We start from the raw sequence: 209,514 nt of genomic DNA, 5'->3' as shown, positions 1-209,514 counted from the left end.
AGGCAAACCTCTTACCAAAATTCTGTTGGTCTTATTTTGATGCAGCTTGGAAATATTTCCAGGGTTTATTCTGTATGTGCCTGATCAAATGACCTAGGCATATACATTTGTGTCTGCAGCTCAAAACAAAAGTCCTTGCAAAGTTTCAGCTGTTGGTAAGATACACAGCGAGAAGATGCAGAGTAGAGCCTGATGTTTCAGCCCTTGTCTGGATTTAGAACTCCCAAAGGTGTCAGTAGAAATTTTACCCTTAATAACAACTGTTCTAGCAAGCTTTAAATGCATATCAGTTGAGGAATATTTACAGTGTTTAATGCAAACACCATAGCGGGGGCTGCACTCCAGTCTCACAAGTGTACAGAGACCTCTGTGTGTTTTTGTGCCTGTGAAATCTGCAACTGTTGCATGCAATTTCAAATATTCTGGCTCTTCACATTGTGTGAGCCAGGCAAAAGTATATACAAACTTGAAATGTGTCAGGGATGAGGAAAAAACGTAAAGTGAGTATGTGAACGCTGACTCATAACTGTAAAACTTAGAAAGTGTTTTGGTAATGTAAAGTGCACAAACAGGCTACTGTCTGAGCAGGTCTAACCTGCAGGTCAACTATGCAAATAGCGTGTTACTCAGGAGGACACTAATCTCAGCTGAAATATGTAGGTAATTTTGTACTGTAATGAATTATTCTGACTTATTTCTCTTAGACACAGTCGTCTTTTCTCAGATCAGAGAAATATGTCTTTTTTTTTCCCTCCATACATCAGCCATAGTTACGATGAGCAGTCAATAAGCAAACTATAAAACACTAGTTTGTGGTAATCTTATGTTGAGTAAAATAAAATAACTTTAAACTAATCTAAATGGATACCCTTTTCTAATGGAGTCTGCTGCAGGACTGAACTATGGTTACATGCTGGAGAAAACTGACTGATACAAGCATTTGACAAATCTAAGCCATGAAAATTCAGGGTTACGAAGGCAACCCCTCCTATTTCTAAACAATTCATGCTGGAAACAAGGTCTCAGTTCTCTTACCTGTCACATTTCCTATTCTCATTCTTCATCACACCCATTTCCTGCCTAATTCCCTGCCTAGAAGTTCCATTTATTAGACTTTTCTCATTTTACATAGTCAGTTCTTCCTGCACTTCCTTTCTTTGCATTTACATTAAAGAAAACACATCATCTTAAAAGACACAGCTAGGATGTTGTCAACATACACCTCTGCAGCCTGCATCTTCTTTTGAAGCTCATCACATTTTTATATACAAATTATTTTTTGTCTGCTTTTTCCATTTTATAACTCGAGTTTGTAACCCAGCTTTGTATTTTTCTGCACCTTCTACATTTTGCCATACCTCTTTTTTTTCCTCATCAGCTCTATGTTACCTGCTTTGCTCCAACTATCAATTCTGATAAAAGGGGCAAAGAGACAAAGGTACCCATGAACATCTGATGAACTCTGATAAAGATACATCAATAAGATGTAGAGTGATTGCCTCAGGGCACAGTACTCTGCTTCTGCTTCCTTCTTTAAGCCCTGATCAACACTCACGACCTGCATGGATGCTGATCACATCTTTTGCTGTACTCTGTACCCTCTTGTTGAAGTTTATGTGAGGAAATGACTAATATCCTACAGCTGAATGTGGCAGCCCTTGTTCTGTAAGTACAAAGGAAAGATTCTTTTCCTTTAAAGGAAATCCATTATGTTGAATATGGCCTGCCCAGAGTGGAACAGGGATAAACCTAATTTGTTCTTATTGACATTGTCCCTTCTGGAGGAGGGTTTTTGGTAGTTTTATTTTTCATTGTGGTCCAACTATATGATTGTAGTTGAGTGTATCAGCCAACAAAGTGAAGGTTTATGCAACTATTCACTTTATTTCTATTCTGGAAGCTCTGTCCACTATCAGGTCTTTGTATTGACTAAACATAAACAGAAAGTTGGAAGTGAGCCAAAAAGGAAGCAGAATCAGATGCCCTCCAGGCAGAAAAGTGGTATGCATGTATATACAGCTCAGAGTTACCCATTTGTGATAAAAATACAGGCAGGATAATCCAGAAACTGCTAGTTAAAGGGACTTTCCTACAATGCTGAAACAATGAAGAAGTCATGTGGAAAAATATCTTGATTTACACCGTGCAAAATAGTGACTTCATGAACTGAAAAGTCAGAATGTCCCTGATTCTACATGTGACTCAAAGCTGTTCTCTGAACAAATTCACTTCATTCATCACTTCCATGTTTTGGCTCTATGTCTGAAACCTCTCTGCTTTTCCATCATTCCATTTCTGATTTGTGAAAAAGCAAGAGATAGCCAGGTCTGTATGCATCATTATATATTTTTGATGGTAATAGAGAGAATGGAGTATTAGAAAAGTAAGCATGCAATATATCTATTACCTAATTGAAGCCTGCAAAATCACGTATGCAAGATTCATTTTTACTTACAAGGTGCTGTAAAGTGTTGAACATGTTCTACTAAGTAACTAATTAAGGTTAGAGAATTTCCCTATTAGAAGAAAACAGGCAGTTTTTCTATATAGAATGTAGTGTTGAACTTGAAGCAATGAGCTCCTGTTGTTATTCAGAAAGGAAATTTTCTTAACACAGTATTTCTTTCTAAAGTAAATCCCTTAGTTATGGAATATACTCAATTCCTATTTATGTACTGCAATAATTATTTTTCTTGCTCCAATAATAAGGTAGTACAACATATTTGAAATTTTAAGAAAGTAAAATATGTCTCTTAAAGGTTAAAATGAAGTAATGAAACTAATCTCTTACTAGTTCCATCTCCTTGTAACACCAATATATTATAAGTAGAGCTCAGATCATTAGCAATAATTAGTCTAGGCTATCTCTGTATGATGTTTGGTTTATATCAGGAACAGTGATGCAGAGAGAGATTAACACAGCTGTTAACTACAAAGCCTGGAGTTTATTTTAACCAGTGGCATTACTTGTAAAAGATCCTTTATCTGTAGGCTGGTCTTTCTATAATGTTACTACTACTCACTAAATCAGCTGAAATGAACCAGGGACATTGGTGTAAAAGATAAATAGTTTTTCTCAAACATTACTTCTTTTTTGCTTACTTTTTTCTTACTTTTTTGCTTTTCTGCAGTCTTTTCTACACATAGTTCTTCCTCCCTCTGCAACTGACCCCTTTTAGCAGTAAGACCAGGAGATACTTGTATTGCGTTTGTGTGGCCCAGTTTTGGTAGTGGAGGAGCTACAGGGGTAACTTGTGTGAGAAGCTCTGAAAAGCTTCCCCCATGGTCAACAAAGCAAATGTCAGATGGCCAAGGCTGAGCCCACCAGCAACACTGGTAACACTTCTGGGATGACAAGTTTAAGAAGGGAATAAAGTTTTGTGCAGAAACAAATTGCAGCCAGAGGAGTGAGAATGTATGAAAGAAACAGCTCTGCAAACACCATGGTTAGTGATGAACAAGGTGGAAGAGGTGCTACAAGCACTGAAGTGGAGATTTCCTGCAGCCTGAGGTGACGACCATGGTGAGGCAGCTGAGCCCAAGGAGGTCTATGATGGAGCAGAGATCCACCTGCAGCCACTGGAAGATGGCACTGGAGCACATGGATGCCTGGAGCCTGTGAACCTGTGGGAAGCTCATGCTGGAGCAGGTTTGCCGGCAGGACTTGTGACACCATGAGGTGGCCATGCTAGAGAAGCCTGTTCCTGAAGAACTGCATCCCATTGAAGGGACCCACATTAGGATAGTTTGTGAAGAACTGCAGACCATGGGAAGGACTTATGTTGGAGCAGCTTGTGGAAGACTGTTTCTCCTGGGAGCAGGGGAAGGAGCCCTCACCCCGAGGAGGAAAGAATATCAGAGACAACAGGTGATGTCCTGACCATAACCCCCATTCCCCTGTGCTGCTGGAGGAAGGAGGTAGAGAATAGGGAGTAAAGCTAAGTCCTGGAAGGAGGAAGGGGTGCAGGAAAGGTGTTTTAAGATTGGATTTTATTTCTATTCTACTCTGATTTTGTTTTTAATAAATTAATTTCCCCAAATCTATTTGGTCAGTGACAGTAATTGTTGAGTGGTCTCTCCTGTTCTTGTCCTGGACTCATGAGCCTTTTGTTATATTTTCTCTCTCCTGCCCAACTGAGAAAGGGGGCTGATACAGCGGCTTTGGTGAGCACTTGGTAACCTTTTTATTATGCAAATAAAGAAGGGCATATTGTTTTAAGGCTTATCAGTTTAATATGGGGTCACCAAATTAAAATTCAATGCTAAAATCCTTTTATCATACCCCTGTACTGTGGCATTAGCAGTTACCTGGATACTGTGTGTATTGCTATACCATAACTTACTTGGTTTTTAACAAATAACTGTTTAATACTTCAATTTGTGTCATTCTTCAGAAAGAGCATCAATATTAAAATAACCCTGTAGCTGGCATTAGGGCGCTCATACGTACCCTAAGCTGAGTGGCAGGACTTTATAAACCAGTTGTATAAAACCCTGGGATGAGAACAAAGAATGAGCTTTAGGAGAAGAGCAGCCTGCTGTGTTTATAACCCCACGGGAAGCGCTGATATTGTGTTCCCGGTGCTCCAGAGTGAAGGAAGTTACAGCCAGGTGGAGTTTGGTCTCTTCTCCCAGGCACTCAGCAATAGGACAAGGGGGCACGGGCTCAAGCTCTGCCAGGGGAAATTTAAGCTGGAGATCAGAAAGAAATGCTTTACAGAGAGAGTAATCAGGCATTGGAATGGCCTGCCCAGGGAGGTGGTGGATCCACCATCCCTGGAGGTTTTTAAACTGAGATTGGACGTGGCGCTGAGTGCCATGATCTAGTAAATGGACTGGAATTGGACCAAGGGTTGGACTTTATGATCTCGGAGGTCTTTTCCAACCCAGTCGATTCTAAGATTCTGTGAACCCGCGCGGTGCCCGGGGCGGAGCCGCCGCCGCCCGCCAGGGGGCGCTGCTGGCGGAGGCCGCGCTTGGTGTTCGGGAGCGGCGCGGGCGGAGCGGGAGCGGGGCCAGGCCGGGCCGGGCCGGAGGGCTTGGCAGGGCCATGGAGAACGGCACCGAGATCAGCCGCAAGATCCGGGTGAGACAGAGGCGGCCGGGTCGCGCCCTCTGCCTGCAGCAGCAGCCCGACCCCGCGTGTGGGGGTAGGCCCGGCTGGTGGCAGGGGCGCCGCGCTCCTTTCGGACCTCCCGGCGGCGAGCGGCCTTGGGCCTCGGGGCAGCCCGGGGGGGGCGGGAGCAGCACAGTCCATGTTCTGGGAAGCGAAGCTGGGCCCTCCCCTGTACACCGGCGGGCCGTGCTAGGTGCCGTGGCAGCCCCGAAGCTGCGGCTCTCGCCCCGCAGGTCCCGCCCGGCCACGGGCCCGGCGGAGGCGCAGCCCAGCCGGCCCCGAGCCCCCGGCACCGGCAGGGCCTGACAACCGCTCCCGCTCGGCAGGCGCAGTTGGGAAAGCCTGGCAGGTCTCCATTTGCTTGCTGAGCAGGGCATGACCTTTCACCAAACCATCCGGGATTCGTGTTCTGTGCACCTTATGAGTCCAGATGGGCCCTGCCTAAAAAAGGGTAGCAGGGCTTTGGAGTTTGTCTGGTGTCACCAGGAACGGGTGTGTAGGAAATACGGTAGAGACGGAGGTTCTTGGCAATTGCCATTATTCTGCCGTCAATCCCTCCCCTTTATAACGTGTCTGTCATGGGCAGTGGAGAATAGAAAAAGATAACATGTTAAACCAACCTGTACAAATAGTTAATGAGAAAACCTTTGCTAAGCTTCCCACCGCATTGCAGTTAGAAATACTTTGTTGATCCATCCGTTAAATGCTATTTCATTATTTTTTAGGGTGCTATAAAAGGAAAGTTGCAGGAGCTTGGGGCTTACGTTGGTAAGTTTTGCCGTGTAATTAGCAATCTTCTCTAGGTCATTGTTGTTACATAGCAACAAAACACCTAGTTAATGGAACGTATTATTGTGTTACTGCATATGGAAGCCTTAAGCATGGGAAGAATTAGCTGAAGTGCTGAACTAGTACAAAATGAAGAGACTTAATTCACAGAACATGTATCATCTAAGCATAAGAGGAAGCAGCACATGGACATCAATATATGAAGAACTAAAAGGAAATAACTAAAAAGTCAGTTCAATGGTCTCCTTTAAAGGAGAAATGGTGGTACGGTTTTTCAAAGGAAAACAAACTATCATGTTGGGAATATTTAAGGGAATTTCTTTGAAGCACTAGGAGAAACATTATATAAAGCAAGACCTTGCAAATATAGCAGCAGTTAGCTGTGACCACTCCAAGATGGAGCCAGTCTTTCTTAGGCATCTTTAGAACAGCCTCTTGAATTTGGGATGAGACATTTGTCAAAATTAGGAGAGGAGACAAAGGTAGACTGACTGTTTTAGGAAATGAAAAGGCCACGTCACGTGGGACAAATCTTCAAAATGTAAGAGCTTGACTGTTAAGGGGAAGACCAAGAACTACACTGAACTAATGTTGGTGAAATACACGTGTCTGAATCTTAGAGGCAGAGGGAAATTTGGTTTGTGAGGAGAGAGTTGAGCAGTGTGTGTGTCAGTGGTTTTCTTGTGGATGGGTTTATTTTTTCTTGTGGGTGGGTTTATTGTTTTTTCTGAATCCAGGATTAAATGGATATTGCATTCCAGAGCAGCTGTTTTCTACTGCAGTAAAAGTTGGTAATTTAACACAGTGTTCAGTTGGAAACAGAATATCTCAGTCCTGCAACTGCCTTGTTGTCTGCGATACTTCTTGGATTTCAGGTGAAGGAAAGAAATTGAGAGCATAGTTTAGGGATCCCGTGAGGTGCAGGGCCAAGTTCAAAGTGTGTAGTTTGATCCTGAATTCATCTTCTTTCCTAGTTCAAGGAAGGCATTGTATTTATGGAAAAATATATTGACTCTATAGAAGGGAGTTACCTGCAAGCTGACATTTAGAGCTCAGATGGTGCCAAGAACAGTGTTTAGAATTTCTTTACTGTAAAGTTGTCTTTTTTTCACCATCTCAAAGCTTGCCTTTTTCAGAAACCCATTTTTGGTGGTTGAGTTTTTTTTTTGTTTTACCATCATTCTAGGTTTGGTTTTCAGTTCTTAATTCTTTGTCTGCTTTTTCCTGCATTTCTGAAAAACAATCTTTCTTGTGTCTAATACAGAGATGTTCGTAGAATAGTTGCAATCTTTAATTCCGTCTATGACTGATTATTTTTAATTCTCCTTCTGTTTCCTGTATTCCCAGAATTGGCACTCAGTGTCTGCAGTTTTCTCAGTCAGTTTCTGGACTTCTTTAAATAACTTTCTATTCTTAATTGCTGAGTCTGACTTGCCTTGGCCTCTTTTTTGTTTTTAAATGACTGTTTCCAAATTTATGTAATTGTTCAGATTATTCTTTTTCTTGACTAGCATGTTTTGGACAGCTTTTCAAGTAATACTTTTCAAAAATTCTCCATGTCTTCTTTTAGTTAGCTGGCAAAAATTGGTTCTTTCTCATTCTATGCTTTTTTTTTCTTTCTGTAACTGCTAGTTTGTTCCTTTTGAAAAGTCTTCTACAAGGCATGTTGAAACTTCGTTGTTGTGTTGAACTTAGAAAGGAAAAATTTGTATGTTTGAAGCAAAATAAAGACAAATATTCAGCTATGAAGTTTTTCAAAAGGCTGTAGTTTTGCATGCAATTTAAGCTTGCATGAGCTAACGCAGTTACTGAGAAAAGCAGTAGCTTTTCTTTCCTTCTTTTATCATACTGTTGCTCTACACTTAAAATATATTCTTTATCGTATGTTGAACCACCTGAAGAGCTTATAAGGTTTCTAAGTAGCTTGGCCAATAAATAATTCCTAGGTCTGAGTATTAATCCATTTTGTGCAACTTGCAGTTTACATTTAAAAAAACCCAACCCCAAAGCGGCAACAACAAAAACACAAACACCAAAAGGAAGTTTGGGTTTAGCCAGGAACGTGCTTCATTGGGACAAGTAGCAGAAGGGACGTGCAGGTGCAATGTATGAATGTTATTTCTGTAGTGTAAGGGTAGACATGAATTACTTACAGGGTACATAGACATAGAAGAAAGACAATTCCTTCATTTGAGTTTTGATTTCTTTCTTTAATTTTTTAGATTTTTTTTAGTGTTATACGCTGGCTTAACTTGATGAAATGAATGCAGCTGAATTGGTGCCTTGGTTTAAATCCATAGTTTGAAGTGTATTTCCCAACTGTCTTCACTCACTATTGTAACGCTCATGTCATGGGTGGGATATTGGAGAGTATGAGGTGTTTAATTAAACTAAATTGAAGTCTGTGCTCAGGAAGCACACCTGGTGCCTTCAAGCAACAACTGTGCAGTCAGTCCTTCAGCAGAGACCAGAGGCCAAAGTAAAAAGCCAAATGCCAAACTCCCCAAGCCCTTAATGTATTAATGTCAGATTCTAAGCACCTTCATGTCCATTGTAATGGGCAGGTGTACCCTGTGTGAGCAGTCCAGCAAGGGAGTGGATTTTCTTGCTGTGTATGAATTCACATACATTAGGAAGTTAGAAATCCACTCTTGAGGTTACTGGGGTTTGGTTTTCTTTTATTTTTGTAGGTAGGAAAACTGGAAGTTAATGCCATTTTGATTTGTTTAATGCACTATAAGAAATAGGTATTTGTTTGTTTTTTGTAGCTAAGGAAATTTGACAAGGATAAGGTGCTATATTTGGCAATATTTGAAGTGGTGAAAATTGTAGATATTTTTAATATTCAAGTAAAAGGAGATAGGCAGCAGAGTGACTTTTTTAATCTTGTCCTTTATTCTATTTACTCACTTTAAATACTTTGATCTTCAGCTTATGCTGTTGTAAAATTGATGATCTTTTATTCCTCACTTGTAGATGAAAATTTTATTGAACTTCAGAGGAAATGAAAGTCGTGTTAATTTTCTTGCCTAATCATCTGCCTGCAGAGTCCTTGTCATAAAACTGGAAAAAATTCGTATTGCATGTTTAGAAGTGTTTCTATGTCTTCTAAGATTTATTTTACGTTAAAACAACATATTTCTCTTTCTATTAGATGAAGAGCTCCCCGATTATATTATGATTATGGTGGCAAATAAGAAGAGTCAAGAGCAGATGACAGAAGACCTTTCCCTTTTCCTTGGAAACAACACTGTCAGATTTACTGTCTGGTATGTTTGCAGGCTACTTGTTGCACTTCTTGCCAGTAGTCAGAAGTGCTTTCTGAAAAAGTTACTTATCTTTCCATTATGTAATTTGCGTTAATCCAGACTTACACTTTGCAGACCTAAGAGGTAAATTAGTTTTAGTCGGGTGACAAGCTATTGAGGTGATCATTAAATGGCAAAGAACCGGAGGACTTACATTCTTTATTTGCTGATAAGCCACCCAGGTTTGTGAATTAAGTGCTCAGGTAAATGAAGGCTGCAGGTTGACTTAAAAATTCTTTCCTGCAAAGCCCACTGTTGAGCATGAGAGTGTTACTCCTTGTAGTCCAGATGTAAAACACAAACTTGTTTGCTTTTATGCTAATAGTGCTTCAAATTGCTGTTGTGCCTGGGAATTACTATATCAGGACAGATGAGCAGTGGATCTAATTCTGTGTACCATCCTGGACAAGGCTTAGCACCAAATGCTTAGGTATTCCCACCTCTCAGGCTATTTATTTATTACCACCACCCAACTCCACAAACCAAAAGTAGAACCTCAGAATTACTGTGAGCAGGACAAGTTAGCAACAGTTCAGCTTGCTCTCAACTCCTGACAATGTGGGTTAGTTTATTCTGTGTTACATGGCAACCTTAGGCAATGTATTTCTCATGGATTTTCTGAATGTGGATTTGGTTTACAGTATAAACCCTTCATTAACTCCATGTTTCAGAGGATCCAAACAGACATTTGACTCTAGAGATTTTTGTTGCTTTCAGAGTTGGTACACAAGCATTTCTTTCTTTGCTGCCTTTTGTGGCCTGTCTAGGCAAAGCACTTGGGTTTCCCTGTATCAGGAAGTTATGCAGTTGTCTTTCTCATAGCAGTTTTGGGAATCAGACAAATTAGTGAAGTTTACAAGTGAATGAGGGTAATTCCTGTTCTAGGGTTTTGACTGAATCCTGATATACAGGAAGAAAGAACAGAATAATGTGTAGCAGAAAACACTTCTATGGCTTTATAAATGAAAGTAAAACTTTACTGAAAAAATGATAAATGTATGGAGAAGGAAAATTTCAGCTGAGAAATTAAGATTATTTTATATATGTGTATTTAAAACTGCATTTTGACTAAATGTAGATATTATACCTCCAGCTGTTTTTGACACCTGCCCAAATTCCAAACATAATGAGTGTTTTAATCCTAATTCAATATCCACATAATATATGTAAATATGAATTCAATGTCAGAGTGCTCTATCAGGTACCAAAGTAGGTATTAGTTAAAGAAGGATGGAAGAGAAAACAAGATGAAACCTGTGCAATAAGCTGTGAGGAGACTGGTAGATAAGTATTAAATAGCATTGTAGTTGGAAGCTTCATCTGCTTTTATTTTTTCTAAAGGCAACCAAGACTGTTTACATTCTTAAACATTGCCTAAATACAGGGCCCAGCAAGGTCTGTGTTCCTTGGTTTGTCTCAGTAGTTGGTAATTTAGGGCCATCTGGCAAAAGTCTCACGGCAGTTGTGTGACAGACCTGGCAGTTCTGCTGGTTGGCCATGACTTCTGACTCTGAACCAAGTGCCAGGTCACAGTTATCCTGAGGACAGTGTGAAAACTGATGTGCAACACCAGAGCTCAGCTGAGGAGTGTTCTAGTGAAAACTCACAAGGAGGATGAGTATGAGCCTTCAATTTACTCACATGCTGTCTTACTTTTCCCAGTTTTCAATGTGTTTTTGTTCCTTAGCTACTTTCTAATACTCAGGCTAAATTATGTATATTATGCCCATGATCTGGTTTGAATTCCAAGTAAGATATGCATTTGAGTGTTGTGATTTTTTCTTTCTTCTTGTTGTAATGTGTGTTTACTTTTAAGCAGCCCTATTATTTTTTTAGCCTTCTGATTTTCTGTATTACTTCAGCTTGGTGCATTTTTCATAGTCAAAGGGCAAGTTGGGTTTCTCACTGAAATGTTTTTCCTGACCAACATGTCTCAGGGAATATTGTTGGTATATACAAAGCATGCTGGAAGAATCCTGAGAATGTTAAGTACTATGAGTTATATATTTTTTGAGTTTGTACTTAAAATTACATTTAACTCTGCCGTGTAATTAAAATTTCGTATGCAAAGTAAAATTTTAGAGCATGCTTTAGCCTTCTAACTTTGGTTTTTTGAATCACTCCTTTTGACACTTAATTCCATTGATTGTAGTGAAAGATGGAAAGTACTGGCTTTGATTATATAAACCAACTAAATGCGAGAGAAGGTGATGTGATGAACACTCTGCATGCATGTGTAAGACACACTGGGGCAAGATACCTCAGGTCTCCCTTTTGAGGTTAAACATGTCTCGGTTGATAGAAAGGGAAGTCTTAGATAAATAAGGTGCTTGTTATAGAGGGGAAAGGCAGTTGATTTCTGAAAGATGATTATTCTGAATGTACCTTAAAATTCTTTATTTCTCCTTTTTCTCTTTTGCTTCCTTCCCTATCCTCTATCTATTTCAGGCTCCATGGTGTTTTGGATAAGCTGCGATCTGTGACTACTGGTAAGTCAGAAAATTAATTTTGAGTGAAGGTATTTTTATCTTTTCAATGTAGTGTTGCATGTCTTATGAGTTTCAGAAAAAATCTTAACTTTTTGTTAATTTTTTATTTATATGGTCTTTTGGGTCCTGTCTTTTTGAAAAATTGCTTTGTATTTTGAGATAAGAATTTATTTCTCTGTGTTTCTTGCTGACGTTTTCAGCTGAAATGGCTTTCAGCTTGTTGTGTTTTCAGGTCTTTGCAGTGTCTTGTTTGCGGTTTCTTAGCTACAGTTATTGCAAAAATCTGTATTGCTGTAAAAATGAAAGGTATCTGTCTCCCCAGAACCAACTTCAGTGAAATCTTCAGAATCTAGTATCTTTGAGAGCAACCTTCCTTCTGGCAAAAGCAGTTCAGGTGTGAGTGATGAGAGGAGGCGTGAGGATATCTTGCCACCTCTTGCAGTTTCCAGCACTCGGAGTGAAAGAAATGACTCAAGAGTTTCAACCAGCTCGCAGGAGCAGAGGAACGCTGCTTCAAGGTAAGCCTGCTGCTTACTTACTGACACACATTCAGACATCAGAAGTTCTGTGAGTGTAGGAGCCTTTCTTAAGAGATACTTGGAAAGATCAAGGTAGTTTTGAAGCATAAAGCATTGCTACAATTTGTTGTATAAAAAACTTTAAATCAGAATTCAGTTCTTTAACCAACAGATGGGCTTAGTTTAATTAACCAAACTAAAAATATCAGTCAGTGTGTTAGATTTATATAAAGGATACCTTAATGATTCTTTCCTGCTGGCTTTGACTGAAAGACAGTTCTTGTTTTCCAGGACTTGACTTGCAAGTAATAGTTGGCAATTTCTTATTTTATCAGGCAGTCTTGTGAAGATGGCTCTGCATCCCGCTTAACATCTACAGTCAAGCCTTTGAGGGAGTTGTCACCTTCGGAAGCTGTAATTGACATTAAACCTGAACCGGATGATCTCATTGATGAAGACTTAAACTTCGTGCAGGAGAATCCTTTGTCACGGAAGAAGCCCATTGTAACTGTAACTTACAGTTCTTCCCGCCCCTCCACTGAGATCTACCGACCCCCAGCCATCAGGAATGCAGATGGCAACATTCGCGTGCCCAGGTTGTCACAACAGGGCAACTTACAGGGGAGCCGGCAGCTGGACACACAGAGCTGCAGGTCTTTGGAAACAGGCCAGCTGTGCAATCCCGAAGCATTTGGAAGCTCAGTGGAAGGTCACAGACCCACCTCCAAACTCATTGTGGATAAAGTGGGCAGTGAGGTTAGTGTGATCTAAACTATTGCAAAAGTTTATTCTTGCCAGGAACCTAAATTACTGTGTACACTTCCAGTGAAATCTTAACCTCGGGGAAATCAAAGGACTTATGTCACCAGTACCAGCAGATTTGAGATTTCATCCTTTGGGTCCACTGATATAAACAGAACTCATAGTTTGACATCATCACCTAAAAGTTTGCTGCATCTCAGAGTTAATTACCATGTACATCTTCTTCTTACGTTTGGTTGGACTAATGGGTTAGCACATCGTTAAGGTGCATGTGATGAATCAAAAATAATAATTCTAATATTTAGATCATTGAAATAGCATGATCTTCCCTCAGTGATGTGCCAGCTTTACACAGCTCTGAAAATCAGGATTTTTAGGATGCTGTTTATTAGCCTCTAAACCCCAGATATGTTGATTTTTAGGATTATTATTACTATTATACTCTTTGGATCCATGTAGGTGAAGAATTCTTTGGGATGGATGTTGGACAAGGACAAACTAAAAAATTATTGCTGCCCTATATACTTTGGTGGCCAGGCTAAGCCAGGCAGTGTGATAGTCCCAGCTGATAGAGTTGATGCAGAGGAGAAAGTCATTTATACTGATTTTACTTCTCTCTCTCAAACTTCCAATGGGTTAATCGTGAAGGGTAGTATGTATTTCTTTGGAAAACCCTGATATTCTGTAGGTATTGGTAATTTGTCTGTACTTGAGAGAGGTTTTTTCTCTTTTTCTCTAAATGTTATTTACAGTTACATTTTCAGTGAGATGTTTCAGTGTCACTGTGATTTTCATATTATCCAGCACAGCCACTTTTATCTGCAGACAGTGCATAGTCCCAGACTCATGGAACTGGAATGGAAGTTCTCCATCTCCTGGTTGTGGGTAGAATTGCAGTGTTTTCTTTGCTGGGCTTATTCATACATGGTTTATGCTCAGTGAACTGTACTGGCTGCTCTGTTTGTTGTAGGAAGAAAGCTCCAGGAAGAGACGGTTGCCTGTTGTAAGCTCGGTAGTCAAAGTGAAAAAGTTCTGTAATGAAGGGGAGGATGAGGAGGAAGAGGAAGACTATGGATCACGAACAGGAAGCATCTCCAGCAGTGTCTCTGTACCTGCAAAGCCAGAAAGAAGGTACTTAAGATCTCAGTGATCTTGTGTGGCTTCAAGAATTAATTTAATCAATGAAAACTTTGAAAATGGAAGTGGGGGAAAATTGTTGGCACTTTGGAAAATTGACAGACAAAATTCAGTAAGCCATTTTAATATTTTTTCTACTATCTCACAGCTCTGTGAGCAAGATGGTTGTTTATACCCCCCTTTTTCCTCTGATTTGCTAACGTGTTTTGGTTATTGCACACAAGCTGCAATAGAGTGTGAATTTTTCCATTATTTGTGTAAAGTTTACTGGCAAACGAACATTAATGTTGGCATGTTTCAGACCAGATATTTCTTGCTTTAATTTAATTTCCAGAATAGTTTTCAAACCAGTTGTCATCTGTTCTTTAAAGTGATTTTAAATTTTCAAACAGACTTGAGAGCTTTGTCCTTTTTTTCTGCTCCCTAATTCTGTCTGAATGGCAGCTGTCAGTCAAAGCACATCAGTATTTTGTGTCTGATTTTCAACAACTGAGGAAGAACACTTAAACTAGAGAAGAGATGGTTCTAGTGACCTGCAGTGTTAGCTTGTATAAGATTTGTTTTAACCTAACACACTGCATTGAATTTGGCTACTGTGCCACAGTACATTTATCTGATTTAAGCTTCCTTATCATAGATGTTAAAGACAAGCAGAAAGCCCTTTTTTAACACTAGTATATTTTTGATAGGGTCAGTTTTCAGCTAGATCTTCCTTCTCAGGACAACTGCATAATTACTGGTGCCAACACAAACACAGCAACAAGTGTATGATGGGCAGAGATGGGAGGAAGTGAATGGCAGAGTTTGTACCTTTCAGATGCAGCATGATTTTACAGTAACTTCAGCTGAGATGTGAAATCACACCTCTGGCCTTCCATTTTTGAGAGCATTTTGTGGAAACTCATCCACTCAGAGAACAGATTAACAAACTGAAACCAGATTTGAATAATTTTAAATCATGATTTCTGTCAGTATTATGCCTGTGTTAACCTGTTGCAATGCATGTCTTTAGCATGGATACAGTTATTGTGCAATTCGTGTACAATTAATTATTTTTTTGTTTATTTTAGACCTTCATTGCCACCTTCAAAACAGGCCAATAAGAATTTAATACTGAAAGCAATCTCTGAAGCACAGGAATCTGTTACAAAAACAACCAATTATTCCACTGGTAATTACCATTGTTTTTGTTTGTGCTAAGCTATAGTATTTCCAAGCTCTGCTGTATAAATCCAAGCTAAAGATCGTGCTTAGAGATAAGACAAAACGCATGATACATGTGAGGGATGTACCACATCCTGTGAACATTACATTGATCTTCAGCGATGAATTAGGGAAGCATAAACAAGGGAGAAAAAAGTTATTTAAAATACGTTAATCATGATAGCAACTCTGTGAAGTGAATAGTTACAAAATGGAAGTTCTAGAGTACTCTGAAGTTGATTTTTGCCAGAGGAAAGTCAGCAGAATTAGTCAGGTGATTTGAGCTATTTACTTGATCTTTTGTCCCTTTCTGCACCCTTTTCCTTTCTTATGAGATGGGAGGAGAAAAAAGCCAAACAGGGAAAAAAATGAAAATGTCCTGAATATAGGTAATAGTAGTGCAAAATAATGAGGAATGTGTGACTGATGTATATCAGGGTATATTGTCCTTTAACAGCAAGGCTGCAATTTCAGTTCATTGATTTTAGGTATTGAGTTGCAGCTGGCACAGCAGCTGAGCAGTGTCTGTGTAGGCATTCAGTTCTCCTGCCTAGGAGAGCCTTCTGCTGAAGAAGGGCAATCCAGCTGGTGTCTCATGTGCTGTCATTTAATTGGGTGTCATTAAACCTAATATTGCCAGCAGGAAGCATTGCACCTGGCCAGGGAAGGAGCATTCACTAAACTACCTAAACCATGACTTTTGTACCATCTGAAGCAAGACTGAATGGCATCCACAGTCTTTTGCCTCCTCTTGTCTCAAATTCTGCCAACTAACTGTAAGAAACAGTATTTTGCAGTGATGCAGGAAGCTCTTTCCTGTGTACGCAGCAGTACAGCAGGAAATGGGACATAGCTGGAAAATTTTAAATGAATTAAAACTCTTGATTTTTTTATATAGTGGTAATCTTGTAGTTTGACTTACCAACATGAGACTATTTCAGTGGAGAGACCAAAAAGCACGACTTTGTTGTTTAATACTGAGGTGATTTGTGAATTTTATCTGAAAATTCATGCAGGTTCTTCTACTTCAGAGGTAATATTTCACAAGTTTTTGTGTAAGTATTTTGAATGGAATATGGAAGTAAGCTAATTTAAAACACATAAGTAAAACACAACAGTAAGTTCGTAAGTAAGGAATCCAGTACTGAGCGGTACCTTTAGTTGCCTGAGTCAAAAGTTGAATGCTGATCTGATATTCAGCCAAGGGAAGAGTTTGCTTAGCTTTTCACAACCAGTTCTGATGGCCTTAGCAGAGGCCAAGTAAAGAAGTCAACCTGTCATCCTCCTACCCCCAAATTCCATGCTACAACTGCCTGAAAGGAGGCTTAGAACTACATGAAAAGAGGTTGTGGTGAGGTAGGGATCAATCTCTTTTCCCAAATAACAAATGATAGGACAAGGGGAAATGACCTCAAGTTGTGCCAGGGAAGGTTTAGATTGGGTATTAAGAATTTTTTCTACAGAACCAATTGTAAGGCCCTGGAACTGACTGTCTGAAGAAGTGGTGGAGTCACCATCCCTGGAGGTATTTGGAAGGGGTGTAGATGTAGCACTTAGAGACATGGTTTAGTGGTGTACTTGGCAGTGGTGGACCTAGGTTTGTTGTTGTATTTGGTGATCTGAAGGGTCTTTTCCAACCTAAATGATTCCATGATTTTGCTGTCATTAAGTTTGATGTTCTATTTACATGCACCTTAGCATAGGGTAGCTGGCATCGTGTGAAGAGATACATTGATAATCCATGATTGTTTTTTGAAAGATGGGATGAAAAGTGATTTCAAAACTATTAGAAAGTACTACATTAATTACATGTAGAAGTGGATGAACGAGTACTTTGCCGATGTCACTAATCCTTCTCATGTCATTTATCCTTATTGTCAGTGTTCTCAGCTGCTGCTTACAGGGTGCTCTGCACACATGTGCAAGTGTGCACACTGAGAATTTTACAGGTAGCTAAAGATCATTTTGTGGATGCAGATGCCTGGGATTGTTTTTTGTATGTGTGTAGGAATTTATTAGAGTTATTTTAGCACCATGTATAAAAATAGTACTGTTGTGTGATTGGATAGTATGCAAATGATTTGCCATTGTTTGTTTATTTAAAGTTCCACAGAAACAGACTGTTCCAGTTGCACCAAGAACTCGAATTAGCCCAGAAGAATCTCAGTTAGAAGTAATTCATGTGCAAAACAGACTGCCTCTTCTGAGTTCTCAGCTTCAAGTAGAAGAGCCAAAGGAGCAGACAGTTGAAGTAATTCAAGGTAATCTGATAATATTCTTTAAAAATTTGTACCTGAGAATGTTATTTTACAACCGGCTGAGCAGAGAAATGCTTTTAAAGTCCACATCAAGAGTTGCATGCCAAACTGCCCTGAAAACCAAGCAGCTTTCAAAAGCATGGCTGTCAGACAGATACGTCTGTGTATAAATCACACACACACATATATATATAAAAACACACACACACACACGTACGTATATGTATACACACATGCACACACGCAGAGAACCTCAGAGGAATTAATCAGTTAGGATGTTATAGCATGCTGGCACATCACTGAAGAATAGTTTTGCATAAGCATTTATATTGAGATGATTTCTCTTTTCCCCATCCTTTGTGTATTTTCCTTAGTATCTTTTAGGAATGATTCTGTCACAAATCTCTTGTGAGAGTTAGGATACTCTACAGTGTTTGGAACAATTTTGCCGTATATGAAGTATTAAAAGATTCCTTCCAACACACGGTTTCCACACAAATAGTTATAATGTTTTATTTTTTAGTTTAAATATAGGGATACTGTATTTGATCTTACAAGACAGCTGATACCAGGCTGTGTCAGCTTTGTTTTTTATTTCTGTTGTGAAACTCCAGAAGGAAAATGGCATAACATTTAAAGGCAATCAAAGTGTCTTTTCAGCATGATTTTGCTATACAAAGAAAGGGGGGTTTGTCTGTGGTAGTCACATGGAATCATAGAAGTAAGGGAGTGCAAAAAAAGTTAATGTAAGAAGTAGTTTATACTTTCTGTGTGCTTAGATATTTAGATTGGGAGTAAAATTTTGGTTTGAGTAAGATTTTTCTTACATCATCTCAGGGTCATTATTAAGGAATGGTAAACATTTCCAAAAATGAACGTATTTTTTCAGTCTCTTTTTTCTCATATAGTTGTATTTGGAATCTTTCTGCCAACATAAAATAGTTGAAATCATATCTGTAAAGTATGTAAAAAGAAGCTTTATCAGCCTTTGAATTAATGTACATGCTAAATATTCTCACTTTTTGTCAGTGAAATGGAAATGACAGCTTAAGAAACCTACAGAAAGGAAAATAGATTTCTTCAAACAATAACTCAGATGTAGAACAGTGCTGCTCTGGTTTGGTTTACCTCTTTTAAGATCACCATAAAATAGTACCATGTTGTTAGTTCCTTTCTGTGTGTGTTCTCTGAATGGCCAATTTGTCTACAAATGAAGACAAAGAACACTTCCTTTACAAGTTGCCATACCCACAGACCTAGTTTGTACTGAGCAGTGATTATAGGAAAGAGTAGCATCTTTCAGTACTTAGATTTTGCCCTGTTACTGTTTCTGAAACAGTGAAAAAGGGGTTCCTCATAATGAGAATGGCTTTTTTTGTTAAACATGTGGAGGTTTTTGTTGATGTTTTGTGTTTCTTTAAATCAAAAGAATTAGAGAGTGTGCCTCAGATCTCTAATGTATAGTTTCATGTTGACATGCAGTAAAATGTGCTTCTTGTTGCTGGATTTTTTAGGAGTTGAACAAAAGGAGCTCTCTTCTCGTCTTCAGATTGATCCCATGATTGAAGGTACCTTGCAAGTGACTCAAGGTGAAGTCTTGTGATCTTTTATTTTCAAATTTAATACTATTGGCCAGTGAATGTTAAGATATAACTTTTTTAAAAATTAATTAATTATACTGATTTCTAGGATTTTCTAGTTTCTACATTTGTAAGGAGTGAAAGCATGGAATCAGTAGGTGTTCAGAGCATGAGAGATTTTGGGAGGGGTGTGGATCCCCTTCAGTGCTGTTTCAGCACAGCCATTCCACTAGTAGAATTTCCTGGTCTGGCCTAATATGGCCTTTGGCTTTTGTTGATCCACCTCTGTGGGTTTAACAAGGAAGTAAAAATGTTTTCAGGAAGCTAGTAGGAAGAAATTAAAAAAAAACCCAACCAAATAATAATTAGTTTATTGGCCATGTAAATTGATATTAAAAATATGTGATAAGGTTAGAGTACAACTACAACCTTATGTTTCTCTTTTCTCTGTAATTTTCCTCCCAATCCAGATTACTGTGATGCAGAATCTATGGTCCACACAGATACCAGGTCTTTTATCCTGAAGAAGCCCAAGTTATCTGAGGAAATGGCACCACAGAATCAGCAACTGGGCAAGAAGGGCACAGAGGCAGTGCGAGTTCACTCGGCACGTCTAATACAGACACGGTAAAAAGTTACTTCATTTAGGACTGTTATTAGTCAGAATGCTTGTTCATGGTTTAGGTGGAGTCATTTGGTCATACTTGTGCTTTGTCAGTCCAGCTGTGAAATCGTGGAAAAAGACTGACACTGAATAGCAGAGAAAAAAAACAGGGGCAGAAAACTTCCCAGAAATCCTTGTAAATAATCTCAGATTCAACTGTACCTTGAGCATGTCATTGATTTTCAAGAAAGAAGATGAAGGAACTGAAAAGTATTGCTCTTTTGTTGTAGCAGTTCTGATTTCTGAAATCTTAGTCAAATAACCATTTGGCTTAAATTGTCTTTAGTTTAATACCTGTTTCACCCTGAGATTACATTCTTAAGAAACGTTTTTTAGCACAGTATTGAGTAGGTGAATCCTGGATGATGATTTAAAGCTCCTTTACTGGTGAGTTTGACCAAGAGTTTAAAGTTCATGTCAGCTTCAAACCAAGTTCCTGATAACAAATAGTCTTACCTGTTAGAATTACTATCACTCAGAACAACATGATGTACTTCATCAAAGGGGGGGTGCTGTCTTTGAGAAACTGTTGCTGTTTCCTTTCCATGAGTAGCTTTAAACAGCCTGTGTTAATTAAAGATAAAACCAACAGTGAACAAACAAACTCAAAAGGATAACGTGACAATGTCACAGTTGAAAACTTGGTGCTACAGGAGGGTGGTAAATTTTTGCATGTCAGTAAGTCAGTTTCTGACTGCTTGAATTTCAAAGTTCTAGCTAGTGATGTGTTCAATGTGTTGCTTTTTTCTCTTCTTAAAGATATTCTACACTGTAGTTACTTTTACCCTCATTTCTTAGAGAAGCAAAATCTATCCCATCACTGTTTGTCAAAGATGAGAACTCCACAGTTCTCAGAATACTTAAAATCCCAAGTCATTAAAGAAATACATCAGGTGAAATGGATGGGATAGTGAACGGCTGGAGAAAATGTATGTGTCCCCTGTTTTTATACCCCCTCCTACCCACACTGTCAGACACAGGACAGTAGGCTGGACTGACCTTCCAGGCAGGCTGAATGTCAGGGTTCTTAGTGTCACTATTTCAATTCTCTCACCCTCGTTATAAAAACTTTTACACCCACTGTTTCCTAATATGCTGTTCAGTAGTTTTGAGAATGCACCTGTATGTTAAAAGATCTGTGATTCCAAGAGTGCTATTTACCCTCACTATTTTTTTGTCTCAAAACTAAATTCCACAAGATTAGTCTCCTTTATTTAACTGTATTTGTAAATGAGCTTTTGGATCTGTCTGTTGAGTGGAAAGCAACCAACTGAACTGTACCTGAGAGATGTAGTTCTTAGTGCCTCAGGGACACCAGAAGGCAAACTGCTAACTGGAGTGTGTTATCAGTAGTATTAAATGAAGATTTATTACTGCTTGACCCCCCATAGACAAGCTTGTATTACTTTTAGTTACTAGTACAGCTCACATTAGTCAAACCTCTTGAGTCAAAAATCTAAATGTACTACATTTCTTTGTTTGATAGAGACCAGCTTGCACAGCCAGATAAACCTGCTAGTCCCAAGTTCATTGTGACGCTGGATGGCGTGCCCAGCCCACCAGGATACCTTTCTGATCAGGAGGAGGAAGATATGTGTGTAATGGAAGGATTAAAGCCAGTTACCCAGGACATCTGTGCCAGCATGGGATTAAAAGGCCTTCGAGCACAGCAGGCACAAATTTTAACCAGGCAGCTGGAGGACTGTGATGGTAATTATCCTTACCAACAGGATCTAACAGTGATGTGGTGGTTTAATCATGACTACAACTCTCTGATACGTCATTCTTAAGAAACCAAAGCAATGGTGTTTATTCTTCAAATTAGAACTTTCTTTAGGCAAACAAAATGTGGCAGTTCAGTGGGGCCATCACCTTAGAAGCCTTTATCTTGATACATTAGAGCAATATGGCACGTAGGTAGTTCTCCACACATCTCAGTATCGTTAAATCTTGGCTTTTTTCTTTTGCAAATATGGCTCGTCTTCATTGCCAGAAATCTCCACTTCTGGTTGACTCATTATGATTTATCCCCATGCTGATGGACTGGAGACCTTACAGTGAAGGTTTTGACAAGCCTTAAACTTTTAAAACTATGTCAGAGAATATTAATGTTTCTGTCTAGAGTTGTGACATCAAAAGTAGCCTGCTAAGTGTAAGGTGTTGGTAGAGTCTTGTGGCTAGAATCTTTGAAAGTAAAACTTCCAGTGCATGTTTTTGCTTGAAGGCTTTTATGGTTTCTTTCTGTATTTCTTCTGAATAACATAAGACATTGCTTGCTGAACCATTTGTTTTAATTATTTGAATGCTGACATGGTGGTGAAAGTCAGAGAGGCTACTGTTTTGTTGTAGGCCTGTTGAATACTTGCCTAAAGGCCATGCTTGGGTTCATGTTTTTTACTTAACTTTCTTACAAAAATGAAGATCTTAATTTTCCATAGTAGCAGTGTATCCAAATTTTCTGAACTAAATAAAGAATAGTATTTGATGCTCTACTAAAAACCCTTAAATTTCATGGATCCAACTGTAAATGTGCAATGCAATTATAGTGAAAAATCTTTTAAGTCCGTGTCCTTTCAGTCCCCTGACTGCAAAGTTCTACACTTATCAGGCAATCTTAAAGAAGAAAGGAATGTTTTCTGTCCATTGGCCCATTTTTACTGTACAGTCAAGTGGACATTACAGTATTTCCATGCAAATCCATGCTTCTACATGTGTAGTGTCTTTCATACTCCTGCCTATAACGCTATTTGGTACAGGAAACCGTTGCCAGTACAGTCCTATCTCTGTTAAGGATTCCTGTGTAAGTAGCAGGGATGTGACTGAAGTTCACACAGCGTCAGGTCCGTGTGGAAGTGATCTCTACAACCCAATGTGGTTGTACAACAGGATGGCATTATTTGGCTTTGGTGTGTTGCAAGAAGGTGACATAAATGAGGCTGAGAACTGAATGAAGCTGGAGTAATTTGTGTCACTAGTAAGATCAGACAGGGAAGTCTAGTGATCCTGGAAAGCTTTAAAAATCCAAAGGTTTAGGCAGATATGGGAAAATAAGAAAAAAGCAACATTATATGCACAATTGCATGATTTTGCAAATGAGGTTTTACAAGTAATTTTAAATAGGAGAAAGTCAAAGTCTTAGGTTCCTGTAAGAACAGTGAAGGTACAGAAGGTTTGAGCTTGGAATTTCTTAAAGTATTTTTTGTACTGGAGTCTGGGTTCAGGTAACTGAAGTGTTTGAACAAATTACATGGAAGTGGTTCTTTTTCAGTATGTGCCCCCACACTAGTAAATCTGATTAGTGTAAAAATTGATTTTTAACTCTTATCTCTTGAAATTTTCAAGGGCAGAAAATGTCTTGGAGATGGGAAGCATAACTAAAATTAACTCATGGCTCAGCAGAACAGTTACAGCTCAGGTTCAGTTGAAGAGTAGCTTCTTTGAGTCAGTTTGGATTTGTGAGGAAAATTTACTTATTTTGCTTGTAAACAGTGCAAATTTGATCTTTTGTCACCAAAAGGCAGCTGTCAGTCCAGTATTAAGACTTCTTTCATTTTAAGGTTTGGGAAATTTTCTTCGTATAATGTGACTGTACATAAACTTTTACTGTCATGACATTTTTGATTGAGAGAGAATCAGAAGTACTATGAATTTTGATTATTCCTTACACCAAATTGTATGTAGAATCATAAAAGTCTCAGCTTGGGTTTTTTTATTTCTTTTTTTTCTTACCATCCTAGTGGATATGGAGGAGGTAAATATTCTACAAAAACAGGAGAAGGTGCTTGAACGCTGCAAGTACTGGCCTGCCTGTAAAAATGGAGATGAATGTGTGTACCATCACCCCACACTTCCTTGCAAGTGAGTAGTGCAAAGCTGATGCACTTGACGTGCTCTTTTGATTTTCATTCTGGTGCTGCAAATTTCTGTTCTGTGTTAGTAAATATTCCAAGGCAGTGCAAGTCTGCCAGGGTGGGATTGGAGCGAGATTGTCACACTGCAATTGCTTCTGTTTTCCGACCATCTCCTTTGTGTCAGAATACAGGGATGGCTGCTGTGCTTCTGTAGAAGAAAGCTTTAGTTTAGCGTGCAGGTTGGTGTTCTTGTGTTGCTTAGAGATGCAGGAATTAGTGTCTCAGAAAACAGGCCCCCCTCTGCCAGCTGTCACAGTGTTTTTGGACATGTACCATTACATAGGAACGCAGAAATAGGGTTTTTTTAATTTGAAAGCAAAGGCGAACTCGTGAATGTGCCCTGTGCCTTTGACTTCCCTTTCACAAGCAGCAACAGTCTAGAAAAATAGGTGTGTTTTGAGATAACTTCATTTACTCAGACATAACACTTTCTCTTCAGTGAATGAACCATGTTACCTTAGGGAATTCTGTATCTCTCTCTCTCTGGGAAGGTCTGATTTCACAGTGCTGCTCTGCTGCATGCTGAGAATAATGTGGCTTAGCTTGCAAGAAGTAGCTTGGGACCAAACTCCTGAGAGTGAGGTAGTTCAGTTGTTTACTGCATGTAAAGAATGTCCACAGGGAAACTGAATTCAGATCTGTTGTTATACAGCTCGTACACGACACCCACGTGCCCTGCTTTGGGAGGAACTAGCACATGCCCGAGCCCTGTTGTAGTTCTGGCTTTCTGTGATGTTCTGGCTTTCATGTGCAACAGATGTTTGGGGATTTTGCTCCAAATATGAGCCATTGACTCAATTTCTTTTCCCTCAAGAGTTTTCCCTAACTGCAAATTTGCTGATAAATGCTTGTTCATCCATCCCAACTGTAAATATGATGCAAAGTGCACTAAGCCAGACTGTCCTTACACTCATGCCAGTCGACGAACCCCCCATCCATCTCCTAAACCAGGTGAGCACATCTTCTTTTCTGAGCTTTAAATGAAAGTGCTGAAGGGAAAACAATATTTGTGGTAACAGAAACTGACGTCAGTTAAAAATTAATTTTTTGCCTGATATGACCTAATTTCATTTCAACTCTTCATCTATTGCTAGATGGAAAATAATAATCCAGTGTTACTGCAAAACCTGTTGTCAGAAACATTCTCCAACACTCTTATGCAAGAGCCCACGGGAAGTCGGTGCAAGGCCAGAGTGGTGATTTGCAGAAGTTGCCCATTTCTCTGAAGAGATTGGCCAGCACTGCAGTTTTACTCAAATATATTTCCTAAATTCAACATACGTTGTACCAAGGGCTTATGATAAGCTGAAAACAGAGGCTTCTGTCTTTGAATGATTTTTACTTTGATGCCAGTGTAGGAGTTAAGTTGGTGTAATGATGAGGGGACACTCAGGGGTGAGGTTATCCGGTGAAGGCAATAACTGTGTCTGGATTATGGGTTGGTATTGCTGCTGAGCCTTTGAACAGTGCCAAAGTGAAAGGCCTTTACCACATGATCTTTGGGAAGTAATTTAGCCTGTAGTCACAGCACAGGGCAGTTTTGTTACTTTGTGAGAAGGCCAAGTACAATGTGCTTGTCTCCCATATAATTTCCAGAAGCTCCTCTGTATTCCTGGAAAGTGCAGTGCCTGTGCTTTTCAGTCTGGTCAGCTGAAATTTTTAACAGGCTTGCTGCTGTCTAAATTTAACCTTTGAGATTCTCTGCCTACCAGTATTTGTTGGAAGTTTTGCTTTGACCATAGTACCTTCTGTCCTGAAATGGTGAAGAGCCAAGTTAAATGATTACTTGATAAGTCTTGCTGTGCTCCAGGATGAGATCCACTCTCTGCATTGTGATGCGCTGTATTTATTGCACAACTTTGGTGTATTATAAAACACAATTTCTTGCAGAAGGATTGATATATTTAAGGTTGTGTGGAGCTGTCTTAAAAAGACAATTTATTCTGATCCAGGCTCACTTCTTGTTCTTTTTGTTTCTACTACTAGCACCCCTGCCCACACTGCCCATACCCTCCAGTAGTCCGCTGTGCAAGTTTTTTCCTGCTTGTAAGAAAATGGAATGTCCGTTTTACCACCCAAAAGTAAGATTTATCTCCTCTTTCTTTCTGGAAAAATACTTGAAATATGCTACTCTGAGACAGGAAATCAAACTAGGATTTCACACTTTTTGGTTTTACTTTTCACATTTTGACTTTAGCTCAGAAGCAGAATATGCAAAAGTAGTGACTGAAAGAATTTGGAAATCACATTTTTAAGTCATGTTTCTAACACATGCTGCTGGGGGCTGAGGAGGAGGACATCCTGTAGCCTGTCTAGAAGGACAGTCAAGACTCTTGACTATTTCTTCAGATGTGCTGCGATAAAGAAAACTTTAAAAATTGCCCAGCTATCCTAAAGTGTAGTAATGTAATTGATACAGTACAAGAGTCTGGTTACCCTGGTAATTCTACAGAATTGTGTCCTGCATCTTCTTACTGCCAGAAGTTTAGTGCTTTTTCAAGCCCTAACACTGCTGAGATGCTGGGGGTCCCCAGGACTCTGCCCAGGTATTATTGGCCAGATACTCTGGCTTTTCCTGCTCCTCAGACAGTGCTGTTGAGATGCTCCCAACCTGTGCACACAGATTGATTCAAACTGAACTCTAAACCTTGAAAGCGAAGGAACTTCCACCTGTCAGTCCAGAGGCAGTTTTGGAGCATCAGATTTACAGCTGATACTTTTTAAAAAAAGGATTTTTTAAAAAATGGATTTTCTTGTCATTGGGTTGAGCTGATGGCACTGGTGGGTGTTGCTGTTGGCTGAGTCCTGGTCAGAGCTGCCCCCCAGCGATCCAACGCGCAGCTCGTTCAGAAGCTCAGGTGGCAGCATCAAGGAGCCTCTTCTGAAATGCTTTTTCCTTTGCAGCATTGTAGGTTTAATACCCAGTGTACGAGACCAGACTGCACTTTCTACCACCCCACTGTTGCGGTACCTCCACGCCACGCCTTGAAATGGACTCGAACTCAAACCAGGTGAGACACACTGTAAACCTAACCAAGAAAATGAAAAAGTATGTTGTGCCATCACTAATATGGTGTTACTCACAGTAGTAATATGTGTATGATGAACAACAAAGACTGTATGAAGAAAATACCCTTTATAGGCATTTTTCTTTTAAAGACAGTAGTATAAACATTAAATAACGTGATGCAATCCTAATGAACAAGAGCCCTGCAGCCAAGATAGGGCAGAGTCACTGGAATGCTGACCTGGACATGTTTTGTTGCCTGAGTTTTATTTGAATAAAACTGAAAATCCAATGTCAGCTCTTCTTTTACTGTTGCTTTGTCTTGTGTCCAAGATTTGTCTTTTCCACAGTAGGTTCACCTGTTTGAGTGTTTTTGCAGAGCAGCTGCTTCCTGATACCTATCTGTGATTTCATAAACTAGTAGCAAACTTCCCAAGCTATGGGCCTGTCTTAAAGATCCTCAAATCACACGAGCCTTTCACTCCAACAAACTTGTCTGCAAAGGCTTTAACCATTGCAGGGGTAGGATACAGATCAGTTCTTAAAACATCTTTAGAGTGGTAGAATTGTTACTTAAAGGAATTGTTTTTCTCTTCCCCCTCAGTGAATGAATATACAGCCTGGGATATAACCTGGAGCTTTGCCTCCTCTGGACAACGTGGAAAGGAAGATAAACCAGCAGGGTCCAGGATTCTAGAAAAGATTCATGCATTTTGGACTTTGAATATATACATTGTTTTCATAAAACAAGGCTGATTGCATACTTGAAATGTCTCTAATTTTCCAAGTTTGTAAGTTTGAGCAATTTTACATTTTTTTTACACTGTAAGAAGAAAATGTCTGTGTAAGAAAAGTTTTACTTTAAATTCCATTAAAAACCTTCAAAGCACATTTTGTGTTCTGTTTGGGTAATGTTCCTTGTTTAAGATTAGATGTGTTGAAGAAGAAAGTGTGTCAGCAGAAGGGCTTGGAAAGCTTATTCCTGAGTTTGGATCATGCTAGAAGTACTTTTTGTCTAGCAAGTGTTTGGTACAGTGCATACTACTGGAGAAATATGATACTGTCTATGAAATGACACTTCACTTGAAAATAAATGCTCTCAGATGTCTCCATTTCTACCAAGAAGAAAGAAAATACCTCTCTGAATCTCTCTTTGAAGAAGCCTTTTTTTGCTACTGGGCACATTCTGTAATCTTCTCCTTCAAGAAAGTTCTTGTGACTTACACAGCAAAAGAATAATCCACACACATGCCCATAAATAGGTTTAGATGATACTAAAAGGATGAAAAGTGCTGAGCAGTAACATAAACGCACTTTTTTATTAAATCTTTATCTTTTAGGGAACTACATTTTCACAAAAATATACAAAAGAATTTCTTTTTACAAATATTTACATTCAATATCAGAAAACAATGTTAGCTACATATTTTAAACTTAAATTTGACAAATATAGTCTTGAATTTTGAAACTAAACACTCCAGGAAAGTATTTTTTAATATTTTTTAAATAAAGTACTCAAAGTTCATATTCAAATTTAAAAAAATCTTAATTAATGCAAAAATCTGACATTTAATTTTCATATATATATATATATATGTATATATACTTTAAATAAACATACAACATTGTTACAGGAATTAGATGGTCATGGTGGAAACCAAAATGGAGTACAGTTAAACCCATGATCTTTATTACAGTAATACATGACCATACCTTTGGACTAGTTTAAACAATTTTTTTCTTTTTTTTTTTCTTGTTAAAGAAAGAGGGATTATCTGACACACTCCATAATGAAACAACAAATCTGAACAGACAACTGGATTTTAAGCTTAAAGAACTACAGTAAAATACTTTCCTAAGGTGACCTGACAGGGCAGTGGAGGAGAGGAGGATGTGCTCTGGTGGTGTACGGAGCACTGAAATGGATTTCCAAATGAAAGACTGCAAAGAACATCATTTTTCTACAGAATTTCCCAATGTCTCCATTAGCTGTCCCTTGCAGAAATAGCTGCCAGCAGGAAGCCATTTTCCTTTTCCGTGTGAGATGAGGACATAGTAATTTGTAAGGGCAGCAGAAAGACCAGAGCCACCTCCACTGCTGGGTTATAACCTACTGCACAGTGTTCAGTGTGAGAAAAGGAGCTGCTGCTTTTTCTCTGCTAAAAAACAGTGAACAAACCAAGCCACAAAGCTAAAAGTGCATTTTTTTAAAGGGAGTGGTTCTAATGCATTTATGTAGTTTGTTACATTATTTTAAATTACCATTGTGGTCTTGAGTGTATTCTAATGTGAAATTTTACATTAAAAATGCCTTAACTTTCTTCACGAATCAGTAATGCAGCTTTTCCATTGCTTAATATATTATGCTGTAGACCTGCAACTGAACTAAAAAGCAGAAACAAAGCTTATAATTACCAGATACTGCTTAAAAGAACAAAGAAACAAACTAACAGGCTATTTCACACCCAAACCACGACACCATGGCATCTGGTATCAAGTAAAAGGAAAAATAGACCAGAAATGTGTAAAGTACTACCCAACAGCACCAACATTTCACAAAAGTACAGGAAACCATTTTCATTTCATGCAATTTGTGCCTGTGTTCATGCTTGGTGTTTCTTTAGAAAGGATGTTTACTGGATTCCCAAAGAATACAGTGTAGAGCATGTCCTGGGTGCAACTGGAGGTTGAAAAAAACATGGCATTACAGCAGTACCACTTCCAGCTCCACTGCATGGAAAGATCCCCCCTCCTCCCCAGTTGCAAGAATTTGCACCTAAGTTAATAGAAAATTAATTTTCAGCAACATAATGCTTGGTATTGGCTTTGTACTGCAAATCACCACAGTAAAAGCAGAGCTGTGGTAAAAGCCAACCTCTCTCAACCACTACATTGAAATAAACACTTATTTGGCAGCTGGGAGGGGCAGTTGGGATAAGGGCTTCTGTGGGAAGAAAGAAGAGTAGTAATAGCCAAAGCTAATGAATGAATAATTGGAGGATATTACATGAACAATATTTTGTTTTCCCTAAAGGCTTATAATCCTGCAGAGGAGTGAAACTAAAATACCCCCCTACTACAGCCCTTTTTCAGCACCTTTTTCAATGATCTACATTTTTCCTTAAGCCCTTGTCTTTTCCCCCCATTCTTTTACAAATGTAGAATGGTGTGAATCACACACATCTTTACTTCACTGGAACAAATGTGACTATAATTTGGGGGATGTTTTAAAAAACAAAAGACATTTGAGGTTTGTTGATTTAGGTTTGGGATGGGGGTTTGTTTTTCAAAAGGCATGACATGACATCACTCACATGACATCTGAGTGAGATATGTGTTGCTAAGGGCAAAATCACTTTGTAGGGTCTTGGAGTTATAAACAGCAACAGAAACACAAATTTGTATTTTGGCTTATGGAAGAAAAATCAAAAAATACCAAGTGATAGGAACATTCTGCCTCATGTCCCAAACTCAACTGCCCTCTCTCTCTCTCTGCCACACCTTGAGTTAAACTTGAGTAAAAGTAATAGAACCCAGAACTTTAATGTCTGTCCTCTTAAGTGTTGTGAATGCCTGGGAACAGAACCAAGAACTGGCAAATAAAGTTTCAACAGGGAAGAAACAGGAGTGGCAGTGATGGATATAGCTTGGTAATGAAGAGTTTCTGAAGCATAATACTTCTTTGGTTTAGTATTTTTTGTTTAAAGAACATATTTCAGAAGAGGTCTACTAAAACAATCCATGTTTGGTTTAGGTGGCAAGATGAGTACCACTTTAAAATGCATCCCTTAACTCCTTTGCCTGAGCTCTCAGTACTACAGAGCACTTTTATCTTTATAGTACTTTCTTTGTTCCCATGTGCAACTGCAGGTGACCTGTGTCAGCTGCTGGGCCTCAGCACTAAACAGGTGTCCCATAGCAACGGACTGGAGAGAGCAATGAATGGGAGAGGCTGCATTGTCCCAAAAATAGAGCAACCAAAGTTGTCTGCAGCCTTTCCTTGAGTACTCTGCTGGTCTCCAGTCCCGGCACTTCCCAAGCAGCCACTGAATAATTCTCATTGCAAACAAGATGTTTGCCATCCCCCACCACCCGTGTCAGTTCTTTACTCTTGCTTTTGGCTATTTATGAGTGCTCCTCCTTCTGCTTTCCTTTCTTTCACCTTTAGTACATGTTTATGTTTTCTGGTTTCCTCTTAACTGTTTCCTCCACCTTATGTTCCATAATTCCAAAAAGAAGTGGAAATTATAAGAATTGTGGAAATTATAAAAATTGCCCTATTGTCACTGTGCTCAGACTTTACACCTTTTGTGGTTGTTTCGTTTTAAACTGGGGGGTGGGGAAGAGAACACATGTTCTGTGTTTGTTTTCTTTTTCTTCCCCTCTTTCTTTCCAAAGAAGTACTGAATGGGTTGGATTCCTGGTTTCACAGTCAACAACAACAAAAAAACCCCAAATCATGGTATCAAAGTTACGACTGGTTTGCTGTTTGTAAACTGAGAGAGGGATGGTGAGCAGTTACCTGTTCTAGCATCAGGTAGACCAGACAAAACCCACGTAGTACCTCCTGGTTACAATTATTTTGGCAAGGAAACCTATTGTGGGTTTTATGCATATTACACACCTAAAACTATGCCTTTTTTTTTTCCTAAAATGAGATACATAGAGTTCAAATCTGAACTCAAAGCTAATTGAAGAGCAGAAGCTGGGGACAATGAAAGAATTGGGCTTGGTTTAACCACCCCACAGTGATTGGTATAAAGAATGATAGCAGACTTGGGCAAGCATATGGATCTATCCATATGAGCAGAAATCAGAGCTAAAAACTCTAGAAAAACAGAGCAGGTTACAAGGCAGCATAAAAAACCAATGAGAACAAAAAAACATACAAATGCAATACAACTAGGGATGCTTGTATCACTGATGTGGCAATTTATTTTGTGACTTGCAGTCTTAATTTCCTTTCTGTACAGTCTACAGAATTCTCCACTTTGTCCAAAACACTAACAAGGCGACATCTGTCCATAACCTATGCTAAAAGAATTTTTAAAAAAAATCTTAAAGGATTAAGGCTTGTCACATCTATGTCACTGATAACGAAACAGGGAACACGTCACTTGCCCATTTAAGCACTGTATTTGAATCCAAGATCCTTTGCTTGTCTCACCACTGCACCATGCACAGTAAGTCCCATAGGAGACTGCAGTGCACAGGCCTGGAGGGCACATGGGCACGTGGAGACGCGAGCAGTGCCAGTGCAGCCCAGAGAGCAGCTGAGGTGCTGCACAGGCAGGTGCTCAGGGCTTTCTAAGGGCACTGTGTGTCTTGGCAAACTTGCAAGTCAGACAGCGGGGTTGAGGTGGTTTAGGCTGCAGCTGAACGTGGACCATGGTTTTAAAATAAGCCACTCCTGAATGCTCCTGAATGCAAAGTCCCGCGCTTGGTATTGATGTCCTGTATTTCAGTCTGGTTTCCAGACTGAGGAGATAACTCATCTGCAATGTGCCTGCTTTCTGATGGCACAATCCCAGGTCAGCATTAACCTGACCTGCATAAAGTTCCGTTATGCTGAAATGAATCTTGCTAACACTGGAATAGAGCAAAACCAGAAGCTGCTCTAAATGTGTTTTCCTTCAACTGCCAACAAGTGATAAAATAGTCTTAATATTCTGAAGGTCTTTCCTTATTTTAGTTTTACACCACCTTTTGCTTTCCCCTAGCAAAATCAGAAAGTCATATATGATGATTCTCCTTGAGAAAAAAAAAAAAGAAATTAAGATTTCAAGTCTAAATGATAAAACGTATTTGGCTAATTTGCTCTTCCTGACCTAATTCCCAACTGTGTTGCTCAGTTCCTGCACTATGGCAACTTTCATTTAAAAATGTGTTTATTTCTAATGTTGCTTGCTTCTAGGAGCTGGATTTTCCTTTTTCTCATTCTTCTTTTTGTAAGCACACTTACATAGCTTTCAAGGGCACATTTATTTTTTTAAGTGAAACATCATTTTATTTTTATTGAATCAGTTCTCTGGTTAATTTATTACTAACAATATTGCTGACTAAAGATCCCAAAGATGTATGTTTGCTGCTAAGCAAAAGACAAGCTACAGTAAAAAACCATCCACTATGAGTGAATAAATTATACAAAGAACTTTTACCTCCCCTTCCCTGGTGTTGTATAACCACAGAAGAGGCTTTCTCCAGCTTCAGGCAGAGCTCCTCTGCCCACACAGTTTTCCCTGATGCTTCCAGAATGAAGTTTGCCACTACTCCCCCCCATTCCAGCTTCTTCCCTGACCTACCCTTAGGGGCTCAGTCATTCTCTGACGTTTCTGTGGAGCAACCAGCCTCAAGCTCCCACTGCCTGTTGAAACAGGCAGTCTGTTCCCATATACACTCTTCAAATGTGGGTGGCAACAATTACCAAGTTACTACAGTAGCATTTAATGTAAACAGCAAATGAGGCACAGTAGCAAGCACCATCACAGACAAGAAGATCAAAAAGACCACAAAGCTGCCAAGTTTGACAATGCTTACAGCCAGCACCTACAAAACATGCTCCAAACTGTCCTGAGGAAGAAACCTGCAACTGAGGCTCTACTTCTCTCCTCACTGTGATCATTCCCAGCTGTCTGACCTCATTTTACCTGGCAAACCACTGAGCAGTTTTGCCAGGGAAAACACTAGCTATTAATATGGGCTGCAATAGGAGGCACAATGCTGGCAGTTTAGTTTTTAAAGAGCTGCTCAGCTTCCAGCTCCCAAACCAGCCCTTTACAGTAGCAGTGAGGTTTGGAAGAGAGTGAAGCAGCAGGGAGATCTGGAGGCTCAGCTCCCAGCCTTGCAGCTTCCCAGGGCAGCCCTGCTGTGATTTGCCTGCCTGATTCTTGCTTGTCTTTCATCTCTGGTGTGGCCTTTGGGATTCCTCAGGGCAAAAGCACCAATGGACAAATTATCAGCACAGAGGCACAGCATTAATGAAGGGGGTCGGGGGAGGGAGGAGAAGATAAGAGGACCAGTGACAAGGATTTGACAAACAAACCACCTTGACCCACATGCCTCCTTTGCTGGGTGAAGGCCTGTGGAAGAGCTCAATAAACCAAGGATTTTGAGGAAAAACTCAGAGATAAAAAAAATAATGGACTTTGATCTGGCAATCTGAGTAGGACAGACTATGAGGGAGCTCTTAACAGTCATTCATTTTTATCCAATGAAAGGCAACTCTAGAATAGAGGCAGGACAAATCTTACTTCAAAGTCAAAAAGTCCTGCGTGGATGTATTTAATAAGGGATAGAATCACAGACATAGAATAGCACACTGCAACCTGATTCTCTGGTATAGATAAAAATGCCGGAGACTAATTTTCATATAAAACAGGCAGGCAGGAAACAAAATTATGATATAGATCAGGCTTAACCTCAACTCTCATATGCCAATTCCCCTAAAGTCAAAAATGTTGCCAACAAGATCTCAGTGTACACTCATGACCAAATCACAAGAGTTTTTGCTCCTGTAGAAGACCAGCTGCATGACTGGAAAGACTTTGCTAAGAACCATCATGATGAGAAACTTGATAACTGTTTAGTTCTTCAACTTCTTTAAAATAAATATTTGTTATAGTTTTATATATAAAATACATTACCTAAGACAGCTGGGTATCCTGGACCTAGGAAAACACAGATGTTTACCTCAGTAACTTTTCTCCTTCTCTTCCATCTGCAGGCCCTCCCACTCCCTCTGTAACCACTATGCACACCAGATGCTTACAAGAAGAGATGAGGTTTGTTTCTTTCCAGTTGTATCTGGCATATGAAAATGCAAGAGAAGAATAATACCAAAGCCTACTGATTGACCTAAACAAGTGACACTGCCAAAGCAATGCTGGTTCACACAGAGAAAGGAGCTTTATGGTCACAGCAGAATGCCATGATGAGAGCAGTGCTGACAATTAGTGACTTTGGTTCCTTGCTATGTTGCATGAAAATTAACTGTCTGTAACGCATCTCTGTGACATGATTTAGACAAACAGCTGAGGAAATCTTCCTCACTTGTACCCAAAGCACAGCTTTGGCCAGGTTTTTATGATCACTGACATGTTTTTCCAACTTATGAGTCTCAGTTATTTTGCAGAATAGAATAAGTGCTAAAGGTGGCAGCAGGTCCATTTAAAGAAGCATATGACTGGACATTTTTTACAATCAGAAGGAAAATCTGAGTAGAGACCTCTCCCAGCTAGTCCTAACTGTTAAAAAGATCCAAGGTACAAAATATAATGCTTGGAAAGTTTATACTCTCTCTGAATCCCCCCTATGATGCTGAGAAAATAAAATCAATTCATATTGCTATGAAATTCTATTTTTGCAACTGGTGACATCCCAAGCTTCATTGATTAAGACTACAAAATCCTCACCCTAGTTCTCATTTCCAGCATGGAGGCTGACAGCCCAGTCAAGCAACACCAGCAATAATCTCTCTTCCACTGAGAATACTTTTATTTACAAGGCAAATTTGGAGTTAGACTTTTAGGTAGTGGGAAAGGCACTCGCAAAGTGAGCAAATCTATTTTTGCTCATAGAACTAATTTAATGTTTAAGTGCAACAAAAACACTAAATTAGCCATGAAGATCATGCATATCCAACGGCTCTCACCAGACATGGCTGTGACCCAGGCCTCTAAATACAGAAATATTTCAGTCCTAAGGAATCAGCCCTATTATTTTCTGCTTCACCAGATGATGTTTCCTTTTGACCCGCCATAGAAATATAATTTCCCTTATAATAATTTAACATTTATTAAAATACTATATATTTAAGTGTTAATATATGGTCTCTTCAGTAATAAAATACGGAATACTCTTTTTATCTAAGCTATTTAGACCTCAAAACTTAAAGGACAAACATTCATGCTGAAAATAGATCAATGTACAGCACTAGGTCAGAAATAGCATCTCTTCATTAAAACCCCAGGAACTTGCTGTGAAACTGTACATTGATTAACAATTCCCTTTTTCCTCTTACCCACATATTTCATTTTCAACATCTGGCAGTGAGTGGAATACAAACCCGGATTATCTGATACTGAAGCAAATCAAGAAGCCTCAGCATAGCTGCGACAGTCCATCCTTCTGCCAGACTCCAGGGACTTGTCTTCCAGAGGCAGATTGCTCTGGCTTGGGTCAGCACCATTTCTTATGCATGCAGGGCACAGCAGAACGTCACATTGCAATCCTGGGTATTTCATGCCTGGTACTTCATGCAGTGTCCTCTTTGCAGTGTCTCTCTCAATGAGGCATATGCACACATTTCCAAACAAATAAGCTGTGTTTTCAAGAAGATATTAAATATGAGATATAGAAAACTACAATGTTGTTGAAAGAAATGATCAATACAGCCAAAAGAAAAATTGCAGTTAAAAGTATAATGTACTGAATATAGGTGTGAATGTTTTAATTTATTAGATCTTAACTGTTTGCATTTGGGCTAATTATTTTGTCACAAATAGCCATTGTTTTATGTACAAACAGGAAAGCAAGCACATGGATAAAAACTTAAAAGCTGATCTCCACATTGTCATGGACTGTCCATGTCCACTGCTGTGTGCTTTTGGACAGCACTTGAAAGGACACGTACCTGCAGTCGTCCCCTCCGGCACTGACCACATATCGATCTCCACTTGTAAATCGAATATTAGTTAAGTGGGCAGAGTGACCTAAAAATCGTTTGTGTTTAGCCTGAAAAAAACCACCAAACAACAACAGAATGAGACAGCCTGAAGACTCAGTGCCCTCCTAAATCAAACAAGGCAAGCATGTTTTTATGTACATTTTTATTGCATCATATATTTATGTCCTTCAGAAGTTATGTAAGTTATCAAATGTGAAAGATCTCCTGAAGGAAAACTACTATTGAGCTGCAACACAGATTGAATTGTCATCAAATGAGAGAGCATTTGCAAATTGGGAACAATGCTCAAGCTGACACAATACCATGGAATACATCTTGTCATATGATTAATTTCTAAGTTTTGTGTAAAACTCCTAACACTGAAAAAAAAATTCATTGTGTGTGAGCAGTTTACACTGTACAGTCTTGAAAATTAACATTGAAAGCAAATGCAAAAACAATTATAAATTTAAATTATAAAAACAGTGAAACAAACTGACAGTGTTAGTGAAAAATCTGTAAACTCTTCATCCATGGAGACACACAGATGGAACTAAAATCACCAGCTGTCTTCCTCATCTGTCAAATGGATCGGAGATGTGGAAACAACTTTGAGATTTTCAGTATGAAGGCACTATGCTAATGCAGCCTGGCAGACAAAATCAACACCTACAGGAGGTTATAGCAAGAGCTCTTACACAAAATGGCAGGAAAACTCTGAGGTGAAGCATGCTTATGAGACCACAGAGCTACAGTGGCATAGATGCATTAAACCCCACAAATTTAGAAAAGAAAATATTTCAATCATATGTCCTCTAGAGAAACAAGACAAGACCATAACGTCAACAGTACTTGCTGCTGTAACCATGCAAAAACAAGTTCTTACAAATTTTTCAGGACATGGAAAGTCAAACAGTTTGACCATGCCAAAATCATCGCCTGTTACAAGATTGATTCCAGAGTGAGAGACACAAGCACAGTTTACATCAGCTTTTTCGGCATGCCTGGACCAGATTCCAATAACTTCATCCCCTAGAACACTGAAACAGAAGAGCAAGAGATTCTTTTGAAAACCACAGCAAAACCAATAGACTAACAAAATAGAAAGCAGCTCTCATATTGTAACTGGTTCTAAAAAAATGCAATTTTTACATTTTATTCTCACACATGCATCTTGTATAGGCTTTATCCTGTAATTAATGTTTATATTATTCTATAATCACTTCTGAAACTGATTCAGTGATATAATTCCCAAAATTATGTGGCCCATGGCAACACTAAGAAGTAGAAGTGAAATCAATAGTACTAATATTGTCCAATGAAGCAATTGAAAAAAAACCAAACAATAAAAAACCCCCTAGAAAATTAAAAATAGAACATCGTAGCATAAGCATTAGAGGAATAAGTTTCAGCTTTAGGAAAATAAAAAGTTGCATATTGTTATTATAACTACGTTCTGTTGTTATTGTAACATTTTCCTATCAGTTAAAAGTTTCTCTGAGTCTGGTGAAGATTCTTCATTATAATCAGTGAGAGAAAAATTATCCTAAACAGAAGACATAATTATTTTAAGATTTCAGGAAACTTGCTTTGCAAAGTCTTATAAAAATGCTTTTACTCAACTCTGCTTACCATGTATTTGCATACTTCCAAGAATGCACAAAAAAACGCAATCTTATTATTTGTTAATAGGTGAATGATTTTGGAATCTTTCTGTGATTCTTTCCCCTCAGCTCAGAGCACAGTACCCTACATTCAAAAAGGCATGATTTACATCAAACATATTGAATTAGGTCAGAAAACATAAGTTTCTTTTTTTCATACCAAACAGGTGACAAAAATTGATTACCCAAACAAAAATCTAGCAAAATAAGTCTTTTAGAGCCCTCTAAATGCTTATGGTTTTAGTTATGTCTTGCTGCAAATAGTCAGGATTATTACTGTTTAAAGTACTTCATATGTGGAAAACTTTCCAGAGGACAATAACTGAAAGCAGGCAAAGGAGACTGAAATAAGGCACAAAAAATCAGATTTGCAGAGAATAGAAAACAAATTATTTAGATGTGAAGTAAAAGTAAAACATGGTAGCATTCTTCATGTAGTATCTTGAAAGGCATGTAATAACTTTAATGCATTTAAAAGTACTTTTCCATGCCTTTTAATACACAAATGTTAACAGCAACTTCACTATACAGATACCATTAGTGTAATACCGTAAAGAAATCTGAATTACCCCAGTTGTGTATTGTCTTTCATGTTTTGATACATTTTAATTTCCCCTGTATTCTCATCACTATTTTGAAGCAAACAATGCAGTACTCCAAATAATTTGCACAGTGCAATGACAAAAGCACTGAGGTTGCTAGAGTTGCACCAAAGGTGCTGGAGAAACCCGGCAAGCAGAAAGGCACCTGTGAGAGATCATCTTTTACTGGATGTGCTCACTGGTCAGAGAGCTCATGGCTGCTGAGGGAATCTGCTGTACTGCCTTTTGCTGTACTACCTTTTGCTGCACTGCCTTGTGCTGCACTGCATTCAGCTGACCTATTGCCAGAGCAGATGGGTGTGTTAAAATAAAACATCTGACTGAATGAAGGGATGAAATACAGCAGGTGCTTCGGGAAGTTACAAGTGTTTTAACAGGTGTAACTACGTGAATCATTTACCTTGTCCAAGTAGCCCACGTTATTCTGTCAATCATGGCCTGGTCCACAAGCTGTTTTCCTGAAGGCACTTCATACACTTGCCTTTTGTAAGACCCTGTAGAGACCTTTGAGATGACCACAGAGAATTTGGAATACATTAACTTATTTCAAAAGATGAAAGTATAATTCTAAAGGGCTTTGAAAAGCATCTTCCTGGCAGTTATCTTTTACTCCATAAAGTAACGTAGCTATTAAGAAAACTTGGTCATTGAGTTGACAGTTGTCAAAAATCTATACAAGCATAAAGCAAGAGTGAGAAAGCATAAGAAATCTTAACATTTAAATGTCTAATTAATAAAAAATAATTGAAACATCTTACATTCTGCACATTACAATTCTATCATTTAGTGTGCATATGTATACTCCAAAGAGGCAAAATAAATTTGAATCATTCCTCTCAGCCTGTAAATGTCTGTTTATCAAGAAGAGAAGCTTATTTGTCCTTTCAGATATGAATATAGTAAGCAAACTATATATACTATATTTTGATTTTAAGAACTTTCTTGAGCCTTCCTATGGGAGTTGCAACACCATGATTTTGGAGCTGCTCCACAAAGGGTAGCACTAAAATGACTTGTAATACCATTGTTGGCATAACACTTGTCAGAGTGTAATGGTCATAGCCCAGAACCCTTACCAGGTCCTGCAGAATGACAGACTGTACTCCTTCCTCTTTTAAGATAGCCCATCAGCATCAGAGGTAAAAAAGCAGAGAGGCATAGTGATTTTGAAATCTGTTTCTCATTTCTATGCTTATTTCTTGTATTTATTCTCCACAAAAACTATTCAAAAGTAAAGGCATCCACTTATCACTACAACAAAGTAACAGTCTACTGACAGAACATGCTACCAACATTTAGCTACAAAGCTTAGAAGCTCTCAAAGAAGAATCCTTGCATCTGTCATGTTTTCCATTCAGTACCACAGACAATTAATGACTGATACCTGGAGATAGGAGCTGTCTGCAGAAAAGTCCATCTGGATCACAAAACTTGGGATATCTTTGCAGTAGCTGATCCGATTTAGTGTGGGACCCAAAGTCAGATCATAAAAATCCACTGCATTCTCACTGGAACCCACTGCTAAGTAACGGGAATCTGGGCTAAATCTGGACAGATAAAAGGGTTTCATGAACACAGGTTGGCACTTACAACAGATGTGAATATTTGAGAAACACAGGTGAATTTGCATTTCAAGTATCTGCTATCCAGAATTAGAAGGAGGCAGAGTGTTTAGTTTGCTAAGCAAAGTAACTTTTGAAATTAAATTTTCAGGGAATACATATCCAACAGAAGGCAGCAATAATTTTGGGACAGATGACATATGGAAGTGAACTGGAAACATCTCTTGAATACCTCTGTTCATTGTCTGATATCCTGACTATCTCAATGGTCTAACAACTTGTGACATGCCCCTGATGACTTTGACGCTCTGACACTAAACTTACAAGGTTATAAACTTGAAAAATTAAATGCTGTAAATGAAGAAAAGCTAGAACTTCTAGACTAAATACACTGAAAAGATGAGAAATTAGACCTTTTGTCTGCCCAGTGTATCTCTGCACAGTGGTTTCTTTACTCCAGTCTTTCTTTTTAGTCTTGAAACTCAGAAGCTTCCAAACTGAAAAAATTCCGCACAGCCCCTTTTGTGTTACTAGGAAAGTTTCTCTATTTTTATTCTCTCTGAAACATACCTTGAGACAGCTTTCTCATTCCAACAAGTCCCCAGTGCCTAGCACAGCTCTCCTGCAAGGTCCCTGTTTGATCATATTTCTCTCTCATTCCACTTTGCTCTCCAAAACCTTTCATTAGCTGATCATGACCAATTTACCTCACAGAAGAAACAGTCTTCACCTCTGAATTTCTGATCTCATTTTACCTCCTACACAGCATCCCTTGCCTCAGTCGTGTCAACCACAGAGCACAGCTCAGTATCATTGGCAAACTTGCTGAGGGTGCACTCAATTCTACTGTCCATGCTGCCAACAAAAATATAAAAAAAATACCTGTCCCAACACCAGCCACTGAGGAACAGCACCCATCACTGGTGCACATTCCATCAGTCTTTTTGACTGATTGCTATCTCTTATCTTCATGTGCCTCCTCCTTTCCTTTTATTCCTGGTATCAGAGCAATCATAAAAACTCCACAATTCAGTCATTGACTCCAGCTCTCTGAAATATCATTGCAATGCTCCTCAGAACACATAACAGTATTTTTAAAAATCAAAATATTGGAGATTCCTAGCATACTACAATAGACAAAAATATTATATTTTCTGACCTGATATCTTGAATTGCTGATCTTCTGTCCCTTTTTTTCCCCCAAATTTTTAGAGAGGTCACAAGTAAGATAATAAATTCTCCATTTTTCATGCCAATAGCTACCATATCACCTTCTGGGCTGTAACAAACAGTACGAGCTGCATGTCCTAAACTGACTTTGTTCAGCATCTTCTGTGGAGAAACAAAACCCCCAAATAGTAACTGTTATTATTTGTCCATATTTGAAAAGTACCTTACACCAATAGTTGGTTAACATGATAACAGTATCATATGGATTATTCTCAGAATACATTCAAAACCAAGTTTCAAGTCTGAAACACCATCATAAGTCTATCTTTTCTTTCTAAAAACTATTTTCCAACACTTACCTTTTCAGCAATATCCCATAGTCTTACTGTGCCATCTTCTGCAGCAGAAAGGAAGAAATCTCTGGATGGATGTGTTGCTAGGCCCCAGATTGGTCCATCCATATGACCATTAATTAGAATGTTACATGCAGCATTTTTCTCTCCAACTTCAATTATTTCTGCATTTCTTGTCCCAACAAGAATTTTCCCCTTGAAAAATAGTGAAAAAATTATCTCAGATAGAATATATGAACCACTCATGATGAACAGTAATAAAGATATAATCTAGAGCTATAGTTCTGTCAAATTCTGTCACAAAAGTTTGCTTAAATTGAGTTGTTAAATAATCGAAGATAACTTATTTTTTAAACTCCTTTGATTCATTAAAGTACAAAGCTGTAAAGCAATCATGATGCTAGTTGAGTTATTGCTTGTCATATGATACTTGATATTTGATATTTGAATTGTGAAAATAGAAAAGAAATCCTTAATTAATGTTTAATGAAAGTATATATGGAATATTATCCTAAGTAATACTGAGATATCACAAAGTAGATGTTCTTCTGCTGCAATATCCATTGTAGACACCTTCCAGTTTAACCTTTCATTTCAAATACCAATTATAAGAGAAAGCAGAAGTCATTTATCCAATATTTACAGATCAACCCAGAAATTGTAAGTTTTATTTTGCAGACAGGAGGTTTCCTTTACCTTGCCTCTACAAACAGAGCGAACACAGTCTGTCATTTGTCCAGTCTCTAGTCTGAAGGCACGACATCTTTTCAGTTCTTGATCCCATAGTTTAACTGCTCCTCCTTCCTTTGACCTATGAAGGCATGAGAAACAGGCATGAGTAAAAAAGAAGAAAAATAATGCATGAAAGAACTGCATTTTTTAAAGTAATGTATTGCAAGTGAAGCAATTTGTTTTTACTGAAATTTGGTTTTACTGAACAGTTGATGTTAATATGCTGAGGCTCCCAGATAAGCAAGACATACTGATTCCAAGTTCTTATTGTAGTGCTTTACAGAACAAGACGAAAGATGGACACTGCTAAGCTTAGTCTGAACGAGCAGCCCTGAGGGAATTTGTCCAGTCAAAGGAACAGCTGAGTGTGTGAAAAAACTGCTATCCTAATAATAAGACAGGCAGAGATTATCAAAATATAGTTTAGGGAAACAGGGAAGATATGTAGAGGGAAATGGGAAAGATAGGTGTTTTACTTCTGTGAAATAAATGTCAAAAGATTTTCACTTTTGTAAATGCCACGATTTTCACTTCTGTGAAAGAAATGGCAAAGATACAGCAAAAAACCCACACAATGTTAATTGCACAAGATAGCCAACTAATAAGTATTAATTACAAAAACACTAAGTATTTTGCAGCCACTTGCAAAAAACCATTGGTATTACAGTAAAGAACATTTTCAAATTTAAACAATTTCTAAAAAGAAGATAATCTTTACTGAAACCGTTATAAATATGGCATTTCCAGTTGAGCTGGGACATGTCTTACCTGTCTTCAAAGAGTCAAGAATCTCCCCTAACAGACACAAAAAATAATGTCCCACAATATTGGCTTCCTGTGTTACAACTTTGATTACTGAATGAACCCTGACAGAGAACTTCAGAAAATTTAATCAGAATGACTGTGCTTGTACTATTATTATTATCATTATCATTATTAAAAGAACTATAATGAATTATCAATTCACTCTCCTTGCAGTAGAATATCCTTTGCTTTCCACTAGGATTGTTGTGACATATCATTGGTCATCACAACCAGGAAAAGGATGCTACCAAAACATGCTGGTGATCGGCAACTAAGAATGCCAAGGAGAAGCAAGTATTCAATCTTGCTAAATGAGAAGTTGTTTTGCATACTGCCAATACTTCATTTTCCTACAGATTAATTAATGATTCTTACTGTTACTCATTACTCTTTCTTTCAGATCAAACACTAATAATTAGGAGTCTCTGAAGCTAAGTAATAGAGAGAACAACCTCTAAATAAAGTTACAACAATGTTTACAAATATTGGAAGAAAACATTTCAAGCACAGGCATAGATAAGTTTTCAAATGTCTGAAAACATAGTAAGTGGTCTGTCCTGCAAAATGGGGCACTATTGTATCATCAGATGGACTGTATTACAGCTGAAGCAATTTTTTATTTTATCATTAGCAAGGCATAATTAAAATGCTTGAGAAGATAATTTGCTCACAACCCCAGAAACAAAGAATTCTGCTGTCCCTCCCATTTGAGAGAAGGCAGCTTGCCTCTGCTATCATACCTAAGCAGATCTTTCATTTGAAAGACATTGTGCACCATGCTGCTATAAAACTTATCATTCATTTAATCACAACTGGGCAAATTACTGGAGTTAACAACCTCAGTACATCTTCAGAAAAAAAAAGTAACCCACAAGGACTAGGGAACTTTTTAGTGCTTAAAGTTAAATGGGGGTTGGAGTTAGTTAATATTTAAGGTACCTTCCAAATCCTAATCACTCTGTGATTCTAAGTTTCAAAATAAATGTTTTTGCCTTCTCTCATAAAAGCATTTCTAAAGGGTACATGTGCATGCAGGAAAAAAAAAGAAAAAAGAAGACTCACGGCCTTTCTTTGCCTCCTGTAACAATCAAACCATCTCTTAATGTGGTATACATTGTGAAAACAGGTCCATTGTGGGCTTTGGCCACAATTCGTATCAACACATGATCTTTCCAAACACAAACATCTCCACTGATAGTACCTGTAAACGTCAAGTTATTCTGAAAAGGGGAAAAATAAACTCATCATGCGATTCTGCATAAGGCCAGAAGAAAAACATTCAGAACTAAAGATCATCACCATTTGCATCTAGGTTAAATTGCTTCTATTTGCTGCTGTAGAAGAGGAAACTGTGGAAGGGGCAATAAGAACCTCTTGGGACAAAACAATGAGCAAAACAATATTCCTTCTTGAAGTCTGAAACAGGCTTTCTTGTTGCTAATAGTCTGTTCTGCAAGAAGAAATACAATGACTAGAGCTTTGGCCATACAGTTATTCACATCTTCAGCTTATCACATATGCAGTCTGTGGTAAAAACAGAAGAAAAAGGTATTGACATTCTACACAAACAGGCAATTTGTACTCCCTTGCTATGTACTCTCTAATTTTTGTGGTTAGGCATAGATACTCACTGGATTACAGTAACCATTAGTTTAGGAACAAAACAGTTTGACTTACAACTAAAACCTGCCTGTTATCTTTACTTCTGCTTCCTGTTCATAAAGGGTAAGAAAAATAATTTTAATTACCTCTGAAATTTGAGGGCAATTTATTAGGTTACACTTCAAATGAACACAAAGTGGTTATTGAGCAAAACTGTTGTAGTAACTTACACAAACAATCCTCAAATTGAGCATCATGTGTAGTGTTTTAGAGTATCATCATGCATGTACAGATGCAGCACAAACACTTTCCTTGACTGAAATATGTTGACATTCTACATCCTTTTTTTTTAAGGGGCATGTGTGTGTTTGGCTCTAATAAAATAAGAGGATTAGAAATGAACTTGAGAGCCGATCCTCTGATCATTCTCACAGCGTAACTAACTCTGACGCCATTTCCAACTTCAGCTTAGGGACACCTGAACTAGGTCCTTCAGATACAAAATCAAGAGCACTCCCAGAACTGCTCCCTTCCTGAAGTATGGAGAACACACCAGGTCTGGCTTTATGCAGTTTGCACAGCATTTCACAAAACGTCTACAAGCTCTGCATCCTCAAACAAAGTTACATCAAACTCCAGGCCATTTAGCATACAGCCTGATTCTCACACTAAGAATCTGTGTTTACAGGGGTTTCTCAAACCCTTTACTGATGCCCAGGCTGTGCATCATTTGGAAAATATCTTGTTTCTTTGTAAGACTCTCTTTTAAATCAGACACTACTCTGGAAAAGAGATAGTGTAATGAAAAACTGAAACCACAGGCCAGTTACAGTTTCAAAACCAAAAATTGATGGCTTGAATTCAGTCTGGACCTAAGAGGCAGATCGGCAAGCAGGACAGTAATGCGTGTGGTCACAGCGAATCATCACTTCACATACGAAATCTGTGGCTGTCTGCCCAGCTGAAGAGACGAGGGCTGCTTGTACAGAGCAACTCCTGAAACAGCAGTGCCATGGAGCTTAGCAACAAGGCCTGCATATTTAAAAAAAAAAAAAGTCCTAACGCAAAACAAAACCCTACTGCAGTTGTCTAACAGTGTCTCACAGTCACAGACGTTAACTAACACCCCAGGACAACGCTGCTCTCTGATCACCCATGAGCAGTAATACATACAGATTATAGAAACACTTCCAGTGGGCATAAAATTAGCCTCATTTCTACTGTTTGGTTCCTGCAGTCTAGATTCAGTTTTGTTTTACCTGGATTAAGTACCAAGCAGCATATTATCAGTCCAAAGCACCTATATTTGTTTCTCTTGAAAACACACAAATCCATAATCTTCTTTTCTGTTCTAAAGAAAGCTGGAATTAATTCTAATTAGCAGGCAAGTATTAGAAATACTACACTGACTTTAATAAAACAACTAACACACTCCTTAGCAGGTTAGAAAAGTCTCACTGAACAGAATAAAGGCAGAAGGGTAAAAACATTTTCAAGCAGTTGTTGAAGTACATACCGCTCCAAAAGCTACAGATAGCATGGTCTGCATGCGTGCATCTTCTATGGAGCTCAGCAGCCCTTTTTTACTGAGAAGAGCTCTTCCAGCCAGTGTCCAGAACCTCACATGTTTTACTCCCACAGAAACAAACTGGGTATCTGAATCTGGTCTGAATTCTGCTACAAATATACGCTGGTTATGTCCAGCTCGGCTGGCAATTTTGGCACCTGGCAGAAAAAAAATGAGCATTTTAAATTAGCTGAGAAAAAGACACATTTCCAGGTAAAAAAATGTTACAAATCATTGTACCCGTATGAAGATTCCTCAATCAGTATGCATAGCTGACATTTTAAATCTGTGTCACTTTCAAGAATGAGCACAGGCATGTTCTCTGAAAAGGCAGTAAATGTTGCATGGGCTTTTATCACACATCCTTCGTTTTACCTAAGACTGTATAGACACACATCTGACATTGTGTCTGTCTCTACAGGATCTAGCAGAGAAGCTGTGAAACATCACTTTGTATTCACTCGATAAGCGATCTTCAAACTTGTGAGAGTTACTAGCTGATCAATAGAAATCTCCAGAGAACTAAACCCCTAAGACTAGAGTATCAAATTCATAATCTGAGCACGGCTTTGCCAGACAGAAAGAAGATGAGGAAAGGAGCTCACCAAATCACTTTAGCCCAAACCCTGAACACAGATCAAAGTCGACCTGAAAACGTGTAGTATAGCTTAAGACATCAACTATATGAGATGCATGAGAGATTTGTACTGGCATCACATTTCTGCAATTTGTACTTTTGGGTAATAATTTTAGGAGTATGACAACCTAACAAGTAATCAGATTTTAGAGAAGAATAGGAACAGAGAAGAATGATGTAACAATAATAATATTTTTACAAAGAATGAAAACTACATTTTTCTTTAATTATTCTAGCTGGAAATCAGTGAACTATCTTGATCTGTACACAGCAGTTTCAAAGGAGATATGTTTAGCAGTGACTGGAATGGGTAAATACATTTATTTTAGCTCTTATTGTACAGAGCATAGGGCACAGCACTTATTGTAATAATTTTTCATCTGATGACATTTTAATGTTACAATGGCTCTTGACTCAAGCCAACATACCTCAAACAATATAAATGCATTCTACAAAAACAATCACTTTCCTACCTTCCTGCCACTTCCAAATGGTGATGGTATGCTCGGGATCCAGCCCTACAGAGAGCAGCAGCTTGCCAGTGGCACTGAAACTGACTGAGCAGACGCCCTTGGAATGGTAGCACCGCAGCACCGACAGCGTCTGTTTGTTCATCGCATCCCACACATGAATAGAAGGAGCTGTAGCTACACAAATACAAAAACATGTCATTAGAATACACTTTGCAAATGTCTTGTAATTTGCTTATTGAAGCAGTTAGTATTTTTTAACATGACAAATAACATTTTTGTGATCAGACAAGGGGAAGAACAGAAAGAAAAGGAGATTTTGGCTTCTCTTGAGAAACCAATTTACGGCAAACAGGATCATTAGGTAGAATGAAAAAGTAGGCCCCATTATATTACCAGAGATAAACCTTCCTTAACGTGTTATGACACTTGTGAAGCACAGCAGTAGCTCTGACAGCCAGCTGTTTACTCCTGTTTCAATCCTAGTAAAACTTCAATCAGCATGCTAACTCAAAAAACTTCATAAATACTGAGCAACTCATCAAGAATGTAATTTCTACATGGGGCTTTACAACAACTCATGGCTACAGAGAAATGAGTTTACAGTACAAGGCCAAAATCTTTCTAAACAGTGGCCATCTGTCTGAAATGCGTGCCCTCTTAGGAGAGCATAAGCGGAGTTGTCAGCTTGCTAACTGATGTACAGGAATTAGGGTATTTAGTTTGCATTGTTTGGACTGCAAGCTCTTTGCACCAAAAACTGTCTTTCCATGCTACTTATGTATGTGATTATCTCTACCATGATGACAGCTGGTTTTTCCCCAAATGCAATACCTTCTCAAAAGACCTTGCAATCCACGTGTAGTTTGCAAACTCTAAACAGTATTTGAGGGCATTTCCAGGACAGTAAGATTCTAAAACTTCTTTACTTTTGATCCTCAGTAAATTTGAGTGCAGAGTAGGGAGGTTACCAGTTCTTGTCATATCCCAGATTCACATAAACTGAATTCTATTTCAGCTTCACGCTTTGTGTTTCTAATCAGCTAAATCTAGGCCCTCAAAGGCACATGTGATGGGAAACAGTAGGCACAGGGACCTAGGCAAAATTTTAGACACATGAAATTGTTTTTGAGCACAATCTCACAGCTGTTCCAAAACAGTCTTAGAAAAATCTTCCTAGTTTCTTTTCCCATTGGAATTTCCTCTCATGGCAGTAATATGGTGTTACCCTTACCTCTTGCGAGGTACTACAGCATAGTATGGACATGCCATTAAAACAGAAAGGGCAGGGGTTGACAACAACTGGCATGTCCTAAAATTTTCAGCAAACTCCTTGCTGTCCTTCTAGGAAGCTGAGTGAAGGAAAAGTTTTGTCATGGCCCTTAACTGTTTCTTCCTCTTCAGCACTCCCCTTGGTAAAACTCTGTATTGCCCTTGACCTCTGCACCTACTCTATAACCATGGCCAAAACATTTTTTTTAGGGTGGCAGACAGAAATTTCACCTAGATTTTCTGAATAAGAACTGACAAAATCTTTCAGAGCAAAATTTGCAAAATATGAGAAAAGGTACCTATAATCTTCCTTCCATCCTTAGAGCAAACAAAATTTTGCATATTTCAAAGAAATCAGCACACATTGAAGATGTCACTGTACATTTGTTCTTCACAGAACAAGCTTTAGATCCACATGACGATTATTATATTTTGTAGTACATGTGAACACACATTTATGCACCTCTGAAGCTTCTTCACAAGACAATTATGATGCTCAACAATGAACTCATTCGCACATGATGGTGATGAATTTTTAAGATTGCAGTTGAAAAAAACAACATATTAATAAAAAATAGCCCAGTCAAGACTGTCAAACTATCAAAGACCCAAAATGATACAGGAAAAAAATTAAACTGACATCATAATAAGCATTTTGGATCAGTAGGAATAACTATATGATGATCGTACAAAAATGTGAAAGGTGATTGGTTTTTTCACTCAGTCACCTAGGCCTCCTCAATGGAATTTACTTTAGAAATGCATATTAAAATTATACTCAATTGAATATCTAAAGGAAATGTTAATTGTCAGCCCCAACATGTCTGCAAAACCTACAAGCATACACAGGAATGCCACAGTAGCAGTATGTATAGGAACTCATTCATTACTAAGCAGCAACAAGGCAATACGCTACAACAAAAGTAGTTTTTAAAGTGTGTTCTAATATTTTTATTGTTTCTATATTTACAGTTCACTGATTGTTGTGGTTTATATTCAGTGCTGACAGTAAAACGACTGATACGGGGTTTTAATAAACTGAAAATGAATTCACGTCACTTATGGCTCTATAAAGCTGCAGAGTGCTACTGCATTGGCTAACTAGACCTGAGAGATGTTAAAATTTTATTTCCCTTACCTGACATATCTGCTGAGTCTCCTGTAATGGAAAAGCAGCAGAAAGATAATTAGATCAGAAATAAGATAAGTGCTAAAGGAAATAGACGCCACATTTAGTGTAATGTCTTAACACACCCTTGATGTCTTCTCTTTGCATTGCAGTAGTACCTATACTGCTTTTAAAGATGAATAATTACTGATAAAAGGAAGCCACATCAGAAAGAAGTCATAGAATGAATATATTTTGATTTCCATTTTGAGTTGCAACACAAAAATCTAGTGTTGGTGTATGTTAGATCTCTCTCTGCCAAAATAAATGAAAAACATATTTTTCCTGTTATTGATATTTTAACAAGTAAGTGGGGAAAAAATGCTGATTGCTATTCTGCTGATCTTGACAAATGGCAAATACACCCAATATTCTTCTACAATAGCATTAAGAAATCAGGATTTTAAAGGTTCAGGTACTAAGAAGTATTACTAGGACTCTGCATAGCATTATAGTTCAAAAATACTTAAGATGTGTTTCAGTATACCTTTTGATGATTTAAATCGTGATGGTGATGCCATGTTTGTGCCAATCATATCAGTAGGAAAAGTAGCAGCAGTTAAACATGTTCTTTAACGAGTATGTATTCCTTACTATTGGTTCAAAATGTAAAAATAAGTGTTGTTTGAAGATATTTTGCATCCAGCTCATTTTTCAGATATAATTCCCTCCTTAAAAGTTTTTTAGTTTAATTTTTAAGTGTCATCTGCCCCTGATTTGTATGCCTTAATCCACATTACATAACAGTTAAAAAAGTTCTACTGCTACTTCATGTAGCAGTGATTATGAAATTTTTTTAAAGGCATTAAGTCCTGTGTTTTTCTTGGGTAAGATGAACACTGAAGACAAAAAAACTTTCACATTCTTCCCATACAGAACAGCAAACAGGGCCAGATTAAGAAATATGCTGAAAATGCAAATTCCTTAAAACAATAAAAGGCCTAGAATTCCTGCAAATGTTCTTTGCAACCAAACCATATACAAAAAACTGCTGATAATTTTTTCCAATTAAATAATGACTGTTAACAATTTGTTTAAAATCATGTGAGGCAAGAAACTCACCAAGACATGAAGCTATTTTAGCTAAGCAGTTACTACTATCAATGAGTCGATTTTAATGAGACATGCACCTAAAAATCCAAAAGACACGGGATAGGAGGTAATAAACTGTGAAAAACTGACTGTACTTAGATGAAACATCTAAAATAAACCTACATAAAAAAACAAGCTATTTTTACTAAAACGAAATAAGGGAGTTTTCTGTATTCTCTGCGCTGAAGAAAACAACCAGATTGAACTGCAACCAGATTGCAGGATTACAAAGATCCCTATTCTGCAAAATTTAGAACTATCAGGTTGTATCAGCTATGCAGATGCACAGTGAGTTTTTGCTTTTTCTTTTTTCTTTAACGTGTTTAGTTCATAGATCAATTTTAATGTCACTATGAAACAGATATATATATATATTTTCCCTCTAAATATAAATTTATGTGTAGGGAAACACCATTAGAGTTTTGGTTCTGCCTGGAATATTATGAATATGTAGTATCAAACTTCCAAGTACATATTATGATCTTCCTGATGAGATAAAATCTACATAGTGTGCCATGCATTTTAAGAATTCTGGGTTTAATCTGTATAGAAATAAACGTTAGCTCAATTCAGCTTCTTTGGGAGGGCTAAGACTTCTTGGAAAGCCTAACACAAGCTAATAGTTCAATAAAACCAGACTAATTTCATGGGGCTTAAGATTTTGGAAAAAATAGTTTTGATAATACTCCAGACAAAAGTTTAATCTTCTTTCATGCCTCAGTATTTTTTGTCAGCTTTACTAAATTACATTTAAAAAACACATAAAGAGGAGAGGTAACTGAGGAACACTCATACAAACGGAGAGAGCATAATCAAGTATTTTTGTGATTTATCATAAACTTACAAAGCCCTAATTGCATGCTCTTATGTTAATTTTTTTTACAAAAATACAAACATACCTACTTGGCCAGTTGCCACTATGTTGGTAAACTTGGGATGCTGATTTACAGTGAGGCACAAAATATCATCATTGTGTTCCTGGTAAAAAGACTGAGAGCCTAAAAAGGGAAAAAAAAATAATGCAACTTAAATTAAAACATTTATACACACATACACACAGTCAGTGTTTGAAAATTTTATAATATTTGTTAGAAAATAGGATTATGGTGATGTTGCATTTTGGAGCTTAAAACCAGAAAACAGAAACAATTTTTTATGTCAACTTTAACACACAGCACTCAATAACTCCAAACTATTCTTTAAGTTCTCTACATCAAGCTGTTGAAATATCACAGGAACTAATAGCGTCATGTTACTCTTTAAAAGGTCTAAGTTATCTAAACTAAACTGGTTATCAGGAATGAACACATGTACAGTTGACTGAAAAATAAACCAAATAAAAATACTATTAACTTACTTTTAGAAAAAATTAAACTACAGTGACTCTGTTGTTCAGCTCTTTTAGTTTCTGTGATCATTTTAACATGCAAATTTAAAGAAAATAATACCAAAATAACCAAATCTATTTCCTTCAACGTTTAGTCACCAGGAACATTTTCATATACTTAGTTTGCTTATGCAGCTAATATGAATCATATCTACAGATGGACTTTTCAGCAACAAATAATAATTCTTCCACATACTTATTTAAAACATACAAGCTACTTCATAAACTGTAACTGCATGTGTGTGAAGAAATATTTTCCCTCAGAATTTTCTCCTACCTGTTGCCACATTATACAAGATCCCAACAGAGGCAGTATGATATATTACATCAGCACCATCATTCAAATAGTGCACATTGTTTCTGCAGTCCTTGCCTCGATACCCAAATACCAGCTCCAAAATTAGGTCCTAAAAAAGATATCCACATCTATTAGATACTCAAAACCTTAAAGCAATTCTGAACTTTGCAATTTTTATAGGTTTTTATTTTTTTATTATGTCATTACATAGTAAACGAAAAGGAGTTTAACATTTCTCAAAATAGCAGAAACTGGGATTGTGCCCTCCCTGTCAGTTTACATCACTGCTCATTCTTGTCATACATAATCCTGGCACTCTTTCATATCCGTCTGGTGGATGCTGTAGAATACGTATGTGAACATATACACACATGTATATATACATATACATACACATGCACATAAATAAATAAACTGCAGTGAAGAACAAAGTTCTTTTAATACTTTTAGAAGAAACAAAGAAACAAAGAATGACAATCATTGGTCCAAAATTTAATTCCAGCTGACAATTAAGAAAGCTGAATTACATCCTAAAAGTTCTAGAACACTAATGCCAAAAAGATGCTTAATACACTACACCAAACATTTTGTTTTATAACATTGACGATAACTGAGTTGGTATAAAGAACTTCATTTTCCAAGGTTAAATGAAATTTCCACTTCGGATTAATCAGAAGTGAGTATCTTTATTGGCAATTGCCATGTAATGAAAAAACAGGTATCCAAGCTAAAGGAATCATTAATGGAATTTTTAAAATTATTTTAAAACTGCTATCAGTGATAAATTTTAAATGACGTTTTAAAATAAACTTAAAAACATTTGCAATAAAAATTGCTTCATTTTATTAGCAATAATACATCCTTGAACAATCCAATTATCTAAACAGGACATAATGCTTTTTACAGACAGTTCAAAGGTTTTAAAATTACAAAGAATTAAGTTGTACTACACTTAATTTAAAAGAAAAAGAAATACAACCTTTTTTTATTGATTTACAAGAAAATATCACTCCCACTTTTTCTGCTATTTACCCACTATTCACTGTTTCCATCTTTGATACATTTAAAATAAAACAATCATTTAACACGTCCATAAATGTGTCAGTTTCTGGCAAAACAGAATCCTAAAAGGAGAGGAAGAGGAGATCAATGTTTTTCTTACCTCTATAGGTCTTTTTTTTTTCCCCACATTATTTGTCTGAAGCTTCTCCGGCTGTGGCAATGCCCTACTAACTGGTGGTCTGAAATAAAGAACTGTGAATAAGAGAAGGCTGTCCGTCACCCATTCCATACTAACACAGTACCTTCCAACCTGCTAATGTACAGGGAAAACTTATACCCTATCCTACTTAACTAGTATTTCTATTTGTCTTTAGAAGGAATACCTCTGTCAAAAGAGAAAAGCAAAATCCAAAATCCTTTAATATGCTCTGTTCTCTGACAATTCTTCAACAATTCATGGTGTTAATGCAAAGGCTTGTTTTAAAATTATTGACCACCTATAAAATAGTCTTAGCTTTTTCAAGCTATGTTCTTAGGGTACTACCTTCTTCTCTGTAGCAATTTTTACTGAATAAAGGCTTACCTGATTAATCTAAATACTTGGAATAATCATTCCCGTTCCCACATGCCTTCAGTAGACCTTAACTTCTCCCATTTTTGCAATAGTTTGCAAAGACCTCCAGGTGCACCTCCCCATTCACCCTTACACCAATATGAGGCATCAATCAATGCTCACTTGGAAGTAAACCATGACTGTGCAAATGCAGGAGTTAACAGCCATAACTTACATTCACTGTTCTGAATAGTCCAGATTTAATTAAGAAATCTCAACTAGATATGTTTAACATATATCTGTAACCTATCTTTTCACATTATGTTCAACTGTTCATATACAAAGAAACATACCAACAAAAAAGCTTTATTTATTAAAATTATGTAACTATTCCAATCATATCCAGACGACTTAATCGAGAAGACAGTGTTAAAAACTAATAATATCACATATAAAGCAACAGGTGAGCTCTCTTTCATATTCCTTTTTAGCACAAAGCACTTTTAATTTCATCTCTCCTCTTGAGTGATGACTTTGATTCAAAAATAATGATTGTCTTTTCTAAGAACAATAAAATATGATTTGATTTTACACTGTGTATTTTGAACTACAGTTAAAAAGTATTTTTTCAGTTATTCAAATAAAATACCATTTTCTTAGCTTTAGTTCTTCATTTTCCCTGCCTGATTTCAGTATATTTATAGACGAATGTCATATCACAAAACACTTGACATATTTAATTCAGCATCACACATCTAGACTTTATGAAATGTGAAATCTTTACAATAGAAAATCCGAGTCCAGATATAAGAAGAAATATTGCTACTTTACGCTGCATAGTTAGTTCACCCTCTTGAGTCTTTTCATGGGGAGGGACCATGGGCTGCATCAATTTCTTATCAGAGCAAAGTATGAAATAATAATTTAAAGTTAAAAAGAAAATTCAAGGCAGGAAGGAAGACAACTAAAACTCATATTTCAAATTCATTCATAAGTAAGTGTCAATTAAAACAGACAACACTAAGTGAAGTATGGAGAAAGACTTCCACAACTTCAGGAAGAATGGTAGACTAACACAAAGAAGGTAGACTAACACTTGTTTTAGTATGTGAAGGTGAAAAAGTAATCCTCTAACATTTGGAAAAGAGAAAAAAAGCAAACCAGTCACAGTCTGGGTTGTCTCCATCATCTATACAAGCACATTGGCAGGAACCATGGAATCTATCTCATTTTTGTCAGCAATCCCAACATCCAATTTCATGCCCACTTTTGAATCACTACTGTCTCTCAACCAGCTTTTTTACTTGACAGGAAATTCCTACCCTGCCAAGCTATTTCCCAGGTCTTCTCTTCTGTCCTATCACTACTGACTCCTGGGACTCCCACATTTAGTCTGTCATACTACAACTATACCACTGCTAAGTAAAATTCTCACTTTTTCATTTTAAAATATATAGAAAGTACACTTTTATTTAGAATTTTCTAAGTTATGACTAGAAAAAACTCCCCAATGTTTACCATATTAACTAGATATGGACAGGGGTCATCTGACTCATTTGACTGTATTTGTTCCCCACTTTCATAGCAGATGAGGAATTTCAGTTATAAACACATTGATCAGGAGGTAACAGGTATCTCCCAGTGCCATAGAAGTCTTCTTATCACTGTGTGCTACCCAAACTGAATCAAATCCAAACAAGTAGAACTGAAATGCATTAACAGAAATTGAAAGGCACAGATGCAGTACAGGGAATGGACTTCCTGAAAGCATTTCAGTGACTCAGAGAATAAAAACCTGCCCTTATCCATTCAAGTAAATAAAGAGATAAAGAATGGGAGAAGAGGTAAAACATTATACAACTGCTTGAGAAGAATGTCTATATTTAAGGATTGTACAGACAAAATATAGGTTGATATCATCCTTAGCAAATCATTGGAGTACATTTACATTTGTACATTACCATACAAGAGAATAAAGTGAATGCACATTGGTCAATAAAACTTGACAAATTTTACTCAGTTTTATCTCCTCACAGGTCACCTGTACAGCTTATCCAAGTACCTACCCATGAAAGACTAAGTGTATGTTGATCCAGAGCAGTGGAACTGGACACAAATTAAAAGCTTTTCCCAATTAAGCTTCAATATGACAACTTGTGCGTTTAAAACCAGGAATGTTGAAGGACGGGAGAATACCTTTACCCAGTGTTTGGGGTTTTTTTTAAAGGTGCAAAAGCTGAAGGTATTCTCCATTTGCTATTTAATGTGCAGGAAAGTGACTAATGGCATGTACAACACATAGTGATCCTATACCTGTATGCATAACTGGCTGCATGTTCAAAAACTGTGTGGAAAAGATGGGAAGGAGAGCACGAATAACATTTTGGGGTAAATGCACATATGGATAGGGTCAGTTTGAACATGCGGAAGGAGAGTTCCAGCCATCTATCATTAGGGAAATAAATACCTTAATATTGGCACTTTATTTTCAAAATGAAAATAGAGTTGGTATATATTTTAATATTTCTTGCTATGAAACCATAAGAATTGAATACAAGCATTTTGAAATAGTTTGTGAAACAAAGAAATCCCTTCTTCATACTTTTAGACATAGCTTTAATATTATAGATACTGCTATCAATGTTGTCTTGTATGATACTGTATTTCACTCCCTATTTTTATGATTCATACTGAGTTTCTAAAGTTATTAACAAACAAGCAATGATTTTCTATGATATAGAAGATAAAAACCACCATCAATTCTTTGAGTTCCATGGTAACTTGACAATGTAATTTACAACATTTATTTCTGTTTTAAATATATTTTGGGCATGACTTCATAGAGCAAATCACAGCTGTTGGTACAAAAGAAAAAGTCCCTTTCTGCAAGGATCACCAAAGCTGCACTTCATACTTAGAAAGATTTGTAGAGAACTTGGCAATTGATTTTGCATTACCCTTCAGCACGAAGTGACTTTCACTGCCCTCCCAAAAGCTGTTGGCAAGTATGAAGCATAGAAAGAATTTTAAAAGTAAGGAGGACTTCTTTCAATTTACCCTTGGCAAGAACTTCAAAGCCACTTGTAAACCTTTATAGAGGTCTAATTTGTGTTAGAAGATAATGAAACCTGCTAGCTTCTAAATACTGTTTCTTGATAAAAATTACTCATAAATACTTTCACATGTCCTATGAGTAGTAAGGGCCAGTTTGTTTGCACTAAAGCAAATACAGACAATCTAATACTTATATTCAGTAACATTTACATTTTGACATGTCAGGTGAGACTGTCCCATCAAATGTAAATCAGATGTCCACCAGGGGGCTGGAAAGAGTGCTAATCTCTATATCTTAGTAAATATTAGTGAAAAATACTACTTGTAAAACATAGGGAAGTTTAATAGTTCATTGAGTTAATTTTATTGTGGTAGTTAAAAAAAATCTAACTTATTGTATGAAACAATTACAATAAATATGTGTAAATTTAAAATTCAAAATACAGTAATATTCTGAAGAGTGATAGGTGCATGGTATAGCACCCAACATGACAGATGGCTTTTTAAGGAAAATGGGAGATGACAGTAAAAGATGGACTAGATAGCAAAATAAAAGCATTACCTGGAACCTCTTTTCAGCAGCAGATGGGAAAGAGAAAAGGATTACTTATACAAGTTTGGCTAAAAGTCAGTTGTTAGTGAATTATTCATCTAAATAATTATTATTGACTTCCTTGTTCATTTACCTCTTTTTACAACAAGGGGATCACTAACTTCATAGACTATGAAATCTATAATTTATATAGAGAACTCACATTCACTCAAATGAGAATTATGAATTTGTGTTTGCATGAGAATATAATCCTTAGGAATAATTGCTACTGTAAATAAAGAAAGCTGGAGCAGACCCAGAAACCTCTGAGGTATATCAAGTGTTTAAAGAGTTGGCAAACACAACACCTGAATTAATCAAAGAAAGGGTGTGTGGGTTTAACTTCCCAAAATGAGCTAATAGATGACACAGTCAACTCAGTATTAGAGACAGACATTCAAGCTCACTCATGAAAATACGTTCAGTTATACTAAAATACAGTCATCTCAGTTAGTCAAAATGTGTGGGGTATTGAACTTGCTGATATATACTGTTTTCTTCATGACTATTCAATTCAGTTTATGATGACTGTAGATACTTTGCACTGGATGTGTTTCCTCAGACATCTATGAAGCACACTCCTATACCTCAACTACTGAAAAATCATTATAAAGCATCAGAATATATGGGCATATACAGATTATTTCCTCATATTTGTAGTATGCATGGGCATTTCCATTAGTGTGATTAGCAGGTACTCTTCCACTAATTTGATTTGCTTTTCTTTTAAGAACTACCAAGAAGCTCCATTGCAGCAAGGAGGACACTAGTTAGTCTTTTGCACTTACAGGTGGAGCAAAAATAATTTAGGGAATCATTTAAGAAAAGTTTTGCTGAAAATTCAGAACACAATGTTAACAACTCACCAGTTTACAAAAGGATTTTTTCCTCCACTGAAAAGAGTGTGTTTTACTGAATGTTTTCTAATTAACTCTAACTTTATCCTGCAATGCAAGACTGATGCACTTTCTTCATATAGGAAACCACTAAATCCTTTCTCACAATAAAATCCAAATGTAGCTTGAACAGGTTTTACAGTCAACAGCATGCAATTCTTCAATGACTGCAGAGTTCAAATACCCTCAGATAATTTTCACAGTAAGCACTGTCCAGGGGAAATGAGAGTTCTCCAACAATGGAGCACAGTTTTCTCTTACAATTTTCCTGAGTCCACCAAAACAAATGTTCATATAGTCAGAGGAAAATTTTTAGCTTCGATTCGGCAGTTTCAATTCTTTAATATCCAATTCTACCTTTTCAATCTCATGATTTAAGTCAGGAATAAAATTTTCCACATGGACCACACGTGACATACCAAATTACTAGCTAGCAAATCTTTACATCTTTGGAGATATGATTGGATACTGAGCTGGTACAAGGCAGATTTCATACAAGGCTTTTGTGCACTCTTCATCACTGTAAAATAGAAGACTTATTTGAAGCTGCATTCAACCTATTTAGCAATATGCCTATGTTCCAGTTACCCTTTCCTTGAAGTGCTCAATAACTGCATATTGTTCAGGTAACTTCTTAGGTTTTGTCCATAAAACCAGTCTACACAGATCATAAACCAAACACCAATCTTCCAGCCTTCATCAGTGGGGCATGCAGTCATTCCTCTATACATGCCCTTTTTAGTTGCAAAATGAATAGATTTTTCTTTTTGCATTGAAAAATGGAGATTCTTAGGTAAACCTTGATATTTGGTAGTTGGCTTTTTCATTTCCTCAAAGACATGAGTCTTGTCTCATCTTTGGGACTAAAAATAATTACCTGAAACCGGTAAAGGGAGAACTTTCCTTTCCATAATACTGTTCCAGTCTACAGCTTGTTATACAAGCAACTAATAGTAATTAAACTCATACTTGGAAAGAATGAAATCTGAAATTTCAGGGGTTTCTGTCTCAAGGTTAATGCCCTGTACTAATGTACATTCCAATGGGCAGAAATATTTCTAAAGAAAAGTAAGTTTTCTAAAACTGCTTTTATCTAAAAAAGTTAACTTTAAATTTAACATTCCTGTAATCTAATTTATCCTCAAAACAGAGAGACAAAGAAGAAGCTGCTAATATAAAATCTCTTCTTATAATTTTTTTGTTTGATTCTTGTCTTCTCCCACAAGTTAGCAAAAAAATCTCTAGAACTTGTGCTACTTACATTGAAATTACAATGTCACTAGACTGGTAAACAGAAAAATTTAATTTCATTCTGTTCATTTATCCAAATCATATGGATGATGCTTGCATTAAATCTCTGAATTTCTCCTTCAGTGGCAATTACAAGGTGATAATTATGAGGTTCAGATAAAGGAAAACTCATTTCAGTAGATTCCTCCCTCTCTCACTCCCTTGGAAGTACAATTTAGACTTATCTACTGTCTGTATTGGGTAAAAAAAATCTTCACTTTTGAATCTGTAGAGGACTGGTTTGTAAATAGCTCTTTTAGTTTCCTTCCCATTTTTACATCTGTCCATAAGTCCTTATACACAAAAAAAAGTCCTCAAGACAAAAATTAAGTAAATATATAAATAAAATCAGGAACAGTTTTGTCACAATGCCTGGTGTTGAATTTTATCTGGGAGTTGGTACAAAGCATCCCAAGAATTTTCGAAATATATAAACCACTGGGATCTTTTCATGCAAGAGATCTCAGCACACAGACTGAGTAACAGTTTTAGCTGCTTGCAAGCCTTTAAAATTTACAGTGAAAAATGAAACCTGATTTGCTGGTTGTTTAGTTTTGAGTTCTCTTGACACAATCATTCTTATGTAAGGGACATTAATCACAGCACTGCCTCTGTGACAGTGACAAATAGTAAACTTCGGGGAGCATAAGAACAGAATAAGAATGCAAACATATTCTCCAGAGTCATCTCCCAACCTCCAGTGATTTGCAGGTCAGGGAGTAGCTGAGCCAAAAGTGTTTTCAAAATCAACCATGATGGACTTTTTTCCAAGCAATTTATCTAGCAAAAAACTTACTAGAAACGAACTCTCTGTAAAGGATGGAAACAGTTTTCATATTTATTTTGTGATGCTGAGTACGCATAACCATTATATAACCAAACTAGTCACAGAGTAGACATATTTATACATTAAAAATATTATCTATAAGCATTATTATTCAAAAAATTATAAATAATTCAAATTACAGGCCTAAGTGCTGCCTCACAGCCAGTGCCATTTTGTGTTTTCAACAGAAGCTGAAGTAAGTATTGCAATTTCAGTGATGTAGTATGGTAATTTCACTACTAGAGAATGGCATACCATTAGTAAAGGTGGCCTTAAACAACACTCAAGCAAACCAAACCAATTGAATCTGAAAGAAATCTTGAGCTCTAGAATCGTTAAGTTTTTTTAAAAGTTGCCTGAACTTTAAAGCTTTAATATACTTCTACCCAGCACATCAACTTTTACAATACTAGCATCTCTAATACCTCTCATTTTCTTTTGAAAACTGAATTGCTTAGATAAGATTCATTAAAAAAAAAAGTCCCAGATAAACTTGGGAAAATCATGTCTGTCCTGAAGGGAAAACAAAGGCAGTGCTGCCTGGCAGTACAAGTTGATGCAACTCACAAATCCAGTTAATGTGTTAGCCATAAAAATGATGAAGACTCAGAAATGTCCGCTGCTCCCCGTAAAACTGTGCTGTTGTAAAGGGGAGAAGAAATTTTTTAAACTTCTGCTATTGTAAAGAAAAAAGTATCTTATAGGCAAATCGAAAAACCTGAGAACAGGAAACTACATTTGTTGAAGAGCAAAAATAACCCTTTGCTCAGATTCACGTTCTGGGAACTGCATTTGTATTCTGAATTAAGACTCACTGGAATAAAATAGTTATGCTACAGCAAAAGCAGAATTCCATGTACCTTCACAGAGAAGTTACCTACCCACCAGACTACAGCATTTTGCAGCCTCTTTTGCTTGCTCTCCCTTCCTGACTCTAGAGATTCCTTAATTTGTTTCTGCAGAGCTTCAGCAAAAAACCACTGTTTTGACACACCTGATGATAAGTATTTGATTTTTTGAGAGACTAAATGGCATAAAACTCTCATTTTCTATGTCATCTTACTGCTTAAAGAAAAGATGAGATTAATGTAAATTTTCTAATAAGTATTACTACCAAAATAATTGCAGTGAATCAATTTTTGGTACCTACTTGAATAATAACTGACTCTAAATGCAGGCCACAGTGTCAGACTATAGGTCCTGGCCTCAGAGATGTGCTTTTGTGAGTCAAAATTAGGAAACATGATATTTCAGGTAAGTTGGTTCTTTTAGTGTTCTATTGTTTATCCAATTTAATTGTCTAGATGCTAAAAGTCATAGTCTTCATATATAGAGGAAACTTCACTATTAAGCCAGGGTTTATGAAATCCATTTCAGCTGTCAGTACAACGATCTTAAGTAGTAACTCCATTTTTTGTATGGTGTCTGAAGACCATACATAGCTTTGGACCTACACAAAGTCCAAATTAGTTGAAACACATTCTCAGAAGCACGTTCTACCCTAGTGTGTATAGGAATTCAAGTATTCCAAAAAAGCGTTATACAAGAAACATATCTCTTCTGATGTTTGACAGAATATGGAATGCCACAGAGGTACCATAAATAGTGTGAACAGCTGCCCCGTGTTTGCATGGCAGGGTTTGGGTGGCAGGAGGGGCTCCAGGGCTGGTATTACGACAAGCTGCTAGAAGTAGAGCCAATGCCAGCCAGATTCAGGACAGACCCACCAAGGCTGAGCCATTGGTGCCAGTGGTAACGCCTCTGGCACAACACATTTAAGAAGGGGGGGAAAGTTCCTGCCCAATAGCAACTGCACAAGAGTAGCAAGAATATGAAAGAAACAACTCTGCAAACACCAAAGACAGTGAAGAAGGAGGGGGAGCAGGTGCTCCAGGCCCCTGCAGCCTGTGTTGAAGACCACAGTGAGGCAGGTTGTCCCCTGCAGTCTATGGGGGTCCACAGTAGAACAGATAACCCTCCACTGCCCATGGAGGACCCCACACTGGAGCAGGTAGATGCCCGAAGGAGGTTGTGACCCCATGGGAAGTCTGTGCTGAAGCAGGCTCCTGGCAGGACCTGTGTTGCCATGGACAGAAGAGCCCACACACTGGAGCAGGTTTGCTGGCAGGACTTGTGACTCTGGGGGAGTCCACAGTACAGCAGTTAATTCCTGAAGGACTGCACCCTATCTGAGGGACTCATGCTGGATGCACCCTGTGAGAAGGACTCACACTGGAGAAGTTCATGGAGGACTATTTCCCATGGGAGGAACCCCATGTTGGAGCAGGGGAAGAGTGTAAGGAGTCCTTCCCCTGAGGAAGAAGTGGCAGTGACAATGGGTGAACTGACTGCAACCCCATTTCCTGTCGCTCTGTGCGTGGAGGAGTTAGAGAACTGAGGAGTAAAGTCAAGCTCTGGAATAAGGGAGAAGTGGGAATAAGGTGTTTCAAGATTTAGTTTTTATTACTGATTTGACTGGTAATAATTTCAAATCATTTCCCTGAGCTGTTTTGCCTATGACAGTAATTGATGAGTGATCTGTCCTTGTCCTTTTTTCAGCCCATGAGCCTTTTGTTGTATTTTTCTCTCACTAGCCCAGCTGAGGAGGTGAATGATAGAGCAGCCTTGATGGGCATCTGGCAAATTAGTCATGGTCAATCCAAAAGTCTGTATAAGTTATACATGCTCTGCATAACTTATACAGAAACAAAGACTACAGATGGACATTTTTTTCAAAAGACTAAGAACAGAATTAATTCAATAAAGGTTGCTAGTGCTATATTCTAAAATTTAGACAAAGACAGCAGCTTTCATGATTATGTCAAGGTGCCTGAAGAAAGACACAGAGACTAACACGATTCTGTCATCTGGCACAACAGGGATGTGATTTCATTGAAACAAGGTCCAGGTAGGCATGAGAGGGGTTCTCCTTTCTTAACTAGTGTAGGTCCAAGCATCCTGGCAGCTGAGTCTACAAGTCTGAAGGGTGGCCTCCTGCCAAATACTTTATTTAGCATTCACTCCCATCAACTCAGAACTATGGCCATGCCACCCTGACACCTGATCCCATCAGATCTCGGAAGCTCAGCAGGGTCAGCCCCAGTTAGTACTTGGATGGGAGACCTCCTGGGTCTCCTGTAGGTTCTAGTCCTGAGGACTTCACTGTCACCATCCAAGCTCGCTCAGCCGTGGCAGATGAACCTGAAGAGTTAAAGGGTGGGGCCAGTTCTGCGCATGCTGTGCCTCACCTAAAACATCCACTGTGAAGGCTGGAAGGGCACACCCACGTGGGAGAGCCCTGCCCAAATCTTCATTCGCAAAGCCCAGCCATGAGGCGATGAGGTGACATCAACTCAGACTGAGAACTGGACTTACTTTTGTCCCTTAGCCCTTTTCGACCTATTAACAAGCTACTATTTAATAGCAAAGAGGTAAATCCCTCACTTCCATTTTCAAGTGGAACTACTTTCCCAAGGAGCTTGTTATTAAAATGCATCTAATCTTGGACTTTGTGCAAATGAACTTACCTTACTACCCCCTGCCTTCATAGGAAGCAAAAGAAAGAGTAATAAAAATAAAATAAAAATTAGTATCTATGACAGTAGACTAAAACATTTACCAATCTTACACAATATTAACTTCAGCAGAACAGAAATTAAAATACATACAGTAACCATAATCTGGTTTTATTCTTAAAAAAAAATTTTCTCTGAATTTTTAGGGCCCCAGACTTTTCAGCAATGGAGGGAATGGAATTATTTCATGAACTTTTATGCATTCTGAATCAGAACTTAATTCCCTTGCTACAGAATTAATTATCTTTTAATATTTTAATAAACTGAAAATCACAATTCACTCAGCTTCCCAAAATAATTATTGAAAGAAACACAAGAGGTTTATGTTTTCATTAAAATAAAAAAAAATCTTCAATCATAGCTTTCATACCATGCACATTATTTCTTTTTGATTTCCACATCAAATACATCTAACAAAGAGAAAGACCATTTCTCATTTTAAATGCAAGACAGGGAACCAAGGCATTATACACAGGCATCCCACTCCCTCCTCCAGCAACACAACTTAAAAGACAACACAGCATTTTCACAATGTCAAAATGTATTTCTCAACAAGGGTATCACAGATCTGTCCACCTTCATTGCAGAAAGAGCCATGAGCACAACAGAGCTCTTCACATTCCTGTGGAAAGTTTCCAATCTGATATCTCTCTACGTCCTTACACCTCATTATATCGTGTTGCTCTTCTCACTTCCCTCTCTTTATTATTAGCGTTCCTCAATTGCCATGTTTGGAATCCCTCTTTCCTTTTCCCTCAAGTATACTGTCCACATCTGTTTTGCTGACAACAAACAACAACTTTCAGGGTCCTGTGTTCAGCTGCAGATTCTACAACAGTTAATGTTCTAGTGATTAAAAATTGTTTTACTTATTTCGCATCTACTTTATCTTCTGGTCTTATTCTACTCTGCTCCCCACCCCATTCTCTTCTAAAGCATACAATAGTGAACCAGGCAATACAACTAACATTGCAAAGCAATCAACTTAATTTTCCAAGACTAACAGAAACTGCAGAACCACTGTGGACAAAATTTTTTGAAGAAAGGTAGAAGTTATGTGGAGACAGAAACAGTGCAAGGAGCAATTAGAGCTGAATTTGTCAGACTATTTTGTTGGCAGCACCAAAAAATGGAGAGTTGACTGTCACTAAAAACATTGTACAAGTTCACACCTATAATGACATCACTAGATACCACTCACTATTTAGGCTTCAAAAAGAATATATTATTAAACACTGGCAAATAAATCATCTCAAGAAACTCCCCAAACGTAATAAGCATCCATCATTTCTAATCTTTTATGGTCTCTGAAAAATATATACAGTTTAGTCCTTAGGTAAGACTTTTTTTTTCTCCAAAGAAGTACTTAGACTCTTTATATACATATCCTTTTAAGTTAAGAATTATGTATTCCAATACGATTTTGTTTTACTATTAATCATCTTTTCAGATTGATTTATTGGCTAGAATTGTAATTTAGTAATTACCTTTCATCTAAAGTTGGCTTCTTTTGTTGAAGATGAGGCTTATAATTTAGTAATTACCTTTCATCTAAGGTTGGCTCCTTTTGTTGAAGATGAGGCTTAATTCCAAACATTGGTCTAATGTTTGTTGATAAGGCTTTGATGGTGTAATTAATTTCATTTTCCCTCGTCACATCACTGTCATAACCTAACAATGAACAGTATCAAAACAAAATAAGATACCAGAAAAAAAATTAAATCATGATTTTTGCAGGTTTCAACAATGTACTGGATGACAAAAACATTTACGGCATCTATTATTAGTAACATAAACAGACAACAGAAAGAAAGCAGCTGGAAATTATGAACATTGTTCATAAAAGACATTCTAGGAAAAAAAATTACCTACAATATCTTTGTGGAAAAAATTATTAAAGAGTCAAGGGACATTCAAAGCTACCCCATTTCTGCTTGGTTGGCCCTTAACTAGGATCGCTAACACAGGACCTTGCTACCTGACACCTGCTCTTAAGATCACTAAGCTTTAGCACCTGAGTGTTCTCAGTTCCAGCATCCATAGGTTAGGATGGAACCTACAGGTCTGCACAAGGTTCCTGCACAATGCTTTGGGGATGGTCAGGCACATCAAAATGGTGTTTACTATGGTAAACATGACAAAAAAGCTAAAAAGTGACAGGGTTGTTACTCATCCTCCGGTTTTTTTTGTTGTTTTTTTGGGGTTTTGTTTTGTTTGTTTGTTTGTTTGTTTTAAGATAGAGACTCCTGAGAACATTGTGAATAGTTCTTAACTCTAACAGAAATTAATAGGACCTGACCAAGACAAACTTTTGTGGATAAAGATGTCAATGTCTTTTCTTGCAAAGCTTCACAGACCTCTCTCTCAAATACTTTTGAAGACCCAGCTTAAGAGGGTTCTGTGTAAAGCACCAGAGCCTAGGGAAGTTTATAGGGCTAAGATGTGCTAACAGATCACAGGTAGAAGCTGAAGATTGCAATTTTTTTCCTAGGAAGTTAATGTTGTAGGCAATTAAATTGCTTCGTGGATGTATTCTTCAATTATTTTAAGAAGAAAAACGGGATAAAAACTCTTCTTCAATGAATGCTTAAGATATCTCTAATATTTAAAGTAGTTCTTTGGTCATTTAGCAGATTTTAGTGAAAACTGAAGCTAATTTATTACACAGAACTATTTAAAAAGTAGCTGTGATGATTTAAAAATGCTTGAAGACTGAGAAATTGACAAGGAGATAAAACTGCACTTGGGAGAAAAGAAAACAAGTTTGGAGGCTCATGAACACTTGGAATTATAATATGAAAAGGAACACAATAAGTATAACAAAACCATCAGAAATTAATACTACAAAACATAATTAACACTTTATAACTATCGATATTATGATCTTGCAATAGATTGTTCCATATATAATCATCAGTCTACTGTGCTTCCATGTTATGGAAAAAGATGCAATAACATCAAGATAACTGTGATCTCATGTTATACAGATTTCAATATAATTCCTTTAAAATTAGTGCCTAATTCTAAACAGTGATGTTTCTATTTTTATGTATATAGATTTCGGGTAGCTATGTATAATTGACGATATTTTTTTCATTTAAAAGATAAAAGAGGCTGTTTATATCCTCTGACTGACTTAAAGCAGTAAGTCAAACATTTCACTGTCATTTTCTTTACAGCAGTTTATCAGTCCTTTCCCCAAAAATAAATTTTATTTAACAGTTTTTGAAGACTCTGCAATATTTAAGATCAAAACTATCTCTAAAACATGATTATTCCTAAACTAGCAGCCTTCCATGAATAAAACACAGTCTTCTTGAAAGACCATAATCCAGCTAATTCTATAAATTACTACTGACCTCCATCTTCTTCAGAATCTAGATCAGACTCTTCACTGTCACACTGCCTGCTGTCCCGATGTCCTTCCATCTCGTAAGTCCACAGCATTAAAGAGGTGTCTGCTCCTCCAACAGTGACCAACAGACTGTCATCGTAGGTCCAACGGACGTTTGTTACATGGGTGCTGTGAGCAACATACCTCTTAAATTTTCCAAACTTTCCCTAAGAAGGGAAGAAAAAGGCAAAGATCAAATTTAACCTGTCTGCTAGACAAAAGTGAAATGAGTTGCCAGTGCACAACGACATGTTCTCAACTTCTTTACAATTCATGCTTCAGCTGTTTTGCATTTCATATGATTGTATCACGTGATTTGCCAAGTGCCTCTTCTATAGCAACTTCATGAAATGTTAACCATGTCTCCATATCAAGCATGCAAGAATTAGTTTATAAACATACCAGAGAGAAACACTCAACCACTTTCTGTGAGAGACAGTAAACACTGGACCACTTTTTGTAAGAGAGACAATAATCTAACTGACTTGGAGTAAAATTCACATAGAATATTTTCAGTCACTATTTGTACATTGTTATCATCCTTAGCATGGCAACATTTCTAAGTTGAAGACATATTTACTGATAAATATGCAGGAAAACTAGAAGGGTTCTGGAAGTGTAGTAAAAATACAATGTGCTTCTGCAATGGATTTTCTATGATGTATGATTAAATAGTATTAAAGCTCTTCATCTTAGAAAAAAATTACTGAGGCTGAACAGAATGCACGCCCTTAAAATCATGAGTGAAATGTAGGTGAGAAAGAGATGCTTATTATCTTCCAAAGCATTCCAATTCTTACAGTTTTTCCTGTGCCTTTGCCACTGTCAGCAGCAAGACACTGCATGAGATGGCTGTGTAGTCATTGATTATTCTTACTAACTGCAAATTTAATGCAGTACAAACTGTAATGTAAAACTGAATGCTTTCTTTGATCATAAGGAGAAAAATATGAAAGCACTATTTTGTTCTGAGTGACAATTTCTCACAGTTCTGAAAAGGCAGATTCATTAATCAATGTTCTCCATAAACAGATGAACACTACTTACTTTAGCAGGGTATCGGAACAGTTTCACAAATCCAAAATCATCTCCTGTGGCTAATACTTTACTATCACTAGTGAGGCATGAAGCAGTTACATCAGTCACTTCACCAATTATTGGCCAGATCCCTTCACAGCAAGAGCCCAAAACACTCGTCCATGATGCCCAGCCAATCTTTTCTACCTACAAAGACAATCCATTTGAGACAGAGCATTCTTCTTCCCAGGCATTTTTCTTCCATATCTGATTTCAAGTAAAAGTGCTTGCACTGAAAATTATAACTAAAAGAGTATTTTAAGACAGTAATCGTGTATTTTCTTACTATTCAGGATTTCATTTGAGACCTGTAATTTTACCTCTTTTTAACTTTCTGTTCCAAAACCTAAAGAAGTATTTAAAAATATTTACCTTACCTGCCCTTGCAGGCTAAAGAAAACATATTATATTGTCCAATACTGCCTTTAAGTTTCATGGAAAATATTATTTGAAAATTATCCATTTGTTGTTCTCTGTGCCCTTTGACAATGTTCTATGTCTGAGAAAACAAAAACTTTATAGCTACAATATACTACCAATGCCTAAATGTATTATGTATAATACATTGCATTGTTATATAGAGAGAGACGTGGTTTTCCACAGCAGGGTTAGGGCTAAGTAATCTGCAAGAGATTTTCAAAGGTGTTTAAGTACCAGAAAAGGCACACAGAAGTCCAGTGAGATTTTCATGACTAAGTCAGACAAATGTCAGTTATTTAACAGGAGAGACAAATGTGATATTTTCTACGTATTTTAGTATTCTGATTACATTATCTAGTTGAACAGGCTGGAAAAAAGGAATAAAGGTCAGCAAATGCCAAAACAGAAGCTTTTTCAATAGATCAGTTAAAAATTACAGCTTTATACATCATTCTCTCTCAATGTGGTATAAATGGCCATATCATAACTCTAATTTTCAAACAAGGCAGTAGAATTCCTCACCTCCAAAGTTGGAATTGTCTGTTTTTTCCCACGAGGGGCTTCAAAAAACAACTGCTCTTTAGCACCAGTGTTGACCTGCAAGAGTTTCCCTATAAAAACATATTATATATTGTACGTTAACATCAAACAGAAGATTCCATTTTACAGAAATTTTTGTTGCACTACATAAACTATTTGTTTCTATTGGAAAAAGGTGGATGCATAAACAACGGGGATCTGGAAGTATGGTCTTCTATAGAGATCTAAAGATATCTTCAATCCCTTAAATTCACAGCCCCGTCTCGTCTCTTTGAAAACTGTAATCATTCATCACTTTTCTCTCCTTTTTATGGTAGTCCCATCAGATGATAGACAAAATCTACTGAGTCTAATTCCAAGCTTGTTTGTGATATCTGGCTGATGACGCGTGTGCCCTTGGGATGTAAAAGAACATATGTTGCCTGGACAGTGGATGCTTACAAGCAGGTGACTCCTTCTTGCCTTTATACTACTTCATTTCTGAGGGAAATTCTCACCAATATTTCTGTTCTCTTTCTCTTTTCAAAATTCTCAGAGGAATTTAACTCTTAACATTCTTTCAAGTTAAATCAGACTGTTTCAGAAGTCATTATGTAGAGGGATAGAATCATAGAATCATAGAGTGTTTTGGGTTGGAATGGATATTAGAGATCATTTAGTCCCAGCCCCTGCCACTACAGCAGATTGCTCAGAGCCCAGTCCAGCCTGGCCTTGACCACATTCAGGGATGGGGCATCCACAACCTCTCTGGGCAGCCAGTTCCAGGGCCTCATCACTCTTATAGTAAAGAATTTCTTCCCAATATCTAACCTAAACCACCCCTCCTTCAGCTTAAGGCCATTCCCCCTTCTTCTATTACTACATGCCCTTGTGAAGTCAAACAATAAATAGGAAAGATTTAAAAAGAAATCCAAACAATCCAATCTATAGAAACAAACTATTTTGCTTCAAATTGCACAACTTCAAAATATATAAATAGTAGTAAAAATCATGGGTTTAATATTAACATTTACAGATGCTGTGAGCATACTCACAAACAAATCTGTCAGTGATACCACAAATTCAGACCGTTATAGGTACTGTATTTAGTCTGTAATGTCATCCAGTACATTTTTACAGTGAATGCTCCTTACCTCTTATGTCCCAGTCCATGTGCGTGATATAGCTGGAGGCTCCCTTGCAGATTCCTACTCGTTTACTGCTCATTACATTGTAAATATCTACAAAGTTGTCACAGGATGCCACAGCTAAGTACTTTCCAGCCCCTAAAACATCAGTACAAACATAAAACATTTTCAAAAATTTTAGTGCTCTGTATACTAAACACAAGTAAATTCTGGAATTTAGTTATATGCAACTCAGAATTCTTTGAAATCAGCTTGCTAATTTATTTGTATTCCCTGACAGACTGATGTTCATATCAAAAAAGCAAAATCTGTATGAACTATTATATCATGGCACTTTCAAACAATAAAAACCATTCCAGGAAATTTTAAACAATTACTGCATTCAGAGAGCGGTAAGGCTTAGGGAACCTGAACATAATGTTGCATGAGAATTGGTATTAGTCATTTGCATCAAATTTCTCCTACAGATGAGTGTTTTAACTGAAGCAGGCCTTGTGTTTGAGTTCCTAAATAAGAGCTATACTGTTGGAAAAAAAACTGGGAGTGCTAGGCACTGCAGGGGGAAAAGTTGCCAGAACTTCCTAACACATCAGTTTCCAGCACTCTGATTAGCTAAGAGTAAGTGATGCCACTCAAGAAGTGGAACCTTTGGGATCTAGGAAGGCTGCTGGATGTTCATGATTTAAAACTGACGGTTGCATTCAGGAGGTTACTATGAACAAAGCTATTTCAATAATCCCGTCCATAAATGAGCAACACAGGATTTCAAACCAGTGTTTTTCAAACTGTTAGTGCTAGTTTGGCTGACCTATTTGTTACATGCAAAAGAGTACTACAAGTGTTTGCTACTTTTAGAGGTGATAAAGCTCTCTTGAACAACATTGATATAAAAATCTTCATTTTCAAAAATATCACTTACCAGGAGAAAATCGGATCTCTGAAATAACATCTTTTCTGTGCTGGAAAGAGACTAGATCCTCCAGGGTATCTGCATTAACTATCAAAAAACTTCCATCATTGAGACCAACGGCTAATGCTTTTCCATCAGGAGAAAAGCAGCAACATCTACCTCCTACAAGGAATACAAAAATGGCATTCAGGTTCAATTTACAGTGCATTATCCTTCTTTTAGTTCTACTTTTCCATTAGTAAAGGAAAGCTATGCTTATAGTATGAAACTTGCAAGAAAGTTTTCCAGATGCTGCCAAGACAATTTTCAAACTGTAGTAGCACACAGAAGCTACTGGCAACCAACAGGTACACAGGCCCAGAATATTAAATTACATTTATTTGTACATTAAATGATATATGTTCTACAATAGTAATACAGATTAATCCCTGCTGTCTGCACATTTTTAGTTTGCTCTCTTTCTTAGTATCTGGTGCTGGTTTGTTGTTACAATTTTGTCTAGTAAGAAAAACACAGTTGGCAAAGCCCTTCTGGACTCCCAGAATCCAGTTTTTTGCTATCGCAAATGATAAATGATGAGGTCATAAAATCCTTTCAATAAACATGTCAAGTGACATTTGAAAACCAGTTTAATTTCCAATCTAAATTTATATATGGCAAGCTTATGTAGACTTGTTTTCATGCCAGAATTCTCCATTACCATAAATATTTTCCCTTACAATTTGATCCTCTGATTAACTTGCAGACAGCAATCCTTTATTTAGATGGCTCCACCACAAAGTTTCTCATTCATTATCCTGTAGTTCTTCTCCATCCTCAACTTTTAGTATAATTTTACTTGGTTGAACACAGATGAGAAATGTACACCAAAAATATCCTGACTTGTGTCTGTAAATTACATGAATACTCCAGTATGTCTTGGTTGGGACATCTAATTGTCACCTGCAATTAGCTACAAGATTGTGAGCTACACAGACATTTTTCTTGAATGAATCTTGTCTTTTTTAATTATCAATTGTTGTTTCAATTCTGCAGTCAATTTCATATTATTTCACTACTGCAGTCAGCAGAAGTATCCATCTCTTTCTGTACAGTACAGAGATCTCCAAAGCATCTCAAAATGTGTCTCATGAGCAAATAAAGTCATCACAGACTTATTCTTTCTTTGCGAAAAGTACTCTTAAAATCTTAAGAAATATCAGCTTTAAGACTTACGCGGTTGGCCAACCAGAAACTTTCTTGTTTAATTACTGCTTGTGCCAGCTCATATCTCTTCTTACATTTACTTTATCCATCTAAATCACCATCAATTAAGCTTCCTGTTATGCTTGAATCAAACTGTACTGCTCAATACCAAACAGATAAATCTTATTGTATTCCTTTGTCTAGCAAAGCATATATATCATTAGAATGTTGTAATGCCAGTCTGGTCAAATCATAAAAAAAAAAAAAATCACCTTCTATAATGTCACTTACAACAGATTTTTCACCTGTCAATATAGAATCTAGTTATATAGTAAACAATGAGCAAAAATTTTATGACTGTTCTCTTTCCTTGACATTCACGATTCTTCTAACATTCACAAAGAAGAGAATTTCAATATTACTTCACTGATTCCATAAAAAAAATTTCTAGATTCAAAGTCACTGTGTAACTTTGCAATACTATAAGCAACACAGCATTTATGTAATTGGCTCAACTTAAATATGTTACAGTTGCAAATAATCTCCAGAACAGCACTGCACAGAAGTTTTTCAATAGAGATTCATTAGCTTCACGTAACTCATGAACATAGCATTAATAAAACAATTTGAGCAAAGAAAGGAATTTATTTAGTCCTGCTTTCAAAAGATTCATAATGTTTGTAAGTGTCAACTGAATCAGTTAAATACTTTTTCATACTAATCATCTTACCCTTTTTCAATTTGCGAACAGCTAACATACAATGGCTAGGAGATAAATCCCATATTCTTAAGGTTTTGTCATCACTTACAGTGGCACAAATAGGTAAATGAGGATGAGTAGCTAGACCCCAAACTTCCCCCTCCATGTGACCCTGAAAAAACACAATGAATCAGATTACTTTTCATTTTAAATTGAAATATGAAATCATACATTTAAGGAAGGTTTTTAAAAAGAGGATGATAAATATATGAATATTAACGCAGAACACCTGAAAAAAAATCACTGTGCTACCTGCAGTTACAGTGCAAGTTATATAATTAGTACTACAGAAAACTTCCTGAGAAATAATCCTCACACACCCCTATGTCAATGACATGGAGAGTAGGACTGAGTGCATCCTCAGCAAGTTTGCTGACAACACCAAGCTGTGTGATGTGGAAGGGATGCCATCCAGAGGGACCTCACCAGGCCTGACAGGTGGCCCCGTGATATGAAGCTCAACAAGGCCAAACGCAAGGTCCTGCCCGTGGCTCAGGGCAATCCTAAGCACAAATACAGGCTGGGCAGAGAATGGACTGAGAGCAGCCCGGAGGAGAAGGACTTGGGGATTTGGTGGACAAGAAGCTGGACATGAGCCATCACTGTGCACTCACAGCCCAGAAAGCCAAATGTGACCTGGGCTGCATCAAAAGAAATGTGACCAGCAGGTCAAAGGAGGTGATTCTGCCTCTCTACTCCACTCTGGTGAGACTCCAGTACTGCGACTGGCTCTGGAGTCCTCAGCATGGGAAAGATAGGGACCTGTTGGAACAGGTCCAGAAGAGTGCCACATAAATGGTCAGAGGGCTGGAGCACCTCTCATGTGAAGAAAGGCTGAGAGAGTAGGGGTTGTTCAGCCCGGAGAAGAGAGGGTTCTGAGGAAATCTTATTTAAGCCTTTCAGTACTTAAAGGGGGCTTATGAGAAAGATGGGGACACTTTTTAGTAGAGCCTGTAGCAACAGGAAAAGGGGTAATGGTTTTAAGTTTAAAACAGTTTAAAAACAGTAGATTCAAACTAAATATAAGGAAGAAATTTTTTACTATGAGGATGGTGAAACAATGGGAGAGGTTGCCTAGAGAGGTAGCAGATGCCCATCCCTGGAAACATCCAATGTCAGAGTGGATGGGCATCTGAAGAATCTACACTATTTGAAGATGTCTTTATTTACTGCACGGAGTTTGGACTAGATGACCTTTAAAGGTCCCTTCCAAAACAGACTATTCTATGAAGTAGACTTTTTTCTGTCCCTTAGGTTCTAATACATTCTTTAAACAAATCTAGTTCTTTATCTATTGCACTGGTCACTCAGAATGCAGAGAACACAGAGATTTTTATTTAACTTTGAAAGGAAATCACATGTTTATACAATGTAAAAATCTGTTTTGTACTCCGGCTTAAGGAATGTGGTTGCTTGTCTGGTAAAGAAAACAAATGTTTTTACATAATTACAAATAACTAAAAGCAAGCCTCAAGGAGATAACCTTTAAAAATAATGAGAGTAATTATTACTCAGAAAAAGTTAATAAAGAATTTGGTGGAAGGTCCACTGTTTCACACCCTTTTTTTTTTTAAACAGAAATATGATCTTGATCTGTTTGAAAGGATGAACTCATTGAACAATTTTATTTGGCTCACTAAAGAGTCATAATGGTCTAGCCTAACTAGAAGTGACAGTAACTCACTTCATTAGTAACTAAAGTCTTTGTTATTTTACAGATCTTTACTTGAAAAATAAAATAGTGTTTGTGGTATGAAATATTTGACTGGTATTTAACATGTACCTGAACCAGCAGAGTTATTGGTCCACTTTTATCCACTTCCAATATTTCACCATTCTTTGTGCCCACTAAAATATGACCATGCCCTAATGATATGGCACGTATAGAAGGATTATCTTCTAAGAGGAGACCTAGAACATTAAAATATTAGAAAACAGGAGACTCTCAAGTATGCCTTAAAAAGGATTTTTCACACTTATGCACATTACATTCTCACTGTAGAAAAAGATACTCAGTAGTAAACAGTAAAAACACACTCCTGCATGGAACAGCTTACGTGTTTGGTTTCACTTGGGAGTATTTAGCACTACATCAAGAAGTCTAATCGGCCTGACTGGCAATCTTAGTGAAACAACATGCATGTGAAGTATCAACTATGCTACTATATTGATACCATTTATGGTAACTTCAAATCCAGCTTTTTGTAAAACAGCTGAGAATGAGATGTCCTGGAGTATAATGTTTTCATTAATGAGTATTTACATTCACAATGTTTGAAAATCAAGTCAGATACATTAGAAGTCAGCAAACATAATTTTTTGGCAGGAGGATGGAAGAGAAAAGGCTACCCAGAATGACAAATAGGGGAGACTGTAAATTAGCACTAAGACCAAGAATAAATGGTAGAAATAGGAAAAATAGAAATGAAAATGTTCTTCAATTATTTCAAAATAACGTATGCATTTACAGAAAATTAAGTACTAATACCTTACAAAACTAACCACAATTCTAAATTCCTTCCCTTCTCCAAAACAAAAAAGATCAGAGACTTCATGATCAGAAATACAAAAAATATAATACGCTTTTTGGTTGTGATCTGAATTATATATATAAAAAAATCCCTTAGTTGATAAGAAACTCAAAACTAAAATAATTAATTTATGCTGATAACAAGATAAATATTATGATCTGCACCCACCAAATGTGCAAACAGACACTACAACAGACACATTCCCATCCGAAGAGAAAAATAACTTATTCAGAAACAATAAAGCTTAAAAAAACACCTTTTACTATTCATTATGTCAAATGTGGATTTCTTCCTACAGAGGAAAGAAATTCCACTAAGTTTGCTAAAGAAAGTACTTTAAATAGAATAAACAGGAGCATAAAGTCTATGTTACCTTTAGACCCAGGGGCCAAAGCAGCCCTTTTGATGGCATAGGTTTTGAGACAACGCTCAAAGGTGTCATCCCAGAGAGCTACTACCCCATCCTTTCCTCCAGTGACAAATCCCTGGGAGGAAACAAATAAATATATAATCACAAACTATAATCGAATATTATCTTTCCTTAATTTTTCAGTAATTTCTGCCAATACTGAAAATGGACTGTAGAGAACAGTGTAATGCACAGAACTAGAGATGTCAGAGATTAAAAGAACAGGAGCAACTAAACTACTGATTTCTCCTCCTGATGAAGGCAGCACAGTCATGTACAGTTGCTGTTTGCTTCTACAACTCCTGAAAAATTATTTAATCAACATACTATAAAGTGTTGTTCTTGATATTTAGCCTCCATTTCCCTTTGGCATTTCACCTCATTACTCCAAACCAAACTTAGGAACACTCACAGAAATTTGATTAGTGCTTAAATTTTTCCAATATTTCATATTTGGGGCATTCTGCCTTTAAAAATTATTTACAGATATTTAATGAACAGGTATACTTAATACTGAAATCATTAGTACTTTCCTTTAGACCACTTAGTTCTTGAAGTATGAATAACATATGCATTGTCTTATGCTACAATACTGAAACTCAAATAACAGAAGGTGTGGTGCCTTGGTCTAACCTAGCAAAACACAAACATATAACTTCAAATATACAAGTAATCTAACTGGAACACCCATTCACATTTAAGCATATACTTAAAGGCTTTGCTGAGCTAAAAGAAGATGAGAATCAGGAGAAGTACCTAATGATTTATAGATCGAATACTTCTATGAGTAGACAGTAATTACAGCACAAAATAATAGAAGTATGATCTTCCTCTCTCACAAGCTCACATATTCCATTATACTTATGGACACTTAAATCAGTTGCTGTTATTTCTTTAGAAAGAGGTTATGAAAATTAGTGAATAAGTAGTCATTGGACCACAAGGTTTGAAAAACAGGTTCTACATAACAGGAATGAGAGACATGCGTAAAACACTATTTTGAATCTGGACCCCATAAGGCCAGTGGCTGTAATGGAAATAAGGACATGGATTCCAGGGTTGGGGTAAGGTCTAGATTTATTATAGACTTTTTTTGTCCAGACGTAAAAAAAACAATGAGCAGTTTATTTACTTTTTCCAATGCGTGCATGCTGAACACAGGGCCATCATGTGCTTTGACAGTTTTTAAGAGAAATACATCTCTCCAAATACACACATCCCCCGTGGAAGTTCCAGAGAATGCCATCTCTTCAGTCCAGCCATATACTGCACACATCATTGTATCAGTTCTTCCCAATGCACCGATGCAGCCCTTTCTCCCAATAAGTCCTCCACCTGGTTCAGACCAAAAACAAATCATCAGATATTTGCCCAGAGCAACAGGTCCTTCTCTTCTGGTCCACCCATGCTCCCCCAAAAAATTAAGCCTGAGAAGAGTTGTCACAAAACAAAATTTTGATATTTGGCAACTTTCACAAAAAAACAATCTTACTTTTAATTTAGTACTTGAATCTGAGTTTGAATGTGCACACAAAAAGACATATGAAGACACAGAGCCTTTGTAAACTTGCATCTGAACAAAAAAACTTAACATCCCCCATACACAGTTCATAGATATTAGTAATGAATTAACTGGAAATAAAAAAAAAGTTTAAACCTTTACATTCCACCTTTTTCATGATATGTTTTCAGTGAGAAGATTTCTAATTTTATTTCAGAGGTTTACTCAGGATAATAGAAATGTTACAGATATATAAATTGCATAATTCTTTCATATCTAAAATCATTTGACAGGTGTAACATATTGGAACTTCTGGCTAACAAGTCAGATTCAAATCATCACAATCCTCAGAGAAACTTCATGTGGTATAACACAGGAGCCCCTCCAGATCTGACACTTCATATTGTTCTCATACTGAGAGGCACAGTCTTGGAACCCCTGTGCCTTCTCTTGGCACTGATGACTATGTATTCCAAAGCACATACTTGAGTGTCACTTCTCACATCAAGTGCACCTTCTCTACTGCAGATTTCAGAAACCTGGCATTTGTTAAGTTGTGCTGATACTCTGCTTCTCACACTAACACTGCTAAGTGCATTTCACGGTGACTGCCTCGCCACTGTGCCATTGGAGCTTTGCACAGATGGGCTGCAGCACTAGAGAAGCTTGATTCCTGCTGACTGAGGAATACCAGAAAGACAGCTACTATTTTAAACAATTTCCTGTCTTTATTTGAAATCACCATTTTTTATCGTATTGTAGTTAGGATTTCTTTCTAAAGAATTTATAGTAACTCATTCAGTAAATACTCTGAGACACTGTTTTCTTCCTATAGATAGCGAGCTCAGTTGTCAAATTTCATAACTTATATAGACATCTACAGCTCACTCTCAGGCAATCTTCATTAATTTCTGTTGGAGCCAGAACTGACAAAAAACAGTGTAATTCTTTTCGTCACAGACTTTTGTCTCCACAATTAATCTTTGTCAGGACTCATGTGAGTCCCATAAATTCTGCATGAATAATTAGAACATTCTTAGCAGATAAGCTAGTCTTCTATAGCACATATGTCTTTAGATACAATTTGAGGTTTGAAATAGTGAAGTTCACACAAATATCAGAGAACAGATTTTTTACTGTTCAAAATTTCTCAAGGAGAAATAATAAGCTGGTTTTCATTGTTAAGTTCAACAGAGGTGTCTAGACAAACAGCTCTCAACTGGCAGATGTATCCTCTTCAAGTACTCTGTCTGAATTTTGTATTTGAATTTTTTATAACCTTAAACTTATTTATCCTTGTGTCTCTCTATAGCATATATGCTGTAAAGGCCCTTCTACCAGAAATTGTTCTATGATTTTAGAGCAGCTCTGTAACATTTTCAGATATGCTATATTATTGCTAGATATACAATCCAGGGTCTTATGTAGATCAGACTCCACAGCAAACTGATCTTAAAAAGAATTTCCACTACTGCTATAATGCCAATCAACATTACTGCTGCTAGGGCAAAGCTGAGACACATAGAGAAAATATTTGCCTTTAACACACAAAACACACAGTAAGAAACACAATAGTTATACTTTAAGTAACAGAAAAAGCTGTAATTCTGAGAAGAGAACTTACCTGCTCTACGCCAGAATTTCATGTGTTTTATTCCAACTGTAATCAATTTATCAGGCATGTAAGGATTAATCTTAACTACAAAAATCTTATCTTTGCTTCCCCTGAAATGCAAAGTAAAATAATTTAAATAAAAATATAACGATTAATATCTTTAAATACATTTTATTTGGCAGGTTTTTCTCTTAATGTATACCTGCTCTATCTTGCCAACATTTACTTTCAAATCATTAACAATAGTTCCTATGAGGAGGAACAAAGCCAAAGAACCAACACACTGAATCCCTTTCTATTTTCATTACCCTTCAGTTTCAAAATCAGGTGAGCAATTATATTACTTGCTGCAGTAGGAGGCATTTTCTTTGCAAAAGAAAATATATTTGCATTAAATTTAGGAATATGGCATTTAGATCTCTGACAGCTCATAGTGAAACTTAAAGGAGTAAAGTTGTAACCCTTATTTCAAAGTCTCTTGTTTTGAAAACAAACTGCCATTTTCATTCACCTTTTAATTGATTTTTCTATGTTTTTGTTAGAATAAACCATATGCTATTACACTTTTAAATGGAAATTTCAGTTGTTTCTAAGAACATTAAAATCTTTTGTGTGTTTTAGATTTCTTACTATGTTTCTATAAAACTAATGCCTTGCTTCAGTCTTATAGTTTGAAAAACAACTTTCAACTATGTTTGCTATTTATGCAAGAAAGGAAATGTTTACTAGTAGTTTTTCCTTTTTTAAAAAATGCATAAGAACCTCCAGTCCCTAATTTTTGCTCCTTGCTCAAAAGTGGCATAAAACATTTACTTTCTGTTGTTTCAGATGACTAAATAAACTTGTGCAGAAAGCATGAAGCAGTTTCTTTCCAAATTCACAGTCATCTTCAAAGTACAGATGCTGCTCTCAAAAATTCTAATCAATTCCTTTATATGGGTAGGAGAAATTAAAAAAAATAAAAAACAAACCCAAACCTGAAAACAAAAATATCAGGTGAAAGGCAGAGAAATGAGACTTCAGAGAAGCCAAGCTACCTGGTCTTCTAACGAACAACCAGGAAGGGAGTACTCTTATTTATCTACATCATCTATTCAGGTTTTCCTTCCTCAGTGGATAAGAAATTAAACACATGTTTAAAAATAAAATGACAGTAAATGCCATTGAAGAGCAATAATGACCTTAATGGGTAAAAAGGAAGTTGACACTTTTCAACTTGTATCTGCAGAGAGTAATAAATCTCTTTGAAATCTACCTACAACAGATCCTTAAAACAATACAAAATCAGAGGTTTCAAAAACATTACTCAGAATTAGAAATTCTATCTTGCAGATTAAAACTCTATTTAATAAACATACATTAAATAATCTGTGCAGACACAAGGAAACCTCCAAAGTATTTAATCTTTGGAAGTTATTTAGTTCAATTTCATATTACAAGCAGAAATTACTTCAAAGTTAGATTGGGCTGCTCAGGAATTAAAAAGGAAAAGGTTAAGAACTCTGAAAAAAAAAAAAAGAATTCTGCAGAACAACTTCAAATTACTATCCCAAGAAGGACCTGTGATGAAAAAGGTCTGACCAGACCATACATCACCATGTTTGAGAAGGCAAATAGAAGTGCACAGAGTTAGTTTTAAAGAATTTATTTCAGAACACACAAAATCAAATAAACATAAATAAACTTTGTCTTAGCTGTCACTATAATAATTCTTGTTGGCTATCAAAGCTTCATTTACTTCTTCCAAAGGAAGTTTTAAGACTGGGATAAATGTTATTGTCTGTATCACTTAAGTGATAGAAACTGCTAATTTATTATTCCTTAATGAATATATTTTGCTAATTGTCATTTGAAAGTAAATCTAGGTACAAACTTTAAAACATAGTTAACTTCCTACCTTACTGCTGAAAGCTTTTCTCCCTTCTTCCAATCCCAAAGTACGATAGTGTGGTTGTCATCTATTCCAACGGATGCCAATCGTTTCCCATCCGCTAGAAACATAAATTTAAGAGAGTAGATAGATAACTATGTTGCAATAATAAGAAAACATATTAAAAATATTGTAACTTCACAAATATTAGAATGTACAAACAGGTAAATAATTACATGATGTGTTTAGAGGCATGTCTTGTCATCTGTGTGCTTCTAAACTTGGATGAAGAGCAGGACTTTACCCTATCTCAAATTGCACTTAGATGTTCTCTGCCAGTATCAAATCCTCTGTTCAGTTAGTTACTGACACAGTTGCAGACACTCAGGTTCTGCACACCTGCCTCATACACGCAGAAGAACTTCCAAAATCCTCAGCTCAGCTCTTAAATAGTATGGAATCTGTTCTTGATTTGCTATGTGCAAGACTCCAAAGGAGCTCTTGTTAAAGAATGATCATTTTGAAGTCAGCCTCTCTCATTTGACATTGAACATTGCAGTCACACACACTTTTAACACACAGTCTTCAGTGTAAAGGAATCCCAAGCTACTTTGGGATTCCAGTAGAACTGATTAGCTTGTATTTGCAAACAGAAAAGCAAAAGTGTAAATAAATAAATAAATAAATAAATAAATACTTATTACCTGAAAAATCAACAGCACAGACACCGTACTGGTGATAGCCCTTTAACACTGAGAGTGGCTTTATCGTTTCTGTATCCCAAATGTGTATTGAGGAATCTCGACCAACCTGAAAGTACACATTTTCATAACCATTTTTTTTCATTTCTCAGTTACTTCACACAGTTGTTTAAAGAGTGTAATAATGAAAAATACTTCAAAAAGTATTTGAAAAAATGTAGTGATAAAGTTTCCCAAGCATTAGAGTTGTCTGGCTAGCAGTACATTAATCCTTTTGCTCCTTCACAAATACCACTTCCCATCTGCCTTAGGAACATTAATCACAATTAACTAAAGTCCTCTTGTGGGAAAATAAAAGCCCTCCATTGATTGCACTGTGGCATATTTATTCCATCAATTCTTCATCAATCATTCCCTGTCTAAAAATAAAAGGTTATTTTTGTTGCTAGTACGCAAACTACTCTATGTTTGAGAAATCAAGGTGACTTCAATTGCTTTCTGATGACATTACAAGTGTCTGCAAGTCAGATTCTAATGCACTGATACCTGTGGAGTGATCGCCACTAAAATGGCACTAATGTAGGTAACTAGAACTTGGAAAGAAAATGAATGTAGCTTATTCCTTTTAACTATGTACAAAAGCATTATTAGTCAGTATTTACAAGATTACTTGCTATTTCAAAGGTTTTGCACCTCAGTGCACAAAAAACATGGTTGCAAAACCAGAATAACACTCTCCCATGTTTAAGACTAGGGGCAAGGCTCAACAAAATTAGGATCTATTTCTGATTTTGTCACAAACTTAGTATGTGATCTTTGCAAAGTTTTCAGAATAACCACTATCAGGAAAATCCTAACTAGTGTGGCATGTGGAATTTGATTACTGTATTACCCAGTTTCTTCAAGTAACATAGAATACAAGAGTATATAATGTCTCTATATAAAGTAGTATATAATGGAGTGTATCTTTCTGTTGATAGCATAAGGTATTATAAATTATTGTAAATCCAGGGACATTTTTATTCATACCCTTTTACTACTCCAAAATTAAATAAAATCAGTTCTCATATTTAGAGCTTTCATTTCTTAAATGACCTACAGAGTTATGTTAATCTCAAATATTTTTACAGCAATCAAGGGCATTATCAGCAAAAGTTTATTGCTATTAAAAAATTCAGTTCACATGTTTCCAAATTTATTACACAACTCTAAAAACAACAATAATAAAAATTATAACCATAAATAAAACCCCCTGAAACATCAGATCAAACCTACAAGTCCTGATGTATAAATATTTATAGGAAGACTTGTCATAAAAGACTCTAAACACAATCTAAAATTACTGTCTAGCAAGAGATAAAATTAACTATTACTAGCATTATAAAATGAACTTTAGCAACATCTATACCTGTGTGGTATGTACAAACATTAAACAGTTTGTCTCTAGGTGATATCCAAACACACAACACATGAAAGTGAAATGCCAGACTGTAACAACAACTGCTAACTTCATATTACATAATAATACATTAATGTAATAATAAAATAAGATACTAAAAAAAATTTCAGTGCACATTACCTTATCAGGAAACAGCAACATAATGCTGAATAAAAAAATATTAGCCTATTCTTAATTTTAAAAGAGGTTCAAAAAAAGCTATGAACTAAAACTTTTATCAGAATATATAGAACTGTAAAAAATATTTATGTGTCAGGTTTTTACAACGATTCCATCTGCAACAGAAATGCACTCCGTCACCTGATATGTGTAGACTGGACATTCTTTCTTCAAGGCAGACCTTTCTAAATTCATTAGTAACAACTTCAGATTGTTATTGCAGATAAACATGCATCCTTACCTGGCCTGTTGCCACATAGTCCTTTAAGGGATGAATAGCAAGGCAGAGAATGTCATCATCGTGGCCCAGATAAAAGCGCTGCGTGTTCTGCTGCCGGTTGTACACCACTCCCACTGCTGCAACATGGTATACGATTTCACCCGTCTGAGTGTAAAATAAATTGCTTCGACAGTCGTAACCTCTGTAACTAATTACAGAAAAACGGTTGTTCACCAAGGTCATAAACATATATTATGAAACTGAGATAAAATCATGCAAGACCCATTTTGCAACATGTAAAACTCAGATTACTTACCAATTACTGCTTTGGTGTTTTAAGATCATAACATATTTTCCCAAAGAAACAGCAATTTATCAGTTTCATAAAGCTTTACCTAATATTTTTGCATCCAACCTCTAATTGAACCAGTTGAAAAAAACAGCTCTGAAGATCATCATCAGCAAGTCATTCTTGGCAAACAATGCGACTACATACATATTCACCCCCAGCAACTGCAAATTAACAGAATTCTCTAATGTCTGTGTTATAATTCTCAACAAAAGCAGGACCCTTTTGCAACAGTGAACATCTATATATTGTAAGACAGAGATGCATCTGTACACATACCAGTAAGTGTCACATACAAAAATAATGGTATAGCATTAAGACCATTACTACGTATGAGACATGTATAATTTTTTTAAACAACACAGAGATTATGTAGTCCAGGTAGAATGTTCAAGAAATTATACACGTTTCCTTATGCACACAGTGCAGCCATATGCACTGGTGAAGTAATGAATCTTTAAGGCAGCTGACCAACTTGAGTTTAAAGAATACTATTTCAAAAACCATGGATCCATGTTACCATATGCTAGATCTGTGCATTATACTGTAAAACAACATAGCAAATATCTGGAGCAGATTAGAACACGCCATTTCTGTTGGCTCACCTACATACAGACAATGGTGCATTGTCATCATACGTGGTTAGAGAAGAATCGCTAAAATCATCTCACAAAGTTTTTAAACAGACAGCAGATGGTCCAGGACCATTCCTCCCCAGAAGCAGAACATTGCATTTCATAAACTTGCAACTCATGAACTTTCTGAAGATCATGAAAATCCCTCCCTTCCCAGTTCTCTATCCTGCCCAGGTCCCTTTGGATGACAGGACAGACATCAGGTCTACTTGGTCTCATTAGATCATAAACAAGAAAAGTAAACTTAAACCCACGAAAACTATGATAGCACAGAAATAAAAGCTTTTAAATAAATCTCCCTCCAACTCATTGTTTAGACTGGTTTTCACAGCAGGTTCTTCACTTCAGGTTTAGTCCTAGTTCCTCAACTTTTCAGCATCTCCTGAGTTACCATCCCTTCAATGTCTCCAGAAAAATCTTTTTTTCCAGCAGATTCGAGGCTCAGCTATATGTTTGTTCCCTGGTCTTCTCAAAGTGACCAACAATTTAGACTCACAATACAGGTACAGACCCTTCAGCCATACTTTGCGCTCCCTTCATGCCCATCTTTAATTAACAACATCCCCCAGTAGCATGTGCAGGTGTTTTAAGGTGATTTCTGCCCCATCCAAAGTGCTGCCTGCCTGCACCCTTCTTTGATGTCCAGTCACCAGTTTTTTAAGGGGCAGAATATACAATGAGCCAGAGTAACTATGAAGAAAGAAAAATAGCACATCATGGTATGTAACATTACCATTTTAAGGACATAAAAACACTCAGTGAGGAGCAGGGATTATAAAGGCAGGTACAGTGCCAAAGATGTCTGAACCTATTGTTGCTTAGACATCATTTTCCTGTGCTTCACTCTGCTCTGTGCTCTGTCAGACATACAGGATTTTCTTCACAAACACTAAGTAATAAAAAAGAAAAAAGCTATATATGTGCCCTAAAGGAGTATATTTCTAAAAAAAACCGCTAGGAAAATATGTATGCTGAAAGAAATACTGCTTTAGATATACTGGACATTGAGCACTTGTTTACAAGCTTAGCAGCCAACTATAGAAATAAAAATCATTAAGACAGTAAAAGGGCTTCAGAGCCTCCTACATGCAACCCAGAAATTCAGAAGTTTCCCAGGTTATAACAATTGCCAATACATCTGGTTAAACACAGTGAAACTGAGTACATCAAAGCCATGTATCACAAGACTACTCAAAATATCCAAACATATACAGAATGAAGGAAAATAGTTCCTATTACTCACATCTATAACTTTCCGTGATCAGAAGCTTTGATTTTAGTGATTTTTCTCTAGTTATTAAAAACGTGTACAATCAGTTCTTTACAATTAAAATACAAAGTATTTTGCCAAAATATGAAGCAGTGACAACAAAACCCCTTTGTAACCCAAATAAAAACATTTGGTCTTTCCCACATGCCAGTTTACTAACTCCCTGACTATTCAGGTACTTTTCACCAGAAGAGAAATTATGGGCTTAGGTCAAATACAGATGAAAAGACACATATTTCAATGTAGTTCCTTCCCTGAGAATTTTCTACACAGTTTCACAATACTTTTATCTCCATTTAGAACCGAGATTATTAACTAATCTCGGAAAAAGCATGAAAATAAATAATTTATTCACATGCAGAAAACAAACTACAGAAGTCATTTATAAGACATCTTGATTAGCAACTAGAAACTAAATAATAATGAAAGCAAGCTCTGCATCGTAGTTACTGGATAATATAGAACAAGGCACAATAAATCTGAGACTGCATTCTGCAGTAGTTGATGTTTTCCTGTGGTCCTCAGACACAGCTAATCAAACCTTCAGTCCAGGACTGACTCAAGTTAATACGACAGTAACTTTCAGAAGAGGTAGCTACCTCACTGCTACACAGGAAAGCAAAGTTGCCATAACCAAAGCCATGAAGAAATGGGGATGGATTCACTTTGAGATTAAGACATGTGAACACAGGTGTCTGCGTGTTTACTAGATTACATTAACACCTATATTTTAATCAACAGAGTTGGAGTCTAGTCAATGGAACCTGTGAGGCTAATCAACTGGACAACTGGCAGCACTTAATTTTACTTGAGCCAAATCACTCCTTGTGCTTCACTGACTGCTGGCTGGATCTTCACTGACTGTGACAGAAGTTTACACATACACATAAAACCATCTACTTTTAGGCACATAACTGTGAATTCTGTGACCTGAAGCCAGGTCCTACCCACAGTAGCAAGTTACACAACTACAGCCAGCTAAGGGGCGAGTTCACAAGTAATGCCCTCCCTGGGAAAAGGGTTGATGTCCGTAGCTTCTCTGATGCAGTAAAGTTTTACGTTACTTTCAAAGTATATATGGGGCATTTCCAAATGTAGTCCAACCCTCCTCCAAAAATCTCTAGAAGAACCAAATGTCAAAATGAACATGGTTGAGAGCAGAGTCTTCAGTACAAAGGTGGAGATTTTTATTTTCAAAAAAACTTACTCGACATGCAATTGTGTTTTCTTAACAGGACCCCACTCAGCCTTTTGCCTTCAGATGTGATTTGTATGAACTTGCAGGAATCCATGCAAGGTGGCATAAGACTCTCAGTTAAGAACATTTCCATCTTGAAACTGTTAACAAATTTCATCTTATGATAAGGTCAGTTCAATGAATATCCTGAAACTCAAACTAGATCTTTGAATATCGAAAAATCATTCTATGATTCCATGAATATTTAAAAAAAATATATTTAAAAAAAAAATCATTCTGGTGACATCAACAGCATAGCTTTGAGAGAATACAGGCCGTAAGTATTATCTTCACATCCTTATTTCCTTCCAGCAAAAAGAAAGCATAATAAGCATTGAGACTAAGGAAAAGGTTCCTCTGAGTATTTTGAAAGATCTATCCTTTTCAAGTTTCTGATCCACCACCACGGCCAAAGATATGGCAGAATTAAAATATGGTAATAGTCAAAAAGAGACCAAACTAGTACACCAATTTAATAACATGTTTCTGATCATGACTGCATCTCTTACAGAAAGATGCACTTCAAGATAAACCTCTTAACAGAAGTTCCTTTCTCATCCTTATTAATCCATGGCTGCCTCACATACTCAGATTTATTGTTTTTAGCCACTTCCAAAAGAGGAAGCGATCAGAGGTTTAAAAGATTTCTTACAGGACAGAGATTTTTAAAAGTTCATCTTCTAAGGTAGTCAACAAATTCAAAACACAAAACCAACAAGCTCAAAAACAAAGAAAGGAAAAAGAGCCTTCTATTCCCCTAACTCAAAAAAGTATCACTTCTTACACTTTCAAGGAACATCCAAGACATTTCCGTTGCAGCTACAGAAAGATGAAGCAAAGCGGACTTCCTGAATCAGAGAATATGCCTATTACTCACTTGGATGTGGGTCACTTTAAAGTTAACAGTGTGGATATTGAGAAAAATCTGTTGTTCAGCATGGATTCTTCATTAGTTTTCTTGATCCCCATTGGGTAATCAGACAAAAATCAACAGGACATTCTACTTCTGGTCATTCCTGGATATTCTGGTCAAGCTTCACTTCTGTTGTGAAGGAAATAACAGTAATACCAAAGATCCAGGGCCCCTGCTTGTGCTACATCTTCTTCAGGATCATTTGGTTTTATTCTTACACCCAATTTTAAAGACAGCAGCTACCCACCCTAATGCATTTTCTATATAAAAATCTTCAACTAAGAATTCCGGAGCATCAAAAACAGAAATTAAAAAAAAGAAAAAAGAAAGGAAGAACAACTCTATACCAAGCTTCTCAGTTGTCATTATTTCCAAAGCTATTACTCAGACTATGTCTTCCACACACCAAATTGCTGAGCTGAATGATTACCTATTCTTGGCCAATGAATTTAGTAAGTATTCTGTATGGAGCCCTTCTAAAATTGTTTAAGTGCCATTATGAAGGCAGACACCACCAGTAACTTTCCCATGCACTTAGCTATGTCTGAAAAGAAGCTGTGTGTTCCTGCAAAGAGGTGCCTTTTGAAAGGAAAACTCAGTATCACCTGATTTGCAATGTTTTAATTGAATAAAGGCTTTGGTTTTGTTTTGTATCAAGGGAATTTATATTTTTGATCATTATTCTAATGCAGTAACATCTGTTGCCAGTTTGCTTTAAAACATCACATCTTTGTTCTGATAAAAATTTGTCACTTATGAAGAGACTACAAATCCCATAAGAGACTCCCACTTATGTGAGACTACAAATCCTAAAGACAAAATCATAAGATTTACAGAATGCATCTGAAAGTCATTCTGCTGTTCAAATTAGCACCAAAAAGAGAGTGTAACTCATAACACACTTACAGGACCTATTAAAACCAAATTTCATTCCTAAACTAACAGAGAAACGTGTAAGTTGTTTCAGACTAGGTACAGTTTATACATTTTTTTAATAAAACACTGCTAGAAACACCGGTACAGCACCCAGGTATCTTCAACTACAGCAAGTTTCTATTGTAGCTACCAAAATAATACAACAAAGAGAGTTATTACTTTCCAGATTTTGAAAAGTATGGGTAAAACTACTGAATACTTTATTTAGTCACCTGTATTCAAATAGCAAGCATCAACTAAAGTTTCAGTGCAACTTCACTTCAGAATTCATGTGTAGAATTAGAAAGTTGGCAGCAAAGCTTTATATTTATTTAGTGTAAATTTATTTTTACAGAAATAAATAAAAATAGTAAATCATAAAGCAACTGGCTTAAAAATCTTTAATCAGATTATTACATTATAAACACCAATCTACAAAACACAGTCTGTTTATGTATTTTAAAGAATCCTAGTTTGCATACCCATGAACAAAATGTAGTCTTATACTGTTCCCTGGAGCTCGCTCACGTCTCTTAGAAGCTGCACTTTTCCTTTTTTCTTTGCATTGCTCTTTAAGTTGAGGTAGATCTTCTTTGTAAACCTTTAAGAAATAGCACACTTAAAAATTAAAAGATTCATAAGAAAAGCATGTTTCTGAGAATTCAGCCACAGTTATCACCCACAAAAATGTTATCCTGACATTACTGAAAATACCCCAAGACCTGTACCCAGTGATTGGATACTGTAACTTGTTTTTAAATTGCAACCAAAATTCCAGTGGAGTATGCTAGGAACACATATAGGAATTTTTGCCTCTGCTAATATTAATCTTTATTAATATCTTAATAGTCATAATTAATTAATTATTGCATCTTAATAACCTTAATCTTTTAAATGTATCCAGTAAAAACAATTCTAAAGCTTTTGGTCAACTCCCACACAGTTTTCAGATTTCAACAGTCTTCATAGAAGACCAATGTATACCCTGGAAAGCATTCCAACTGCCTTTAAAACCAAAATCTTTACCTGTCGACGATAGGTGATCTGTGTCTCTTGTTCAATTTCAGAGTCCAGCTCTGGAACATCAGACTGATCTGAATCTGATTCATCACTATTAGAATCAACCAGACTCTCTGTCACCAAGAAAACAGAAACAGAAAATTAGAAAACCTAAATTATAAACCAGAAAGTGTTTAAAGAAACTGCTTAATTCTTCTGCTTTGATAATCAATGCATACGCTAATTATAACATAAACTGCTAATAATTGACAAGCTCACAGGAACAATTCTGCTGCTACATCAGAAATAAGCCAACACAAAAGTGTGATAATTTTTTGGGTGTTGGAGCAAGTCAGTTTTCAATAACTAAAAGTATTTCAACATTAATCTTAGGAGGAAAGGGAAAAAGAACAGGATGAAGTAATGAGTGCAAAGCAGAACTTAAGACTTGTAGAAAATTAAGAGAGGGGCTTCAAAGAGGAACTTTTGGTTAAGTGCATGATTGATGTGAGTAGAAATTCCTTGGGTAGATAAGAGGGGAAGAAAATTACATATGGGAAGAAAGTGGCAAAAATTTTGGTGACTGTTGAGAAAAAGCGTAGTCATTTAATGTTTTCCATGTGGTGAAAGCCAGATTATAGCTTGTAACAGAGAGCTGCTTTCCAACAGAAACTGAGAAGAACGTCCGGGCTGACAAATGATTATCTATTTGGAACTTTCTGCAACCTTGGATTGAATGTTATGTATTTTCTGATTAAGAAACCAGACATAAAGACAATTGAGAACACAAATCGATTTTAAAAGGTCTCCAAATGTAATTGCCAAGAGAAGCACCACTCTGTAAGGACTATTTCTAGAATAATGCAATAAAGAGCTATTTTTGGAGCTGTAATACTTAACATTTTTACCAGTGATGTAGAGAAGAACAATATTGCTACCAATAAAGGTAGAAGATCACAGAGCTAGGAAAACAACTAAAAGGACAATTATCAATCTACAAAGTGGATGTATGTTGCACATACTGTCAGAGAGGCAGAAGTAAGGCTATAGATCCAGGAACAGGGAATCCATTAATATGTAGAAATTTTATCTTGAGAAGTGGTAGCTAATAGAGAAATTTAGGTCACAGGAAATAATTAGTTGAAAAAGAGTTCATATCATGAAGAATCAAAGTAGTTAAAGGCTTTTTGGAGGTTTTGTCAAGGACATTAAAAGAACTATTGTTTATTTCTGCATTCATTACTGACAAGTTCAACACAAAATTGGTATTCATTTACCTATTTGCTGGCCACACTGAGACATACTCATTTATCTTAGCAGCTGAATGGTGAAACAGCCTATTTCATTGTAACTCTATATACTTATTTCCCTTCTCTCTAAATTCCTCTGGGAATTTCCGGGAGAGGCATTCAGGTAATTATTTGATTTTAGGAGACACAGTCATGAGAACAATTGTTTTATTAGTCACTAGTGCAAACATGATCTTAATTTTTTCCCAAATATTAAACATTCATATTTTTCTTTTTTAAAAAATAAAATGATCAGCTATTATGCTTAAATTATCATTTAAATAATTCAACATTTTAATCAACTGAGTATAAAAGTCTATTTTTCCAGTGACATCTGGGCATCCAATTGTATAGAATTCATATATTTGTAACTGGTCTGAACTTTAAAATTTTCCTTTGCATAGGAAATACAGCAGGGAAGGGTTTTTTCACACTCTTGTAGCCTGAACATACAGGGTATTGGCAAGTATTAGGTACTTCACTAAGTATATCAGGTAGCTGCAAAGTTTAAAGAAGAACAACTTTGTGCAGACTGGCAATTTTGTTTATTTCAATACTTGCGCCAAAGAATTTTACTTCTCTTCTAGCCCCCCCTCCTTCCACCCTTTTGCTGGTGTTTTTCTTTAATAAGTTGCCTACCTTGGGGTGCTATATGAAGAGAGTCCTTCAGCTTCCGGTCAGGTACAAACTTCCACTGAAAGACAGAGTGATCAGCTCCCCCAATGGAAACAACCCACTGGTGGTCATGGGACCATCTGACATTCGTTACATGAGCAGAATGACCAAGATATTTTTTAAACTTTGCTCCTAGAACAAGAAAAAAATCTCTCTCAATATTCGTGGAATAAATGTTTCAGAAACACCTCAGGAAATCATATTAAGGAACCTTTATAAAAAGTAGTAGTTCAATAAAGATATTCTAATTAGCAGTGATACTTTAATTAATAGCAGCAACTTCTTGGAGTATTCACAAATTTTAATCAATTGTTAAGATAAATTTTTAAATTTGGGTTCCAAAATATCTTAACCAAGTCAAACTCAGGAAGAAAAGACATGATAATGCTATATAGGGTGTATATTTAAGGCTTTTAAAATTTTATTGCACTATTTTTATTTTATTTTTTACAAACCAAGATTTTGACAACTGTTATGTCTCCATTGAAAAGATACAGTTATTTAAATCATGCACATTTAGGTTTGTGAAAACACTCCTGTATATGTGCCTGTACACCGGTTCTCACTGTGCAATCTCAGTGCTAAGCACTTGTAGCAACTCCTATCCTCCCACATGTAGTAGTAGAACTTGTTGCAGTGGTATAGCTGTATCAAGTTCACGTTTTCACTAACTACAACATAATTACAACACAATCATTGGATCAGTTACTGAAATGAAGTTCTTAACAGCACACCATTATACAGATGTCTTTTTAGACAAGAAAGGCTTCCTTGTTTCAGAGCTGTTTGAAGAACACCATCCTAGACACCATTCAGCTTCAGTGCTGGCTACAGCTGCCTGCAGGAGTCTCAGGATAGGTCTTCTGTACTTCCAGAAATGTTCTAGGTGAGGTTTATTTGGGTTTGTTTTGTTTTTAAAGACTGATATTCCCCTATATTTTTCCCATTCTTTTTGTAAAAGGTGATATTAGAACCTGTTTCATTTCCAGATTATGTTTAAAGTGAAAAGGCTTTTATTGGTACATGAGGTAATCCAATGAATGGTGTCTGGAATGCAGTTTTTCACATAGCTCTGAAATAACGAAGCCTCTCTTGTCTAGAAAGATATACATATCTCCTCTGTTCACTCAGTCCTGAAGAGTGAATTTGAAAATTATATCTTGCCTTAGGCCTCAGTTTGAAAAATTTAATGAGATTAGTCCTCTTTTGCTAGGAAAATTTTGAGAAAACTCCTGAAAAAATTTTAAAATTTCAAATAACATAGAGTGGCATACTCTGATTACAGGACCAATATACTGTTCACTTAGTTATTACCACTAATAATTTAATAAAGAAATTTTTTTTCTAGTTCCTAGCCCAAATCTCTATCACACATCTAGAGAAGGGAAGAAAACTAGTTGATGACCAAGGTGAACTATGTAAAGATAAGTACCTCATGAAAGGGTAGATATTGAATCACCTCACAAAATTCTAATAAAACAAAACTAAAAATAATTTTTTTTAAAAAAAAGACAGCTATTTTAAAAAATAAAATATATGTAAAACTTCTGGCTATCCTATTCAAAATGTAAATAAAATACTGTTAATATTACAATTCTCAATACATCAGCCTATTAATATTCTCTACCTTTGAGCTCTAACTAAACTTCCATGAATAAATATTAGCCATTTATTTAATTTTCAAAACTCCAATCTTCTAATACATTTCTCTTGAAGAACCAAAATTAAAAAATATGTTTATAATTGAACTTAAAGGCACTACCTTTTCTTAGACATGGGTATCGAAAAAGCTTTACTATTCCATAATCATCAGCTGTAACCATAACTTGCCCAATAAAATTTGCATCCACAGAATTTATATCATTTATATCTGAATATTTGGGCCAGATTCCATTAACTTCTAGGCCAGAAACACAGGTCCAGGATGCCCACTGAATGCCTTTTAATTCCTCCTTGTTTGTTACTTCTTTTCCACCTAAGAACAAAAATAGTAATTTTTCAATGTTCACTTACACAATTTTAAAGAATGTAACATTTTTTAAATTCTCTAGGAATCAAATTCAAGTGAGACACAATTAAAAGCCAACTGTCCTGATCTAATAGTCCCTATTACGACTGAAAGTATCAATAGTAAGTTTTCTCAAGACAACAGAAGATGATGGCTTTGGTACTTTACAGTTTTTATTATTCCCTGGTATCTGCTTGAGGATGGGTTATTTTTAAATGTTTATCAAAAAATACATGTAGTCATTTTAAGATAAAGTTCTGCTGCTGAATAATTCTAGAAATCTGGGTTGTTTAAAGCAAAAACTGAAGAACTCATTTCCATCTGGGCATTGTAATTACTAAAAATATCAGTTTTATGTCTGGATCCTTGTTACATTATTTCACACCAGTTCTATCCATAATGAGATTGATCCAATCCCCCAAAGTTTCACATAAGAGCTGAAGAACTAAGCCAGACCAAAAGCCCATTTAATAAATATGGAGTCTGTTGAAAAGGCCAGAAGGAAGCACAGGAGCAACACAGGAATGATGCAGACAGACTGAACACACAACTGCAGAACCAGAGCAGGACAACAATTCACCTCTCAGTCTTTAGTGGTAACAAAATTGAAGACAATTAGGCTGGCTTTTCTCCTGTTTTCCTACTGTAATTAGGATTCTGCCTAGTGGGAGTGGATGGGATGGGATGGGATGCAGGTAAGAGTAGCCTCAGGCATGGCAAGAAGGTACTTTTCCAATAGAAGGACAGGGCAGGGGAGAACTCAAGTGTACTGGACTCAAGAGAGTAAATAAAGAACAGCCATAGAGAAAAGTAAGCAAAACAGCAAATAAACCAGAAAGGAAGACTTAAAAAAACAAAAACAAAAACATAGCCAAAAAAACAAACAAAAAATGAAAACAAACTCAAACCCAATAACAAACTCCCCAGGTGCAAGGAAAATTTTAACTACTATATATCCCTCCAAAAACTGGAAAGAAATTCAAGTGCCCTGTTTGAAGATCCTTCAGCTCTGATGAAATAACTGCACCCTTTGGCATGGTTTACCTTTTAATCTCTTTCAATGACTAATCCATGTAAATAATGACTACTAATACCGGTTACATCCATAACTAAGTCCTACAAATCTTGTAACGGGCAATTCTAAGTTGCTTACCCACTTACAGTGGCATTTCAAGTATTACACAATTCCATCATTATTTTCAAATATTTAGGAGGTTCCTCTAACTCCATTGACTAAATTTCTTTCATAAACAAAGTTTCAAACCCCCACATTTACTATATCAAGACACTTCAGGCTGAAACCTGCCTATATAGCTTCAAATTGCTCCTCCTGTGTGCATTTTTACTGTTTAATTAGGTTCTCACTATCTTTTCTTATGTATCTTCTGTCATACTCAGTACACAGAATCAAAATAAATTAGATGCTTCAGCAAACAGTCACAGATGGCTGCATGGATCTGTGAATAATGTATAGTGCAACGCATAAATACTGTAAAAAGAGGAAGGGGCAATATAAAAAGTGGTGACAATAATAAACAATTACTACAAATCCAATGAGTGGGAAAAATACAGAATGATACCATGTAATGAGTGAATACAACAGACAGAAGTCAAGCCTTGTGATAAACACTGTCCTTGACATATTCAAATAAGGATTTCTTGTATCTCAAGCTTTACGATATTGTGATACGTGCATATGTCCTCTGCAGAGGGAACTGTCTTGATGGAGATTCTTTCAAGAGTAATGGGACAGTTCAGTCAAGCTTTCAAGAGTGTTCTCTTGAAAACACAATAATGGGGTTGTCACAAAGCAACTCGGAGTAAAAGCCCATTTAAGTTAAATTCCTCAGTTCTGCTGCAAACATAGTTCTAGTAAACCAAATTACTCTCTTGAGTTACAACATACTGATTTTTTCACACATTTAAAAACACATGCAACACAATCAAATGGGAATTCATGTAATATCCAAGCTCCACACGTACAAAGCTATTCAGCTATTGCAAAATTGAATTTGAATGCTGCGTTTTTCTCCTTCTAAAAAGGTGGAAGCAAAAATTTATTTTTGAGAAATAAAACAAATTATAAGCCAACATCTCTAGCATGAAAAGATGCATTATAAATAAGAGTAAACATATAAGGATAAAAACATTTAAGTAACTTGGACACAAAAATGCTGTACTTACTCAAATATAGCAAATACATATACAGACTTACAAAAACCTCTCTCTATAACCACATGCTCTGAACTAGGATTTACAGTTGGTTGTTTTTACAAAACTACTATTTATTACTTCTGTAATAAGTAACAGATATCATGAAGGCAAGTCAGAATCTTACTTGGCATTCTGTAAAAAAGTCTCTTTCCATTGCCATCATTGGTCTGTAAGTATTTACTGTCTGAAGACCAGTCCATATGGGTGATGAAACTTAAAGATCCAATACATTCCCCAACTTTCTTGTATCGTTGAACAACACCGTATATATCCACAGAGCTGTCATTGGAACCAACAGCTAAGAAATTCCCATCTGGAGAATATTTGAGTTCATGAATAGCTTCTTTCCTGTCTTTGATATGAACAACCTCAGTCATATCTCTGTAGTATGAAAGAAAGCATGTCATAAGCATAGAAGAGCCTTATCATACTGTTAAGTTCCCAGTTTTAAAAAATGGACAAGATTGTGAAATTAAGAAGTGAACGTAACTATTCTATGTGCAAAACATAGAACTGCTGGTTTTAGAGTTGGTTAGGGCTTCATGGCCAAAAAAAAAGAGAAGGGAACAGTTACACAAGAAGGTGCTGCTTGGAGCTGAGAGTGAACAGAAGGAATTGTTCACATTGGGTCCACAGGAAAACCTCATCAGGTAGATTATCAGATCTTTATTAACCCAAGGAAGAAAACTTCACAGACATGAGACAGAGACCTCATTTTCCCTTTATAACTGTGGGATCTCAGCAACCACACAGCACTGGTTTTATATGCATGATGTGCTGACAGCAGACTTCCAACACATGGAAACAATTTAGGAAGTAATGAAAATTGATTTCTTAGTAATACAAGAATAATTAATAAAGACAAAACCTAAAGTAAAACATTTCCTAGTACACTGCCACTCTCTGCAAATAGACCAGTATACTTTTTCCAATGGGTTGTTATAGAACAACATGAACATACGTAGCACACATTTAAAAAGCCGGAGCACACACCGTAATTTAAAACAAAAATGTAAAATGACCACATGTATGGTCACTGCAGTGTCAATATACATACAATCTACAAAAGCAATTAGATAACCTGCTTGAAAGTGTTACTAATGTAAGTACTGTTAGTTTTGTAACACACCTGACTCGAAGCACCGTGAAAGAGCCGTCCTTCATTCCAAGAGCAAGGTGGATTCCATCAGTACTAACAGCGGCACAGCGAATGGGCTCCTCCATGTTGCACCGGGCAATCAGAGCATGGTCGATTAAGCTCCAAATTCTAAAATAAAGTACATTATTTCAAATGTAAAAAGGGGTTTGCAGCTTTGTCATAGGTAATATGAAGCCACCAATGCCTTACTTTAAAATAATTTTCTACAAGGAAAATATCTAAGACAAAAGTGTGAATTTTGCGGAGAATAAGGAATATCCTTATATTTTAAAAAGTGAGAAAATATCTAATGAGAAAATGCAGGAGCAGATTGATTTTCTGAATATAAAAAATTATAACATATGACAATATATGTAATATATATAATTAGACCACTCCTGTACACTATTCCACTATTTTGCTAATCCTTTTAGTCAAGAACATTAAATAACTACTATAAAGACTTTGATCAGTATAAAGAACTTTTCCTACTCACAAGTCATTACTAATAACTCCTTATAACTAATAATACTATAATATCTAAGATTTTACTACAAGAGCCATTACAGCACCTACCATTTACAAGACGTAATCTGAAATATTACTATTTCAGTATTAATAATTAAACTACTCATTTGCTTAACCATGTTACACTTAAGATGTTTGCAAGAAAGAAAAGGTGATTTTGAAAAAGAATAAAAAGAACTTGTAAAAGGGAGTAATTTAGTGGACTTTCTGAGTATTTATATTCTGTTTACAATGCATGCATCAAGTTTGATGAAATTCACAAACTAAAACTTAATCTGCAGCATGTAAGTTTTTATTACAGTTTTTTTTCATTGTAGCCTATAAATGCTTGACATTACTCTTGGAAAGGAAACACAGGCTATTTGTCTCTGAGTGCTCAGTATCAGTCTAAATGAATTTTTTTCTTTGGGGGGAAATACGTATCTCCACTACATTTTATTACTGGAGAGCACTCATTTCATACATAACTAAACTAAAGGAGTACTTCAATGCTACATTTTAATATCTTTAAAATGCATCCATTTCAATTCGGTTATCTACAAAATGATTTGTTTATATAAAACTGTCTGCAGTTAAACAAACAAGATTTCACCTGACTGATCGATCATCACTTCCAGTCATTGCCAGGGGTTTTGTAGGATGGACAGCCAGTGCCCAGAGCTCTCCTTCACAGTGCCCCTGCATTATCAGGAAAGGCTTATTACGCTCGTGCACCACAATTTCAAAAATTTCACTGTCTTGTGTCCCAACGAGTATGTGGTCTCCTCTCCAGCAAACACTTCTTACAGACAGACCTGTAGAAGAGATTGTTACTGAGAGACACATCCTCAGAATTTGTGAAACAAAGGTAAAGTAGCACACAGGAGAACATAAAAGCAAGAAAATGTCAAGAAGTATCCACAGACCTTCTATTATTCCTCCATTTACTCCTTTTACTTCTTTTATCTATTCCATATAACACATACTTGCCCTCAGAACACAAACTTTTCAAGTTTAGTATTAAAAAAATTCTAAAATAAAATGCAAGCCTTGTTTTCATAAAAGAAAAATACAGTAGCCATTCACAGCTGAAATTATGCCTGTGATATCTTTAATTTTCAACAAAGCTAGCAGAGAATATAAATCACAATTTCTGATCAAACTGTGCACCTTAGTACTAGCCAAGAGAACCTAAATTTTATAAGTGACAGAGCCATCAGTTGAAAAAGCATTATATGGAAGACAGTCATTGTGTCCAATTCTTTTTAACACCTTAATAGTATAGGAAAGCAATTTTTCGCACTAAACAAAAACAACAATAAATCAATTTCAAACAACATAGAGAGATGAAAAGGGTTTATGATGGAATTTAACATGCATTTCTAACAACTGAATTAGTTTTTAGTCTTTTAGTGGACATAAGTACTCACAGTCCTTGTTTGTAGATAAGGGCTGGGAATAATAAAATGGAAGTTAGGACAGTTTACAATGAGAACCCAATCTTAGGTGTCTGATTGTAGTAATATGTACTTTTTATAACAGGCTGCATTTCTTACATTCTGATAATGCAACTCAATTTTGCCAGTTTGAAATGTTCATAACCATATGGTAGCAATGCCTAACTTAATTAACTTTGCCTAAACACTGACTTCCGTGGACAGTAACTCAAGAATATCTTTAAAATATCTTTTATCTGGATCAGTAGGTGAGACAAAATTATATCTATCAGATTAGGAAAAGGAATATCGCAATGGTCCAGGCTGATGTGCTTTTGAAACATGTTTTAATCATGTAGAGGGGAAAAAAACCCCTTATGTTACTAAACTTGCATAGGAAAAAACCAGCATGACTTACTTACAAGCAGTGAATGGTGGGTTAGCAGGCCAGTCTGGTGCATCTGTAAGGATGTTTTAATTCTGACAAAGCTAACTCTCAAAGCAAAGCTCCTGATCGTACTTAACATGCTTTGCATTTCAGGACAGCCATCAAATGCACAAATAAAATGTCCTCCCACACCAAACAGAACAACTTGCTCTGGGAGTGCACAAGGCACACTCCAGCTGCAATGCAATGTTCAGTCTGCTGAAGGAGACCAGAGCTAATGCCCCTCACACTCCTCAAAATGCCTGTATGTTGTGCTAACCTAAACCCCCAGAGCATCCCCTTTGCTGGTGAATATAACCACCTTACCATTCAGTCCAGTAATTTAGACATTATACGGCTATACTCTCTACAATGATTAAAAAATAAAGAAACTACCATTCAGAATCTCTGATAAAGGATGATTAAGACATCTGTTCAGTAATTTCAAACTTCCTGTGGTGGAGGAAGACATTTTGAAATACAATACGATTGCTTGGAGGATGTATCTAGAGTCAACTAATTGCTGTGAACCATTCACAAGGATACAGAATTTGAGTTTATGTTCACAGATCAAATTATTAAGAGGTAAGGTATAGGAGCAGCAAAAAATGCAATTAAGAAAACGACTAAAGGGACAGGTCACAAAGGCAATCCTCAAAAGTATACAAGAAAAAAAAAGAACAGTAAAGGAAAAAAGTCAGGGAACTGATTTTACTAAAGATAAGATTTTTAATAATCTATTAGCTCTGTTATGGACATTTGAAAGGCAAAAGCCTGTTACATCAAAAGTAAAGGAGACAACCTTGAGTGGAGAACAAGTTTGAAAGAATGAAACTGGGAATGAAACAGCTTTCATCCATATGCAACAGAGCTGAGAAACAGCAGCTGAGTAAATTTAAAACAGCCACTCTACTGCAGGGCATATTTAAAATGGAATGTATTCCACCTTGTTGCAATACTTCACAATCTTGGTAGGAATGCCAAGTCAATTATAGCATACAAAGACTTACCTTGTAATCAGTTATGTATTGATTCTGAGTATCTGATTGCCATCAAACATTCTACTACATTTTCAAATTCTTGGCAAGACATTAGAAAATAACAAAGTGACTGGGAGCAAAGAAAATCAAATGCCAACAAAAGCAATATTGTAAATTACATTAGTGCTTCAGTATATGTTTGTATTCTTTTCCTAAAACATTGCAGCAACAATATCTGGAACACTCTATGGAAATTTTAGCATGACAAACTGTAACTGAAGTCATAGGTATATGTAATCACTGTTCTAAGTACTGTGAAACTGTAAATAACTTCCAAATAATTTTAATGACAATTTGGACAACTAGCAAATGCAATTTTTGTACTCCATTGTTTTACACTGTAGATCTCACTGTCTCTTCCAAGTTTTCTTAAAGCATCACTGTCCATTGTTAAAAACTGCCATGGTCTAGAAACAATGTGCATAAAAATTTAAATCTGTACCTACCTCTTTATTGTCTGTTTTACAGTATCTTTGAAGGACTATGGGACCTTCATACTAGTAGGCATGATCTGTTACATTTCTAGCAAATAGTTTACAGTACCATACATGAAACAACCTTTTTGAGTTTTAAAGTCTTTTCTTGGTCAAAACGCTGATAAGTTTTCTACCTTATTTGTGTATTGAAAGGGACAAACTTCTGTTTACCTTTATATCCCTGGTCCGTTTCCCTGAGATCAATCACAGTAATCGGTTTAAAATTTAAGTCCCACAAGCGAACACAGCCATCTCTGCCACCAGTGGCAAACCCCTCTTCACATGCATTCATGCTGAAAATTCCTGCCTAAAGAGAGAAGAAGGTTATTTTTAACAATATACAGAGATTAGAGAAACCAGTATGCCATACAAGCTTTAAATATGAGAGTCAGAAATGGGAACAAACTCACAGCAATCAGAATTCACATTCGGTAACAGTAAGAGAATTGCAAGAATGCTTTCATCCTCATCCTCATCATAGTGATGCTGGTTCTTATCCCTAGAAATAGCTTAGTTTCATACCCTCTTGCCTTAGGACCTGTCCATAAATGTCAGCATGAAGATTTCCTGTGATCTCTGTTAGGTGTCATTTAGGGCCTTTGTTGCTATTGCTCAACATTTATAAAGCAAGGCAAAAAACATGTGGGATTTTTTTAGATTTTAAGCCAAGGAAGATTGATTTAAGAAACAAAACAAAACATAAGAAAAACAGTGATCACTCTACACCATTAGAAAATACATAATATAAGCTCTTATTTTAAAAGTGAACATCAGGCCACAAAAGCTAGCATGTTTTCTTCAACTCACTTGATCTATGTTTTCTTCAAGACAAAAAAGAGGCAAGGATGATATATGTAACCCTAAAATAAAAATACTGTAGCCACACAGCCACTGTATTAGATTTAACATGATACATATCTAAATAGCACACACACTGTTGGGATATTTTTCATTAACTATACAACTCACTAGTCTTATCTTCAGAAGTGGCTCACACATTTCAGTAAGCAAAGCTACTGAAAGTTCAACTTTAATTGATAAGCCTATGCAAAGTTAAAAAATTGCCCTATTTATTGAAAGTAGTACTCAGCTATGACAAAAGTAAACAAAAGAGCATTGGAAATGATGGAAGAAAAAACGTGTCTATAACTCCTGTCTAAAAGAAGGTAGAACACCCAATAATATACATATCTCTTCTACAATATTGTTCTGAAATTTCAGTTTTGTACAAAAGTAAATGTAAAGTTCCAATAGTTTCTTAAGCTTGAGGTCTGGATTTTACAGTAATGATGCACATTAGCCCCAAAGATGAAAGCAATTTCCAAAGCAGAGATTGGCTTTTGGGAGAAAACAAAGCTGTACACTCACAGAACAAATTAGGATACAGTGTTGTGACTTGTGAGAATTCCAAGGCATTTATTACTACTCTCTCCTACAAGCATGTTTTTTCTTAAGTTACGACTAAGAAAAATATCACACTGTATTGGTCAATATGAAATATGGACTCTATTTGCCTCTCTAGCATCAGGTAACAAGGATATCACTTTCCAAGTTGAGAAAAAAGAAATCTCTCAGCCTTCACACCAAAAAACCCTATCACTACTAAAATGTCAAATGACAATCAAAAGTGAAAGACTAGGGTGACAGAATTCATATTTTTTGAGATGTCATGTCCATCCTCAGTAAAGAGACTTTTATGACAAGCGACATTTTCAGGAGCAGTATGTGCCTAAACAGAAATGTAGTGGAATTTTTAAGTCATAAGCAGATTAGAAGGCTAACACCCATTATCTCTAACGTCCTGAAAATCCTCTTTCTGTTTCTTTAGGAGCCTAGAGATTTTCAAAAATACAACACAAACTGTATTTGTTTCTCTCCATGTGTGTCCACCTGTTTTACTGCATTAACCTTTAATATTGTGAGAACAAGTCTTATGAGGAGGAGGTGAGGGAAATGGGGTCATTTAGCCTGGAGAAGAGGAGGCTCGGGGGAGACCTTGTCACTCTCTACAATTACCTGAAAAGAGGCTGTAGCAAAGTGGAGGTTGGTCTCTTCATCTGGTAACAAATGACAGCACCAGAGGAAATGGCCTCAAGTTGCACTGAGGCAGGTTTGAATTGGATACTAGTAAAAATTCCTTCACCAAAAAGGTTGCCAGGCACTGGAACAGGCTGCCCAAGGAAGTGCTGGAATGACCAACCCCAGAAGTGTCCAAAAAACACATGAAGTGGCACTTGAGGATAGGGTTTAGTAGTGAACACAGCAGTTCTGAGTTAATAGTTGGACTTGGTGATCTTGGAGGTCTTTTCCAACCTTTACAATTCTAGTGTCAAAGGAAAAAAAAAGTCTGGAGGAATTTTGGCTCATTTTGTACCATATACTGAATTCTGCCCAAGTTTAAATCTTTTAAAAGCTTTTTATGGAATGCAATCTTGATAATACAATTACTTTCTGTTCTCTAATTAACTCTTTCCAAAATCTATGATTTAATTAGCCAGTATTAAAAAATAATCAGACATGTGGCAATGTGGGAAGCTGGCTGAATGTTCTGAAGATAAGATCAAGTGGATCCAGCATTAATCTGTTTTCCATTTCACAGAATATCCTTATCTTGAAAAGGACATACTGGTTGTCAAGGAGATTTGGCAGATGTTGTGCTTGCTCAATCTCTTGAAATGCAATAGGACGCTCTCATTTCAGTCTCTGTGCCACTGGAATAAGAGAACTAGATGAAAACTATAAAAAAGGTCCCTTATTAATGGGGACTGAAAGCATTTAACAGAAAAAGCTGAGCTTTGCTATTCCTCATACAATTGTTAGGGTCACACTTAATGGGGAAAAGACAGATTCTTTACTGGGGTAGCTTGGCCAGTCAATTCCTGCCCTAAATCTTTCCTTTCAGAAACTGTCAAGATTGTTAATGCAAATCAACTTTGGAGCCTTCATGTTTCTCTTAATCCTTCAGCCTGAAATTTTCATTAACAATTTGATTCTTGATGGTCAAAAGCCTTCTAGCTGTAATGAGAGGAAAACAATTGCACTGACTTTGTTAGATCCAACTGAATGTGAGCCACAAAGACAGACTGTGCTTCTGAATCAAAATAAAAGGTGTAGATCAAAGTCTTCCACCTTAAAAGTTACAAAGCTAGATATACAGACCACATTCTTCTTTTATAAATTTTCATTACTTTTCCTAATGAACTTTGAAATTCAGGAAATAACATCTCAAATTGATCAGCAGTTTTCTCAGAACGCTGAGTATTTCCTGTTTTTTCAACATAACCAGCTGGTATCACATCTGTTCCCTCAAATTCAGGGAAAAAAAAAAGGATTGTAATGAGAGCAAATAAGGAAATAAATGCCCAGATCTACCAGAAATTATAGTCCAAAGCTGGAAATGTACAAGAAGAACTTGACAAGGATGGTCTCTACTGATGAATATTTTACCACTGCTTGAAGCCAAGAACTTTAGAAATCTGAGGCAATTGGCCCTATCTTGCCCCCCACCGCCCCCGGACAAAAATCAAGTGTTAATTTATCTAAACACAGTCGTTTATATAAAATCCACCACACTAACTGTGACTATGCAATTCCTAAAACACATGACTGCAGTTAGCTATAATTAGGACCAAGCCTGAAAGGTTGTATGGAAACTTCAGAAGCAACTGACTGCTACTGAGCAACATGGAGAACAGACTTTATACCAACTCAAAAAGAACTCCATGCCTCCTTTTTACTCCCAGATACCATACAGGACATAGATGTTTGTAAAGCATGTACAGCAACACATATGTTGGGCACTTGCTCTGAGACATTGTCTCTCCCAATACATACTGCATAGTAAGGAAATCAATTGCAAACATTTAAGAAAGGTGTCAGTGAGTTTAGAGTGTAGAGACTGTGAAATTTAATCTTCCTATATAACACATCACTCATAAAACAGTTTTAAAATGTGCATAGTACTAGAACAATTTAAGATAGTTGCCTATACACACCTCATTGGCTGAAATAAGTGGACAGTTATGTTTCAAACCAATGACTAGTCTAAGCAGTAGGAGGAAATACTGCATGACTTAATGTGTTGGTACATGATACCAGCTTAGAGCCCTTCATTTAAGTTCATTATATTGTTTCCATCTATATTTAATTAGTATCCAGCCAAGTGACATAGGCATGCAACATTTTTAACAGACTGCCTGTTATTTAACCTTGAGCTTGTTATTTAACCTCAGTTTCTGACATCAATCCACACAACTTTAATGTGTACCTCTGAAAGACTATCTCAAATTAATTATTCATCTGTCAAGAAAGCATCTTATGTACATTTATCATGCAAGGCAGAGGCATATCACACAAGAATCTTCAAAGTGTACAGTGTTTTTACATAAGCATACAATTTTCTTTTTAATATCCGAATGACATCTATAGTCATGGACTACCTTGAATTTAGAATATGTAGGAAGATAAAATAAGTAGAAGATTATCTATAGTCTGTTCTTTGCACTGCTACAAAAATGAGACATCTAATAAAAGATATTTTTTTTTTAAGTTAGTCAGGGCATATAGTAACTTTCCAGAGTCAGAGGCATTGCCTACAAATAACCTACTGGAGTACTACCATTGCCAAGGAATTTACATGTTTTCATGTTGCTATTTTCTTTCTCCCTTTTAAAACTTTCATTATTAATATTATTATTTAGGAGACATCAGCAAATCTTGAGTTGGAGCTTCCCATTGCTATCCATTGCTCTCTGCACATTAATTCTGTGCCTTTACTCCTAAGCCCTATGTTTCATCTTTTCCTACTTTTCATTCCCACTTCTATATTATGTGAACTCTTCAGCCTTCTTCCAATTGATTCCCCAGTTATCTCAACCAATTTGCTTTCAACCTTCTGTTTCTACTCAAACTCTGAAAGGAAAATGCAGGAAATTCTACTTTCTTTTCTCTACAGTTTCCTCACTCCACAGTATTGCTGTGACAGAAGACAGATAATCTGCCTTAATTAAGAATTCTTCTTTTGCTTGTTCAAGTTGCTACCTGTTTCCTTGGTTGCTTATACTGGGACAGTATGCTTTATATTTTACATTGAATTATTCTTAAAATAGAAAATAAATATTTTACCTAGGGTAGTTGTAGGAAAGACAGCCAACCTTTGAAAAGAATGTTTTCTATATTAATGGAGACAACTGCTTTAATAACTGTGGGGATGGACTATATCTCCATATAACTAATGTGCTTTAAAAATATTTTCCAGCATCTCAGATATCTACTGTTTATGCTGCGGGAAAGGAATACATAGTATGTATGCAAATATTGAGACATGTCTTCCTTCAACACATTTACAGTTTACTTCAAGCCTGTTAAGGAGTAATTATGCAGGATGATAAAGAGGCATGCAGGGATGACAATCCCAACACTAGCATACTGAACAGAAATTTACATCAATTCCCTACTTTGTGAACACTGTCCCTTTAGCAACACATGCACATCACAAATGTTATTTACACTTGCATTTTCCTTTAAAAGAAGGACATAATTGATAAAATTAGGTTCAAAAAAACCCACAAAATATCCTAATACTATAGTACAGCTGAAGAGGCACTCTCATTCCAAGTTGCTATAAGTTGTGATTAGAATAGTCTGACAATATTATCCTTTAAGGTAATATTTTGTTGAAAAACAAGGCTTTCTTTTGTTGGAAAGAAGCTTCCAGATTTTACTGGTTGCTTTCCTTTTTTTCCCCCTGAAATTGGTGAGATTTGTAGTGACTCCAATCTCTCGTAAAAATGAATTTTCAAACATAGACTGGTATCCCTACTTAGTTTTCGGTAAAGTACAATTCCACTGAGCTCACAGGAGAAGCAAAAATAGAAGGCTAGATGAGACCTACTCCAGGGTCACCTGAGCTCTGTCCACTGATGCTACTGAAGATAAGGAGCTCAGCACTTCAAGTTTGATCTTGTGGTCAACAAAGAACAGCATATGAAGTAACGGAGCAACAAGTGCCCGTCATCCTACATTTATCAGTTGTGTCATTTCACACTGAAACAGCTGAAAAGCACTGCATTATTCTGGGAAATAAACTGTTGCAATTCTAAATACTCCAAGTGACAAATATGTTAATATGCAGGACAGCTGTCTCCTACAGCACCCAACAGGATGAGAGAATAATTTGGTACCAGTTTTGGATAGGAGACAAAGTCCACTCTTTCCTCTGGGAATCCAGGTCTGCATATGCAATATCCACATTATCTTAGGAAAATGTAGAACAGAACAATATTGAACATCAAATATGAAGACTAAAACCATATCTGAAGTTATAGAATAAGAATCAAGGAATATTTGAAGAGTAAAACATCCCCTCATGCTTCCTGATTTATAACAGGAACACCTTTAATATTTCTATAGATGCATACAGGATGCTATGTCTGTGTGTGTGTGTGTGTATCTGCATGTTGGTATACATATATACACACACATATGCACACACACACACATATACATACACATACACTTATAAAGACATCTCAAATGCAAAATATAGTCTGAGAATTTGTTTCACATACATATGTTCTTCATAACTTTACTTTTGTTCATATCAGATACGCTGTTATATATAACACTCAGAATAAGCAGTCCAGTTGCTTTTAAATTAGCTCATTCAACAAGCTGCAACCATCCTGAATGCACGTTTCTAAATCTTCAGTAAAACAAGTGCCTTCTTACCACAACTGACTGCAACCTCTCCCCCACCCACTTCATCCTTTTGTCATCTCCTTTCTGCCTGGTCAGGTCATAAAGAGGGACTCTCATACTTCATTTATATACATCATGCCACCCAGTCCAACACTGCCAGTTAAAACAAACATATTTTTACAAGCAATAATAATAACAGCTATTGACTTTTACCTAGAATTTTCAAGCTGAAATATCAGAACTCATATGCTTATATTCTCACACTATTTTAAATTGCTAAAAAGGGAACTTCAAATATTATCTTGAAAGTACAATGCTTTCCAAAACAAAAATTAACATTCAATCAGCAAATCATACAGCTTCACAAAGTGACCTCAGCAGTTTCATGTCCCATTGGGTAAAACAAATTGAAATTGCTTGGCTTTGTTTTTTAAGGTGATACTTGCCCAAAGTTGAAGTCAAATTTTGCATTATATTACCAAAGGACTACCAGGAGAGGAAATGAGGACTCCCATAGTTTGACATCCACAAACCAGATTGCAAAGCACTAAGTGTTTTTTTGCTGCCTACTTTAATTTCAAAACCACATGCTTTGAAATAATACGGAAAAGATAATTGAAACTTACATAGCCAAATTATAATCACTTTATAGTTCCATTAAACATTTCAATTAAAATATTACCAAGTACTTTTGAAAAATTTTATTGCACTTCCATTGAGATGTCTTCACTTTTGAAAGCTGTATACTGTCCTAAAAATACTCAAGTAAGACATATTGAGTCCCTATCGTTGAAACTGTTTAGGAACACTGACAAGATGACCTTGTATTGCCCTTTCCAGTTCTCCAGAAATCTAATCAACATTTTATATTAATTTAAAGAGATATACTTACAGCATGTGCTCCCTGTATTGTCCGTACAAGGTTGATTCCTTTCCATACATATATATCTCCATTCAATGCACCAGAATACGTCACTTCATCCCTTGCACAAGCCAGGCACAATATAGTCTGGAGATCACCAGTTTTGCCAAAAACACCACGTTTTGGTGTCAATGAATTCCCACACAAACTCCAGAACTGTAACATAAAGGGATTTAGAAAGATTGATACTTTGCTAATATCCTATAATTTCATAGGATGGCCTGCAAAAGACATGATCATTCAAAGCCTTTATCTTTCCATAAAATCAGCATAGCAACCTATTTAAGAAGGAATTTTAGGGTATTAAATCAAACTAAAATTCTTTCAAATAATTAATTTGTGAGTCAGTTGTATTTTCGTAATAGAATTATCTTATCTCTCTTGGATGTAAGAGTTTCACATTGCAAATGCTGCATTTGTACTTTATGTTACTTTAGACATTTAAAGATGTCATCCAAGCATGCAGATTTCTGACAAAGCTGCTGTTTGCTCTGTTTGAAAGCAGTTGGTTTTACTATAGACTTGGCATTTCTCATCAGAACCACTGACCATAAAACGCAGCCACCTAAGGGGGACACTTTTAAGAACCTTCAATTAAACCATTAGCATGTATTTACCACAACCACATGAGAGTGAATTTCCTCCTAGGTGACCCAACATGTATTAATGACTCCTAAACTAAAGACATGCAAAGTCTCTTGTCAGAGCACAGTACTTGCCAACTTAATGTCCAGAATACACTGTAGTTTCTGAGATCTCTGCAATCAAAAACACTTGCATATTCATTTCAAACCCTCCGGTCCAAACATGTAAATGTGCACTGGGTAGAGTTAATTTCCTTCACAGTGGCTGGTACGGGACTGTGTTTTGGATTTGTGCTGAGCACAGGGTTGAAATTACAGAGGTGTTTTTGTTATTTCTGAGCCGGGCTTACCCACAGCCAAGGCCTTTTCTGTTTCTCAAGCAGCCACACTGGCAAGGAGGCTGGGAGTGCATGGGATGCTGGGATGAGACACAGCCAGGAAAGGTGACCACAACTGATCAAAGGGATATTCCAGACCATAAGACATCATGTGCAGTACATGTTTTCTCAAAGGATACACCTATAATTTTTTTAATGCTACTGCTATTTGAAAAGGCTTCATAGAGCCTTAAAAGTTGCTCAAATAAATTTTGTTTATCTAAATAGATATATTTTGACATAATAAAGCCATCTTAACTATACCAAATCACTGCTGGCAAATATTAGCTCACTGTTGGCATAAAGGTCCTCTCAGATCTTGAAGCAGAAAAAAAGATCATTATTAATCAAGCTCATGGAAATCTGTAACTGGCATGCCAAACACTCTGCCAAATCAGGCTTATGCAATCTAGGCAACAGATTGAAGACTTTTCTAATAAACCATTAATACATAATGATATAAAAGTCCTTTGTAGAAAAAGCAACACACTTTCCCCACCATGGGAACCTACACATAAGAGCAATACAGAACTTTCAAGCTGCCATCTACTGCTGTTCCGTGGTAACACAGAAGTCACTGCAAGGGAGAAGGTAGTGACTTATTTTAGAAACCATATTTTGTGGCAGTCAATCATTGATAATCCTGCTTACAGAGTTAAACCTGGAAAAGAAGCTGTATCTGCACAGCAGTTGGTACATGGATCAAACAAAGCATGCTTGAAAAAGACATGAACTGTCCAAATTATGAATCCTGTAGCCATTACAGAGTGCTCCAGATGAGAAAGGTACGAGTGACAATGGGGAAAAGAATTAAAAGAAAGATCAAGCATTTCCCTTTCTCTTCCACTGCCTCCTCATATTCTCTCAAATGGTAAGAAATGGTTTTTCAACTCATTTCCCCTCTGTAGTGCAACAATTCATTACTTGAATACCTGGACTCACCTTAAACGTGTCCATCCTGTCTTATGCTACTTGGGATTTCAAACAGCATATTTTAAACAACCTAAATTTAAAATTATATTACAATAGTGACTTACAATGCTATTGACAACTGTTTCATGACTGCAATCCTTCTGTCAGGGCACAAACTCTTTTGAGCAGAGAGGGTCTGTTTTCTACTATAGAAATCTTATAAAATGTCTAGTGTAGTCAGATGTGATCCATGACTGCAGTTCCCAAGAACTAATATTATTCTTACACAGCACCTTCCATACTATGATTATATATTCCTTTTAGATGCTATTTTTATATTTTTTAGAAAGTATATACTACCGCAACTTAAATATTTTATGAATTAACTTTATTTCATTACCTTGATGTGTTTTACACCACAGCTGACGAGCTTGTTTGGCTGGTATAAATCCCAAGAAATATCAAATATCTGCATAAAAAAAACAAGGATGTCAGAAGACATGGTGTTTTTAGCATGGGACAGTTGCAACAGTAACAAACTTGTAGCAAATGGACAGAGTCTGAAATGCTTTAATGGATCTACTGGAATGGCTTTTTTATCCTCTCATTCAATACTGAAATTGCAATGTATATCTCATATTAATTATGGGGGTTTTCCTTAGAATAATTAAAACACATGATAAAACAAATTAAGGTTCATTTACAGACAAGAAAAATTTAAGCCATTATTTGCATTCTGATTTCCCATGTGGGTCTAGGGAATTTATTAATTCTGCACTTCCCTGACATGCTTACAGTCTCCACAAAACATACACAAATAAATGTTGAGTTTTGCATTGTAGAAATAAATGCACATATCTTAAACATCTTCACATACCTAAATGCATATCCAAGCTTTATTTATAGAATGTTTTTTGTTCAGACATAGCTCTAGCACTTATACACGGACATGGTTTAAGTGACAGACTCTTTAGTTCTACTTACTCTGTCTGTGTGACCAGGAGCCATTGACAACAATTTTCCTTTTCTCCAGTCCCATACACAAACTGTGTTTTTTGAATCCAAACCAACTGAGACCAAACGCTACAAAAATGTCCAAAATAAACAAATAAAAGTAACTCAATATCTATTAATTAAATCTAAAATAATTATTCTGAACAAATGATAAAAACTCCATAACATATTTAAGTTAGAAGCAATAGCTACATTTTGATATAGAAGAAAATGTAAGCTACATCTTATGCCAAAGCTTCCATGGCTGAATCTTTTCAGTTCCAACAGAATGATCATAAAGATCTCCTTAGATAACAACACATTTCTGAATTATAATGTGTAACATATATGATTATATATAGCACACATTGCAGGGAGCAGTCAGGAGACATTTGCAAAAAAGGAATAATCACTGAAGTTAATGAAACTATGTATGTTTACCTTTAATTACATGTTTCTTGCAGAATTGAAGGATTTATTTTACAAGTTCAAGAGATATAAATAAAAGTATTTTCTTCAGTCATCTTGGAAACCAACAAAAGATCAAAAACACTTAAAAGCTTGAAAAGTTTTTTGCTTGATTCTTTAAGACATGTATAAGTAATTACTTCTTTCTGAACCCTTTCTCAAACCAGAATCCAACAAGACCCCAAATACACAATTTCATGAAGTCTTTAATATTCATAAAGAGTTTGAAGGCAGTTACACTGTAAAACCAAAAAGGACAAAAAGATTGTCCCAAGAAAATATAAAAAATAAAATTTGAGATCTTCCTATGCTCTACAGCCAGTCTCGTTTTCAATATGAAGACACCTTGAACAGATTTCTTGACACAAATCATTGATCATTAGCCAACACTTTTATAATATCTGTTAACCAGTCAAAATGGTTTTTTTCTACAGAAATTCTCAACAGGAAGACTGATCAAATAAAAAGAAACTGAGTGATTTTGAGTTTAATTTTTAAAGAAAATTGAGTATTTTTGTTCAGTTTATGCATGAATGGTGACATCTTGATGATGATAAATGAAAGTTTTGCAAATCTTTAGGTCCAAGTTTTTTCGCTGTTCAGCATTTAATTCCTACACATATTAATGGCAAATTCAGTTTCGATTTCTATGTAGATTATCAAAGTGAGCTTGTAAAAGCAAACCCCAAACTTGACTAACTTTTTTCCCCAAACAGAAACCTATTTCTAATAACGTAATTTCTTTACTGTCTGAAAAGCTTCAAGATTATGAGAAAAAAATAAAGAAGTTAATTTCTCCCCATGCTTCCTGTTTATTAATACTGCGAAGTCTAACCTTTCTATTCCATCTTTGAAAACATTGTCAGAAGGAACATGGGTTTCAGTTCCAGCTACACTTCTAAGCAGTTCAATTGTAGTCCTACTACAGACTGAGATGTACAAATGCAGACTAGTTTTACAATTACTGCATACCCATCACAAAAATGTGGGTGATGCCTTTCCAGACATAAACCTTTATAGACTTCTCAAAAAAGGAGATCAAACGATGTTCTTGGTTCTTCTAAGAAGTAGAAAATCTTGTTTCTAACGGGCACACCCACACTCATGTACAGCTCAGAGAACAAAAAAAAATCAGCAAGCTTGGGGAAGAGTGTACCATAAAGTGAGTTGAATTCTCAACACCAGGGAGACTGAAGGGTAACCTTAGGTTTAGATAACACAGCTGCAGAGGGGAATCATAAGGTTACCCAAGACAATTAACAAAGGACAATAAAGAATAAATAATGTCCTCCTGAGCCAGCCAGACCAATGAGGCTGAGGAAGGTACGTGTGTGGCACAGCCCAACATGAAATATAAAACGTGAACAACTAACAAAATAAACTGAAGATAACTTCCTCAAAAACGAGAAACTTAAATGACAAAATCTGTAGATCATTCCAATAAACTTGAAACTTCCCTACAACAATTACAGCATGTCCTAATAGAAGCAAGTTACAGCTAGGCTTTCCTCTGTGCTCAATAAAGCTCCATTTGAAATTCTCTTAATACGGACAAACTGGTCTCTACAACACATCCTCACTTAAGAAACCAGTAGTAACTAACAAATATTGACCTTTTTAACAAGGAAGAAGAACTGAGAATATAGCTAAGTCTGAGTATTGCAATGCAGGGCTGAATGGGAAAGCATAACTGCAGGAAGGATTTCCACAGTGAATATCTCTTCAGCTGCTACCTAATGTGTATTTTCCACTTTTAATACATCAGTCAAGAAAGCCTCTTCACTCACAGGAGCAAGTGTCTGGTAAAAACAATTTCCATTATAGTAACAGCTCTGAGAACCAATTCACTACTCAGAACATGTTCTAAAGTAACAAAATTATAATCCAATAAAACATTTTTCTTGACTCTTAGATTCAGGATAAATGAGTCTGAACAAACAACCAGAATGTGGAGCGTCACCAGGGCATGCAAAACACATGACAGAGAAAGAGACACTGCCTGAAGATACTCAGAGTCCAGGACAAGTCAGTGGTGCTGCTGTCACTCTGTGTGTAAGAGATGCCCCTGCACAGCAGAAGGCCACCACCTCCAACCATTTGGTCGAACCTCAACTGTGGCCCACAGACCACAAGAACCTTCCCACCACCTCATCTGCATTTAAACTCTTTTGAAGTTATACTTTTCTTGCCAAATGTGCATACTTGTCATTCATTAGTAATGTAATCTTCCTGAACTTGAGAATAAGTAGATAAAACCCAAGACAATACAGTTTCCATTTAAAAGAAAAACAGTATGACAAGATTTCTAACAGATAAACAATTTATTTGAGTGTTTCGAAAAAAACATTAATCACATACCTGACCATCTAAATCAAAGGCCAAGCAAGCTATACCATGTGTGTGAACGTCTTTCAGAACAGATACAGTTTGCACAGTGTAGGAATCCCACACACAGATGTACGGCTCTTTTCCAACTTGACCTGTTGCCACCAACACACGTTCAGGATGCAAAGCAAGGCTGTCAAAAAAAAAAGATACAAAATACTTTTGTATGAAACTTTTTTATTTGTCCAGTTAGTTGCACTAATATTTTTGCTTCAAAATTATTTTACAATTATTTTCTCATTGATAGTAAATATTTACAAATCATTTTGTATCACAGATTCCACAGTAGCTGCAAAATTCCCTTAATAAAGTACATACCACTACCCTTCTTGAATTTAAAACTTCAAGTCTTCTACATTTAAACTAATAGCAAAGTGGTCATTAATCCTCTGTTCCCAAAGTGTTTATTAAATTAGGTCAGATTATCATGCACTAAGAGAAGTATTTCTTTCCCTTTCTATCTCTTTCTTAACATTCAAAAGTACAAACAATGGGCAACAGAAGTTATTCAACTATCTACAATGGAGAGAGAGATGCATTTCCAAAAGTGCTGCATTCCACACAGTATTTGATGCACTTTTTATTGGAGGACTAAATAGCCTTCTGAAACTGTTTCTCCATAACTGTCCAGCAAGCCAAGGCATGACCAGCTTAGACCAGATGCAATGACTACACTTCAGAGCAATGAAAATTATCTTAAATGCCTTAATTTTAATACAGAACAATCAAGAATAATAAATGATTTTGAATAATTATTAATTTTCCACATTTCTAACATTGCAGAGAATTTTCTTACAGCTTGTATTTCAAAGCTGTAAAAAGCTTTGTATTTTCCAAGCCCACCTGAGAATCATCAGAAGAGGTTTGCCAAATCTGGGACCAAGCTAGAAGGATGCTAATCAACAAAATGGCTTTTCATTTAGTCTGTGCAAGCAAGGTGCAAGGGAGGACATGAGGTCTGAAGACTCATATTTCATACTACAGAAAAGAATATATAATCTAACAGAAATCCAAACAACCTACTTGATGACATTCTACACAGACTAAACACAGCAGTCCAAAACGATGCAGAAATACAACATGTAAATCGGGAAGACAGAATTTCCAAAGTTGGCTGTTTAATTTGGCTAAAAACTTTCCGAGCCTAATGAATCACAGGGTAATGAACAATCTTGACAGACTGGTGGACAGAACTCATAGTAAATCACAGAATCACAGAATCGATTGGGTTGGAAAAGACCTCCAAGATCATCGAGTCCAACCCTTGGTTCAACTCCAGTCCGTTTACCAGATCATGGCACTCAGTATTTGTCTTCTCAAAATCACCTGGACGAGGGAATGGTTGAGCCCTGTGCAAGGGTAAGATGATCTTACACCTGAACACAGATTTTAGATTTTGATAAACTAAGTTCAAAGGGTGGAGACAAGGGGAGTCTATAAATATAGAAGAAAGAGCAAGGTTAAAGCTAACCAGGAAATTACCAGAAAAAAAAAATCAAAATATGTATACACTTTCTCTATATAGAAAGAGTCAGAGAAAACCACATTAGAAGACGCTTAATATTTTATGAAGTCATACTACCACATGTAATACTCGCACATATTTTTTCTGTTTTAATACTGCAATTCATTTGGTTGATACTGCTTGACAAATTCCACACACACAACTCTGAGAAGAACATTTAACTTCAAAGTTAAAAAGGTAAAAAGCCTCTGAACCTTTCAGTTTTTAATGGGAATTTCTGCTCTTTGCTACTGCATGTGATGCTCAGCATCAGGGTCAAGCAACCAACATTACCTCACTTGGCTTCACTTCAACCCCAGAGTTGTTACTCTAGTTCTTCCCTTTCTCTTTAATTGACAGAGCAACCTCACAATTACAAAACAATACAGAAAGGAGCTGGCAGGCAAAACTTATCACATTTCACGTCCATTCTGCCACCTAACTCTCAACAGCACCTGCACATCTCCCAGAACACAGAAAGGCAGACGGTGTACTCATGGGGAACAAGGAAAAGCATCTGGAGGGGAAGAAAATGCTTCATCCAAAATGATCTAATTTTTATGATGGCACCACAAAGAGGTTAGACCACATGGACAAAAAAAAGAAATTTGAGAAAGGAAGTGAAAAGAATAAGCGAGGAAAAAAAAAAGACAGAAATTAAGAGGAAAAAACTAAAAACACAGAATTCTCATGCCTGAATCATGACCTCTTCAATCCTTTCCTCAGCTCCGCTACAAATGCCTTGTGCATTTTCAGACAAGGGAAACCACTCAACAACTGCAACTTTGAAACCACTCAGGTACCACCCTGGTCACACACACATGCAAAAGCACCTCCATGCCACACCTCAGCAAATACTTGGCGCTGAGTGCCATGATCTAGTAAACGGACTAGAGTTGGACCAAGGGTTGGACTCGATGATCTTGGAGGTCTTTTCCAACCCAATCAATTCTATGATTCTATGATTCTACTTCCCAGCAATCACAAATTAGCTCAGCATGTTTGTACCTAAAGACCAGAAGCAAGAAATGCTGTGCCTCAGAGATAGAAGGGACAACAGTAAAAGCGCTTCCAAGGACCAGGAAAGTATTGTCCAAGCCCACATGTGCCAACTAATTTCATTTGAAGAATATTAGGCGAATATAGAGAATGCTTCCTCTCTTTCTATTTAATAAAAGGCAAATAAAAACTAATAGCAATATCATAGTATTAGTTCTTTCTACATCATGATTGAAAATACTGGCTTAAACAACTGAGCTCAGATTCTGCTTTGATAGGGAATAATGAAACACAAATTAAGATCCAAAGCCTGTATTTTAATACCAACAGACAACACCATGGAATTACCAATGTCCTTCCCCTAACACTTCAGCCTCTGCAGTAAATTGCTGATAACTTCTCTAGACAGTCAGTGAGAGCAGAAGAAAACAAATGTACATTTAATTCTCAAAACAGCAATCTTTTTTAAAAAATGCCAACATGAAGGGACATCAGGGAAACTCACTAGCAGTGCTGTTTGCAGCAGCTGAAGAAATACCTGAGAACATCTTTCCTCACCATTTCTTACAGAATAAGGAGTGAAGGATAGGTTAAAGTACTACTTGCAAGTATTTTATCTCACAGCCTATCAGAACATATGGAAAAGAGAAGCATGGGAAGAGTCAAGGGACTACTATTTCTACTCCCAACACTAAGAAAAGTAACTGCCACACTTATTCACGTGATTTTCATGAGTCATGAATGATAAGACAATGCTTTTCCTTAATATTCAAGTCTTGGCTATTATTAATCCCATGGGGCACCATGCAGAATTACAGATCTGAAATTTTGGGCCCTGGTCAAAATTCAAGGATTAGGCTCCGGTTTTTAGCACTTTGGTGACTCTCTTCAGTTCTGTCATTAGACTGTGAGTGATTAAGCAATACCTAAAAGCATAGCAATTAATGCAAAAATACAGTATCTTTGTCTGACCTCTAAAGTAAAAGCATTGATACAATTCACTCACATAATCAGGAAATTTCAGTATTAAAACAGTCCTGAACAATGCACTGCAAAAAACTTCATAGTGTAGAAATTAAAAACATAACCAGAATGGGTGCCCAGCAACAGATAACCATAAACACTTGCTGTACATGGACTACACTAACCCATGGGCATGATGCAGGTAACAGGATCAAACAATGAGTTTGAGTTGGCTCTGGATATCAGGTAAGCTCTTCAACACACCTCTTACTGAGGTCCTAACAGCACATAGCTATTGGGAAGGAGCAGCTTACCACCCATCCAGTCAGTTCCTGAGGTCAGGCAGGAAAGTATGAGTGTGGCTCAGAGCCTAAGGCAACTTTCCAGTCTGTTAGATCCAGTCTGTGGGATTGTGGGCTTAAGTATGCTGACTCCCTTACCAATATTTTTTCACATTTTTTCTCCTAGGGAGAAGGAGGAGATTGCTTAGTGGCCTGAGAACCTCTGCAGTCAAGAGGAGAGGACTTGTGTTCCCTTCACTGCCCTGGCAATGAGAGCCTGTATGACCTGTCCAGGTTAGAGTGCTGAAACCATGCCCACAGCCAGCCCACACAGACAGACTGACTGTAAACTGTGCTTGATTTCTTACTAAGCTGATGAGTGAGATATTGCTGCTTGTCCAAAAATAGAAAGAGATATTCCTAATGAGACAAGTTTTTCAGGCCACCTTGTTTGCCTCTGGCCTTTCTGACCTGGGCTTCTCAATAGCAGATGTTAGATCTAACACAATGTCTCTAAAGAGACAGATATGTAACATGTCCAAAAGGCAAATATGACCATGAAAACAAAGCAGGTGTTAGGAAAACAAACTGCTAAGTCAAATTAATTTTGAAATTGGCTCTAAAATTTGGTACTTCTTGAAAGAATTCAGAAGTAGAAAATTGGAAAAATCTGCCTGTCACTATTGCAACAAAACCAAATAGCTGAACTTGTGAACTGGGATCTCCACTGCTATCTCTGAATGACAGGTCTTTTTGTAGACAGATATTCAAATTGGGCTGAAATACAGTATTAGAGTTTTAACAGAATACTGAAAAGGGATATGTTTGCCCCTTTAGTGCATCCAAGCTCCTCTTTTTACTTCACACAGGGAAGGTTTTTCTTTTAGAGCAACATCTAAGAATTTCCCACGATTTTGACCAGATCCATGCACTGTACAATACCTATGTTAGATTATTATATTAAATATTAATGGCAGCCTATCAAAAAAAAATAAAAACTGTCCATGCTGTGTCTGTTTGGGATGAGAACAGAGACATGGACAAGACCCTCCAGTTTGTGTGAAGTTGTAGTGACAGGGGATCCTGAAGGAGAATACACAAAAATAAACAACTTTATTATAAAATAAATTAGGGGTTTCTTTTTTCATCTTTACTTGGTTTGTGCTGAGCATTAGCAGGCATTGATTAATACAGACAAGCCGCAGACAAGGATACAGTATTAAAGATGATGTTTCCTTAGCAACAATATTGGATGAAAATCCAAGAATATATTCATGTGACTACTCCTGAGCTTCAGAAAACTAGGGCACCAGCAAAAATGCACAAAACAATACTGCAGTAAAATAACAGCATCTCACATATTTATTAAGAGTTAATTTCAAGTGTGAAATTGTTTCTATGTGTAAACACAGCAAAATATTTTCATTGCATGTTTACAAATATTTTACATTCAGTTGAGAATATTTTCTTATTTGCTGTCATTTACCCATATTTCCCCAGAAAGAATAACAGGGGAAACTACAAACCATTTCTTGTCATACTATTTAAGTTTTTAAAGTAGAAAGAGCTGTAATCAGCAAACATTTCTCATCAAAGTTTAAACAGATTGAGTCAGAGCACACTGATTTCCGTAGACAAAACAAAGCAGTAACATCATGGAGCATCCCCACTGGGTCTCCCATCCAGTCATTGTCACAGCACCAGTAATGTAACATACAGCTTTCTGAAAATTCCTTGAACTGCACAAGCATCTGACTTCCAAGTAAGAGAGTCTGAACCCGAGACAGGGAGGGTGGACTGAAACTGTATATTCATTATTCCCAGCTGCAGTTTTATCTCATTACTATTCCGTATTTTCCCCTCTCAGATCTGAATATTTTTATATTAACAAGAAACATCTATAAACAACCTAGAGAATCCTCAAGATTGCTTTGGTCTCCTATCTGGTCCTAAACTGAACAGGGGGAGGGGGAAAAAAAAAAAAAGACCAGATGAACTCCAAAGAGCTAAAGAAAGAGTACAGCACTACTGGTGCAAAGTCCCCAACTCATCAAATATGAGAACTGAGGAAAAATACTGTAGGAACCATATGAACCATATGCACCTTTACACAGATGTCCATTTCTGCTTTGTATAATCACATCCTCCATTGCTCAGGAAGGGATTGTCTTTAGCTTTTCAGTAAGAGTTACCATCTCTAGAAAACTGATGAAAATTAAAGATATTTCTCTTCTTTTCAGACTTAAGATTCATTAGTTAAACCATTATTAGATATAAACTGAAAAATATAACTCCCCTAGTACTAAGAACTCAAAAAAAAAAATAAAAGAGGGAATATGAAAAAAACGCAGAAGAGCAAGACCTGTGGAGAGAAGAGGTGGTGCAACCAGCTGTCAGTAACTTAGGAGGGAGGCAGTCCAGCTACTCAGCTCCTTTGGGTCACTAGATCTGATGACCTGAAAGAGATCCCTTAACAAATCAGCAGGCACTATTCAATGACTTGGTCAGGATTTGTCAGTCACAAAGTTAGAAAGCAGCCCTTCACTCCTGAAGGCATATGGTGAAAAGTACACAAACCTACAAAACTATCATAGACTGAGAAACCAAGGCAGTCTAAAATTAAAGTGGAAACATTGATTTTCTATTCTAACCAGTTTATAAGCTAAGAAACTACTTAAGGAAATATCATCATGGGGAAACTGAGACAAGGATGACTATAAAATCAGAACAGAATTAATTTCAAATAGATTTTGTAACCAAAATCAGGCTAGAAAAGGAAATTGTATGACAAAAATTCTTTCCACAGTTAAAATTAGCCAAGACCATTTCAAGAATTCTTTAAAGAAAAATGTTATTTTGGATGCTTCTGACCTCACAAATTAACTAATTAAACTTGCTTGAGGTACAAAATTTTCTTGTTTCTAAATCTTTCACTATCACTATAACCCTTCAAACAACTCTTCACACAGTCGTTGGTTCTTCTCCACAAGACATTTACAACAGGTTTTCACTACTAGTCTTCTGTCTATTATTTTTGAAATTTATTTTAGATCTTCTAGTATTACATAGAAAAAAAGCACAGAATGTAAAATTTTCTTTCATATTTCTGAACAAGCATATTAAACAGCAATTCAGCCTTGTCTCCTATGAGATATAATAATGAAAAACTTCTCTTTGCGAGAACTTATCATCTGAATATTCGAGAGTGAAGTCATGGAATAATTAGTGACAATTTTTGAAAGGTTCTTTTATACAGAAAGGTTATCCTGATAAAATTAGCAGTTGGCTTAAAATAAGGAATAGTGGGAAGAAGGCAGTAGCAGGAGATGTTAGTGAAAAAAGCTGAGATAAGCACAACATTCTGTGCTTCAATGGGCTGTATTTCATTACCAGCCAAAGAAGGTTTAGAGCAGAAGAGAACACCAGGACTATCTTGCCAACCCTGGAGACTGCAGATGCACTAGATTTCTGCACGAGTTCTTGAGATCAGGCCCACAGGTGTCCTGCAGATGTTACACAAACGTGATTTCCTACAGAAAAAGGAAGCCAAGGACATCTATAACACTTGTCTCAAATTCATCATCCTGGCATCTGACTTCATAGCTAGAAAGGTGAAAAGAGCAATGATACCACAATGCTGGGACAACATCTGAACCCTTGCTCAGAAAAAAATTGGATAGAGGCCACAAAAGGATTCACACACAGGACCATCTGCTAAAACAAAGAAAACACCCCCATGTACCAGAACCATAAACAAAACAGGAAAGAAGCATAAGAAAATGCAATACTAAAGGGACTTAGAAGTCAATGTGTACTTTGCAGGCAATGAAAGCTGTTGCCCATGTGGGCTCACAGATTTAATTACTAAAATCCACTTAAAAGAAAAAGATGGACAAAGAGCATTCACGTAAAGACTTTCAAGAAAATACAACTCTTGAGCTCAAAAATTAAGTTTATTTCCAGAACACTGAATCAGTTGACTAATCCCAATGAGAGAAGGTAATGCAATGTAATGTAATATTTATTATCATAAGCATATTCTGTAACCTGCAAATGATAAAATCACAATTATTTATAAATTAATTTATTACTAAATAATGTTTAAAAAGCTACTCATTTTTGTGGTATTAATTTCTACAGCAGAAGGAACAGCAGTTGACAAAACAGTAAATAGAAGAGGAACCTGTAACTAAAAACACAAATATCATCGAACATGAAACCTTGATCTAAAAAACCCTCAAACATTTACCAGTTTCCAAACATTCCAGTTATTTTGCGAAGTGCTCTGGAAGGCTATTTCACTTAAAATGTCACACTTGCCACAATAAATCTTCAGGCAATTTCCAAATGCTGCCAGATGCCTTGTCTTGATCTAAGATAAAGCATCATTCACCTTGCTTGCTCTTGTAGAGAGATTATAGACAGGGAACAGGGATTTACACAGTTCTACAAGTCAGGAGAAGGTTTATACAGTTGTCAGCTGTCTTAATAAAATGCAGACATCTCACTACCACTCACCTAAAATTTAGTCATTTTTATGACTAAAATGCATAAATGTTTTTTAAGTTACTTCTACCCTTAAGTATGTTTTTGGGGGTTTTTCCCAGTGGTACATATGTACAATGTTTGCATGCACTATAACACAGCCTGACATTTCCAGGTGCTTGTTTCTTAAAATAAGTTATCCTATCATTCAGGAAATTGAAGGGTCCCAGTTATTTTTAACATTATATGCAACTAGATTTAGCCAAAAGAAATGTACCACATAAATAGAAAGAATCAAATCAGTAAAACAATACCTATTCATCCAGCCTTTTAGAACATTGCTATAAAATTATATAAAATTATGACATATCTACAAACTTCATTCTCCAATTCAGGTAAAGTAAAAAATACAGTAAGTAATCAGGAGTGAATAGGGTGAACTAGAGGTGAGAACATAATGATTTTATGGTAACTATGAGCAATTTATAAACACGATTTTCAGTTAGGACACTTTTTCTTCATTACTAGGTCTGGTCCTTTGCTTCAGTTTTGTGTCTCTTCGGTTGAATTCTTCACATTAGTCAAGCATTTTATTTACATGTAATTTTATATCAAATATCAATATACTTTGCATGAAAGCCAAAGGAAATTTAAGGTGTAATACATCCTACAGCCAAAACAATGCAAAAGGCAAATGAAAAATTCCCCTAAATGTAATCTGCCACAGATCTGGCTAAATCATCAGTGAAAGTACCACCTTCAGGTATCTCTAGAGCTGGACACTTTGCTCAAACTGACATGATTCTCTCCAAAGTTATGGCACTCACTCTTTGGACACATTTCTCTTGATTCTTGAATTCAAACCCCCAAGAAACACGGACCCCAAGTCACAGCAATTCTTGGGAAGGGGAAAGTTCAAATCTGAACTGAATGTCAAGATCTGCTCAGATTCTTCCTGTGTCAGCCACAAGTCTTACACACTATGCCCTGATTAGGCACAGGTTGTTCTAGAGGGATGTCAGGTGAGCATTTCCTGAAGACACAATCCTGCTTCTGAGACGACACCAATCTCAACAGTCTGTCAGCTGAATTGAACACAGAAATATCTCTTGGAACTAATATAAAGCACACGTTTAATATTCCTTTATTTCCACAAACTTATTTTAAAGCCTAGTAATTCTGTTTATATTTGGATGGCAAAAAGTGAAAATAATAAATCCAGTGAATAAATATGCTTACCTCAGCTCAGAAAAAGAGGCATTTCAGTTCAGAGCTCAAGAGGAATTATTACTCCTGCTGTAGAAATCCACTGCTTTCCAGCATAGGAACATCATTCAGATGCAAAACAACACTAATCCACAGACAAACAATACCAAGATCCCCAAAAATGAAGCCTCCAAAAATATGTATCAAATGATCCCATGAATACTTGAGCAGTCACAAGCTGGATGTTGCTGTGAGGATGGCAGGTTTAGTTTGGGGATTTTTTTTTTGTGTTTGTTTTGGTTTTTTTTCTAAAATGAGAGGGCATGTTTTTAAAACAAAAGAATCAGCCTGACCTGAGCATATGGATACTGGTCTGCAGTGCAATGAAACAGGCACTATAAGGGAACTCCCCTGAAAACTCTTGGAAGATCAAGCAGTAAAATGAAATTAGAAGACTATGAAAAATGGTTGGAAGGATTGTTCACTGTATCTTCTGAAGCAATATCTGAACACCCCGGGCTTTTATAAAAGAATAAGCATCAGGCACCATCTTACAGATCCTGTTCAAAAGAAAATGAGTCAGGAGGATTCCCAGTTAAAGAAAAGTCTTTTGCAACTGGGCTGAGGACAATTATTCTGAAGCAGAGATGCGGTGTTTCTCAGGAGATCATACCCTCTAGCAGCTGGGTAAAACAACAAGAAAAACTGCTTTTCAAAAAGCAGTGGTCTCACAAAAACATTTTGTTTTAAATGCAGCAAAGTAGTGGTGTTATCAGATGGTGCACACACTGGAATTCTCTGTGGTTTCTATCTTTTACAAGACAAAACTGATAGGTATCATAAGCATGACTTAAAAATCCAATCATATCTTTTGCTACCAAGAGCTAAGGAAATCTTGGCTGATTCTGACCTTTTTTTGTGCAAATCAAGCACTGCATTTTTAAAGTCTATTACTATTGTAACAGCTACAACAGCAATGCAAATAACGATGCTACTTATTTTTTGAAGAAATGAAAGTCTTTTGCAGCCACTGGAGTAATCAGAGCAATCTGTGCCCTAATGCGAGTAGTTTATACCCATCTGTAACATTCCGTGAGGTGCTTCACTGTCGCACCAGGGGAAATCCATAGTACAGATGACACACCAGAATCCAACTGGGCAGAAACTTTTGAATGCACGTATTTTGAAGAGAGCAGTCAATGGGATCTCAGTTAAACATTCAACCAAATTATTAAGACGGGAACTTTCACTTCTAAGTTTAGGAAAAATTGTAACTTTTCTTTTCAAGGTATTTCAAATGCTCAGTAGTATTAACTACCATGTGAATATACGAAAATCAATAGACTATTCCAAGTCAAATAAATAAACTGTGCATAAACCAATTTCCTTGATAAACTATAACAGCGAAATAATTAAGGCTATCTTAACAAATCTAAATTTTAATATGAGCATTTGCCTTACCTTTAGTCAGATTAGACAGCTTTGCCACTTTTAAGAGTAATAAATTATTTTTCATTTAAATGAAATAATAGACAAAAGTGCTGTCTTTAATCACAAACACAACTCTGTAAGTGGTACAATAATATTTTGAAAACTGGGTAAACTACATCTTGAAGTAAAAAACGTTTGAGATATTATATAAAGTAAAACTAAATTCTCTGGCCTTTTTAGCTTAATGTCAGTGTCAGCTTAAGCTTTAAAAATTCAAAAATGTAGATGACACAAAACTAGAAGCATCTCTTTATTTCAGGTTGTTTCAAGCACATATCTCTTTTAAAAAGCTTACATTGCTCGTGTCAATAATTACAGTAAAATCTAAACTAATTTTTTGGTATGTCATACAGAACATGTACACTATGGCTTTCAATCTAAGACAATTACAGAAGGGAAAAAATAAATAGCTTCTACACCTGAAACTTTAAATTTTGCATTAAAAAATCCAAGTGATTGACTTCAGATAAACCCTCCAAAAGAATTTTATTATTGAGTCATGCTAAGTTTCTAGGTTAAGATAGTCTATCATTATCATAATAACATTGTAAATACAATAAGGTAACCTCATAATGCTGGCAAAAATCAGTCAGGAATATAATCTACTTTCCTACCTATATGAGGAGGATGACTAATAAATTAAAACATTGAAAACATAGGTAAAGAGAAACATAACTGCTTTGACTGTTATTTGGAAAAGGTGAAAGATTGGGGCAGACCTCAAAATTTCTGCAGAAATACTTCAAAATTTTTAAAAATCAAACACCTTTGGTTACATTTCCTGTTCTTCTCAGATGTTGTGCTGGAGCCTCACTTTTTTTTACAACAGTTATGAGAAAAAGACCCAGCTACCAAATCAAGAAAAGCATTTTCTACAGCACCAAGATGTTTTCCCATTTAAGTATTGACCTGACCTGACTCTGCCTGTGAGTGCTGACAGAATTAGATCAGAAGGTGATGTGACTGCTGGCTATGAAAAGCACAATGCTTGAAGGCAAGCTCCTAAGCCTGTAGCTCCTTGATGTGCCAATCCACTTTAATCAACTTCCACTATGTTTGAGATGTTCAATTATGGTTGGGTATTTTTAATATTTCTATTTATGTAGTTTTAATTAAGACAAATAAAATTTGTAATGGTATGCAGGTGCATTGAGCAACAGGTTTATTCTAGTCCCATTTCAAATTGAATCAAGGAAATCATTTATACTGTATTTCTAAAATATTTTCATTTTATCGAACCAAATCCAAGCAAAATAATTTAAAAAAAAAAACAATGCACAAATCTCTTGGCCAAAAAAAAGAAAAAAATTTCATAATGAAGATTCAATCATAAACCCCTCAAAAAACATCTTCCAGCCTGGTATAACGGGTTACATTAGCCTGGTATAACAGCTCTAGAACTACCCAGAAAATTTGGTTTTCCTCAAGGAAAAGGCAAATCATTCTCTTTCCTTTCTCCCTCTGATCTGTTTAAGATACAAACATAAATCTTCTCTCCAGACTTTTACACATGTGCCAGTTTGAGATCATTTAACATGAAAAGCTGACAGTGCTAACTGGGACTTTCCCCTTGTGAAACATGAAATGGTCAGCAGGGGAATTGTCTCACCCCTTGTCCTGGCAAGTGCTCCTGCTGTAAGAAATGCAATTTTGGCTGATAGACAGACAAAAGACACTTAAGCTAGAGGCTTATAGGAGAACTGCTTAGTTTAATTATGACATCATTTATGTCCTATTAAATCATTAGTTCTTTATGGAGGGAAATAAACTGAATATGCCCTTAAAGATCCTCTGGAGATGACAAAATGAGAGTCAATTGATTTAGTATAAGCAAAAGAAACATGGCACCATATCAGCCCAAGAATAAACTAAGGAGAAGACTTGATTTTTCAGTTGTAAATCTGAACTTTCTGAGGAATAAAAAACAACAGTCCCTCAAAATACCATATTCAGAAAAGAAAAATGCCTTAATGCCTTATTAACAAAGTACAATAGCTGAGTGAATTGACCTATTAAGTGATTTGGATTGCTGTAATAGACCTTTTGGAATGGTACACATTACGTGATTTCAGCATTATGTTGCTTTCATCCTTCGGAAAACACAGTTCCCTCATCAAGGGCAAATAGAGAATGAACCCCAGGGCTGAGCAGGAACCATCAGCACACACTCCAAAGCCTGCTCTTCATTACAGAAAAATGAACTATTAAGGGTATTTGGTTTCTCAGTAAACATTTTGTTGCATATCAAAACCCCATGATCTATTCTCAATGTCTAATATTCTTCCAAAAAAATAATTTGAAAAATTATTTCCTTAACTAGACTTACCTTAAATTATTTTTATTTGAATTTGCATGTGGGAAGATCATAAATTATATTCAAAACACTGAAGTTTTGGAACAGAACTTCCCACTCTGGAAGTTCCCACTGTTCAGCCTGGGTCTACATTTTATATTTTTGCTTGGAAAGTCACTTGACTTGTCACTGGGCACCACTGAAAAGTGCCTGATTCCATCTTCTTTACACTTTCCCTTTAGCTGTTTATCTCCATTGATCAGATGCCCTCTGAGCCTTCTCTTCTCTGGGCTAAGTGGTCCCAGCTCTCTCAGCCCTTCCTTGGGAGAGATGGTCCAGTTTCTTACCCATCTCTGTGGCCCTTCCATGGAGGCTCTTTAGCAGCTCCACATCTCCTGTGTAACAAGGAGCCCAGAACTGGGCCCAGCACTCCAAGTGCAGCCTCACCAGTACTAACAGAGGGAACTATTCCTGCCACAGACTTCAGAATAAAGACTAGTTTCCTAACTCTACCCCTAATAACCCAGAACCTGTAGGTTTCCTAAGCATTATATAAGCAACATTTTGAAGTGTTTATATGCATGATCCACTTCACATTTGAGGCATAATTGTAAAATGGATTTTACTCCTGTTTTCCTCCAGTACTTTTATTAAAGGATCCAAAGGGAGATGGCCTTTATCAATGGCTATGATTATTGAAAGTATTGGGATATTACCTTTCTGAAAATGAATGAACAACAGAGTTCTCTTCTAAAAAGTGCAATCTGGACTGCATAGAATTCCTCAACAGAACATGCTGAAACTTGTTTTTACTCTGTCATGTAAGTAATTCAAAAGACAGAAGAGGCTGCACATGTAATGGATAATTAACAAATTTCTCCTCATGTGGCAACTGTGGTATTCATTCAGTTACATTCCCTGAAATCCAAAATACAAAACTAATCATGAAATTCCTAGTGAAAATTCATAGATCTGCTGCCACATCAATTAATAGTATTCCATGTGACAAAGTTCTGTAGCTGTACATAGTGCCTATTGATTAACATTTGTGCTTGACTGTCATCCAGAGTTAGGGCAGAGACCTACACCATTGATTCTAGAGAAGAACAAGACAACAAACCTGACAGCAGATACCCTAACTTACAATTACTTTGACTGTTTGTTGAGATTTTTGAGAAATAATGTGAATTTTAGGGTGCCAGACTACTACAGGAATAGAAAGGACAGAAACAAAATCATTTCCCTCTATATTCTTGTGAATCCTGTTTGACTCTTTTTCTGAGAAAATATATTCACTTCTTTCTTAAGTTTTCTTCATTACTAGAATCTAATGAAAAGGGACCAAAGAGAGGCAGAATGATGCAATGAGGTGGTAGAAATACACAGCATCTTTATTAAAAATGTCCAGCAGCTTGTCATCCAAAGTCATAGCAATGCATAGTCAATGAAATGAGAGGGTGAGGAAAGGATCTGTTGCCATTCAAAACTAGGATGTGACTAATCACTGCAGTGCTAGAATTTCTGTTTGCAAACCTCAGCTTCCACATAGGAAGCCTGGACCTGCCTCCCTGAGAGCATTATCTAGCAGCAGTCTTAGAAAGCAGCTGACAGAGTCCAACATTTTCTTACACATGTTGATGCTTAGACTAACTTTGAGAGTGCAACAAGAAGTAGATAAATCAGAGTTGGTGGACAGCACTAACACCAGGGAGAAGAGAGAATTTTAGTGATTTTGATTTTCACTAGAACCCTAGAAATGTTGACACTAAAAAGGAATAGTTTATTTTGCCTTGGAATACAGGAGCAAGGTCTTAAAATCTCAGGTAGGACACTCTCTTTTAGATTGAGCTGAATTTTGAAATACAAAAAGATGACAGTCTTAAAGTGTCCAGAAAGACTACAGTACAGTGGCCAGAGGTTTGGCTGCTTCTTTTTGTTCCCTGGGAAACAAAGTTCAACATGATTCCTATACAGAGCTGATAATAAAACATGAGAAAAATTGTCTTAAGAAAAGCTGTGATTTAGACAAGGGAACTATTTTGCTGGAAACAGCCAAATCTTCTCTCTGTGAGAATATAGACAAAGTCTTTGCCGTTCTCTCCACCAGTCTGGCATTTACCTCTGCTCCCTGTGAACATGCAATTTCTCCCTGTACATTCTTGGATACAGAGGGGCACAAAGCAGGAAAAGAACATGTTTTAAATGAACTGAAAGTAGAGCCATTTCTTTCTCCTCCGTCTTTGTAGTATGGTATCTCTTAGTTTCTGGTACTAGAACTCACAATAGAAAAAAAATCCAGTGTTTTCTGAACAATTATTTAAAGTTATGTTTACCCCCAAAACAGAACTATGCATGAGACCTAGAGCAGATGACACATGATTTCTTTCCTCCAACTTAGTCTGAGATAAAGAAAAATATACGGATTTTAGACACAAAGGAAAATGAACAGGTTATGGTTCCTCAACAGCAGAACTACAGATGCCACTATCAGCAGAAATTCAAGCATTTTTACAAGCATAAAATGTGCCAGCTACTACCTTTAGCAACAAAACCTAAACGTACCACAAACACCTTACTCAAGTAGTCACAGTTTTTTACTGATGATAAAATTCCAGGAAGAATATATATCAGCACTATTATTTGCCCACTAACTCACATTATGGATACTAAAAAAGATAACAACTGTTCCTCATTTGTCTCCTTTTGACAGAGAGACATAATTCCTGTTCTTTCTACGACCTGCACAGTTGTGCAGCTGTTTTGCACCACCACAGAGATAATGGTACAAAAGAAGAATTAGAAATAAGTGCTGAAGTTTGAACTCAAGAACAGGCATCATGGAAAGTAAAATAAGCATTTTTGTCAAATCTGGTAAAGATTTTTAAAAATGCACTAGTTTAACCTTAGGTTCTGTTTTTGCTTTTCAATGGTATCAATCAATGCCAGATGAAAAGTTAGTTCTCAGTAAAAATTCCAGTACTCTGAAGTTCACAAAAAAAGATGGTCATGACTAGCATTAGGGGAGAGGGGGGAGGGGGAAGAAAAAAATTATTCTAAAAGTCTCCTTGTCAATACAGAGAATAGTCCTGATGACATCAAAGGCTTTTGCCAGTAGACAGTCATTTAAAAAGGTGGGTGAGTTCAGTGTTTCCAATTTTCTCACCTTACATCAACAAAAGTAAAATATATAAACATGCTTTAGCCAGCCCAGACAAATAAGGTGCCTCAACATGAGCATCAATGTCCAGTATGACAAGTTAATACTCTGAGGGGGCATCTTCTGAAATCTTTACACAGATCAGGATTATATATGAACCCCCTAAGGTCCATGTGACACAGGAAGGACAGCCTACATTAAATAGCCTATGATCCTCTAAACCAATAAAATTATGAAGAGAACAAAGGCAAGATCTAACCTGACCTCACTGACACACAGTATCTTCCTTATCCACCATAAAGCAAACTATTCTACACCTCAAAAACTAGTCTGAGGATTCATAAAATCCTAGCAAACACACAATTTAAATCACTAGCTTTGTAGGAATAATTTCCACATTCATTCAAAATATGTGTCTCCTACACATACAAAGCCAAGGCTGGACAGGGGATCTTCTGTAAACACAGCAGATCCAAGTTACACTGCTGGAAACAGACAACACTACCAACACAAGTCAGATGAGCTTTCAAGTACAAGATTTGATCCGTATTGACTCCTGAAAATGCAAGAAACTCATTTATTAGCACTCCCAAAAGATGCAAATTCCTAAAGCATTTCTGCATCTGACATATTCCACAAGTGTTCACAAACATCCTGAACCTCAAGAATAAAAATAGGCAGAAGAGATAAAAATCAAAACATAAAAAGCAAAAGCTCAACAGAAAGATAAGTCCTTTTAAAGATGGATTATAGCTGAGATTGTTCAATTAAAAAAACAAACAAACAAAAAAAAACCAACAAAAAACAGACTAATACAAGAGGTCGCAAGTGATCCTAATTTTCTTTCTCTATTGCAAAGGAGTGTTGGATAGAATTGAGGGACAAAACACTGAAAGGGAGCTCTCCTACTTTCACAGTTAACTGAAGCTAAGGGGTTTGTGGTGTGGGCACTGTGATTAAAATTAAGATTAGACATTTATACCAAAAATAAATTATGTGAAAACATCTAATCATATAAAAAAATCTTACAGCAGTTTTACAGGGTTTTGTTTAATAACAGGAGATAAAACTTCACAGCAGAACACTAACTGCTAGTGTTAAAAGGAATTCTGCCAAGGGAAAATATCCTCCAGGAGTCCATTACTCTAATACTGTTTTCTATTACAAAAGATAAAGAAGTGTTCTCTGACTTAAGAATTGCAGTTCCTCTCTTCCTGATTGATGTTTACAATTACAACATCATTCCAAAGCATGCTAACAATATAAAAGTTCTCATATTGAAGGGTACTAATAATATCACCATGTACTGTGCAACATTTACAGCTTAGTCCTTGTAGCTATGGAGCTGGACTCATAAAAGTTTGACTCTTTAAATATGTAAGATTTTAAGACACCAGAACTGCTTTCACAAATGAGATCCCATACTTGTAAAGACACTCAATCCTCCCATTGTTTTAACAAAACCAAAAGAAAATCACAAATGTCCCAGCATTCAGACAGTACTTGCTGAGCCTATTAAGACACAAAAACTATGAACTCTTTTGCAATCAACAGTTGAGTTTGTTATCTTCAGAGATAAAATTTAGTAACACTGATTCCTGTATTATATAATCATAATTTTGCACTTGCTTTTCGGTTTGGTTTTTTTTTCCCTTAATACTTGACCTTCCTACTATGACTCCTTTAGATATTGGGAACTAAAATGTTTAGGTGCCCCAGTGTAGTCATGAAACGCGTGAGATGACATTTAAACGGCACAATGTTGCTTTTAGAAACAGCAGGAAGTGAAAGGCTGATCACTGAAAGTTCTAATCTCACTAATAGAAATAGCCACGCTACTTTTAAATCAAGTATTCTTCTTTAAGCATGCTAACATTTCTGTACAGCTTTTACATTTAGGAAGCATGCAAAATTCTAACTGCATAAACCTGTAATGCTTTAACAGAATTATATTCTCTCAATATCAGTACAATTCAGAGCAGGAGAAACTCCAGTATGCCAGGTCATGGTACCATACAAATCAAAGTACATCCCCACACAAACCAGATCTATTCTTTCTCTCTGGTTGCTGACTTTCAGCAGAATTTCTTTGTTTTTGTTGCTTAGTACTAGTCTAAATAATGAGTTCTGTCACATTTTGGCCAAATGTAGCACATTGTTCTAAAACTGAGAGAGACTGAGCAAAAAACTGTTACCACAAGAAAACAAACAACTCCCCAGTTGTAGCTCAAACTATGTAATTCTTATGCTGTAAGAAGTGCTACTGAAACACAGGGTCATTTGGAAGCACTCGTGAGTATATAGTATTAAATGTGCAATCCTACAGTACGGCGCCCTTAGAACGAGTGATGAGCCACTGTCTCCTTAGCACTACAGAAGTTGCAGATCTGGATTTCCCATAGCACCTGGCATCATAGATGGCTAGAAAATAGTTTTTCCTTGATTAAAATGAGAATGTTACAGCATTAAATGATGCAAATAACTGTGATTCAAACTGCTGATTCAACACCCCTAGTACGACCGCCTATAATCGTACATTGCCTGCTTTTTCCTTCACATATTTAGCACCAAGGAGAAATATACTACAGAAGGGACACCCTTGTAAGGCACATTCACAGCCACGCTTCAAAACTACTTACATTTGTTCAAGAAGATTTAAACAAAGGGAAAAAATGGTGATTATGACCAAGTTTTCCAGTGTCTAAAAGCTTAAAAGACAGAACATCTATTCTGCACTCCGCAGGCAATACCTGTTACTCATTTGAGTAATGCATACAGAAGGCATGCCTTGAAGCACTACGAATCATAACAAATTCTGTGCTGTAAAACCTACAAAAGACCTACAAAACTCTCTACTGCTAGCTCTTACCCCAACAGGAAAAGCAAAGTAAATGCGAATTTAAAATCCATCTGCAATGACACCTACTGGAAGGGAAAAGATTGATGACTCAGGCTCACATCTGCCCTTCATACTCCTCAAATTCTCTCATTAATCTCACAGCACCACTAGGCTTATGAAAGCATCCTTGGAGTGCAAATACATTTAAGAAACTACATCAGAACACGTCTTCTGCAACACCAGGTTGTAATTAATTTTTTTAATCAACTCAGCACGTGATAACATCACCTGCGGAGCGAACTACTGAGCTACAAAGCTTCAACTTCGGAAGAAGGGCTGTTCTTTTAAGATTACCCTAAAAGTTACGTGAGTTACAGGCAGGCCACTAATTCCCCATGTAATCGCCGCCTTTTAAACGCCAGCCAAAGGTCCACCTTGCTGATTAACCTCCTCCGCAGCCCGAGTGCTCCGGGGCACACACGCGATTAGCGCTCTCCTCCCGCCGGCCCTTTGACATTCAGGGGCGGCCGGGACCGAACAGCGACCCTCCGGCTGCCGCGCCGGGCACGGGCGCCCCTGCAAGTTTCGGCACCGCACACCGGCGGCGGTCGGGGGTACACGACCCGGCCCATGAAATCCCACAGCCAAAAGCCATTTCCAGGCTGCTTTTACCCACGGCGATGCCCGGGCTGGGCGGGAGGGGGGCGGCGAGGGAGCGCTGCCTGTCCTTGGTGCATTCGGTGCGCCCGCCGTGTGCCCGCGGCGCTGGCGGGACGGCCCCGGGGCAGCGGCAGGAGCGGCGGGGGCCGAGCCGGGCTGCGGGGTCGGGAACCGCGGCGGGAGGCGGTACCTGATGATGTCGTCCTGGTGCCCCAGGTAGAATTTCTGCCGGTGCTCCCGGGGACTGTAGACCACGCCGACCCCTGCCACGAAGTAGACGATCTCCTTGGCCGCCGTGTAGTAGAGGTTGTTGCGGCACTGGTGACCCCGGTAGCCGTAGACCCACTCCAGCCGCAGGTGGCAGCTCGGCGCGCTCCGGTCAGCCATGTCCACCGCCCCCGCCAGCCGGGTACGGCTCTCTCCCGCCGGAGACCCCGCGGGAAGGGGGCGACGGGCCGGCCGCCCCCTCCGCTCGGCTGGGTGTCCGCCGCGCTAATCCCTGCCCGCCGACATGGATGCTCGCCCTCGCCGCGCGTCCGCCGCCGCCTCACAGAGGGCGCCGCCGCCCGAGCGCGCCCCTGCGCCCCGCGCCGCCAGACATGGCTGCGCCGAGACACCGCCCGGGAGCGCGGCGAGGGCGCGCCGAGCTCCGGCCCCCCCCGCCACTCTGCGCCTGCGCCGAGGGCGGCACCGGCAGCACCGGGCGGGCCCGGGGGCCCGAGCGCTCTGCCCTGACGCGGGGCGCTTTTTTAATTTACCTTTCACTCTTTTTTCCTCTTTAAGCGAGGCACCGTCTTCTCCCCCTTTCCTAACCTTAGGGATTTTTTGTTTTTACTGCCCCTCCAGGGAACATCCCCGTCCATGCCGCTCGGACGCCCGGCTCTCGGCACCGCCGGGCTGAGTGAGCCCCAGGCCCTCCTCGGCCGCGTGTAAACCCACCTCCCGCTCTCACTGGGCTCAGCGGCAGCTCCGCTTTATCCTACGCCACACGAAAGTTACTTCCCCATCCATGCCTTAATTTCCCCATACACAACTTTTCACCCTTAGTGTTTTAAATGGCGAGGTCACCACCTTCCAACCCCACGGGTGTGGGACCGTTTGCCCTGTGCAGCATAAATGAGGCAGCAGCGCCGGGAACAGCTCCAGAGTTCTGGCCAGGAAATCCTGCTCCTTCCCAGCTTCGGTTCCTGTCCCTGCTCCTTCCCAGCTTCGGCACCTGTGGAGTCCATCGCTGGCTGAATAAAAGTACAGTGCGTGATCCCACAAACAGTTTCGTGCTGTTGCATACCTGTTCTAAAAGCTCCTGGATAACTAGTCTGGTTTGACAATTGAAAATGAGCCCAATCCTTTTCCTACTACTTTCGGTACGATCTGGCTTTCCAAGTTGAATGTATTTTGTCAGGAATTATTTTAAAATCTCCATTTTTAAAATTTCTTTTTCTCTTTTACTACTTTATTTAGTCAGATTGACTTTTCTCCCACAAAGCATTTATTTCTAACTAGTTAATTCATGTTTGAGACATTTTTCCATGTTACTTTATTTTCATTTTAATTAGTGGGAATTTTTCCTCTTAAACCTTTCTTGAGCAAACTTAATACTATATTAGTCACTTCATTTAAAAAAAATTAATTATTTTTTTTAAAAACAGGCATCTAAGCATTTCAGTCAGTTAACTTCATATTAACATATTTTCACAGTGTAGAACACCAAGAGATGTTATTTTCCTCAAGGGCTTACAATGAGAATGTTCATGACACCAGGCTCAGACACAGCTTTCGGTCCCCCATGTTTAATGAAAACAATACAGCACAGAACAAAAGTCTGTAGACAGATTCATGAAGCCTGAAACTTACAGCCAAGGCAACTTACCCTTCCATGAAACATTCAATTTTTTTTCAATGAAAGGACTTTGATCCCTAAACAGGACAAAAATTTGTATGTATTAACCAACAGATAAAGCAAATGCTAATTTCCAAAAAAATTATAAGTAGTCTTTTTGTCTTCTATTTGCTTCCCAAACAGCCAGAGCACCCTGAGGCTTGGGTAGTCACAGTTACTTAGGAGTTTCCAAGATGGGAGACTAGCCATGGAAATAGACTTGAAAATTCCCAGCTAGTCTGTCTTAAAAGTGCAAAATGTATTATTCTTTCTAATTGGATGTTAACTATGCATGACTGATCCATGTGGCTATCCCATGGGAGAGGCAGTTACAGAAAAAGTCCATAATGATGCTTAATCTCATTCTGAAAATTGGACTAATTATCAGCACAGATTGGCATCTGATATATTTGACTTCTGCTATTGTAAAAGCTCGTTTGAAAATGGGAGTATTTTTGTGGTATGAATTAAGAATTTAATAAATTTCTGTTTACTGTATTATGTATATTTAAAGATGAATATACTAAAAACATAATTATGGTCTTTACTTTCTTCTACTGTCTATAAACACATACTTTTCTTAGGTTATTACTTAAACTGAAATGTTGGATCTCCTGAGATCAGTACTAGCGTGTGGTATTAACTTCAGTTGAGCTAAAATGTTATTCTTGTCATCTTACTCACAACTCGGAAATTAGAACAAGAGAGTGTTTGGTTAGTGTGAGCAAATAGGCTGTTTTTCAGGTACATGTTGCAAAACCTCTGATGCTAAAACTGAAAAGAAAAAAACAGCAATTGGGAAGAAAGTTTAATATGTAAAAAATTTGTAGTAACTGAAAGTTGTAGGTCACAATTCCTGCAAGGAACAGGAGAATCAAAAACTGTAGTCAGAAAAACTACATATAAGCAATGCAGTCAGAACAGCTGCATGTCACACACCACACAAAGAGACAGTATTTCCTTTTGATTTTTCCAGAATTTACTACCATCTCTAAGATGGGACAATGCCTGAGAGAACTTAAAATAGAACATCTGCTCACTGTCATAATTTGCTAACCTTATGCCAGTGCACAAGGAGTGCAAGTGAAATTTTACACACTTGACATCTATTTTTGACAGGAATAGGAAGCAGTTTAGCATAACAACCTCTCCTCTATCCTGGCTCTGACCAGCGTTCTCACTTGGCTCTGACACACATCATTCCTTTGGACTCTACCAGCCTGGGTGTCTCCACCCAGCATCATTCCCACCAGGCAGGCATCACTTCCGGAGCCACCAGACCCCATGATATCCCCCATTAGTGTGGCACTCGTGTGTACTTTGCATATGTACACCACAACTTAGACACCAGTCCCTCTCTATTATTTTTCTCGGCAGATACACAAAGGGAGCAGCACGGCCAGTCCTTCAGCAGACAGTTCTCAGAGGCAGTGCGTGTCCCTCGGAGCCTCCCGCCGTCCCCGCAGCTCAGGACGGGCACGGCGCTGTCCGAGGTGCTGATCGCGTCAGGCAACACCGCTTCCAGGCGGTGCTCGCACGGAAAGGTAATTTCATGGATTTCAGGGAATATTCTGAGTTGGAAGGGGCGCGCAAGGACCATCGAGTCCAACTCTTACATGAGTGACCCATACAGGGATCTAACCCACGACTTCGGTGTTAATAGCACCATGCTCCAACCAACTGAGCTAACCTCAGGGTTGGGAATGCTTCACTGGCACTGTGGTTATCCTGGAGGAAAAATGATCTTCTACACAAATAAGACATTTGATGTTCTTCCAGTAAGGTATTTTACAAGAGAAGCGTGGCATTTGGCTGTTACACCTCAGCTGACTATGGTGGGGTTTATATCTTTCCTATCACGTCAGATACACCACTGCAAATCATGTTTCATTAGTACGCAGTGACACAGGTACATCACCTCTCTAAATGGAATCAAATAAGTTGCATTTTAATGTTTCACAGCGCATACTTATAAGAATACATACTTCTTAGCATATTGCAAAGATATTTACAATGTATCTCATGTTCTGCTAAATGTAACAAGGCTTACAGAGTGATTTCTTAAACAAACCTTCTTGAACAGCTAATTCCAGAGCACACAAGATGAGGGATTATTCTCTGTTAAGTCCTAAGTAATACAGAGTAGCTGGTTCAAGTAGTAATTATATAATATGAAAGAGATGAACAACAGTGACAACATTAATTTCAACATCCTTGGGGATTAAAAGGTCTCAGTCTATTATTGGGACACAATATCTGAAAATAATACTTTGCAAAACTAAGAAACACAATTAAGAGAGAAAGTAATAAGAATTGCCTGCTACTATTTAACAGCACTGAGGCAAACTTTAAGGATCCAAAAGACCTGTTTACTATTGCATACAAATAAAAAGTCAAGGAAAAAAGATAGCATCACAAACTCAAACACTACTTGAGTTAATTTTCCTTCAGAAAATGGAAAGTTTAATGAGATATTTTATACCATATCAGCAACATATAAAAAGTAAATAATTAAAAAATTTTAAACTACTAAGATATTTTATTAACAGTAGATATTTCTTTTTTAAAGTAACATTAGAAATACAAACATTTGTCATAAACAGTAAGTCTACTGCATCATCGAGAAGCAAAGGAAAAAATTAAGGTTGAGAAAAGGACACAGAAAATGATACTGATGTCTTCACATCTCAAAACAGAAGTCTGGGAAATACAAGATGAGAGTATGTACAGGGTATGGTCACAGAAGAAAATATCTTAATCTGATGGAAAATGATGAGCAGAAGAGCAATACACCATAAATTCATTATATCATATTTCAAAAAATTCTGACAATTTGAAAATGTTGTATCTGACATGCTCTGAAGAGAAAAATGCAACTGCTCTTTAAAACCATGTCCTATGTCAAGGCACCATCCAATTATGTAACCTTTTTAAAAGCAAGCTCTATTATAATCTTGGTAATTATGAATCCATGGGTTTTCTTTTGGTACGGATTGATAAAATGTATATAATGGTTGATACTACAATACAACAATGTGCATAAAATTAAATGTTACAATTTGTGTGTGTGCCTCTGCAAGTTAAATTACACCTTGATAATTATAGAAATTGTATTAATTTGGTAAAAAATCATCCTGGGCACTAAAAGAAACAGGCAGCCTACTGAAAAAAAACAACAAACATGTAATTTTTGTAATACAGACAACTAGGGCTGCAATACATTTATTTATGGAAATTTAGAAATGTCCTTAGATACCGGTTTCCTAACTTAGGCCTGGTAAAGGGAGAGATATCATACCATCATTATTGAAATTAAATTCACCCATCATTAGTATAGAAAGCAACAACTTCTGGATGTCTGGAAGTGATGCAAGCACATCAGAAAGAAGTGTCAGCTGAAACTGCAGAGTGAAACACAAATACTGAAAACTGTATAGCGCCTTCCTTAGCTGTGATGTTTTTACCATAAGACCTTGTTTCAGGGTCTCTTCTCCAACTCAGAGTTCACATTCCCTCTTTTGATAGGGAAAGAAAGGTTTCTGTAATGATTTCAATGGGAAAAAAGTCACAAACTACGTATTTCCATCACAGCATATATATTTCTGAAATAAATGCAAAAGAACTTCTATGTTTAGTTTCAGTTGAAGTTGCTGTAGTAATATATGTTTAATATTAGTCTCAGAAGTTAGCCTCTAACAATTGTATTCTTTCTTAAAATGTCTGTCACAAGCTCTGGCCCTAAAATTTGTGTTAGCTCATGGGAACAGTCCTCTAAAGAAAAATTCTTTTTAGTCTATAAACAATGAAAAGGCTCCTGTGTTTCAGACTGCCAACAAGCTGTCACCAGAATGCATTCTGATGCATCCCAATGGAGCACTCAGTTTCTTTCATCAATGACACTGTGTTTACACAACATGGCTCTAACCAACAAACACATATTTGGATCTAAACAGCTTTTTCCAGTGTGCATCTTCTGTACAATTATCTGTGTACTGAAGTTATTCATCTTGGTGGTCTGAAAAACTTGTATCAAGCACCAACATTTGACAACCTGAACAAGCTTAAATGCAGGACATAAAGGGAGGGTGATTAAATCCCAATGAGCTTTCTATCAATAGACTTATGATACAAATCTGATTCTGATCTCTTAAAATCAGTTGATTTAAACCTAATGACTCAATAAAGAAAGCAAATTATTTTATATTCTACTTATGTGACAGCCATCTCAGGATCCATGTTTTGACCAAAACCAATGTGAATCAACACCTTGTTTGCATGCAGTGTTAACTTCTCTACCTGTTTTCCATTCTTTCTTTACAATTAGGATGTTGGATGTAGTGTAGTATGAATAACCCCAAGGCTTGTTGTTAACGTTACTCGGAGAATGAATCAAAATTTCAGCTTCCTGATGCTTATTATTATATTAAAAATTGTCAGGTCAAGATGACGTTTTTTTACACAGTACTTGACAAGGTTTTCAAAATACAGTGCACAGTACTGACTTTGCAAAAGCTCTCAAAAAGCTTAGCTGTCAAAAGGATTTATGAAGCAACTTAGCCATAAGTCACTATTTAGACTCAACATACAATAATGCAGCCTTATCAAATATGACAGAGTTTACCAGCGATAATACAAATTTTCAGAAGAACTGCAGGAAATAAAATATTTAAACATTTTAAAAAACTAATTGTATTAACTCTCATAATGCCAAGAAACTTAAAAAATAGCATAGTACTATTAATCCAGCCATGGAATTCAAAACCTGAATTAATTAATTTCACAGTATGACTCCATACTATCAGGTTTGAATAAGCACTGGAACAGATCAGTTAAGGGCTGGAATAGAGCAATACTGCACTTCAGTCAGTCTGTCAACTGAAGTTAAGTAAGCCTGCTTTTAGGACAGCAAACTGTTCTTTTTAAGTGTTTTCAATTATAAAAGAAAATATGGGCCAGAGACTGCTACATGATATAACTTTCTAGTGCAACTCTGCACAAGCCTTTATGAGACAGCCACTCCTCATAGCAGGAAAATAGATATTTTTGCTCTAAAAATGACAAACTAGTAATAAAACAAACTAATACTCCTAAAAGGAAGAAAGTAGATTTGTAGAGCACCTACATAATTTTTTATGGGAAATAACAGGTATATAACAAACGATGATGCTGGAATGGCTTTGCAAGTATTACAGTAGACTTAGTACCAGGAGCTTTGTATTCTCTCTCCACTGCATCCATATATATATGGGTGTATATGCATCAAGATTTTCAGATATGACTGCTTAGTGTTATTGGCAGGGCTCCTACTTTGATATTTAGGATCCACTGCAAATAAGTGTGCCAGTCTAGCTTCTCTAAACTTGAAAAGAAAGAACAATAGTCAAGCCCAATTATTTTAGGCTCAACATCCAGTCATCTGTGGATCCTTTGCAATTTTTGCAACCTATCTTTAAATGGAAGTAACACACCACCCTTTTTCATAGGCCACTGTTTGCCTTTTTATAGCTGCATTGATTTCTTCTAGTGTTACGAACACTGATCTATATTCAGCACAGCATACAGAGCATCTGCATCAAACACAAAATAGTGCCTCATATGAAACACTAAAGATAAAAAGGAAGGTAGCAATCTCCTTTGGAAAACATCCCATTCATCCTGTACGCTGAAGGAGGCGTGGGTGTGATCACAAAGGTTGTGTTCAGTTCATGTGTAAATAACATAGGACAGGCATAAAGTCATATGAAGGAAGGTTGTGTCTTAGGACATGAACAGTAGTGCCACCTATTTCTGTTATCATCTGCTGGATGATCCCTTTTTAGCTAGACTATGGTAACCATGATTAGAATATCGTGTATGAACAGAAAGAAACAGCAGTGTTCTTATTTATGATAGCAATAGTTGCTATTGATGCATATCGTTGTTCTGGCTGGTCACAGAATGAAACCTGAAGTTGTTACTACAAATAACTTTCCAGATGCTTAATCTAAGCCTCATCATAAATTCTAACGCAATTTCATTTGCATGACCTCCTTTAATTTTATACAGCCAGTAAGAAATGGGTTCTACAAGCAAATGCATGAACTCATCTTCAGATGTCAGAGTCCTTGCCAAAAAAAAACATGTAAAGAGGAATCTTCCTCTTTGTGCTCTTCTGCCACAACTATGTGCCTTCCTTTGACATGGCCTGATCTGTAGTCCTGTTTGGGTTCATTCAAATCACACAAACCAAAACTGACTCCATACTCTTGCTCTCAATTCTCCTAATATCAAAGACATCTGAATCACTAAAATGAACCCTTTTTGCTTGTCAACCTTCATGCTGCCAGCTCTTGTTCAAAGGTGAGCCAGATGTCTCTAGCTGAGACAATCTACAGATGATAACATCAATACTAATTTTGAAGCCCTCGTTATTTATATTGAGCTGCAAATTATATCTTTTTTCTGTAATCTTACATCTTGAGAGAGATGAGTTACTGACAGAAGCAGTAAATTGCATCTGAATGACTTAGCTATTAAGGGATATGTTTATCCACACAACTGTCCAAGAAACTTTAAGATACCCACACAATTTTAGGAATTATTTTTAGGTTCTGTTTCTGGTTTGTTGTAAGAATGTGAGTTCATGATGGAAGATAAGGCCTGAGAATTAGCATTCCCAGTTCAAGAAACAAGTATAATTGCTTGGTGCACAGAAGACTCCCATGGGAGATTTACAGAGAAAGGCGAAGTCAAGTTATAGCATCTGTATTTTTGAAATGAGAAGGATAGTAAGTGTTGGTGGGTCCTGTCCTACTCTTCTCTTTCATACATACTTTTTAAGAAGCTTATTCATGTGTATCATACTCAGAGTTTAAATATTAAGAAACCAACACAGAAGAGTCAAAAATATTTGGAAAATGCAAAGCATTTTAGGCATACCAATAGTTTATTCTCAAGGAGTGTATAAATGAGAAAAATATTAAGTACATCTCTCCATTCAGAGCCAGTATCCAGAATCAGTTTAAAGCACCCTTGTCAGTAGGAAGAAAATAATGATATTAAAAGGTAAAAATGAGAAACAGATTTAAATCTGTAAGCAACAAGTAATTGAACAATTAATTGAAATGTAACTAAAATCCAGTATCCAGTTAGAGTTGGTATAAACCCTGTGTTTTCTAAAAAGCAATTAGCAAACCCATGTGTTTTATGAAAAAAAAAGATATAGTGATGGATTCATTCTATTCAATAGAGCTCCCTGGCATTTTAATTTAGAAATAATTATAATAAGAGTTCTTATTGTTGCCTGTATCAGGGACATTTAGTTTTCAAACTAAGAATAAACCACAGACAGAAGAGAAACTAACCCTTAATTCTGATTCCTGAATTTTCTGTTCTAGGTTCAAACAAATGAAGGCAAGGCTCAAATTACCCATGAGACAGTGATATCATCACAATACTCTAGCTGTAAATAAAGCAGCACCACTGAATTTCCTGTCCTTTCACAGACAATAAGAATAATTTCTCAAAACATACTAGTTAAGGTCAGGTTACCTCTAATACAATGAATGTGCATACCTATAAAAGACAAGCCGATGACCCTTCTTTAATAAACTCTGGTGGTTCTATAGTTATATCAAATACCTATCATTGCCCCAGTCTAGCACTGACACAATAAACATGGAGGGATTCATGATAGTTGGAGGACTTGAGTATTATGATGAAATTAAGTGGTTTTATGATTTGTTTTCTATCACTGTAAACAGAAAAATTAGTTCCTCTCACAGAAATCAAGTACATCTGAAGTTTAATTCCTTAAATTTATTTTGCCCAAGTTTCTACACAATGAATTTTCCTCATTTTGAGAGAGTGGGTGAAAGAAGAAGATAGGTCTAGTAAGTTACTCAAACAGTGCCTCAGCCCTGAGCTATGGGAAAGAAACAAAGCACATTCAAAATTATTTTTTTCACACTCTACACGAAAATACGCCAGAAGTGATAATTCTTGAAGTATAATACTGAGATTTAAACACTACTAATGTTACTGAAAACAACCACTGATTTCCATAAGCCACTGAATAGTTATCTTGTGATAGACAACACTTCCAGCCCTCAAAGGGAGTGTCAGATATATGCTTGAATAAATGACATAATTAAGGAAATACCCTAGAGCAGAACACCACTCCCTAATACTTTGCTGACATTAATGCCAAAATATGAAAGATATTGTGTTCTTATGTTTGTGGGGAAGGGCCAGCATGTTCAGTCTCCCGAGCTGTGACTGTGCACCCCAAGCAACAGAAAATGTCATCCATTTGAGTGCAACTGAGAGTTATTTCATGCACTGCAGCCTGTGTGAGAAAACTCCTGAGAGACCAAATAGGCTCGCCAGGTTTCTGTCTGCCTAATGACAAATACAATTCAATGTCAGAATAATTTTATTTGCAGTCCAGTTGTGTAGTGTGGCTACATACAGGGGACAGAAGACACTCATTGGTTGCCCAGTTGATTGAATTATTTCCAGATCTAGCACATACAGCTTAAGTGACCATGACTCACAGCTCACCAGTGGATCACTTCGTGGATAGAAAGGTATATGTACAAATGATCAGCAGAGTTGGATTTACTCTGAGAGCAAAACATTTTGATGTAGAAAACTTTTCCAGAGTCAAATTTCCACTGAGCCTTGGTTCAGACTTACTCAATCCAACTTCCAGATAGAGAAAGGCTTTAGAAAGGTGGGGTATGCGATACACCACACAACTATGCACAAGACAGGAATTTGCCTTTGTGGAAAATGGGAGTAGCAAGTTCCTTTTTAACTTTCTTAGAAATTGGCAGTGCCAACTGCCCAAGGTTGGTGGCAGCAGCAGATGATTGCATTCTAGACCAGCATCCAATCACCTTTGTTACTGACCTTCTGTACTTGCTCTCTTATATACACTTGAAGTCTAGACAAAGGCACTTGCTGAATTTTTTCCTTTACTGTTGGCATCAGTCAAATGCACACAGTTCACTTTTCTGAGGATAAGCATCAACGTTTGTGGTAGAGGCTGGTACCATACACCTCAGCAGACTGGTTGGACCCATTAGCATCCAGGAAAGCCACATCACCAGAATAAATACAGCAATTCTGAAAAAGACATAGATGTGTAAAAGGAATACTTCTCACATGAATTCAAGGAAAAAGAGCAGGGATCTTTAAAGGCCAGGAGGCCAGCATTGAAACCTCGAGGAAACAGCAAAAAATAACCCACTGAATTTGGGTTTGCATGGCAAGATTATTGTAGCAGGGGAGCTCAGGGATGGCTTCAGTGAAAAGCTGCTAGAAGCTCCCCCCATGTTGGACACAGCCAATGTCAGCCTACTAGAGGACAGAGCCATCACTGGCCAAAGCCAAACCAATCAGAGATTGTAGTCACACCTCTGGGATAACATGTTTAAGAAGAAAAAAAAACCAAAACCAAAAAAATCAAGTGATTAGGGAGAAGTAAATGCATCCAGACACAGGAGTGAGAACATATGAGAGAAAAAACTATGCAGGCATCAAGATCAGTGAAGAAGAAGGGGGAGCAGGTGCTCCAGGTCTGGAGCAGATATTCCCCTGCAGCCCAGGGAGAAGACCATGGTGAGGCATCTGTGCCCCTTCAGTCCATGGAGGTCCATGAGGAAGCAGAGATCCCCTGCAGCCACTGGAGGACCCCATGCCAGAGAAGGTGGCTGTGCTTGAAGGAGGCTGCAACCCCTGGTAAGTCCATGCTGGAGCAGCCTCCTGGCAGGACCCTTGGCCCTGCGGAGAGAGGAGCCTACACTGGAGCAGGTTTACAGGTAGAACTTGTGACCCCATGGGGGACCCATGCTGGAGCAGCCTGTTCCTGAAGGACTACATCCCATGGAACTGCCCTGAATATGATTCTTATCTGTTTAGCTTTCATACAATTACACTGCAGGGGGACTGCCAAAGACATAAGGACTCTGTATGTTGTATTCTAGGATTTTAGTAGGTTAGAGAAATGGAATGTGGCCACTCACCAAGATTATTTTAAGGAAATACTAGACTGGTTAAAAGGTTCAAATTTGGGGATTTTGATAGTCAATATAAATGAGAGTCCCCATATTAGAAAGCCACTTTGAAGATTATTTCATTGTCTAGAAACCATAAAAACATTGTTTTCTTGTCAAGCCAATACCCTTAGATGAACCAGTGCGTGGAGTAGTCAATGATATGAGACTAATTTACTACTCACTCATCTGAATGCTCCCAGGTTGACAGAGTACTTAGAAACCTTCATCCACCACCACGGCTTCATTGTGTTTTGTTTTGATTCACTATCTCCAAATGGAAATAATTAAAAACACTGTTATAATCAAACATTCTAAGCATCCTTAGACATTTAATTTACTTTGTAGTCTTGAGGTAGATATCAAAGCTTAAAATAGGTGTTCACAAAGCAATAAATACATGTAGCAATTTGAGTTTTTTTAGGATAACAACATTGGAATCAATAAAATTTAGACGCTGTTGGTCTCCTCTGTTTTGCTGTGCATATAAATGGCGTCTTTAACAGATGTGGTGACATGTGCACAGAAGAAAACTGCCTTTTAAAATCAGCAATTATAAAACATTCTGGCATTATTTGTCTCCAGTAAACCAAGTAACACGAGTCTGGCATTTTAATCTAACAACCTTGGAAATGCTGCACTGACCTCAAAATGCATCTCCACAAACTGAAAGTGCCATTTCACATTATGTTCCATAAAAAAGTAGCAGTCCAGACATGCTGGGTAGCTACCTAACATGGTAACAGCAAGCATTTAAAAACAGATAAGCTCATAAACATGGAAGAACTTCAAGTTAATATTTTCAATAAATCTGAGGGGTTTAAACAATGTTCACAATCTCTCTGAAGAGCACATCCTGCTCATTGTGCTAAGTCTGACCATAAAATACATAAAGTACAAAAGGGACAGAAACTATTACACTATTTCCTTTCCAGCCTTCTTATCTGTGGATGGCATGGGCCCGAAAAAAGACTTAATTGAGATCACTGTTTCCCTGTTGTTGTGGGTTGACCCTGGCTAAATGCCAGGTGTCCACCAAAGCCACACTGTCACTCGCATCTCAGCTGGGCAGGGCAGAGAAAATATAACAAAAGGCTCATGGGTTGAGATAAGGGCAGGGAGAGATCACTCATCAATTACAGTCTCCCAGGCAAAACAACTCAACTTGGGGAAATTATTAACAATCACAATGTAGTAGGACAATGAGAAATAAAAACTAAATCTTAAGACACCTTCTTCCCACCTCTTCTTTCTTCCTGGGCTCAACTTCACTTCCAGTTTTCTCTACGTCCTCCCCTCCAGCAGTACAAGGGAATGGGGAAAGGCATTTGTGGTCAGTTCGTCACACTTTGTTACTGCTTCTCCTTCCTCCTTAGGGAGAGGAGTCCTTACCCTGGTCCAGCATGTGGTCTTTCCCATGGGAAACTGTCCTCCGTGAACTTCTCCAGTGTGAGACCTTCCCAGGGCATACTATTCTTCACAAACTACCCCAGAGTGGGTCATTTTTCACAGGATGCAGTTCTTCAGGAAAAGGCTGCTCCAGCATGGGTTCCCCATGGGGTGACAAGTTCTGCCAGCAAACCTGCTCCAGAGTGGGCTTCTCTCTCCATGGGGCTACAAGTACTGCTGGGAGCTTGCTCCAGCATGGGCTTATCACAAGGTCACAGCCTGCATGAAGCATCCACCTTCTCTGGCATGGGGTTCCGCAGTGGCTGCAGGTGGATCTCTGCTTCCTTGTGGACCTCCACGGGCTACAGGGGTACAGCTGCTTCACCATGGTCTTCACCTCAGGCTGCAGGAACCGTGCTCTGGCACATGGAGCACCTGCTCTCTCTCCTTCTCCACTGATCTTGGCACCTGCATAGTTATTTCAAATATTTTTACTCCTCCCTTGGGCTGCAGTTGCACAGGTTTCAAATATGTCATCCCAGATGTGCTACCACCATCAGTCTTGGCCAGTGGCTCTGTTGACAAATGGGAAGCTTCCAGCAGCTTCTCACAGAAGTCAGTCCTATGGGCTCTCACCCAAAACCTTGCTATGCAAACCCAATACACCTGTGCGCTGTTTATGGGACATCCAAACCCCAGCTGTCTGTAACTATTACTTCAGCTCAAGCCACTTATTCCCATATTTGAATGAACTAAAGTCCTGACACTGGAACTTTTGTTTCTCCATCTTTCCACCTGACATTGGTCTTGCTAGCCTGGGTATCCCTTTCATGCATCATGGATAAACTGATAGTTTTGGTGAGATAAAAGCAATAAAATCAGTCATCTCTTAAAATGCCAATGATGTGATTTTAGCAACTTTGTTCATGTTCATCCACCAAAGATTTTCACACCGCAAATGCAGTTATTTCTCCAAACAAACTAGGAGTAATTGAATTTCAACTTTCTAAATCTCCAAATACCTTGAGTTTATAATTTCTCTGCAAAAACTCATGAAGGACCTAACAGGGTCTGCAAAACTGAAAACAGTGTTGCTCATAGCAATTTGTACTTTTTCGATGAGGGCTCCATGGCTCCAAAGGACATTTAACCCGAATAAGGATTAATAGCCTGTATTATATTGTCCAGGCATTTATTCCAACTCGAAACGGCTCTTGCTAATAGGACATCAAGTAACAGGGCACAGTTTAAAACAATGGGGTCATTTGAAGTCTACCGATCCCAATTTTACAGACCAAACTCTGCTTTCAGTCACAGTGTACGAGCTCCCAAGAAGCGCTGGCGTGAGCGGTTCGGCCAGGCCCATGCCCGGTGGCCGCGGGGAGCGCGCAGGGTCGGGCCAGGCCGGGCCGGGCGGTGCCGCCCAGAGCCGCGCCCTGGGGCCGCTCCGCCCCGGCGGCCGAGGCGGGGCCCGGCGGCTCCGCGGCAGCAGCGGCCCCACTCCGCCCCGGGCCCCGGGAGGCGCCGGCAGCGCGGCCCGAACGCCCGCGGCACTCCCGCCAGCGAAATGGGGCTGGAGCCGCTCTTCCAGGCCTGGAGCTACTTCAGGCGGAGGAAGTTCCGGGAGTGCGCGGACCTCTGTTCGCAGCTGCTGGAGAGGCCGCCCGGCGAGCAGGTAGCGGGGCCGGGCCGGGGCGGGAGGCGGCGGCAGCGGCCCGTCCGTGCCACCTCAGCACCGGGACCCCTCCGAGCTCGCTGCGGCCGCCGGAGGGGCGGGCTCGGCCCCCGTGGGCGGGCGGCAGCGCTGGGCTGGGCCGAGGAGCAGCAGGCGGAGAGGAAGGCCGCGCAGCGCCGGCTCTCCGAGCTCCCCACCCCCCTGCCCTGCCGGGGCGGAGCCGCCGCTCCGCCTCCTCCCCGGCACGCGCCGGGGAGTCCTCCTGGCCCAGCCCCGCTACTGAATGCGCGGCGTGCTCGGGGAGCGCGGCAGTGCCCCTACCGCGGGCAGGACTCCCACTAGGGGACTGTAACTCACTCAGGACTTTGCGGAGTTAAAGGAAGAACCGCCAAGACCAAAAGTCTGCTTAGGGATATTCCTGTTGAATTTGTGCTGATGTTCAGGTATCATCTCTGTTGTATAGACTAATCGCATCAGGTTGATGAACACGCATTTTAGCTCAGCTTGCGTACCTTGGAGCAGAAGGTGTTTGCACTCCTCTCTCTGCTCTTTCTCCAGCTCCAGTGTCTGGACTTGTGTTGTTCAATACCTACATATTTTCTCACCCTTCTGTAGAAGGAATGATTGGAGAAAGTTGGTTTTGGATTAATGTGTATGTGCATGTAAATATTTTTAATGCCATATTTTAGAAACAGTAATTGAATAGACTTTTCATCATAAATACTTCACAGTAAATTTGTAAGTCTCTCAAAGCATTCTATGGATAGATATTTTAAGAATCCTGGAGGCAGTTCTTTTCATCACAAAGGACAAGTCTTTAAAGAAAACTGCGTGGTCACACAGTTGTGTAAATATAACACACAGCAATTATTTAAATTGATTTAGGATGGATATTTTAAAAATTCTTTTTTTATGTTTTACATTGTAAGGCACCAACTGGTGCCGTAAGCAGAAAAAGTTTTAGCCGAGAAGGTATTCCAAGAACAGTGTTCCTGAATGCTAAATGGGATTGAGTATTAGTTCTGTGCAAGTGCTGTATTATTTATGTGTATATACATTATTTGGTCTTTATGTATGTAATCGTTGCATATGAGCGTACAACACTTGATTCATGATAGCAACTCTTGAAGTAGCACAATTGTAGACAACAGTAAATAAAGCTTGTGAAGACCATCGTGCTTCTGTTGCACTTAATTTATAAATTTTTGGTTACTAAAACATTTTTCAGTCTATGATCTCAACGTGAAAATAAAAAGACAGCTGCATGTCTACTGTGTGCTGCAGCTCAGGTATAAAATTGTATTGTTACACCTGGCAACTCCAAACTTTTGCTGGCCTGTTTCCAGTAGCTCTGGTAAGGAATAGAAGATGTACAAGGCTGGGAGAAATATTTAGGAGGAAATTAACAGAACAGCAATGAGAGGATGAAGTTGGATAAGGCCCTGAGCAACCTGGTCTAGTGGGAGGTATCCTTGCCCGTGGCAGAGGAAGTTGGAACTAGATGATCCTTAAGGTCCATTCCAACCCCTTAACATTCTGTGATTCTGTGATATAAACCCAAATTGGTCTTCCTTCTTCCAAATATTGATCAAGCATGCTGAAACATTGAAGTGTATAAATTAAATTGGTTTCTTAGATAAGGTACACATTACACTCTCCTTTGAGAACCAGCAGCTTACATACCAGCAGTATGACAGTTTTTCCAAATTCTATATAAATTTAAGACAAGCAATTGATCACTTAATCTTTGAAATGCTTACACCAGCCTATAAGCTTTGTCTTCTATAAGAAAGAGAGATGGAAAACATTTAAGGTAATTTCCTTTCCTGTGAACCTTGTCTATGCCAGCTCAAATCATAAGCTCTTACAAGTCTTACATGAAGTCTCTGAATTCTCTGAAGATCAAGTTTCATCAGTGTTTTGAATAAACTTCCAGGTCACAGTTGCCTGCAAAAGACTGGACTTTATAATTTTGGTATGTTCATTTCCTATTCACAGTGTTATGTGAAAAAGGGTATTCTACAGCAGCAGCACATTTCAAACCTACTGGAAAGTTCACATGGGAGAGAAATGTCTTTGGTTTCTGTAGTGGCAAACTTGAAGTATGGCTAGTTTGGGTCTTGTCCCATATAATCTTCTTGAGGAATCCTTGAGGAGTCCTCATTTTAACCAGGAATGAATGACTTCTGTAAGTATGTCAAAATATCTCTACTGGAGATTAGGAAATATCTGTCTGTCTCTACAGCTTTTAAAAGTGCATGAAATGATGTTTCAGTCTTTGTCCAAAAAGATTTCATACACCAGTGTGCAAGTAAATCATGTCCAAAGTTTGCAGACACCAGGAAGTGGATTTTATTCTATATAAGTACTTTATATAAGGATCAACAGTTTAGAGACTTCTTTTAAAAAAGTAATTGGAGAGGTGGTTATAATGGCAACTCAGCATGCTTCTTCAGAAGGATTGTGGAGTATACTGCATTTATGGTGTATAGTGTAATGGCTACACAGCTTTCTTCCATCATTCCTGTGTGTTAGTCCAGACAAAAAGCACAACTCCTGACAGGAGAAGATGTAGCATTATTTATAGCACCTATTTATTTTGGCACAACAGGTTGGAGAAACCAGAATATCCAGTAAGTAATTTTCAAGAGTGAGGCTTGAAACAAGCTCAAACCAGATCAACATACAAAATGTTTTACCTGAAATCTCTTCAACAAAACATTTTCTAATTATCTGCTGAGAAAATATCTTTAACATTCATGGCAGACTTAATATGGAAGGGAGTTTCTCTTCATCAGTCAACTATGTTCATTATCTGTAGATTTTACTCTTTTTATCGTAATCAACACAAAATCTTAATACTTGCTGGTTATCTGTCCACGTGAGCCTGTATTTTATTATTCTTCATCTCATTTTTGAAGCTTTGCAGGTCTTTTCCTCACCGATGTTGTTACACTCTCAGCTCATTACTTTCTAGCATTTGCTGCTTTCAGGTACTGTCTTGTTTAACCTGCTAAACTTTGGGTCTGGAGTAAAGGAATATACCTCAAAAATGTGTTTTGTATGTCACTGCAATCTTACAAACTATTTTGAACTTAATACAACAAAATGGAAAAGCAAATCGTGTTTATCTTGTAGCATTTATACTTTGCATTTAATAGAACCATTATGTTTATAAAACCTTTTAAAGATATTGAGGTCCAAGGCTGAATACTGAGATAATTAGAACTCCATTAAGTGACATACATTACTTAATTCTCTTGCTTGCCTAGTCTAATCCTATTTTGCATCATTCTGAATTTATTCCAATGGTAGCATTTCAGCTTCTCTGCTGTAGTTGTGAATATCAGAAGAGTGATCTACGATTATTTTTTGTTCATGTTAATGATGAATCCAGGACCATTCTCAGGCAGATTGATTTTGATTTCCTGATGTCTCTGTTACTTTTGAAGTGGCATATTAATTAAATCAGTAGTTCCTAATTATTTTGGTTAAACTTTATTTCTGTCATCTTCAGCCACCTACCAGAAAATAGTGCTGTCTTCCATCTGTGTGAATTACATTGGTAGTATTTTAGTATAACTATAACCTGATGATATGTCGGAAATTAAGTATGTATCATTTTTGGTACCTAACCCAATATGTGTGGTTTGTTGTTCTTAAGGAACACACAGTAATTCTTACAGATTGAATGGTCAAACTCTTAATGGTAGCACTTCTTCAAATCAAACTGTCATGTTGGGCAGCAGGAAAGCAGACAGACAAATGACAACACTTAGGAAAAGTTTGGATTAAGCAAGCTGCTGTGCAGCACGAGGGAATACTCAGGGGCTGTAATCACCATGCCATCTGTTCTTATCCTCTTGTCCCACATTCTGCTAAGCATGTGCCTCCCTGCCTCTGCAGCCAGGGAAAGAAGGGTCTTATAAGAACTCAGTCCCTGTTCAGGGATTCACTTCTTTGAACAGTGTGTGTTAGGATATGACATAAACCAAACCACAGGAGATGGTGCCCTTTAAATACATGCCCAGGGGCGGTTGAGTTAAACCGTGACTGTTTCATGCTTAGGTAAGCAGCCTTCTCCTTCTAAGATGTGTAGTGTAACAATGGATAACTAAGGGAAGAGACTAACAGGGCATAATTGAAGAACATTTCCATGCCTGAAAGAGGTGGCCTTTCTTGTCTGAAAACCTTTACCTTTTTCGCAGTTCCCAGCTGGTCTGCTAAACGATAGCATCCCTCCTGCTCCATTGTATCCACAATACTGTCCCAGAGCTATGGGCTGCTGAAACCAGCTTTTTACAAGATGGCATTTTTGCCAGTCACACTTATAAATGTAGTAAATTTTCTAGACCAGTATATCTTGATATATATCTTAATTTACCACTCTCTGTACATATAACTTAGTATTCAGAATATGTTTTTATCACAAGTATAATGATTCTTAAGAAGTTCTCCTTTAAGAACATTGTAAAAGATGAAGTTCTCAAAAATAAGTTGACTGATGATCCAGTCAGTAGTCACATGTACATACATTTAGAAACTGTCTTTATTGGTGGAGAACTCTCTTTGACTCCTGTCCCCAGATGCAGTAAAGCCCTAGGAGGTTTTTAAGGTGTTGTGTTGACCTTGTAGCTAATTGGCAGGAATCAAGAATTTTCTTGCATAGCAGGATTAAATGCTATGCCATTGTAAACTTGAATTCCTAAAGAACACAACAATGAAATCAAAACATTTTGAAATCAATCAAGTTTGCCTAAAGAATTCTTAATGAATAACATTTTTATAGAAGAATAATTAGTAGCTACTGAGTTACATTTTTTGAAAGATTGAATTTTTTTCTATAAAATATCCTCTGCATTTTATTTCATAATTAGGAATATAGGTGTTATTGGTGGAATTTGCTTTTATGCTGACTATCTTATCTTAGGATAAATAAAAGCTTTATTTTCTATCATTACTATTTGGGCATACAAACACATGAAGTACTAATGTTCAGTTTAGTTATTTCCTATTGTAAGCAAACAGGCATTGTATTCTATGTTTATAGTAATAACATGACCTAGGGAAAATACAATCCAGGACTGTTTCTGTTGATCATCCTGATTAGTCACCTAATCTGATTACTCTTTGGGTTCCATATGTCAGATTCGAGGCAATAACCAGGACCCATGTATGAGGCCTGCTCTAGTTTAACAATAGAAAAAAATGCCTAATGTAATTAACAGGCATACAGTGGGTGTCCTTCTTGATTAATGGTCTACTATGAGGATTTGCTTTTGTTCATTTGTCCTTCTCCCATGGTGAACTTTCAGCTTCTATTTCTTGCATACTGGTCTTTGTAAGGTCATAATAGAATTATCACAGTTATGTTTATGGGCATTGAATTTGGAAAAAGCATCTTCAATGGAAATCAGTTATTGGTTCAAGAGACTGTAGTTAAGTTTATGTATGAAAATTAGTGATTCTTACAGTGAAGTCATTGTTCTGGGTAAAGGGGTTTTTTTTCTGTGTTTCTGCTCTTAATCATTTGAAGAGCATTTTCAGAATATACTAATTTTCATATTCTGCAGGTATTAAATTGTACTCACCTGAAATTAATTGTAGAATGAAGCCTTACATTATAAGGTATGAAATCTTTTCATTCCCTCTTCTAGGCCGTAAGTGGCAGAAAATGTAATTCAAAATATTTTTGGTCTTCAAATAAACTGACTCTATATATTAATACCAATTTTAGAGTGTCCTCAGTTGATTTCGAGATCTGGATTAAATCCTTCCTTCATAGCTTTTGCAATCTTTTTAATTTCAAAGGAGCTTTCTATGTGTAAATGAAGAGTAAGTTTGAGCTTTTGTTTTAAGATACAAGCTTACAGGGCAACGCTATTTGTTAATCCTCTCAAAGAACTCTTTATTTGAAACCTAATTCCAGTGGATTAGTTGCATGAGTAGCAACTTCTGGATCCACCCATGTTAAAATATATTATATTTTAGTGTAATTTTTGTTGTTCTATGCTTTTGTTTAATGTGAGGGTCTTTTTAACTACTTGAGGGTTATTAAAAAATCTAAAGTTACTTCTTGTCAAAATCTGAAACGATGAGTTAGGAAGTAAGAAGAGTGCATACTCTCATCTGGCATTATGAGAGTATGAGAGAGCAATGCTTTTAGTTACTGTTATTGATCAGCTCTGCTTTTCTTCCAAAATGATGAGGGATGTAATTTCTGAATTTTTGAGTAATGCAAATGGTCCTACAAGCAAATCTCTTTTGTTTTTAAATTGTTTTTCAAACTAATCAACATAGCCTAAAGTAAGATACACATCTGTATCATCCAGGTTTTTTTGAGTTAGTGTTGACATAATATTCCATCCTTGTCCTCATTAGTTGCTGTAGCACATATGGTATGGAAGATCCCCTACTGCTCTTACACCCTTTTCAGATGTGCTGTAACACTCAGATGCAATGAGGTGAATAAAGTGCAAGCTGAATATCTCAAGGTCCTTTTCTTTATTACTTAGGAAGCTAAATGGTTTGTTTTTTTGGAAGACAAATGCTATGAACAAAAGAACTTGGAGTTCATATAATCATACATCTGATACGCAAAGGCAGTTTCAGTGCCCTGATCAAGCCCAGGTACATCACTCTCAGCTGAGAGTCCCTCTGGTAACATTTAGTTCCCCAGCATAGTTCATGTCTAAGCTGTGTTGTGCATTCTAACGCCAGTGAACAAGTTGGTGACTCCAAATGCAATCCTTAAAAGGCCACAGAAATTCCAGTACACTCCAGAAGATGTCCTTCACCAGTCTTCCAGGTCCCTGCTGTCATAGAATTTACTGAGTAAATTTATTGGAATTGAAAGAAGTAGAGCGTGTCTCATGCTACAGACGAAAAGAGCAAGCTTGACCTTGCCATTCTCCTGATGAAACTGGAGCCAGAAATGTGTTCTGGCTGCAAAGGGCACCAGCAGCACGTGGGGCACTGCTTGAGCTTGGAGGAGACACCACCGTGGTCTAATAGCAGCCTTCTAATACATACGAGGAGGTTATCAAGGAAATAGAGCCAGGGGCCCGCTGCAGTGGTGCAGAGATGGAACAGCGGCTTTGGCTTGATACAAGGAATAACATTTCTCCATAAAGACAGTGAGCAGTGGAGCAGGTTGCCCACAGGCATTGTGCAGCCTCCATCCTTGGAAGCTTTCAAGACCCAACTGGACAAGGCTGTGAGCAACCTCAACTGACCTCATAGCTGACCTTTCTTTGAGCAGGGCTTTGGACTAGAGACCTGCAGAAGTCCCTTCATAGTCTGAATTACTCTAAGATTGTATATTCAGTCTAATATAGCTGGTTTAACTCTTGAGTGATTTACGCAAGGCCAGATGTGCAAGAAATTTCCCCCTGCCTCCAGGAGCAGAAATGATCTTGACACTACAAAAAACTAATAGTGGTTTAGAGAAAGTAATATCTGTCTCCCATGTTTCTTGTCTAAAGCTAGGTAATACAGTAGGAAAAACTCCTCCCCAGTCCCTGGAAGAGGGCAGCAGAAGCCCTGAACATGATAATTACACAATAGTTGATGATAAACTTTTATTTCTTTCTCTTACTATTTACTCAGTTTTAGCACAGGTTTTCAAGCAGAAGCAAGTTTTTGCCTTTTCGCTTGTAATAAACTTAATCTGATATCTTTCCTTTTATTTATTGGGTGGTGCAATAGGCCATTAATTTGACATTTATTCCACTTGCAGCTTTACTATCCAGAATACAATGAATGCATAATTTTAATCATAAAATGCAAGAAAAGTGCTGATTGTTTTTATTGGTGTACTTGAGTGATACCAGTGTGATCACCAGCAGCAACTAACAAAAATGCACAAAGAAGGATTTTATTAAGTAGCTGTTCTAAAGCCCATGGCATAATAATCTGGTTAATTTTTAAGAGATCTAAGATTTGGCCAGAATGATCCAGCGGAAGCAAGAAAGCAAAGGTATCAGAGAGATCCACTTACTGCAGATCTGCTTTCATTGTGTAAAATGTTGATTAACTCCACAATATGCTTAAGTTGAGATAATGTAATAAAATGGAAATTCAGAAATATGTATCAGAGAGAAAATGTGTTTCCAAAATGAGATGGTCACAGAGTATAAATCCATTTTTGTTGTTGTTTTTATTGTTTGGCATTGCCATTCCTCAATTTCTATTTGCTCTCTTTTCAGGGGCTTGATTCTGAATACACCGCGTTTCAGGTAAAGTTCTTTCCATAAATACAATTATTAGATACAATCATTGGGAAGAATTTCTGATACACTGAAAAATACTTGTTTTGTTGCTAAGTCCTCAATGGCATAAATTTGTTTTTCATCATTGGTAAGGCATTACATTTGATAAGGGGTAGATTGTTGGTATTTTGAATAGGCAGCTTTTATATTTGATAGAAGCTTATTTCTCTCATGTATTTCCTATAGCTTTAATCAGCAGTTCAGTGCCTTCTAAAAGCAAAATTGAGTCTACCTTGAACTAAATGACCTTCAGATGAGATGAGGAAAAAGCAGAACAATGTTTGTGCTCTTAGGGCTCACTTTCATGTTTCATTTAACACATGTAATGGTGGGCTGTTTCCTGTCCCCTTGCCGCTCCTACAGCTCATTCTCACTCCCTACCTTGTGTACAGTCCTTGTAGCTGCATGATAATGATTTCCATAAGTGATGGAAGACTGAGAGTAATTGATTAATTTTTTCTCTGTCCACATTAGCAAGAACAGTGTTTTGCAGGTGGTGGCATCTTTTGGCTCCAGCCCACAGTCAGAAGAGATTAAATGCAATATTTACATATTTTACAAGTCTCCAGTTACATTCCAAGGGAGTCATGCCAGTTGTTTGCGTATAGAATGGTTTCAGTGAAATACTGCCAGATACCTTCTTGACTTTAATAATTGCCCTTCACAATGTAGTTGTTGTGTCCTTGGGGTTTTCATTGTTTTCGGAATAAAATTTATTACAATTAATGGAGAATAAATCTCTTAGAAAAGTGTGTTACCATATTCAGAAAAAAACGTTTAAATTTAGATTTTAAGTTTATATTTTTAGTTTGGTTTTTGGACTTTCGAGGAACAAGAGAAAGATTCTCAATTACGTGACAAACTTCTCAGGAACTAAGTGAAGAACTCTTTGTCACATTTCTTTCTGGAACTTAGACTTCTTAAATACTGTATCACATTTCTGTAGTTATGATACTTAAAATAATGCTTCCCTCTTTATTTACTATTAGTTATTGTAAAGTTCTGTCTGATTATGAGTTAAGCAAGCCATATCTGTTGTTATGTGGTGAGTGTGTGGGTTTTCTGAAATGATCTGTCCCTTTCTTCTTCCTACTGTTTAAGTGGCTGTTTCCTAAAAAAAGCACCAGACAAGCTGCTTATAACAAAAAAAAATGTCAGTCCCACAGGGAGAGACCAAATACCCTAATTTACAGACTGATGTATAATTAAGGAATAATAAGTGATATTTGAAATTTTTCTTGGGTTTGAAGCCTTGGACTAGGATCTTAAGACTGGAAGAGCTGCCTAAGGAATCTATTTTTATGACAGATACTTGTCCAATAATGACAAAGAGACACGTTGCTTTTAAAAACACATTATCACATGTTAGCTGGTGGAAAAATCACAATTATCCACTTATGCCTGTATAAAGAACTGGCTCCAGTTTTAGCAGTTACTGTAGAGAAGTTGCTACTTTCAATTCCCAGTAAAAGGCAATTACCTCTACTCGGTAATTAGCCGGTGTTTGCCTATACAAGAGCTCTAATTTGAGCATATTTCCAGTAGAGACATGCTTATGTTTCCTGCAGACATACATGTCTTTGAAAAGAGCAGAATACCATCAAGGTGTTAAAAATTCAACAAACTATAGTAATGAAAAACAGTTGAAGGTATTGAACATCTAATTGCAAATTGGAATGCAAATTAAAGCCTGTCATCCTACTGCATAAGAAGAAACTAAAAGATAATAAAGCAAATCTGGATTAAGTCTGTCTGGCCTAGAGTCAGATCATCCTGCTGAGTTCCTTTCTCTTCATACTTGTACAGAAGTTTCTAATTGTGGTTGAACTGGCTGACTAAAGCCCTCTTACTTCTGCTTGGAAGAAAGTACTTTTTAGAAGAATAGTTAAATATTTCAGTGTTTCTAGATATGCTTTCTTTTTGATTGAAACTTACAAAGTTGTGTAGAAGCATGAGGGAAATGTAGAGGAAGGGATGGTCTGAGACATGATGAATGGGAAGTGTCTCACTAAATGATTACTTAAATTATTAAATAAGATTGAAGTTCAGATTTTCTCATACCTCTTACTTAAAGAACAAATGTTTCCATGTATTTGAATTTTATTTCTATTAAGGTAGCATCAGTCTGTTTCTATTTTGAGATGTCTCCTTAGCCAGTATTAAACATGCTTTTACACCAGACCGCTGTACTTTGCCAGAAAGGAAAGAAATCTAATTGTTTTGGCAGAGATACTTACTCTGGAAAATTTGTGATGATCAGTTCAATATCTCATGGAAGATCAGGAATGGGTCTTGTGAATCCCTTTATCATGCCAGCTGTATGAGTATATTACAATCATATCAAGTTATCAGTGGTTGGATCTACACATATTTTGTTGGTACTTGTCTATGGCTACCACTGATTTTTCATGTTTTCTTTTTTCTCCTCATTGATTTGTTGTCTTTACAATCTACACAAAGCTTGTCACATAGGCTAGTGTAATGCTTGCCTTTCCATGCTGCTAACATTATTCTCCAAGATATTTAATGTAGTAATTTGTCAGTCCAGACACTAAAAGGTGTCCCAATAGGCATCTCAGATTCTGAGATTAATCTATATGTTTACAGATTTTTTTACAACTGATGCTTTGAACAAAGGACTTGGTACCCTTTTCACCGCCATCAGACAGATGGATATACTTACCTGTTTAAGTCAATGTCTCGTTTAGGCCTATTCAAATTGTGAAGTGAATAATAATTTAAAAATGATAAAATTTCTGGTTAGATTGTTTACTTGGTGTCTTGAAGATATTTTGCTTTTTACTTTATCCTTATTCAGGCTGCCTGGAGCCTGAAAACACGAGCTTTGACAGAAATGGTGTATGTGGATGAAATTGATATGGATCAAGAAGGAATTGCAGAGATGATCCTAGATGAAAATGCCATTGCTCAAGTTGCACGTAAGAATGACTTTCACTCAAATACATTGAATAAACAAGACCTCTTTTGGCCAGGATTGTCATTTGGTATAAAATAGTACATACTGAGGTGACCTGATACGGCTTATAACTGTTGGTAGAAAAAGAGTTTCAGGCTGTTTTGTGGTTGCTTGGCAATGTTGAGATCCACCATGTTCATGGTATAGTGCTTAGACCCATCAGATGGGAGTTCAGACAAATAGTGTTTTATCAGCTTTTCCTCTACATCTCTGTACTCACTTGCTCTTTTTCATCAGCACATTGATTTGTTTTGCTCTGTTGTGGCTTCTTGGGGCGCTGTGGGAAACCAGAGAAAAAAATGCGCCTTTGGTGTACTGTGTATCTTATTCATATGCCTGTACTGTAGACAACAATCAGACATAACCTTTTGCTATCATGTCCTCCAAACATTATCTGAACTGATTTTTTTTCTTCTGCTTTTCTCTCCTTCTTTCCTCTCTTCACAGAGCAGTTCTTCAGCTCTGTCATTCTTTCTTCTATGCAAGTCTTTCAACTTCATCAGTTCTCTTCTACGTGGGTAATAATTAGTAGCCTTCCACTACTTTTTTGGCATTATTTGTATTTTTCTCTGTTTCTTTAGTACAGTCCACATGGAAATTTTTATGCAACTTATAGATGTGGCTCTCAACTACCTACAGTGTCAAGGAATTCAAGGGAAGAATTGTACATAGGCTAGAACTAATATTTGAAGCAGAAAAAGCTTTTCTTGTCTGTATAGACGTAGGCAATTGCCTACCTATCTGATTACATTTTTTAAAATTTTCTTTACATGATTGGTCACATATAAACAGTCAAGCAGTAAAGAAGTTGTTTTCATACATTATGATCAGCTAATTACACATGTCTTTCTTAAAACAGCATAATAATATAATTCAGAATTTTATTTCGTTTCATGTCCCCTGTGGTACGATCATCTGCTAAGAAAAATAATTTGATGAGTATTAGTTAGAAATAATACAAATACATTCTTACTATATTTAAATTGAAAAAAGATTACTTTCTAGATAGTGTGTACAGATTTCAAAAACACAGAAAGTCATTATGATAGTGTAGCCTGCACTCCTGAATTGTTGATAAGACTTTGCTCTTCGTACTTCAAATCCACTAGATGTGCCTGAGCTTAGTGTGTAATTTTTCAGAAAGTATAAAAACTTTTCAAAGATAGAGAAACCTCTGCAGTCTTTGTTAAAGCATTAAATTTGCTAGCTTTTATCACTGTGCGCCATATCATTAATGGGAATTATCAACTATAGTTCCATCTGTTGCTTCTTTTTGAATATTTTATGCCTGATATGAAGTTTATTTTTAAAAAAAATGTTTTTTCAGCTAAATCCATCACTAAGTCATCCAGTGATCTTTTCTTTCATAAGCTAAACAATCTTCTCATTCTGACCTGTATCTTTTTAATTTTGTGTTGTGTCTTAAAACTCTTTGCTTAACCCTTTCCAGTTATCCACTTGTCTTTTGTAGTCACCAAACCAGACAACAGTCCACTGACACATAGAAAATACATTTTTCTTCTACAGCTTGATTTTACTTTCTTCTTATATCTGAGGTTATCTTCTAATACTGCAGTTTCATATAAAATGTAAACACAGATATCATTAAGCAGAGTGCAAGGAGGATGGAGCCAATGCTGCTCAGTGGCGGGACCAGAGACAATGGTCACAGACTGAAACACAGGAGGTTCCCTCTGAACATCAGGAAACACTCTATTTTATGTCAGGGTGACTGAGCACTGGCAGAGACTTCCCAGGGAAGCTGTGGAGTCTCTGTCCTTGGAGCTATTCAGAAACCATCTAGATTTTAAAGTCATTCCTCTTTTATATTATTGCAATAGTTTAAAAACCAATGCAGAAATTGGAAGACTAGTACATTTGTCTGTTAGTCTGAAAAGCTGAAAGCCATTTTTCCATTTCTCAGAAGAGTGTCCTAGTTATCATGTTAGAAACTCTGCTGGATGGACTGTCAACCCTTTCTGTTGTGGAGTAAAAAATTCAAGATTCACAGGACTGTAAAAGGCAAGTAAGAAACAGACATCCTAAATGTGGCCAACTAGAAGAGAGAGAATACTGGGCTTTGTTCTTTATTTTAGCATCAGTTGCTAAAATTTGGTTTTACCAAGGAGATCATGGTTAATACCTTTTTTGTATTATTTAAACCTTAAACATAGCTGTAGTCAGGTGGCTACTGTAATATTGGAGTCAGAGGCGCTTGGTATCAGCATGGATTAGAAAAACTAGAAGGTATTTAGATTTAGAAATTGTTGATTTGGACAAGTCTACTAAACTTGCTTAAACATTGGACTTGTAGCATCTCAGAGGTCATTACAGCTTGAAAGCAGGAGAGGGAGGACTGAAAAAGAGTAGACTTGGGGTTTATCTTGGAAAAAAAAAAGAAGGAAGGAAACCATCTACCTATCAGTTTAACTTCAGTTTTTGGAAACATTGCAATGAAAGCAATTCATAAGTATATAGAAGATAAGTAGTTGAGTAACAGTGACTTGTCAAGAACTGTCTGTGCAAACTTAAATCTCATTTTTTTCTGTACACAGTAACAAGTAGTGAACACACCAGGAGGTATAGATGTCCTATGTTGCTTCTTAGCAAGTATTTAAAAGCACCTTGTAGACATTCACTTAGCAGGTTAGAAAAACTGACTAATCAAATGTCAGTGAAGGTGGTGGAAAATCTTCATGCAGAAACTAGTAATTCTTAATTATCCACTGTCAAAACAGAAATAAGTGAAGAGGGGGACCCTTAATCTGTTCAGCTGGGCTGAAGCCAGTTCAGTATTTTCACTGATGACCTTTGAACATGGATGAGTTTGAACTGTACTGTGCCGTAAATTGTGAGTGAGGGTCCTACTTAGGTTTAATGACATGAGATATTCTCCATCTGCTCTGTAGGCTGATGATTTTGGGTTATTTACTAAAGTCTGAGTGTTATTTTAGTCCCAGATAGAAAATGCACCATTTCAAATTAGCATGGTCTCACTGTTCCAGTAACCTTTCTTACTTCAGGGCTATCTGTTGTTCCTAAGATATTCTTGAGCATTGTTGTCGGTTATTCCCAGAAGGCAGCTCCACACAGCCCCTTGTTCACTCTTCCCAGGTGGGATAAAGAAGAGAATGGGAAGAGTAAAAGAGAGAAAACCATGTTCATTGTGGCAGGTTTCTTGCTAACAATTTATCAGCAGTACAGTGTAATATTTTGGTTTTGTCTTCTTTGTTTAGTGCTATGTCCTCTCAGTTTGAACAAAGAAATTTCCAGTCTAGAAGTGATTGTAAAACAGTAATTTTTGAAGTCCTCTGAACAAGCGAGTAGTATCTCAATGCGGAATGAGAAATGCTGTTATTTTATAGGACCAGGAACTTCTTTGAAACTCCCTGGAACTAGCCAAGGTGGAGGCCCCAGCCCAGCTGTTAGGTATGTGATAGTTTATTTTTTTTAAATGCGACTACTTAGAAATGAGCAAATCTTAAATTTAACTTCTGAAAATTAATTGCTTCAGGTATAACTGTTTAAATTCTCTATCAATAAATACCACCTAACATAAGGATATTATGCTTAACATCTTCAGGCCAGTAACTCAATCAGGAAGACCTATTACAGGATTTGTGAGACCCAGCACGCAAAGTGGCCGGCCAAGCACTGTGGAACAGGCAATCAGGACTCCTCGGACATCTCTCACAGCCCGCCCCATCACCAGTGCCTCAGGGGGATATGTCAGGCTGGGCACGGTCAGTTGTTTGACTCTTCTCAAAACGATGCATTTCTTGGTCATAGTATCTGGCACAGAGATTTGTAGTTTACTTAAAAGCTGCATCTAAACTCAAGTTTGAAGGAGGAGAGCATTTTTAGTCTGTACTGCACAGTAGAGCAGTGCATCTTAAAATGTTTTGTTTGGGGTTTTATGGTGTTGTTGTATACTACTAATATTTTGAAAATTTTCAGAAAAAGTGTGAGGGATCTTCCCACTTAAAAAACTTCTTTTTCCCCTTCAGGCTTCAATGCTAACAAATCCAGATGGCCCTTTCATAAATCTGTCTCGATTGAATTTAGCAAAATATGCTCAAAAACCCAAACTGGCGAAGGTATGTAACTCTTTGGTTAATGTGGTGATATATTTTTCCTATTTTCTGATGTCGTTCTCATGCAACTGTTCATGGGATTGGGAATAAAAACAATAATGAACTATTTTGTAGAGGTGAAGTTCAGAAAAATAATATGTTATTTATCTTTTGCTAGCTTTTACCAGATTTGAAATTGAAAGTATGTCTAAAGAGGTTATGTTGAAAGTATAATGTAGGGAAAACATTTGGACAAAGTAAAGTATTCCACTGGTAAAAACTTTTGAAATGCACGTATAGGAATGATGAAGGACAACTGGGAAAAAAAAAAAAAGCCAGGACCAGAAAAACCTGTAGAACCCTCCTTGTCTGGAAATGGCAATTTTGGCCTAAAAAATTCAGAAGGTTTGGATTTTTTTGCTTTGCTTTCATGGCATGAGTTAACACTTTTTCTATAAAAAGATTCCATTGTTTTGTTCAGAATGCTTCTTCATGTTCAATTACTCTCATCTGACTGATGGTCATTGACTATTAGACAATAGAACAGGTTTACCCAAGTTATCTGCCCAATTTGTTCCAGCTCTGAGTTGGAAGGGAGCTGTAAGTTGTGTGATGATTTATCCTGTAGCCTTCCAGTTGAATCTTTCCCCAACACAACCAGTTACCTGTATGGATGAACATGTTTCAAAAAACAACTGTTGGACTGTGGCAAACAACTCATTTTGCACCAAGTATGAAACAACTATCAGACACCCTCTAGGGAGCTGTGTTTGGTTGTCAACCTAAAGTTGAAAGAACCAGTACGTATTCAATTTATTTTGAGAAACCTGGTGGTGAATGCTGTTAGAGGACTAACAATGCCTAATAATCTGGTAGTGGAAATTAGGTCTCCCAGTCTAAATCTTTGATTAATAGTTCTTCATGAACAAGAAGCAATTTTCTCTTTTTTTAAAGCCTGATCTAGACTGATGACATTGCATTTGAGTATAGTTTTTAAACGAAATAAATTCTGTGTGATTGCACTGTATTCTCCACCCAATCCTTGCATCATTGTCCCTTGGCCTCCTAAACAAACTAGACAGAACAGTAGGTATCAAATGTGGTAATCAAAGGTATATCACTTGCCATGGTATATCCCTGGTGAGGTAGTCAAAGACTTCCAGATTGTCATCTGAGGGCACTTACAAGTCAGTTCTTTATCAGTTACTGAAAAAACTTGCATGGCTTTTGTCCAGTTATGTCCTTGCCAGCAATCAGCCAGCAGACACATTATAATAAATGCATTACAGTCTGCAAAATATGGAGGAATGTAAGAAACCTGGGAAGGATTAAGAAACACAAGACATATTCATGAGAAACAAAACTTAGTTCTTCTGCCTAAAGACAGCTAGCTTTTGTGTTTGGTGACTACATGCTATTTAAGTAGATGTGTTCTTTCAGAGCAAATACTCTCAACAACAGCTCTCGGGAATGAGAAATGTAGATATTTTTAACAATTTTGGTTTTTAATCAGCATTTTCTGGGGCAGCTCTGCCTTCCTTCCATTTCGTATGAAAAGAAGCTTAAGCCAAAAAATGTAAAGCAGCAGTCATAGAAACATCCATAAGCAGCAAGTGAGCTTGTCAGTATAATGAAGCTAATGCATTATGGTGTTAATATTTCGCACAGAATGTAAGATCTAAGTTTAAATTTGGAGCTACGTGGATTTATAACTTTTTTTTAAAGAAACAGCATGAAGGCTAAAGCCAAAGCAGAAGGTGAGACTTCAGACTGCACTGTGTTAAGAATAATTGTATAATGTTTTAAAACTTTTTGAGCTGTCACCTCTCCCACATGCAAAAGATGATAAATCTTTCAGCTATTAAATTCACATCATTAGCCAGTGCATTCATGTTTGTGTATGAATACCTCCTACATTCTTCTTCCTTATGTGTTTGTAAAGTATCCTCACTGTATTTTCTTTCAAGTTAGATATTATATCTTCTCATTGCATGATGAGTTTTCTGATGTTTTGAAGTATACAGGAATGTGGCTTCTCTGTGACTAGCATTAGCCATGTTAAAGACTATCACTGGAAATGCCATAGCAAACATGAAAGGTATCACCTGTCACCAGAGAGATCCTCTGGTAAATCTCAGTCAGCAACTGGTTTGTGGTATGAAACTGAAAGTTTGTTCTTTTTTAGCTTGTGGATTTCTAATAGAATTATTAAGATAACTCTAGATATTTTTGTCCAAGTGAACGTTCAGTCACTTAAATCCTTCTGAAGGTCAGAATCTATACATAACAACAGTAAATTCCTTGTGACAGCCATGCAAGAAAACATCTTTTTTTGTCACTTTAGATTCACACTTTTACTGAATGCTTGTGTGTTACTGAACTAGAGGAGAAAATGTTCCACTACTACTTTATTGTCTATTCTATTCTTACCCATCTATTCTAATCTCCCTGTAAATGTGTTTCTTTTAATAATTCTTTAATGTCTTTTGATCATCTGTTCAGAGTCTTTGACCAAAACTAGAAGAAAAGTAGGTTATGGTTTATTTTCCTCACCAGACATCACAATTCATTAGTAATTCTCTAGTTTCCTTAAGGTAATTATTTTAAGAATTTTGTCTAAGAAAAGCTGGCAGAAGGGTCATGGAAGCCTTTAGGAGACTGAAGTCTCATTCTTTATTTCTTTCCTCCTGAGGCAATATTTATTCTAGTTTTTTAGAATGAATTGTACAAATTTAGAAAAATGTTCTGTTCTTTTGAAGCAATGAAGACCTGGGATTTGGATGCATAAAAAGTTCAAGGTTCATCTCAATGGAGTCTTGTGTTACTAGCACCTATAATACATTTCTGGGAATAGAGGCTTCCAGTCCCCCTTCAGTTAGTTGGTATCTTTCAATATCCTTTTATTCACTGAAAATGCCACCCACATTACCTGTTACATACTCATCTATATTCCAGTGCAGGACAGCTACAAGGCAGTGTGATGTGTGATGTGCTGAACTTTATACAGGAGTAAACAAAGATTCAGTTATGTTGCTGTGTAGTTGTTGTCAGCTTGTAAGCAGTTATCCACAGCACAACTGGTGCATGTGACTTCTTTAAACTTTGGTATTGTGATGGTGTGTTCGAGTTTCAGTAGCACAAATAATTAAAGAAAAGAATTTTGACAGATCCCAAAATTGTGTAGGGCTTAGAATTTTTTTCCCCTAAGGTAAGGTTTGCTCAGCTTCCATTCTTAATAAACCTGTGTTTAATTTAAGTAGGTTTAGGGGTAAAAAGCTTTTTTTAGATCCCTTGTTGATTTTAAAGTTAAGAAGTCATGGAAATGTTATCATATTTTTCAAATCTGTATTCACTTTCAAATTATAGCTGCCTTTCTTGTTTTAAGGTGACATTAAGGACCAAAGATGAGGCAATTCCACCAATCTCTTTCAACGAATTAAGAGTTAGATGTTTTCCTGTGATGACAATATAGCACATTTGTAGGTTTTGTCTATTCAAGTCTTGAATAAATGTAAATGTCAGCAGTTGTGATGTGTGAATGTGATTGCTTTCACAAATAATTAATTTCTGCCTAACATAATTAAGATTCTGTATTCCTCTGAAATAATATTATCAAATTTTTTCTTCAAATATGACAATGTTCTAAATATTCTTCTGGCAGGCATTGTTCGAATATATTTTTCACCATGAAAATGACATAAAAAATGTGAGTAACTCATATGTTCCATTTTCAGTATGATTCAGTTATTTTTGTCAATATTTTGCTAAACTATGGGTCTAGGTAGTACATCACACACATCCAGGTGGTAAGTACAGAAGTGAAGCATTAGAAGTTGTTTAAGAGGGAGAAGTCCTTCCTTACAGGGGTGATAATCAGGGATAACTTACCAACTATGGATTGCTCTCTTTTTTGAGAAGCAAAACATGCTCGAAACAGGGTCCCTCATCTATCAATATGGTAAGGTGTCTGCATCTAATGATTTCATGTTAACAGAATTTACTGGAGCCTGAGCAGTAGCTGAAACTGCATGTGAGGTAGCTGGACTGCCTAGAAAGTTCAGAGTCCTGAGGGTTGAGAGTAAGCAATAAGTTATGAAAGACTGTTCATTAACAGAAGAAGGGGAAAATACCTGACAAAACAGTGATTGAAATGAACATCATTTAACATTTTAAACTCCTGAGATGATTGTTTATGCATTTGGATGAATAGAAAGGAAATGTATTTGATGAAACCACATAAAAATAAAATACCAGTAGAACTTTGGATACTTTTTCTAGAAACAGTTCTATAGTGCTAAAGTGTTTGGTGGTCTTGAGAGAAAGATTATATTGTCCATACAATTGTCTGTATTACTTATTTTTCAGAAGTTTTTCTAATTTCAATTTCCGTCTTACCCTATCCAAAATTTTTCTTCTGTGGTTCTTATGTTACAGCACCAAATGGTTAAGATCAAGTTTGGGTACATATTGTTTAAACTTTCAGAAAAAGATAAAGGTTGCAGAAGTTTTTTTCAGTCCATCCATGGAAATAAATAATTTATTCAGTTACTAAAGTGTCAAAACATTTCATTGCTGTGTTAGATGTATGCATCAAAATTTCTGCTTGAAGTTGTTTGAAATAAGTTTGTGTCAATAATGTATAGTTGACTAAACAGTTACTGAATTTTCTGCAATACTACCAGCTGGTGTGTGATTAGACCTGGAGTTAAACTCTCCAGTTAATCAATAACACACACCAAAAATATTTTGCTGTTGTTGGCATAGATCATTATCATTTCCAAATGTGCTATGTGAACTTTTTTAATCTAGTATCAAATGATTATTGTTGTGCACTGTCAGCTTACTGTATAGTATTCTTTTAAGAGGATTGAATTGCAATGCACTCAGTCCAAAATACCATTGAAACAGTAAGTGCAAGCATCTGAAATGTCAGAGAGAAGTAGCAATTAACAATTACTTATTCTCATACTGAATATGAAGAAAGTGCCTGGGTTTTATGGCACTGGTAATTAAAAGATTCTGTTGTTTGTTACTGAAACACACCTGAGTTAGTTGAATAAATATCTGCAAGCACCACGGAGATCCACGTTTGGTTAATGACAACATCTTGTAGGGAAAAAATTGTCTCACACTTCACAGAATGAGATGCCTTTATAATGTAATGTATATCTCTGAAGAGATTTTTTTAACTGTTCTGTTTGCTTTTTGTAATTTGCTTTCATTGACTACCTTTTCAATGACTACACACTTGACTACACCCTCTTCAGTGTAATTCTGTTCTCCAAACTGTCCTTCCTTGCTTTTGAACCTCATCTGCGTTAATTTTTCTTAAACAAAAAAGGAACACTTCTGCTTTAATGTGGCTGCATCACTGTTTATTCACATCTCCTACCAATGGCATTTCAGAAATTCAATTTCCTGCAACTTCCTAAAAAGAATGTGATCACTTGAGATTCAGCAGAGTAACAGCACATATATTAACTATTTAAAAGTAGATCTGACTCTTGCTTGCTTACCTATTGCAACTTTCACTGACATCTTTGTATTTCCTGCTACTGTGTGATGGTGCATGTTCTTAAAAAAACCAAAATCCAACACTTTTCTGCATGAGCTGAGATGAAAGAGCTTGAAAGGCTTGGAAGCCTGGGAAATTGGCTTCAGTTTAAAAAGCCTTTCTTGGGACTTTCTGCATGGATAGCACAGCAGTTCCTGCAGTTTTGCAAATAAAACACAAAGTGGTGGTGATAATATCCTTCCTTTGTCACTGTGCTGATCTGGAACAGTCTGTACTGTTCTCATTTATTATTAACACATTATTTAAGAAACAAAGGCAGTTTTATTATTTATCTTCTGTTTCATATTCAGCCAGTATATAGAAAGAAAAAAAGGCTTAGTAATTTCAGTTGAGAAATGCCATTAATCATTGTGCATTCAGCAGGATAAATAGTGCTAGGAAATCGGTTTAAATTAAAAGTAAATACATCTGTAATCTATCAATTATCAGAAACATGGGGATGCAAGTAGAAGAGAGAAGTACTGAGCTTGTTCAGCACTTGAAAATGTATTTAAAATTCTTTCATCTTATTTAATGAAAAATTAAACAGTTCTCTGAAGAAAATACTGTTATCCTATCCATTATTGTTCTTGACTTATTTGCTTTTGAACACATATACTTAATGACTGACTTTCTGCACTCCTTGAGCTATTTCTCAAAGCCATTTTATGGGCCAAATGCTCTGAGAACAGGACAATTTGAAAGACTTGTCCAGAAAGAGTTCAGCTGCTACTTTTTTCAGTAGCCTGTGACGTCCTATTTTGCCATTATTCATAGGTGGGTAATTATGACAAGACACTTTATCCTGAGGAAGAGCAATGAGTGTGCAGGATATAGTTGTGGCCAGAAGTCATGAGCTCTCATATTTCCTTAGTTCTTCTTCATTGTAATTTATACTGTCTGGTAGAAATCAATTTGAAAGATTTAGAAAAAATAGAAATCTAGAAAACACTGTCCAGAATAAATAGTGCTAAACTGACTATAGCTAATGTCATTTACTCAGCTGTTTTATGGACTGTTTGGGTTGATACATCTACAAGTAAGACTTAAATCAATAATTGTTGCTGGGAAAATTACTGCGATTCAACAGCACATGAAAGAAGCAGCAGATGCTCGGCATTGTTTCCATCTATCTAATTTCTTGGTGCATGCAATACTCTGTATGAAATTACTGTTTCAAACAACTTTACCAATTTAAGTTCACAATACTATAGTAAATTGCCACAAACCTACAAGCTGTTTTATACTGCATTACAGTTGATAGACTGTTTGAAAGTCTTAGTTATAATATAGTTCAGTTAATGAAAGTAAACTCAAATCATGCTAAATACAGTTAAAGAATCTACATTATTTTTCATGCTTTAAGAAAAACATTTTTTTTTTAAAATACAGAAAACCAACCAAGTATCATGGGTTTTTAACATTTTTATTTGCATAAACATAAGAACTGAGAGTAAAATAAATTTGTGCTGAAAGGCTTCTGGGAGTTAAGACTGTTATTGAAATGGACCCTGCATACATGAGTATGCCAAGTGTTCTAGACAGTAACAATTTCATCTCATCAGTATGCCCAGATGATGAGTTATATCCTAAAGTTTATTAAAACTTCTAGGACAAGCATTTGGGTTTTGAAGTGATATGTATATTAGAATCAAAAATCCTTAGAAGGACATACAGTACCTGCCAATCCCAAATTCCTCCTTTCCCCCCCTTCCAGTTATTAATAACACTGCACCAACTTTCAGCAATACACAGGAGTACAGAACAGGTGTATCACTTATTGCTGCTCTATAGATTGGCTTTAAATTAGCATGCTGTGCAGATTGAACATTGATTTGTACAATTAAAAAAAAAGTTTGCAGCAAAATGAAGTTTAAATATGCTAGCAGCTGGTATTGACACGGCAAGGTGAAGGCTTTTACTTTTAAAAGACTAATCAGTTTTCTAACAGTTCAGAGGCTGCATTGTCAAAAACCGTTGTAATACAAGCAGAAATTCTTAAATATTTGCATGCTCAAGGCCTTCTCAGGCAAACACTTTTTAGAAATATTTGTAACATTGATAGTATTTTGTGATTAAGGTTTTTGTAATCACTTGTAGAGTATCAGAAACAGGATCTTCCTATTCCTTTGTGATTTCATTAATTAGAAAGTATAAAAACAGGACTTAATTTCACAAACTAACTTCAAAATGAAGTCATGCTGTGTTGCTTGATGTTAGTACAAGATCCCAGTAAGAGTTCAGGATCTTCACTGACAGATGAATGGCTGAAGATAGTGTTTAGTAAAACTTGACGCAGTCTTAGTTCCCACTTTCCAATCACAGCCAGAATTGTTAGCCTGGCATAAAATAGTTATCAGAAATAATTAGGGTACCAGAAAGCAACCTGAATGTGCAATTATAGAGAGATTGTTTTCTGAAACTCAGTCCTTCTTGAGCACTTGTCATTAAAGCACTCCGAGGAGAGCTCTCTGAAGGACACTGCAGTGTGACCTGTACTTGTCTGAAGTGTCTGCTCATGCTGCATTAGAATCAGGTGTGGTAAATTTGACAGATACACACATTATTAGTACATTTGTAAATGCAACAAAAGTAACCAACGTTTTAACATCAACTACTTTCCCAGATTTTCCCAGTAGTGGGCCAAAATTGCTTGTACCTTCAGAGGAAAGAATGTATCTGTTTAGAAGGCAATTCACCTATTTCTGTGGTGAAGAAAGGTCATTCCTCATTATAGCTCAAGCATCCAAAGGCCCTGTTGTGCAATTTGCAAAGCCATTAAGAAACGAAGGACAACCAAGATAAGAGTTGCTATCTAAGGTCTTCAAAAATTCCACCTAACTGGAAGAAATGGAGTTCAGAGTAGTAAGTTCTGACTTTTCTCTTGCCTTTCTCAGAGGCAGGGAATGACAGCTGTCTCTTCCTCTTTGGGACAGCATCAATGCAGCTCCTTATCCTGAATTGCTACTGAAAACATCATTGTTTCTTACAGAGCCAAAAGACAGCAATTTCCTAAGTTGTCATAGGTCCAAAGACTTTGCTGCAGTGTGTCAGATCTAGACCCATTGATTACTTGCAGCCTCATTTTGCTAGCAGGAAGAACAGGAATCAACCCAGGGGTAGACGTCACTATGTTGGGCTCTTACAGCATTTCAAGTGTCCAGAATAATTTTTCCTTGGAACTCTTTGTTCCTTTGCTACTGAGTGACCAGTGCACAGAACTTTTGCATGTTGTTCTTAATAGATAGCTAGTTTTTGATTGCTGTGGTCTGCAAAATGTTTAAGAAAACAAACAAACAAACAGGTAAATTCTTTGTTATAAAAATACTGCATTAGATCATTTTAGACTATTTCTGTTGATATCCCTGAAGTATAGCAGATAAAGCATCACTTTGGTATGTTCCAAAACAAAATGGAATTAAAAAAAAGAAACACTAACAAATGCTTCTGTGGTAAATTGTGGTACAGAACAGACATCCATTTGTTTTAACAAAAGTGTAGAAATTGTACCTAAAATATTAAAAGCCACAGAATCTGGCTGTGGTGGCTGATCAGGGCACATTTATTAGCATGCCTGATTTTCCATTATACCAGACAAAGGAGATTTTAGGCCTCCACCATCTTCAATAGCTGTCTATTTTTTAGAATATTTTCCTGTAAAATAATGATTTACATTATAGACTTTTTAAACAAAGAAATATTTCTTACTGCCCACATTTGAGAATTTGTTCCAGAAGTGGAGGCAACCTGATATTAGCAGTGAGATGGCAATTTCTACAGTATTTCAAACTCACTGAACTTACTTATTCATTTTAGTTCATTTTTACTTGTTTTAAACAACTTCCAGTGAACAAGGATGGGAAGTTTGGAAAAAGTGTGTTGGCTTAAACAAATAGTCAATATATTTTGAAACAGCACTGCAGTAGTCTGATCAAGTTAATTTTCCATTTTCTCTTTGAGTTAGAAGAAGATGTTTGCCTTGCATATTTTTATGGGGACAAATAATCCTGTCAGCTGTTTTATGCACTAAACCATAAAAGTAATAAATGTAGTGCCTCCACATCAAGTTTACTCGGAATTTTTGTTCAAAATTTTCTCTTTACAAAAACCTTTACATTGTGCACTCTATGCTCTTTTGTTTGTGTAAACACTGATGGTATTAATTTTAAGGTAATGGTTTTGTTTTGGAAGGCTCTAGATTTGGCAGCCCTTGCCACTGAGCACGCACAATTCAAGGACTGGTGGTGGAAAGTGCAAATTGGGAAGTGCTACTATAGGTAAGCCATTGCTCATTTCTTCTGTAATGAGTGAATATGGGTTCAGGACCTGTACTGCAGGACGTGTACAAAAGGGGGCCAAATTTCATGGATTTGTCTTTTTCATAGTTTTGAATGCTTGTTTTGTTATCTTAATATATGTAACAGCATGTTTTTTGTTAACATGCACACAAATATATGGCCTTAAAGTACTTTGGGGCAGTTCATATTTAGTTTTGTGCACACTGCTTCATTATTTAGTAAGTTTTTTTAAAAAACAAAGAAGCAACAAATAAGCACCTTCTCTACGTATCTGCTGTCTTTTTAGGTTGGGATTGTATCGTGAAGCTGAAAAACAATTTAAGTCAGCTCTCAAGCAGCAGGACATGGTTGATACGTTCTTGTATTTGGCAAAAGTAAGTAATAGATTTTTTTGTTTAAGAATGAGTTGAAATTCCAGACTATACTTGAGAGTCCATACAGCACAAGAGCTGAGTATTGTGTTTAAAAGTGCATGATCCCCATATAGACCTGAGGCAATACATGCTAACAGTTGCAATGGAAGTCTGTAGTTTACAAAATAATTTTGGAGCTTCCAGCTTTCACAAATAAGATAAAAAAAAATCTTCTAGGTTACTGTATTCTTTGCTCTAGACTCCAAGGAGGATTATATAGCTCAAAAATTATTGGAGTTCCAGTATGAAAAACAATGTGACTATATACAATCTCTTAAGAAACTGATGCAATAAATCTGTAAATAAAGAGTGAAGATCAAAATTCTAGTTTCACAAACTAAATCAAACAAAGGGAGCTTAAAGGAAGCAGAGACCTTGAAACAGGGAATGTTCTTTCAAAATAAAGGCATTAAAAGCTCTTAAAGAACAAGGGGCACAGGTGAGTCTCAGAACTACTTGTTTGCCAGGATACATATTAAATTCTAAACATTTTCCAAGACTTTGAAAAAAAGGTGACCTGTGAAAAATTAAAACTGCATTTTTTTCGTCATGTCCTAGAAAGAGCTTAAGTCAGTCGTCTTTTGTCAGCTCCCTTTTTTAAGCCATCTGTCACAAGGTTGTCCAAAAGTCATCACAACTGGTGGGCAATTCAGATATTCATATTATGACATGTGATTTATGTTTCTTGAGCAATTTATGTTTTGCTATCTGGAGACTTGTCTTCAATACAGTATTTGGAGTTAATTTACTCAATTAAACTTAGTAATTTCAGAAGTCATTCTGAAAAAACATAGAATCATAGAATGGTTTGTGTTGGAGGGAATGCCAAAGATTATCTGTTTCCAACCCCTCTGCCATGGTCAGGGACAGCTTTCACTAGACCAGGTTGCTCAGAACACCATCCAACCTGGCCTTGAACACTTCCAGGGATGGGGCACCCACAACTTCTCTGGGTGATCCCTACCCTCACAGTAAAGAATTTCTTCCTGATATCTAATTCAAACCTACCCTCTTTCAGTTTGAAGCCACTCCCCCTTGTCCTGTCACTCCAGGCCTTTGTGAAAAGTCCCTCTCCACCTTTCTTGTGGGCTCCCATCATATACAGGAAGGCTGCAATTAGGTGACCCTGAAGCTTTCTCTTTTCTGGGCTGAGCAATCCCAACTCTCTTAGGCTTTCCTCATAGGAGAGGTGCTCCATCTCTCTAATCATCTTGGTGGCCCTCCTCTGGACTCTCTCCATGAGCTACACAAAATTATTAAATTGGCAGAGTAATTGGATTAACAAAGCAATTTGTTATGGGAGATGTGCATCCCCCTGCATCATTACTAGCTCGAAAAGGAGCTGTGTTTGAACATTCCCCTCCCACTCTACAGACCAGCTCACTCAAGTATAAAACATTGCACAACATGATTTAATGACTGTCAGTGGACAGGCAATAGAGTAACTGAGATATGGTTCAATTTGACAAAACTGAAAAGATAAGACCTGAGTTAAGCAGCCATGGAAAAGTAATACGATTGCATCAAGTTCTGTGCAAACAGACTGATATTATGATGCTAGTCAGTTTTATGTTCATTGTTGTGACTACTGTCTGGGTTTTAAAAAATATTTTCTTGAAAGCTATTTCTCCCTTTAAACATAGTTTATGAAAAGATAGAAGACCCAAAGAAAAATTAAAAAGGAGTATTTAAAGAAGTCAGGACTGCTGAGAAGTTACAAGGTATTTCATGACCTTAGAAGAGCTAGAAATTAGATACTTTTACAAGAGATGACAGATACCAAAAAGAAAATGGAATCATTCTGCTTACCTCTCTTTTTGCATCTAAACCTTAATTACTATAGCTGTAGTAGTCTTAGAAAGCAGTCTCCCGAAGCAACTGTGAGTAGTTAGAAATTATCCCACCTATTTTTCAATTTCTTTCACCACTTGTCTAGATAGCAGCTCTACAGGCTGCAGAGACGTTGGACAGTGTGATGTGACATTGGATATGGGAATTACATAGTAGAGTGCTGTAGCTGTGTGGTTTCAGCATCTGTAATGAGTAGATCTTTGGAGTGAATCTCCAGATCAAGCAATAGAACAGATTTGAGTCATTAATTCTCAGAAAACATATTTCATAAACAAACATCAAAATACAGAAAATAAGCCGATCTGGAGGAGTTTCCCCTTTCCTGATGTAATTAGTGCATTTCTAGTAGACTAAGTATCATGCCCTCCAAAATGCATGCTCTTCTATTGCTTTTCCCAAGAAAGCATTAGTTTTCTGGCTTAATACAGGAAATGCAACTGACATTAGCAGAATGGGTGTAAAAAATGCCTATATTTTCTTCATTTTGCCAGTGATCAACTTGAAAAGGCAGTGCCTTTGCTTGGAAGACACAGTTGACAGCTCTTTGACAATTAAAAATGTCATTGAATGGTCATGGAAATAATTCTTTGCAAATATCTGCAGCAGTATATAGGATTGCAAAACAAGGATGTATGATTTTGGTTGTTGGCAGTCAGAAGTCCATGAAGCTCAAGGGCAAAAGCAGAAATCATGTTTGGAGGTTTCTCAAGTGTTCTGTTAACATAGATATTTTTCCTACATTTCTTCATAAAAAGTTTGTGTCACAGTCACAGATTCTTTCCCTTTTTTAGTAGTATCGATTATTAGCCAACCAATTATTAGCTCTTATCTCTGACAAGAGCACTCGAAACCCTTTTCCACTCAGCGGGAGACAAATTAATCTAGTTTCCCAGGGCATGTGTGCAGGGTTTTTCACTTTGCTGTAGCTGTATTTACCATACCCCACAAAAGGAGGGCTTTACAGTTGTACTCTAATATAGCTGCAAGGCTGGTCTCGATCTCTATCAACAAGTTGCAACACGCTGGATGTCCAATTCTTACACAATTACTGTCCACATTACACATTTTCATAATCGACACAGAAAGAAGCGAAGCCTAGCTGTGATGATTATCCACGTTACACATTTTCATAATCTACACAGAAGCAAAAATCACAGGCAAAACTGCCCTCTTTCCATAGGATTTTGTTTGTGATGGGAGGCTGGTAAAGCAGTAAGGAAGCTTGAAAGTGTCACTGCTCTGTACAGTGCAGTCTTATTCGACTAAGTAAAACATTTTGGTATTCCACTACTACCCTCCTGAAGATCCAGTTCTTTCAAGCCTAAACACAAGCTTTTAAAGATATATTTAACAGGCAAATATTCAAGGTGATACCTTTGCCTCAGTGTCAAAATGTACCATTTTGATATGATAATTTGGGTATGATTTTTTATTACTAATGTTCAAATTAATTAATAATGTATAAATGGTATGCATGTACATTTAATTATTTTAAATAGAGCTATTTTATCTTCATTAAGCAGATTTATTCAGTATTCACTCTGTTATTTTCCCAGTGTTATTCATCATCTCAGCTAATGACTGCATAAATGGAGGTGTCATCCCTTTTATTTATCTCCCTTGTTAAACAGCAGTACTTGTACAAAAGTCAGACATTTTACATTTATATACACTTTTTGTTTGCTTAGGTGTATTTGCGCTTGGATCAGCCTGTAACAGCTGTGAACCTTTTCAAGCAAGGGTTAGATCGATTTCCTGGAGAAGTGACTCTTATTTGTGGAATTGCCAGAATCTACGAGGTATGCACCCACTATACAAACCTTACAGTGGCCAAGTTTAGCTGCTGGAGCAAGAAAAGAGAGCCAATAGGTTAATATAACTGTAAGATCACCAAAACCTAACTATGCTGATTTTCAGGACTACTAATGCAAAACAGGTAGCTTTACAGAAAGACACTGAAGTGACATCATGGGAGCCTCAAAGGCTTATTGGTTTCAACAGTTACTCTTAAGTGAGGTCCCATTTACCCTTGGCATGCAGAAGCAAGTCCACATTGAGTCAAGTCACCAACAGTCTGCTAGCAGAATCAATCAGAAAAATGGTTCATCCATATTAGTTTTATTAGCACTATGTGTTACTACTTCTTAAGCCAGTGAGAACAGTTGAAATGTGGATGTTTCTTAGTTAGAAAGTAGATGGCATTTTAAGTAGGATTAGTTTCAAAGTAGTTTCATTTTAGCTTCATAACAATGCATTTTGTATTTTAAAAGTGTGTATTTTCCTGTCAAACAGTGGACTTAATATTGTTTTTCACTGAAAGTTGGTAATGATAGTATTCCAGAACAAATGTTTTAACAAAGTCATGAATTTATGGCATTTTTGGTCTACATTCATACTTGGCATTCTATCCTGGTCTCATCATTCTCCTCTAACCCCTAAGCTTTAATCCATTTTCATATTAAATCCTTTTTGTCCTTCAGCAAGGAAGAAAACAGCTGCATAATTTTTGGAGGCTTTCCGTTCTGAATTGTTAAACAGTTATTAATATGGATATTATTTTGCAGAACCATATATAACATTGCATAACCCTTTAAGGAAGTATTAAAGAGCAGCATATAGTGGATAGGATCTAGTTTTGCACTGACACCTGACTGCAGGATTATAACTTCATTAGCAAAGATATGTGCTGCAACACAGGGCTATTCTCATTATAGAGACTCAGAAGTGGAATATGTGCATCAGCCATCCTAATCAGAGTTTTTTTCCCCTGTCAGTAACTTATGACAGTAGAAAGAGTTGTAGAGCCATTTTGGCTTAAAAAAACCCCATAACTTTTAAAGGAATTGCTTTAGTACTATCTCTTTTAATTACAAGAAATCCATTTTTTATAGCTACATACACTGCTGAGGTTAAACAAAAACTAACTCTTTAGTTATATTGAGAGCATAGAGTGTTATTCCTTTCTAAACACAGGAGTGAGTTTGATCTCTTTTCTCGTACGGTATGTCGTTCTCTGGGCCTTGCACTCCTCTGAAACAGTGTGCCATCACTTGCAGCAATGAATTCACCCTAAGTCATCTTCCAAATAACACACATCCAAGCGTGTATTTTTATAGAACATAGTTCTCCTAACTGGCACATCCTAGGTGGTAGAAGTTTTGGTTGATATATGATTCCTGTTTATGAAGGCACATAGTAATTCTTCCTATGTAATTATATTCTCATTTTTGTTCCAAGTAATTCATGAGTGGATTTACAAAGCATTTAAAATATTTGAGACATTGACTGGAGAAGTAATTATATTTTCTGTTACTGTACTGGGAAACTGCACAGTTCTGTGTATCACAAGGCATTGTGCAAGAAGTGGCAAATGCCTATTGCATGTGTGTGGTGGGTTGACCCTGGCTGGTTGCCAGGTGCCCACCAAAGCTACTATGTCACTGCCCACTGCAACTGGACAGAAGAGAGAAAATAAAATGAAAGGCTCATGAGTTGAGATAAGGACAGGGAGAGATCACTCACTGATTACTGTCACAGGCAAAAAAGACTCAGCTTGGGGATGTAACTTGAATTTATTACCAATAAAAATAAGAGCAGGATGAGAAGTAAAATGAATCTTAAAATTAGCTTCCCCCCATCCCTCACTCCCTGGCCTCTACCTCCTCCCTTCCCAGTGGTGCAGAGAGTCAGGAAATGGGGTTTATGGCTCCCAGGTCAAGCACAGAGGTCATAGCGAGTGGTGTAACATCAGACTGGTGACCTGTCACTAGTGGGGTTCCACAGGGCTTAATCTTAGGTCCTCTGCTCTAAAACATTTTCATAAATGATTTGTGCACAGAATTGGAAGGGATACTAAACAAGTTTGCAGATGACACAAAACTCAGAGGAGGAGCTGTTGACTGTCGAAGGCAGAGAGGCCCTGCAGAGAGACCTCGACAAATTAGAGAGCTGGGCAATCACCAACCATATGAAGCTCAACAAGGGAATGTGCCAGATTCTGCACCTGGGATGGGTCAACCCTGGATGTACATACAGACTAGGGAATGAGAGGCTGGAAAGCAGTGCTGTGGAAAGGGACCTGGGGGTCCTGGTCGATGGCAAATTGAATATGAGTCAGCAGTGCCCTGGAAGCCAGAAGGGCCAACCTGTCCTGGGGGCATCAGGCACAGCATCGCCAGCCAGTCAAGGGAGCAGATTGTCCCACTCTGCTCTGCACTGGGATGGCCTCACCTTGAATATTGTGTGCAGTTTGGAGCACCATAATATTGGAAAGATATTAAGTTATAAGAGTGTCCAAAGGAGGTTAACAAAGATGGTGAAGGGCCTTGAGGGGAAGCCATATGAGGAGTGACTGAAGGCTCTTGGTCTGTTCAGTCTGGAGAAGAAGCAACTGAAGGGACACCTCATTGCAGTTACAACTTCTTCATGAGAAGAGGAGGGGCAGATACTGATCTCCATTCTGTGGTGACCAGTGACAGAATCCAAGGGAATGGACTGAAGTTGTGTCAGGGGAGGTTTAGGTTGGATATTAGAAAAAAGTTCTTGCCCTAGAGGGTGTTTGGGCACTGGAATGTCCTCATCACCAGGGAAGAAGTCACAGCACCAAGCCTGACGGAGTTCAAGAAGCATTTTGACAATAGTCTTGGGCACATGGTGTGATTCTTGGGGCTGGTCCTGTGCAGGGCTAGAGATTGGACTTGATGATCCTCGTGGGTCCCTTCCAGCTCAGCATATTCTGTGATTCAGTGAAATACTGTAGAAGGCACAGGTAAAGCACTGACATTTTAAGAAGTTCCATGATAAAAATAGGTGATAAGCAGTAGAAGTAATCCGAATTTTTGTCCAATTGTATAGGAAATGAACAATATCTCCTCAGCTGCAGAGTACTATAAAGACGTCTTAAAACAAGACAATACTCATGTGGAAGCCATTGCATGCATTGGCAGTAACCATTTTTATTCAGACCAGCCTGAGATAGCTCTGCGGTTTTACAGGTATTTACACTTGTGGAGAGGGAGGGAGGGGGAACTAAATGCATAGGAGAGTAATATAAAGGGCTGATTCTTGTATTGTTGATGGCAAAAACAAATAACATTTGGAAATTGGTACAGAAGGATAAATGAGCATTTGGACAAATATCCCCATAAAATCAGTTTACCAACTTGTGTGTCATCTCATCCAGTGATAATTACATCACTCTCTTAAAAACTTTTCATCTTTACACGAGGAGAATGTAGAACTATCAATAAAGATTATCAAAACAGTTATTGATTCAGCTAATAAACAAGTAAAGTTCTTTTACAGCATGAGGCACCTTGAGAAGAGTGGATAGTAGTCTCAGCTTCAATTCTATCCAGAAGGCACAAGGACTTCCTTCTTAGCCCTTTGAAGAAGAGTAGTCTTGAAAAACTTCCTTGAAATAGCCAGGAGTTGTGACCACAAAATCTATTACCTAAATGTGGACTGGGCTTCCTGCATGTTTTACTGAAAGCAGTAAAAATATAGTGTTAAACAGTGCTGCTTGCTTTTTATTTCAATGCATTCAAGAGTGCAAAGGAGCTTGACTCATGTTCTCAAGTCTAAGAGCAGGTTAAGTCAATAAATCACTACCATCTCATTTCTGCTGGACCTGAGCTCTTTTATGCTTTAGGTTCAGGAACTCACAGTCATGCTGCATACAGCAGCCCTTTTCCCCTGCCCTCTTAGCATTTCAGCTTTTCTTATAAATATTAACAGAATTTCATAATACATCTACATTCTAAAAGGCAGATTAAACAACATGAATTTGAATCAAAATCTGTGTTATGCTTCCTATGTAAGATCAATGTAAATTCACATCTGGATGTACTATTTCTAATTAAAACAGTGCTGAAGGATGGGAATCAAGCAAAAACATTGAAGTCTGAAGAGTTATAAAAAGTAATTGCAACAAATTACTTGCTTGATTGAGGTCAAGAGATTGGAAAGAGGAGATAGAGAAAGTCTGTGTACAGCTCTGTTTTACAGTAAAGTCTGATCATATGACCCAGTCAAAAAGACAGAAGTGACTAATTTTGACAGACTTTTTCACAGCTTTGATTCTAATAGAAAGATGCCCTGCACTGGCCTTCATGGAACTACCATGCACACTCTCAGAATAGGGAGAAAAGGGGAGAGAACTTTGTCTTTTACAGTAGAACTCTTACTTGAAATTAATAAAAAAAATAAACGAAACAAATATTTTCTTTCCATCTAGACGGCTCCTGCAGATGGGTGTTTATAACTGCCAGCTCTTTAACAATCTGGGCCTCTGTTGCTTCTATGCCCAGCAGTATGATATGACACTATCTTCATTTGAACGGGCACTCTTTCTGGCCGAAAATGAGGAGGATACAGCAGATGTGTGGTACAACTTGGGACATGTGGCTGTGGTATGAAAAATGTCAGCGATCTTTCTGAATAAATACCATTTAAGAAATGTAAAAAGAGTAACTAGGAAGGAGTCATTTCCCTACTTGGAAATGCAAAACTTGATAGTGTACGGGATAAAATCCTGTATAGATTGAATTTTATTTGCACTTCAGTAGAGAAGAAGCAGCAAAAGAAAAAAACTTTGTACTTTACAGAATGTGGCTTTCTCCTGCTGAAAGATGCTCATTCTTCATTGTCTTTAAACTTCCCATCTTTCAGAACAAAATTGCAACACGTACCAGCCCTTGAAAGCCTTGGATGCAATACAAGCTAATCTGATAAAAAAATTGAATTCGAGATATTTTTCTGGGAGCTGTTATTTATGTTACATGAAACATTAGACATTCTGTTCCCATAAAAATACACATTCAGCAGCAAGTAGCCAACACTGCTATGTCATAGTTGAGAAAGCATGGTCCTCTGCCTTACAGGCAGCTATAGAATTACTGTGTAAATGTGGCATAAATTCTGTTAAATTTAATCACAAGTTTTCATTCTTGGCCCATTTTTGCAGATGTTCTTTCAGAAGTTGGATTAGATTTCTCTTTAGCTGCTTGTCCAGAATAAGTTTACCAAATAGTTTTTGACAAATTTTGAATACAAATTTTCTTCAAATGATGATGATTTGAGTCAGAGAGAAGCCCAACTGTTCATCTTGCTTGTACTACAGCTAGGATAAACAGTAATTTTTACTGCCTAAAACACTGAAATTTGAACTGATGTGCCTTTATTTTTCAGCATTTGTCACTTTTGATGTTTAACCTGATGCTGTATGATTGTCAGTCATAACACTAAAGTAGTAGTCAGCTGCTCAATTCAAATGAATCTCCCTTACTTTTTATCTTCTTTTTTTAAAATATATCTAGAGACAGAGAGGCAAGATGACTTCCTTTCTGGAGACATCTCTGTTTTTCTTACCCTGCTGTAAATAGTAGCAGATAGCATAGTCTTTAGATGACACTTTAGTGATCTAAAAGTTAAATTAGATTAAGTGAATATCCCTTGGGGCATATAAGTTTGTGCTGGAGAGAAACAATTCTGTCTAGAGGAAGAATAAGAAAAAAATGAGAGGGTCTGGGAATGAAGCACATATGGTTCTGATCAGCGTGTTTTTATTGTGATTTGCATTCCATGTTAGTACATATGGGTGAAAAGATACTCCAGACAACAAAACAGATGTGTGTTGTTTCCAATCTTTTCACACATTAACACACAGTCTTACTTTTAGGGGATAGGAGACCTGAACCTGGCTTACCAGTGTTTCAAGCTAACATTAGTCAACAATAATGACTATGCAGAAGCTTACAACAACTTGGCTGTGCTGGAAATGCGAAAAGGTCACGTCGAACAGGTCAGTGTTGAATCTCAGCCTAAGCAGAATGCTTCATGTGGCCCTTTTTGTATTTAACAAACGTGTCATTTCTCTGAGGTTGCAGTACCATATGAATGTCTAACTTACTGCTACAGGCAGAAAACATGGATTACTGTTGTGCATGAGTCACTGTAGCCTCCATGTTGTCATACCATCTTCCCATTAAACTGCTCATTCTTAGGCATATCCAAATAGATCATCGATGAAAAACAAGCTTTACAATGACTTTGCAGTTGTTTAGATTTTTTTAATTGATACTCAAAGCAAAACTCATCACACTGAAATCTTCACTTAAATTACAACTTTGATTGTATATTCAGTTTATAAGTGTACTTTAGTTGGGTCGCAGAAGAGAGCAATCAGATCAGCTCGTGAAAGTTTTTTTTCAACATGGAGATTGCTTTAGATTTTTGTCCCAAAGCAGCAAGTTCTTGATAAATACTTTTGCATTCAGTAAGCGTAGTGGTTCATCTTACCTAATGGGAGTATACTAAGTTGTGTTGTGCTTAGATGTATAATCAACATGCATGGTGCATTAAATGTAATCATTTCTTATACACACACAGGGAAAATTTGTGTCTGTTTTTTGCACAGTTTGAACGACAGTGCACTTGTCTTAAATGTCAGGGGAGCAACCTAATTCATGCGATTCATATATGCATTAAGAGCTACAATAAATTATAAAGACTTGTCAATACATTTTTTAGAGCAAATTCTCAAACTTTATTTGGATAACCCAACAATAACCATGGAAACACTGAAATGAACCCAGCACTGGATGTTTCCAGTGACAAATAAACTTTGTGTTTAGTTTCAGTTTTCATAATCAGTAAATTTAGAGATATTTGATTCCCTAGCGGAGCTTACCTCCAGTTATGGAAATTGTGATTGCTGATAACTGGCACTGCAGAGTTTTTCCATTAGAATTGCTTCCTATCTGCTTTAGTTTTTAGCTTAAAATTTTAAATTTACTTCTTGTATTTTGCATGTATAATTAAAAATCAGGATCATCATGGCAATAAAATTATGCTAAGAATGTTAAGAAAACCTGAAGATCTTTTACTTATCTTGGATTTTGTTTCACAATATTTTTTCATAAGTACTGTTATATGTACTCAGATTTTTCAGATTTGGGGAGTTTTAAGAAATTCTTAACTCTGCTTTCCCAAACAGTTTACAGATACTTTTGGTTTTGAAAGTTTTGGTTTCTTCCCTGCTAAGTTCTTCATTTCTTGGTGAAAGCATTCACAAGTTGACCTTAATTTTGTATTGGATTTACAGCATGAAAATATACACCTGGATACTTAATTTCTTTTACTTTTTTATGCCACTTTTTTGCTAGTCAGAAAAAAAAGGTATTTTAGTAAAAGTATTGAATGCAAAAGTTGTCATTTTTATGATAAAATTTATGTTTTCAGGGATGCTTATGACAGTGGTGTCAGAGACAACAGATAAATACAGTATAATGTTCTTTAAATACTTGTTTTTGTTTAATATACTTAATATCTTCTCTTTAGTGTTTAAAATTTATTTCCTTAACTGATCATGTTCCAACATGTTCTGTTTCTGACCTAGCCAAGAGTCTTTATTAATTTAAATGGTATTCAACTATATTATGCCTACACTATTGGTGTAACAATGTTGAAAATGGCTTTCTTAGTAACTGCCTAGAAAAGAAAACATAGGATGATTTCTTTAAGAATTATTAATATTGCATGAGGCTCTTGTTGCCCTCCCTCCCAGATTTCACTGTATTATATTTTTATTTCTCTGCACAGGCGAGAGCTTTGCTGCAGACTGCTTCATCTTTAGCACCTCATATGTATGAGCCCCATTTCAATTTTGCCATACTCTCAGAGAAGGTAATGCACTATCCTGTTCTGGTAATCTAAAAATTGAGTCTTGGTGAGGCAGGTGGGTTTTTAATGTTAGTACTGAGAATTCCAGATAGGAAAGACAAAATACAGATTGCATAAACTCAAGGAAAATGTGGTTTTTTTTATTTTTATGCCCAGAAGTATGTCAAAGTAGTCATTCCAGTGTGCTTATGAGAATAAATTAGGCCAACTAGCTATAAAGTAACTTTTTAATTGTCCAAGTGACTGAAAGATAAACAATTCATGAACAATTCCATCTACAGTCTTTACAGTTACCAGCTTTTTCAAAATATTAAGTGAAATAGTATCATATTATTTATCAGGAATTATAGGAAGAATATCCTTTATTCATCTTTGATCTTACTGATCTCAAAAGGAAAGTCCGTTCTTTAGCTTTACAACCCTTGAATTTTTTGTGTTAATAATTTATTTAATAGAGGATCTAAGACACTGTATTAACAGTGTCCAGCATGCCTGTTAATAAGGAGAAACCTGTACAAATCCTTACATTTTTCACAAGAAAAAACCTGCTTTGTTTGTGCCTAAGCCTTCAAGATACTGTTATGATTCTGTGTTGAGTGGGCAGCTCAACTCCTACAGGTACTAAAGTACACGTGTCAAGGGAAGAAAAACCCATTAATTTGTAAGTGTATCCTCTTCATTGTGAAACATAAGATGGTTTTGAATAATTGCATATTTTACTTACCAATTAAGGAGTAAATCCTAGTCCACAAATGTCTTGTTAGGTAGCTTTTGCATAAAGAACCCCCATAGGTTATGGAAGAAGACAGCCACATCAGCCAGGTGTTGATACAGGGGGGTAGTACAATCCTTAGATCTGGTGTAAGGCTGTGGTGTACAAAACATGACCAGGACACTGGTTTCTTTTCCTTCAGAGAGTTCTTGCTGTGCTGAAGCTCTATGTTGAGTGATACACAGGCAACAAAGACTACCTTCTCATTCTGTCCATAGCTCGTTCCTTTCCATCCAGGAGTTACCCCTTTTATTACACGTGTTCCCAAACATTTGGATTCTTTTTTGCTGAACCCGCTTTTGGAGATGCTTTCCTTTTCATTCTACCAAAAAATGATGGCTATTTAGTTAAAAATGAAGTTCACTAAGTAGGGAACAATTACTTCTAAAAGCAGCAGAGGAGCAACATCAGTTCTCCAGTGTTGTAGTGTTCAGCATCTCTGTGATGAAGCAGAAAATCATATGGAGTTGTGGTATTTACAGGGGCCTTATGGGTTGTGTTTTTGTCATATATACAGCAAGACTTCTGTGGAGTTTAAAAACAAAACTTCTATTTTTTATTCCTTCTTAATTCAAGTACTGGGCATGGTGTGTACCTTGTCCATTCCCCAAGAAGTCAGATGAAAGTATAAGTAAAGTTCTATCCCTTCCATTAAAATCAGATTTCTGTCTTTTGCTTCTCATCCCTTGATGTAAGTGGGACATAACCCTGAGTTCAAAAGTCTCTGTACTGACTCTGCTCTTAGGACCAGCTACACTTAAACATTTGTGAGCATGAGAAATGTACTGCACAGAATGCACATAATACATGATAGAAACACTGCTGTGCGTGTATTTTCAAAATTAATTTGTGTGTTTCTTACAGCTTGGAGATCTTCAGAGGAGTTACACAGCTGCTCAAAAGTCAGAAGAAGCATTTCCAGGCCATGTTGATACACAGCAGCTCCTCAAACAGTTAAAAGAGCACTTTGCTATGCTCTGATGAACATGTGTTTTATTATGTAAGAACAGTTTCTCAGTGTAAATGTCGTATACAGCATTCTGAAAACACCAGCTCGAAGTAGGTGGACTTTACTTAATGCATTCCTGTGGTAAAGCTTGTGTTACTTTTAGTAGCAGAAAAGGTTTAAGTTTAAATTGCTTGTCATCTTAAAATGTAACACTAATTAAAAGACAGCTAGAACAGATTGGAATTGTGTGCACAAGACCTTACAAAAAAGGATTTTTTTTCTGACTTTTGTGGAGAAAAAAAGTGGTTTTACACATGTGACAGTCTGTCAAGTAACAGAGTAACAATATTTCCTAACTGGTCTTCAAACCTGACTTTTGATAGTATACTTTCTTACTGAATGTTAAGTTTTAAAATTAAAATATCTGAAACGAATTTTAATACATATGTAAAGCAGAAGTTCTTAGATTCCTTGTTGTACTGTATGAATTAAATAAATTCAGTTTGTATGGTTTGTCTCATTTGTTTATGTAAGTTAAATTACATCTTTATTGCCATGAAATTCAGGGTTGGTAATCAACGTATTTTGGAAGACTCTGCAGAACTGGTACAAAATTGCATAAACTCTCTACTCAGGAGAGAGTTTATTCTGGATCACAGTGAGGGAGGAGGGTATTTAAAAGCCTGCAGAGTCAAGAACTAATAGTTGAGAACAAGGCATTGATGGGATGATTACATGGGCCAGCACATGAGCACTGTTGCTAAACAGATATTTGGATCATTCTAACTACAGTAATACTACTAATAACAGCAAATGAAGACTTTCTGTCATACTGTGTGTTTTAACTAAAAGGAATAAATTTGTATGAACTCTCAACTTGACCATTTTAAAAGACCTTTAAGAAATGTGGGATGTTAAGGCAAGCTGAAACAGCACATCCTGAAACAGACCTTCAAAATATTTTTATGTTTCTCTGATACATTAAAGGAGTCTCTTGGCTTAAGGATCAACCCTAAACATGCTTATGAATGTTATGCCTTTCTTTTTACTATTTGTTACTTCTCCACCCTCATCTCTGAGCATTGTAGTTGGTGAAGGCGGATGCTGGGAAACTTAGGGAAGTGTCCCCACAGGTTCCCCTGCAGAGCATTTTGGAGGTGACAGCTAGAAACGCTGTCAATAAACTGCTGCCGCATGGGGGGAAATGCAAAAGCATTATTGGCTGAATAGATGCAGCATCTTTAATGGGAGTTTTGTTTTGTCCACACTGATCTTTATATTGTTGGAAATTCATCACAAACTCATTAAAAAATCCTGTTTATCAGTAATTTTCATTTTTAAATAAGACTTTACCTGCTGCTAAAAAGGAAGACTTTGTAGGGAAGTTTCATCCTTTGGTCTGCTGTATTTATGTTCTTCCAGCTGACATTGCTAAACTTAGGAAGCTACCACAAAAGAAAATTTGTCATAGCAGTTTAAACACAACTGTTGAGAATTTTTGAATGTCATATTATTAACTCAAAGTAATTTTAAAATTAAATAGTAAATAAGATTATGTGAACTGGAACAGGAACGAGTAATACAACTTCAATTTTTAATCCAGTGTGGCAGTTCAATAGTTCCTCATAAGTGCTTGTAAGATGCCACTTACTGTGATCACTGCTCAGGTTAATGATCTGAGTAAACTCTTATTTTTTAAGCAAACAGTATCCTGTTGTATATAGACCAGACATAATTATTCTTTGAAAATTGAGGAGTGCATGGAGATTGAAAGAGGAAAAGCTTATGTATGGTAGGGAATCCTTTACTCAGTGTGCTTGTGCAAATTAGAAATAAAAAAAACCAACCCCCCCACAAGAATACAAAGTTCTAAACAAGAATTAAAATCTTGTTAGCTCCCCACTTTGCAGCATCTGCAAGCCATTCCAAATTTGGCTTACATAGTGTATTTTGATTGCCCCAAAAGGCAGCAGCTATTTGTTTTGTTGAACTTTCATGCCCCAAAGCAAGGGTCTGACAGTATATTTTTCATGACTAGCACATGTACAAGTGAAATCAAATGTGGTAATGAGTTACATCACCGCAGTGAAACAACAGATGAATCAGCAGGCTGTTTGTCGAGGAAGAATCTTTCGATTTTATTGTATGTTAATTTGTTGCAAGCTGCAACAAACAGCTGAGTGGGCAGGCCCTGGGGCAAACCACCGTTGGTTGGTTCATTGAGGACAACATAGCACAACACATTGCATCAGAATCCATGTTCATCTCTGCAGTAGGATCGTGTTAGAACAGTGTGACCTTCATATTGCAAGCAGCGTTTCTGTAACACAGAAACCATTTTTCCTCAAACCTGAATCACAGCTCCAGGTATGTCCAGCCAGCATTTATTTATAAAGCCTCTTCAGAGTAGAGAATAAAATACAAGGGAAAAAACAACACAGTTTTTTAATCTACAGGGCTGATAGTGTCCTCAACAAAGCTGCCTGGAAGGAAGCTCAAAGGAGATGTCTGGGGGGTCTTGAAGTTTCTGTGTCCCTACAGGAAAGGTCTGTACAGTTTATGGCTGTTACCACCAGTTCCATCCTTCTTGATCCCCCTTCTTGCTGGGGTCTTTCTGATCGTGAACCCCATTAAAAGTTGATAATGTAGGGTTAGATTATTAAAGGAATTTGATGGTTTTGCTAGGTGTTACAGCCACAGCACCAGCCACAAAACTGTTGCTGAAATTAATCAGAATTCACAGTTAAGGGCTGCAGATCATTTTGGCTGCAAAAAGCGTCCCCAGGTGTCTCTGGGCAGGGCAGAGTCAGTTTTCCATTAGGTGCCAGTTCAATCACTCTAAGACTTCGGATAGTGAGCTGATTTTGTTCCTGCTGGTGGTGGGTTTTTTCTTTCATTGCTTCCTGTCTTGGTAGGCTAAAGAGATTTTTGGGTCATTCAGTCTGATCACTGATATGATGTGGGCCAAAATTTTGATATTCAAGACATATACAGATTTGTATCTCCAGTCACTCTCCAGTAGCATTTGAACTCCTGAGCTGGTAAGATGGTGATGTTACTAGTTTTCTTGAAAAAAGGAGTTTTCAGAGGTAATGAGTGCTCAGGAACTGCAAATGCTCAGAAGCATCTGTAAGCAGGTTAAATCTGGAAGATAAGTCACCAGAGAAAGCAATTTTTCTTGAAAAACTATCAAGTTAGCAAACTCTGAATCACACTGGGTAACTGAAGGGTCTGTACAAGTACTATATTTACTTTCTTTCTGTTGATTAATTACAGCAGTTGCTTAGTCCACAGCCTTCTCCTGTCTACTATTTAGTTTATTAAAAGGTCCTAAAGATTTAGCTCAGAAAGATTCCTACACCTGTATAGAATATTAAAAAAAATCAAGTCATTGAGTTCATAGTAAAAAACTGTTCCTAACACATAGTACATTGTGTTAATTGTGTATAGGAATATATCAGCACTTATAAATGTGGGGCTTTTCCTCATTTCCTGTTTGTTTTTTGGCAGGTTCTTCCAGTGAAACCAATTATATTGCTTCAGAGGTAAGTCCTTCAGCCAATTAGAAATGAGACACAAGAAGAAACAGCAGGATGCAAATGTTGATCAGCACTATGGAAAGGGCAAAGTCATTAAGAGCCAGGAAGCTTAGCTCCAACAAGTAGACCACCCCAGCAGTTTCATCTCATTTTGAACTTAGTCAGTTTGTTTAACCATAAAGTAATTGCCAAGACTGTACATTTTAGTTTTGGTATCATTTTATGCTGCTACCAGTTCCTTATTTTTTCAAGTCTATATACTATAAGAATGCCAAGAACCTTTGAAGCTCTTGCACATGTTAACAAATTAATCCTTTCAAGCGATGAATGTAGAACATGCTAACCACGGGTCATAAAACCTTCCATCAAGAGACTCTGGTCTAATTGTACATGAGATACCACACAAAAACCAATTTAGGAATATAACCATAGACTATTTTTATTCTTGTGAATAAAAGTATTTCTTATTACCATAAGCCAGCAGCTCAGGGTTCAGATAAAAATGTAGTCTTCTAAAATATATGGTCAGATTCTTTTTTAATCTGTACAACAAAACCAGATGCACATATCTGTCCTAGCATTCAAAGATGTAATTGTTAGTTCTTCCAGATATACTGATGAAGGAGATCCAGTACAAAAACTTTGAAAGCTTCTGACTTCTACCTGCAATCTTGCAATGTCTGATGGCTTAAAATGCTATGTCATTATGAAGCATTTATTTATTATAGTATTAAATGGTAGCTACTTGGATGAACATAAGATTTTAAATTTAATATAAGTCCTGGAAGGTGAACTAATAAGCAGAGAACCATATATACCCAAAATTTCTGCAGTGTAATACATGGGTATCATTACTGCATATGTGCAGGACATCCACAAATGTCTTCAAGTCAGGCAGTAGCTGTAGACAGTGAAGGAAATCATTCTCCAAGAGTAGCTTAGACCTCAGTCTAATTGAACAGTGGGAAAGATGGGTGGAATGTGAGATCCTGTTTTGCAGGGATATATATAGATTAGCAAAAAATAATTAATATAATGGTAAATAAGCATAGTGTGGCTACTTTTAAGTGACTGATGTAATTTACACTTTTCAGCCTCACCTTTGATAGTCTTCATTATCTTTATTGGCAACTGTGTATGTATTTATTAAACATTAATTTTTAAGAAATTACAAGCACGAAGAGAGAAGGAGAAAGAAGGAGAAGCAGATTATATAGCCACCACAAGAACCTTGTGAAAGACCAGCTCTCACACGGCAGACAGCAGGGCCGTGGCACATGACAAACATATGTCTTTGGTGTTATCTGCTCTGGTCTCTATGACCAACACCCCCAGGTGGGGCCTCTGACCCCCCAGCCACTCTGGGGGTCCGAGCCAGGGTGAGGGGCAGTGTTCTCACTGTCCCTGCCAATTTGAGCTGGGTCAGGGGCTCCAGGAGCTGTGGGGTGTTAAGGTTTTTCCCAGCTGTTCGTGACTGGCAGCTGCTCTGGTGCCTCCCTGTATGGGCTCCAGGGGCTGCCATGAGGGATATAATGCCACCCCACCTCCGTGAGGTTCAACTCATCCCTTCCCCCTCCACATACACACATGCACCCACCCCCCACAAATGGTTCTGACCCAACAGTTACTGACCTGTGGTGTCAAACACCCACTCCTGAGAGTTACAGCCACGTGGCTGGAGCAGGCTGGCACATGAACATGACAGACAGCTGATGTAAGAAATTCCTTCAGTTTCTGCAATAAGACATATAAAATTTGAGGTTTTCCCTTAGTAGTGAGCTGAAAGTGGGAATCATTCTGGTCCATGTGAAACTGATCTCTGGATCAAACACTTGATCTCAGATGCCAAGCAAACTTGGAATTGTTAATGAATGATAAGTGTGATTTCTCCTTTTTTCTCTGATTTTATGACCTAATTTCTTGTTTTCTCTCAGGGTGTATTCATCCTGCCTTGCTGTTCTTGCACTCTCTGTGACTTCATGTTCTGTTTCCAGGCAGTTTGGTCTACATGACCCCAAAAATATTCCTTTCCTCCTCCAGCTGCTGATTGTGTGAGACTGGCTTTTTCCAAATAAATTAATTTCTCAGGCAGGCTTCAGCTTCATTCACTTGAACTGTCACCATGCCAGGACCAGCTTTGCCACAGAACCACCATTACTCTGGAAGGGGTTCAGACTTGCCATTTGCTTGAAGAGAAATGAGAACAGTCCATTTTGTCTGGGCTTGTCATCTGAAGGCTTTGGGTTTGTCCTGTGCACACATTTGGAAAGCAAATTAAATTTCATTTAATTTATCATGCTGACTAACAGGAAATTCGTCATTTTCCAGCCTGCTAATCTGTATTTAATCTGATGTCCTTTTCCTGTGTTCTGAAGGTTGAGAAGGTCACAACAGAAGATGTGAGCAGTACTTAACTTTATCTGTCTCCACTGTCTCCTGCTGTAACACACTGGAAACTCCAGAACACTTAAAATTTCTAAAATGTATAGGGATGATAGAGATTGCTTAGAGTAATATTCCCTGAGTTCACAGCAGTCCTGTCAAATCACCAGTGCTAAGCATGAGATTTCTAAAATGTAAAATTTCTAAAATGTATAGGGATGATAGAGATTGCTTAGAGTAATATTCCCTGAATTCACAGCAGTCCTGTCAAATCACCAGTGCTAAGCATGAGACAAGCTATTTGGACACCTTCCAGACCATCTCCTCTGCAGTATATGTTTGCTGCAGCAGAGCAGCTGCCCAGCCAGGGAGCCCCTACAACCCATGTGAGCCCTGATGACTGGAGCTTCAATATATCGTTCAGCTTTTGCAGCCATGGGGTAATCTTTTCCACAGAACATATTGGTATGTATGATTTATGTAGGGTTTCCCAGGCTTCTTCCCTGTCTGGTGAAGCCACAGCATCCATTACACTTTCTGTTTGGCAGCTCTCATGTCTCCGTACATAGTGTCATATTGTCTGTTATTTTATCCTTTTCATCACCTTTGTCCCTAGTGTTGGACTGGCCAAAAGGTACAGGAGCTAAAATGTTGGTACAGGATGCAGTTAAGTGCAGTAGCCTTCAAACATGCTAATGGGATATAAAAAAGGGCTTGTATGAGCTAGGTCATAGACAGAGTCAGTGAGCTGCCAGTGGAGGAATGTTCCTCCAAACTGCCCAATTCTCCTCAAGAAGCAGCACAAATATTTCTGAGAGTCAGTGAGGACGTCTGAATTGCAAAGAGCTGTGTAAGGCTCACCTGACAAGTTCTAGTCACATTTAATAAAGAATATCAGGCAGCAATCACATGTTGGCATCACAAAATTTGGACTAGTCCTATGAAGAGAGACCTGGAAAGGGAAGATCCTGCATCCCAGGCCCAGCTGGTGCCTCCAGCTTCAGCAAATTGTGCTTTTCCATGTCTCCAGTTCCATACGTGTAAATATGGCTAATGGAGTGTTCTAACATTATGTGTTTTTTTGCATTTTTAGCATTTTCTGTCATCTGACCCCATTTTCCAGTGCTTGTACCCAGAGACCACTGAGGTTTTTGCATGATACTCCTCCTTTAGCAATGGTGAGAGGCAGTATACAGAGGGGTGACAGGATGGAATTATTAAAGGATTTTGTCTTTGATTTCCCTCAGTAACACTCATAAGCACTGGGAAAATAAAAGCTGTGCAGGAGCTGGAGCACTGCAGGTACACTGGGCTCCCAGTGCTTCTCCTTCTCTTGAACAAAGGCAATGTCTTCCCTCGCCTGCCGTCACCTCCCATTAATGTCAGCAAAGTTCACTTGCTGCAACTTCTGCAAGCACAAAGCTAATACTCGTGAAGAGAGAGGAGAGGCCATGTGTTTGTTTAATAAGATAATATTAACACCACAAATGGCAAGTCAGGGTTCAGAAAATAGCATTTCTTTTTGAATCATCCAGGAGGTCCTCTTCATTTTATTTGTTCACAGGGCTTGAATCAACAGCTGTCCAGAGAAAGATATTTAGAGACAGCAAACCAAAAGGAGGTTGTTCACCCTGGGCTCTGAATACAAATAGAGAAGAAAGAAGAAAATGTCAAATCTGCATAAACCCTGTATTGCTCCCTGATGGGTATAAAAATACCTCTTTTGAATACCATCTTGTAACTCCAAAAAGTTGAAGTAACCTTTTCTTATTTTCAGCAAATATTTCCCTTCTAATCTTAATGCCATGTTTCTCTTGCTAAAATTACAAACAAATCCCAAACCTGTACCTCATTGTTGTTCAGATCTTGCAACTGTTCAGTTTATTCCCAAAAACATAAATGTTTTCTTCCCATATCTTTATTACAAAATATTGAATATATAGTTTTGTGTTCACTCTGGAAATGTGCAATGCAGAATGGCAAAATAATTGCTGGTAGTGTCAGAAAACTTCTAACAAGTGATTAATGATAAATTCTGATAAAGTAAATAAGATTGTTGCTAGAAAATGAGAAACAAATACAAGAAAAGAGCATATTGCTGTAGAAGCAAAATGTGTGCCTTGGTAACTTCTGCTTTCGTAGGGATATAAGACTGTGTAAATATACAAAATTGTTTTTTGTCAAAGAAACTATTCATATGGCCATTCCTTAGCACAGATTTCCTCTCTTCATGCTCTTTCACATACGCACAGAGATAAGAGTCAGCTGTTCACTAGATAATAAAGAACATCACAATATTCATTAATTCTTCTGAGAACTTAGGCTGGAACTCAAGGTTTCCTGCATGACCAATTTGATCTCCTTCTGTAACAAGGTGACCCACTTAGTAGATAAGGGAAAGGTTTTAAATGTTGTCTACCTGGACTTCAGTAAAGCCTTTGACACCATTTCCCACAGCATTCTCCTAGAGAAAATGGTAGCCCATGGCTTGGACAAGTGCACCCATCACTGGGTAGAAAACTGGCTGGATGCCTGAGCCCAGGGTGTGGTGGTGCATGGAGTTAAATCCAGTAGGAGTCAAGTCACAAGTGGTGTTCACCAGGGCTCGGTATTGGGACCAGTGCTGTTTTTAATATCTTTATTGATGATCTGGACAAGGGGGTGGAGCGCATTCTTGATCTGCTTGCAGATGACACTAAGTTGGGTGGGAGTGTTGATCTGCTGGTGGATAGGAAGGCTCTACAGAAGGATCTGGACAGACTGGATTGTTGAGCTGATGACAACTGATGAGGTTCAATAAGATGAAGTGCCAGGTCCTGCATTTGGGTCACAACAATGCCATGCAGCGCTACAGTCTTGGGGAAGAGTGGCTTGAGAGCTGCTCAGCAGAAAGGGACTTGGGGTTTCTGATTCACAGACAGGTGGATATCAACCAGCAGTGTGCCCAGGTGGCCAAAAAAGGCCAATGGCATCTTGGCCTGTGTCAGAAATAATGTGGCCAGCAGGACCAGGGAAGTGATAGTCCCCGTAAACTCATCACTGGTGAGGCTGCACCTCGAGTGCTGTGTCCAAAAAGACATTTTGGTGCTGGAATGTGTCCAGAGAAAGGCAGCAAAGCTGGTGAAGGGTCTGGAGCACGAGTCTTATGAGGAGCAGCTCAGTTCCTTATAAGAAACTGGGGGCATTTCATCTGGAGAAAAGGAGGCCTGGGGGGACTCATCACTATCTACAACCACCTGAAAGGAGCTTGTAGTCAGATCGGGGCTAGTGTCTTGCCATGTTTCAAGTCAAAGGATGAGAGGAAATGGCCTTAAATAACACCAGGGGAGGTTTAGATTAGATATTAAAAAAACATTTATTACTGAAAGTGGTTAAGCATTGGACTACATTGCCCAAGGAGGTGGTAGGGTCACCATCTCTGGAAGTGTTCAAGATGTCTCTGGATGTGGCATTTAGGTATATGGTTTAGGAGTGACTATGGTTGTGCTTGGTTGACGGTTGGACTCGATGACCTTGAAGGTCTCTTCCAATCTTGATGACTTTGTGATTCATATAATGCATTTTATGGGCAGTTTTTATAGCATATTTAACCACTTAGTCAGTAGAAGGCTGCAGGACAAGGGCTAACAAAATATTTCCTGTGAAAAGGATGGTGCTTTGAGGAAGGAAATTGTATTTTTAGTGCAGATAAAACTTACAGTCAGAAAATACAAAAACTCTTGTGAGAACCAGAGTTCATTCATCAGCAACTGGAGTCCTGGCAGCTTTTTTCATGCTATCTGAATAGCAAATCACCTGTTGTCACCATCTGGATCTCAGTTCCCGGAGGAAGCCCGCTGGCCCCAGAAGATGGTGAGTGTTCTTCATGATAATCTTGACACTCCCTGGACCCCTCATAGACCAGTGCTGGAGACAACTGTGCATCTCTTGCCCAATATAGGCACAACAGGCCTCTGGAACAGCTTAAATAGCAGCAAAGTGAGAAGGAATCAACACAATTTATCAGGGTCTTTATTCTCACATATTTAAAATTAATCAAGTTCTTCCTACCTGCCTCTTTATCCAGAAAGCCCACCACTTTCTGGGCAAGTGTTTTAAATGCAGAAATTCATTGCCTTTTTGAAACACAATCTGATAATAAAAAGAATTTTAGGAGAAGGGAAGGAAGTTCACATTTCAAGTTCAGTATCAAAAATAGCATTTTCTGCCTTCAGGATCTCACTGCTGCTCCCTGTGTGACACAGTGAGCAGTTGCAGAAGGTACCAACCACAGAATACCTTCATCTGTGCAAGGACAGTGATGTAAGGAAAGGTTTAGGTGTGTTGTTTCACAGAAGGATTGCCGTTGCCTGATAAGGAACAGTAACAAAATACCACAGGTACAGCGCAACTTCATTCACTTGCCCATGAGAGATAAAATAAGGCTGAAAGCTGGGAAAAGACAATATCTGCAAACCCAAGCCATACAGGGGAAAGGAGGGCAAGTCACATTCTGCTTTCACAGGGATCACATTCTCTACCCATTATGCTTCCTGAAATACTGCTTCTCACAACACTCTGCAATGCAATCTACAAAAGTGGAAGTAATCTGGGCTGCACAGTTGATTTCAGCTCTGAGAGAATACTCGGTTGTGTTATGTGTAATGTTCATGTTATTGTCAGTACGCCAGTAAATGTCATTGCCTTTTCTGGGAATATACCATGTCAGAAAATCATTTGGGGTAAGGTTTTAATTTTCCATTGGGTTCAGCAGCAGCTGAATGCTTTCCTTGCAGCATGTCAGCAGATCAGACAAATACTTCTGCCTCCCATCAGCATGTGGCACAACAGCTTCCAGTCTTGGCAATTGCAGCTCCCCCAGCCGTGAGATAAATCAGCATTTGTGTGTTATGGCCTTTTTTTGCCTCTGCAGTGCAGCATTATGATTTTACAGCTTTCAACAACAGGGACAGGAGCTTTCAGCATCCTGTCACAGCATTGGTCTGTGAGATGTCTTTTTGGCAAGTCCAAGTTTTGGGATGATGAATTGAACAGCCTAATTCCCATGGACTTGGCGATGCTGGGTCAGTACCACAGGGAGCAAATCTGAAGACTCCATTGGGCCAAACTCCAGCCAAATCCAGGACAAACAGTCAGTCCCAGCTCCAGGAGCTAAAACCTGGAAAAGCAACCTGGATGCCTGCCCATCTCACTTACCTAGTGGAGTACCCTTTGGGGAAAACTCCCTGGCGCTGTTCAAGAGGGGTCTACACCACTTTAAACACTTCACATATCAATGTCTCAGCTCTTTGCTCATAGAAACAACATGGCATAGTTCCTTCACCTACATGGAGTTGTGAAATTAATAATAAATGGCTTTGAGTTCATTATCTGAGAAGAACTATAGAAGTGTGACTTATTTTTAATAATGCATAGGTAATAATTTATTTAACATTTCTCTGTATTCCTCATCAGGTTCCTGAACCTGACTGCACCTTCCTGCTCTGTCTGCAAGTTCTTTCATGAAAATTGACAATAAGCTTCAAATTTTTTGTTGTTTTTTTTTTTTTTTAAGGATAATGAGATACCATGTTTCAGTCATTAAAATTGTGGCATCTGCTCTGTTAAAAATTCAGATATCAAGTTTAAATGGAGCAGGATATGACAAAAAATGAAAAGAATCAAGCAACTATTAGTAAACATATATCAAATCCAGTAACTAGAATTAGTCTTATTTCTCCACAGTGAGTTAATGCTGTGATGTAGCACATTTGTTTCAAGGCCATGGAGTCTGGATGCAGCTAAATAGACAGTTCAAACATTGCTGTGTGCTGCGCTCTCTGCAGAATCAACCCGTGTTTCAAGATGACACGAAAAACCAGCAACTGTTTATTTAGATGTTACTGAACTATACAAAAGGAAAATATTTTTCCAGGTAGCAAAGAGACAAATAATGTGTCCTCCCTATAATCTGCATTGCAGGAATACATGTGTGGAATGAAGCAGGCAAATATTCAGAGGCTGAGACTGGTGAAAGTTGGTGGGCTTTGCCAAGTCAAGCACAGAAAGTCCTTGAGTATGCCTTGTCCCCAAAATCAAGCAACTGTAAATACAAGGTTGTTTGGATCTATGTTATTCTAGATATTCTGGAGCTTTCTGTCTTCTGTAACATCAAGAAACATCCTGTAGGTTTGGTTTCAAATGAAATCTGAGCTTATTCTCTCATTTAGGGCAACTGGCAGCCCCTGGGGAACACCAGTTTACCACTGGGTTTGTGGGCACTGTGGCTTGCTGTGCCTGGCACAAGAGTAGGAAGGGTTCGTGGCCACCCAGGCTTTAAACCTGGGTAAGGAGAGGCATGTGTGCCCTTCCCTGGGTTTAGCTTCTCTGACAAAGATGCACTCTCTAGGGGTGTTCTGGAATACATGTTGCAGCATGGTTGTTGCTAGTGTACCTTCTCTATCCAGGGCACTGAAACAGAGGCAGCTTAGAAAACATCAAGGGTCATGAGGCCACCTCAGCAATGCTTCCTCAGAAATGCTGTGGGTATAGATGCTAAAAATGGGCATTAGGGCATAAACTTTTGGAACCATCTGAAGGAAGGGGGAAAACTCACTCTGTCTCTGTGTGTTGGTGCACACCAGGAGTGCCGAGAGACTGTTTGGGTAATGGGAGGGAAGAAAATGTGCAAGGGCACTGTCTGTGTCACCATTGCTTTTGCCTGGCAGTATCTACAACAACTAAGAAGCAACAGGTTTGAAGAGAAGCGGTGCCACATTCCTAGAAAGAAGCAACTAAAAGAGATTTCTCTTACTGGAAGACAGGTATTCAAACTGCTGCTCATAGTAAGGATATCCCACTATCAGTTTGGTTTGTGTCAAGGACTTTGATGAAGAGAGAGCCCCTATCTGGACTTCATCCTCCCCATTAATACACTGGAGAAACAGAGGAAAGGAACAAGGAGAGAAGGATAAAAGGGCACAGCAAAATTTCAGTACACTGATCAAGTTGGTGTGAAAAGCTGTTCAAACAAAGAATTTATTGAGGCTAATATAATAAGGTGACAGAACTTGTTAGGAAAACTCTTGTATTACAAGTAAATTATGTGAAAAGATAATGTTTTTGAAAATTGTTTCTAAGCATGGCTTTGAAGCTTGTAAGTTGTTTAGAGCACAATTGCAGTGGGAGCATGATATGCTAGAAATAAGCAAACCACTGACTGGAGCACAGAAGATTGCACGGGAGCTCATTGGAAAGTCACTTTTGTTTATTTCCTAGCAGGAATAAAGCACTGGACGGTGTTCTGTGCACCTTCTGACTGGGGAGATATTTTTCTTCTGCTGGATTCAGGGAAGGCTTTATTTCTGTCATTAAATCTCCAGTTTCAAGATGTGGACTTGCTGCTTCTGCCTTCTCACCACTCTCCCAAAAGGGCTGCAACCACCTTTTTCTGTTTCTATGATCTTGCCTTCACCGCCCGTAACAGAGATTCCTACACAGCTCAGGGAGCACCACACTGTATTATTATTCATGGGATGTAGCCTTGCACAGCTGGGGAGAAGCAACCTAAAGATATATAATGAAAAAAAATAGAGAAGACAAACAGCCTGGGAAACAAATGCAGAGGAGAAAATAGCAGCTGTTGCCTTAAGAGTATTTTTCTTTCATTGTAAGTGTAATCAGAGCTGCAACACTGTGTTCCCTGGCAGTATCCAGATACTGGTAACTAAACTCCGCGTGTAACCCTGCCATTATTCTGGCCAGGGATGGCAGAGGACTAAGCAAGGGTCAAAAGTTTACGAGAGGCTGTGGCTGCGCTGACACGTGAAGGGGAGCATGTTTGCACAGCACACACGGTACTACATGCGCTTGAAAGGTCACTGCCGCTGTCAGGCTGAGCTCCAGCCTGGTGGAAAAGAGGCTGAGTGGGAGCTGCACCAGGAAGAAGAGAGTGGGAAACTGGGATGCAGGAAAACTGGATGGGACTTCAATGGGAAAGGAGCTGGTGGGAGAGGGGAAGACACGTAGGAGGGAAATGGAGAGACAGAGAGGCAATAGTGGAAGAGAAGCATCACGGACTGGTTTGACAACAGACTGGGCTCACACAGGCAGGTGTTGCACTAGGCGGGCTGAGCAGGAGAGTTGTTTGATCTCCCAGGACTGGGGAAAGGTCAGGAGCAGAGAGATCGTCCTGCTAATAATATTTCTTAAGTAAATGCTATCCGTCTGCAATCATTTTAGAAAGAAAGAAATCGAGTGTGATGCAGGGAAGCAAGCTGCATGCTAGCTGCTATGCCATAACCGGGGAAGCACTGCTCGCTGCTGTATTTGTGCCAAGAGAGCAACACACCACACTGGAGTATCTGTTTAAATGCTAAGACAACACCCAGCATCTGGGCTTCGGCTGTCTGCAGCAACCCACAGGCTGTGACCTCCAGGAGGCATCCCCAGCTGTGCTGCCCTTCACAGCAGCCGCCAGTGCTGCCCCAGCAGCCAGACAGTCTCTTCACACAAAAAAACCTGACACTAAAAGCTTTTGACACCAATGATTGCAATGATGAGAAGAAGACAAGATGCATTTGTGAACGCATTCCTCTCTGTTGTAAAGAAACAACACAGAAACCTCCAGTTTTCTTCCACCCTTGGTTGTTATACTCCCTTACATCCAAGCAAATGCACTGCAAGCAAGTGCCAGGCTATTACACTGACATCACCCCTTCTTTGTGCATTAAATCTTATGTATAAGAGATTTAAAGTGTCCACTATGTTGAAATGAGTTTCAGTCTCATCTTTGGCTTTTTCATTTCCTATGGTAATAAATAATTCTTCTTACTAATACCAGAGGAGTAATGGAAGGCAGAATCTCCATTATCTGTATCTAAGAGAAGAAAAGGAAGATTAGTGATCGATCTGATTGATCTGAGTATTATTGTTTCATAGCAAGCAGGCTCCATTAGCACATAATTGCCTTCACTGTGGAAGGACCCTTGACTTAGCTGAGACTGGTACTCATTGTGCTAGGTACGAACTGTCTATGAGAGACAGTCCTTGTCCTCATGAGTCATCTAAGTGGATAAAACATTTCAGAAAGGTAGGGAACAAGCAGATCCCTGAGCACCAGGACTAGACAGATGTATTTCCCAAGGATATTTTTTTCCTGACTTGATTGGTTTTGGTCACATTCTACAAGGTGACCTTGGAGAAGAAAGTATAAATTCTTGATTTTTAATCTTGGATTTGCATATATAAAAAGACTTTATTACTTGAAACTTCTGCAACCTATTAATGCACAAGATTCCCACGTCGGCTCCTTCCCAGTCAATGCACTTGGATTTAGCTTCCTGCACTGAGCTACCTGTGTTTATAAGAATTGTGAAGACATCATCTGCTTCAGACCATTACTCTACCAAATGTCACTGAAATTGGAAGGCATATGGTGAGACATACAGACAGACAACACAATCATGCCAAACCTCATTCCCACAGGAAAACAGTTACAAATTTCAAGATGGCAGAAAATACCACAAGGTTTCCTTGACTTTTTTTACTTCTCTGTTTTCTTATTTTACATCCACCTGTGACTTGATGTTACATCACTTGTTTTTCTCTTAGTGCAAACTCTAAAAAGGCTGACATCTTATTGCTTAGACACTAAAGTAGTCTTTGCAGAGCAGGGCTCTAGAAACAGAAGGCAGAGTATTAAATGCTTTCAGGTACAAATCACTAAATTTGAAGGCAGAATGGGAAAAAAACAACAACAAAAACAACAACAAAAACCCCGAAAAGCAAAAAAACAAATCCCAAATTTCAAATCCTCTTCAGCTCTGAAGAAAACTGTCATCCACTGGAACTGATCTTTTAATCTTTACTTTGTCCAAGTCCAGAAGAGTACTTGTGGAGTAACTGAACGTGCAGAAAATAGAATACCAGGCTAAGCCAAAAGCATTGGAAGTTGGCTGCTGACAGCTAATATCACTCTTAGTCATTTCTATGGGCTTCCTTTGTAGAAATTATGGAGGCTGCATCTGGAACACAGAACCATTTCCAAGATAATTCGTAATTGTAATGTATTATAATTATATAATTATATTTACAAATATAAGAAGTTATAATTTGTTATAAATATATTACAGTTTTACATAAATATACAATTGTACTTTGTTATAAATACTCCATACTAGAATTTAGTAGCAATCACCAACCACTTATTTACCACAGTCTAGTGCTTGTAATTGTGCTATGACTAGGTATCACTTTTAGGGGCTAGATATTTCAGTTTTGAGATCAAGTTAGGTATTTAAATGTTCCTGCAGTACCACAGTGAGGACTATGGTACAAATATTTTTAATAAGATCAAGGATCTTGATGAAAGAAGAGGAAAAGAAAAATCTTTGGCTTAATTGTAGTGGCACTTAGCAGACCCTCAGTGTTGGGGCCGGAGTACAAGAACAGACATTAACATCCACCAGCAATACTGCACAGTGTCTCCAAGGGCAGCCTCAGCTGGATGGAGGAATGACATTAATGATGAAATCCCATGAGACAGGAATGTATATCCCACACAGCCAAAAAACCCATCTGGGGTCTTTCACACTTGTAGTGTACATGGCGAGACTTAGCTTAAAATACATACAACACAAGAAGTACATGGTAAATTTTCATGGTCATTATTAAATATCTAAACCCAGAGAACATCTGCTTTCTGACATTTTTACATCAGGAAGGTCTGTTTCTTTTTGTGAGACCATTTTGATGTTTGAGCATCATGAGAACAATTAAATATCATTTTCTGTATCTTTGTATTGACCAGGGGCACAGCCTTTAGTTCACAGATCCCAAGACATTGAAGTCTCAGAGATCTTTTGAATACCTCAATTTCTCTGCATATGAAACAGACCTGAAATATTTGTGTCTGTTTGGAAATTTAATGTCTTGAAACTGAAAGCACTTGGAGATTTTTGCAAGCAAGCCTTATAAGTATGAAGTTTAAAAAAAAAATAGAAAAAATGGAAAACAAAATAAAGCAAAAGAAACCAAATCCTCATCTTCCTTTTGATAGCATGTCAAGTTCAAGCATTAAGCATCAGTGGCACTTCACCATACTTATATAACAATGTGTTTATTAATTTATCCAGCATGCTAACTCATTCTCCCTCTGAGGAATACATAATCCTTAGCTATTATTTAGAACCTTTCATCCACAGATATCAAAATGTGTTATAAATGCAGCAGTGCCTTTTGTCAATGCATAACTTTCATTAATATTAGTGGAAAAAGGATTAAGCTCAATATGTTTCCATGAAATAAATATTTATTAAGAAATTACCTTGTTTGTTCCACCTCACTGTGTTTCAAATGTGAGTGCCATCATAGCATTCACTATTTACCCAGGGCCCGTGACTCATCCTTGCTCTGAAGGAGACAGCTCTCAGAGGCCAGTAGTCATCTTTGTCAGAGGACAGGAAACACTGGAAGAGTGATTGTATCCCACTGTCCATCTCTACCAACCGCAGCCTGCAGAGCAAACAAAAGCACAGCCGTAAATTAATCACAATTGCATCAGCGCCCTCTGAGCCAGCACACTCAGCTAGTCCTCCAGTGAACTCTGCTGTACTGAAAAGACCTTCAGCTGGATTATGCTTAAGCAAAAGCATTAGCACTGAGTACAAAGCAGGGCCCTGTTCCCTCCCACATGGACTGTTGTTAACCTGACATTGACACAGAGCCTTTGCTGTGATGGCAGTGCCTGTGAATGCTTGGACATAAAACAATCTGAGTTGCATACTCCTTCTTTTAGATCAGTATCTATTAGCCAACAGCCCAGTGTCCAGGCTGAGAGGAGGGACCAGTGGTGAGCAGCTAACCCAGTGATATTAACCCTCTCCTCCAGAGTATCACCACTCAGCAATCACTTGCCGCTGCTACTTCTGCCCAGCAGGTGAAAATACACCTCTTAACTTCATGTAGCCTAGAGGAGTATCTTCCTGCCCTGCCTCCAGGGTCAGGATGAAGGCAGCTGACCCTTAGAAACTCCTTTGGGATTCCCCACATGGTACTTTTGCTGCTGTCATCTCCATCCAGTGGATGCAAGACCCAACTGACTTTACACAGATAGGTTCTGTTGAGGTGCACTGAGATTGTGAAACATCTCCTAGCAGGATTCCTGCCAGACAGCAGACTGATCACGGAGTCTTCTAAGGCAGAAATGTTGAGAGAAGGTGTCAGAAATCTGGTTTTCACCCCTGGAAGGCATTTCTCTGTAAACCAAGATTGGTGTCTATGCAAACCTGGTACTCAACACCCAGTTTGGATTTAAACATCTGAGCCATATTTTTCAGAACAGAGAGTGGACTTACTTATTTTTTAAAGCACAGACAATACTACATTTGTCTTTACAGTCTCTAGAAAATGTGAATGATTTCTCCTCATTCTTCCCTAGGCAACACTGCCACTGTTTTGAAATTAAATCAATCTAAACTTTATCCTGACCTCAGGACAGCAGCTATCTGTATTAGCTATGCCAGGCAAGGCATGCATGGTCCTTTGGAGACTCAGATTGCTAATCAAAGTGCAGCAGTAAAATAAGTGTGGAGATGTCCAGCCATGCACCAAGGAAGCACGGGGAGTAGATGAACACCAAGAGTTTAGGGGCTTGTAACTTTTGAATGTTCAAGGCATAGAAAATTGTTGTGGGGCTGTGCTCTTGAACTTAAATGCTGTTGTTATTCCTGCAAGAATATGCGCCTTGGGCTGCAGCTCAGTAATGCAGTCTTGAGAAGTTCAGCTCAGGTGTGAAGCACAGGTTTGTCTCTCTGAACTATGCTGAATTATAGAATCACAGAATATATTGAGCTGGAAGGGACCCAGAAGGATCATCAAGTCCACCTCATGTCCCTGCACAGAACCATTCCAAACCTCACACCATGGGCCTGAGAGTATCATTCAAATGCTTTTGAACTCTGTCAGGTTTGGTACTGTGACCACTTCCCTGGGTATCCTGTTCCAGTGCCCAACCACCCTCTGGGGGAAGAACCTTTTTCTAATATTCAACTAAACCTTCCCTGACACAACTTCAGATCATTCCCTTAGGTCCTGTAACTGGTCACCACAGAGAGGAGATCAATGTCTGCCCCTCCACTTCCTCTCACAAGGAAGTTGTAACTGCAATGAGGTCTCCCCTCAGTCTCCTCTTCTCCAGGCTGAACAGACCAAGTGCCTTCAGCCGCTCCTCTCCCAGCTTCCCCTCAATGCCCTTCACCATCTTTGCTCTGTAGACTTACTTGATGGAAGAAGAACTCTGTTTAAAGATAGATTTTTTTTTTTTTGCAATATCTCTGGTGTAAGGGGAAGACCAATCTCCTCAGTCCTCATGTCTCAAGGGTGTCTGCTGCCAGCCACAGCAGAATAAGATTTCATTCATTTTTATTATTTTCTTTGCATTCCGGATGTTGAAGGGACAATATAGAAAGAGCAACACAAGTCAAAGGTCCTTTATTCAAATGCTTTCTATCCCCATTTCAAGGCAGTTTCAGCCTAAATCAATATTGACCTAAGAAAGGTGGTTTATTTCAGCAACAGGTTCACCTGCATATTAATAGATAAACTCAAAACTGGGGAAAGCAAACGTAACTCCAGTGACGCCAGCACAGTTGATTCTACTCATGACAGTCAACGTGGCCTTTGAAGAATTTTAAAGCAATCAGTGTAACTGGGCCTCTGGAGCTTGCCAGCTCTTATTAACCTTGATCAGCAGGCAGGCAAGCAGAACTAAGAGACCATCATGATTCAGTGTGGCAGAATCTGACCTCTGTGTTTGCCTCCTGTGCAAATTCATGCAGAACAAATTAATGCTTAAATGCTGCATCTCTGCCAGAGACATGGAATTCCAAACCCAGCCAATTCTCCCTGAGCTGTTCCCAGAGCCCAAAGCCCAGACTGGGACCATGCACACCAAAACCACAAACCACATCTGGGCCAGGCACCTCGGGTCTGTAGGAAGCTTGAGGTCAATGGGCATTGATTGATTGCACCAAGCAAGCCTGTATGGATCTGGAAGCAAGAGGAATTTCCTATGCTGCCCACAGCACTGTGGGTGAGAAGGTGCTAACCGTCCCCAGGCCAGCAAAGGTGCTTGTAGGTAGCTGCAAGACAGCAGGGATGGGGACACATGTGGTGTCAGAGGTTTGTGCAAAGGGCAGAAGGTGGTTACAGGAGGGAGGGTTGAGGAGAGACTAGAGGACTGCAGTGAGCGCTGTCCTCGCTTTGCAGGGAGGGCAGAGGGGCATGTGCAGGGATGCGACCGACACTGTCTCTGCAAGGGGACCAGAGAAGTCACCTGAAGTGGCTGGTGTCTGCAGAGGAGGACATTTAAGCACCATGAATTAATTAGGAGGCCCAATGACCCAGTCTGATCTCTACTCCTGCTGCAGCAAGTGGCACCTCATGCCGTGGGGCTGGGAGCTGGTTATGCAATGAGCAGCAGCAAGCAGCCAGCAGCACCAGGCAGACAACGGGAGTCCTGCTGGTCCTGGCATCTATCCAGGGAGAAGTGAAGTAAAATAAAATAAAAACTGACTCCCTGTGATTCAGTCCTTGATT

General features: G+C 37.5%; 3 protein-coding genes across 6 annotated transcripts; 2 read left to right on the top strand and 1 right to left on the bottom strand.

Moving 5' to 3' along the window:
- Window positions 1–4,974: 4,974 nt before the first annotated feature.
- ZC3H14 (zinc finger CCCH-type containing 14) lies at window positions 4,975–27,633 on the top strand. Of its 2 annotated transcripts, none has more exons than XM_071557701.1 (17): window positions 4,975–5,086; window positions 5,842–5,884; window positions 9,060–9,174; window positions 11,662–11,702; window positions 12,025–12,220; window positions 12,556–12,976; window positions 13,953–14,113; window positions 15,190–15,290; window positions 17,428–17,583; window positions 19,095–19,148; window positions 19,631–19,787; window positions 21,311–21,534; window positions 23,562–23,682; window positions 24,550–24,686; window positions 25,722–25,816; window positions 26,640–26,746; window positions 27,347–27,633. In XM_071557701.1, exons 1-17 carry the CDS (start codon window positions 5,051–5,053, stop codon window positions 27,351–27,353), a joined length of 2,172 nt encoding a protein of 723 aa, XP_071413802.1. In that variant the 5' UTR covers window positions 4,975–5,050; the 3' UTR covers window positions 27,354–27,633. The 2 variants fall into 2 exon arrangements, with proteins under 2 accessions (XP_071413802.1, XP_071413801.1); XM_071557700.1 differs by having other exon boundaries at window positions 19,095–19,169.
- Window positions 27,634–28,082: 449 nt separating this feature from the next.
- Window positions 28,083–135,607, bottom strand: EML5 (EMAP like 5). 2 transcript variants are annotated; one of them, XM_071557699.1, is made up of 42 exons: window positions 135,389–135,607; window positions 115,294–115,453; window positions 112,459–112,557; window positions 111,875–111,943; window positions 109,572–109,757; window positions 102,152–102,287; window positions 99,215–99,416; window positions 98,086–98,223; window positions 97,081–97,337; window positions 94,497–94,709; window positions 92,699–92,866; window positions 90,798–90,904; window positions 90,254–90,372; window positions 84,474–84,660; window positions 82,618–82,723; window positions 81,941–82,034; window positions 80,053–80,153; window positions 78,060–78,262; window positions 76,892–77,003; window positions 75,771–75,898; window positions 73,958–74,099; window positions 72,052–72,204; window positions 71,139–71,270; window positions 69,988–70,076; window positions 69,016–69,192; window positions 67,934–68,135; window positions 66,119–66,245; window positions 53,949–54,027; window positions 52,766–52,895; window positions 52,001–52,099; window positions 49,980–50,000; window positions 47,573–47,746; window positions 46,412–46,620; window positions 44,356–44,513; window positions 42,454–42,568; window positions 41,764–41,952; window positions 41,394–41,566; window positions 40,057–40,219; window positions 39,073–39,176; window positions 37,293–37,446; window positions 36,374–36,474; window positions 28,083–36,061 (listed from the first exon to the last, which is right to left on the bottom strand). In XM_071557699.1, exons 1-42 carry the CDS (start codon window positions 135,583–135,585, stop codon window positions 36,025–36,027), a joined length of 5,910 nt encoding a protein of 1,969 aa, XP_071413800.1. In that variant the 5' UTR covers window positions 135,586–135,607; the 3' UTR covers window positions 28,083–36,024. The 2 variants fall into 2 exon arrangements, 1 of the variants encoding a protein (XP_071413800.1); XR_011698008.1 differs by lacking the exons at window positions 28,083–36,061; window positions 36,374–36,474; window positions 37,293–37,446; ... (8 more) ...; window positions 49,980–50,000; window positions 52,001–52,099 and having other exon boundaries at window positions 52,876–52,895; window positions 53,949–54,040.
- A 14,345-nt stretch (window positions 135,608–149,952) lies between these two features.
- TTC8 (tetratricopeptide repeat domain 8) lies at window positions 149,953–189,524 on the top strand. Of its 2 annotated transcripts, XM_071557698.1 has the most exons (15): window positions 149,953–150,178; window positions 158,386–158,415; window positions 161,267–161,387; window positions 164,791–164,854; window positions 165,009–165,168; window positions 165,433–165,522; window positions 169,160–169,204; window positions 175,244–175,329; window positions 175,637–175,724; window positions 179,303–179,413; window positions 182,469–182,608; window positions 183,850–184,024; window positions 185,293–185,415; window positions 187,215–187,298; window positions 188,932–189,524. In XM_071557698.1, the coding sequence occupies exons 1-15, from the start codon at window positions 150,071–150,073 to the stop codon at window positions 189,046–189,048; spliced, it is 1,542 nt and encodes a 513-aa protein (XP_071413799.1). In that variant the 5' UTR covers window positions 149,953–150,070; the 3' UTR covers window positions 189,049–189,524. The 2 variants fall into 2 exon arrangements, with proteins under 2 accessions (XP_071413799.1, XP_071413797.1); XM_071557696.1 differs by lacking the exon at window positions 169,160–169,204 and having other exon boundaries at window positions 149,985–150,178.
- The last annotated feature ends 19,990 nt before the right edge of the window (window positions 189,525–209,514 follow it).

This window comes from Pithys albifrons, chromosome 6, assembly GCF_047495875.1.
Source record: "Pithys albifrons albifrons isolate INPA30051 chromosome 6, PitAlb_v1, whole genome shotgun sequence".
Classification (NCBI taxonomy): domain Eukaryota; kingdom Metazoa; phylum Chordata; class Aves; order Passeriformes; family Thamnophilidae; genus Pithys; species Pithys albifrons.
The sequence above is the reverse complement of the archived record's forward strand: the minus strand, read 5'-3'. Positions and strand labels throughout refer to the sequence as shown.

Bases quoted from the DNA above. Each gene is read 5' to 3' on its own strand.
- ZC3H14 (XM_071557700.1), top strand. From the start codon at position 5,051: ATGGAGAACGGCACCGAGATCAGCCGCAAGATCCGG. The intron at 14,114-15,189 runs GTACTTAAGATC...TGTTTATTTTAG, and splicing joins CCTGCAAAGCCAGAAAGAAG to ACCTTCATTGCCACCTTCAA. The intron at 21,535-23,561 runs GTAATTATCCTT...TTACCATCCTAG, and splicing joins GCAGCTGGAGGACTGTGATG to TGGATATGGAGGAGGTAAAT.
- EML5 (XM_071557699.1), bottom strand. From the start codon at position 135,585: ATGGCTGACCGGAGCGCGCCGAGCTGCCACCTGCGGCTGGAGTGGGTC. The intron at 77,004-78,059 runs GTAAATAAACTG...GTTTCCTCCCAG, and splicing joins GCATGCACGCATTGGAAAAA to GGATTTGTCACTGGAGGAAA. The intron at 36,062-36,373 runs GTACGTGTCCTT...TTGAAAACACAG, and splicing joins GCCGGAGGGGACGACTGCAG to CTTATTTGTTTGGAAATGTG.
- TTC8 (XM_071557698.1), top strand. From the start codon at position 150,071: ATGGGGCTGGAGCCGCTCTTCCAGGCCTGGAGCTACTTCAGGCGGAGG. The intron at 158,416-161,266 runs GTAAAGTTCTTT...ATCCTTATTCAG, and splicing joins CTGAATACACCGCGTTTCAG to GCTGCCTGGAGCCTGAAAAC. The intron at 175,330-175,636 runs GTAAGCCATTGC...CTGTCTTTTTAG, and splicing joins ATTGGGAAGTGCTACTATAG to GTTGGGATTGTATCGTGAAG.